Here is a 286,994-nt window from a genome sequence, read left to right on the forward strand (position 1 = left end):
AAAAACATGGTTTACCTTAATACATTGCTTGCATTAAGGTGCAAAATGTTTGTGAGTTCCCTGTTCTCCCCCTTCCCTGTGTGAGGAGGAAGAGAGGGAGGAAAAGATCAGCACTGTGCATGGCTGCATTTCTTCTCCCCTTCAAGTGCCATGAAGAGAAAGTGGGGGTGGGCAGGGCACACAGGTCGGGAGCTAGTACACAACATTTGTCCCCATAGCAAACAACTTGCTACGGGGACACAAAAAGAAGAGGAGGAGCCAGGATCGCTGGTGGGGGACCTTAGAAGAGGATTGGGGTTGCTCTGTGGAATACCACTGCACAGAGCAGGTGAGTATAACATGTTTGTTACTTTAATTTAAAAAAATGTTTGCCTTAAGTAACACTTGAATGTGTCCATTGTAATGTATTTATACATACACCACTTAGTCCTAGGTAATCTACAGCAAATGGGATACACACTTTGCCAATTGACCAATAGGCAGACCAATTAACCTATCAGCATGTCTTTTGAGTTTGGAAGGAAACCCACACAAGCTCAGAGTGAACATGCAAACTGAATGCAGATAGTATCCTGACAAGGATTTGAACAGAGAACCCCAGTGCAGCTAGGCAGAAGTGTTAACCCTCGTTGGCTGTGTTTAGCAATTTGAAGGCACATTGTAACCACAGCTTTTTTTTTTTTAATTTTGGAAAGAGTGAGAGAGGGTTAAAAATCCTATCAGGTTTCTATTATTCCCTCCATTTGTCTGACACCCATCACCTAGACAGGGAGTTAGCGAAAATCTCCCATATTGGGACGCTGACAGCTAACAAAGGTTCCAACACGTCCTAACCCTTCTAAACCTGTGTCCCCACTGGGGAGATTCCTTCTTACTCTCTTACAGATGCCCAAGAGAACAGCTCTGCCCCCTCTATAAAACACACTTAACAGATCAGGGCAGTTTAGAGTAAGACCCCCCTCAGCTGGGTCATGCCTCCCTCGCTCTGAACAGACAAGCTGCAGGAGTGCTCCTGCTTCAGATGTCCAGCGCAACTGTCAGCACTAGTTGCTGCACTGCAAATGCTCTGAAAAGATTTTGACCCCCTTTTCCCCACTTATCTATGCCTCTAAGCTCTTTACTTCTCACTGCCATTTCAACTACCTTCTAATTGTCAGTATGCAAAATACAGGCATACCTCGGTTTACGAACACCTCAGTTAATGTAATTTTCGGTTTATGAATGAAAATCCACTGAAAATTATGGCTCTGTTTACAAATTTTTTTTGCAATACAAACGGATTAATTGGTTTTCAATGTATTTACACTTTTTTGCCTTTAATGTGCACTTTATAAAGAGTTTTGGACAGATGAAACTTTTTTTTACTTTTTTCTGACATCCGGAATGGATTAATTGGTTTTCAATGCATTTACAAATTTTTTTTAATCATGTCCCTGTACAGTATTTATGCCTTTAAAGTGCACTTTGTAAAGAGTTTTGAAAAGATAAAACTTTTTTTCTAATTTTTTCTGACCTCCGGAAAGGATTAATTGGTTTTCAATGCATTCCTATGGGAAGCCGCGTTTCGGTTTACAAATTTTTCCCAATATGAAAAGTCCCACAGAACGAATTAAATTTGTAAACCGAGGTACACCTGTTATACATGCACTAAGCACCTAATAAAAAAAAATAAATATGCTGAATCCCATAAATCAAGACTCTATTCTGACACATTTAGTCAGTAACTTAGCTGAATCAGAGGAATGGAGACTGTGAGAACAAGGGAATATTTTTATTAACAAACACCACTAACATAATGGCCATCAATATCTTATATGTACACCAGTAATTGTATCTTATGAAACAACCTGCATAATACAGAGTACACTGGTTTTACAGATCAGAGTTGGGAAATATCAAAAGAGGTTCCTGCTTAGCATCAGCTTTGTATCTACACCTATTATGGAAAGAAGCCAGATCTTGATTTACAGTGAACAGCAAACAAGCCAACCTGTTGCCAGGTTTCTGACTCCTATTAGATACTTATTATGGTAATGTAGCCAAGACTGCATTGCAGAATTTAACAAAATATCTGTGTAATATTGAAAAATAAAGAGTCTTTTTATACCACACTATGGAGCAAAGAGTCACTTGAGAATCATTTGTCAGGTATAAAGTATGTTTATAAATGTCAGCAAGTTTATCCTTTAATCTACTAATATGATTGCTACTGGATTTATTGCATTTATTATGGGAGGGGCCTATGTCCTTGGCTGCAGTATAAACTAGAATACATACAATGAATATCTATAAAGTTAGAGCCATTGTTAAAGCGATGTATGCTGGGCCCACCTATAAAACCATTTATCACTGTCCACTGCTAAACTAAAAACAAAAATATGTAGTGTGAATATTATGTACACTTTGTACATAAAATTAATAGCTAGTCCATGTCAGACGGGCTGCTACAAAATCCAGTGTAGCCCTATGTTTTAGGTTTAGTGATTTGATTTTTCAATTCTGCCACAGGGCAGCAATAAATAAATATTCCTTATTCAAGTCTTCTTCTTCAGTGGCATTTTCTTTTTTATTTAGATATCTGACCACAGTCCACAAATACTGTAGCTTTTCTCTTTATTGTGGTTAAAGTGTTACTAAACCCACAACAGTAAAATCAGTCAGTATATGCAGTAGAGCATGCTTTTTATACTCACTGTGGAACCTAAGGAGATAATCCTCTGCATTGTGTAAAAAGGCTGTATGATCCTTTCTTCTCTGCCCCTCCTCTTGGTATAATGACCACCCAGGGGCGGACTGACCATTTGGAAACTCGGGCACTGCCGAGGGCCCGGGGTCAGTAGGGGGCTCCATGAGATGCCCCTGATACCTTTTTCATAGGCTTTTTTGATTTTGGGCAAGGACACAGGGGCCCTATGATCCCCTATTGCCTGGGGGCCCCATGAGTTGTCAGTCCTCCCCTGTGACCACCTGATACAGAATGAATCTGTAGTCACATGCACATGCTCTGTTTGGTTGTGTATTGCTAGAGAGGATTCTTTTTTTCTTTGGAGAGGGTATGTGATCAGCACAGGGCCAATCAGCACTGTCCAGACAGAGGTCAGGGGTTTCACATCCTCCCAGAGCAGAAAGGAAACTCCTCCTACAAGCTTTAACCACTTCCAGACCGGACAATTTTACCCCCTTCCTGACCAAGGCAATTTTCAGCTTTCAACGCTATCACACTTTGAATGACAATTGCGCGGTCATGCAACACTGTACCCAAATGAATTTTTTACCATTTTTTTGAGACAGATAAGGCTTTATTTTGGTGGTATTTATTCACCGCTGGGATTTTTTTTTTGCTAGGTAAATGAAAAAGTCCAAAAATTTTGAAAAAAGTGTTTTTTTCATAAAATTTTGCAAATAAATAATATTTCGGCATAAATCTTGGCCAAAATTTATTTCGTTATCTTTCTGGTAAAAAAAAAAAGATCCAAATTAGTTTATAACCAAAAAGTATAATTTTTAAACTTTTTTTTTACTTTTTATATTATTATTTTTTATTTTAATTTTTTTTTTTACATACTGTCACCCTAGCAGTACAGTGTCACCATGGTGACACTGTACTATTTGTGGGGGGTGATGAAGATTTTTTTTTTTTTCACTGATTGCTTTTACACCCATATAGGATGTAAAAGCAATAATTTCTCTTTCTCTCTGTGTGCATTCTTGCACTGATTGAGAAGTACTGAGTGAGCTGTGATTGGTCAGAGCTTGTCACATGGTACAAGGCTGTTGTGAATTGCTTTGTACCATGTGACCTCTGTGATCATTCACAGATTTCACACGTAGTAAGCAATGATGTCACAAGTGACATCTTGCTTACTACTTTGCATGTGATCACTGATTGGCCAATCAGTGATCACATGATCGGGACCTCATACAGAGGTCCCATCCGACGATCGGTGTTTCACTGTGTCCGGAGGACACAGTGGGCACCAGATTGCGGTGCTGCGCGCTCCCACGGAGCGCGCACAAGCAGGGTGCGGGGAGGCCGTTTAAAAACGGCCACCCGATCCTGCAGTGCCACCGTCCGGCCGTTTATATGCAACGGCCGGTCGGGAAGTGGTTAACCAGTGTTCTGCTCTAACTGCTAATTAGAAAAAGTATTTAGCAGTTTATATTTACTAAAATAATTGCATTTCCATGTTCTGTGTACTGTGGGAGAGCAGATATAGTGAGTGCAGGGTCCAGGGTTTAGTAACACTTTAAGCTAAACATTGAGTTTTTCTATTCCATATTTGCTTTGCAGTTACTTTAGTCCCACTTTAAAGTGTATGTGAACTCATACGTTGTGAAATAACCCATTCCATTTAAAATAGATCAACTGTGATAAGGAAAATAAATATCACTCAAATGTGCATAATCTGCAACATCAGATGTTATTCACTATTTTTAAATAGTTGAATAAAAAGTTGAATTGAATAAAAAGTTATTCACTATTTTTAATTGAATTCTTGAATTAACATCTCAATATAAACAGTCCATCAAGTGCAAACAACAATCATGTAGATCAGCTTCAAAGAAACTGCAGAACTTGTAGAGCAGGGGTGTCAAACTTGCGGCCTTCCAGCTGTTGCGAAACTACAAGTCCCATCATGCCTCTGCCTTTGGGAGTCATGCTTGTAACTGTCAATCTTGCAATGCCTCATGGGACTTGTAGTTTGGCAACAGCTGAAGGGCCACCAGTTTGACACCCGTGTTGTAGAGCAAATTCAGTTTTCATGTTGAAACTGAGCACTCCCATACAAATAAGCACTTAAAGTGTTGCTAAACCCACAACAATAAAATCAATCTGTATATTCAGGAAAGCATGCTTGTTATACTCACTGTAGAACCTCAGGGGTTAATCCTACACATTGTGTAAAAAGGATGTTTGATTCTGTCTTCTCTGATCCTCCCCTTCTTCTACTGTCCCCAATCCATCTGCTGATAGAACAGAGCCTTAGGGGCAAGGTGCGCATGCTCAGTTTTTTGGGGGGTGAGTGCATGTGATCAGCACAGAGCCAATCAAGCTGTCTAGACAGAGTGTCAGGGGTTATGCAGCCTCATAGGACAATCAGGGGAGAATGAAAACTCCTCCTGCAAGATTTAACCAGGGCTCTGATGGACACTGATAGAAGTCACAATACTGCTCTAACTCCTGATGAGAAAAGGTATTTAGCTGTTTATATTTATTAAACAAATTGCATTTCCATGTTCTGTGTACTGTGGGAGACCAGATATAGTGAATGCAGGGTCCTGGGTTTAGTAACACTTTAATACAGCACATAGGACACAGGATTCACAGTGCATTACCTGTTTTGGGGGATTTTTTTGTTTTTTAAAGAGAGAGCACAATAGAAGATGTTCAACTTTAAACTCTCTCTAATTGGAAATTCATACAGGTCCAGAAGGAAATTCCATCACTTCTCTAATTTACATTTGTTTGTTAATTTCTGGCTTTTTTCAGCAAAGCAGAGACTATAGACTGGTAATAAGGTAGGCTTATGCATCCACCTGCTGGATGAAAATGAGAGTACAAGGATCCATTGGACTGATACATTGATCATCTGTAGGTAACATTTGGTCCCCAATCCACCTGCTGATAGAACAGAGCCTTAGGGGCAAGCTGCACATGCTCAGTATTTTTTGGGAGAGTGCATGTGATCAGCACAGGGCCAATCAAGCTGTCTAGACAGAGTGTCAGGGGTTATGCAGCCTCATAGGACAATCAGGGGAGAATGAAAACTCTTCCTGCAAGATTTAACCAGTGCTCTGATGAACACTTATAGAAGTCACAAGACTGCTCTAACCCCTGATGAGAAAAGGTATTTAGCAGTTTATATTTACTAAAATAATTGCATTTCCATGTTCTGTGTACTGTGGGAGACCAGATATAGTGAATGCAGTGTCTTGGGTTTAGTAACACTTTAATACAGCACATAGGACACAGGATTCACAGTGCATTACATGTTTTGGGGGTTTATTTGGTTTTCAAAGAGAGAGCACAATAGAAGTTCAACTTTAAACTTTCTCCCATTGGAAATCCATACAGATCCAGAAGGGAATTGCATCACTTCTCTAATTTACTTGCTTTTTTCAGCAAAGCAGAGACTATAGACAAGTAATAAGGTAGGCCTATGCATCCACCTGCTGGATGAAAATGAGAGTACAAGGATCCATTGGACTGATACATTGATCATCTGTAGGTAACATTTGGAATGGTATCGTCTATGAAGTTTAACTGGCATAGTCAATAATCATATACAATTAGGTTCATTATTTTCCCATCAATTCAATGAAAAAGTGTCCTTCGTTTAGTTAACAATATATGTGTAGATCGGATCATCTGGAGAAGCTTCTAAATCTCATATTCCAATTACTAGATGTGCAGCAGATTATGTCATCCATGTTGCTAATGAAATATGACTAATGTGAATGCTGTGCATCTGTGCCATATGGACTTAAAGTACATGTGAACTCTTACCTTGTAAAACAACTCATTCAGTTAAAAATAGATATGAAAAGCAAAATGTACACTATACTGCCAAAAGTATTGGTCGGCCTGCCTTTACACGCACATGAACTTTAATGGCATCCCAGTCTTAGTTCTAAGGGTTCAAGAGGGGAAAAAACATCAAAAGGAGGACAGCAAAAAAAAAAAGGAAATTAAATTATTCCATACTGTATCTAGAGTGCCTTAAAATACACTTTGTGGGAGATTTACCAAAACTGGTGCACTCAGAACCTGGTGGAGTTGTGCATGGTAGCCAATCAGCTTCTAACTTCAACTTGCTCAATTAAGCTTTGACAGTAAAACATGGAAGCTGATTGGTCACTGTGCAGAGATGCACCAGATTTTGGACCATACAGTTTTAGTAAATAACCCTTTTTAAACTGATACTAAACACACGCTGTTTAATTTACAGTGTGTGGTTGATGGCACTATAATTATTTTATTTAAAAAAAAATATATATATATAAGTACCTTTTCCTAATTGATATGCAGCTGTCACATGACCCAGCTCTTTCCCAGCCTGTCTGCAGGGAAACATAAGCAGGAGGAGTTTCTAGTCCTCTGCTACTGGTCACATGTTCCAATTTTTAAAAAAGTCATTGAAATACTGAGTAAAAATAAATAAATAATATCAATAAAACTGTTTTAACCACATGCCGCCCAGCCACTGTAGAAATACGTTGGCAGGGCGGTACGGCTGGCCAAAACCACGTTTTAAAATGTGTGTTTTCAAAACAGGTAGGGGGCGCGCGCGAGGCACGCCACCGCCCTACCTGTCCCGCCAATCACGGCCGCGGATGTCAGTCGCCGGGTCACAGCCGTTACCAGTTGTGTCCCGGCGATTAGCGGCAATCACTGACAGAGAGCAGGGCTGCAGTAGCTCTGCTCTCTGTCAGTTCCCTGACAGCTCCTGACAGGCTGATTGGGAGAGAAGAGTTTATCTCTCCTGATCAGCATTTCCCTGTGCAGTGCACACCCCCGCCCCCTAGTAAAACATTCCCCTCACACAGTTAACCCTTTCACTGCATAATAAAGTTAACCCCTTCCTCCCCAGTGCCATTAGTACAGTGTCAGTGTTTTTTTTTTTTTGCACTGATCACTGTATTAGTATCACTGGGGATGTCAGTGACCCCAAGTCAGTTCCCCCCAGTGTCAGAATGTCCGCCGCAGTCCCACCATAAGTCGCTGATCGCCGCCATAAGTCACTGATCACCGCCATATGTCGCTGATCGCCACCATTATTAGTATAAAACAAAATCCCAGAATCTTTCCTGCCATTTGTAAACGCTATAACTTTCACGTAAACCAATTAATTTACACGTATTGGGTTTTTTTTTAGCAAAGACATGTCTCAGAATGCATTTTGGCAGAAATTTGATTTTTAATTTTTTTTTTTACTGGACATGTTTTATAGCAAAAAGTCCAAAATATAGTTTTTTTTCCTCAAAATTGTCAGTCTTTTTTTTATAGCGCAAAAAATAAAAACACACAGGCGATCATATACCAAGAAAGCTCAATTTGTGGGAAAAAAAGAATGTAAATTTCATTTATTGCATGACCGCACAATTGTCCGTTAAACTAGCGCAGCGCTGTATAGCAAAAAAATGGTGTAAATTGCAGTATCTATACCATAGTTTGTAGACGTTATAATTTTCACACAAAGCAATCAATATACACTTATTGGGAATTTTTTTTACCAAAAACATGTAGCAGAATACATTTTGGCCTAAATTTATAACTAACTTTGAGTTTACTATATATTTTTTATAGCTGAAAGTAAAAAATATAGTTTTTCTTCAAAATTTTTGGTCTTTTTTTTGGTTTATAGCGTGAAAAATAAAAAGCGCACAGGTGATCAAATACCACCGAAAGAAAGCTCTATTTGTGTGCAAAAAAGGGCATACATTTTATTTGGGTGCAGCATTGCATGACCACGCAATTATCAGTTGAATTAGTGCAGCGCCGAGTAGCAAAAAGAGGCCTGGGGTAAATCCTCAGGAGGGCAAGTGGTTAAATTGGCAAAGAAATATATATTTGAAATCAAATCTTTATTATTTTGTGGAAATAACATGGTGTGGGTGAATCTTCGCCAGTCACAGGCTGTGTCACACTCCTCCAGCCTGTTTCTTAAAATAAACGGGAGTTGTTGCCTCCATTAATCTACATGTAACATCCCACCCCCATTGTGTTTAGCTGGTTAGTGGGCATGGAGGAGGAGGGAGGGAGTGAGCTGTCATTTAGCAGTGTGACTATGCCCACACGTGTGACTCTATAGTCACATGGGCTACACAGATGTAATAGGGAGGACATGCTCAGCATAGAAACTCACTGAAAACTGAGCATGTGCAGAGTTGCCTCTACAGCTGCACATTCCTTAGCTGAATTGGGGTCATGAACAGAAGATGGAGACGGAGAGCAGCAGGATCAACCAGGTTTTTTGCAGAATACAGAAAATTAATCTCATAGTGGCTGAGTGAGTATGAACAACATGTAATACAGTATTTATTTATAGTTTTTATGTCTGCACCTTTCCATGACATGTTTTAAAAAGGGAGTCCAATGTCAATTTTTAGTGTTCTTTTTATTGTAAACAGCCAATTAAAACATAGCATTCTGTGTCATACAAACAGTTATGCTCACAGTGTACAGTTACAGTTTTCAGAATTTTTATGTACATCAATAAAAATAACTGACTAGTTTGAAAGATGTCATGACAGAATTCAATCATCACTGTATAAAATTTTTTGTCAGACAAGAGCACAGAACAATACAAGAGCCAAACAATGCATGTGAATGCCCTTTTTGAGTGGAAGGGTTGTCTTTCCATTGGAACCAGGCATGGACCAGGCATGCCAATTCATTCTGACCTTAATATTTATTGACCTTAGTAAAACAGGGTCTGGTGTTCATTAATACACCAAGGCTGCTTTTTCTTTCCCAATCAAAAACTGTGTAAAACAATCACTTAACAGAAACACCCAGTCATGAACTGCTCTGGTGACCAGGTCCTTGGTGCTTTGGCATTCCTGTCCAACAAATTCTGAGATCACCCAAAAAATTAATATTAAAATTAATATATTTCTAACAATGATAAAATATACATTTGTCTTCAGTCCTAAAATGGTAATAGCTTCCATGTTCTCAGTAGTATCAGCAGGATCTGAAAACCATGACCTGAAAACTATGACCTCTCAGAGTTCAGTACTTTTTGGGATATACCATACCTCCACTGCATCATATATTAATATACATAAATGGACTTAATGCATGAAAAATTGAGTGATGAGAACATGTTGCTTAAAGCAATCAGAAGATAATTCTACAGTCTTGGCCGTGTTTATCATTAAGCACAGTAGGCCTTTAGGCAACAAAGGAAAGGAGGCAGTTTTTTTCCTGTGCAGTCATCTCCAACAGTCATCTACTATAAATAATGTATACATAGTAACAATATTCCATGCCAGTCTGGGACCAGTAAATCAAGATAATGTTTTGTGTAAAAGATGTGATGCTAGCAGATGAGTGATACTTTGGGCACTAAAAGTTGATTGCCTACAGGCTCTAGTATATCCAGCCCTGGGTGCAATAAAATTGCATTTTACTTAAAAAAAAATGAAAATCCCCTTTGACAAGAAAAATAACAGAATTTTTTTCATTACTTCATTTACAATTATTACATCAACAAGTCAAATTTCCAATTGAAAAAATAAAAGTAATTTAAAATAACTTACTATTTTAAAGTACTTTTTTAGAATGATTTCATCCAAACAGTTCTGCCAGCTTTGATTAAAAGGGGGCAAAGAGGTATAATTTTAGGGGAAAAAAGATGGACATTTGCAAATAGTTCAGTTGGTAGGGTGGTTTTCTTTATATTTAGAATTGTCTTTAACGTCTGATTTCTTTAGGGCAATACTTTCCAGAGAATTGGCTTGGATCCTGATTGTAGCCATGTTTTACAAATTCTGGGCATAGTTTTATTCAATAAGCTGAAGAAATAGTAAGAGTATTTAAGTATGTAAAAATAAATATATTTAAATGAGAGAATAATACAGTGAAAAGTGCTCAAAGTAAAGAGGCATGTTTTACATTAATACTATTCATGTATCCTTACTGCTATAAATGTGTAGTAGCATTGTAATAGATCTGTCATAGTCCAGTCTGAAACATGTATCAGCCAAGCTCATGGATTGGGAGGTATTTTCTCTGGTTGGCTTGCCTTACCAAACAAATCTCCCCATTCATCGCTATTAATATTAATAATAATATGCACTTCCACTAATGAACAGATCTAATTTATAATAAACAATAGAAAAATATATAAAAAAATGTCCAGAATGTTTGGGAAATTATTTATATTTGTTATGACTGATGTTGAGGTTTTGTCACATTTGCAGAACTCTTTGTCATCCCATCTGATCTATATATTCACAGACTGATCTGCTTCACTTTTCCGAGGGCTTTCAGCGGACATAGGACTGGAAGCTGTGCAGCATGTAAATTAGAGATGTCAAGAAAGCAAAGAACTAGAATAAAAAAAGAAAACAAAGTTATAATCGATTAAATGTATAATTAAGAATTATAATTAATTTATCAATCCAGCTGAATTTTCTCCTAAAGTCCAGCTGTAGGCTGCTAGTATATTTACCCAAGCAGTATGGGTTAAATCAGTGTTTCTCAACCTTCTTTCAGTCAAGGCACCCTTTAAAAGTATGGACAGTCCTGAGGTACACTTTAAAATTATGGAAAGTCTTGAGGCACCCTATTCTAAAATTTGAAAAACTGTTCTAATAGTTTTATATAACGCTGCAACATCCACACATGTAGGACTCCCAATATTAGAGGTGATTTATTCTTCCAAAGCAAATAGACTTTTGCACACTGGTACTGACTAGTATTCCAATGTTTCTCTTCTCACTCAGTTTTTCTCCATCACTCAGCTAATGTGATCCCAGCACTGATGGAGAGGGGCAGGGGAGGGTAAAACTAGGATGGTGTGCAGGCAACTGACATCCTCCTTATCAACTGATGATGTTATTGGTTGTCAGGACACTGGCAGTTAAAAGGTCGTAATGGTGCACAATGAAAACCTGTGGCTTTGTGTAACTAAAAGGCAGGAGTGTTCCACCCACTGGCTTTTATACAAGTTTTGGGCAATTTTTTTAAATTTTACCAAGACACCCCTGAAGAAACCTCCAGGCACCCCAGGGTGCCTAGGCACCCTGGTTGAGAAAGGCTGGATTAAATGATTGTTTGGCTAGAGGAGATAAATATAATGTGAAATATTTATCATATTCCTCACTCCTGCAGGCTTCTTCCTCTCCATGTGACCATCTCCTGAAGCTGCATCACTTTACTGCTTGGCCAGTCGCAGCTTTCTGACTTCATAATTGCTGGTCCTGCATTGTATGGGAGGAAGGTGAGGGCCCTCCTACATTTTAAAGCAGTGGAGGAAAGAGGCAGCTGTGTGGGAGAGAAGAATAAGGTATTATTCCACCCCCCAGCCAAACAAGAATTTTGCCTACACAGTGTAAGGGGGCATCCCACTGTCTGGTGTCGGAGATTAATTTTAGCTAAGCTGTGTCTTGAAATAGGTGCAAGGTGTATCAAGGCCACTGTATCCATGGTCAAAATGCCAGCTATTTTCTGCTTTTAAAACTTTTTTTTCTAAGCAGGTGAATAAGTCAGCCATTTATAACTCAGAATAAGTGACGTTTTGCAGATATCTATGACTTAATTTACCTCTCTTTCCCCAAAAGACTGGATCTGCATCGCCACAATAGGCCATGGCCTAGACTGGCAAGATTCCAGGGGAACAAAGCCACCCACACATCATCCTGCTACAGTGATACAAACTTGCCACTGTGTCCTCATTCAAGAAGATGTGTGTGTTTTTGTTAATAGAAAAGCATTGATACAGTTCACTCACTTTGAGCTGGTACACCTAGAACCAAACTACTAGCAGAACAGTTGTTCTTTCAGTTTTTCAGTTCTTGATGTACTGATATGGAGTGAGTATACTGTGTCACCCTTTTACTCCTGCTTTGGCATGACTTGTGAGGCTGCAACATCCAGTTGTGTTAGTGTGACACAGGGCCAGCTAGATGAGTGAAGTAGAAAGAGAAATGGCAGAAGACAGTTGGTCTAGTGGATAGGAAGTATAAATGTGGTCCTGTTCCCACAGTCTTTCTTCTACAATCTACACCTCTGTGGTGGAAAGCATTTCCCTCCACCCTCTCATTCTATCCTGGAAATGAGCTACCCAGTAACTGTGGGCAACTGAGAATGTTCTACTGTATACAATATGCCCACTGGTCAGACCCTCACAATATAAGCAGCTTGTCTGGCAATACCACTGCATTCCACTCAACTGGGCTGCTGTATGAAAGTAATGGATATTTTATCTCAGACTTGAAGGCACATTGTGAAAGAAAGATAGGTAGAAAATATCGTAGGACACTTCACATACTGTATGTTTCCATGAACTGCTCCATCAATGGCCATCATAGTTGAACTACCTATCATAGCAATGCAGGGGGATAACAATTGTTAATTGTGAAGCTGAAATTTTCTTTACAGTGATGGAGCCCCCAAAGATCCTAGGTATGCTAAAAATATGATATTTGCATAGACATGCCCCCCAAGTGGCAGTGACCAGATCATAGATCTCAGGCACCAAGCACTGATTTAGCAGAGGAGTACCTATTCTTCCTTTTCCTGGAAGTGTGCAGTCATCAAAGAATGTCAGACTGTCATGGATGATGGGGTCCAGCAACCTTGGTTCAGTCCAGCAACCACAGATTAACAGTTTAAACGCTGGACAGATTAACTGGAAGTATGCATATAATTTCCATAGGGTCTGGGGTAAATTATTCATAAGAAGTACACATAACAATTGATTGTCTCACCACTTCCCAGTGTCTTTCTAACATTTCCACTCTATTATTACTTTAGTCAAGCTTGTAAATATGTTGCCTATTTAGTTGTAAAAGTGTCATGGCCAAATGTTCTCATGTCAACTTTGCTTCATATGCTAACAGTACTTTTTTGGGTTTAAAATTCTGTTGGCACAAGCCACCTACATACAGTCAGGTCCATAAATATTGGGACATCGACACAATTCTAACATTTTTGGCTCTATACACCACCACAATGGATTTGAAATGAAACGAACAAGATGTGCTTTAACTGCAGACTGTCAGCTTTAATTTGAGGGTATTTACATCCAAATCAGGTGAACGGTGTAGGAATGACAACAGTTTGCACATGTGCCTCCCACTTGTTAAGGGACCAAAAGTAATGGGACAGAATAATAATCATAAATCAAACTTTCACTTTTTAATACTTGGTTGCAAATCCTTTGTAGTCAATTACAGCCTGAAGTCTGGAACGCATAGACATCACCAGACGCTGGGTTTCATCCCTGGTGATGCTCTGCCAGGCCTCTACTGCAACTGTCTTCAGTTCCTGCTTGTTCTTGGGGCATTTTCCCTTCAGTTTTGTCTTCAGCAAGTGAAATGCATGCTCAATCGGATTCAGGTCAGGTGATTGACTTGGCCATTGCATAACATTGCACTCTTTCCCTTAAAAAAACTCTTTGGTTGCTTTTGCAGAATGCTTTGGGTCATTGTCCATCTGCACTGTGAAGCGGCGTCCAATGAGTTGTGAAGCATTTGGCTGAATATGAGCATATAATATTCCCGAAACACTTCACAATTCATCCAGCTGCTTTTGTCAGCAGACACATCATCAATAAATACAAGAGAACCAGTTCCATTGGCAGCCATACATGCCCACGCCATGACACTACCACCACCATGCTTCACTGATGAGGTGGTATGCTTAGGATCATGAGCAGTTCCTTTCCTTCTCCATACTCTTCTCTTCCCATCACTCTGGTACAAGTTGATCTTGGTCTCATCTGTCCATAGGATGTTGTTCCAGAACTGTGAAGGCTTTTTTAGATGTCGTTTGGCAAACTCTAATCTGGCCTTCCTGTTTTTGAGGCTCACCAATGGTTTACATCTTGTGGTGAACCCTCTGTATTCACTCTGGTGAAGTCTTCTCTTGATTGTTGACTTTGACACACATACACCTACCTCCTGGAGAGTGTTTTCTGAAGGGTGTTTTCTTCACCATGGAAAGAATTCTTCGCTCATCCACCACAGTTGTTTTCCGTGGTCTTCCGGGTCTTTTGATGTTGCCAAGCTCACCGGTGCGCTCCTTCTTTTTAAGAATGTTCCAAACAGTTGTTCTGGCCACGCCTAATGTTTTTGCTATCTCTCTGATGGGTTTGTTTTGTTTTTTTTCAGCCTAATGATGGCTTGCTTCACTGATAGTGACAGCTCTTTGGATCTCATCTTGAGAGTTGACAGCAACAGATTCCAAATGCAAATAGCACACTTGAAATGAACTCTGGACCTTTTATCTGCTCATTGTAATTGGGATAATGAGGGAATAACACAGACCTGGCCATGGAACAGCTGAGAAGCTAATTGTCCCATTACTTTTGGTCCCTTTAGAAGTGGGAGGCACATATGCAAACTGTTGTCATTCCTACACCGTTCACCTGATTTGGATGTAAATACCCTCAAATTAAAGCTGGCAGTCTGCAGTTAAAGCACATCTTGTTCGTTTCATTTCAAATCCATTGTGGTGGTGTATAGAGCCACAAATGTTAGAATTGTGTAGATGTCCCAATATTTATGGACCTGACTGTATGTAAGTGAGCAAGGTAAGATTTTTCATATAACATCTCTGGTGAATGGCCAGATTGCCTGCCTGCCATAGTGGTTCATGTGTGTGACTACAGATGTGGTCAAGATGACCACAGATATAGACCAGTTCTGACCTTGCTGGATGTCTTATTTTAGGGCTATACATTCTAGAAAGCAAGGCATAATCCCTAAGGTCCCAAAATTACTTCAGTAGTGAATGTGGTAACAGTACCACTGAAAAAATAGACAAAACTAAGATAGAAGCACATCAGTGTGACTTACTGTGGCTGCAGCATCCAAGTGGTAGTAGACAGGACTGCACTGACGAACTTCGAAGATATTAGGGATAGGTACAGGTATAGTGTAATCACAAAATATTGTGGCATAAGCTTGCAGCACAGCAGCACTCAAGTAAAATATCGCTGTAATTCCAGTGTAGATGACGTCCTAATGAGAAAAATTTAGACATTAGGGTGCACATCAGTTAGATCAACACGTTTAAAACAAGGATGCATATACATGATTTTTACATTTCAGAAATTGAGAACTTGTCATGCATTAACAGAAGATAAACAGAGACATGTAGTACCCTGTAATGGGACAGAGTACAAACCACCAGCTGAACATGTGGCACCTACCTACAGCAGCCAGCATGCATTCAGTTCATCTCCTAGAGTGCCCGAGTCTCAGAATGACCTGTTATGCTAGTATTGACTTCCAACTAATAGGCTGGCATTAGGGCCCACCTTCTCCTGTCTTCTGTCCTCAGGGACCACCCACCATAATCAACAGCTAGTAGTGAGGCATAGGAGGCAAGAGGGGGTCAAAGTGGCAGCTTTCTGGTAGGAGGTATTTACATAATAAAATGTCCTAGGTCTTAGGGTTCTACGCACTCTGGACAAGAACCGACAAGAACAATTTTTTTATAGGCCAGCAGCAAATGACGTTCTGCTTCCATTTTGTAGTACTTAACCCAAGAATAGGTTTACGTTAGCTTCTCAAGAAATGATTTTATGCAAAGCTCTAACTGTGGATACTGTGGTGCAGAATATGCTACTGGAACTAATGGTGCTTGTAACACTACTGTAAATCTCAAAACTGATCACCTAGGACAAGTGCATTATGGGTAAAGGCCCCTGACATATCTATGAGAATGTGCTTAGTGATAATGCTTTCTTTGATGGAAGTAACAGTTTGGCACAATTATGTTTTGATTTAAGCTCTCTGTAAGTTTTGTATTATCTTTCCATGTTTAGAGCTGTCAGATCCCAGCTGGTGCAGCTGAGAAAGTAACCAATTGAGTGATGTGTGTACTTGATGTGGTTGAGGGGAGCACAGAGGAGGCAGTCCAAGAAACTCCTGATGCCTCTGTAAAGAGGACCTGTCAATCCATATATGTTATCACATAGAGGGCTCGTCAGCCAATAAAGTTAAGTGAAAAAAATAAAAATAGTTTAATAAATTAAAATTAAAAAAAAAAGAAAGTGCCTCGCATGCACATAAAAGCACAAACACCAGTGTATGGTGAACACAGCTATGTAAGCCATCAATGCGCAGTACTTAATGAGGTGGCTCTTTGTCAGCTGCATACCTACTAGCTATAAAAATACAAAAAATAGTGCAGCGCTGCACAATTTTTTGTATTTTTATGTTCTTTCCTTGTGGTTGAGGCGAGTGTGTGCTGCCTATTAATAGGTGTTCCATTGAGCGCAGGAGTTTTTTTCATTATCTAGTAGATACCTACTAGCTACTCACAAAAGATTAAACACTGAGTGGTATAAGGAAATTGCTCTACCATAGGGTGCAGCTATTACAACAATCAATGCATCACGATAGAAACAATCATTGAGAAAAAAAAGCTCAAATAGACTGATATAATGGTAAATATAGAAAATACAACACAATAAAAAATAAAAAAGGGATACACAGATACATTTTTTGTATCTGTGTAGTATGATCTATTAGATATGCATTGATCAACAAAAAGCGCCTTCATAAATACTAAGAGTGCATATTTTCAAAAACTCATAAGTTTATATAGCATGAGATCAAACACTCAGGGCAATCGAGGATGAGAAAAGAAAAAAAGAAAATGGAGAAAAAATGATGTAATACATAATAAATATGATTAAAAAAAATCAAATGTCAAAATTAAAATAAAAACAAAAAGTAAATATTTATAATATAATAATTAATTCTAATGCTTTTGAATTATGTTATTGGTATTATTTATTGTCATTATTGTTGATTGATGTTTTTATTATTATGATTATTATTATGTATTATGCCATTTTCTTTCCCTGTTTTCTTTTTTTCTGAGACAGAAACCAGAGCTCTGCTAACCTGAGTGCTGGGTTGCCAGCCAGCTGAAGAGTTAGCCCTCATGCTCACTGGACGTTTTGATAATGCTGGTAACGTTAGGTGTGTAAAGTCATGTTAAATTCGTGAGTTTTTCAGCTTTATTATAGCGTTTTTGCATTAGTATTTAGTGGCTTTTTGCCGCGATTAGTGGTGTTTTAGTTTTTTAGCACTTTTTTTTACCAAAAAAAAAATTTGAGGGGATCAAAAAAGGTCCAAAAACGCCAGTTTGCAACATTTTGCCGCGTTTTTCAGCATTAGAGCATTTTTACGGCTAAAAAACTCATCTAGAAACCCACTAGTTCAGGGGGTTTTTTCCAGCCAAAAAACATGATTACAGTCTGTGTGCATGGACACATAGGATAACATGCTGGGGGATTTACTGGCTGTAGAAAAAAATGTCAACAGCCAAAAAAAGCAGCTGTAAAAACGTCAAGTGTGCATGAGGACTTAGGACTAAAGACTATCCTTTTGCAGCTACACAGAGACCTTCACCTATTGCTTAGGCTAAGAGGTACCTGTCAGGGGACATTGCACCATTTCCTATCCATTCTCCTAGAGTGGATTCTAGACTTGGTATAGTATTATTATTCACATTGCAGTTAATGCTTATATGCACGGTTTATTGATGACTTTGCTGATTCATCTTTTAAGTCCAGTCTAGTGGTACAGAACTCTATTATAATTTACCTTGGCATAGTGATTATACTGTCTAGGAGACTGTGTCTGAACCTTCCTTCTGTATACTTATTTATGCTCAAACCACTATCCATAGCAATACATTGAGTTCATTTACCACTAGACAGTCTTGTATCTATTTCCTGGTACTAATTCACAACCAAGTTAAAGGTATCTACACTCATGTTTTTATAAGTTCTTTCAGTAACTTTCATCCAACCATGGGTGTCAAAGGGGCTGAGGGTGTTCTTAGAGTTAAGGTGCAGAACAGAGAACCCAAACTACCAAGCAGCTTCTTTGGGGATAGCGCTACACATATGTACATAATGTGAATGATATGACCTTACAGGTTACAAACTTGTCTGCAAGAAGTTGACAGTTGGGAGAATGTAAGACACTGTGAGGTCTTTCAGCTTACGTTTTGGAAGGACTAGGGTATGCAGACAAGTTTTGAAGGACACTTCACACATTAGGACCTCTGCATTGATCTTTCAAGTGGTGTCACATTGCAGATATCCTTCACGTACATTTCATAAATTGTCTAAAGTGGTAGAAAAATAAAACTCCTTTCCTGTTGATGGTGTTCAAGTTGGGATCCTTGCAGAGTTTTAGTTGAAATTGCTGATGTGGCAACGGGGGTGAATTTCTAAAAGCAAATTCAGTTCATTTTGCAAGATCATCACTGTTATAAGCAATAACAGTGTAAAAAAAAACCTGATCACCCCACTTACCCAGAGTAGTACAGAATCACCATGTTTTTTTATTTTTTTTTTTATTTTACATACTGTCACCAGTCAGTATCCCTGATCACTGCCATACCATTCATACAATGACGCTGTACTGTACTGGTGACAGTATGCAAAAAAAGAGTGCAAAACATTTTTTAAATTTAATTCCTTAATATTTTTAAAAATTGTGACAAAAACTTGCAAATTCAAAAGACTCACCATGCCTCTTACTAAATACCTTAAACTGTTTATATTCCAAAATGCGGGCAGTTTGGGGTTATTTTTTACTATCCTGGCATTCTATGGCCTCAAGAAATGAGATGTGCCATAGTTTGTAGACTCTATTGCTTTCACACAGACTAAATAATATACACTGATTTTGGTTATGTTTAGCAAAGGAATGTAGCAGACTACATTGCAGATTTATAGATTTATGAACCCTTTGCACGAATACTTCAGAATGCCATAACAAGTGAAATGACAAAGAGTAAGTGAAATTTCTTACGATTATTCTCCAAGTGTTGCAATGGTTTCTGTGGAAGCCAAACAGGTAGACCATCAAGAGTAGCAATGAGAAGAAAAATGAGGACACTGCAACATACATGACCCATCCTTGCACGATTGGATAAAATACTTTTGTAGCAGCAACCAGGATCCAAACCCATGCTCCAAACATCTGCAAATAAAGTTAAGAGATAATTATGATAAAATAAACTATAAAGTGCTAAATATTTACAGACATGTGTAGAAAAGCACAATTTAAAAAAATGCACAGGATTATATGAAATTTGTAAAAAGAAAAAAAAAGCTATTCAATTTTGCAATCATTTATTCATTACCAAAATAGTAAATGATGATCAATAAACCATTAGTTCTTATTCACACATGTGCTGTGAGGATTGAAGTTCAGGTTTCACAGCTAATTGATACAGTAGTTGTTCAGCGGTTCAGGTCAGGTTTACATCAGGTTCAGGACAGGTCCAGGTCAGGATTTTATCTTGTTCACACATGTGCGGTTTAGAAACGGTTCCCATAGAAGTTAATAACCTGTAATCCGCCCCTGAACCGGACTGCACTGCTCAGAAATCGGGCATGACTCTTTTTCAATTTGCACTGAATCTGCAATGCTAGTGCACCGGACACATGTGAACAGACACTATAGGAAACAATGTTATTTCACATGTCATGCTGGTTGGATGCAGTTTAAACCACATCCAATCCACATATATGTGAACTGGCACTTAGTTCTGAAGGCACACGCTAAACTATTATTAAGGATTTATAAGTGGCGTTCCTAGCAAAATATATCTGGGGATCAGTTCAATTTATCTAAAAGATTGCACAGTATTATATCTGAGGGAAACTGATAGGGAAGTGTCCTATAATATTCAAGTATGCTGTGTATACTTGAAGGCAAAAGCTCTCCGACACGCAAAGGGGAATGGCCTTACCACAAAAACAAGCCTGCTTTCTTTATGCTAAAATAATAATAAATGGTAAGCTCTTCCTGATAAAAAGTATTATGTATTCCTTGATCATTTGTTATCCCTTTAAACATTTTAGATAAACGGAAGGCAATTTTTTTTTTTCTTTTTTTAGGTACGCATAATATGATTAAGAGTAAAACCAACTGGCAGTTATTGAGTTCTGTGTCTTAATTTCCTGTATCAACGACAAAAAGAAAGTAAGAAGAATTAAAAGCCTGACAAGCTCTTCCCCACTGTAATTAAAAAGTGCTTTTTTTTTGTTCTCTGTGTCCCTGTTGAAGCAAGAAAACCCAACAGTGGGCAGAATCATGTTTTAATATCTTTTTTATTTTTACACAGTATACTTTAAAATTATTTTCCTAAAAAATTGAGGGATAAACAAAAAATGAACATTTCCATGAAGCTCAATCTTAAAAACACTTGTCCTTGTTAAGTCAAACAAGTCTTTGGTCATACAGTTAGCCCTTTTTTGACTATAGAACCCTTTAACAGGCTCATGTACATAAAATGTATTTGTGTTTTAGCTGTTTTCTCCCCTCTACAAGTCAATGGGAAATTACAATCAACTCAACGCAATTCTTTGAGAAAAAAAAAAGAACGCAAGCCAAAATAAAATAACAAGCCATTTTCTCCTGAAATTAAGCAAAACATACTGTAAATAATGTTACTTGTTTCTGAGGGTGAAGACCTTGTACATTATTTATTATAAGGAATCCTCCACTAGCCAATAAATGGTTTTATTTTATTATCATGTTCGGTTTCTATAAATGACTGCTACAACGCAGTACTTTAGTATTAATGTAATCCTTGATTGATGATCAGCCAAAGAAAAAAAAATAGTGACGTACTCATGAGATTTTATCACGTTGCTATAAATATTTCTGATTTCATGTGTGTTTTTGGGTGTGAGAAGGTGTGCCTGTAAATTGCTCATTTAGGGTGTGAACTTACTGAAATATTTATTGAGGAGCAAAAGGCAAAGACAGAGCAGAAAAGGTGAGCATCGTAGTATGGCAGAGGTGGTCAAAGTGTATTTTAGATTAACCCCAAGTCAAGACCGTGCATTCCCATTCTATTCCCAGATATGATATAATGTCAGCTGGGATCTACTTTCATGATCTTACATGAACATACTACACTTTTGGACCAAAGTATGTGAGCAAAGGACAAACCCTTGCCACCTCCTGAGAATGTATATGCTTTTCCTTTTATACTGGCTTTTCAAAACAAAAAATGCATTCATATACAGGTTATATAAAGGCTATAGTGTAATATTACACTTTCAGTAGTTAAAAAACAGTTTTTATAGAGGTCAATACATTATACTGTAAGAATAATAGGTATACATGAGAAGGAAAGAGGGACAAGGTGATGTAGAGGGACTGCCCATCTACGGTATATTAGGGGGCATTCAGGAGTTATGCACAGTTGTAATATCCACACAAAGTTCTGTATATTTTTACGTTTCCTATAACCTCTGCCTACAGGAAGGAGGCATTAGAAGCCCTTACTATATAATGACCCAAAGAGGTAGATTTACTAAAACTGGTGTACACAGAATCTGGTGTAGCTGTGCATAGTAACCAATCAGTTTCTCACTTCAGCTTGCTCAATTAAGCTTTGACAATACAACCTAGAAGCTGATTGGTTATTATGCACTGCTGCACCAGATTCTGTGTGCACCACTTTTAGGCTAGGTTCACATCTGTGCGGGTGGTGCCGCTGTGGATCTGCACGGAAATCCATGCAGCCGCACCACCCGCACAGAGAAATGTGGACCCGCGGGTGGGTGCCATTAATTTTAATGGCATGCCGCCCGCACTGGAAAACACAACCGTACTGGGAACCGAGGTTCCCGTGCGGGCTGCGTTTTCAGAAGTGCAGGGCCTTCCCTGAGTGTCAGAGGGGCACGGGGGTCCATTCAAATGAATGGGCCCTCGTGCCCTTGCAATATGCGGCCCGCATGCCCGCATATATGTGAACCAGGGCTCAGTAAATCTCCCCCAGTACTTCTACCTGACTCCTAAGTGCAGGGAAACAGCAGCATTCCCTGCAGTACTTACACCTACAGTACTATCCATGTTACGTCAGAAACCAATCTAACCAAAGGGCTTTACTTAAAAACATAACACAATTAATATGGACATTAAAAATAAAACCTGAAACTGTCAATTACCAATTATCATTTTAGCTTTTTTATTACAACTACATTGGGGTGTATTTGTAGAAAAAATGGCAGAGCTATCCATCTTGCAAAACTGCATGTACATGTGTTCTGTGTGAATGCTGGCGAAAATGAATGTTACCAAGCTATTTTCTCTCCAGGTCAGATGTTCGTCATTCATAAGCATAGCGTGAATTAGTAAAATATTGTATTATGGCCACTAGATGGAACTGATGATCATTGGAAATAAATACTCATTGTGATTGTGAGATCAACCAAGAGGGCATCGTGTCGTATGTTCCTGATTCACACTATGCTAAGGAATGAAGAAAATTGTAGAGAAAATTGCCTTGTAGCATTTGATTTTGCTGGCATTCACACAGAACGAATGTACTTGCTGTTTCCCAGGACAAATAGCTCAGCTATTATTTTAAAAATATATCCCTAAGTGATGTTTGATTAGCAGTCACAAATTAGACCATATCAGACACACAATTACACACATATTGAAAATACATACATGTGTGTCATCACTACAGTAGCACCGATATATCCCGCAAGTCAACATTTGTTTTAAACATGAACAAAATTAAAGCCTAAAAAGTGACTCAGCAATTAGATAAAATAGTGTATCGGTATGCTTTATATTTATCATATGAAACAATATTGGCTGCTTTGTGGGCTCCTGGTCTATCCTTACACTAAACAATTTTCTTACAATTTTCTGTCCAATTTCTGCCCAATTTATTTTAAATTTACCTTCAACTATGTAGTGCAAGGGCCTGCCTATTTGGATACAATTGAAAGTGTTGTTTAGATTTGACCTCATATTATATGGTTTTTGGTAAATCTAAAGCAACATTCTCAAGACAATTGTATAATGTATGGCCAGTCTTAGAAAATGTGTGTCTGTCCATGAATAAGTTAATTTAGTATACTATATTTTTTTGGTTTCTGAGTGATTCAAAACACAGTTTAAAGCATCACTACCTATTCAAAATAAACTTTAGCTGAAATGTAATTTTTAATGAAGTGAGAGCCATCATATTAATAAAAGTTGTCATGGGAGGAGAAAGCAGTGTAAAATGATTGTTAAAAGTGGAGAGGCTGGAATAGGAGGATAAGAGGGAGGTGATCATAGGCCTGGTTAAAAATTATTTCATAAATGATTTATAGTTCTCTTCTACACTTTGATTAAACAATTAAAGTAAACCTATCACTTTACTAATTCAAAGCAACAGGTATTCTATACAAGCCTTCCACCTCTGCTACTGATACTTACCTGCCCCATGCTTCCTGTGTAAGCTCGGTGATGGAGCTTACACAAAACAAAGGACCTTCCTGCCCACCTCCACATGACAGTATTTGATTAATGATTGGCCACCCAGGTGCCCTCACTAGATTGTAAGAGTAAGGAAGAAGGTAACATGTCTCTCCATGCTCAAAATTATGGAAGTACCAAGTATTTTACTAGGCTCTAGCTGACCAAAGAGGTGATAGAAGAGCACAATAAAGATAAATAACAATGACAGAGAAGGCAGCGTATGAGGTAAACCGGTTGCATCTCCCTTAATGGGCAATGTGGCAGGTTTACTTTAAACAAAGGTTTGTACCAATCACTTGTCAGTAAATATTGATTAATATATATGATTATGTTGATAATGTATATATGGTGGACAGAGTGGGGAAGGTGGTGTCTTTTTCTTCTCCTTTTTGGTACATATGCTTTTTGGTGACACCCATCCACCTATACTGTGGATAGCACTGCCACATGCTTAATTGGTGGGATTCCCAAGATTTTTTGTTTTATTAGGCACTGCTACTGATACTTACCTACCCCATGCTTCCTGTGTAAGCTCAGTGATGGAGCTTACACAGAACAAAGGACCTTCCTGCCCATCTCCACATGACAGAGTTTTGATTGGTGCTTGGCCACCCAGGTGCCCTCACTAGATTGTAAGCGTAAGGAAGAAGGTCACATGTCTCTCCATGCTCAAAATTATGGAAATACCAAGTATTTTACTAGGCTCTAGGTGACCAAAGAGGTGATAGGGGAGCACAATGAAGACAAGTAACAATGACAGAGACGGCAGCGTATGAGGTAAACCGGTTGCATCTCGCTTAATGGGCAATGTGATAGGTTTACTTTAAACAAGGGTTTGTACCAATCACATTGTCAGTAAATATTGATTAATATATATGATTATGCTGAATGTTGATAATGTATATGTGGTGGACAGAGTAGGGAAGGTGGTGTCTTTTTCTTCTCCTTTTTGGTACATATGCTTTTTGGCGACACCCATCCACCTATATTGTGTATAACACCTCCACATGCATAATTGGTGGAATTCCCAAGATCCAATATTTTTTGTTTTGTTAGGCACTGCTGCTGATACTTACCCACCCTATGCTTCCTGTGTAAGCTCAGTGTTGGAGCTTACACAGAACAAAGGACCTTCCTGCCCATCTCTACATGACAGTGTTTTGATTGATGATTGGCCACCCAAGTGCCCTCACTGGATCGTAAGAGGTAAGGAAGAAGGTCACATGCTTCTCCGTGTCTGGAAATATTGAAGTACCAAGTTTTTTGTAAAGCTCTAGCTTACCAAAGAGGTGATAGGGTGCACAATGAAGATAAGCAGTATTAACAGAGTAGGCGGGTTATCAGGTAAACCAGTTGCATTTCCCTTACTGAGCAATGTGGCAGGATTACATTAAACAAAGGTTTTCACCAATCACATTGTCAGTAAATATTGACTATTCTATATGATCATGTTGGACGTTGATAATATTTGGTGGATAGAGTGTTGTCTGTGTCCAACTGGAGAGAAAATGAGAGGAACTGTCCCCAAACACATATTCAGAACATTTTTCCAAATTGGATGATTTACCCACACCTCTTACTCTGGTGATAACAATTTTGTTAGATTTCCCCTTACTTTGGTTACTGGGAAAAATGAAGGGATTAATTTCTGCAGTAGGGATGCAGAAAGTAATAAAAAGTGGTACTAAAAAAAGTTCCAACCCTTCCTCCAAAAAGATTTGCCTTTACACACTTTACACTTTATTTAAATGGACATAATGGTTGCACCAATCATAATGTTAGGCAATATTGTTCCTTTCATCTTACAGTAAGGCCTAAAGGAATATAATAATGTTGCATTCTAAGCATACAACTGTGTATCTCAATTTAACAGATTTATTGTTTCTGTTTATTTTATTATTTCCATTTTTGTGAATACATTTTCAAGCACTGGGGCCATTTATTAATTTCAACGCTATCAGATTGCCTTTCATTGAACTGCAGTATTTCAGTGTCCTTTACGACGTGCAATATTTCAGTGTCCTTTATGAACTGCAGTATTTCAATCTCCGTTGTGTTCAGGTAACAGGTTCATTGTAATTCTCATCCTAAGACTGCCCTTTAAAACCTTTAGCCACAGTTTCAGGAGTTGTTTTCCATTATCTTCTGGTATGTTCATAGCTTTTATATTGTTAAATAGTAGTTTCAGTGGCATGCAGGTGTGTCCAGTATTCCTGAGTTAATAGCTCATCTATACAGATGAACAAGATGAAAATACAATACATAGCCTGGGTTCATGTATGCATTACTTGTTTTTTTTTTCATCTTATCTTTGTGTACGACCTTGCCATATTGACACAGCAATATCATTCATGTGTAATGTCACAAAATGAAGTAACAAATTATGCATTTTCCAGATTTGTTGGAACAATTGAGTACTGTCCGTGATCCAGATTTGTTTAAACATGAAGAGATATCTCTGAATGTCTTTACAAGACAACTAAGGCAGAAAAAATACCTGATGTCTGTATGATTGGCTTCTTGCCCTTACACTTCTAACAAGCTGTTATGATGATTGCTTAGAAAAGTAACAGATGCATGCATGCAGTAATATGAAGTACTATCATAGCTTGCATATCTTGCACCTGAGGTCCATAGTTTTTTAACACCATGACCCCTTCTAAAAGAAAAAGCAAATTAATGTAAGAATTGTTGGTGGCCATATTATGCTAACAATGGTAGAGGCGTAAATTGTATTTACATTGTATTTACAGCACACATATGCCACAGTCCATGTACCCACCAGGGCCGGTGCTTCCACTAGGCAAACTAGGCGGCTGCCTAGGGCGCACGTCCACATAGGGGCGCCTGGGCACAGCAGAGGCCAGCTCTCTTTCTGTGTGGTAAGCTGTCATGTCATGATCCTTCAGCTGAGGGGAGGGGCAGCAGAGGGGAGGAAGAAAGGACAGAGGAAGATGCCAGGTTTCTGGGGTCAGTGTAGCAGCTGCTGCTTCTTCCAGTGTTTCTCTCAAACCCAGTCATTACTGCAAGTCGGCTGGTGGCTGCTGATCACTGTGGAGTTCCAGCCATTCTCTTTCCCATCATCAGCGGAGGTAGAGCTACGCCTGCGGAAGAAGGTAATATCTGACTCTGATGTTTCAGGCCTGTGTGAGTGTGACCCGGCTGGCCTGCCATCCATCACATGTGCAATGTGTCAGTGAGTGATGACATCATCAAGATCCCAAAGCCTGCTCTTCTAGTGCCTGCTGGGCCTGCTGATCTGTATCAGTTTTGGTGGTGCTGTGCTGTGTCGGATCTGTAATTGTGTGGGAATTTCTCAGTTAAAGTGTTCTCTGTGTTTGTGTGGGCTGGGCTGCCTGCTGTCACACCATTTTATCCCCCCCATTTCATGGGGAATTCCATCCTGGGATCTGTCAGAGTGTGGATCCATCATACTCCACTCACTGCAACTGTGATCCTGCCACTCCCAGGCACAGATACAGTCGGTCTGTGATACTGATTTTCTCTTTAACCTCCCTGGCGGTATTCCCGAGTGTAGCTCGGGGTAACATTTCAGTACCAAAAGCGGTAACCCTGAGCTACACTCGGGAATACCATGCGGCGCTGCTCCGGCATGTGTTCTTCACTTACCTTACCCTGCGCTCCCACGATGTGTCCCCTGCAGTGTCCCCGGCCATCTCCTCCGGCCGATGCCGGCATCCGGCTTCTGTGTCCTGTCCCTGTGACGTCGGGACGTACGGGCGCCGCCGCCGGCGGCGGCGGGAAATTTTAAAATTTTAAAAAATGTCATTTTTTTTTTTTTTCATTTTACACAGTAAAACATTGCTGTTTCAACCTATTTCACATACATTTTGTCCCGAGTGCTTTGTCCGGCGCCCTGCCTGCATTTTGTCTGTTCTTTCTGCCTGGAAACTGAGAAATGTCCATGGCGTCCAAAAAGTGTCCCTTTAGGTCAAAAGCGGTTTAGATCAGCTAGAGAACAGCGATAGTAAATCAGAACCACTTGCAGAATTGAGTGATAATGATTCGTGGGGGAAATTCATCATCAGAAACTGAAAACGATTTTGCGACTGAGCTCAGCAATGTGCGAACTTGGCGCTCTATTTCACATTTCAGTGTTTTTGGTTTGATTATATTATTGAATTAAATTTTTTATTATTTTTATATTATTTTTATGATTATTTATTAAATTATAATTTATGATTTTGTGTTTCAAATTTTATCATACCCGGGATGTTTACTAGACTCTTGTTCGGACAGATTTCAGTGAGTTTTTCCTAAAAATTACAGCCTACAATAAAAAAAATACATATTTCCATGCAAAAAAATGGTACCGCTTTCAGCACCAAAAATCTGAAATAATCATACCGCCAGGGAGGTTAATATTGGTTCTGGTGGCATCTTATGGCGCTTATTTTTGCAAATTCAAAGAAATTTAGCAGTTTTATTGATTGAATATTTTCTACTGTTTTAAAAAATTTGCATTTTATTTTATTTTTGGGGGGGCGCAAGTAGCTGGCCTTGCCTAGAGCACAAAATAGTCTACCACTGGCCCACACAATATGCTTTGAATTATCGTGTCACAAGTGAAGGTCTAACAGACACATAGGGGTTTATTTACTAAAGCTGGAGAGTCCAAAATCAGACTCCCTTCTGCATAGAAACCAATCAGCTTCTAACCTCAGCTTGTTCAATGAAGCTTTGGCAATGAAACCTGGAAGCTGATTGGTTTCTATGCAGAAGGGAGTCTGATTTTGGACTCTCCAGCTTTAGTAAATAAACCCCATACAGACCTTAGCACATAAGTTTTTTACAAAATTAAACTTTTCCATTACATATACTTTTCTACACACAGCCTACCTTAATAAAGAACTGCAGAAGCATTTAATGTACTAAGACTGAACTGGTCATGAATATATCATATAAAGCACAGAATACAGAATGCAGTGGTCAGGAGAGTGTAATAAAGACAGTGCAGGGCTCAGGAGTGTGTAAGGCAGAGAGTGCAGGAGCCAGGAATGCATAACACAGAGAGTGCAAGGGTCAAGAGCGGGTAATGCATAGAGAGCAGGAACTAGGAGTGCATAATGCACAAAAAGCAGGGCCAGGAATGCATATTGCAGAGAGTGAAGAACTCAGTAGTGCATAACACAGAATGTGCAGGAGTCAAGAGTGGTTAAATGTATAATGCATACAGGGGCCAACACACAGGATGCAGGGGCTAGGAGTAGGTAACACAGAGAGTGCAGTGGTCAGGAGTGGTTAGTGCACAGAAGGCAGAGGTCAAGAGTGCTTAACACACAGAATGCAGAGGCCTGCAGTGGGTAACACAGAGAGTGCAGGGATCAGGTAATGCATAGGCCACTGTGCAGGATACAACCAAAAATTACTCCCTCCTGCCAGTACAAATCCCCCCCCCCCCAAGCCCAACGGCCACACAGTAGAGATATCACCACACGGCCCTAAAGCTCTAAACCCTCCACCCAGTCTAACCCCTCAATACAGCCTCTCCCTTAAGCACAGACACCCTCTTCAGGACAGATCCCCTATATCAACTTACCAAAATCTGGCCACACATGGGTCGAATTCCGAAAGAATTTGCTTTCAAAAATTATTTCTAAGAGTTTTCGTTCAGATTTCGCACCATTAGTAGGCCACGGCAACAGCCGATTTTTGAGTGACCATCGAATTTGAGTGATAGGGCATGTTGGAAATTTTTTGAAAAACAAACTAATTTCTAATCAATGATGGGAGAATTGTGTGAGAAATGTAATTTCTCCACGAAAATTCTTTTCTTTAGCAACACAAGGTGAAATTAAAGGCTTGGTTTGGTTTAATCAATGATGCCACCATCGGATTACAAAACGCACAAAATTTCCAATTTTCTAAAGAAAATTTGTTCAGAATTTGACCCATGTATGGCCTGAAAAAAGCACTGGAAGTTCAGGAGGAGGGACAGTCCTCACCTCGGCTGCGTCATACGACAGGAGCTAAGGAAAAGCCTCCCCTTGGCACTGTATTGCCATTGTTAGGCATAATATCATCAGCACCTCCCTAAGTACATCACTGCTAGGTCCCCTATAAATGACCATCACATACTTAGATGGTTACAGCAGCACTAAAGCTTTTGTTATCCTTATTAATATTAGATTGTACATGTTAGGCTGACCAAATATTTTAAGGTTTCTCTTCTTCAGCTTCACGGGCAGACCAAGGCAAATCAATCAAATCCCCCAACATCACACCAAACAGTGTAGATGGACGAAGGTTTGGAAATTTTTGACCCAGCTCCTTCAACAAAAGTCGATTGCAAAAAGTATTTGCTCTGTGAAAGGGCTGCTCACATAAATAATTTTGGACAAACCAACAGAATATTCAGCAGGAATTTTTAGATCTCTATATAGCGAGCTTTAGATATTACACCATCCTGACTTTGTATAGGCCCCACCTTAAACTTTATATAAGCCCTAAAAATTAACATCTCTTATTTTGTCGCTTTGATCTGTTAAACATACAATTGAAAGATATTCCAGTTGAGTAAAGTCATTTGTCCACAACAGGACAGAGCTGAGGGCATATCTATCAAGATATTTTTCTGTTCTTGAAGGGTCTTTGAAGGGATAGCACATGGGCAAATGCGCATAGATTGCAGAGATGTACTACATACATATTTTTCATCTTGTCCTGACATAAACGTTAGGTTAGCTACTTTTTTACTTACACAGTGTTTGTCCAGCCCAAGAATGCAATGGGATTGGCACTGCCAGCTGGGCCAACAATGGGAACTGCCAGGATGAAATAAACCGAAAGCAGTGTGAGATGAGAAACTTCAAACATCACACAATTTCAGTGGGCGATTTGAACCCCTTTGGAAGTGACTTTGTGAATCTCCACATTTCTTCATCTACTATCTCTCCCAGCAAGTTCCTTGCAGTTTTGAACAGTATATTAAATGCATTACAATGTCTGACCTATGTTGTAATTTTATTTTGATGTATATCTTTTTAATATATTATAGACTGTACTGCTGTTGAAACTTCTCTCCCCTGAGGAAGCCCTTGTCAGGCGAAACATGTAGGGAAAATGTAGTCCTTCAAACTGCAGTAACACAGTCAAGCTCTTATCTTTGTCTCTACAGTATTGTATCAATTCATTTTATACAGTGACTAATAACTTTTGTTCAAATCTTTTTAATATATGTTTTTTTATTGTTGTATTTTTGCACCTTGAAAATCTCACACCTCAGCTCTATATTTTCAATTTATGGGGATGCAGTGCTATTTGTATATCTTGTCATCCACTCGCCACTTTCTCTTTACAATCCCTCAACCCCCCCCCCCCACCTACATAGTTCACTCTCAGAATGAAATGTATTTCACAACTTAACAACGATCACATGGTAACAGTGAACACTTTCGATATCCCAGAGTGTGGAGATTTTCCAGTGTTATCTGTTCTGCATGGCTAACCTGGAAAAACCCTAGGTCTGATTCACAACTATTCACAGTGTTGCGACACATTGAGTGCATTGACTCATTGCAGTGCCTTTTATTTTGAATAGTACCCCAATGCACTGACTTTACATACATGCCACATGCTACAGCTCATGGCAACAAACCATAGTATATTGCAGCAAAACAATATGAGCAATAATTTTGTGTGTTGGAAGACTGTTGATTTGTAGTAAATCAATCCACATTAATGTGTAACACAACATGCATAACACATATGCATTAACATATTGCACAAATGTAAATGGAAGCCAATGAATTTATTATGTAAGTGAAGATTTGATTATGCAGATTTGACCTGGCTCTCACAACAAGCAATTACTTTTTTTTTTTTTAAAGAAATCTGCTGACTATGTGTGATTCTTTCTGATGAATAGGTCCAGATTTTTAAGGCCCTTAACAAGGAGCATCTTATGGAAAATTAGAGAAAATTGCTCTCTCCTTAGTTACAACGCATTTGATCACACAATTTGTAATTTTATTTGACATAACACGCATAGGCAGATGATGAATTGAATACCAAAGCATGCTACATGGCCAACACTGCAAAACAAATAGTTTTAGTCACTGCAGCCATAAAATTACATTTTAAATATGTGGAATTAGTCACTTTTCCTTTGTGTTAGATATAAGGACAAACTGCATGAGTTATGATGCATACTGTTTAATAAACAACAGTCTCAAATATTCACTCACCAGCCACTTTATTAGGTACACCTTTTCAAGTGCTTGGTAACACAAATTGCTAATCAGCCAACCACATGGCTGCAACTCAATAGGCATCTAAACGTGGTGGAGACGACTTGCTGAAGTTCAAAACGAGCATTAGAATGGGAAGAAAGGGGATTTAAGTGACTTTGGTGGCATGGTTGTTGGTGCCAGATGGGCTGATCTGAGTATTTAAAAAACTGCTGATCTACTGGGTGAGAACAAAGTAAGTCCGATCAGCTACACTCCGAACAATCCACTTAATTGAACCAAGATAAAGCTAATACAGAAAGTGGAAATACAGTGGGGGACTGGCAGATAAACGCGTTTCCAACTAAATACAGGGCTTATTCATTACCCCTAATGGGGTAAGGGGTAATGGGCTAACGGGTAATGAATAAGCCCTGTCTTTAGCATGAAATGCATTTACCTGCCAGTCCCCCACTGTATTTCCACTGTCTGTATTGGTTTTATCTTGGTTCAATAAAGTGGATTGCTTATAGTGCAGCCGAGCGGACGTCCTTTGTTCTCATCTATGCAGCACACAAGCTGGGCTTACAGGAGTTGTGCTTGGAGATTGGGATTCTCTCTACCTTGAGCAGCGGTAAACATATATGTGCCGATCTACTGGGATATTCATGCACGAGGGCATATAGCATTTTTTTAAATAAATATACCCCTAAGAGTTGCTGTATGACGAAACTGCTAAAGTAAAACTGGAGCTCATAGCAGCCAATGATATTCAGGTGCTGCTCTAGTATAGGTAGTTTAAACCATTCTGACACTACCTCCGATGGTTCAGAATTTAGTTTTTCATTAGTCAATTTTGTTATACTTGTCTCCCTAAATTACTGCTTTTATACATACCCAACCTATTGGCAAATCTTTCTTTATAGAAATAATAATGTCAATCCCTGGCACAGGGAATATGTGATATTTAATACAGGAGCATACACTCCAACATACTCAACATGTAAGTGACCACCAGTTTTTTAATGGTGCACCTTGACAGTGGAAATCCATAATCATATAAGAGAACATAAAAATCAGGATCCTTGGCTTACAGGGCATACCTCTGAGCAACCTCACTTAGCTTTGTGCCCATTACTTATGTTATTAGCAGTTGACTTGCATCAGGAAACAACATATTCAACAGGGTGGAGAAGATTCACAAGGCGCAACCAGCTGTTCAACCAGTTTTGTGTGAATAGACATGACAATGTTCTTGATAATTACCTTGAGATTAATCAATTAAGGCAGTACAGTATATAAGTAACTTCCATTTAATTAAGGACATTTGTCATGTTGCATTACCCTAAATTACCTAAACGCCTTTTTAACCCCTTATCAAATTAATTTGAAATAAAACTCAGTTGACATTATTGATTGGATAGTATGGGGATAGATTGTGTAGCAAAATTACTATCTGAAGTCCGCCTGACCCCACAGCCTTCTAGGACATTTCAGAAGGTCCCAGAAGACTGTGGGACCATTCACAAAGTGCAGCGCACTTCGCACATGTGCAGAATGAAACCAGCTGTGAAGCCTCAAGGCTTCACAGCCAATTTCCCTTACTGAAGATGCCGGTACCTACACCCAAAGCCAATTTAAGAGTCGGCTTGGGTGATGACATTGCTGTATCCCTGGACAGGTAAGTGTACTTATATTAAAGGTCAGCAGCTACAGTATTTGTAGCTGCTGATTTTTAATTTTTTTTGGAGGAGGCTGGAGCTCCGCTTTAAGCTGCATGCTAACAAACAGTATATTATAATGAATTTAATTTTTGACCTTAAAATGGTCAAATTTCCTTAAATAGACTGTCCATCCAGCACTAATATTTCAGCTCTGGTTAGTCTCGTGTCAGTGGATAATATTTACTCCTAGTTTAGTTGCAGGCTGGTATCCTGGGTGCTTCTTCGCTGCTCTGGCTACCATTGCAGCCTCAAGCTCAGATATCTCCTTTTTGACTCATTTTACGCAGATATTGCTAAAAGAAAAAACAAAAAAGGAGCTAAAATGTGGAGAACAAAGTGTATGTGTAGCTATAACTTTTTTTGTAAGTTTTGGATATTATGTAAGGGTGTTAAGCTGAACTTAGATGATGCGATTTTCATTCCTGCAACACATTCAATGTTGGTGGGAGAATCACTCCCGCTGAGCTACTATGTTCTCCTGGCGGTGGTTGCCGCTGGCAATAATCGCAGAAAAAATCTGACAGGCTGGTTGTCGTACAACAATCAATTTGGGTGCAATCAGCCTGCCCATAGATGGTTCAAATCTCAGCCAGTTCCTGCTGAACCGGCCGAGATCGGAACCATCCATGTCTAGCTTTAACCTTAGGCTCACACCTAAGCGTTTTCTGCAGCGTTTTGCAGAAACGCAGTACAGTCCATTTAACATGATTTCCTATAGGACATGTTCACATCTGCGTGTTTTCACCCGGTGCATGTTTTGGAAAGGATCAGGGACTTTTTTGAACGCAAAAAGTTGCGTGTTTGGTTCTATCGACTTTAATGGAAATGCTGCAGAAAAGCATGTATTGAGTTTTTGCTACATTTTTGCCAAAATTTTTGCTACATTTTTTATGTGTTTTCTGTTTTTAAATCTGCCTAGAAACAAGAAATACAAAAAAAATGAAAAAAGAACGCATCAAAAACACTTACAAAATGCAGGTGCAAAACGCAATGCAGAAATGGCTCAAATGCAACCTGCATAGGTGTGAACCTAGCCTAAAATCCCTGAAAAGTATTTTTAGTCTATTCACTGTCCCCTGAGTAGATTCAGGTGACTGAAAAGTGATGAGTATTTCAAAATTTGTGAGTGAAGGGAAAAGTTCTCAGTATCACACAAACAGCAAAAAATTAATTGGCAAGGGTTTTAACCCTTCCCTATCCAAAACTAAAAAGGAGCATTTGGGCTATACGTACTATTTATTTTAATTAATGTTTGGTTTCCTTAAAATTTTCTTCTGAAAAAAAGTTCAGTTCAGAGCCCAGGACCATTAGGACCATTACATGGAAAAATGTCTATCAAAGTACAAAGGAATCTGTGTGGTAGGAGATCTCTCTCCCTACTGGGAATGCAAGGGTTATCTTTTAGGCCCCGCTCAAATATCGGGTAGCATGAATGAGCGTTTCCACTATGCAATTTTCCAACAGGGATTTGGATACGATTTTGCGTGTCACATAAGGCCAACCCATTTACATAGATTGGCTGCCCTAAGAGTGTTTGCTGCCCAAAAAGAAGCTCCTGCTCCTTTTTGGGCAACAACCTTCAAGATTTTTAAAGGCACGTTTTGCCTCAATTGCTGCGTGATCCTGTCTGAGTCAGTTGCAGCAAAATTGTATCATGTATGGGGTGCCATTAAAGGATAATGGCACCCAGACACGTAGCACTAAGGGCTCATTCACACTTGACTTTATTTCTAACTCTTGCCAAACGCCCCTATAGCGTTTGACAGGCGTTGGACAGGCATTTGGGAAGCATTTTTAGTGCTCCTTAAATGCTCCCCAAACGTTCCCCAAATGCCCTATGCGCGATTTTGAGGCGTTTGATAGGCGTTTGCCAAGCCTTAAAAATGCACCACAAATGCCTATAATGAAGTTAAATGGTATTAACGCTCCGCAAACGCCTCGCAACCGCATTGCAACTGCCTGCCAGGCGTTTGAGGAGCGGCACCATAGATTTGAATGGGGAGCTTCAACTCCTCCTGACTCGACATGAGGTGCCAGTTTTGCCGCAACGCTAACGCTTCAGTGTGAACAGCACTGTGCGCTACCATGTGCAGAATTTTCATATTAAAAACGCTTCCCAAACGCCTGTCGGACGCCTGCTGACAAAGTTAGTGTGAACGTAGCCTTAGTGCTGTGATTCCCATGTGATTTGTGATCTCAATTCATGAGATGTGAACAGAACCTTACACTCCAGATCAACTAGTCACCGTATCCCATGAAATAGCCATACAATCAATCACATAAAAACACATCCATCAGGAAGATTTACCTGCAGTGAATGGTTTGTGAATGTTAAATTCCCTGCTTTATAAACATACCTTAGCATTAGTTTGGGTAGTGAAGCAGAGGGACCTTTCTTTATTAGCCACTTGAGTGTCTTTGGGCTGATAAAATAGGAAATCTTGCAAAAGTCAAAGTTCTATTTTACAGCAAAACTGTATGAGAAATGTTATACAATGTAACAACATATCTGTATCTTACATGAAGTGGTTCAACACAGCAAGGCCTTGGTTGCATTTTCCATCTGCGCTGTATACAGTACATCTATTAAATCAATTACTAACACGTTACCAGTATGGGACCCAAGATTGTTACAGATACAGTATAGGAGTGTTGTTAGCTAAGGTGTTTAATTGAAGGTAGGCAGGTAAGCTGTTTGTTAGTTTCCAGTAGTGATGGGCCAATCTTGAGCATTAAGGTTTTTTTAAAGGAAATTACTCAACCTACGGGTTTCTACCAATAAACAAGATTGATGCTTTTTATTGTTTATACTCTTTTAATTGGGACTAGCTAAAGTGTTCCAAAATGGGCAAGGTTGGGAATAGAGGAAGGAGTGGAGGATGGTGGAAAATGTGGGGATGAGAACAAGTGGATGGAGGTGGTGGCAAGTGCAGTGGTGACCAGGGGCGGACTGACAACTCATGGGGCCCCTGGGCAATAGGGGATCATGGGTCCCCTGTGTCCTTGCCCAAACTGAAAAAAGCCTATGAAAAAGGTACCAGGGGCATCTCATTGGGCCCCCTACTGACCCCGGGCCCTCGGGCAGTGCCCGAGTTTCCAAATGGTCAGTCCGCCCCTGGTGGTGACAGAATGTGGAGTGGTAAAGGCAGGAAAGATTGGTAAGGGCAGGGGAAAGTGGTAAGGGCAAGAAAGAGTGGTGGAGGCAGAGGAAGATTGGTAAGGGGAGTTAAGAGTAGTGAAGGCAGGGGGAAAGTGGTAAGGGCAGGGATGAGCGGTAAAGGCAGAGTAGAGTAGTAAGGGCAAGGTACAGTAGTAAGGACAGGGAAGGTGAGGTTGGAACAAAAGTGTTAAGGGTGAAGGGAACATGGCACATGGCAGAGTGGTGAAGAAGTGGGGGAAATGTGTGTAGAGCAGGAGTTGTGTGGTAAAATGGTGAGAAAGGGGAGCAGAGTAGAGTGGTGAGAGCTGGGGTGAGGCAGAGTTGCAAAGGAGGGGGCCCTGGGTATGTGGTGGTGGCAGAGTGGTGAAAGCAGAAGAGGTGGCAGAATATTAAGAGTATGGAGGTCTGCAGAGTGGTAAGGGAGACAGAGAAGAATGGTGAGAGCAGGGGTAGCTAGATTGGCATGTTGCAGAATAGTGGTGGGTGGCAGAGTATTAAAAGCAAGAGAGTTCTGGCATAGAGGTGAGGGACGTTGCATAGTGGAATTATCAGACAGCGGAGTGGAAACATACACTTCCCAAACCCTTAAAGATGCCCATTCGTGCATAGCAGAAAAATATCAAATGTCCATATTGGGAGTGCCCCTCAACAAATGAAATACTACTAGTCTGGAGGCATGTATGGTTATGTCATATGGTGTGTATTGTGGCTCCTGGTCTCTGGATGCTTCTGCCCTCTGATTATCAGTGCAATATGGTGGCTAAATTCTGCACATGTGCCTGTACAGAATAACATATATATCACAGGAGATAAAAGGGTGGAACATTACGGGGTATTCACAATGTACAAGTGTGCTCAAAGTTATATACAGCACTGCACATGCGTGGAACACATTTTTGGCAATTTGCAATGATGAAATAGGGGCAACATCATCACCATATTCATTTTTACATGCAGAATGGAAAACAAAAATCTCACAAAACAGTTTTTCTTTACAATAATTTATACATATAATTTTTGACATGATAGTAAATAGCTTCAAAATATTGATATGGAGACACCTAATTTATTTAACTTAACTTGGCACTATTTTGAGCACTATGACAACAATGAACATGGGGGAAACACAGACTCCACCTTGCTTTCTGTTCTCTTCCTTTATAAAACTTATGGATAATGGTGTTTCTTAATAAACAGGGTTGACAAGGTTGTATTAAAGTGTAAACCCTTACTTATACCTACTGAAGTGACTAGCCTAAGGTGATAAGTAGAGATGAAAAAAAGCCTCCTACATAAGTTATACCTCTTTATCTGTGGCTATCCCCTCTATACAGTTCTTAAAAGTACACAGATCAAATGCTTTTTCTCAGTTTCAACAGACGAGGGGTAGGGGTCTGATGTCACACACTGCACAGCTCTGAGTACAGAGCTGAGTGTAATCTGAGACCTAAATGGAGGGAAAGAACACACCACCTCTACACAGTCTCATGGGGAAACATGCACACCTGAGGCTGTCAATCACCTTCTCTGTGTTGAGGGGTGGTGACATCTCCTGGAATTCTGTAGTATCAGCATAACCTGTCAGGAGTGACTCATGCAGGTAGCTGAGAAAAGAGAGTGCAGCCAGAAATCACACCAGGTGCTTTGGATTGAGACTAGCACACAGTATAGTGGGATATGCTCTGTTCATTTTTCATTTCGGACGTTTACAATCACATTTAAGCCTCTTTATTTGTTACTGTCATGCTCATGCATTCATTGTACAGCTGCATTTACAGTAAAAACAGCTAAATGCAGCAGGAAGGTTTAAAGCTGAACTTTGGCAACAAAAATGTAATTTAAATATATTGCTCAATAGCCGCAAAGGATGTAAATCCATACTTCCCAACGGATAAAGAGTAGCACACAGTACACAAAGGACAAGTCCCTGCCATGGTCAAAGTTACACAAACCACAAACTGTCTCAAAAGAAGGACAGTCCCTCCAAATAAAGGATAGTTGGGAGCTATGGTAAATCTGTTTGTGTGCATCAAATACCTTTTAAAACCCAGTTATACCCTTGTAAAAGTAACAATGACATCATCACTGTGCTATGCATAGCCTCTGCAGATAGCAGAGCTAAGCAGACCCCACCCATTACAGTCTGAATGCAGAAAACTATAAGAGGGGGAGGATACAAGACTAGTCAGCCTACACAACTACAGAACAGCACTGGCTGGTCTTTATTACAGGAAACTCCTGCACAGAGCCAAAGTCTTATACAGGATCACAGCACAGGAATGCATGGGCACCCCTGGGCATTGCCCAAAGGCCCCAGGTGCATGGAGGCCCCATGATAATCTTGCATTACATCATACTTGCCAACTGTCCCAGATTTGCCAGGACAGTCAACATTTTTACTAAGCTGTTCCAGGATGGCTTGGGCAGCATTCCAGAACCTGTACAGTGCCCTCCTGACTCCCCCCTGCACTGTATCCTTTGTGTTGATTAGTCTTTAATTTATGGCATGCTTTATTATTGTTTAAAATCAATTTTATTGAAAGTACTAATAAATATATGTTTAATTTTATCAACTATTTATACTTTAATTCATGAGATTATGTGTGTAAATTGGGGCAGGCTGGTAGGGACTCCAGTGCATTACATTGCCCAGAGGCTCATGAAGCCATTAAGACAGCCCTAAGCACAGATATGAAGCAAATACACAATAGACATCAAGATTAAGAATGTTATCTAGCCTGGATTACAGTACTATTCTGTAAACCACGGGTGTCAAACTGGCAGCCCTCCAGCTGTTGCCAAACTACAAGTCCCATGAGGCATTGCAAGATTGACAGTTACAAGCATGACTCCCAAAGGCAGAGGCATGATGGGACTTGTAGTTTTGCAACAGCTGGAGGGCCACCAGTTTGACGCCCCTGCTGTAAACCATAAGTGGAGCATACCATTTGATGTATGCATATTTCGACTTTCAAGCAGAAATGAAATAGTTATTTTGAATTGACAACTTTCAGGTCATCAGTCAGACAGGTCAAACATCTTCAATATAATATTCAGATTAAAAAGGGAAGTGACTGGGGGGAGAAATATCCAAATACATTTTGACTCCATGACACAATCTCCATCAATTTTAATGAAAATTCATGTCTGCAATCTAACAGACATATGAAAAGACTCCCCATTGAAGTCATTAGATCATCATGGCAAGGGTACAGCTTGCAATACAGAAGTACCTGAAACCCTTGTGTGATAGCAATTATGAATAATCTGCTCCCTGTTTTGTGCTATGTCTGTTACAGACAAAGCATAGAGGGCAGTTTAGCTGCATGCTCTGAATCTCTCTATCCTTGACACCCCTGTTCAGATGAGTGTGGGAGGAAGCAGGAGGTCTGTAACTCTGCAGGTTTTGTTTGTACAAAAAGAGAGAGGGACAAGAGCTGACTGCAGACAGTTCACATCCTGTAAACCAGATCTAATCTGGTAGGGATCTGTGGCAGTTTTCTATGTTGAAAACTGCCACATTCCCTTTGTTACTTAGGTGTCCCAGTTTCAAATTCACTCTGAAATAGGAACTGGTATGGGTGGTGCAGATAGATCCTAAACAGGTCTATCTGCTTAGTTAATGTGCCTCACAGCACTCACACCAACTTCCCACACCATCATAATGGTGAAGGACGCTTAGTTAATACCGGTAATGACAGAATGCGTTGTTTTTGTATTATCAGCCAGATTGTAATTTGGCTAAAGATAGACAACATTTTAGTAGCTATTCTGGAAAAATCCAGGTAAACCCAAAGGGCTCACTAAAATCTTTAAACAAATGGATATGTGTGGTATATAGCTTTTTTTTAAGGTATTTAAAGTGGAACTTCACTCTCTCAATCAATATGGACTATTTTTAATCCTTATGCTGCTAGCATTAGTAAATAGATAGGAAAGTATATCATATTGTCTTGTTTTAAACTTTTTTTTACATTTCTTCAGTTACTTCCTGCCTAGGCTAATGATGTCATACATCCCAGGAGTCTTCAGGAAGGGAGGGAGGTTTCTCAGCTCAGTCTATGGCTGAGCTAAGGGCAGATAGATTCAAGGAAGTAAATGCTACATGAATCATCTGCCCTTACTCAAGATGGCCACGGCCAGAAATGCCAGGGGGTGTTTTTCAAAGTGATTTTGCAGCAAAATAAAGCATGGAGACATGGGTTAGTTTGCTTTGAATATTAACCACTTCAAGTCTGGACACTTTTACCCCCTTCCTGTCCAGGCCAATTTTCAGCTTTCAGTGCTGTCACACTTTGAATGACATTTGCGCGGTCACGCACTGTACCCATATGAATTTTTTAGCATTTTTTAAGACAGATAAAACTTTATTTTGATGATATTTATTTACCACTGGGATTTTTATTTTTTTTTTTTTGCTATTAAAATGAAAAAGTCCAAAAATTTTGAAAAAAGTGTTTTTCTTATAAAATTTTGCAAATAAATAATCTTTCTTCATAAATCTTGGCCAAAATCTATTCAGCTATCTTTTTAGCAAAAAAAAATAACACAAATTAGTTTATAACCAAAAATTAAAATTTTTCAAAACATTTTTTTACATTTTTATTTTATTTTTTTATATTATTATTTATGGGTTTTTTTTACATACTGTCACCCTAACAGTACAGTGTCACCATAGTGACACTGTACTACTTGTGGGGGGTGATGAAGATTTTTTTTTTTTTTTTTTTTTTTTACACTGATTGCTTTTACACCCATAAAGGCTGTAAAAGCTATCATTTCTCCTCCTCACTGGCTGCATTCTGATTGGCCAATCAGTGATCACATGATCGGGACCTCACACAGAGGTCCTGTACAATGATCAGTGTTCTGCTGTGTCCTCTGGACAGAGCGGGCACCGGATCGCGGTGCTGTGTGCTCCCAGGGAGCGCGCACAGACTAAAAAGGTGGGCACCATTTATGAACAGCAACCCGCCCCTGCACTGCTCCCGTCTGGCTGTTTATATACATGGGCCGGACGGGAAGCATTTTTGGTTTGTGGTGCTCAGATGCAGTGTAGTTCCACTTTAGGGACAGGTTTGCCTAAAGGATGCTATATGATTTGTGTCTAATGGGGGAAAAAAATTCAGGATTTGTTATAATGCAATTATGAGGCTTTTTAAAGTATTACAAGGAGTTTTGTTTAGCTTAAATGTACCTGCTTTTTAATCCCAGGGATTACAATGCATTTATAATTAAGCATTTTTACAACTCCACATTAGCATGTCATGATCTCTCAGCGTGCCTCATCCAGTGTTTCTCTTGGTCTCCAAGGTTATAACTAAGCTCCTACACAAAACAGGAGGATTATGGAATACTAAATAATTATCTTCCTTCTGTCACTAACCTCTCATTCACTTCTTCTGTCAGGACAGCATTAAAAGCAACAATTATAACTGCTCTGCGGTAGTTACAGACTGAGATTTTCAGCAAATCTCATGATGAAATGAATTACAGGCCACACCTACAGTATACAAGCAAATTATATATATATATCATCAATGACTGAACAGCATTCTGAAATTAAACAGTCAACTTTCATTCAATCTAATCAAGATGTATTCTTCAATATGGCTAAGAGAACCTGTCAGGGTTAGGAAATTGGGTTAGGATTTTGGCAAAATTGATTTTGCAACAAAATTTCCAAATTTTTATGCTCTCAGTTTTCTTTAATGATTTCTGAAACTATGCTTGGAAAAAAAATATTATATATAGTGTGTGTGTGTGTGGGGTGCATGTAGGGCAGTTTAGCTTGTTTAAATTAGTTTCCTAGTACTATTTATACTTTTTTTCTGTGTACTATTGCTGTCAATTTTTTATTTTACCTTTTCTCAATGTCTTTTTTTTTAATGTGAACACATAAACAGGCATTTTAGGTTGCGCCTCTGATTTATATTTTACACTGCCATGTAAAAATTATCCATTTGCCTAGTTGTGATTCATCATTTCTGCTCTATTCAGTTTCATGAGTGATATACTGTACAGTAAGTGTTTTGTGAATCCATAGATCTATTCTCTACTTTTCTCCTGAGGAAGCAAAGCTACGAAATGAATCAAGATTTTTTTCCTCTTTCACCGCTGCAATGCTGCATTCTTACAAATGTGTAATTCTTAAAGACGGATATTCTTACTTACTATATAAAAAAAAAATGTGATAAGAGGGACTAGAAGGGGAATTTAAATATGTGAATCCCCCTTCCCCTAAATAAAAAGAGGAAATCTAAATGTATATACTGAATATGTATTATTGCACATGTGATTATTGTAATTATTTATATGTAAATAAAAGTATATATTTATGTGAAAGAAACAGACCCCAAAAATTTTCCATCATTTTGTTTTCTAACTGTGTAATTGTGTACAATTAGAATGCAGCACTAAGACACACAAAACATCTCAACCATCTATGAAGGTAAACATCTTATTTTCATTTCCCCCATTGACTTCATTTCACCAAAATTGTAAAATTTTGCAAGTATTTCCTCATTTTTGCCAATATTTTAAAAGAAATTAAAACTTTTGGTTTTTCCAAACTGTAATTAACATACTGAATGATGAAGATTGGTATGGCCAGCACTAGTTTTCCCAGATATTAAACTTTATTGAATGAGCAAAATGTGCATATAAAATGGCTTACACATTTCGGCAATAAGCCTTTGTCATAGCCATGATGATACGCCGAAACGCATAAGCCATTTTATATGCACATTATACTCATTCAATAAAATGTATTATTCAGGAAGAAGTGCCGGCTATACCAACTTTCATCATTCAGTTGCATCTGTGCTGGGAAGACACCCAGAGCACCGACATTTCACCTCCATGGGGATTATTTCTGGGCATAGCACCTACTTGTTCACTGTAATGAGCATACTCCTAAGACATTCTGAGACTAAGCAACATTCCAAAATCAATCAAGCAACACTCATTTAATTTAAAGTGATTCTAAAGCAGGGGTGTCAAACTGGCGGCCCTCCAGCTGTTGCCAAACTACATGAGGTATTGCAAGGCTAACAGTTACAAGCATGACTCCCAAAGGCAGAGGCATGATGGGACTTGTAGTTTCGAAACAGCTGGAGGGCTGCCAGTTTGACACCCCTGTTCTAAAAGCTCAGGCTTTTATTTGTTTAAAAGAAAACAAACATGTCATACTTACCTGCACTGTGCAATGTTTTTTCACAGAGCAGCTCCGATCCTCTTCTTCTGGGGTCCCCCACTGGCCCTATTGGTTTCCTCTTCCACTGAGTGCCCTCATAGCAAGCCACTTGCTGTGGGGGCACTTGTGTCTGCTCGCTCCTGAGTTGGCTCTGTGTGTCCATAACACACACAGAGTGCGGCTCGCCTCACCCTCCACTTCCTCCTCACTGGCTTTGACTGACAGCAGCAGGAGCCAATGACTCCCTTTGCTGTATCTGAGTCAATGAGGAGAGAGAGATCGGAGAGATTCTCTGCTCTTGTGAACATCACTAGATAGAGATCGGCCTCAGGTAAGTAATGGAAGGCATGCTGCTTGCAGACGGCGTTTTAACTTCATGCAGAGAAAGCATTTAGAATCACTTTAATCAATACTTTAGCTAAAGAGGACCAGTTAGGATAAAATATTATTCTTTCTGAAGGCGCAATCTCTGGGTCTGTCATCCTGATTTTTGCTTCACATTTTAATAAGCCACCAACTCACAACAAGCATGACGTCTTGAAGTGTTGGGACATCTGATATGCATATGTTTGTTTCAAATGATCAATTGGAGCAGCTTCGGCAGTACAGGTGGCAAGAGGGACAATTTTTTCAGGTACAGAGTTTATGAGGAATTTAAAGTATAACGAAAGGCAAAACTTTTTTTTTTTACATTGTGGCTCTATCCACATTTTACATTGAGGACCTCTATGGAGAGGGATGAGAACCCCTATCAGTTTTTTATTGCTGTCTGTGCCCTCATTAAGGAGATTCACCCTCTCTATTTGTCCTGTTTACCATTATCATCAAAAAAAAGAAAATCCAAATTTTGGGTTGCTCCCAGAAAGGTAACAGATTGGAAATCTTTAAATTGGGATAGTAGTTCTGGTGACGGGGGGGTCCTCAAGGAATTCCCTTAATTTTTAGAGATAATCTCTCATTTCCTGTTATGGCTATGGGACAGGAAGTGAGGGTAAATCTCCACAATGGGACACAGATGGCAAAAAATAAACTGACAGGGGTTATAACCCCCCCTTGCCCTGTCCCAAATGAAAAAAAGGTTTGCCTATAGTTCTACTTTAAGCTTGGTTACAAGGTTGCTTTAGGTATTAAAAAAAAAAAGCATGGAATGAAAACTTAATTCTGACCAGAAATCTCTGCAGCCTAGTAGGACCTCTAATGTCTATTGTCAAGCTGCTTTCAGAAATCGCAAATCGCGAGGTTCAGGTGCCATTATTTTCAATGGCACCTAAAATGCAATGTGGTTTTGCTGTGATTGATGCATGATTTACTAAAGCCGGAGCGCTCAGTATCTGGTGCAGCTGTGCATGGTAGTCAATCAGCTTCTAACGTCAGCTTGTTCAATTAAGATTTGACAGTAAAACCTGAAAGCTGATTGTTTTCTATGCAAAGCTGCATCAGATTTTGCACCATGCAGCTTTGGTAAATAACCCCCAAAGTATATTAAATGATGGGAATGGATCAGAATGAATATTTTCATTATTGTGGCTGCCAAAATGGTCATAATGATTCCTACGGGTTACTGCCTATTGCACTTTGCATTGCTATATTGCATAAGCCAGTTTAATAAATTGTCTAAATGAATGATCTCTAAATAAAATAACAAACTGCATTTTTAATGATTGTTTAGTCTTTTGATTTCATTAAAGGATCTCTCTCTTTCTCTTCTTTTCCTTCTGTCAGACATGTGCTTACTTTTTTAATTCTTTTACTTGGACCATATGAAAATGGTAGTCCCTCTTTCATCATTTATTGCATTTTTATTTGTTTGAATTAAAGATGCGTTCCTTAGCAGCATTTTGTATATCTACAATAGGCTATTTTTGGATAGCTATGCACATCTTAGGGTGTGAGGTACAAGGTGTGTCACAAAATGTCCCAGGTAAGGTGTGCTTCTACAGAACATAAAGCACAACCTGTGTGAATACAATAATAAAAAAAAGTCCAATAAATAAAAGCACAACCTAATAAAATTAAAAAAAAAAACTAATCTAAGTTAAATATGATATCTTAAAAATTAATTCTTGCAATGTATTTTGCTATAAACAGACACAGACCTCTTTGTAGGTTAGTAGGTCACTGGTCAATGAGTTGGGGTGGTCATTCTTGGGGGTCTCAGAGATTTCCGATGGAGTTGCGCCTTCTTTTTGATATGCAGTATAATTTATGTTTTTACACCAAATGTGGAAACTATTAACCACTTGCTTTCCAGAGGATTTACCCCCCTTCCTGACCAGGCCACTTTTTGCGATACGGCAATGCATTACTTTAACTAACAATTCCCATGCAACACTGTACATAAATTAAATTTACATCCTTTTTTCCCCACAAATAGAACTTTCTTTCGGTGGCATTTGATCACTTCTGCATTTTTTATTTTTTGCGCTATAAACAAAAAAAGACCAAAAATTTTAACAATATTTTTGACTGTTTGCTATAAAACAAATCCAGTAAAAAGTCTTTGCTAAAAAAAAAAATCCCAATATGTGTAAATTAATTGGTTTACGTGAAAGTTATAGTCTCTACAATAACTGGAACTTTTATTTTTTATACTAGTAATCGTGACGATCAGTGACTTATAGTAGGACTGCAGGACTGTGGTGGGCATTCTGACACTGGGTGGGAACTAACTGCCACTGACATCCCCAGTGAAACTAATACAGTGATCAGTGCTAATAAAAAGCACTGACATTGTACTAATGACACTGGGCAGGAAGGGGTTAACATCTGGGGTGATCAAAGGGTTAACTGTGTGTTGTGTGTGTTTTACTGTGTGATATGTGCTTTTTTTTTTACTAGGGAGGCATGCTATTTTGTATCTCTCTGCTGCGCAGAGAAATACAAAGCAGCATGTCCTTGCTGGCAGGAGCGAGACCTGTGTTGTTTACACACAGGTCTCTCACATGTCAGCATTCCCTGACGATCGCCGAGTACCTGCTGGGAATCTCCGACCGGGATCTGGTGATTGACACCTCTAGCTGCCAATAGCGGTGTGGGTAGGGCGGCGCACACGCGCGTCCACTTACCCAGAAATGCAAATTATGTATATATATATATATATGTGATTTTGCACAGCCCTGCTGCCCTGTAGCAGTACTTCTACTATAGGGAGGAAGGGCAAGCGATTAAAGTGAACAGAAAGCAAGTGGAAGCAGTAGCATTATTTCTTTCCTTTTGTAGTCTGGATCAATTGGCAAGTTGCAGGAGCTCACAATGGATGCTCCGGATCTGTACAGATGTAGCTGCAGAAGGCCAGCTGAACTGAGCATAAAGCAATTAGGAAAAATAAAGACTTCTGATTCCCATGGGTTTGAAAACATAATGTACTTTATATAACAAAACACATCTGCATCATCTTTTCAAACTGGAGGTTTCTAGTGATGTCATTACTCTTTCTTTAATGGTATTTGCAATGGATTGAAACTGGTCCAAACCTGCCACACCTACTGAGAACCTAAATTTAAATAGCCATGATATGATACCTCCAATCTTCTAAAAGTATAGTGACTCAAACCCATTATAAAAAATATATTATGACTATTATTAGCAATGGCAGCAACAAAATTAATAATGGTTGTGGTGGCACCTAGCACATAAATAAAATAGTAAAATGATAACTATATTCTCACGTTTCACCACGTATCAGTATAGTACACCCAATTTTTTCAGCCACCTTGACAGTTGAAGTACAAAGGTTATGAACTTTTGTATCTCTTTAAGGAAAAGCTAGCTAATCTAACATTTATAGGATAGATTGATCCAAGTATTTATTTAAGTTTACATTAGAATGATATGTAATACAAAAGATAATCAACATTTATCTGTATTTATTCTGTATTCTGTACTCAAATAACTACAAAAGACAACCGGAGTCCAACTCTAGGTAAATTGAGCCTGCAATGCAGGGGTTAATTGATTGATTTGACTAGGAGAGATGGGATTTTGTCTAGGAGAGAAGAGAAAACCCCGGGTAGATCCCATGCTTCAGCAGTGGGCTGTCCTTTGGCTTCATCAGGTCCCACGCAGGGCTATGGACCATGTTTTGGACTTGGTGACCTCAGGATCCTAGACCGCTAGAACATGGTTGGAGAAGAGACTGTGGGGACAGCAGAGCAACCCTAAAGTATTAAGTGTGGATAGTGCAAATGTGCTCAGTTATGTAGTGATACAATCAAATAAAATCAAATTACTAATTACCTATCAGTTTCTGTCTAAAATTATGTATCATTAACTGGTGCATCTCCTATTATTAACTCTTATAACTCATTAGCTACTCCTAAAGGTAATAATGTTAAATATTTTAGTTAAACTGTATAATTTAAGCAGCCCCTGCTTGACCTCATACTTATGAAGAATGCATGACACAGCAGATATTTAGGTAGGTACGGAATACCTGACACAATACTTGTGAGCCACACCACTGCTGAAGCTATCATGAATCACTGCTTGGCCACGAATATATTGCCACAGCTGCCGAAGACACATGCCATCTCAGTTCAAGCACTGACACAATATACAAATGCTATATGTCCAATTTATTGTTGTAAGGGTCCATGCACACTAGGAGCAGAAAAAATGCCAGCGCCTCTGGCAGAAAAAAGTAGCATAAAAAATGCTCATAGTGCACTCTTTAGCTTTAATAATGCCTTTTAGTGTTTTTTAATGGTTATGAATTAAGCAGTTTATTTTCTCTTGTCGTAAAGCTCCCCAGTCTTCATGGTAAAAACCTCCAGGTTCTGTAAATTCTTTGGAAGCCACCACGAGCTGCATGTTTGAGATTCCCCTGAAAGTGGGTCAATGATGTTGAGGTCCAAAGATTGTGATTAGAGATGAGCGAATCGAAGTATCCGAAGTGGAATTCGAGTCGAATATCGGAAAAATTTCGATTCGTGCCGAATCCGAAAAACAGCCTAATTCGGACGCGCGAATCGAAATTTTTCCGAAAATGGCGGCTGACATGTGCGGCGACGGAGCGGGGATGTCGGGGAAGGCGCGCAGACAAGGCGCGCTGCCCCATAATGCATTCCTCAACGACATGTGATCGCATCAGCCAATCAGCAGCCAGCCAGCCAGCACTGTGTAATGGTCGAGGTATATATAGCGGCCATTTTGGAAATCTTCATTTGCCTGCAGTCATTGAACAGAGGCAGACCGCTCTGTACTAGGGACAGGGACAGAGTTAGGGCCACAGAAACGAGAATTGGGGACAGAGAGAAGTTACTTAGGGACAGAGAACCATTACTCAGGGACACAGACTTGTTAATGAGGGCCACAGAATCGTTATTTAGGGACAAAGAAACGCTAGTTAGGGCCACAGAATTCATACTCAGGGACAGACAGAATTGTTACTCAGTGCCAGAGAATTGTTACTTAGGGCCACAGAAACGTTATTAGGGCCACAGAATTTTTACTCAGGGACAGACAGAATTGTTACTGAGTGCCAGAGAATTGTTACTCAGGGACAGACAGAATTGTTACTGAGTGCCAGAGAATTCTTACTCAGGGCCACAGAATTCATTCTCAGGGACAGACAGAATTGTTACTCAGGGACAGACAGAATTGTTACTGAGTGCCAGAGAATTGTTACTCAGGGACAGACAGAATTGTTACTGAGTGCCAGAGAATTGTTACTCAGGGACAGACAGAATTGTTACTGAGTGCCAGAGAATTGTTACTCAGGGACAGACAGAATTGTTACTGAGTGCCAGAGAATTGTTACTCTCACAGACACAAAATTGTTACTTGCACAGACACAGAATTGTTACTTGCACAGACACACAATTGTTACTCAGGGCCACAGAATTCATACTCAGGGACAGACAGAATTGTTACTGAGTGCCAGAGAATTCTTACTCAGGGCCACAGAATTCATACTCAGGGACAGACAGAATTGTTACTCAGGGACAGACAGAATTGTTACTGAGTGCCAGAGAATTGTTACTCAGGGACAGACAGAATTGTTACTGAGTGCCAGAGAATTCTTACTCAGGGACAGACAGAATTGTTACTGAGTGCCAGAGAATTGTTACTCTCACAGACACAAAATTGTTACTTGCACAGACACAGAATTGTTACTCGCACAGAGACAGAATTGTTACTCAGGGCCACAGAATTCATACTCAGGGACAGACAGAATTGTTACTGAGTGCCAGAGAATTGTTACTCAGGGACAGACAGAATTGTTACTGAGTGCCAGAGAATTGTTACTCTCACAGACACAAAATTGTTACTTGCACAGACACAGAATTGTTACTTGCACAGACACACAATTGTTACTCAGGGCCACAGAATTCATACTCAGGGACAGACAGAATTGTTACTGAGTGCCAGAGAATTCTTACTCAGGGCCACAGAATTCATACTCAGGGACAGACAGAATTGTTACTCAGGGACAGACAGAATTGTTACTGAGTGCCAGAGAATTGTTACTCAGGGACAGACAGAATTGTTACTGAGTGCCAGAGAATTGTTACTCTCACAGACACAAAATTGTTACTTGCACAGACACAGAATTGTTACTTGCACAGACACACAATTGTTACTCAGGGCCACAGAATTCATACTCAGGGACAGACAGAATTGTTACTGAGTGCCAGAGAATTGTTACTCAGGGACAGACAGAATTGTTACTGAGTGCCAGAGAATTCTTACTCAGGGCCACAGAATTCATTCTCAGGGACAGACAGAATTGTTACTCAGGGACAGACAGAATTGTTACTGAGTGCCAGAGAATTGTTACTCAGGGACAGACAGAATTGTTACTGAGTGCCAGAGAATTGTTACTCAGGGACAGACAGAATTGTTACTGAGTGCCAGAGAATTGTTACTCAGGGACAGACAGAATTGTTACTGAGTGCCAGAGAATTGTTACTCTCACAGACACAAAATTGTTACTTGCACAGACACAGAATTGTTACTTGCACAGACACACAATTGTTACTCAGGGCCACAGAATTCATACTCAGGGACAGACAGAATTGTTACTGAGTGCCAGAGAATTCTTACTCAGGGCCACAGAATTCATACTCAGGGACAGACAGAATTGTTACTCAGGGACAGACAGAATTGTTACTGAGTGCCAGAGAATTGTTACTCAGGGACAGACAGAATTGTTACTGAGTGCCAGAGAATTCTTACTCAGGGACAGACAGAATTGTTACTGAGTGCCAGAGAATTGTTACTCTCACAGACACAAAATTGTTACTTGCACAGACACAGAATTGTTACTCGCACAGAGACAGAATTGTTACTCGCACAGAGACAGAATTGTTACTCAGGGCCACAGAATTCATACTCAGGGACAGACAGAATTGTTACTGAGTGCCAGAGAATTGTTACTCAGGGACAGACAGAATTGTTACTGAGTGCCAGAGAATTGTTACTCTCACAGACACAAAATTGTTACTTGCACAGACACAGAATTGTTACTTGCACAGACACACAATTGTTACTCAGGGCCACAGAATTCATACTCAGGGACAGACAGAATTGTTACTGAGTGCCAGAGAATTCTTACTCAGGGCCACAGAATTCATACTCAGGGACAGACAGAATTGTTACTCAGGGACAGACAGAATTGTTACTGAGTGCCAGAGAATTGTTACTCAGGGACAGACAGAATTGTTACTGAGTGCCAGAGAATTGTTACTCTCACAGACACAAAATTGTTACTTGCACAGACACAGAATTGTTACTTGCACAGACACACAATTGTTACTCAGGGCCACAGAATTCATACTCAGGGACAGACAGAATTGTTACTGAGTGCCAGAGAATTGTTACTCAGGGACAGACAGAATTGTTACTGAGTGCCAGAGAATTGTTACTCTCACAGACACAAAATTGTTACTTGCACAGACACAGAATTGTTACTCGCACAGAGACAGAATTGTTACTCAGGGCCACAGAATTCATACTCAGGGACAGACAGAATTGTTACTGAGTGCCAGAGAATTGTTACTCAGGGAAGACAGAATTGTTACTGAGTGCCAGAGAATTGTTACTCAGGGACAGACAGAATTGTTACTGAGTGCCAGAGAATTGTTACTCTCACAGACACAAAATTGTTACTTGCACAGACACAGAATTGTTACTCGCACAGAGACAGAATTGTTACTCAGGGCCACAGAATTCATACTCAGGGACAGACAGAATTGTTACTGAGTGCCAGAGAATTGTTACTCAGGGACAGACAGAATTGTTACTGAGTGCCAGAGAATTGTTACTCTCACAGACACAAAATTGTTACTTGCACAGACACAGAATTGTTACTTGCACAGACACACAATTGTTACTGAGTGCCAGAGAATTGTTACTCAGGGACAGACAGAATTGTTACTGAGTGCCAGAGAATTGTTACTCAGGGACAGACAGAATTGTTACTGAGTGCCAGAGAATTGTTACTCAGGGACAGACAGAATTGTTACTGAGTGCCAGAGAATTGTTACTCGCACAGACACAAAATTGTTACTTGCACAGACACAAAATTGTTACTTGCACAGACACAGAATTGTTACTCGCGCAGACACAGAATTGTTACTCAGGGCCACAGAATTCATACTCAGGGACAGACAGAATTGTTACTGAGTGCCAGAGAATTGTTACTCAGGGACAGACAGAATTGTTACTGAGTGCCAGAGAATTGTTACTCAGGGACAGACAGAATTGTTACTGAGTGCCAGAGAATTGTTACTCAGGGACAGACAGAATTGTTACTGAGTGCCAGAGAATTGTTACTCTCACAGACACAAAATTGTTACTTGCACAGACACAGAATTGTTACTCGCACAGACACAGAATTGTTACTCAGGGCCACAGAATTCATACTCAGGGACAGACAGAATTGTTACTGAGTGCCAGAGAATTGTTACTCAGGGACAGACAGAATTGTTACTGAGTGCCAGAGAATTGTTACTCAGGGACAGACAGAATTGTTACTGAGTGCCAGAGAATTGTTACTCGCACAGACACAAAATTGTTACTTGCACAGACACAAAATTGTTACTTGCACAGACACAGAATTGTTACTCGCGCAGACACAGAATTGTTACTCAGGGCCACAGAATTCATACTCAGGGACAGACAGAATTGTTACTGAGTGCCAGAGAATTGTTACTCAGGGACAGACAGAATTGTTACTGAGTGCCAGAGAATTGTTACTCAGGGACAGACAGAATTGTTACTGAGTGCCAGAGAATTGTTACTCAGGGACAGACAGAATTGTTACTGAGTGCCAGAGAATTGTTACTCGCACAGACACAAAATTGTTACTTGCACAGACACAGAATTGTTACTCGCACAGACACAGAATTGTTACTCGCACAGACACAGAATTGTTACTCAGGGCCACAGAATTCATACTCAGGGACAGACAGAATTGTTACTGAGTGCCAGAGAATTGTTACTCAGGGACACCTAATCGTTGAATTAAATAGTATGTCAGACAACATGCAGAGGAGTGGCAGAGGAGGCAATGTTTTAGGAGCGAGCAGACGTGGCAGCAGAGGAAGGGGTCGAGGCAGCAGTATTCGCAGCTAGAGGCCAGTGCTCCCGGTGTCATCCAGCGGTCGTGTCTCCACCGACAACCCTGCCGTCATTGATTGGTTGGCTCGGTCGTCTTCCTCTTCCCAGGTCACCTCTGACACCTACAGCCAACGGTCGGTGGGTACGTCAGACACAACCGTTAGTTGGCATGGCCCGGGACCAAGCCCACTGAAATCACGTGTCCTCTACCTGCCCCTGTCCTTTGCTGTTCCCTCACCAAGCGAAGTATCGCATGCTGTGGGCTCAGCCCCACTGTACAGTGAGGAAGAGCTAACAGAGGGCGGTCAGGAACGGGGGGAGACATCGGCCTTTTCAGCAGCCAAGCGAACAAGTACTGGCGAGGAGAGTGGCTCGGTAGCCGGTCTAGAGACAGGTCTGTCTCCTGACCCAGACGCAGCCGAGGGGGCTAGTAGTGAGGCGGAGACCCTACTTGATGATGAGGAGGTTGATCGCACTTGGCACTTGACTCACATAGCTGCTGCCAGGCCCCTAATCTGCCATAGGCCCCTATATACCGCCTCCTCATGCTGCTGCCAAGTCCAGAGTCTGTCATGGTCCCTGTACGGCCTCCCATTGCTGCTGTCTCCATCGCCACACTCTGCTGCCATGTGCCACTTTCAGGTCTCTTCACACTGCTGGTGTGTTAAATTTTTTGACATAGGGTGCAGGCAGATTACGGGCCTCACATAGCTGCTGCCAGGCCCCTAATCTGCCATAGGCCCCTATATACCGCCTCCTCATGCTGCTGCCAAGTCCAGAGTCTGTCATGGTCCCTGTACGGCCTCCCATTGCTGCTGTCTCCATCGCCACACTCTGCTGCCATGTGCCACTTTCAGGTCTCTTCACACTGCTGGTGTGTTAAATTTTTTGACATAGGGTGCAGGCAGATTACGGGCCTCACATAGCTGCTGCCAGGCCCCTAATCTGCCATGGGCCCCTATATACCGCCTCCTCATGCTGCTGCCAAGTCCAGAGTCTGTCATGGTCCCTGTACGGCCTCCCATTGCTGCTGTCTCCATCGCCACACTCTGCTGCCATGTGCCACTTTCAGGTCTCTTCACACTGCTGGTGTGTTAAATTTTTTGACATAGGGTGCAGGCAGATTACGGGCCTCACATAGCTGCTGCCAGGCCCCTAATCTGCCATGGGCCCCTATATACCGCCTCCTCATGCTGCTGCCAAGTCCAGAGTCTGTCATGGTCCCTGTACGGCCTCCCATTGCTGCTGTCTCCATCGCCACACTCTGCTGCCATGTGCCACTTTCAGGTCTCTTCACACTGCTGGTGTGTTAAATTTTTTGACATAGGGTGCAGGCAGATTACGGGCCTCACATAGCTGCTGCCAGGCCCCTAATCTGCCATGGGCCCCTATATACCGCCTCCTCATGCTGCTGCCAGGTCCAGAGTCTCTCATGGGTCCCTGTACGGCCTCCCATTGCTGCTTTCTCCATCGCCACACTCTGCCATGTGCCACTTTCAGGTCTCCTCACACACTGCTGGTGTGTTGAATTTTTTGACATAGGGTGCTGGCAGATTACGGGCCTCCCATAGCTGCTGCCAGGCCCCTAATCTGCCATGGGCCCCTATATACCGCCTCCTCATGCTGCTGCCAAGTCCAGAGTCTGTCATGGGTCCCTGTACGGCCTCCCATTGCTGCTGTCTCCATCGCCACACTCTGCCATGTGCCACTTTCAGGTCTCCTCACACACTGCTGGTGTGTAGAATTTTTTGACATAGGGTGCTGGCAGATTACGGGCCTCCCATAGCTGCTGCCAGGCCCCTAATCTGCCATGGGCCCCTATATACCGCCTCCTCATGCTGCTGCCAAGTCCAGAGTCTGTCATGGTCCCTGTACGGCCTCCCATTGCTGCTGTCTCCATCGCCACACTCTGCTGCCATGTGCCACTTTCAGGTCTCTTCACACTGCTGGTGTGTTAAATTTTTTGACATAGGGTGCAGGCAGATTACGGGCCTCACATAGCTGCTGCCAGGCCCCTAATCTGCCATGGGCCCCTATATACCGCCTCCTCATGCTGCTGCCAAGTCCATAGTCTGTCATGGTCCCTGTACGGCCTCCCATTGCTGCTGTCTCCATCGCCACACTCTGCTGCCATGTGCCACTTTCAGGTCTCTTCACACTGCTGGTGTGTTAAATTTTTTGACATAGGGTGCTGCAAGATAACGGGCCTCACATAGCTGCTGCCAGGCCCCTAATCAGCCATGGGCCCCTATACCGCCTCCTCCTGCTGCTGCCAGGTCCAGAGTCTCTCATGGGTCCCTGTACGGCCTCCCATTGCTGCTGTCTCCATCGCCACACTCTGCTGCCATGTGCCACTTTCAGGTCTCTTCACACTGCTGGTGTGTTAAATTTTTTGACATAGGGTGCAGGCAGATTACGGGCCTCACATAGCTGCTGCCAGGCCCCTAATCTGCCATGGGCCCCTATATACCACCTCCTCCTGCTGCTGCCAGGTCCAGAGTCTCTCATGGGTCCCTGTACGGCCTCCCATTGCTGCTGTCTCCATCGCCACACTCTGCTGCCATGTGCCACTTTCAGGTCTCTTCACACTGCTGGTGTGTTAAATTTTTTGACATAGGGTGCTGCAAGATAACGGGCCTCACATAGCTGCTGCCAGGCCCCTAATCAGCCATGGGCCCCTATACCGCCTCCTCCTGCTGCTGCCAGGTCCAGAGTCTCTCATGGGTCCCTGTACGGCCTCCCATTGCTGCTGTCTCCATCGCCACACTCTGCTGCCATGTGCCACTTTCAGGTCTCTTCACACTGCTGGTGTGTTAAATTTTTTGACATAGGGTGCAGGCAGATTACGGGCCTCACATAGCTGCTGCCAGGCCCCTAATCTGCCATAGGCCCCTATATACCGCCTCCTCATGCTGCTGCCAAGTCCAGAGTCTGTCATGGTCCCTGTACGGCCTCCCATTGCTGCTGTCTCCATCGCCACACTCTGCTGCCATGTGCCACTTTCAGGTCTCTTCACACTGCTGGTGTGTTAAATTTTTTGACATAGGGTGCAGGCAGATTACGGGCCTCACATAGCTGCTGCCAGGCCCCTAATCTGCCATGGGCCCCTATATACCGCCTCCTCATGCTGCTGCCAAGTCCAGAGTCTGTCATGGTCCCTGTACGGCCTCCCATTGCTGCTGTCTCCATCGCCACACTCTGCTGCCATGTGCCACTTTCAGGTCTCTTCACACTGCTGGTGTGTTAAATTTTTTGACATAGGGTGCAGGCAGATTACGGGCCTCACATAGCTGCTGCCAGGCCCCTAATCTGCCATAGGCCCCTATATACCGCCTCCTCATGCTGCTGCCAAGTCCAGAGTCTGTCATGGTCCCTGTACGGCCTCCCATTGCTGCTGTCTCCATCGCCACACTCTGCTGCCATGTGCCACTTTCAGGTCTCTTCACACTGCTGGTGTGTTAAATTTTTTGACATAGGGTGCAGGCAGATTACGGGCCTCACATAGCTGCTGCCAGGCCCCTAATCTGCCATGGGCCCCTATATACCACCTCCTCCTGCTGCTGCCAGGTCCAGAGTCTCTCATGGGTCCCTGTACGGCCTCCCATTGCTGCTGTCTCCATCGCCACACTCTGCTGCCATGTGCCACTTTCAGGTCTCTTCACACTGCTGGTGTGTTAAATTTTTTGACATAGGGTGCTGCAAGATAACGGGCCTCACATAGCTGCTGCCAGGCCCCTAATCAGCCATGGGCCCCTATACCGCCTCCTCCTGCTGCTGCCAGGTCCAGAGTCTCTCATGGGTCCCTGTACGGCCTCCCATTGCTGCTGTCTCCATCGCCACACTCTGCTGCCATGTGCCACTTTCAGGTCTCTTCACACTGCTGGTGTGTTAAATTTTTTGACATAGGGTGCTGCAAGATAACGGGCCTCACATAGCTGCTGCCAGGCCCCTAATCAGCCATGGGCCCCTATACCGCCTCCTCCTGCTGCTGCCAGGTCCAGAGTCTCTCATGCCATGTGCCACTTTCAGGTCTCTTCACACTGCTGGTGTGTTTAATTTTTTGACATAGGGTGCAGGCAGATTACGGGCCTCACATAGCTGCTGCCAGGCCCCTAATCTGCCATGGGCCCCTATATACCGCCTCCTCATGCTGCTGCCAGGTCCAGAGTCTCTCATGGGTCCCTGTACGGCCTCCCATTGCTGCTTTCTCCATCGCCACACTCTGCCATGTGCCACTTTCAGGTCTCCTCACACACTGCTGGTGTGTTGAATTTTTTGACATAGGGTGCTGGCAGATTACGGGCCTCCCATAGCTGCTGCCAGGCCCCTAATCTGCCATGGGCCCCTATATACCGCCTCCTCATGCTGCTGCCAAGTCCAGAGTCTGTCATGGGTCCCTGTACGGCCTCCCATTGCTGCTGTCTCCATCGCCACACTCTGCCATGTGCCACTTTCAGGTCTCCTCACACACTGCTGGTGTGTAGAATTTTTTGACATAGGGTGCTGGCAGATTACGGGCCTCCCATAGCTGCTGCCAGGCCCCTAATCTGCCATGGGCCCCTATATACCGCCTCCTCATGCTGCTGCCAAGTCCAGAGTCTGTCATGGGTCCCTGTACGGCCTCCCATTGCTGCTGTCTCCATCGCCACACTCTGCCATGTGCCACTTTCAGGTCTCCTCACACTGCTGGTGTGTTGAATTTTTTGACATAGGGTGCTGGCAGATTACGGGCCTCCTATAGCTGCTGCCAGGCCCCTAATCTGCCATGGGCCCCTATATACCGCCTCCTCATGCTGCTGCCAAGTTCAGAGTCTGTCATGGGTCCCTGTACGGCCTCCCATTGCTGCTGTCTCCATCGCCACACTCTGCCATGTGCCACTTTCAGGTCTCCTCACACTGCTGGTGTGTTGAATTTTTTGACATAGGGTGCTGGCAGATTACGGGCCTCCTATAGCTGCTGCCAGGCCCCTAATCTGCCATAAGCCCCTATATACCGCCTCCTCATGCTGCTGCCAAGTCCAGAGTCTGTCATGGGTCCCTGTACGGCCTCCCATTGCTGCTGTCTCCATCGCCACACTCTGCCATGTGCCACTTTCAGGTCTCCTCACACACTGCTGGTGTGTTGAATTTTTTGACATAGGGTGCTGGCAGATTACGGGCCTCCTATAGCTGCTGCCAGGCCCCTAATCTGCCGTAGGCCCCTATATACCGCCTCCTCATGCTGCTGCCAGGTCCAGAGTCTCTCATGGGTCCCTGTACGGCCTCCCATTGCTGCTGTCTCCATCGCCACACTCTGCCATGTGCCACTTTCAGGTCTCCTCACACTGCTGGTGTGTTCCATTTTTTGTCATAGGGTGCTGGCAGATTATGGGCCTCCCATAACTGCTGCCAGGCCCCTAATCTGCCATGGGCCCCTATACCGACTCCTCATGCTGTGACGTTGCAACAAGGTGGAATTCAACCCTACATATGTTAGACCGCCTTTACGAACAGCAAAAGGCCATCACAGATTTCCTGATGTTAAAAGCAGATAAAGGTACTCCCTGTGTAACTTAGATGTCAGCCATTGGCAGCTCATGCGTGACACCTGCGCTTGCTCAGGCCCTTTGAGGAGGCCACGCTATTCGTGAGTCGGCAGGACTATGGGATGAACGACGTCATTCCTCTGTTGCACGTCCTGGAACAAATGCTGTTAACAATGGCTGGTCAGGGTGCGGTAGACGTGGCGCACAGATCTCAACGCCACATGGCCCCTGTGGGGGCAGGACTGGAAGAAGAGGAGGAGGTAGAGGAGGACATTGGTGCTCAGGAATTATTGAGTGAAATGGGTGGTTTTTCCACTCAGCGGACAGGAGTGGAGGAGCAGGAGCATCTGGTAGAGGAGGAGGAAGAGGAGACAGAGGACCTAGACGCACCGTGGCAGTATGCTGTGGAGATGGAGGCAGGGAGTCCCTCGCATTCCTTGGCACAAATGGCCCATAGCATGCTCGGTTGCTTGCGTAGCGACAGCCGAATAATAACCATCAGACAGAGGGATGACTTTTGGCTGTCCACCTTGTTGGACCCTCGCTACCGTTCAAAAATGGTGGCCTTTTTCACACCTGCTGAGAGGGAGGCCAAAATAACGTACTATAAAAAACACCTATGTAGTCAGCTGGTCTCTGCCTGTCTGCGCCAACGTCCATCCTCAGACACTGTGGGCCCTGTGCGCTCGTGTTCCGCTGCCATGGCAGCAGGGGAGGGGTGGGGTGGTAGGAGCAGTGGCAGCTCCACCAGCAGCGGCTGCCTCAGTCTGCAGTCGATGATGAGTAGCTTTCTTCACCAGCGCAGTGAGGAAACTACTAACCAGCCGCAGCAGCAGCAGCAGCATCAGGTGGACCTGGAGCAGGACCTCAAACAACAGGCTTAGGCCTACTTGGACAGCACCCTGCCAACCGAGGTAGACAATCCCCTTGACTACTGGGCAACGAAACTTGACCTTTGGCCCCAACTAGCTGAATTTGCCCTTGAAAGGCTGTCATGCCCGGCCAGTAGCGTGGCATCGGAGCGCGTGTTTAGTGCGGCAGGAGGTATTGCAACTCCGCGGAGGACACGACTGTCCACCCAAAGTGTGGAGAGACTCACGTTTGTGAAAATGAATCAGGCGTGGATTAGTCTGGATTTCAAACCACCAGTTCCTGACACAACTGACTAAATCCGCCATGAATCATGCCCCAAACATGTGCCACTTTCAGGTCTCCTCACACTGCTGGTGTGTTCCATTTTTTGTCATAGGGTGCTGGCAGATTACGGGCCTCCCATAGCTGCTGCCAGGCCCCTAATCTGCCATGGGCCCCTATACCGCCTCCTCATGCTGCTGCCAAGTCCAGAGTCTCTCATGGGTCCCTGTACGGCCTCCCATTGCTGCTGCCTCCATCGCCACACTCTGCCATGTGCCACTTTCAGGTCTCCTCACACTGCTGGTGTGTTCCATTTTTTGTCATAGGGTGCTGGCAGATTACGGGCCTCCCATAGCTGCTGCCAGGCCCCTAATCTGCCATGGGCCCCTATACCGCCTCCTCATGCTGCTGCCAGGTCCAGAGTCTCTCATGGGTCCCTGTACGGCCTCCCATTGCTGCTGTCTCCATCGCCACACTCTGCCATGTGCCACTTTCAGGTCTCCTCACACTGCTGGTGGGTTCCATTTTTTGTCATAGGGTGCTGGCAGATTACGGGCCTCCCATAGCTGCTGCCAGGCCCGTAATCTGCCATGGGCCCCCGTACCGACTCCTCATGCTGCTGCCAGGCCCGTAATCTGTCATGGGCCACTGTTGTCGCTTGTTGGCATATTCCGCTCGTTCAGATGCTCCTTCTCCTGCTACTCCTCTTCACGGATTCCGTCAGCAGTCTTTCTTGGAATCCGTTTCCAAGAGACAACAGTTTGCGAGCACGCACCCGACGGTGCAGAAGCTGAACGTCCTCCTGTCCAAGTTGCTGCTGCCAGGCTCGTAATCTGTCATGCGCCCCTGTACCGCCTCCTCATGCTGCTGCCAGGTCCAGAGTGTGTCATGGGCCCCCGTACCGACTCCTCATGCTGCTGCCAGGCCCGTAATCTGTCATGGGCCCCTGTACCGCCTCCCCATGCTGCTGCCAGGTCCAGAGTGTGTCATGGGTCCCTGTACGGCCTCCCATTGCTGCTGCCAGGCCCGTAATCTGCCATGGGCCCCTGTACCGACTCCTCATGCTGCTGCCAGGCCCGTAATCTGTCATGGGCCCCTGTACCGCCTCCTCATGCTGCTGCCAGGTCCAGAGTGTGTCATGGGTCCCTGTACGGCCTCCCATTGCTGCTGTCTCTATCGCCACACTCTGCCATGTGCCACTTTCAGGTCTCCTCACACTGCTGGTGGTTTCCATTTTTGTCATAGGGTGCTGTATGGCCTCCCATTGCTGCTGCCTCCACCGCCACACTGTGGCTCCACACTCTGGTTTTGGCCCCGTGACTGCCCAAATGAGTGAAGTGTGCGGTGATTCTAAGATCGACGGCACTCATCTGCATGTCATACTGACTGACAGTATTATTTCTCTTCCCCAGCAGACTCCAAGGGCATTTAAATTAAAGGTACAGTGTTCTGCACTAATATTAAGTCTCTCTGAAGCCTAGAAACACCCTTTTTTAAGTTAAATTCACAGCGAATTTATTCGACTCGAATCGAATATTGTCCACGAATTCGCCGAATCAGTCGAATCGAATTTTTCATTTCTTCGCTCATCTCTAATTGTGATGACCACTCTAGAATCTCAATTTTGTTCTGCTCCAGCCACTGAAAGTTGGCTTGATGTTATGATTTGAATCACTGTCATGTTGGAATGTCCAAATGTACCAGATGTACAGCTCCTGAGCTGATGAATACAAATTTTTCCTCCATTTTCTGATAATATGCTGTGATCATCTTGACATTTATTTTTAGTATATTTGCTGTGCTGCTGTTGCTCATTAACCCCCCCTTCCAGAAAAGCAGAGATCCACCTCCATGCTTCACATTAGGTATGGCATTCTGTTCTTCGTAGGTCTTGTTGACTCCTTTTTAAACATAGCATTTATGGTTGTGATTGTAAAGTTCAGTTTTTGTCTCATTGCTCCAAATGATTTTGTTCCAGAAATTTTGAGGATTCTCTAGGTGCTGTTTGGCACATTCTAAATGGGCTGTTTTATGCAGTTGGTGCATCAAAAATTGCTAACATTTTAAAAATTCTGCCAAAGGTATGTAAATTCGTAAGCACAACTGTAATATGTCAGGATTTCCCACTGGGAAGATCATTTCTATCCCAATCAGTTTGCTTGTAAAGCTAGCCAAAGAACAGACAATAACATAGATTAAACAGAACATTTTTGTCCATTACAAATAGGATTAGGAATAAATTCAATCTGACAACTTTAGCTTTATGTGCACAGTTACTCTATAGGATATTTGAAGAATGTTTATGCACAACAACGCAAGAAAAAGTCCATCACAAAAAAAAAGTATTTGATAATATTCCATGATTAATCTTACAATGTAAATACCTATGCTGGGGAAGTTATATACATTGCAAGGATTGCAAATTTCATTGTAAAATTTTACTATACTTGCTGTTCTATAGAAACTAACACAAGGATCCCAATCAGTTTCTGCTTCCTGAGTGATAAGTGGGAGGGTCTTTTTGCTCTGATTATTGGTTGCAGTATTTAAAAACTGTTGAGAAATTCTGTGAGCCAATGATATAAGCAAGTAATGGAGACATTCTGGGGTGTACGCTATAGGCTGTGTTCAGGCAGCAACTGCCTATTGCAACCTTTCTCAACATTTTCAACACAGATGAACCCTTGAAATAACTTTCCAGTCTCAGGGAACCCATGCTAAAAAGTACTACTATATCTACAACTCATGATACATTAATGTATAATGAGGGAAGAATGCTCCTTACACTTGAGAAATCCTGGCCTATTGTCTTCTATTGGTTCTCAGCAATACATTGCAGTGGATGTTTTCAATAACAAGATAACCTATAAATTACAATAGGCTACTACACCAAGCTTTGGCAACGTAATCCAAATTATAGATGAGTGTTAGTTGAAGTTCAGTTTTAACACGTTTGTCAAGTCCATCTTAGTCTGCTATTCTAACATTACCTTCTCCCCAGACTGGCAATGCTGCTGTCCAATGTATCCATTGTAGCTATGATGAAGTGGAGACACCTTAAAGGTGGCTATATATGGACTGAAAAGCTGAACTGGACAAATTTCAATCCATGTGTGGGCAGGCTGGTTGTATAGAAGTCAATCTCCCGATCGACTTGGGTAAAACCAGCCTGTAGGGTTTTTCATGAACAATCAGTGCCACTGACTATAGCCAGCAACACTGATCAATGTGTTCTGAGAGCGGGGAAGGCTCCCCACCGTCAGAGCACAATAGCACAGCGGGAGTGATTCCTCCATCCACATCAAATGTGTGGATGGGGGAAACAGATCTCTTTTTTTTCATTCAACCCACTGCTTGAACAAAACATGATTAATGCATGGCCAGCTTAAGACAGGAAACGTGTTACTGGCTGAATCACCAGGGTAAGATAAAAGAAAAAAAAAACAAATCCACATCTAGGGATTGGTAACCTACATTATATAAAAATGTTGTTTTTAGATTTAATGCTACTTCTCTTGCATTTTAGATAAACAGATGCAAACATTGCACCCAGATTTATCTCTCTGGTTCAACAAAGTAAATGATATTATACGCATGGAGGGCCTTACAGCCACACTCTATGGTAGGTAAGAAAACTTTGGAACTACATGGGCATCACAGATACATGGCACTTCCACTGCTTAATGTATAAACACCATATTAGGAATCTGAAGCCGCCTTCTGGCCCTAATCATTTGAGACCTCTCTGGATACCATCATCCCCTCCCTCCCCATCCATTTTTTACTTCTTCTTTCTCCCTCTATCCTCTCCATTCATCTCCCTATCCTTCTCTTCCCTTCTCCTTCCTTCCTTCCTTCCTTCCTTCCTTCCTCTTCCCACTTCTCTCCCCCTTTCACCCACTTCTCTCTTCCTACCCTTCCCATATCCTCCCTTTTCTCAATACATCAGCACATTTTACCCTCTGACACTTTTGCTGGACAGCTTGGTCTGATAACGGAAGCTGAAAAATAACAGACTTACTGGCTTTATCAACAGATGATAATAAAAGATCAAAAGCCCGAAAAAATAGAAAATAATACAACCACAACATCTATGAATTGGTAGTCTCCAATATATACATTTTTTTGTTTTTGGGTTTAGAACCACTTTGAGGCCCTGTTCACACTACACACAGGCTGCGGGCTGGCTGCGGGTGCAGAAATCACACCTGTTCCCATACCTGCAAATACCTGCAGCTGTATTGCTTTTCTCTTGCGAGACGTGGGGGGTGCCCTTCATTCTGAACGGCGCCCCCATGCATGTCATCCTACAGTGTGATCGCAAGTTCGGGAACCGCACAGAAACCTCATGGTCTTTTTCCCCACTGATGCATTTTGGAAAAGGTGTATGTACCATTTCCTTACGTGAAATGCAGGCACAGTGCCCACACAAATACGAGCCACACGGCCCGCACTAGTGTGAACCGGGCCTAAAACAATTAGTAGATCTCACTATGTAAAAGTAGTATATGCAACAATTAATTGTCAGGTAGATCTTAGTGAACAGATCTCCTCGAAGGAGAAATGAGTCTGTAAAGTGAACTGTGCATTAAATAACGACTTGCAGAATCATTATGTAATTCATGTACTACTAACAAACCACAGTCTTCCGATTCTGGTTTGTGGGTATTATTGAATCCATGTTATGGTCTTTGATGTGGCAATGAGTTGGTCATAAATGCAATATACTGTAGGTACCTTTTTGCGTCATATCACCTTGTATGTGCAAAACCAGTTAATGCTCACCATCAACTTTTTAAAGTTGAAGTCACTTGGACTAAAAGCACCTCTCAGGCTACATTCACACTGAGCTGAGTGTTTTTTCAAACTTTTTTTCAGGCTTTTTGAGCATTTCTTTTTATAGCAGATTTGCAAATATTATAGGCGATTTTCATTTAGGCGTTTTTGCTGTGGCCAATAGAGATAGAAATAACTGCTGTTTGAGCTCAAAACGTCTGAAAAAATGCTCATTCCCACTGTTCAGGCATTTTCCAGTCAAGTCTATGGAGACAAAATACTCAGATCTGCCTGAAAAGTAGTGCAAATACTGAGAATGAGAAACAGCTGTTTTGATACAGGTGACAGACCGATCAAGTGTGAACAGGGCCTATTGGAAATAATAGGATTTTACTTGTTGAGCGTTTCTGAGTGTTGAGCTTCAAGCCGAAAAATGCTAAAGTGTGAATGGGGTCTCATACCAAAGATCTCAAACTTAGGCACACTACAAATATAAAGCATACTACAGTTTTGATGTCTTGCCCCAATTCAGTTATGAAGAATGCCTTTCATCATGCTAGACACACTTATTGAACAAGAAAGTAAAAAAAGCAGGGAACACTTGAGGTTACTTTGCAAATCACTGCAGCTAAATACACAATATGAAAATGACAAACTCTGTTATTGCTGCCTGACTTAACATGTAAGTGAGCCTTGTCTATTTATCTAATGAGATACTTAAGATGGAATGAGAAAAGTCACATACACTATACACACCCAATGCCAAAATACAATAAAAGGCTTAAGTGAGTAAATACTGAAACTAGCAACACATAACAATTGTGAATGAGTTTTTTACTGGTTGAACCTACCCTGGGTAAGGTCACATAGGAATTTACGGGCTAGAGATTTCTGACTATAAACTAAGGTTTAGCATTACTTTCGGTTGTCCTGTTTCCCATATTAGCCATGCCATTTGATGTGGAGCCTTGTTTAATATGCCAGTGTCCAAGAACTCTTTATACAGACAGCCACTAGATGCAGGGGCTTCCAACAGTAAGCATAGAAGAAACTTTAAAAATCAGAAAATCCAACCACAGAAAGTTTTCTCATCCAAAATACCCATTTACATGAATGTCGTTATATAGCATGTATGTATGTATATGTTCAAAAAAATAAGAACTGGAATAAAGATTGTTACTGTTTCTGCACTGATAGTGAAGAATAATATAGTCAAAATAGTTTTGCTGCTCAGTTTGCTGTCAAGTTGTTCCTCCATGTAAAGAGTTCAATACTGGTTTTAATATAAATCTGGGAAGTCACAGTTTTTTCTAAGTCCATCTAAGTTTTATCCTGTTTTGAGCCCTAAAGAAGTGAAAGTATCGTTGGCACTGAAACACGTTGGCTGTTTTTATAGGACTTATTTACCTACAATTAATGTTATCCAGAACCATTTCACCCAGTTTTGGTGTGGTGTTCCTTTCTGTATTTCAGTGGTTTGAACTATTGATGGGTGCCCGCTGAGGGAAGCCTTGCTGTATGGGTGCCTCGCCAAAGCTATTGAGCTTGTTTAAAAATGTCTTCACATGCACATTTGAACATTTCCAGTGCCTTCTGAGTATGTTTTGTTGGAACAACATAGTCTGTACATGATAGATATCCAGCACCTCCATTGTCACATAAACCTGACACATTTTCAGGTATCTAATGCCTTGTACACACGATAAGAATGTCGGACGAATGATCATCCTTTTTTTTTTTAATACTAGTCTCCATATCGAAAATGAAAATGGTACTAAACTTATGAAAATTCTCGTTCGAAAGAAAAGAATTTTGAAAGTAATGTAATGTATTGTATTTTCAGACGACTACTGTACTGATTAAATGAAAATCGTACGATCTGATATCGTATGAGAAAAATTTTCACACTTATCCCTTCGCATGAATTGTCGTGATTGGCTGTCAAAAGCTGTGTACTACTGATCAGATTATTGTTCAGATTATCATTCTCACTTGGTTAAGTAAAGATTCTCTTGCAGGGTGAACAGCCTATTTGCCTTTGGTAAATCAGCCCAAGTTTCTAAGATATCTAAAAGATCTCAGTTTCCCCAGACCTGTAGACAAGGGGATTTTACTGAAGGAATTGAGACTGTTCAGGCTGCACATCACTCAATAATGTACAACCTTATAAACTTAGAGCCTCTACTCTTTCACATTCTAAAATGATTCCCAGGACTACCAAGCACTCCCTCTAGTCATAAAGAGGACTGTTTAGAAAAAAATGGACAAGGGCTCCAGTATCTATTGGATGTGATCCATATTGGATGTTTTACAATATTTATATTGTCCTGATGAAGAAGACTTGCTGTGGGGAATGAAATAGAGACTGAAGGCTGCAGCTTTCAGCTTCTATTTCATTCCCCACAGCAGGTATTCTTCATTAGGACCGTATAAATATTGTAAAACCCAAAAGCTTGTTAATAACTGAGCTGTGTATATCATTCCTGTGTCCGTCCCTGAAGAAGTACATTTTTATAATGCATATATGTGCTCAGGCAAGCCATTATTCACAATGAAAACCTTCCCAAGAATAAAGCATCAAACAGAATTATCCAAATTAATCCTTCCGTGTATGAAATGTGTGTGTAAGGAGCTCTATCTCCACTATAAACCACAACAAAAGAACTGCAGAGGTTGTACGCTCTGACTCAAAGATACACTCTGCAGCTAGGATTTAAGAAAGCCTGTTGTCAAAGACATAGAGACCATTGCTGACCTTATTGTGAGACTGCTAGTATTCTTGCTATCTCTGACCTGGAACAAGTATGCAACCAGCGAAGTCAGGATTTGCATATCTGTTCTAGATCAGTGACTCAGAAAATGTTGAAGCCAATGCATCCCCCATGACAGCCAGGCCTTTATCAGAAAGAAAAGTATCAGTGGTAGTCTTATTTCTCTGCTCTTGGATTTACTCCTAAACAATCATTAATAGATTTAAAAATCCCCTTTGATGTCACTGATTCCATTTTCAGTGAAATATGGGCTATTAATGTTAAAAGAGTAAAAAACTGATTGCTCCTGGAGTGTGACTTATATAAGATGTCATACTGTAAAAATAATATATATACTGTTCCTGATATTAAAATTAAAGCAACTGGATGGAATTAGGTCTAGTCCTGCACACTGATATGACTGTGATGGTGACTCTAAATGTATTTTCGACTGATAGATAGCCAACTTTGAAAAATGTATAGAATTGTGAAATGATCCAAGTCCATGGACCTGAGCTTACATGATACACAGATAGTGTGAGTTTGGGGGAATGCATCTGCACGGATGTCGCATTGTCATGCAGCCACTGCATCCCAATAGACAGGAATGAGACTGCCTGCATGCAGATGCATGGAACACCTATGCATCCCATGCGGACAAGGATGGCCCTTTGCATGGGTGTACGCATAGATACGCCCCTGTGAATGAGGCCATAGATGTTGTTTTTTATGTCCATTGCTATCATTATTTTTCATACATAATTCTTTTAGAAATAATGGAAACTATTTTCTAGGTCCTAAATTGCACTGTAATAGCATTCGTAGAGAAAGCTTATATGAATACAAGTGTACCTCGGTTTACAAACGCCTCAGTTAATGTAATTTTCGGTTTACAAATGAAAATCCATTGAAAATAATGGCTCTGTTTACAAATTTTTTTCGCAATATGAACGGATTAATTGGTTTTCAATGCGTTTACTAATTTTTTTTAATCATGTCCCTGTACAGTACTATGCCTTTAAAGTGCACTTTATAAAGAGTTTTGAACAGATAAGACTTTTTTTTACTTTTTTCTGACCTCCAGAACGGATTAATTGGTTTTCAATGCATTTACAATTTTTTTTTTAATCATGTCCCTTTATGCCTTTTAAGTGCACTGTATAAAGGATTTTGAACAGATAAAACTTTTTTTGACTTTTTTCTGACCTCCGCAACAGAGTAATTGGTTTTCAGTGCATTTACGAATTAATTTTTAAGCATGTCCCTGTACAGTATTTATGCCTTTAAAATTCACTTTATAAAGAGTTTTGAACAGATAAAAGACTTTTTTTTTACTGTTTTCTGACCCCCAGAACGGATTAATTGGTTCTCAATGCATTCCTATGGGAAACCGCGTTTCGGTTTATGAATTTTTCACAATACAAAAAGTCCCACAGAACTAATTAAATTCGTAAACCGAGGTACGCCTGTATTCCTAATAAAAGAATGAGATTATCTAAGGTGAGAGGAGATAAAAGAATAAATATTCTCTGTCTTTCCAAGTTAGTCTTCCTCCTCTGTTTCCAACTCACTTTTGGGTCTCATAAACTTTAATGACTATCAGGCAAAAAACAGTAATGTTCCTCTAAACAGCATGCGTGTGGGTTATTCCTATATTAAAATTTTACACACTATTAAAGCATAAATGTGCAATCACAGCCCTACAAAATGTATAAGAATAATGAATGAATGTTTGTACTTAATTTCTTTTTCTGAAACTAATACAAATCTATTGACTTTTAAAAGTGAGAATATCCTCTGTACATAGTATGCATACAATCTGTACAAGCTGCACACTTAGAACATTTGACAGCTGCAAATGTCAGTATAAGCAGCCAGCTAATCTGTTAGGACATGTATGGGATTCCTTAGTCCATAATTCATGTGTGCTAATAATCTAACACATAAAAGGTGATTAACTTACCAGTTCTAAAGGAATGAATGCATAAGGAAATGTTCTAAAAACTCCAAATCCATAGGGAATGTCCGGTACTTCGTAGTTGCCTGGCACCTGTATTCCTGTGGATGCCATTTTTCCCTCTGACAGCTATGTGTTCTGTACAGAGATGTCAACTGCTTCCTCACACCTGGATATGTGGACACCAAGCATAGCAATATGTAAGTTTAAAATATGATTGTACAGAGAGACACACCCACATGGACGTACTAGTCTGGAAACCTGTTTCATTCCTGGCAGGCCCAGATGATAAAAAGGGCAAGGTGATCTGTGGTTATTCTGTCAGTTTAATGATGATTGTGAAAGCCTAATAGAATGATGCATTTCCCAACAGCACATGTAATGGGTCTCCAATGTGAAAATATTTAAAGCTGAACTTCGGCCAAAAACAAATTTCAGTTATTGGTACTGTAAAAATAAATGAACACTAATTAAGTGTATGCAATTGCGGCCATTGCTATGTTACGTATCGCAATTCATTAAGATTTTTCCTTTTAGCCAATAGTTACTATACTCTGTACCCAGGGATAACTACGCATTTTGATGAATATGAGGTCAGGTATGCCTTCGTTTATGCATGTCCACACCTATCAGAGTATACATATGTCTTTATTCACAGTCCTATAGAGCAGTGTTTTTCAACCTTTTCCAGTCAAGGCATCCTTTAAAATTATGGACAGTCCTGAGGCACCCTTTACAATGATGGACAGTCCTGAGGCACCCTTTAAAATGATGAAAAGTCTTGAGGCACCCTTTACAATGATGGACAGTCTTCAGGCACCCTTTAAAATGATGGACAGTCTTGAGGCACCCCATACTAAAATGGGGTGCCTCAAGACTGTCCATAATTTTAAAAGGGCACCCCATTCTATTATTTGAAAAACTATTCTGATAGTTTTATATAACGCAGCAACATCCACACATGTAGGACACCCAACATTAGAAGTGATTTATTCTTCCAAAGCAAATAGACTTTTGCACACTAGCACTGACTAGTATTCCAATGTTTCTCTTCTCCCTCAGTTTTTCTCCATCACTGAGCTAATATGACCCCAGCACTGATGGAGAGGGGCAGGGGAGGGTCAGACTAGGATGGTGTGCAGGCAACTGACATGCTCCTTATCGACTGATGATGTTATTGGTTGTCAGGATGCCGGCGGCTAGAAGGTCGTAATGGTGCACAATGAAAACCTGTGGCTTTGTGTAACTAAAAGGCAGGCTTGTTCCACTCACAGGCTTGTATACAAGTTTTGCGCAATTTTTAGAAATTTTGCCAGGGCATTCCTGAAGAAACCTCAAGGCACCCCAGGGTGCCTGGGCACCCTGGTTGAGAAAGGCTGCTATAGAGTAGTGTTGCAGTATTCCACATACAGGGGTTTATTTACTAAAGCTGGAGAGTGCAAAATCAGGCTCATTTGTACATAGAAACCAATCAGATTCCAGGTTTTATTGCCAAAGCTTAACTGAACAAGCTGAGGTTAGAAGCTGATTGGTTTCTATGCAGAAGTGAGCCTGATTTTGCACTCTCCAGTTTTAGTAAATAAACCTCACATTGTTTCTACTTATAGATGTGCCAGGAACTATCTCATCCTCAGATTGCTCCATATAATTTTCCTAAACAGGCTACAGTTGGATGTTGGAAGAGGCAAATGCCCCTATAGATGGTGAGAAACCCTTGTCTTGTATTGAAGGGGTGTGAGGGATAACCACTGTTTGAGACAACCCTTAGTTGACTACAAGCGTGGGCTAGATCTAAACAAAGTCAGTGGCTACTGAAGGGCTTACATGACCTCCCTGAAGTCCAACACATCACTGCTCCAATTTCCAGCCTGATTTTATCCCTAAGCTGCCAACAAACTTTTCCTCGTCCACCAACTACAAAGCCCTATAGCAGTCTCCATTCACAAGTCCAGGCGATTCCCCAAATAAAGCGCAAAAAATTATTTCCAAAACCCAACATGTTTCACTGCCTATTTTGTGGCGTCATCAGAGGTAAAAAAAATAAAAGTGCTCAGTGCATGTGCTCAAATTAAAACAAAAATCAAAATGGTGCCCCCCACTAAGTGTAATTTATAGGTTCCTCTTCTCGTTCATTGGCTAGGACATATGTTTTAATCATTATGTCATCACACAATTGCGTCATGATGCATATTCTCTTCTGATGTAATTATGTCACATGCGTGATGTCATCACACTCTACAGCATGCCGCCATTGCGTTTCTGCGTGAGTTACATTAATATACTCCATAGGAAACCTATATAATGCCCAGGCACCGTAGAGCATGATGACGTCACGCACGTGACATAATGACATCAGTTGTAAATAAAATGTTGTTTGTTTTATAATTTTCTGTTTCGGAGACACAAAATACCAGGGCAAATAGTGCGAGTGAATCTCCCCAGAAAAGACACAGACAACAGTAAAAACCTAGCAGAGGTTCTAACCCTCCTTTGCTCTATCTAAAATTAAAGTCTGTTGTGAAAAGACTTTAAGGACTGTCATGTAAAACACAGCTCACACGATCACATAAAGTTAACACACAAATACAGGCAGGTACTTTCCCCTTTTGAGTAGCCCCTTGTCTCCTCCCTCTACCCATCTCCCACCACCGTCCATTTTAGAGAATACAAAACCAAGTATCATTTTGTGGTGCTAAGCAATTTTTATGAAACGTGTTAGGGATAACAAGACAAACAGTACAATAGATCCCCTGCAGCCAACAACAATACACCCCCCAAAAACAATGTATCCCCCCACAACAAATACCCCTCCAGCAATAACAGACCCACCTCAGCAACAATAGACCCCCGTCAGGAACAATAAATCTCTCAGCAGCCAAAATCAATGGAACATCCAGAGGCCATCAACAATAGACCTCCCTCAACACTAGATCCCACCCAGCAACAATTGACCCCTCTAGGCAACATACAGTTGTGCTCAAAAGTTTGCATACCCTGGCAGAAATTGTGAAATTTTGGCATTGATATTGAAAATATGACTGATCATGCCAAAAAATGCTCTTTTATTGAAGGATGATGATCATATGAAGCCATTTATTATCAAATAGTTGTTTGGCTCCTTTTTAAATCATAATGATAACAGCAATTACCCAAATGGCCCGTATCAAAAGTTTCCATACCCTGGAATGTTTTGCCTTGGTACAGACACACAAGGTGACACACACGGGTTAAACAGCCAATTAGAGGTTAATGTCCCTCATCTGTGGCTTTTTAATTTGCAATTAGTGTCAGTCAATGAGTTTGTTAGCTCTTACGTGGAAGCATTGACTAGGCTAGATACTGAGCCATGGGGATCAGAAAAGAACTGTCAAAAGTCCTGCGTAACAAGGTAATGGAGCTTTATAAAGATGGAAGAGGAAATAAAAAGATGTCCAAAGCCTTAAATATGCCAGTCATCACTTCCACTAAGAAGTAGAAAATTCAGGGACCTCTTGATACCAAGCCAAGTACAGGTAGACCAAGAAAGATTGCAGCCACAACTGTCAGAAGAATTGTTCGGGATACAAAGGGAAACCCTCTGCTCTGGGAAAAGACAGTGTGGTTGTTTTGAAGGAGCACAATATGATGACACTTGAACAAAAATGAGCTGCATGGTCAAGGTGCCAGAAAGAAGCTTTTACTGCATTAATGACACAAAAAGGCCTGGTTAGGCATGTCAAGGTGTTGTCAGGCATATTGTAACTGGGCTTTTTTGTGGCATTGGTGCAGTAAAAGCTTCTTTCTGGCACCTCGACCAAACAGCTCATTTTTGTTCAAGTATCACCGTATTGTACTTCTTAAAAACAACCATACCATCTTTTTTTCTTGGTCTACCTGACCTTGGCTGGGTATCAAGAGATCCCCGAACTTTCCACTTCTTAATAGCTGATTTAACAGTACTGAGTGGCATATTCAAGGCTTTGGACATCTTTTTATGTCCTTTTCCATATTTATAAAGTTCCATTACCTTGTTACGCAGAACTTTTGACAGTTCTTTTCTGATCCCCATGGCTCAGTATCTAGCCTAGTCATTGCTTCCACGTAAGAGTTACAAACTCATTGACTATTTATACAATGCCACTAATTGTAATTTAAAAAGCCATAGATGTGGGACATTAACCTCTAATTGGCATTTTAACCCGTGTGTGTCACCTTGTGTGTCTGTACCAAGGCCAAACATTCCAGGGGATGGAAACTTTTGATCATGACCATTTGGGTGATATCTGTTATCATTATGATTTAAAAAGGAGCCAAACAACTATTTGACAATAAATGGCTTAATATGATCATCATTCTTCAATAAAAGAGCATTTTTTGGCATAATCAGTCATATTTTCAATATCAATGCCAAAATTTCACAATTTCTGCCAGGATATGAAAATGTTTGAGCACAACTGTAAGACCCCCAAGCAACAAAATATCCATCCAGCATACCCAACACCCCTTGCCATTACATATAATTGGTTCTGGAGGCCATGTTCAAGCTAAAAAAAAGCCCTGGATATAGATATACTGCTGTACTGTATCTGGTCTCTAAGAGGAAACTGCCTTTATTCATGTCCTTTGTTAATGTATCCTGAAATGTAAAGTAAACAACTCCCTTACACAATTTATTGTGGTGAAATGTAGTAAAGGGCAAAATGCCTTCTCTTGCCATTAATGTCTAAAATAGAATGACTTCTAAGAGAAAAAACCCAATGTTTTCAACAAAAATAAAAAAATACATTTCTCTGCACCAATTAAAATAACATAACAGATTTTGCTGCAGTTTTCTCCTTCAGTCCAGTTCTCTCTGCAGCTAGATGATATTGCTTTTCCAGGTTGAAAGATGGTCAGGGTGAGTCAACCTACTTCCTGTGACCCGAGGATGTCATGGATCCACCCACCGAAGGGTAATCTGAGGCCACAGTGCTGAAGCACAGATTATTGCCCACATATAATAGCATCAGTAATATGCTGTGCTGCGGAAAGGACCACTCACCACCTACACCAGACAAGAATGTGAAGAACCCCGATGTCACCAGATCAATCAGAAAACCGCAGGATTGAAGGAAGATTATGTATAAGGGAATTAAAAAATAGATGCAGAGGGGGAGAATGAGGGGATGTTTTTTTCTTTTTTCAAAAATGTGCGTATGCTTTAACTACCTGCCGACCGCAGATAGCCGAATGACGGCTGCACTGCGGCCGGCCAGTTCTGGGTGGACGTCATATGACGTCCCCCCAGAACGCGCTCTCCTGCGCGCCCCAGGGGGCGCGCACCCGGCGATCTCCGTGATCGCTGTGTCCTACGGACACAGCTGATCACGAGATGTGGTAAAAGGCCGATCATACCGGCCTTTTACCACGTGATCAGCGGTGTCCAATGACACGCTGATCACAGGGAAATGCAAGTGCCGGTTCTCGGCTGCACTTTCCTCACGCTGTCAGATCGTGAGGAAAGTACTGCCGAGAACCGGCAGTTGTCAGAGCGGGGATCGGCACCGATCATCAGGGCACTGATGATCAGTGCCCTGATGATCGGTGCCCAGCAGTGACACCCGCAAGTTCCGCCCAGCAGTGCGCCCAATAGCTCCGCCCACCCGTGCCCAGCAGTGCACCCACCTGTGCCCAGCAGTGCCCCCACCTGTGCCCAGCAGTGCACCCACCTGTGCCACTCTGCAGTGCCACCTACCTGTGCCCAGAAGTGCCACCTACATGTGCCCAGCAGTGCCACCCACCTGTGCCCACCCACCTGTGCCCACCAGTGCCACCCACCTGTGCCCCCCAGTGCCACCCACCTGTGCCCACCCACCAGTGCTGCCCACCAGTGCCACCCACCAGTGCAGCCCAGCAGTGCTGCCAGTCAGTGCCACCAGTCAGTGCCCAGGGGTTGTGCCAGTCAGTGCCGCCAGTCAGTGCCCAGCAGTGATGCCAGTCAGTGCCGTCTATCAGTACCCATAATCAGTGTCACCTATCAGTGCCGCCTATCAGTGCTGCATATCAGTGCCGCCTATCCGTGACCCCTAATTAGTGCTGTCTATCAGTGCCGCCTATCCGTGCCACCTCATTAGTACTGCCTATCAGTGCCCTTTAGTGCTGCCTATCAGTGCCCATCAGTGCCACCTATCAGTGCCCATCAGTGCTGCCTCATCAACGCACATCAGTGATGGAGAAAAAATACCTGTTTGAAAAATTTTATAAAAGAAACAAATAAACTTTTTTTTTTTTTTTCAAATTTTTTGCACTTTTTTATTTATAGCGCAAAAAGTAAATCGCCCAGTGGCGATTAAATACCACCAAAAGAAAGCTCTATTTGTGAGAAAAAAATGATCAAAATTTCATATGGGTACAATGTTGCATGACCGCGCAATTGTCAATCAAAGTGCGGCAGCGCTGAAAGCTGAAAATTGGCCTGGTAAGGAAGGGGGTATAAGTGCCCGGTAGGCAAGTGGTTAAGGGTAATACAGTTTGAGATTAAGGTCTATTGAGTTATGGTTATTTTTGGATGACCTGGTATTTCAGATCACAAAACCTCATTATGCAAAATATGGGTCTAAGAAAACAGAGTTGTTGTGCTTACTGGCAGAACTGATCTCATTAAGTTTGGTTGAAATTGTTTGAAACATGAAATATTTTAGCTTGAAACTGAACTCCGGTCAGATACAGTATAAAAGACACAAAAGAATGCAGCTCTGCATTCATTGATACAGAAGAATTCCAGATATAGATATTTTATACATAGTGACATTGATTCAGCTTGGACCAAAGCAGCTATGTACAGTATATTCCATACCTGGCCGATGCCCCTGGAAGCTGGAAATGACTGCAGTAGACATCGCTACTCCAGTGATCCCCACTTGCTTCCAGGTCCCGTGTCAAGCACCATTCAGAGAGTGCTTTGCATTTCTGAATGAATGCAAAGCATTCTCTGGTTGGACAAGGTGGAGAAGCGGAGCAGTGCCATCACACTCACTGCCCTGGTGATGAGCTTCTCCTTTCACTGTCCAATCACAGGCTGGAGTAGTGGTGTATTTAGGTTTTGTGCTGCCTAGGCAACACAAAAGTCGTCTGCCCCCACAGACACCGACAAAAATCCCCCCTTCCCCCTCATGCAATAACAGCATGACATTGACCAACAGCACCCCTGCCCCCCCACCTGGGAGATCCTTCCACTCCTCCCCCCCCACGATAAAGAGAAAAAAGACACTCATTTTCACAGCTCTGGACATCCCCGGGAATGAGAGTCTGGCTCTACAGACTCCATCAAGCAGCCCACAGCCTCTCTTTGATCCCACCTGGTTCCCATAGTGCACGTATCCCTTTTTTCATCCCTTCTTCTGGAGGGAGGTCTACCCCCCTGAAAAATGTCACCCTAGGCAAGTGCCTTGTTTGCCTTGTGGTAAATACGCCCCTGGGCTGGAGGAGGGACAAGACCTGTATGAATTACTGGACTGCAGCAAAAAAATACTAGGTCTCACATCCTGCAAGACAGGATTGTACTAAGAATCAGAGTTCTATAAATCTCAGAACTAGATGGACAGGAATCTCCCATACATGTCTCACATCTGTGTATGTAGCCCTTTGCCTAGATTTCAACGAGCTCCGTCAATAAGCTATAAATCTCTAACTGTATATCTTGCATTCAGTATACTCAGCTTATTAAACTCGAGATGTTGTTCCCTCTGTTTGTTTTTGTAATAGTCTGTTTGAAGAGGTCCTGTATTCTACTTAAGTTAAACAATAATCTTTATTGGTCCAATAGTTTACCACCAGTCAAGTATACATTGGTCAGATCTCTAGAGTTCAATAATCAGGTTGTAGGAAAGAAGACCATTTATTTATAGTATCTCTTTGGCCTTGGCTCTGTCCAGAGATTTCTTCATTAACCTATTTTAATGGTACCTTTAGAGGGTGGAAATATTTTTGATATATTAATTTTCACCTTATAGTGTCATCCCAAGTTTGACCATTGTTTAATATTCCATATTTTGAAGAAAAGTACTCAAAATATATTCCTGTTTTAGACTCATTTAAAAGGAAAGCTGTCAATATACTGTATCTCCTCTCATTACCATAACGTAACCTTGGTTGAGGTAGATGCCCAAAGGCAACTTTGCAAAACCTTTGGAATTAAAGTCCAGCCCCAGGGATTTTGTTGTAGAGTACAAAACAAAGTGATTTAATAAAAAAATAAAATACAAATGTAAAAAAAAAGTTTTTTAAATTATAATTTTTGGTTATAAACTAATTTGGGTTCTTTTTTTTTTACTAAAAAGATAACTGAATACATTTTGGCCAAGATTTATGAAGAAAGATTATTTATTTGCAAAACTGTATAAGAAAAACACTTTTTTTCTAAATTTTTGGACTTTTTCAATTATATAGCAAAAAAAAATAAAAATCCCAGTGGTGAATAAATATCACCAAAATAAAGTGTTATCTGTCTCAAAAAAAGGCTAAAAAAATCATATGGGTACAGTGTTGCATGACCGTGCAATTGTCATTCAAAGTGTGTAAGCGCTGAAAGCTGAAAATTGGCCTGGGCAGAAAGGGGGCAAAAGTGTCCAGACTTGAAGTGGTTAAAAATACAAATCTACATTTTTTGAATGCATTTACAAATATATGTAAAAATATATGTTAAAATTACTTTTTTATATGTTAAAGAAATCTGAAGAATATATTTTAAAAAATATATATTTTCTATTATATTCTTCAGATTTTTGTAACATATAAAAAAGTAATTTTAACATATATTCTTACATACATTTGTAAATGCATTCCAAAAATGTAGATTTGTATTTTTAAAGACATACAGTATATCTGAAATGTATTTTTAAAAATATTTTTCATATATTTTGTAATAAAAATGCATTTCAACATGCTATATATATATATATATTGAAATATATTGAATATGGCCAAAATTGTAGCATTTCAAATATATGACAATATATTTGGGAAGAATATTTTTTCAATATATTTCAAAAATATTTTTCTTCCATGTAGGATATATCATCTGCCCTTACTCAAGATGGCTGTGGCCAGAAATGGTAGGGGGTGTTTTCTCAACAAAATAAAGCATGGAGATATGGATGGATGGGGAAGTTTGTTTTGAATATTAAAAATAAATTGAATAGCGCTTTTGGTTTATGATTCTCTGATACAGTATAGTTCCATTTTAAACTGTTGTGATTGTACTTGGTAAATCGGGAGAAATCTTTATCTGGACTAACAACGGGAATGTTTTTTAACTTTTTTTTTTTTTTGCTGACAAGGTGTACTCTGCACTGTTATCTGCCTAGTGAGAGACCTGACACCCTTACTAGCCATATTAAAGCTAGCCATAAATGAATACATTTTCAAACAAACATTTGTACGAATAATCATGCGAATATTTGTGCAAAAATTCTCAGTACATTCAATTACTTTGTCATCCATAAGTACTTCAAAAGTTTCTTTGCTTTTAACATTCGATTTTGTAATGATTGTAATTTCTTAGACATACCGTACACTGTAAACACATACCGTACACTGTAAAAAATCCAGTCATTAAAGAAAAATTGCCCATCCTGCTGCTTCAAATTTTCATGTCACTATGGATGAAAACGCACATCGATTTCACCCCACTAGTGATTAGAAATTCAAATGAACATTCTTAAAGGGTAACTCCATTATTGTGGGGAAAAAAGCAAAAAAAAAATTAGCATTTACAATTGTGACACAAGTCATATTGTAATTGAATGTTGATACAATGTACTTTTCCTTTTTAATATGCAGCGCTGTAGTTTTCTGTAAAATGCAATGCAATATCTATACTCCCCCCCAGAAATGTAATTTCCTGCTCCTGTGATTGGCTCACTGATTTTCCTAGAAGTCTGCACGAAGATACAAGTCAGATTTTGGGCATCCTCTGCAACAAAAATGTCTAAAGGGATGCAGACCCTGCCACTTTCCTTGTTCAAGTCCTGCAGATGCAGCTGCTGATTGATAATTATAAAATCACTCCCATTCACATTAAGTTTGCACATGAACATAGGCAAACAGCTATTTTTTTTAGAGCAACAAAAGGTAGAAATCTGCAATAAAGTAAATCCCTGCAAGGTACATAGATCACCCAGAGGGGAATGTTTTTTTCTCAACAAAAGTTTAGCTACTCTTTAAAATGAAAAACAGAATTCTACTAGTGTATGGCTTAAGTCTGGCCACAGTGGAATTTTTCTTCATCGCTATCACCATCAAGGTCACCCATGAAATATATGTTGGACTGGAGGTCATGCTTATCCCAATAGTGTTCCTCTAAAACAGGGGTGTCAAACAATTTCATCGTGGGACACATGAACATTATGGTTGTCCTCAAAGGGCCTATTGTATCTGTAGGACTAATGTCCAAGTCACCTCACCCCTTACATCAGATGTCAAGAGTCCCCCACCCTCCCTTACATCGCAGTGCATCCTCCTTACCTAGTGCTGCTGCCAGGAAAAAGCTGGGGGTGGAGCTGGAAGCAGAATGTGCAGGGTCTGGATGAGGACCATGCCTTTTGTATCCAACGAAGGGTCCTTCAATTATTGTTGTAGGTATTTTTACAGATCATTTCTAAGTTTGGAAAACCTTAGGCCACCTTGCATGCACAGCATGTTTGTTCCCTACAGATATTATTGAGGTCAGGGGGCTGTGAGGGCCATTTCAAAACTTCCTGACTGGCCCCACCATCTTTCCTGCCAAAGAATAATATTTAATTATACAGAATGTGCCAGCAGAGATAGAAGACGCCCTATCCAAAAATTATTGACAGCAGGGAAAGAAACATGGGCATGGACACCAATATGACTCTCAACAATTGTTCATATTCACATCCTGGCTCAAACTCATGTCTGATTCATCATCCCGCTGTACCTACAAAGAAAAACAAGTCATTCATTTGTCATTTTATTTGGCAGAGATAATGGGGTTTTCTTGTGGCTTGTTACAAGGTACTTTCGTGCTGCTTCTGCTACTCTTTGATATAAAATCATATGAATTTATTTTAGTCATTGGGATGCATAGGAGATGTAGCACAATTGACACTGAGTAATGAAATATGGTATGTAATGAAATGGTATGTAATAGGTTGTACTTTTGTGTAAAAGCCCTGAAAAAAATAATCTTTATGGCCTATTTGTGGGTCATTGACAATTTTTTTCCACTGGCCCTGTGCTTACCACTCGTCGACTTGTCAATTGTGAACACAGAAGCCATTGGTGGATGTTTCTTGCACTACCTACTTCCTCTGATGGTTTCTGTGACAGCGCCTCTTCGAGCAGCTCAAGTGCAGAACATACCCTGTATCATCCATATGACACAAGAGGAGGTCAGCTATTCCAGCATTGCGGCAGCAGATTCTACTGCAGGCCACGCCCCAGCTGGCAGTGAGGACATTTCTGTTGCACTGTCTGGTGAGTTCTAGCTGCTCTTCCGCAGTGTGCTACCTTGTACTTGGAAGAAAAAGGGAGGTGACTTGGAGGCTGGGGGAGAGCTCTGTACTGAGGAGGGCGTTGAGTGGAGAGTTCTGTACTGGGAGGGCATTGAGTGGAGAGCTCTGTACGGGGGAGGGCGTTGAGTTGAGAGCTCTGTACTGGGAGGGCATTGAGTGGACAGCTCTGTACGGGGGAGGGCGTTGAGTGGAGAGCTCTGTACGGGGGAGGGCATTGAGTGGAGAGCTCTGTACTGGGAGGGCGTTGAGTGGAGAGCTCTGTACTGGGAGGGCGTTGAGTGGAGAGCTCTGTACTGGGAGGGCGTTGAGTGGAGAGCTCTGTACGGGGGAGGGCGTTGAGTGGAGAGCTCTGTAGGGGGGAGGGCGTTGAGTGGAGAGCTCTGTACTGGGAGGGCGTTGAGTGGAGAGCTCTGTACGGGGAGGGCGTTGAGTGGAGAGCTCTGTACTGGGGAGGGCGTTGAGTGGAGAGCTCTGTACGGGGGAGGGCGTTGAGTGGAGAGCTCTGTACGGGGGAGGGCGTTGAGTGGAGAGTTCTGTACTGGGGAGGTGGTTGAGTGGAGAGCTCTGTACTGGGGAGGGCGTTGAGTGGAGAGCTCTGTACTGGGAGGGCGTTGAGTGGAGAGCTCTGTACGGGGGAGGGCGTTGAGTGGAGAGCTCTGTACGGGGGAGGGCATTGAGTGGAGAGCTCTGTACTGGGGAGGGCGTTGAGTGGAGAGATCTGTACCGGGGAGGGCGTTCAGTGGAGAGATCTGTACCGGGGAGGGCATTGAGTGGAGAGCTCTGTACTGGGAAGTTTGGGAAAGAAGCTCTGTACTAGAGGGGGGAAGGTAATTGTTGGTTGTACACTGGCTTGTGTGTTACACACTCCTTGCTCCCTGTGCGATATGCACTCCTAAGCCCTGTGATATATGCACGCCTTAGCCCTGCTCCCTGTGCAATATGTATTCCTGAGCCCTGCGCCCTGTGCGATATACAGTTCTAAGCCCTGTGCCTTGTGCAATATGTATTCCTGAGCCCTGTGCCCTATGTGATATGCATAGCTTCCAACTGTCCCTGAGTTCGAGGGACTGTCCCTGATTTGGAACAAAGTCCCTCTCTCCCTCTTTCCTCCTCATATGTCCCTCATTTTGGTCTGATCTATATAATTGTATATAAAATGCACTTTTTATCTTTCAAAAACTGTTTCCCAGTGCTAAACCTTTCTAATTTCTACATTTCTGCATTTGTAAATTTCAAAAGCCAATATAACGGAAAAACAGTGGTAAAAAAAAGCACTTGTGGGTTTAACTAATCATTTTATTAAATAATTCTCCTTTAACGGGTCGTGGCAGGGAGTGTGTCCTATGCCTATATACTTTTACAATAGGTGTCCCTCGTTCCCACCTCAGAAAGTTGGGAGGTACGTTATATGCACTTCTTTGCCCAGTGATATACGCACGCCTTAGCTCTGCTTCCTGTGCAATACTGTATGTAATCCTGAGCCCTGTGCCTGGTGCGTTATGCGTTCCTGAGCCCTGTGATATACGCATGCCTTAGCCCTGCGCCCTGTATGATACACACTCCTGAGCCTTGCACAATATGTAAACCTTGCTCCCTGCATGACACACACTCCTCAACCTTGCTCCCTGTGTGATATGCAGTTCTTAGTTACATCCACCATTTGGTGCTACATACTGCAAGTGACTCTTTGCTTCTTTCCCCTGGGTACGAGGGATGGGGGAGTACCTGCCCCTATTCTCTGAGAAAAAAAGCCATGACGTGTGCCTCTTTTTTTATCTTAGCTTACAACATGTGTATAAGATCTGGCCCATTGGGCACTGAAGCCCATTTAATGGGTTAAAAAAAAATACATCTGGGTGGAGTAAGTCACTTTTGTCAGTATAAAACCTTTGGACATACACCACACAAAATGAAATAGTCATTATACAGCCACAGTAATACAGAAATCCAATAGATGTGTGGATATATATATATATATATTCTCTTTAATTCTGACCATAATTCAGTCATAAGGAATCCCCAAGCTGTGACCCTGATTGACTCCTATTGCTTGTTTCCATGTGTTAGTAGTAAGCAGTAACAGTGGTTCAACCCTGTGAAAAAGAAAGGCGTGTGATGCTGCAACCCAAGTTAAAGTCCAAATAGCAGGATAAAGAGAGTAGCCTGTGCCAGGACAGACACTGCACAGACCATCTAGTAATATGAAGAGAGGACAGAGGTACTTCAACCCATGATGACTTTAGTATAAAATCCACAGCTTTATTTAAGTTCTCACAAAACACAAAGGGAGTCCATGACACAACAAAGCTAACGTGTTTCAGCCACGCAGGGCCTTAGTCATAACTAAAGATCTTGCATGGTTGAAACTCCTCAGCTCTCATAGTGGATGACCTCTCTTTGTTCCCTGTTGGCAACTCAACCTGGTCTGCAACCACAACGATCTTACCCAACAGCTGGCAGCGGAGTTGGTAAGCAACAGTGATGATCTTCAGTATTGAAGGGTGTCCACTCCACTGCCTCTCTCCTTCCCAGATGTGGAGATAAGCATTTCACCAGCAACCAGAGACATACACACTGTTTTAAGGTCCTCCTTGGATCACCTTCTTCCCAGGCGCAACCTTCCTCCTATTCCTCTCTGCTCAGAACTCTAATAACTCTGGGATCTGTAGTTTCTTTTTTCTCAGACATAAAAGAACTACATCTCCCACAATCCTCCATTTCTCTCAGCATTCACATTCAGCATTCAGTGTTGTAATCCCAGTGTCCAATTACAGCTGTGCTTGTCTCTGTAAACTCAAGCAAGGACAGCAGCAGACACAATGAAACTGCAGCCACTCCTCTCTGCTAGCTCTGTGCACTGGGGCTACACATATGCACCTTTAATGTATATATAAACCTAAGAATAAGTACAGAAAAGTACCTGTTGACCTTACCAGAAATCAAGTGTCCTTGTAATTTCCTATGTACTGAAACAATTGAGTACTGACATGATACATTTTTTATTTGCACTAACATACAATTTTGAGGACAAGCTTTCGGGGTATGTCCCCTTCTTCAAGGTCCAGGCAGTACTCTATATACTGAAATTAACTCTTGAAGATTGTTATCAGATTTCCCAGCTATCTTCTGTGAACTACAAAACACATGTACCATATGTTAAGGGAATGAGGAGGGGGAAGAAGGTGTTTGTAGCCCAAATCAATAGATCAGCCTAGGTTGAACATACGCCCCTCCATAAATAAAGTACAGTGAGTGAACACTGTCAACCAGGGCTATAGATATTTTTTTTCTGGGGGGGTTCAGCTCGCAGCTGAGTTGCATTTTTACTGCTCCCCCCCTACCAACTTCTCCCCCTTGAGGGAAGGAAGGAAGATTAGGGGTGGAAGGAAGGGGTGGGTAGAAGGAAGGAAGGGAGGGGTGGGTGGAAGGAAGGAAGGGGTGGATGGAAGGAAAGAAGGGGTGGATGGAAGGAAAGAAGGGGTGGATGGAAGGGAGGGAGGTGTGGAAGGAAGGAAGCATGGGTGGATAGAAGGGAGTGGTGGATGGAAGGAAGGTAGGTTGGACTTACATGACTCACTCAGAGGCATCAGTGACGTCGGCTGCTGTGTTCACACATCCTCTGAAGCTGCACGGACTGGAGTGTGGGTGTACACAGGGGGAGGCAGAGCAGATCCAGCCTCTCTCCCCTCTTCTCCTATTGGTGTAGAGAATGTAGGGAGGGGCTTGGCACTGGGAAGAACACGGGGGGCAGAAAGAAAATGGAACGATCAGGTATGTTCTGTGCAGCAGTGGGGGTAGTAACAAGCAGCGATCTCCTGTATGGCTTTCAATGAAGCAGCTGGAAGTCGCATCTCCCCCTCCCCCTCCCAAGGCTTCCAGCTGGTTCATTGAAGGTCATACAGGAGATCGCTGCTTGCCACTGCTGCCACCGCCACCCCTCCCCACACACCCCTTGTCCTGGCACTGCCCGCCCCCACCTTATTTCCACTAGCGGGTGTGTGGATATTTTGAGGGCTGCAGGGATTCTTGGCAACTCTCCTCTTGGGGAGGTTCAGACCTGACCCTCCCCCTTATCTACACCCCTGCTGTCAATCTAGGACAGGAAGTATGTTACTGGCAAGATGACAAAATAAGGAAAGGTAATAAAAGAAAAAAAAAAAGGAATCAAATGCAGCCACCACATCTCTAGATACTTGAGTTTAGATACACTTTAATCCCAATATGGCTTTTTTCTCCAAATGGCATCATCTAGCAAAGGGGAATAATTTAAATAGACCTTCACCTAAAACTCAGCTCATCCCTCTCCCCACCCCATTTTTTTTTTGTGGGGGGGGGGGATAGCGGGTATCTTTTATTGACAGGTACCCTCTCTCTCACTTCCACTTCAATAATTCCCTTTTTGCCTAGTGCCAAACCTTAGGTCAGATTGGCCCGGCCTCCCCAACTGCACCTCCTGGGAACCATCACACTTCCCAAAAAGCAGCAGGACCATTCCCACAGTGCTGCCATGCCTTATGCGTAATGGGGAGTTAGCTTTGAAACTTCAGGAAGTCACAACCAGCTCCCATATGCAAAATGGCGATATTGAAGAGCCAAAGCCTGGCAAAGAATTGGCTCTACAGAAGACATCAATGGACTCCAGAGGCTGGTAAGTGTCAGTGTCTTTTACTTAAACATCAGCAACTACAGTATTGGTTGATTTGTTTTAATTTTTTAAAAACTACGTAACGTTCCTCTTTATTGCATGACATGCAGTACAAGCATTCTCAGAAAATCCCTTCACCTGGGTAGAAAGGTGCTTGTTTCCAAGCTGTGAAAGGATCTTTCTCCTTGACAAATAGGTGTGTTAAGACTACATAACTAGTGGAGACTAACAAGCAAAGCTAATTATAGTTTAGGAGAAAATCAATAGGCATGGATAATTAATATTGTGAATAAATTCATGCCACGTAACTGAGTCTTGGGTTCTGCTTTTCCCAAATCACTCAGATAAGGTGTGACAGTTTCTAAGCTTGATTTATTGATCTCTGTACATACATTTTTATTTTAAAGTATATATCTAGCCAAAACATTTTTTAATAGACCAGGGAAGGGTTACCACCTCTATCAATTTTCTTTTCTGCACTCCATGTGCCATCAGGGAGCTTTCCTTTCTAGGTCAGGGGTGTATTATCAAAGTGAAGAGAAATAATAAACTGCTGCTTTGGGCAGCTTGAGTATTGACAGCCTTCAGAAAGGGCTCCCACATTTCTTTACACGTTATTAAAGAGACCCCTTCAGCAACTCGAAGAATTGCAGGTAAAATTACAGAACATCAAGTACTTTATATGGTTATTTGTAGTTTTTCCTTTTAAAAAATGATGTTATTAACTTGAATTGTGCCTCTGAACTTAATAGAAAATCTGACTAATCAGATCACTAAAATAGCCCCTTTCAACCCTATATGCCTTAGCCCTCTTCTGGGATTGTCTACCTACTGTTGAGTGACAGCTCTGAGTCTGCTGGGGCTACTGACATCACATCCAAGATGGTGGTGCCCAGCAGCAGTCTCAGTGTTTATGGATGTCGACACAAGCAGGATTTTACAGGTAAAAAACATGTTTAAAATGCAATAATTGCACATACAATCCTACAGCACAATTTTTGATAAAATAAATGGTCTGGCAAAAGGATCTCTTTATGGAATGGGCCATCAGGAACAACATATCTAGATGTTGGGGTTGGTCTACCAAAGGAAATTAAGCACTTAACTTTACAAGGGAAAATCTTTGAAAACAATGCTATTAAAATAAAAGCATGGTTTGACCCACTAAAGCTTTACATGTATATCATAAGCAAACAACAGGCATTGCTGAATTAATTGAACCCTAACTGTGAAAATGGTTGTGGAACTAAAATTATTAGCGGTTAAGGGTTGTTAAACATGACATTATATATTTGCTTCCATTTATTTGTGAACATAATATTAGTTAGGATTGATATTTGTTTATTTTGTTAGTAATGGGGTATGCCAGGCACATTGAAATATAATATATGTTTCCTCATTCTGATTTCTGGACACAGCCCAATAAATTGTTCACTGTATCCAAGGCAAACAAGAAAGATATTGGCAGCCATGGGTCAGCTAATATTAAAAAAAAAACGATGAGACACCACAGTAGATATTAAACTACAGGTATGCTGCCATGGACAGGAATTTTGTTTTCCTGGCAACAACATGGCAGCATACATATGGTTTACTATGCTGCCATGTACTGGCTCCAGGGAAAAAAAATTACAGTAAGTATTTGTTCAGTAGTATTACAGTAGTATTATGTTCAGCAGACTGTGTTCTTCTATTGCTGTGACTTAGATGACGTTCAGAGCACATTTTATGCCCAATTCATGCAAAACTCCATGTAATCCCAAGGGGTTCACATACTTTTTCTTGCAACTGTATGTATTTTCATCCATTATTGCATCCTAGCTCTTCTACTCTCCTCCAACCTCTTTCAACCACTTGTTTTCTACATGTGCTTGTTCTTTGCATCAACTGCACAGGATTGGATGTGCAGGACTGATTTCTTCATTGTGACAATGCCACTTGTAGTCTCCAATTGGAGTGCACGTGAAAGGAGCAGATAGTGCAAAGCACTACTGCAATAAAAGCAGGATAGTTTCCATAATTATTTCTTTGACACAAATCAAAGTGCTGCCAACTGACTTCTGCAAGACAATGCATTGGCTTAGCACAGGTGTCAAACTGGTGGCCCTCCAGCTGTTGCCAAACTACAAGTCCCATGAGGCATTGCAAGATTGACAATCACAAGCAGGACTCCCAAAGGCAGAGGCATGATGGGACTTGTAGTTTTGCAACAGCTGGAGGGCCACTAGTTTGACACCCCTAGCTCAAAGGGTTACTTCACTTTTATGGAATAACTGCCTATGCAGATTGGGGGCGCCTATAAATAAAAACAAATTTCCCCAACCTGCCTAGTTGCTACAATGTAAGGCACTTCCAGCTGTTACTGATTATCCCCACCATTACAGGAGCAAGCTTTCAAACCCCCACATATGTGCCCTTCACTGTGTCCTCCATCTCACCATTAATGAGCTGCTGAAACAGGAGGGAAAGAGTTTGCGCTTCTGATGATGGTGGTGAGCAGTAATGGCTGGGAGTGTGCTAGCAACATCTTAGCAACAAGGCAGGACTGGGAGACGCCATCTCGGAAGGTGTGTAAGTGGCCTACACCTAGAGCAAGGGCATTATTCAAAGATGCACAGTTTGTTTTTTTTCTACAGTTTTTTTTGTAAAGGAGAACTAATCTGTTAAAGGACAAGTTCACCTTTGGAACATATTACATGTTCCACCCATTTTTAGGGTGGAACTTCTAACATGTTCCCATACTATCTGTCAGATTTGAAAGCAGTGTGGCCGTGTGGGGCTCCGCCTACATGGCCACGTCATTTATTCAAAGACTTCTGCGAATGAATGAACTGCAAGTCCTGACAGCCTTAGTGACTGTGGGCTTGTAGTTTTCAATGAACTACTATGGAGCTGTGGAGCGCTGTGGTAGTTCTTTGAAGCTTCCTGTCAGTGTATCTGCTTGACCGTACAACCCGTATGGCAAGTGGATATTCTGGCAGCTCTGCAGGAGACCTGCATGGCATCAGTGATTTACTGATCATTGGTGCAATGCTTTCCAGGCTCCTTTGGACAAAAATAATAAATGCACAGTTTTTATCTGCAAAAAAATGTGCATTTATTATTTTTGGCCAGAAGGTGAACTTATCCTTTAATGAGACATTTTATCAACATGCACAATGAGACTTTCAGTACTTAAAAAAAATATTGCAAGTGTCATATCCTGAAAAAAATGAATATGAAGTGGTGCTGCTCTAATTAATCATAAAGTGAATGATCAATCAACATAAAACATATAAATAATTTGCAAAGTGAACAACCCATATAGTCAATGGGTGTAGAGGCAACAATAAGTATACCAAGTAAAACCAAAGATGAAATGTGGCCAAAAAAAATTAAATATAAATAATGGATGCACTAAAATCATCAAGTGAAAAAGTGATCAGTAGATAAATAAATACATGAAAAAAATTGAATAAATAGTGAAAAAAATGTCAAATGACAAAAATGTGACACAGAAAATGAGTACATAAACAAGAACAAAAAGTCCCAAATGCGTAACAAACAGTGAATCTTTAGCACAAGCCGTGAAAAATCAGTGACCACAACAAATGGGCAATCCTTCACCAGCTAGTGTGCGCGCTCACCTTCCAATTGCGACCCACAAGGGGTCAAAAGGCATATACACAGACCGATGATCTCAGAGCAGATGAATCTCAGTAGTAAAAAACCGAGGACACCTCTGCATGGCAAGTACATCCAGCAGTACCACCGATGTCCTTAAAAGTGTGTAACCTTAGATCTCCTTCTCCTCCAATAGCCTCACATGAAAGAATCAAAAAAAGCTCCCAAAGTGTAGTAAGTTAAAATGCTCTATTAAAAAGACACAAAAAAAACTACTCACATGTGAAAAACAGGTCTGCAGACCCAAACAGGCAATCACTGTATCAAACAGAACAGGGTGTATGAGGTTGGGAGTACCAAGATGGCGGCTGCCATCCATACCGGAATGACGTCACCACGCTTCCGTCCTGCGCGTTACGTCACGCGTTTGTAGCTTGTGATGGTTAACCATTTAAACTGAAATAAACTGAAATACACAAGACTATTTTCTTGAATGGGGTGAAAGTATTTTCCATTTTAATTTAAATAATGTTACCCTGTTGATAAGTAAGTATACTAGATTAGTAGCTATATAACCCAGGTACATTCTCCATCCAGACAATCAATTAGCATTTGCCCATCATTGTTCATAACATAGGTAAACAAACACAATGAATAATACATAAAGTTATGTTTAGCCATCTGAATGTAATGCAATTTCTGACTGGTGCTCAAAGTACATGAAACCAAAACTGCAAAACTGTCATAAACCTGGGCAATCAAAGCATGAATATAAAATGGAAAAAATTATTGGCAAGGATAACCTTCAGTGAAACCCAATGAAGGATAAGGTAAGTATGATGCAGAAAAGGCTACACTGTTCTGTTGAATGTAGGGGTATCTGTTGGAAAAGGGGACTCAATTAAAAAAAAAATTCTTGAACGCAAATATTTTACCTATCCAGCCCTCCCTCCTGGAAAAAAAATAATAAAAGATGTAAAATTGCCACAGGCCAAAACAACTTTACTTGAAAGCTAAGTTAATCTTTTTGACCCCACCCTCAAATCGTACCCCCAAACACACAGAATCCAAGGGTGCTTCTCCCCACCAGCTCTTGTCATATTTGAATTCAGCACAGAGGCCTGTGAATGAAAACACTAAAGTCTCATCTGCCACCTTAGCAAGGAACTGTAGTTCTCAAAGGAGCCCAAGAGCAGTGTAGTCCATTGATACTTCCTCGAGCTCTGTAACTGAAGGTCCCTACCTCCTGCAGGAGCCATAGCATCTCCCACAGCAAAACATTGATCATAGTTACAATGCTTTGCCTTGATCATGGTCGCAATGCCAAAAGGAAAAATACAAAATCACATTTTTGCTTTTTGCATTTTTAGCAAAAGGTGGAATTGTCCTTAAAAAAATATTCAGAAAGGTTAGAACCTGTCTGTGTTACCATCGCAAAGACGTAAAGACCCCCCTCCCCCAACCTCCGGTCCTGGTAAGACCAGTTTGTTTGGGACAGCATATAAAGAGACATTGCCCCAAATTCTCTAGGTATGCACTTATATCACTTTAGTTAGGGGCTCTGTCAGGTGTTTACTTTTTGCTTTATGGTTAGGTTTAGTGAGTAGCGCAGCACTATTCATCTATGCATTTATTTTTTAGGGTTGTGGGAATGCAATTTGGTGTTTGCAGCCACTCGTAGTTTATCATATTAGGTTTGGCAGCGCAAGAGGATTTTTTCTTTATTTATTAGACTTTCTGACACTTGACTTTGTGTTGGCACTCTTGTGCCTAGTGCTTCATAGCTGTATATCTGCAGTGTGAGGTCACCTAAGGCACTGGTGTCTCTGACTACTAGTCTCAAGAGAGATTTGGTGATGCCACTACTGTGTTGCTCGATGTTCTCCTTGCTTGAGAAAAAGCTGTACCTTAGGATCTGCAGTGCAAGCATCTCCCTGCTTCCGCTTCATCCATTCTGTGGATCTGTACTTGCTACACCACTGATGTAGCTTCCTGAATATTCCCCAACCAATTATCAAAAGACTAAGCATCAGGGGGCAGCTTTGACATAAGAAAGCAAAGCCGTGCTCATCTGCAAAAAATGACACAAAGATACATAGAGCAGAAAATGAAATAGTAAATTAGTATTGGGAAAAGATCAGCTGCTGGGAGACCACAGGCAAAACAGATGATTACTCATTTACACCCTTTGGCCATAGCTTTTGCAGTTAATGTAATCTTTAAAAGTGTTAACAAATCTGGTAAACTGCCATACCACTGACGTACAAAGCTGACCATAATACCGCCCCAAACTACATCTCCGACCTAATATCCAAATACCACCCAAAACGCACTCTCCACTCCTCACAAGACCTCCTTCTCTCTAGTTCCCTGGTCTCCTCCTCCCATGCCCGCCTCCAGGACTTCTCCAGGGCTTCCCCCATCCTCTGGAACTCCCTACCCCAATCCATCAGACTATCACCTACTCTCCTCTCCCTTAGGCGCACCCTGAAAACCCATCTCTTCAGGGAAGCCTACCCCGCCCCCTGCTAATTGCCTATCTCCTCCACTCTTCCTTCCACTCCATCCCCCACAGCTTTTCCTCCTGTATCACTATCCCCCCCCCCTCCTAGATTGTAAGCTCCAAGGAGCAGGGCCCTGGAACCCCTCCTGTATCGCATTGTATTGTTATTGTACTGTCTCATGTACTGTCCCCCATTGTAATGTACAGCGCTGAGCGAACTATTGGCGCTTTATAAATACTGTATAATAATAATATCATGACGGTTCTGCATTTTTTTTAAGCAACCCAAAACCATTCATGAAAGATGCTCAAAGGGAGCCAAAGCACATTTATTTATATGAAGAAGATAGAAACTCAATGATCACTAGGTCACACTTTGCTTTTTTAAGTACTTCTATTGTCCTTGATCTTCTACACTGCTGAGAGTCAGTATCCACCACAAACAATCATGTGCAAGGGAATTTTAAAAAGTTGAACATTCTGCATGATTAGGTGTTTGACGCAAACATGAGAACACTTCACCAAGAGTGAAAATGACTCTTGTACGTCATAATGACATTACTGGTACATATAGTCATCTCTTTCAGCCTGAAAGCTTATTCTGAAGCTGCATCTAAGACACTGCGATGCACCTGCCAAACCTCTTAGGAATGAAGGAAACACCCAGAAACTTGTGTGCAATCCATAGTACAGCAAGCCAGACGATCATGCACACACCCCCACTTACAATCTATTCCTGCTTTAGCTCAAACATTCCATTCACCTGATTGCTTCATTTCGTGTAACACCCATTCTATTTTGTTCTCTTCTGCGACATGAGATTACACAGGTCACACTCAGTTGTAACTAGGAGACCAGACATTAATCCATTACTGTATATCACAGCTAGTCAAGTCTTCATTGAAATAAGGAGAAAAATGGCTGAGGAGTGGAATATACAAATATACCCGGGGACAAAACACACAAGAATACCATAATAATGGCAAAAAGTATAAAAAAAACAATATTGTAATAAAGTTAAAGTCAAATAGGATCTAGCTCAATGCATTTGTGTAAGACTTTCCATATAATTGTTTGCTATGATCATACTGTATACTGCACATTAACACCTTGGGAAAGCTACGGTTGTTTACTTAGAAAATAGGTAATTGGGTTACAGCAGAAATAAAATATACATTAAATTGGGAACCTTAAAATGAAATATTCCTCATCATTGTAGAGGTCAAATCTTTTGTCCGAGTAGGCCATTGTCAGCATGTTTGGAGATATTTGTTGCTACATGTTTCCATATATCTTACCTTAAGACAATAAATGCAACCTACACCTAACCAAAGTGGCGATTTAATGTTTCATCTTTGCAGGCTAGGATAAAAAAAATATATGGGGGTTCATTTACTAAAGCTGGAGAGTGCAAAATCAGGTGCAGTTCTGCATAGAAACCAATCAGCTTCCAGGTTTTATTGCCAAAGCTTAATTGAACAAGCTGAGGTTAGAAGATGATTGGCTACCATGCACAGGTGCATGGAAGCCAATTCTGAGATAACCATTCTGAGTTAACCAGCTTTAGTAAATCTCCCCCATGGTCTAACACAAACATTAAAACAAGGAACAGCCTGCTTCCCCAATAAAATAATATTTCAGAAGGCCTGACACTACAAAAATATTTAGAAGAATATTTGCCATGCATTAGTTAAAGAAGATTGGCCCTTTTTTTGAGCAAATTCACCAGGAAAAATATACTTTGTGAAATCTGTTTTTAATTGAGAAAAGGTTTATTCTGTAACATCTGCCCTATTTAAATAACAAGCTAATGTTATATTCCCTGCAGGTTTGCTGTCCACATTACTATTTTAACATATGAGATAGACAGAGATTTTCTTGATGCATAAAAGTATAGGTGGGATAAAATAAAGCACACTGTCATGAAAGAAATTTAAAGGGCAAGTTCACCTTTATCAAAAACCCTATGCAGTCACAAAATATCATTAGGAAAACTCATACAAATGAGCGCAGAGAGGCCACTCCAGGTGGAAACATGTGAACAGTTAATCATGAGCTCACCACTGCTGCCTTGTTAATCATATGCATGATGAAGAGAACTGGAAAAAAAGGCGCTGTGGAAAATGCTCTCAGACAAGCACCTTAGTGGAGGTGCATCTTTATTGGGTGAGATAAAGTAGCAAGTATAATAAAATTAACCAGCCTGAAGTGGACAGTGTGATTCCAATGGACGGCCCGTCCGCTCTGAGGGGAGCTGAGATCAAAGAATGCTCCTGTCGGCTTCAAATCACGTGGTGTCAGCGTACCAGCGTCCTGGGTGGTGTCACCATGGCAAACGAAGGCAGTGTCCGGCGTTGGCTTCAGCTGGGAGCATATGTGGAGTTACCAAGACGACATGTTTCGCACAGTTGCGCTTTGTCAAGTCTTGAGATTCTTTGATCTCAGCTCCCCTCAGAGCGGACGGGCCGTCCATTGGAATCACACTGTCCACTTCAGGCTGGTTAATTTTATTATACTTGCTACTTTATCTCACCCAATAAAGATGCACCTCCACTAAGGTGCTTGTCTGAGAGCATTTTCCACAGCACCTTTTTTTCCAGTTCTCTTCACAAAATATCATTACATGACCCTAAACTAAACAGCTTTAACCTCCCTGGCGGTATTCCCGAGTGTAGCTCGGGGTAAAGTTTCAGTACCACAAGCGGTAACCCTGAGCTACACTCGGGCTTACCATGCGGCGCTGCTCCATGATCCCTCGATCACTTACCTTGACCTGCGCTCCCGCGATGTCCCTCCTGCAGTGTCCCCGGCAATGTAATCCGGCGGATGCCGGCATCCGTCTCCTGGGTTCTGTCCCCTGCGAGTGTCGGGACATACGGGGGACGGAATGGCGGGAAATTTGAAAATGACAAAATGTGGCATTCACTAATACACTAAAATCACATAGTAAAACATTACTGTATCAAACCATTTCACATACATTTTTTCCCTACTGCTTTGTCCTGTGCCCTGCCTGCATTTTTACTGTTCTTTCTGCCTGGAAACTGAGAAACGTCCATGACATCCAAAAAGCGTCCCTTTAGGTCAAAAGCAGTTTTAGACCAGCTAGAGAACAGCGATAGTAAATTAGAACCACTTGCAGAATTGAGTGATAATGATTCGTGGGGAAATTCATCATCAGACACTGAAAACAATTTTGCGACTTTGCTCAGTGATGTGCAAACTTGGCGCTATATTTCAAATTTCAGTGTTTTTGGTTTGATTATAATATTGAATTCAATTTATTATTATTATATTATTATGTTTTATGATTATTTATTAAAATATAATTTATGATTTCGTGTTTCAAGTTTTATCCTACCCGGCATGTTTACTAGACTCTTGTTCGGACAGATTTCAGTGAGTTATTCCTAAAAATTACAGGCCTACAATAAAAAAAATACATATTTCCATGCAAAAAATGTACCGCTTTGAGCACAGAAATATGGACAAAATCAGACTGCTAGGGAGGTTAAAAAATATGCTTTCCTGCCATTTCCATACCGATAATGAGCGAAGCCTGCCCCTAAACCTCCTAAGGCCCCTTTTACACGGGTGTTCCATTTTTTCATCAGTTCAGTCACATTTTTTCCAGGAAAAAACAGATCAGTTCACATCTATTTTTCATCTGTTCACGTCAGTTTTTCATCCGTTCACATCAGTTTTTCATTACTTTACGTCAGTTTTTCATCAGTCTACATCCATTTTTCCTCAGTTCACATCAGTTTTTCATCCGTCCACATCAGTTTTTCATTACCGGTAGTTTATGTCAGTTTTTCATCAGTTTACATCCATTTTTAATCCGTTCACATCAGTTTTTCATTAGTTTACGTCAGTTTTTCATCAGTTTACATCCATTTTTCATCCGTTCACATCAGTTTTTCATTAGTTTACGTCAGTTTTTCATCAGTTTACATCCATTTTTCAACCGTTCACATCAGTTTTTCATTAGTTTACATCAGTTTTTCATCAGTCTACATCCATTTTTCATCAGTTTACATCTGTTTTTCATCTGCTAACATCCATTTTTCATCCATTCCATTTCATGGAAGAAAAATAGGGGTTTCTTCCATTAAAAAAAACTGATGTTCAGTAAATTTGTCATTTCAAAATTGTTTATTGGGATTTCCCATTTCGGGGATTCCGGTTAACATAATGAGGCAAATTCATACTATTTGTGTCTCCACCCTATGGGCCATTGCTCATCATTGGAAGTCACCTGTAGTGCCTTTGTCCTCTGTTTTGCGTAGAGTTGATATAGTTATGCTCATGGACGTATTCAATATATATTGCTAGACAGGATGCAATTACTCAATAGAAAATGGGTTGATTGGAAGACATTTCGGCATTTATTGTTAGAATGATGGGTTATCATAGATTTATTGGCATTGTATCTTTGTTGGTTGTGTAGTTGTTCAGTAGATTTTACTGCCTACCTCATTTATGTACTCAAACTTTCTTTTTCTATGATTCTGTTTTATAAGACAGTTTGTTTTTTTTTTACTTATGCGCCTTGTTCTTATTGTATGCTATACTTCATTAAGTAGTGCTGTTTTTGTTGTCTATCTCCTAATAAAAACGTTTGTAAACAAAAAGAAAAAAAACAGATGTTAACGGATGTAGACAGATGATCATCCGTTTACATCTGCTAGTCCATAGAAATACACGGGCGTCTGTTTTTCATCCGTAAATGGACTGATGAAAAACAGACATACGTGAAAGGGGCCTTACAGTTTTTCAAGCTGTGCCCTGTCTTCTTTTTAGGACAAAGCAGCCATTAGGACAAGCGCTGTCCTTCTCCTAAAATAGGCTCTGTAGCTGTGATGATGGAGAGAACATCACCGCACATCTGTGGGGCACAGGAGGAAGATGAGGAAGAAGACAATCTCTCCTGTACCGCTAGGGGCTGCTTTTTTCTAGAAAGAGAACAGGACAAAACTTAGAAAACTGTTTGGAGGTTTTTCAGAAGGCTCCACTCATTGACAAAATGGGCTACAAGTATGGAAATATAATTTTAAAGCTGATTAGTTTAAAGCTGTGTAATGATATTTATGGACTGCATATGGTAAATGCATATCTTGCATAAGACATACAGAATATATCTTATGATACACTTCCTAAGAGGCAAAAGACCATTCCTCTTATGTCTTTATGTGGTTTGACGACTGAAGAATTGAAAATGCCAACATACTGAGGGAAAGGGTCATATAGAGAAGGTTTCTATGCACATGCCGCTATAAGATTTATGTTGCAAAATGTTGGTCTTTCCTTGTGCACAAGGGTTTTATATGAAGTAGCTTGAATCATGAAATAAAATGTGTATTTTTTTTTACAAATATGAGAGGTTTCCTCACATCTAAAGTCCCTTATATGTAGAATACACAATCAAAATAATCTTAACAATCAGCAAAAGAGCTTTAAAACAAGCCGCTGCTGCCGTCTGCAACTGAATGTACTGTTATTGTAATTCATTCTCAAGATCACAACAAAACTCTAAAGTCAGGTTTCAGTTGATTTCTAATAGCTTAGAAACAGACGCCATTTGTTTACATTAGAAAGCTGTCTGGCTGGAAAGATTGGGGTTGATTTATTAAAGGCAAATAGTCTGTGCACTGCAAATGCACTTGCTCTAGATCCGAGGGGAAGCACTGAAATGAGGTGAAGCTCTGCTGATTTCATCAAATCACGTGCAAGAGAAAAAATGCTGTATTCCTTGCATGTGTTTGAGTATTGTGTTGGGGAAGTTTTATCTCATTTACTAAGCTTTGGAGCAAGTGCACTTGCAGTGCACAGTATATTTGCCTTTAGTAAATCAACCCAATTCAGTTGTACTAGAAACTCTATTAGGGACTTTGACCAATTTATCCACAGTGCCTGTTGCTAGAAAGGTGAACAGAAGTTTCTTTTGGAGTGTTTTTTCTACTTGTTTAAAATATATAAATATTTTAGGGCACAAAGTCTGAGTACAGGTTCATTTTAAAGTTACCTGACAATGTCCTGAAGAAGGTGTCTTCTTCTTGTGTCCTTTTGCTTGGATCCCTAGTGTGAAAGGTGAAGATTCCTATTCCATTAAATGGGATCTCCAGCAAGCGATAGCTTTAGAGCCACTTCACACATATGTGAATCGGATGCGTTTTGAACCGCATCCAATTCGCATGACACGTGAAAGAACATTGCTTTCTATTGTGCCTGTTCACATACGTCCGGTGCAACCACAGTGCGGATGCAATGCAAATTCAAAAAGAGTCCTGTCAGTTTTCTCTGCAGTTTGGTTCGGCTCAGGTGCGAATTTAGGCTCATTGACTTCTATGGGAAAGCTTCTGAATCACACGTCATTCAGTTGTGAACAAGATAAAACCCTGACCTGATCCTGATCTGAAACGCTGAACTACTTTGCCAATTAGCTGTGAAAACAGAGCTACAATTCCGCCCATGTGTCAATCCACACTTAAGTGCTAGGAACGCTACAAGGCATCTCCCCAGTGTTACCTGTGACATCATTGGTCTAGAAAGGTGAAGAGGCTTCTTTTGAAGTACTTATAGTACTTGTTTAAAATATATAAATATATTAGGGTACATAGTCTGGGTACAGGTTCACCTTAAAGTTATCCGACATTGTCCTGAAGAAGGTGTCTTCTTCTTGTGTCCTTTTGCTGGGATCCCTAGTGTGGAAGGTGAAGATCCCCATTGTATCAAATGGGATCTCCAGCAAGCGATAGCTTTATAGCAGGTTTACAGATATGTGAATTGGATGCATTTTGAACCACATCCAATTTGCATGACATGTAAAAGAACATTGCTTTCTGCTGTGCCTGTTCACATAAGTCCAGAGCAGCCAGAGTGCAGATTCAGTGCGCATTGAAAAAGAGTCCTGTCAGTTTTCTGTGCAGTGTGCTCCATCCCAGGTGCAAATTTAGGCTCATTGACTTCTATGGGAAAGCTTCTGAACTGCACGTCATTCAGTTGTGAACAGGAGAAAATCCTGACCATATCATGATCTACTCCTGACCTGAAAGCTAGAGTTTCTAGCACACTTAAAGGTGCTAGGAACTCAACAAGGCGTCTCCCCAGTGTTACCTGTGACATCATTGGTCTAACATGTAACTGTTACTAGGTTCCATCTTCCCAGTAGTTAATTTTATCCCCTTGATGACAAAAGAGATTTAGGACAGCTTCAGTAGCTGGGAATATTAATAATTTTCTCTTTTGCCAGAAAGTTTTCTGAGAACTGGGAGAAATTATGCTAGATGGTATTCTTATTCTCCCCAAACTATCCACACACGTCCACTATTTAATAGTCTATTTTCCATGAAATAGTTTCTTACTGTTTTTCTGCCTCCTTGTAATGTCCTTGGCAAGCTTCAAAACCTATTCTTTGGCCATTTGTTTGGAACATGCAGCGTATGTTAATTGCAGTCATGTGCATTGCTCTACGTACACCACAACATCCATAAATCCCATAGTCCCAACATAGTGGATCCATGGAGAGCAAACAGAGCCACCCTCTATCAGAAAGTTGGATCACAGCAGGTTAAAAAAAAAGGGAATTTTTGGAGGTGGCTTGAGAACAATAAAAAGGTACTTTTTTGAGTTAAGAATACATACTTGAATAGATTTATTTAAACCAAACTTTAGTGTTAGTTTAATTATTTGATCTGTACTCCTGTGGCTTCACTAACACAGGCTAGGGAAGATCCTCGACTAGGTTGTATCTGTAAACTGCACATATTCCAAGAAATATGTAGCAAAATAAATTGTCCACTTCAACAGTATAAATATAAAAGCTGCATCACCTATTTTAGTTTTAAAGCAGAACTAAATTGCTGAATGAATGGCCTCCCACTACCCATTTTTCACCACACTGCCATCTTAAACACTCTGGTGTATGTGCCAATGTGCTGCCCATGTTTTCCAGGTATCTAGGACCAGCCAGTTTTTGGCAGATTGCCACTATACCACCCCGGTTACATTTATGCTCATATGCACATTCACAGCACAGTTGTGGTTTAGTAACACTCTGCCTCCTGGGATACCTGTGATGTAGCTTTCTCAAGCCTAAGCCAGAAACCCAGAAATGCTGGAAAAAATTTTAAAAAATAAAATGGTAAAAAATACAATAAAAATATTTAGCTTTTGTGTGTGGGGGTTGGGTAACATAAAAAAAAATTGCTGGAGTGGGTTTAGTTCCGCTCTAAGTCGTTTTTCAAACCATGACAAACACTGATTTGTGCTCTGTGGTAATATTTAAAGATAAAACACACAAAGATACAGTCCAGGCTAAAATTATATTATGTGTCAGCCACTGTACAGCTGATATTGTTCCAAAGGAAAGTGAAGTCATTGAATAGTCTGGCTTATGTTTTATCATAATCTAAGCATTTGCATTTCTGCAGAGAGATGTATTATTGCCTGTGTCCATGCAGATTTTCAGAGGCTTACAGAAATGCGGTAACACATACAGTTATGCGACAATGTTTTGTTGCAATTCATGACCTTAGGTAGAAACTGCTTAATACAACTGCTAATACAATTTTTATTTTTTACTTCCTGAGCATCAGTACTGGAATCAAAAGGCAGTCCCATTCTGCTCCATATACTTTCTGAAAATACAAACCTTTAAATGCTCAGTACTTTAGGAGATGCACTAAAAATAGAAGCAATGATAGGATGTTGTGGGACCTTCAGCTAATGTAACTCATCAAGACCCTCAGGAAGAATAAAAGTGGCCATCACTGAGACCTTCAGGAAGAATAAAAGTGACCATCACTGACTGGCCATACAATATTTGCCAGTCCTGAAGATGATCGCTATGCACCCGAAGTTATAATTCCTCAATAGTCACCCCACACGTGGCTCACATGATACAATAACTGCTCCTAGCTTGTCCACACCTCCTCAGAGTATGTGAACCAAAATATGGCTCTAGAGAATAGTGATTCAGCATCAATAATGATCCAGCATCTGATTTATTTTTGTACATGCATGCCCATTTACATTTGGTTCCTGACAGAGGTATCACCCATAAAACAGTGGTGTTTAGCTGCAAAAAAGTCCATTCAGCCAATCCCAAGCAGCCAGAACAGTTATATATTCTGTGATGCATACAACTCTATCTATTAAAATATTTTTACCTAAAAAATCTGTATTGAGCTTGTGTAATTGCACACTGTGGATCAATTTATCCCCAAAGTTCACTAGCAAAGCAACAAGATCTTCCAAATGTGGTCTCAGCACTCTGCTCACTCCCTCGTCCTGCACACCTGCTATGTGTTAAAGACTGGAAGGCTGACAGGTTGCCAAGTTGCTGGGATGAGAAAGCAAAATGAAATGAGGTGTTGTATTAAAGTGTTTTTGTTATAAGTATTGCAGCCAAATTACTCACAAAACCTGCAGTAACAGGGTAGTGAAGACTGGGGTTAATGCCCTTTTCTTGATTTTAAATATGTCAATATTTTATTGACGTTAGCTTTCTTTAAAGCAGAACTCCATCCTCCTATGTTTGCCCCATTTCCTTCTGCCCCACCCTCTGGTGCTTGGTGGAAAACTGTGCTGATTTTATTTTTTCCCCTCCGTTTCCCTGTTTTCTTTGATGGACATTACAGTAGGCACATATCCTATCCTGTGTGATGCCCACAAGACCCCTTGACAATCGAAGGCTTTCCTTCTGGGCTTCAATGGGTGTCAGTCACAGCAGTAGAGATCTCTCTGGTGCATATAGCTTTCATATGGCCAGTTTCATCTGAAGTTAGCTGCAAAGACTCCCCCTTACCTTCGCTAAATCCGGTTACTGAGGAAATCTGTAGTAGTTAGTGTACTGTTCAGACTAGTGTCTTATCTTGTAAGTTGACAGCTGAACTGCAAATATATATTGAATGAAGCTCTGCTTTAAGGACCAGATCATATCAGGAGCTCGGTTTTGGAAAGGTTCAATTTGAGGAAATTAAGCGACATCCAGTCTGATATGTCGTTCAGTAGGTGGGTGATACAGGCGGAGACTGAAGGGGTGAGGCGAGGGGTGGAGAGGTAAATTTGCGTGTCATCGGCGTAGAGGTGATAGTTGAAGCCGTGGGAGTGATAGTTGAAGCAGTTTGCCGAGGATGGTGTAGATGGAGAAGAGAATGGGCCTGAGGACAGAGCCTTGGGGGACCCCAACAGAGAGGGGGAGAGAGGGGGAGGTGGTAGCATTATAGGTAACGCTGAAGGAGCGTTGGGATAGATAGGAGGAGAGCCAGGAGAGAGCAAAGTCTCTGATGCCGAGGGAGTGTAGTTTATTAAGGAGGAGGGGGTGGTCAACTGTGTCAAAGGCCGTAGAAAGGTCAAGGAGTAAGAAGACTGAGTAGTGGCCATTAGCTTTGGCGGTTAGCAGGTCATTAGTGATTTTGAGTAGGGCGATTTCAGTGGAGTGTAGGGGATGGAAGCCAGACTGTAGGGGATCGAGGAGGTTGTTGTCGGTGAGGTGGGAGCTTAGGCGATTGTAGAGTAAGCGCTCAAGGAACTTGGAAGTAAATGGCAGCAGGGAGATGGGTCTAAGGTTGTTCAGGTCGGTGGGGTCCAGGGAGGGTTTTTGGAGTATGGGGGTGATGTGAGTGTGCTTTAGGGTGGAGGGGAATGCGCCAGTAGAGAGAGAGGGAGATTGAAGATGTGGGTGAGGGAGTGTAGGATGGAGGAAGAGGGTGACCGGAGTAGTTGTGTGGGGACAGGGTCAAGGGGGCAAGTGGTGAGGCGGGCTTCTGAGAAGACCTTAGTGACCTCCTCAGTGGTAGCAAGGCTGAAGGAGCAGAGTGTTGGGGAGGTTATAGTGTGCGGGATGTTAGGTGTGGTGGGGGGTGGGCGGTTGCGAGGTCAGAGGAGGGGAGAGTTGATGGGGTTATAGTGGGAGGCTAGGTGGGGAGGTAGGTTGAGCATTGGCAATGTCCTTACGGATTGCATTGATCTTATTTTGGAAGCGATTGGCAATCTCGTGGGCGGTGAGTGAGGTACTGGGTGGGGGTGGGGAGAGAGTAGGGAGTTGAAAGTGGAGAAGAGCTGGTGAGGACAGGTGGAAAGGGTGTTGATGAGGGTTATGAAGTAGGCTTGTTTGGCAATGTGGAGGGAGGAGGAGTAGGTGAGGAAAGCGGATTTGTAGAGGGAGAACACTCGAGGGGATTTGGTTTTGCACCATAATCGTTCCAGTGCATGACTGCGTCGTTTAAGATTTTTAGTGTGGTCCTTCTGCCAGGGTTGAAGCGGTCGGGGTCTAATGCTACATGTGGTTAGGGGTGCTAAGGAGTCTAAGGCAGCTGATAGCGAGTCGTTATACGCAGTAGTGGCCAGGTCAGGGCATGACAGTGGAAGGATACTGTCGTACAGACAATCAGCTGCAGAGTGGAGAGGGGCCGGGTTCAGGTTGCGGAGGTTATGGCTGGTGATGGTTTGACGTTTGGGGGGGAGGTGTTTGAGGATGGGGAGACGGAGAACGTAATGAGGTTGTGGTCAGAGAGAGGGAAAGGGGTGTTTGTGAGGTTGTGGAGGGTGCAGAGATGGGAGAAAACGAGGTCCAGGGTGTTCCCGTCGGTGTGGGTGGAGGACTGTGTACACTGTGTGAGTGCAAAAGAAGAGGTTAAGTGGAGGAGTTGGGATGTAGCCGGGTTGTTGACATTGATAGGGATATTGAAGTCTACAAGGATGATGGTGGGTAGCTCAGAGGAGAGGAAGAAGGGTAGCCAGGCGGAAAAGTCGTCAAGGAAGCGGGATATGGGTCCAGGAGGCCGATAGATTACTGCAATCCTCAGACGGGTGGGGGAGAAGAGTCGGATGCAGTGGGCCTCGAAGGAGGAGGATAGAGAGGGGGGGTTTGGGAGGACCTGGAAGGTGGTCAACTGTGACAAGAGCATGCCGACCCCACCACCTCTACGATCGCTCGGTCTGGGTAAATGGGACCAGACAAGACCTCCATAGGAGAGTGCGCAGGGGAGGTGGAGTCAGTGGCTTGGATCCAGGTTTCGGTGACCGCTAGGAGGTTGAGGGAGTGGGAGAGAAAGTGGTCATGGATGGCGGTGAGCTTGTTGCAAACCGATCGGGCGTTCAGGAGTGCAACCGAGAGTGGAGGGGTGGGTGCGGGGAGGAGGGGGACAGGTATAAGGTTGAGGGGGTTGCGGCGGTTCGTGGGAGTAGGAGGGTGCCTAGTGGGTGAGTGAGGTGGTGAGGGCCCAGGGTTTGGGGAGATATCCCCAGAGGTTAGGAGAAGAAGGGTGAGGAAAGTAAGATGGGAGCGGGATGTACACGAGCGCAGCACATGCCTTCCAGTCCTGGTGTTTGGGTCAGCAGGAGAGTGAAGTATCAGCAGGAGGTGATAAGAGCAGTAGTAGGGAGATGGTAGCAGTGAGGGTGAGATGTACAAGTTTTGGGGTGGAGCAGAGGGGTAAAGAAATTAGATTTTGGGAACGCAAGAAAGTAATCTGAAAAGGAGTAGAGGGGACATATTAAAAAGGTACACGAAGTGGGACTCAGATTTGTAAGAGATGTTTGCTCACAATCTGTCCAGCATGCAGTAGAGTTTCTTGCTGTTGTTGTATCTTCCTGCTGCTTGAGTTCAACTGCTGTGTTTAACTGCTTCTTCTTAGCCCTCCATCAATGCAGCACTCACGCAATAGCAGCACCCCCATCAGAGACTGTGCCCCCCCATCAGTGATCTCCCCCCATAAGCTGGTCTAAATTTATAGGGAGATGCTCAAATGAGCATTCAACTCCACCCCAATAAGAAGCTGATAAGGATCACATGAATAGTGGGGGATATTTCTCAAGGAGACCAGGAACAGACTACAGTCATAAAACGGGTGCAGCTAGAGGTGAGAACTGGTCAACAGATACACAAGTATATATACACTATTTGTTCTGAATTTAACAGGAGTCTATGCGTTTTCCTAGGTAAGAGTGGAGATAGAAGACAGGTGCATTTACCCAGAAAAAAGCAGCAGGAGTCAATGCGTTTTCCTAGTTAAGAGTGGAGATAGGTGCATTTACCCAGAGAAAAGCAGCAGGAGTCAATGTGTTTTCCTAGTTAAGAGGGGGGATAGGAGATAGGTGCATTTACCTGTGAAAGCAGCCAGACTCATTCACCTTACCAACCACTCTGTTTCCGCCACCCCCCTCTGCCAAGCCCTCCACTGGCTTCCGATTGCACAACGGATCAAATTCAAAATCCTAACACTGATGTACAAAGCTGTACACCATACTGCCCCAAATTACATCACTGACCTAATATCCAAGTACCACCCAACACGAACACTCCGCTCCTCACAAGACCTCCTTCTCTCTAGTTCCCTGGTCTCCTCCTCCCATGCCCGCCTCCAGGATTTCTCAAGGGTGTCACCCATCCTCTGGAACTCCCTGCCCCAACCCATCAGACTATCACCTACTCTCCTCTCCTTTAGGCGTACCCTGAAAACCCACCTCTTCAGGGAAGCCTACCCCACCCCCTGCTAATTTGCAGACCTCCTTCATTCTTACTACCACTCCATCCCCTACAGCTATCTCCTCCTGTACCACTATCCCCTCCCTCCTAGATTGTAAGCTCGAAAGAGCAGGGCCCTCAACCCCTCATGTATTGCATTGTATTGTTATTGTACTGTCACACGTTCTGGCCCCCTTTGTAATGTACAGCGCTGAGTGAACTGTTGATAAATACTGTATAATAATAATCTCATTTCAGTAATGTACCCTTGATTTGGCAATACATTTGTCACTACCTATGATACTGAAATTGTATGTTTATATCTTATTGTTTGATTTAGATTTTTGTACTCACCGTAAAATTATTTTCTTGGAATTCACTGAAGTACACAGAATTCAGAGATGATTGCTTTATATTGCTATCTGCAGGGGGGATCTGGGTCCTGGCAAAAGACAGTGACCAGCCTGCTATTATCCCTCCCATGGGCAGCACACCTTTGTTTTTTAACAAGCAGTGCAGAGAGCAAGAAAGACAAAAACACAGGGCATCCCTCAATTAAAAATGTACACTGTTGTGAATACAATTCAAATATAACCCCAGTCTTTTACTGTAACGGTCAGAAGCATACAGGATGATCCTATCTTACCTGAGACGCTGGAATTTATATAAAATTTAGACTTTGCCTGTCCCAGTTGGTATACCATAGAAAGGAATCTTCATGGGCTGAGTTCCATAGTGTGGACTATAGCCCTGGACCTGGACTAAACGTGTTGTGCTAAATGCCAAGGTGAGCGTCCATTCAGAATTCAGTGCCTGAGCAACACTGCAGGCTGTCTCCACAGTGTGGGGCCTGGGAATGGCTCTCAAGGTTTGCCAACTTTTCACCAATCCAGATACAGTGCTTCAATTTGTGGCATTAGAAGACAGTGAGGAGTTAAACTAATTAACCTACCAGTAATTTCTCCAAGAAGAGGTCCATTATTTTAGGACACTAGAAAAAAAACTGAGGGTTCACAAAATGGGGTAGGGATATAAGGGAGGCAACCCAGTGGGTGTGTCCTCAAAAACTTGCCAGTGTTCAATCTCCTGAAGGTACAAGCATATAACCAGGGTTATGAATACTTTTCCTGTGTCCTGTACTGTACAATTAAGATAACCATATTACAAAACCACCAGTTCAGGCAACATTGAGAAAAATTTTATATTATTAAGTGCAAAAATGTACAAACCTTTGCTATATAAATATTTTTATTATATTAAAAAAGTACAACATAACATCAGTGCACAACAAATAAATATAAATACACACACACACAAGTCAAGCAGTGAGCACAGAGGTTCTCGATGCATCAAGAAAGTCATAGGTTATCTCTGACATATCAAAGGGCTTGTGAAGGCAATCAGGTGACAGCAGGTAATGGAGGGCTCCATCCTTCTCCCTGTTTTGCTTTAGGAAATCAGCAATAGCTTTCCAACGTGCAGCTTCTGTTTCATCATCTGCCCATCTAGGTGCCTGGAGAAATGTTGATTGTAGAAGAGGGTAAGCAGTGTCGTGGTATACTTGGATGAATGTGTTCTTCAAGAATTCTGGATCTCCCTACAGATAAATATGCTAAAATAAGTACTGTGTATGACTGAATTAAATTTGTTGCTGAGTTTTTCGTTTTAGTGCATATACAGTCAGGTCCATAAATATTGGGACATCGACACAATTCTAACATTCTTGGCTCTATACACCACCACAATGGATTTGAAAGGAAATGAACAAGATGTGCTTTAACTGCAGACTGTCAGCTTTAATTTGAGGGTATTTACATCCAAATCAGGTGAACGGTGTAGGAATTACAACAGTTTGCATATGTGCCTCCCACTTGTTATGGGACCAAAAGTAATGGGACAGAATAATAATCATAAATCAAACTTTCACTTTTTAATACTTGGTTGCAAATCCTTTGCAGTCAATTACAGCCTGAAGTCTGAAACGCATAGACATCACCAGACGCTGGGTTTCATCCCTGGTGATGCTCTGCCAGGCCTCTACTGCAACTGTCTTCAGTTCCTGCTTGTTCTTGGGGTATTTTCCCTTCAGTTTTGTCTTGAGCAAGTGAAATGCATGCTCAATCGGATTCAGGTCAGGTGATTGACTTGGCCATTGCATAACATTCCGCTTCTTTCCCTTAAAAAACTCTTTGGTTGCTTTTGCAGTATGCTTTGGGTCATCGTCCATCTGCACTGAGAAGCGGCGTCCAATGAGTTCTGAAGCATTTGGCTGACTATGAGCAGATATTGCCCAAAACACTTCAGAATTCATCCTGCTGCTTTTTTCAGCAGTCACATCATCAATAAATACAAGAGAACCAGTTCCATTGGCAGCCATACATGCCCACGCCATGACACTACCACCACCATGCTTCACTGATGAGGTGGTATGCTTAGGATCATGAGCAGTTCCTTTCCTTCTCCATACTCTTCTCTTCCCATCACTCTGGTACAAGTTGATCTTGGTCTCATCTGTCCATAGGATGTTGTTCCAGAACTGTGAAGGCTTTTTTAGATGTCATTTGGCAAACTCTAATCTGGCTTTCCTGTTTTTGAGGCTCACCAATGGTTTACATCTTGTGGTGAACACTCTGGTGAAGTTTTCTCTTGATTGTTGACTTTGACACACATACACCTACCTCCTGGAGAGTGTTCTTGATCTGGCCAACTGTTGTGAAGGGTGTTTTCTTCACCAGGGAAAGAATTCTTTGGTCATCCACCACAGTTGTTTTCCGTGGTCTTCCGGTCTTTTGGTGTTGCTGAGCTCATCGGTGCGTTCCTTCTTTTTAAGAATGTTCCAAACAGTTATTTTGGCCATGCCTAATGTTTTTGCTATCTCTCTGATGGGTTTTTGTTTTTTTCAGCCTAATGATGGCTTGCTTCACTGTTAGTGACAGCTCTTTGGATCTCATCTTGAGAGTTGACAGCAACAGATTCCAAATGCAAATAGCACACTTGAAATGAACTCTGGACCTTTTATCTGCTCATTGTAATTGGGATAATGAGGGAATAATACACACCTGGCCATGGAACAGCTGAGAAGCCAATTGTCCCATTACTTTTGGTCCCTTAACAAGTGGGAGGCACATTTGCAAACTGTTGTAATTCCTACACCGTTCACCTGATTTGGATGTAAATACCCTCAAATTAAAGCTGACAGTCTGCAGTTAAAGCACATCTTGTTTGTTTCATTTCAAATCCATTGTGGTGGTGTATAGAGCCAAAAATGTTAGAATTGTGTCGATGTCCCAATATTTATGGACCTGACTGTATGTCTGCTCAAAGAAGCACCTATGTCCATGGACAAAAAAGTAAGTTCTGGCTTGGACTCTTATTTCTATATATTTTATTTCAACATAACGCATAAGGAAAAAAAAGGACCTCATTCACAATTTTCACGAAAGCCAGCATTGACACACAATATTAACCGCTTTTCTACCAGGGCAATTGTTTTTCACACACGTGTTAAAATTTGCTTCCTAACAATTACTTTAAACACCCTAAAAAATTATATACTATTCTGAAAGAACAGGTCCTTTGGAATAACGTTAGCAGTTGCAATTTTTTATGTTGCAACTGTTTATACACATATGTTACATGTTCATATTTTCAGGCAAAAAAGCATAAAAAATATTTTTTTTTTTTAACAGGACCATTTTACTTTTTGCTTTATTCTAAGTTTTCTTTATTGATTATACTATTCTGTGATGCATTAGTTTAATGTGACTTCTATTAAAAATAAAAGAAACATTTTTAGTCTGATAACTTCTATTTTGAGTCCACATCTTACAAATGTTTTCACAAATGCCGGTTAAGTCTTATTAATCTATCATACTAATGGGCTTATTTAATGAGGTTATTAAAAAGCCACCAATTATATTCCAACTTTTAATCAGTTGGCATACCAACATCACAAACATCTTTCATCAGTTTAGAGCAAGAAAAACAATGATAGGTGTGCCATTACTGGTAGCTAAGCGTTCATATACTTTGCATATTGTTACTTAAAAAGTAGATCTAAGGCCAACGTTTTTCTTAGTTATGGATAGAGTAAGGGGTGGGGGTGTTAAAACAGCTGTAATTTTTGCCATCTGTGGGGAGATTTCCCTCATTAAGTAGATTTCCCTTCACTTCCTATCCTGGAGACGCATCCTTTTCTTTTTTCCATCTTTTGGGAGGATTTGGGAAACTGTGGCTACATTTATGCTCTTTGTTTTATCATTTGGCGGTTTTTACCAAGTTTTGCTCCAATGCTGGGCTATGTAAGTTATATGCACATATTTATGACTATAACTAGAGATGAGCGAATCGAAGCATCCGAAGTGGAATTCGAGTCGAATATCGGAAAAATTTCGATTCGTGCCGAATCCGAAAAACAGCCTAATTCGGACGCGCGAATCGAAATTTTTCCGAAAATGGCGGCTGACATGTGCGGCGACGGAGCGGGGATGTCGGGGAAGGCGCGCAGACAAGGCGCGCTGCCCCATAATGCATTCCTCAACGACATGTGATCGCATCAGCCAATCAGCAGCCAGCCAGCCAGCACTGTGTAATGGTCGAGGTATATATAGCGGCCATTTTGGAAATCTTCATTTGCCTGCAGTCATTGAACAGAGGCAGACCGCTCTGTACTAGGGACAGGGACAGAGTTAGGGCCACAGAAACGAGAATTGGGGACAGAGAGAAGTTACTTAGGGACAGAGAACCATTACTCAGGGACACAGACTTGTTAATGAGGGCCACAGAATCGTTATTTAGGGACAAAGAAACGCTAGTTAGGGCCACAGAATTCATACTCAGGGACAGACAGAATTGTTACTCAGTGCCAGAGAATTGTTACTTAGGGCCACAGAAACGTTATTAGGGCCACAGAATTTTTACTCAGGGACAGACAGAATTGTTACTGAGTGCCAGAGAATTGTTACTCAGGGACAGACAGAATTGTTACTGAGTGCCAGAGAATTCTTAGGGCCACAGAATTCATTCTCAGGGACAGACAGAATTGTTACTCAGGGACAGACAGAATTGTTACTGAGTGCCAGAGAATTGTTACTCAGGGACAGACAGAATTGTTACTGAGTGCCAGAGAATTGTTACTCAGGGACAGACAGAATTGTTACTGAGTGCCAGAGAATTGTTACTCAGGGACAGACAGAATTGTTACTGAGTGCCAGAGAATTGTTACTCAGGGACAGACAGAATTGTTACTGAGTGCCAGAGAATTGTTACTCGCACAGACACAAAATTGTTACTTGCACAGACACAGAATTGTTACTCGCACAGACACAGAATTGTTACTCAGGGCCACAGAATTCATACTCAGGGATAGACAGAATTGTTACTGAGTGCCAGAGAATTGTTACTCAGGGACAGACAGAATTGTTACTGAGTGCCAGAGAATTGTTACTCAGGGACAGACAGAATTGTTACTGAGTGCCAGAGAATTGTTACTCGCACAGACACAAAATTGTTACTTGCACAGACACAGAATTGTTACTCGCACAGACACAGAATTGTTACTCAGGGCCACAGAATTCATACTCAGGGACAGACAGAATTGTTACTGAGTGCCAGAGAATTGTTACTCAGGGACAGACAGAATTGTTACTGAGTGCCAGAGAATTGTTACTCAGGGACAGACAGAATTGTTACTGAGTGCCAGAGAATTGTTACTCGCACAGACACAAAATTGTTACTTGCACAGACACAGAATTGTTACTCGCACAGACACAGAATTGTTACTCAGGGCCACAGAATTCATACTCAGGGACAGACAGAATTGTTACTGAGTGCCAGAGAATTGTTACTCAGGGACAGACAGAATTGTTACTGAGTGCCAGAGAATTGTTACTCAGGGACAGACAGAATTGTTACTGAGTGCCAGAGAATTGTTACTCAGGGACAGACAGAATTGTTACTGAGTGCCAGAGAATTGTTACTCAGGGACAGACAGAATTGTTACTGAGTGCCAGAGAATTGTTACTCGCACAGACACAAAATTGTTACTTGCACAGACACAGAATTGTTACTCGCACAGACACAGAATTGTTACTCAGGGCCACAGAATTCATACTCAGGGATAGACAGAATTGTTACTGAGTGCCAGAGAATTGTTACTCAGGGACAGACAGAATTGTTACTGAGTGCCAGAGAATTGTTACTCAGGGACAGACAGAATTGTTACTGAGTGCCAGAGAATTGTTACTCGCACAGACACAAAATTGTTACTTGCACAGACACAGAATTGTTACTCGCACAGACACAGAATTGTTACTCAGGGCCACAGAATTCATACTCAGGGACAGACAGAATTGTTACTGAGTGCCAGAGAATTGTTACTCAGGGACAGACAGAATTGTTACTGAGTGCCAGAGAATTGTTACTCAGGGACAGACAGAATTGTTACTGAGTGCCAGAGATTTGTTACTCGCACAGACACAAAATTGTTACTTGCACAGACACAGAATTGTTACTCGCACAGACACAGAATTGTTACTCAGGGCCACAGAATTCATACTCAGGGATAGACAGAATTGTTACTGAGTGCCAGAGAATTGTTACTCAGGGACAGACAGAATTGTTACTGAGTGCCAGAGAATTGTTACTCGCACAGACACAAAATTGTTACTTGCACAGACACAGAATTGTTACTCGCACAGACACAGAATTGTTACTCAGGGCCACAGAATTCATACTCAGGGACAGACAGAATTGTTACTGAGTGCCAGAGAATTGTTACTCAGGGACAGACAGAATTGTTACTGAGTGCCAGAGAATTGTTACTCAGGGACAGACAGAATTGTTACTGAGTGCCAGAGATTTGTTACTCGCACAGACACAAAATTGTTACTTGCACAGACACAGAATTGTTACTCGCACAGACACAGAATTGTTACTCAGGGCCACAGAATTCATACTCAGGGACAGACAGAATTGTTACTGAGTGCCAGAGAATTGTTACTCAGGGACAGACAGAATTGTTACTGAGTGCCAGAGAATTGTTACTCAGGGACAGACAGAATTGTTACTGAGTGCCAGAGAATTGTTACTCAGGGACAGACAGAATTGTTACTGAGTGCCAGAGAATTGTTACTCAGGGACAGACAGAATTGTTACTGAGTGCCAGAGAATTGTTACTCGCACAGACACAAAATTGTTACTTGCACAGACACAGAATTGTTACTCGCACAGACACAGAATTGTTACTCAGGGCCACAGAATTCATACTCAGGGATAGACAGAATTGTTACTGAGTGCCAGAGAATTGTTACTCAGGGACAGACAGAATTGTTACTGAGTGCCAGAGAATTGTTACTCAGGGACAGACAGAATTGTTACTGAGTGCCAGAGAATTGTTACTCGCACAGACACAAAATTGTTACTTGCACAGACACAGAATTGTTACTCGCACAGACACAGAATTGTTACTCAGGGCCACAGAATTCATACTCAGGGATAGACAGAATTGTTACTGAGTGCCAGAGAATTGTTACTCAGGGACAGACAGAATTGTTACTGAGTGCCAGAGAATTGTTACTCAGGGACAGACAGAATTGTTACTGAGTGCCAGAGAATTGTTACTCGCACAGACACAAAATTGTTACTTGCACAGACACAGAATTGTTACTCGCACAGACACAGAATTGTTACTCAGGGCCACAGAATTCATACTCAGGGACAGACAGAATTGTTACTGAGTGCCAGAGAATTGTTACTCAGGGACAGACAGAATTGTTACTGAGTGCCAGAGAATTGTTACTCGCACAGACACAAAATTGTTACTTGCACAGACACAGAATTGTTACTCGCACAGACACAGAATTGTTACTCAGGGCCACAGAATTCATACTCAGGGACAGACAGAATTGTTACTGAGTGCCAGAGAATTGTTACTCAGGGACAGACAGAATTGTTACTGAGTGCCAGAGAATTGTTACTCAGGGACAGACAGAATTGTTACTGAGTGCCAGAGATTTGTTACTCGCACAGACACAAAATTGTTACTTGCACAGACACAGAATTGTTACTCGCACAGACACAGAATTGTTACTCAGGGCCACAGAATTCATACTCAGGGACAGACAGAATTGTTACTGAGTGCCAGAGAATTGTTACTCAGGGACACCTAATCGTTGAATTAAATAGTATGTCAGACAACATGCAGAGGAGTGGCAGAGGAGGCAATGTTTTAGGAGCGAGCAGATGTGGCAGCAGAGGAAGGGGTCGAGGCAGCAGTATTCGCAGCCAGAGGCCAGTGCTCCCGGTGTCATCCAGCGGTCGTGTCTCCACCGACAACCCTGCCGTCATTGATTGGTTGGCTCGGTCGTCTTCCTCTTCCCAGGTCACCTCTGACACCTACAGCCAACGGTCGGTGGGTACGTCAGACACAACCGTTAGTTGGCATGGCCCGGGACCAAGCCCACTGAAATCACGTGTCCTCTACCTGCCCCTGTCCTTTGCTGTTCCCTCACCAAGCGAAGTATCGCATGCTGTGGGCTCAGCCCCACTGTACAGTGAGGAAGAGCTAACAGAGGGCGGTCAGGAACGGGGGGAGACATCGGCCTTTTCAGCAGCCAAGCGAACAAGTACTGGCGAGGAGAGTGGCTCGGTAGCCGGTCTAGAGACAGGTCTGTCTCCTGACCCAGACGCAGCCGAGGGGGCTAGTAGTGAGGCGGAGACCCTACTTGATGATGAGGAGGTTGATCGCACTTGGCAGCCTCGTCGTCATCAGGCAATTTCTTCCGCATCATCAGGAGAAGAGGGTGGCAGCTTGGCAGCGAGCAAAACAGTCGGTGGGTTGCCCAGGAGACAGCAGCAGGGTCGCATCAGTGTCAGTGGAGCCAAACGTCCACGGAGTAGAGCACCAGCTCCACTGCAGCCTACCACCACGGCCAGTAGTGGTGCCGTTGCGCACGGAGGAAGTAGCAGTCAGCCAGTGAAGAGTAGCGGGGGCAAAGTTTCCTACTCGGTGGTGTGGCAATTTTTCCTCAAGCCGCCCGAGGAAGTAAACGTAGCCGTATGTCGACTATGTGGCCAGAAATGCAAGCGTGGCCAGGGGGCCCATGTTGGGACTACAGCGTTGCGTCAGCATATGCAGCGTCACCATTCGGTGGCCTGGGAAAACCGTGATAAACATACGGCGGTTCTGCCTGCCCCAGCCCCCGCTCCATCACCCGCTCCGTTACTTGCTCCGTCACCCGACGTCGTCAATCGCCCTCTATCAGCCAGTCAAGGCTCCAACACCTCTGCTGAGGGGAGTTGTCGCTCATTGGCATCTTCCGCTCGTTCAGATGCTCCTTCTCCTGCTACTCCTCTTCTCGGATTCCGTCAACAGTCTTTCTTGGAATCCGTATCCAAGAGACAACAGTTTGCGAGCACGCACCCGACGGTGCAAAAGCTGAACGTCCTCCTGTCCAAGTTGCTGGTGCTGCAGTCCCTCCCTTTCCAACTGGTGGACTCAGCACCTTTCCGAGAAATGATGGCTTGTGCCGCGCCGCGGTGGAGAGTGCCAAGCCGTCATTTCTTTGCCCAAAAGGCAGTGCCAGCCCTGCATTCACATGTAGAAGAGATGGTGGGCCAGTCTTTGAGCATGTCGGTCTCTGCCAAAGTGCACGGCAGCGCCGACGTGTGGAGCTGTAACTACGGTCAGGGACAGTACATGTCATTTACGGCCCACTGGGTGAACGTGGTGCCGGCACAGCCGCACCAGCAACTTGGACAGGTCACGACGCTTTTGCCTCCACGTTTGCACGTCCTTGGTCCAGCAAGCATGTCCGCCTCTACCACCTCTTTTTCCGCCGTGTCCTCAGCCGCCACCCCCGTGCCAAGTCCCATTACCCGACCGGCATATCACATGTGCAGGGCGCAACGGTGTCACGCTGTGCTGCACCTGGTATGCCTTGGCGAACGTAGTCACACAGGGGAGGAACTGCTGAGTGTAATGAACAGAGAAATCGACAGATGGCTGTCTCCGCGCAAACTAAAAATCGGAACCATGTTGACTGACAACGGAAAGAACATGGTGTCTGCTCTGCGTCAAGGAAGGTTGTGCCATGCGCCATGCATGGCTCACGTGTTCAATCTGGTTGTCAAGCGGTTCCTAAAATCCACCATCCCACTGCAAGACATCCTTAAAATGTCACGTAAACTGTGCATGCATTTCAGCCATTCCTACACCGCAAAGAACACCCTCATTGAGCTGCAGCGGCAGAACGGAATTCCACAGCATCGCCTGATCTGCGACGTTGCAACAAGGTGGAATTCAACCCTACACATGTTAGACCGCCTTTACGAGCAGCGAAAGGCCATCACCGATTTCCTGATGTTACAAGCGGATAAAGGTACTCCCCTGTGTAACTTAGATGTCAGCCATTGGCAGCTCATGCGTGACACCTGCCGCTTGCTCAGGCCCTTTGAGGAGGCCACGCTATTCGTGAGTCGGCAGGACTATGGGATGAACGACGTCATTCCTCTGTTGCACGTCCTGGAACAAATGCTGTTAACAATGGCTGGTCAGGGTGCGGTAGACGTGGCGCACAGATCTCAACGCCACATGACCCCTGTGGGGGCAGGACAGGAAGAAGAGGAGGAGGTAGAGGAGGACATTTGTGCTCAGGAATTATTGAGTGAAATGGGTGGTTTTTCCACTCAGCGGACAGGAGTGGAGGAGCAGGAGCATCTGGTAGAGGAGGAGGAGGAGACAGAGGACCCAGACGCACCGTGGCAGTATGCTGTGGAGATGGAGGCAGGGAGTCCCTCGCATTCCTTGGCACAAATGGCCCATAGCATGCTCGGTTGCTTGCGTAGCGACAGCCGAATAATAACCATCAGACAGAGGGATGACTTTTGGCTGTCCACCTTGTTGGACCCTCGCTACCGGTCCAAAATGGTGGCCTTTTTCACACCTGCTGAGAGGGAGGCCAAAATTACGTACTATAAAAACCACCTATGTAGTCAGTTGGTCTCTGCCTTTGTGCGCCAACGTCCATCCTCAGACACTGTGGGCCCTGTGCGCTCGCGTTCCGCTGGCATGGCAGCAGGGGAGGGGTGGGGTGGTAGGAGCAGTGGCAGCTCCACCAGCAGCGGCTGCCTCAGTCTGCAGTCGATGATGAGTAGCTTTCTTCACCAGCGCAGTGAGGAAACTACTAACCAGCCGCAGCAGCAGCAGCAGCATCAGGTGGACCTGGAGCAGGAGCTCAAACAACAGGCTTGGGCCTACTTGGACAGCACCCTGCCAACCGAGGTAGACAATCCCCTTGACTACTGGGCAACGAAACTTGACCTTTGGCCCCAACTAGCTGAATTTGCCCTTGAAAGGCTGTCATGCCCGGCCAGTAGCGTGGCATCGGAGCGCGTGTTTAGTGCGGCAGGAGGTATTGTAACTCCGCGGAGGACACGACTGTCCACCCAAAGTGTGGAGAGACTCACGTTTGTGAAAATGAATCAGGCGTGGATTAGTCTGGATTTCAAACCACCAGTTCCTGACACAACTGACTAAATCCGCCATGAATCATGCCTCAAACATGTGCCACTTTCAGGTCTCCTCACACTGCTGGTGTGTTTAATTTTTTGACATAGGGTGCTGGCAGATTACGGGCCTCCTATAGCTGCTGCCAGGCCCCTAATCTGCCATAGGCCCCTATATACCGCCTCCTCATGCTGCTGCCAAGTCCAGAGTCTGTCATGGGTCCCTGTATGGCCTCCCATTGCTGCTGTCTCCATCGCCACACTCTGCTGCCATGTGCCACTTTCAGGTCTCTTCACACTGCTGGTGTGTTAAATTTTTTGACATAGGGTGCAGGCAGATTACGGGCCTCACATAGCTGCTGCCAGGCCCCTAATCTGCCATGGGCCCCTATATACCGCCTCCTCATGCTGCTGCCAAGTCTAGAGTCTGTCATGGGTCCCTGTACGGCCTCCCATTGCTGCTGTCTCCATCGCCACACTCTGCTGCCATGTGCCACTTTCAGGTCTCCTCACACTGCTGGTGTGTAGAATTTTTTGACATAGGGTGCTGGCAGATTATGGGCCTCCTATAGCTGCTGCCAGGCCCCTAATCTGCCATAGGCCCCTATATACCGCCTCCTCATGCTGCTGCCAGGTCCAGAGTCTCTCATGGGTCCCTGTACGGCCTCCCATTGCTGCTGTCTCCATCGCCACACTCTGCCATGTGCCACTTTCAGGTCTCCTCACACACTGCTGGTGTGTAGAATTTTTTGACATAGGGTGCTGGCAGATTATGGGCCTCACATAGCTGCTGCCAGGCCCCTAATCTGCCATGGGCCCCTATATACCGCCTCCTCATGCTGCTGCCAAGTCCAGAGTCTGTCATGGGTCCCTGTATGGCCTCCCATTGCTGCTGTCTCCATCGCCACACTCTGCTGCCATGTGCCACTTTCAGGTCTCTTCACACTGCTGGTGTGTTAAATTTTTTGACATAGGGTGCAGGCAGATTACGGGCCTCACATAGCTGCTGCCAGGCCCCTAATCTGCCATGGGCCCCTATATACCGCCTCCTCATGCTGCTGCCAAGTCCAGAGTCTGTCATGGGTCCCTGTATGGCCTCCCATTGCTGCTGTCTCCATCGCCACACTCTGCTGCCATGTGCCACTTTCAGGTCTCTTCACACTGCTGGTGTGTTAAATTTTTTGACATAGGGTGCAGGCAGATTACGGGCCTCACATAGCTGCTGCCAGGCCCCTAATCTGCCATGGGCCGCTATATACCGCCTCCTCATGCTGCTGCCAAGTCCAGAGTCTCTCATGGGTCCCTGTACGGCCTCCCATTGCTGCTGTCTCCATCGCCACACTCTGCTGCCATGTGCCACTTTCAGGTCTCTTCACACTGCTGGTGTGTTAAATTTTTTGACATAGGGTGCAGGCAGATTACGGGCCTCACATAGCTGCTGCCAGGCCCCTAATCTGCCATGGGCCCCTATATACCGCCTCCTCATGCTGCTGCCAAGTCCAGAGTCTGTCATGGGTCCCTGTATGGCCTCCCATTGCTGCTGTCTCCATCGCCACACTCTGCTGCCATGTGCCACTTTCAGGTCTCTTCACACTGCTGGTGTGTTAAATTTTTTGACATAGGGTGCAGGCAGATTACGGGCCTCACATAGCTGCTGCCAGGCCCCTAATCTGCCATGGGCCCCTATATACCGCCTCCTCATGCTGCTGCCAAGTCCAGAGTCTGTCATGGGTCCCTGTATGGCCTCCCATTGCTGCTGTCTCCATCGCCACACTCTGCTGCCATGTGCCACTTTCAGGTCTCTTCACACTGCTGGTGTGTTAAATTTTTTGACATAGGGTGCAGGCAGATTACGGGCCTCACATAGCTGCTGCCAGGCCCCTAATCTGCCATGGGCCCCTATATACCGCCTCCTCATGCTGCTGCCAAGTCCAGAGTCTCTCATGGGTCCCTGTACGGCCTCCCATTGCTGCTGTCTCCATCGCCACACTCTGCTGCCATGTGCCACTTTCAGGTCTCTTCACACTGCTGGTGTGTTAAATTTTTTGACATAGGGTGCAGGCAGATTACGGGCCTCACATAGCTGCTGCCAGGCCCCTAATCTGCCATGGGCCCCTATATACCGCCTCCTCATGCTGCTGCCAAGTCCAGAGTCTGTCATGGGTCCCTGTATGGCCTCCCATTGCTGCTGTCTCCATCGCCACACTCTGCTGCCATGTGCCACTTTCAGGTCTCTTCACACTGCTGGTGTGTTAAATTTTTTGACATAGGGTGCAGGCAGATTACGGGCCTCACATAGCTGCTGCCAGGCCCCTAATCTGCCATGGGCCCCTATATACCGCCTCCTCATGCTGCTGCCAAGTCCAGAGTCTCTCATGGGTCCCTGTACGGCCTCCCATTGCTGCTGTCTCCATCGCCACACTCTGCTGCCATGTGCCACTTTCAGGTCTCTTCACACTGCTGGTGTGTTAAATTTTTTGACATAGGGTGCAGGCAGATTACGGGCCTCACATAGCTGCTGCCAGGCCCCTAATCTGCCATGGGCCCCTATATACCGCCTCCTCATGCTGCTGCCAAGTCCAGAGTCTGTCATGGGTCCCTGTATGGCCTCCCATTGCTGCTGTCTCCATCGCCACACTCTGCTGCCATGTGCCACTTTCAGGTCTCTTCACACTGCTGGTGTGTTAAATTTTTTGACATAGGGTGCAGGCAGATTACGGGCCTCACATAGCTGCTGCCAGGCCCCTAATCTGCCATGGGCCCCTATATACCGCCTCCTCATGCTGCTGCCAAGTCTAGAGTCTGTCATGGGTCCCTGTACGGCCTCCCATTGCTGCTGTCTCCATCGCCACACTCTGCTGCCATGTGCCACTTTCAGGTCTCCTCACACTGCTGGTGTGTAGAATTTTTTGACATAGGGTGCTGGCAGATTATGGGCCTCCTATAGCTGCTGCCAGGCCCCTAATCTGCCATAGGCCCCTATATACCGCCTCCTCATGCTGCTGCCAGGTCCAGAGTCTCTCATGGGTCCCTGTACGGCCTCCCATTGCTGCTGTCTCCATCGCCACACTCTGCCATGTGCCACTTTCAGGTCTCCTCACACACTGCTGGTGTGTAGAATTTTTTGACATAGGGTGCTGGCAGATTATGGGCCTCCTATAGCTGCTGCCAGGCCCCTAATCTGCCATAGGCCCCTATATACCGCTTCCTCATGCTGCTGCCAGGTCCAGAGTCTCTCATGGGTCCCTGTACGGCCTCCCATTGCTGCTGTCTCCATCGCCACACTCTGCCATGTGCCACTTTCAGGTCTCCTCACACACTGCTGGTGTGTTACATTTTTTGACATAGGGTGCTGGCAGATTATGGGCCTCCTATAGCTGCTGCCAGGCCCCTAATCTGCCATAGGCCCCTATATACCGCCTCCTCATGCTGCTGCCAGGTCCAGAGTCTCTCATGGGTCCCTGTACGGCCTCCCATTGCTGCTGTCTCCATCGCCACACTCTGCCATGTGCCACTTTCAGGTCTCCTCACACACTGCTGGTGTGTAGAATTTTTTGACATAGGGTGCTGGCAGATTATGGGCCTCCTATAGCTGCTGCCAGGCCCCTAATCTGCCATAGGCCCCTATATACCGCTTCCTCATGCTGCTGCCAGGTCCAGAGTCTCTCATGGGTCCCTGTACGGCCTCCCATTGCTGCTGTCTCCATCGCCACACTCTGCCATGTGCCACTTTCAGGTCTCCTCACACACTGCTGGTGTGTTACATTTTTTGACATAGGGTGCAGGGAGATTACGGGCCTCACATAGCTGCTGCCAGGCCCCTAATCTGCCATGGGCCCCTATATACCGCCTCCTCATGCTGCTGCCAAGTCCAGAGTCTGTCATGGGTCCCTGTATGGCCTCCCATTGCTGCTGTCTCCATCGCCACACTCTGCTGCCATGTGCCACTTTCAGGTCTCTTCACACTGCTGGTGTGTTAAATTTTTTGACATAGGGTGCAGGCAGATTACGGGCCTCACATAGCTGCTGCCAGGCCCCTAATCTGCCATGGGCCCCTATATACCGCCTCCTCATGCTGCTGCCAAGTCTAGAGTCTGTCATGGGTCCCTGTACGGCCTCCCATTGCTGCTGTCTCCATCGCCACACTCTGCTGCCATGTGCCACTTTCAGGTCTCCTCACACTGCTGGTGTGTAGAATTTTTTGACATAGGGTGCAGGCAGATTACGGGCCTCACATAGCTGCTGCCAGGCCCCTAATCTGCCATGGGCCCCTATATACCGCCTCCTCATGCTGCTGCCAAGTCTAGAGTCTGTCATGGGTCCCTGTACGGCCTCCCATTGCTGCTGTCTCCATCGCCACACTCTGCTGCCATGTGCCACTTTCAGGTCTCCTCACACTGCTGGTGTGTAGAATTTTTTGACATAGGGTGCTGGCAGATTATGGGCCTCCTATAGCTGCTGCCAGGCCCCTAATCTGCCATAGGCCCCTATATACCGCCTCCTCATGCTGCTGCCAGGTCCAGAGTCTCTCATGGGTCCCTGTACGGCCTCCCATTGCTGCTGTCTCCATCGCCACACTCTGCCATGTGCCACTTTCAGGTCTCCTCACACACTGCTGGTGTGTAGAATTTTTTGACATAGGGTGCTGGCAGATTATGGGCCTCCTATAGCTGCTGCCAGGCCCCTAATCTGCCATAGGCCCCTATATACCGCTTCCTCATGCTGCTGCCAGGTCCAGAGTCTCTCATGGGTCCCTGTACGGCCTCCCATTGCTGCTGTCTCCATCGCCACACTCTGCCATGTGCCACTTTCAGGTCTCCTCACACACTGCTGGTGTGTTACATTTTTTGACATAGGGTGCAGGCAGATTACGGGCCTCACATAGCTGCTGCCAGGCCCCTAATCTGCCATGGGCCCCTATATACCGCCTCCTCATGCTGCTGCCAAGTCCAGAGTCTGTCATGGGTCCCTGTATGGCCTCCCATTGCTGCTGTCTCCATCGCCACACTCTGCTGCCATGTGCCACTTTCAGGTCTCTTCACACTGCTGGTGTGTTAAATTTTTTGACATAGGGTGCAGGCAGATTACGGGCCTCACATAGCTGCTGCCAGGCCCCTAATCTGCCATGGGCCCCTATATACCGCCTCCTCATGCTGCTGCCAAGTCCAGAGTCTCTCATGGGTCCCTGTACGGCCTCCCATTGCTGCTGTCTCCATCGCCACACTCTGCTGCCATGTGCCACTTTCAGGTCTCTTCACACTGCTGGTGTGTTAAATTTTTTGACATAGGGTGCAGGCAGATTACGGGCCTCACATAGCTGCTGCCAGGCCCCTAATCTGCCATGGGCCCCTATATACCGCCTCCTCATGCTGCTGCCAAGTCCAGAGTCTGTCATGGGTCCCTGTATGGCCTCCCATTGCTGCTGTCTCCATCGCCACACTCTGCTGCCATGTGCCACTTTCAGGTCTCTTCACACTGCTGGTGTGTTAAATTTTTTGACATAGGGTGCTGGCAGATTATGGGCCTCACATAGCTGCTGCCAGGCCCCTAATCTGCCATGGGCCCCTATATACCGCCTCCTCATGCTGCTGCCAGGTCCAGAGTCTCTCATGGGTCCCTGTACGGCCTCCCATTGCTGCTGTCTCCATCGCCACACTCTGCCATGTGCCACTTTCAGGTCTCCTCACACACTGCTGGTGTGTAGAATTTTTTGACATAGGGTGCTGGCAGATTATGGGCCTCCTATAGCTGCTGCCAGGCCCCTAATCTGCCATAGGCCCCTATATACCGCTTCCTCATGCTGCTGCCAGGTCCAGAGTCTCTCATGGGTCCCTGTACGGCCTCCCATTGCTGCTGTCTCCATCGCCACACTCTGCCATGTGCCACTTTCAGGTCTCCTCACACACTGCTGGTGTGTTACATTTTTTGACATAGGGTGCTGGCAGATTATGGGCCTCCTATAGCTGCTGCCAGGCCCCTAATCTGCCATAGGCCCCTATATACCGCCTCCTCATGCTGCTGCCAGGTCCAGAGTCTCTCATGGGTCCCTGTACGGCCTCCCATTGCTGCTGTCTCCATCGCCACACTCTGCCATGTGCCACTTTCAGGTCTCCTCACACACTGCTGGTGTGTAGAATTTTTTGACATAGGGTGCTGGCAGATTATGGGCCTCCTATAGCTGCTGCCAGGCCCCTAATCTGCCATAGGACCCTATATACCGCTTCCTCATGCTGCTGCCAGGTCCAGAGTCTCTCATGGGTCCCTGTACGGCCTCCCATTGCTGCTGTCTCCATCGCCACACTCTGCCATGTGCCACTTTCAGGTCTCCTCACACACTGCTGGTGTGTTACATTTTTTGACATAGGGTGCAGGCAGATTACGGGCCTCACATAGCTGCTGCCAGGCCCCTAATCTGCCATGGGCCCCTATATACCGCCTCCTCATGCTGCTGCCAAGTCCAGAGTCTGTCATGGGTCCCTGTATGGCCTCCCATTGCTGCTGTCTCCATCGCCACACTCTGCTGCCATGTGCCACTTTCAGGTCTCTTCACACTGCTGGTGTGTTAAATTTTTTGACATAGGGTGCAGGCAGATTACGGGCCTCACATAGCTGCTGCCAGGCCCCTAATCTGCCATGGGCCCCTATATACCGCCTCCTCATGCTGCTGCCAAGTCTAGAGTCTGTCATGGGTCCCTGTACGGCCTCCCATTGCTGCTGTCTCCATCGCCACACTCTGCTGCCATGTGCCACTTTCAGGTCTCCTCACACTGCTGGTGTGTAGAATTTTTTGACATAGGGTGCAGGCAGATTACGGGCCTCACATAGCTGCTGCCAGGCCCCTAATCTGCCATGGGCCCCTATATACCGCCTCCTCATGCTGCTGCCAAGTCTAGAGTCTGTCATGGGTCCCTGTACGGCCTCCCATTGCTGCTGTCTCCATCGCCACACTCTGCTGCCATGTGCCACTTTCAGGTCTCCTCACACTGCTGGTGTGTAGAATTTTTTGACATAGGGTGCTGGCAGATTATGGGCCTCCTATAGCTGCTGCCAGGCCCCTAATCTGCCATAGGCCCCTATATACCGCCTCCTCATGCTGCTGCCAGGTCCAGAGTCTCTCATGGGTCCCTGTACGGCCTCCCATTGCTGCTGTCTCCATCGCCACACTCTGCCATGTGCCACTTTCAGGTCTCCTCACACACTGCTGGTGTGTAGAATTTTTTGACATAGGGTGCTGGCAGATTATGGGCCTCCTATAGCTGCTGCCAGGCCCCTAATCTGCCATAGGCCCCTATATACCGCTTCCTCATGCTGCTGCCAGGTCCAGAGTCTCTCATGGGTCCCTGTACGGCCTCCCATTGCTGCTGTCTCCATCGCCACACTCTGCCATGTGCCACTTTCAGGTCTCCTCACACACTGCTGGTGTGTTACATTTTTTGACATAGGGTGCAGGCAGATTACGGGCCTCACATAGCTGCTGCCAGGCCCCTAATCTGCCATGGGCCCCTATATACCGCCTCCTCATGCTGCTGCCAAGTCCAGAGTCTGTCATGGGTCCCTGTATGGCCTCCCATTGCTGCTGTCTCCATCGCCACACTCTGCTGCCATGTGCCACTTTCAGGTCTCTTCACACTGCTGGTGTGTTAAATTTTTTGACATAGGGTGCAGGCAGATTACGGGCCTCACATAGCTGCTGCCAGGCCCCTAATCTGCCATGGGCCCCTATATACCGCCTCCTCATGCTGCTGCCAAGTCCAGAGTCTCTCATGGGTCCCTGTACGGCCTCCCATTGCTGCTGTCTCCATCGCCACACTCTGCTGCCATGTGCCACTTTCAGGTCTCTTCACACTGCTGGTGTGTTAAATTTTTTGACATAGGGTGCAGGCAGATTACGGGCCTCACATAGCTGCTGCCAGGCCCCTAATCTGCCATGGGCCCCTATATACCGCCTCCTCATGCTGCTGCCAAGTCTAGAGTCTCTCATGGGTCCCTGTACGGCCTCCCATTGCTGCTGTCTCCATCGCCACACTCTGCTGCCATGTGCCACTTTCAGGTCTCTTCACACTGCTGGTGTGTTAAATTTTTTGACATAGGGTGCAGGCAGATTACGGGCCTCACATAGCTGCTGCCAGGCCCCTAATCTGCCATGGGCCCCTATATACCGCCTCCTCATGCTGCTGCCAAGTCCAGAGTCTGTCATGGGTCCCTGTATGGCCTCCCATTGCTGCTGTCTCCATCGCCACACTCTGCTGCCATGTGCCACTTTCAGGTCTCTTCACACTGCTGGTGTGTTAAATTTTTTGACATAGGGTGCAGGCAGATTACGGGCCTCACATAGCTGCTGCCAGGCCCCTAATCTGCCATGGGCCCCTATATACCGCCTCCTCATGCTGCTGCCAAGTCCAGAGTCTGTCATGGGTCCCTGTATGGCCTCCCATTGCTGCTGTCTCCATCGCCACACTCTGCTGCCATGTGCCACTTTCAGGTCTCTTCACACTGCTGGTGTGTTAAATTTTTTGACATAGGGTGCAGGCAGATTACGGGCCTCACATAGCTGCTGCCAGGCCCCTAATCTGCCATGGGCCCCTATATACCGCCTCCTCATGCTGCTGCCAAGTCCAGAGTCTCTCATGGGTCCCTGTATGGCCTCCCATTGCTGCTGTCTCCATCGCCACACTCTGCTGCCATGTGCCACTTTCAGGTCTCTTCACACTGCTGGTGTGTTAAATTTTTTGACATAGGGTGCAGGCAGATTACGGGCCTCACATAGCTGCTGCCAGGCCCCTAATCTGCCATGGGCCCCTATATACCGCCTCCTCATGCTGCTGCCAAGTCTAGAGTCTGTCATGGGTCCCTGTACGGCCTCCCATTGCTGCTGTCTCCATCGCCACACTCTGCTGCCATGTGCCACTTTCAGGTCTCCTCACACTGCTGGTGTGTAGAATTTTTTGACATAGGGTGCTGGCAGATTATGGGCCTCCTATAGCTGCTGCCAGGCCCCTAATCTGCCATAGGCCCCTATATACCGCTTCCTCATGCTGCTGCCAGGTCCAGAGTCTCTCATGGGTCCCTGTACGGCCTCCCATTGCTGCTGTCTCCATCGCCACACTCTGCCATGTGCCACTTTCAGGTCTCCTCACACACTGCTGGTGTGTTACATTTTTTGACATAGGGTGCAGGCAGATTACGGGCCTCACATAGCTGCTGCCAGGCCCCTAATCTGCCATGGGCCCCTATATACCGCCTCCTCATGCTGCTGCCAAGTCCAGAGTCTGTCATGGGTCCCTGTATGGCCTCCCATTGCTGCTGTCTCCATCGCCACACTCTGCTGCCATGTGCCACTTTCAGGTCTCTTCACACTGCTGGTGTGTTAAATTTTTTGACATAGGGTGCAGGCAGATTACGGGCCTCACATAGCTGCTGCCAGGCCCCTAATCTGCCATGGGCCCCTATATACCGCCTCCTCATGCTGCTGCCAAGTCCAGAGTCTCTCATGGGTCCCTGTACGGCCTCCCATTGCTGCTGTCTCCATCGCCACACTCTGCTGCCATGTGCCACTTTCAGGTCTCTTCACACTGCTGGTGTGTTAAATTTTTTGACATAGGGTGCAGGCAGATTACGGGCCTCACATAGCTGCTGCCAGACATGTAATCTGCCATGGGCCCCCGTACCGACTCCTCATGCTGTGACGTTGCAACAAGGTGGAATTCAACCCTACATATGTTAGACCGCCTTTACGAACAGCTAAAGGCCATCACAGATTTCCTGATGTTAAAAGCGGATAAAGGTACTCCCTGTGTAACTTAGATGTCAGCCATTGGCAGCTCATGTGTGACACCTGCGCTTGCTCAGGCCCTTTGAGGAGGCCACGCTATTCGTGAGTCGGCAGGACTATGGGATGAATGAGGTCAAATCGGCCATGGGCCCCCGTACCGCCTGTTCACGCTGATGCTGGTCCCACAGTGTGACCTGGGTCCCTGTACGGCCTTCCATTGCTTCCACTCTGCCATGTGCCACTTTGAAATCTCCTCACACTCCTGCGGTTGTCCATTTTGTCATAGGTTGCTGGCAGATTACAGGCCTTCCATAGGTGCCACCAAGCCCCATATCGGCCATGGGCCCCCGTACCGCCTGGTCACGCTGCTGCTGGGCCCATAGTGTGACCTGGGTCCCTGTACCGCCTCCCATTGCTCCCACTCTGCCATGTGCCACTTTCAGGTCTCCTCACGCTCCTGCTGGTTTCCATTTTGTCATAGGTTGCTGTATGGCCTCCCATTGCTGCTGCCTCCACCGCCACACTGTGGCTCCAAACACTGGTTTTGGCCCCGTGACTGGCCAAAGGAGTGAAGTGTGCAGTGATTCTAAGATCGACGGCACTCATCTGCATGTCATACTGACAGACAGTATTATTTCTCTTCCCCAGCAGACTCCAAGGGCATTTAAATTAAAGGTACAGTGTTCTGCACTAATATTAAGTCTCTCTGAAGCCTAGAAACACCCTTTTTTAAGTTAAATTCACAGCGAATTTATTCGACTCGAATCGAATATTGTCCACGAATTCGCCGAATCAGTCGAATCGAATTTTTCATTTCTTCGCTCATCTCTAACTATAACCTTCAATGGAGATATAAGGCAATATATATATATATTTATATATATATACACATACAGGTGTACCTCGGTTTACAATTTAATGCGTTCTCCGGGACGTTTCGCATTGCGAAAAATTAATTAACCGAAACGCGGATTCCCATAGGAATGCATTGAAAACCAATTAATCCGTTCCCGGAGGTCAGAAAAAAGTAAAAAAATAAAAAATCACTGTCACTATAGGTCAGTGCCAGTTTTTAAATGTAATTACCAGCTTTTTTTTTTCTTCTCTATAGCTCAGAGAATCAACTGTCACTTTCCCCCCAGCTAAAATAAAGAACGTTTCCTTTTAGGTTATGTCCCCGAGTTAAAAGAAACAATGTTTCCTTTTAGTTTTTTTCCTGAGATATAAGAAACAAAGTATCCTGTGAAAGTGACAGCTATAGTGAAGAAAAAAAAAAGCTGGCAATTGCATTTAAAAATCAGCATCGACATACACTTCATATTGCGAAAAAAATTCGTACACAATTCGTAAACCGAGGCATTATTTTCACTCATAAACCGAAAATTACGTTTACCGAGGCATTTGTAAACCGAGGTACACCTGTTATAGGCATCATGCTCTATCTAGGCACTTCTGAAGAAGAGATTGTTTGCTGTCTTGAAACGCATCAAGTGCTCGCATGATTGAATGTCATCTCCTTTACCTGTGCATTTATCGTAATAGATATGTAATGTATAACTCTGCTCTCTCCTGGTTCTCCTCTTACCTTTCTCGGTGCACTTTCAGTGTCACATACAACTCCTCCTCCTCCGCTCCACTTCCTCTTTCTGTTGGGGTACCCCAAGGTTCTGTCCTTGGGCCCCTCCTTTTCTCTCTCTATACTTCCTTCCTGGGCCAACTGATAACCTTCCATGGCTTCCAATACCACCTCTATGCTGATGACACCCAGATCTATCTCTCCACTCCCCAGCTCACCCCTTCAATCTCCTCACGTATCTCAAATCTACTAAGCGACATATCAGCATGGATGTCACATCACTACCTTAAACTCAATCTTTCAAAAACTGAGCTTGTAATATTTCCTCCCCCCCCCCCAATCCCCCACTCATGACTTCACCATTAAGATCAACAGCACAACCATTGGTCCTTCCCCTCATGCCAGGGTGTTAGGCGTAATCCTAGACTCTAACCGCTCTTTTGGGCCCCACATCCACTCACTGGCTAAATCCTGCCGCCTCAACCTCCGAAACATTTCCGAAATCTGCCCCTTTCTGACCAACGACACCACAAAACAACTTATTCACGCCTTGGTTATATCCCGCCTCGATTACTGCAACTCCCTCCTCACTGGTCTACCATTACACAGGCTATCCCCCCTTCAGTCTATTATGAATGCTGCTGCTAGACTCATACACCTTACCAACCGATCAGCGATTGCTGCCCGTCTCTGCCAATCCCTCCACTGGCTTCCACTAACCCAACGTATAAAATTCAAAATACTAACCACAGCTTACAAAGCCATCCACAACACTGCCCCTAGCTACATCGCCAACCTCATCCACAGATACCGCCCAAATCGCCCACTCCGCTCCTCCCATGATATCCTCCTCTCTAGCTCCCTCATCACCTCCTCCCACGCTCGCGTCCAGGACTTCTCCAGAGCCTCTCCCATCCTCTGGGACTCCCTACCACAGCATGTCCGGTCTCCCCCACCCTGTCTGCCTTTAGGCGATCTTTGAAAGCTCACTTCTTCAGGGAAGCCTACCCCACCTCCACCTAAGAACTGTACTTGAATCACCTCCGCCAGATCATCCCCCGCAGCTATCACCTTTTGTATCACCTGAACTCTTCATTTAGATTGTAAGCTCCACGATCAGGGCCCTCACATTCCTTCTGTACTGAAATGTATTGTAATTGTACTGTCTCCTTTATATTGTAAAGCGCTGCGCAAACTGTTGGCGCTATATAAATCCTGTATAATAATAATAATAACCGTCATACTTTATATGTCTATGTGAATTTTAATATTTTGTGTAAAATAAAATATGGTTCTATATAAGCTTTTACAAATTGATTGCTTCTATTGACTTTGTCTGCGCCTTTAAAATACCACAAAAAGAGGGTTTTCCATATACACATCAGGAAGTGAGAGGACATCTATTAAACATTAGGGAAGTTCCCTCTTGAGTTTGGATTTACCATCACTTCCATACCCAAAGACAAAGGTGATCAGGGCACAAGAAAGAGTGAATTGTCATAAAGGGAACACAGTGGTTCTGACAGTGGTTCTAAATCCTCACCATTCTATCCAGGGTTTTTAAAAAGTCTTTAGTTTTACCTCAAATGTACAGAAACCATTACCTTATTCCTACTTGTCTCAAAACTTTTCCATCCTTTAAAACACTTTCTTTTACGTATTATGTAGCATATAAACAAAATAAGGAGTGGCATATGACCCTTATGGGTCACTTTGTTAAGGAAAAAATGCAGCAACCTAAATAATGCTTTGGACAACATAACTGTGTTTTGCAACATTTTGCTGAAAAAAGTCGAATTGATACCATTAAATAGTAATAATAATGAGAAAACCTACCTTTTCTGCTCTCTTCAAAGAGTTCTGCTTCTCAGCTCATCCACTCTGAAAAGGAAACAAAACTAATAAATATATAATATAATGATGATAATATACAATATTTAATGAAAAGTCTTAAAATGTTCATATGCACATTTGCCAACATGTGTACATTCTGTATCTGTATGTTCAGAAATCAATTAAACAATGAAAAGAAAAAGGACAAGGTCTTAACAGTCTTTATAAATGAAGCCAGGGAAGAGGAACTCCTCTGGACAACCAAATAATACATTAGGCTTTAAAGGAATTCTACAGTAAACACTTTTATATTAAAATATCAGAATTGTAATAGCAATACAAACAATAGTCAGTTTGGCAATCCAATATAAGCTTACTTGACAAATCTCATTTTATGTGTGAGTTCTGCCTGTATGCTGGCCATCTCGTTCCACAATTTACTGGATTCCCTGCATGCTTTGCAGCGTTTTCTCTGCGGTTTACTTTCAGTTTCCAAGGACTACATATCATGGTACATTGCCATGAAGTCGCCTGCAAGCAGTGATCCCCGTACTGACTCCTGAAACTCCTTCTCTTAACACCTCGGTAGTTCAGTAGGCAGGCTCTGTGAAATGTGTGACACAGCAGTGCGTACTCACAGTGAATATGTATCAGAATTTAGGTAAATAACTGTTTGCAGATATTTGCCAAGTAAGTTTGCAAACTTCAAGATCATTCGGATTATCAGGAGTAGGCTAGAAATAACTGAAATACAATGTAGAAATGAATATATGATTTAAAATTTTAACCACTGATACACTTAAATTTAAAACCATTCAGGTGGCATACGAAATATTTTTAAAATGTGTGTTTCTTATATAGATACGTTAAAAAAAACATATCTATAGCTGATTTTTATATCTGTAGTTCTGAATGCAATCACGATTTAATGTGCATATTAACAACAAGCCATGAGTCAGTAGTCCCTTTTAAATGAAAGTAATTACTGCAAATAGCAGAAATGTTACATGCTATAGATTTTATATGCTGTTTAACATGCTTGTTACAATAATTGGTCACTTAGTGTTTCACAGTATAGTATCATGCACAATAGGAAGCTTTTACAGTGAACAGAACACTTGCAAGAACAGTTTTGGAACAGTAAAATGGTTTGCAGACTGAAATGTAAACATAATTTTTAATATCATTAAAGGCCCTGTTCACATCTGGCATTTGGATCTCAGACAGAATGTTATTTTTTTTATTGTACATCACGGGACACAGAACAGGCCATTCATGACTATGTGGGTTATAGGCCACCTATAGGTGAATGGACACTGGCCAACCAATCGGAGAGGAGGTCTTACCCTATATAACCCCTTCTACATAGGAAGCAGTTCCGTTTTTTCGCTAGTGTCTGTAAGGTGGAAGGTCACTGAGAGTGTTGCTTGTGCTCTTGGAGTATACCCAAGATCTAGTACGGTTCCATCGAGAATCATGGACTTTAATCAGATCCATTCGGAAAGCTGTGAGAGAAAATAGATGGTACCCGAGCCTCGCTGGATAAGGAGAAGAATCCTCGGGTTTTGCCTGTAATGCAGTCTTACAGCACTGGACCCAGCACAGATGGAACCCTGTGCAGTTTTAAATCTGACCAAGGCTTTTTCCAGTGGGGTGCTATACAGGTCCAAAGAAGTGTCCCCACATTATGGGGACCAAGTCCTTGAACGTTTGTATGACAATACCCGCCGTTATGGGAGAAGGTTGGAGCCTGGTGGGAGTTAGGGACCCGCGGCGGGACTGGTAAGAGATCTCCTTTTTTTCTCTGTAAAAAAAGAGGAACAACTAAGCTGAAATTTGGAGAGAAAAGGAGAGGTATTGTTGTTTGACTGGGTTTCCACCAGTGGGATTGCTCACGGCATTTTTTCCCGGGGTATGCTTGCTTCTTGTTCTGTCTTGAGCTACTAGAGGAAGAGCGGCTGGGCATCGGAAGTAGGGCGCATGCATGGCGGGGTTTGTGCGCGTTCAGGGGGCATGCACACGCACAAGGATCGCATGCTCAGTAGTGTCCGGAAATGTAAGTCTGCCATATTTATCAGGAGGCATGGGCACACGTGGGCTGCTGCCGCTTAGGGATACCTGTGGCCAGGACACAGAACAGGCTATTCAGTGAGGCATGTGAGTATTCCCCTGAGGGGGAAGCGTTTGTCAGTCAGAAGCCGCCTTTGGTGGCTCATTAGGTCAGCAATTTGCATTGAGTATTTTTCTTCAGCACACTACTTGCATAGCTGTATCTTGTGATCTGTGTTTACTAGTGGAGGTGCAAGTGTTTTTTTGCTATCTGAAGTCATGTCTTCCAGAAAGCAGAGTTGGGGAGGTACAGCAGGAAAGGGCACAAATATGTCACCGCCAGGACCTGAGGAACCTAGCCGAATATCCACTGTAATATCCTCTCCTGAGAGGCCAGAAGCAACTGGGCAGTCTGAGCCACTACGTTTATCTGGCATTGTGGCTACTACTGGGGCATCTGCCTCGGCATATGTAACCAAGGATGATCTTACTTCAGCAGGGTTAGAGGATAAGATCACTGGGATGATTGCATCAGCTTCTCAGGGGACTAAGAAGCGGAAGAGATCCCTGTCACTAGAAACACCAATCCTGCAGAAGTGGTTGGAACCTCAGGAGAAGGAAGAACTGGAGGAAGGTCAGACAGTAGAGTCTCTGTCTGGGGGGGTTACAGCCTGAGGAAAAGCAGCCAGTCTCTGCCTCCCAGGCTCAGAGATTATTAGTCCAGGACATCACTTATATGGTGCAATCTGGATTCAGGCTACCTCCGATAGAAACCTCAGAGGTTACTTATTTTTCTCTGGGCTCTTTGAAGCCTCCACAGAGTACTCAGGCCTTTCCGGCGCATCCTCTTCTGGAGCAAATTACGTATGCTCACTGGGATCACCCAGACAGGGTTTTTGTTCCACCAAAGAGGTTATCTTTTTGTACCCCATGGAAGAGAAGTTTGTTAAGAAATGGGGTTTACCTGTAGCAGATGCAGCTGTTTCATCCATGAACAAATCTGTAACATGTCCTGTGGGGAATGTCTAGGTTTTCAAAGATCCAGCGGATAAGAAGCTAACTCTCTCCTTAAGGCCTCCTTCTCCGTGGCAGGTTCTGCCGCACATCGCACAGCCAGCAGTGGCAGCTATTGGCATTTGCCAGAGTCTTTCTGACGATGTCAAGTGAATGCTTGGAAAACCATCAGTGCAGGGGGAATACTTGGCCGAGGATTTGGTGGATGTTCCACATGCTTTATGTTTTGTGGTTGATGCTCTTAAGGATTCAATTCAGCAAATTTCTAGCCTGGCCTTCTTATCAGGGCACATGCTTAGGGTTTTGTGGCTGATGAGTTGGTCGGCAGAACTGCCATGCAAAAAATTATTGGCAGGTTTTTTTTCTCATGAAGAAGCCTGACTGGAAAACTCCCAGGATGTTGCTAAGAGATGCTGCTAAGAGATGCCCATTCACCTTCACCATCAAAGGAGTGAGCTCTCTCTCTTATTCAAATCCCCACACATGCTCGCTCTCTTTCCCATGATACAGTAGCTCTGAGCTTAGAGCTTGAGAGTTCACTCCTGTGATGGTGAAAGTGAACAGTAATTGCTGGGCCTCCTTTAGCAATCTCCGGGGAGTTCCCAGTCAGGCTTCACGAGGTACCATACGTAAATTGCCTTTACTCATAGCAAGGACATTATTGAACTTTAGTCAAAGCTACATAGTACACTTTCAGAAAAATCCAAAATGTTATTTCTTCTCCTGATTTGATTGATAAAACCTTTTTAAAGTAGCCAGATTATAGTCTTTCTCCAGCCTTTAAACATCACAGGGAGATGTAATTATTATACATCAAACAAAAAAATATGCACTGAAATCTGCTTAGTACTAGAGAACAGTGAGATGTTGAACAGGTTTATGGAAACCAATTGCTGAACATTGATTTTGTCACGAAAATATAGAAGTTAATTATACAGCGTGTCATAAATTTATCATAGGACTCCACAAACAAGTCATACGGGAGCTTCTATATTTCTCGATGTTCTAATAATACAGCCTTCGTACTTTCACTGAGGATTGGTTTTGCAGGGCGGGCTGAATATATTAACTTTATCATAATTAAACACCCACTCCTTCCGGGCCTGCACATCTGCCCTTATTCGGAATGCAGATGTCTGCTTTACTGCCTGATACTACACTGCAAATAATAATTTAGCCTAAATACCAAAGTACATTAAATTGGAAAACAGAGCAAAAAGAAGCTCAAGTATGAAAGGAAACATTTATAGGCATCTTACTGATACAATGTTATTTCCTAATATGGCAGCTGCCATTGTTGAGGTCATTATGGAAATATTAGTCATCCGACTGTTAGAATTTACCACTGGCTTCAGTAGTTTCGGACTCCAAAGCAACATACTCAAAAGATGTATTTTAAACATGTGCTGTACTCAATTTGTATATTGCTAGCTCACCCTGTGTATCATTAATATGAAATGTGGTATAAATTATGTATAAAATATCAGTCAATATACACATATTTCCAAAACATCCAAACAAAACAAACTCATTGATAGATCAGTTAGTGTGCATCAAAAGTGAATAAAAAAAAAATGAGTAAACAGTCCCAAAGCTTTGCAGAGTCCACTTTATGTGGTATTTGTGCTGCACCACAGAAAAGCCTCCCCTAGCCCCTTAAAGGTAAAACCTCACCTCTACTTCTCACCTTCACTACAAAGGTCAAAATCACACATATACACTGCTCAAAAAAATCAAAGGAACACTTTTTAATCAGAATATAGCATCAAGTCAATTAAACTGCTAGGATATTGATCTGGTCAGTTAAGTAGCAGAGTGGGGTTGATAATCAGTTTCAGCTGCTTTGGCGTTAATGAAATTAACAGGTGCACTTGATGGGCAACAATGAAATGACCCCAAAACAGGAATGGTTTTACAGGTGGAGGCCACTGACATTTTTTTCCCTACTCATCTTTTCTGACTCTTTTTCACTAGTTTTGCATTTGGCTAGGGTCAGTGTCACTACTGGTAGCATGAGGCGATACCTGGATCCTACAGAGGTTACACAGGCAGTCTAGTGCCTCCAGGATGGCGCATCATTACATGCCATTGCCAGAAGGTTTGCTGTGTCTCCCAGCACAGTCTCAAGAGCATGGAGGAGATTCCAGGAGACAGGCAGTTACTCTAGGAGAGCTGGAAAGGACCACAGAAATTCCTTAACAGGATGGGCACTGCCAGAGCTGTACAAAATGACCTCCAGCAGGCCACTGGTGTGAATATCTCTGACCAATCAGAAACTGAGGGTGCCCTGAGGGCCCGACGTCTAGTGGGCCCTGTGCCCCTTGCCCGACACCATAGAGCTCGATTGGCATTTGCCAATGAACACCAGAATTGTCAGGTCCGCTACTGGCACCCCATGTTGTTCACAGATGAGAGCAGGTTCACCCTGAGAGCATGTGACTGACGTAAAAGGGTCTGGAGAAGCCATGGAGAACGTTCTGCTGCCTGTAACATCGTTCAGCATGACCGTTTTGGTGGTGGGTCAGTGATAGTCTGGCGAGACATATCCATTGAGGGATGCACAGACCTCTAAAGGCTAGAAAATGGCACCCTGAATGCCTTTAGGTATCGTGATGAAATTATTGGACCCATTGTCAGACCCTACGCAGGTGCAGTGGGTCCTGGGTTACTCCTGGTGCACGGCAATGCCCGGCCTCATGTGGCAAGAGTATGCAGGAAGTTTCTGGAGGATGAAGGAATTGATACCACTGAATGGCCCCCAAGCTCGCCTGGCCTAAATCGAATAGAACACCTCTGGCATGTATCAGTCCATTCAACACAGCCAGGTTGTACCTCAGACTGTCCAGGAGCTCAGTGATGCCCTGGTCCAGATCTGGGAGGAAATAGCCCTGGACACCATCCATCGTCTCATTAGGAGCATGCCCCAACGTTGTCAGGCATGCATACAAGCAAGTGGGGCCATACAAAGTACCGAGTACCATTTTAAGTTGCTGCAATGAAATTTGAGCAAAATAAACTAGTCTGACACATCATTTTTTCACTTTCGGGGTGTCATTGAATTCAGTCCTCTGTAGGTTGATAACTTTCATTTCCATCAAACGATGGGGCATCCTTACGTTCCTAACATTTTACCCTGTCCATTACAGTATAGATATAGATGTTCTTTTAATTTTTTTAGCAGTGTATGTCAGGCTTCAGGACCCAAAGACACCACTTGGACAGATCCATAAAGCTATGTATATTGCCCAAAATGCTACTCAGTGGAACCATAAAGCCCAGCTTAACCTTTATATCACAATGGCTCAAACAGCCAGGGGATCTTTCTCTTTTCCTCTCAAAATAAAATGCAAATCATAGTGCTCACCGCAATAATAAAACTCGTTATTCAAAATAAAATGCACTCACATACTGTATGTAGGTAACAAACACAAGCACTTCTTGCTAGCCACTCAATCATATAGTGCTGTCCGGGAGAAGAGAAAGTCTCAATCCAAAGTAGACTGACATGTATGTAAAAGACTAGGAAAGAGAAACAGTCCCACCGAGTAAGCATAGTAGTTTATCAGGTCTCATAAAAACAATGATATAATGCACTCACAGTGTGAAAAGCATGTAATGGAATTCCACTAGATTGCAGCCTTTCCACAGTCCAGGCACTTACTCATGCACATAGTTTCTTGCCAGGAACCAGAAGGGCCACTGTGGACCGCATGGAGAACGGGAGAGCAGGAGCAGGACACCAGAATGGTGTGATGATGTCAGAGAAGACATGTTTTGGGGCATTCCTGCCCCTTTCTCAAGCTCTGGAGGGTTTATAAAGGGGCAAGAACCTTTTGATGCACATTTATTGTTCTATCAACAAGTTTGTTTTCTTTGAATGCTTTGGAAACATTATATTTGCATATACACTGATATTTCATATATAATGTATAACACATTTCATATTATTGATATATAGGGTGAGCTAGCATTATAAAAATTGAGCACAGCAGGTGGTTAAAAATTCTTTGATGTATATATTTGTGTGCTAGTATGTTTGACTGTTGTGCACTTCTTTTTTTGTTTGCTTTTTTCACTGATACAGAGGTACTGGGAACTTTTAGACTTGCAAGTATAGTCAGATGAAGGAAAACTTTAAACAAGCACAATAGCCTGACCAAAATTGAAAAGAGTTCAAGACAATTTAAATTGTTGGTAAAAAAGTCATATTAAAAACACCTGTTTTTAATGTGTTTTAGGGGGTAACACCACTACCCCTTCATAAGACCCTCCATCGCTGCTCAGCAACTGCTGTCAAGTTTTTCCTCCACGAGGAGAGCTCAGTACTGGTTCTAATATAGATTTATGAAGTCATTGTTTTCTGAGTCCATCCAAGTTGAGCCCTGAGGAAGGGGGAGTAGTGTTGCACCCAAAAAAACGTTTGATGTTTTTATATAACTTTGTTAACCAAACATTAAAACTCTCTCGGACTCTTATCTATTTTTGATCTGTGGCTCATTTATGTATTTGTATGGTTTCAGTAGTTTTTAATTCCTCTTTCGCAGGCTGAATTTAAAGATTTACATAAGCTTTCAACACTTGAGTTACTTCTTGTCTTTGTGACGAGATATTTAAAGTGTTACTAAACCCACAACAGTGAAATCAGTCTGTATATGCAGTAAAGCATGCTTGTTATACTCACTGTGGAACCTAAGGAGGTAATCCTCTGTGTAAAAAGGATTTTTGATCCTGACTTCTCTCATCCTCCTCTTCTTCCAGTGTACCTCTCCTGATAAGATATATCATGTAGAGACACTGCACAAGCTCAATTTGGTGTGTATTGCTAGAGGTTTTTTTTTTATCTTGGGAGAGTGCATGTGGTCAGCACAGGGGCAATCAGCACTGCCAAGACAGAGGTCAGGGGTTCTGCATCCTCCTAAAGAAAACTCCTCTTACAAGCTTTTACCAGTGCTTGGCTGGACACTGATAGAAGTTACAAGACTGCTCTAACTGCTGATGAGAAAAGGAATTTAGCAGTTTATATTTACTAACAGAATTGCATTTCCATGTTCTGTGTACTGTTGGAGACCAGATATAGTGAATGCAGGGTCCTGGGGTTAGTAAAACTAAGTCAAAATGTTAATATACATTTTTCTTTTAACAAAACCCACTCCAGGCCCAAGATGTGCTGCCCAAATAAGAAGATAGCAAAAAGAAGTCATCAAGGGGGCAGACTTCCTGTTCTGGGGGGTTTACAAAGGAAGAAAACACATGGAATTGCTGCATTTCAGACATAAAATGCTTCAGAAATTAGTCAACATTTCTCTCAGACATTCATCCATGCCCACACATGCCACACAAAACAGCTGCTTCCTTCTGGTATACTCACTGGGAGTGGTATTAGAACTAGATCTCTGCACCTGTGACTTGACCCCTACTCCATGGAAGACCAATGCAAGGTCCTATGGCTCCTTAAAACAAATTTGCAAATGCTAAAAATGTTAGTTCCCTTTCTGCCAGGCTGAACCTTTTGTTTCAAATCCCTGACCTGAACAAATCCATGCAGATAAGGTCTCTTCTGTATTTTCTGATCAGCATACTTTTTAAAGATCAGAGACTCGCGAAATATTAAAATTAGTAGGTCAACATAACAGCCAGTGAATTGCCATGTACAGAAATGTGTCATCAATTTCTCTCATGGTATGTTTATCTAAATGATATCAAGTCAGGTAACATGACCAAAAGTAGAAAAAAAAACACAGAATTGTCCCTGTCCCCAACTTCTCGCTACCCTATGCTGCTCTGTCTTTGAGCATTTTTGCTTGCTGCAGCCCTGTATTATGGTGAGTTCAAATATGGACAAGCAGAGCCCTGATGTAAATTCTGCACCTTGAACTTGACATCAGTAGCATCACCACAGTAACAGTATGAGGAAACAGTATAAGGGTTGCAGAATTTGTTGTTTCCACGTTTCAACACTAGAAAACCCATTTGCTGGGTGAAACAGTTAAGGATTGTCATGGGGAAGGTGATTATCATCACCAGTAGAGGAGAGGTCAGCATTCCACCGTTTCAGTCCTGTATCAAAAAATGTATTTCATGTTCAATTACTGAATTACTAACATTGACAAATTTCCCCCTAGTTAATCTGATATTTTTTTGATGCATAATATATTTTGTGGCAATCAGTCCTTTGCACTTACCCTCAAAGCATCCATGATATCAGGCTGCTCCATTAGTCCGGGGAACGTGGCCAGCAGTGGATTGCAAATTAGATCTGAAAAGAGAAGCAACAGAAATCAAAGTACTTTGAACCATAGGTAATATTTTCTAACTACAGCTCACTGGTCTTGAAATTATAATGTATCCACAGAATCAGTTTTGGAAAACAATTTACTTTAAAATGTACTGTTTAAATGGCGATGCCATGCTTTACCACTACTACGTGCTGACTGCCCATTGGACGAAGTCCTTACTTTTATTAATAGCTAATAAGTATGTACTTTGGCAATATTTGACATATATACAGTTTATACACCTGTATTTAAAAAGATCCAGTTTCCTTTTCTTTTCTTTTTTAATTCTGTCTTGTACAGTTATTGCATATAAACATAAAGTTACTGTATTGCTTAACATTTGTTAACTTATTGCAATTAGTGGAACCTAGTTGTCGGTTTACAATAGATAGATTCCAATAGATTTGTCCTGGAATATCATCCATGGGACTAACCAAGTACATCATCTATACTAATAACTTGACCATAATCATTGAACTTAAATGTAACTTTGTTATCAGCTTCAATAAAGTTGATACCCTAAATGTAAGACGTTCTGGCATCTTCCATCAAGCCTACTTGCCCTGCGTACTGCATTAGGAATTTTGGGTCACCTGTATGTCTATATCTATGATGTGGCGATGGCTCTCTGCCAGAATTTCAAACTGTACTTAAAGTGCACCTGTTAGAGGGTGCCATTTCTGGTTTTCTTTTAAAAATGCTAATTTGCTGGCTAGTTATTTTAAGTAGTAGACCTAGTTAGTTTCTGATGTAAAATTATATTAGGATTCCTATATCCATACTTGCTCATGGTCTATGACACTATAAAGAGTTAAAGCCAAAGCCTCAACATGACAGCCTGGAAAAAATATACTTTTTTAAAACAAAAAGGTCAGGAATGGCAGCCGGCATAATTTGTTCTTGACAGGTATAAATGAATCTCACATTCTTTTCAAACAATATTTCAATATACCTTGGTCCTATTTCAATAAAATGCTGTACACAATAAGCTCCTGTAATACTAGTTTCGAACACATTTATGTATAGCTTAATCAGATGAAAAAAAAGTGTTAGAAAGTTCATGTGTGTTTTGTTCAAAACAGCAGCAAACAAAAGAAATCAAAGAAGGCAATTTCCTCCGAAAAATGCTCTTTTGTCTACATACTCCATTAAAACCCAGTACAGCATCAGTACCCATTCACTGAAGGTTTGCCTCGTTTTTCCTTTTGCATTTTCCTTCTCCAACAATCACCAGCCAGCATTCTTACTCTGGCACATGGTGGCGAATCCTAAGGGGCTCCTGGACTGGCCCCGCTTCTATAACTAGATACCTAAGGAAATACCCGTGTACTTGAATAATTTTAAAATAGAAAACAGTGCAGCGCTAAAACATTACATAGTGTAAAACTGAAGGAATATTGAATAATAAATACTTGTTAGTGATGATATTAATAAATCAATATTAACCACTTCCTGTCCGGACACTTTTACCCCCTTCCTGTCCAGGCCAATTTTCAGCTTTCAGCGCTATCACACTTTGAATGACAATTGCGCGGTCATGCAACACTGTACCCATATGAATTTTTTACCATTTTTCTGAGACAGATAAAGCTTTCTTTTGGTTGTATTTATTCACCACTGAAATTTTTATTTTTTTTTGCTATGTAAATGAAAAAGTCCAAAAATGTTTTTAAAAAAGTGTTTTTCTTATAAAATTTTGCAAATAAATAATCTTTCATCATAAATCTTGGCCGAAATGTATTCTGTTATCTTTTTAGTAAAAAAAAATAAGCCAAATTAGTTTATAACCAAAAATTATAATTTGTAAACATTTTTATTTTATTTTTTTATATTATTTATGGGTTTTTGTTTTTTTGGGTTTTTGTTTTTTTACATACTGTCACCCTAGCAGTACAGTGTCACCATGGTGACACTGTACTACTTGTGGGGGGTGATGAAGATTTTTTTTTTTTTTTTTTTTTACAGTGATTGCTGTTACACCTATATAGGATGTAAAAGCAATCATTTCTCTTTTTCTCTGTCTGCATTCTTGCAGCCATTGAGAACTACTGAGTGAGCTGTGATTGGTCACAGCTTGTCACATGGTACAAGGCTGTTGTGAATAGCCTTGTACCATGTGACCTTTGTGATCATTCACAGATTTCACATGTAGTAAGCAATGATGTCACAAGTGATATCTTGCTTACTACTTTGCATGTGATCACTGATTGGCCAATCGGTGATCACATGATCGGGAGAGGTCCCGTCCAACAATCGGTGTTTCACTGTATCCGGAGGACACAGCGGGCACCGGATCGCGGTGCTGCGCCCTCCCAGGGAGCGTGCACAGTTAGAAATGGCGGGTGCCGTTTATGAACAGCAACCTGCCCCTGGAGTGCCAGCATCCTGCCGTTTATAAACAGCAGGCGGATGGCAAGTGGTTAAGTAATAGTGATAACAAATATGAGTGCATAATTAAAACGTAATAAGTTGAAAAAGAATCTGCGGGAAGCTCCCTTTAAATGGACGCTCCGGTCTTTGGCAAAATGGCATCCGTTAATAGGCAGACGCCATTTTTACACTATAAAAATAGCACACAAGACGTCTGGCTGCATGGCACCAATGTATGAGGATACCCTGTTACTACTTTTTATTTCCTTCATTAGATATTTGAAAGTACTACACTGTGGGTATTTCCATCTCTTGCTCTGTACTGAGCACTTAATCCCCCAGAGCTCCCCCTGGTGATTATCTCATTGTACTGAAGAGGCTGCATCCGTGTCCTTAAAGTGGACCTCCGATTTGAATATCCATCCAGACGATTTTCATCCATCCCAGGCTGAATCCATTTGCATCCTGAAAGGGACCCCCTGGCAGACCTCCACTTATTGACACATTGCGCAATACCTTTGCGCGTCCGGTGAGTGCGCATTTTATACATATCCTGCCTCTCACCGACTCTATAAAAGTGACGACTTTGGGAATATTATAAATCATCTCTGAGCTCTTATATTTAGTGTGGACGGTCATCTTTTTTATGAGCTAATTACTGTACATTTACCAGGACTACATTTTAAGCGCTGCACCTATTTTTATCTTATTATCAAACAATCATAAGTGATAGGAAATGCATGACGTTAAAAAGATAAACAATACTCTAAATAGGTGCATACACAGGAATATATCTTGAAAAAATATTGTGGTTAACCAGTATTTGACACAATAAATTAACAAATACAAAGTGCTGATAACAGATTAGATTTGCTGCCAATGGTAACAAAACAATCATTAAAAATTAATACAAATTCATGATAAAGGCATATATACCCAATGATGAACTTCAGTTACGTATTCAAAAAGTAAAAAAGTCAGCAGCTACAAGTACTCTAGCTACTGACTTCTAAAAAAACAAGTGCTTACCAGCCCCCATGGAGCTGAGCCCTGTTTTTGTACAACCCAATTATTTTCATTGCTGTCTTAGGTCCTGCACAGCCATCTTGGTTCAGGAGCCAATTGCAACCTCCTCATAAGTCAAAGCTGGCTCCCCACTGTGCATGCGCTCACTGGAGCGGACAGTGCCGATGTATCACAAGAACCTGGAGGCAGACCTAACAAATGTCCTCCTCATCTAGGCAAGAGATAAGGAAGTGGGAGCAAACACTTTTGTAGAAAAGGTACTTGCGATCTCCCAAAGTTTTTTTTACATTTTCAAATGTGTTAAAGGGAGGGGGAGAACCCAGAATATGCAGTCTTCAAAAGAAGAGTGAGTGTCCATTCACATACACCCTGTTCTAAATTATTATGCAAATTCTATTTAAGTGTGACAAAGATTAAATATTTTGTTTTTCAGTTTAACTCATGGATGGCATTGTGTGTCAGGGCTCTTTTGATCGCTGAAAACAATCTCGGACACCTGTGATAATTAGATTGGCAGGTGAGCCCAATTTAAGGAAAAACTACTAAAGGAGGGTGTTCCACATTATTAAGCAGAGCACCATTTTCAAGCAATATGGGGGAGAAAAAGGATCTCTCTGCTGCCAAAAAGAGTGAAATAGTTCAATGCCTTGGACGAGGTATGAAAACATTAGATATTTCACAAAAACCCAAGCGTGATCATCGCACTGTTAAGAGATTTCTGGCTGATTCAGAGCACAGACGTGTTCGTGCAGATAAAGGCACATTGAGGAAGATTTCTGCCAGATCCATGCATCAGATCAAGAGAGCAGCTGCTAAAATACCATTACATAGCAGCAAACAGATATTTGAAGCTGCTGGTGCCTCTGGAGTCCCACGGACATCAAGGTGTAAAGTCCTCCAGAGTCTTGCAGCTGTGCATAAACCTTCTATTCGGCCACCACTAACCAATGTTCACAGGCAGAAACGGCTGCATTGGGCAGAAAAATACATGAAGACTAATTTTCAAACAGTCCTGTTCACTGATGAGTGCCGTGCAACCCTGGATGGTCCAGATGGAAGGAGTAGTGGATGGTTGGTGGACGGCTACCCTGTTCCAACAAAGCTGCGACGTCAGCAAGGCAGTGGTGGAGTCATGTTTTGGGCCGGAATCATGGGAACAGAGCTGGTCAGCCCCTTTAGGGTCCCCGAAGGTGTAAAGATTACCTCTGCAAGGTATGTGGAGTTTATGACTGACCACTTTCTCCCTGGTACAGAAGGAAGAACTATGCTTTCCGTAATAAAATCATCTTCATGCATGACAATGCACCATCTCATGCTGCAAAGAATACCTCTACATCAATGGCTGCTATGGGGATAAAAGGAGAGAAAGTCATGGTGTGGCCTCCATCCTCCCCTGACCTCAATCCTATTGAGAACCTTTGGAGCATTCTCAAGCAAAAGATCTATGAGGGTGGGAGGCAGTTTACATCCAAACAGCAGCTCTGGGAGGCTATTCTGACATCTTGCAAACGAAGTCAAGCAGAAACTGTCCAAAAACTCAAAAAGTTCAATGGATGCAAGACTTGTGAAGCTGCTATCAAATAAGGGGTCCTATGTTAAAATGCAACATGACCTGTTAAAATGTTTAAAAAGTTAAAATGTTGTTAAAAGTTTTATCGAAATAGCTTTTGATATCAGTAAATATGCTGCAAACACAACAAATGACAATTTTCAGTTCTTTACAACCTATAAAGTGTTTTGAAACTTACTGTGCGTAATAATTTGGAACAGTGCATTGGAAGTTTTTTTATGTTTAAAAAAAATACTGTTATCATTAGGAGGTTTGTTCAATAAAATTTGAATTGTACTCTTAATAGTTGATAACATGAGAATTATGCTGACTGTTATTTTGTTCTTTACATCAATTACTTAGGTAAATGAGAAAAATATAATTTGCATAATAATTTGGAACAGGGTGTATATGCTGACTGGATGTGGTTTGAACCGCATCCAATCTGCATGACATGTGAAAGAACATTACTTCCTATGGTGCCTGTTCACATATGTCCGATGCACTGGCAGTGTGGATTCAGTGCAGTCTTAGAAAAAGTCCTGTCCAATTTCTAAGCAGTGTGGTCCAGTTCAGGTGCAGATTACAGGCTATTGATTTCTATAGGAACCGTTTCTAAACGTTTCTATATGTGTGAAGATAAGATCCTGAGCTAATCCTGTCCTGAACCGGATGTAAACCTGACATGAACCTGTGAATAACTACTGTATCAATTAGCTGTGGAACCTGAGCTTCATTCTGCACCGCACATGTGGGAATCAGCTCTCAGGGTTTGTTTTAACCGCATGAAATGTGTATTAGCAATAGAAATGTCAGGAGCTGTTAATTACACACATATATAGCTCCTGTGGTGAAAAAAAAAATCAAACATCTGTACAAACTCCAGTTTATTCAGAATGAGGCAAAAAAATCTTTGCCAGTGAAACAAATCCTTCCTAACACACAATGGATATTTGATAAATTCCTGAAAGAGCATGTAGTCCACAGGAGAGAAGCAATTCCTTTTTCTTGGAGAGAAAACTTTCAGTATGCAAACTGAGGTGACTTCTTTAACTAAAATTGCATCATAACAGTTTCCAAATATTAGTGTATTACCTAATTTATGTTCTGAACCCTTTTTCACTATATTACATTTTTAAAAAAAACATACAAACTGCTTTAACGGTTTGATCAAATCAAACAAATCTCCTTTTCCAAGTCCTCACCAAATCAGTAGCCCAGTGTAACAAGATAAATTAGTACATTTATAAACCGAATCAATCCAAAAGCCCCCTATATTACGCTTTCCCATTGTTCATTTTTCATAATCGCTTTAACAAATGCATCCTACTAATATTACCATTTAGGAGAATTTCCAAAAGAAGTGAATTACCTTCTATCACAAGAGTCTCTTAATAAAGAAGCAAAGAAAAACACCTCCAATAATGACTTGACAATAAACATACTTAATGGGTACTCCACTTTCAAGGGAAAAAAATATTGCAAATTTAAAAAAAAATAGCATATACAATTGCAACACAAGCCATACTGCAATGTACTGTTATTAACCACATACCGCCCAGCCACTGTAGAAATACGGCGGCAGGGCGGCATGGCTGGGCAAAACCACGTTTTAAAACGTGTGTTTTTAAAACAGGTAGGGGGCGCGCACACGTGTGCGAAGCGAGCCGCCGCCCTACCTGTCCCGCCGATCACGACCGCGGATGTCAGTCGCCGGGTCACAGCCGGTTGTTACCGGCTATGTCCCGGCGATTAGAGGCAATCAGTGACAGAGAGCACAGCTGCAGTAGCTGTGCTTTCTGTCAGTTCCCTGACAGCTCCTGACACGCTGATCGGGACAGAAGAGTTTATCTGTCCCGATCAGCGGTGTTCCCTGCAGTACACCCCCCCCTGCCCCCTAGTAAAACACTCCCCTCACACAGTTAACCCTTTCACTGTATAATAAAGTTAACCCCTTCCTCCCCAGTGCCATTAGTACAGTGTCAGTGTTTTTTTTTTGCACTGATCACTGTATTGGTGTCACTGGGGATGTCAGTGACCCCAAGTCAGTTACCCCCCAGTGTCAGAATGTCCGCCGCAGTCCCGCCATAAGTCGCTGATCGCCGCCATTATTAGTATAAAAAAAATTAAAAATCCCAGTATTTTTCCCGCCATTTGTAAACGCTATAACTTTCACGTAAACCAATTAATTTACATGTATTGGGTTTTTTTTGTAGCAAAGACATGTCGCAGAATGCAATTTTGCAGAAATTTATGACTAAATTTGATTTTTAAATTTTTTTTTACTGGACATGTTTTATAGCAAAAAGTCCAAAATATTGTTTTTTTTCCTCAAAATTGTCAGCCTTTTTTTTTTATAGCGCAAAAAATAAAAAACGCACATGTGATCAAATACCACTGAAAGAAAGCTCAATTCGTGGGAAAAAAAAAAGGATGTAAATTTCATTTCTTTACCGTATTGCATGACCGCGCAATTGTTCGTTAAACTAGCGCAGCTCTGTATAGCAAAAAAATGGCGTAAATTACAGTATCTATACCATAGTTTGTAGACGCTATAACTTTCAAACAAAGCAATCAATATACACTTATTGGGATTTTTTTTACCAAAAACATGTAGCAGAATACATTTTGGCCTAAATTTATAACTAACTTTGAGTTTACTATATATTTTTTATAGCTGAAAGTAAAAAATATAGTTTTTCTTCAAAATTTTTGGTCTTTTTTTGTTTATAGCGTGAAAAATAAAAAGCGCACAGGTGATCAAATACCACCGAAAGAAAGTTCTATTTGTGTGAAAAAAAGGACGTAAATTTTGTTTGGAAGCAGCATTGCATGACTGCGCAATTATCAGTTGAATTAGTCCAGCGCCGAGTAGCAAAAAGAGGCCTGGTCATTAAGGGGGGTAAATCCTCAGGAGGGCAAGTGGTTAAAAATGATATTCCCTTTTCAGTCCACTATTTGACACTGGAGCTTAATGCAGACTGCTGCAGTAGAGACAGAAAGAGTGTTGCTGGGGATACTTTATTGAAGGGGTGGGCTATCAGGAGACACTTTCACTCTGCCCTGAAAGTTCAGAAAGTTTATGTAGCATGTCATGTTGTCAACCACTCCCCCTCCCCCCCCCAAAACACCTCTGTCTGACCATCCAGGCATCAGGAAGACGGATATATAATAAGGCTTAATTGACACACTTGTCTCTGTACTCTTGCCCAAAACAAGCACCGTCACATTGAATGTGGAGCATTCTAGACACGTGTGCTGCTCACATGCCTTTTCTGAATGTATGCAGGGAGGCTACCCTGTCAAAATGAGGCTGCACTTCACTCACTGCACACAAATCAGGCCTTGATAAGATAAGCCTAAAGGCTTGAAGATAACTAAAGAAGGCATTTTCTTTATAATACAGCAGACCAGCCTTTCTCAACCTTTTTAACATGGAGAAACCCTTGGAATAACAAGAAATACCTGCCAACAATTACTATATGTACAGCTCACCGTACATTACTTTACAAGTCAGCGGGTAGAATGCTCTTTACATTTGTGGTCATCTGGAAGGATTCCCCCTTACAGATAGCGAAAACGACAATTGGCTTCAGTGGTAACTTACCTGAGAGTCACAAATCGCTCATTGCTAATGGAACCCCTATTACCCCTAGTAGTAGGAACAGGCTGTGATGAAACAAAACAAAAAAAAAAAAAACAAGGACAGCCGCTACTACAGAAGGCTTACCAGAAAGGCATGACCCCCTGTTAAGAGTGGTCAATCGCGCTTTGTTAAACAATCTAGAAAGCCGGTCACTCATATGCTCCTCCAGATCACCAAAACAGCAGATAAGTATCTTCCAAACAATGGACCTTAATTAGAGTAGCTAAACCATTCAGAATAAGGTTTGGACTAGTAGTGGAAATCCAAATTTTTCAATTTCCAAAATGGCCACCAGCCGTCCACACATGCGCAGTAGTGTGCGTGGGTGGAGCTACGGTGGCCATTTTGGAAATAGGAAAATTTGGATTTTATTGCCAATCAATGCCTAATGATGTTTGCTTACATGTGAGTGCAAGCATACTTTAAATAAATGTTGTGACTATGGTTTTACACTATGTGGAGCGCTCTTTATTTGCATGGTTTCCACTACGAGTCCAAGCCTTATCCTGAATGGTTTAGCTACCCTAATTAAGGTCCAATAAAGAAGGCATTTTGTACTGCACCATTTGGGTTTCTCTTTTGTGTTTTTCCCTTACATGACCATTTGGGAGGTGATCACAGAGGAGGAAGAAGGGTGGATGTGACCATTTTCAATTCCTTTATACCTATTATCAACCAATTCATGGAATGATACCTGGGCATCCTGAAGAGAGTGACATCTTGGTGTATGGGAGATGGTGATTGTTTCCTTTAAGCGATTTGGCCAACCATGAGAGTGGGGGCATTTGGTGAGTGCACACCCGAAAGGGGGGACATTACATTTTGTACACATGGTGAACTTTCTTGGAGAACTTAGAAGATTTTTGTGGGTTTATTAAGGACTTTATTTAGGATTTTTCACATCAAAAGTCATATTTTGATAGCTAGTTTCATTCACTTTATGATATTTTGCGCTACTGAACCACTTTAAGTTGTTCCTTTTTTAGTCATAATAATGATAAATTGTATGTTTACTAGAAATATTGCTCATGCAAGAAAAATTGCATACCTATATTCTGCATGTTCACTCTCTCTTTCAGAAGAACATCACCCAGGATTTGACGATAAAAGACCAACAATGGCACATGGCACATGCTGCCTACCAAGGTTTCTGGAAGAAGACTTCAAAAACAAGATAAAAGAAAAAATATATTCTGTAGATACAATTGACAGTGGGAGTACTTGGTCATAGCATTCACTCACTAGGCCTGAGCACTATCAAATGAGAGAGTGATGGCACAGCTTTGCTAGGCTGTACTCAATGCTGACTATAGCATCACCTGAGAAAAAAAAAAAGAAAAGAGAAGTAAGGGGGTTGCAGGTAAAGCAAGTTTAAGGGGGTTAGGTGTCCTTTGCAGACATACTGTCACATCCGGCAATTGGATGGGCATCACTTTAAATGCACACCTAGCCTGCTGACTGAACAATGAAGGAAAATCAGTGTACTGATGAGCTCATCTCTTTGCTCTATCTATTCATGTCAAAATATTCACTATCAGCAGATGCACACTGCAGCTAATCTGACTGGCTCTTATTGTTGTCCCTCCTTCTTCTGAGTCCTGTTGTACAGGGGATTTGAGGGGGCTAGTATAAGACAAGATGAATTAAAAAAAAAACTTAAAGCTGAAGTTTAACTCAATTTTTTGGGGGGTATAAAGCACCAGGGACATAACTTACCTCTAATGAAGTGTATCCTAAATACTGTTGGTTGTTGTAAACCAATGCACTGTAAAGGTGATCTGGGATCATTTCTTTTTTTTTTTTTTTTTTTTAACAGTTCCAGCAGTCTGTCTTATGCATTTCTTTAGAGTGAAGTTATGTTCTTGGCGCTGTATACCGAAAAACATTTTAACTAAACTCCAGCCTTAATTTTAACTGCATTAGTTAATGTTTTATATCTGCCTGGAGTTGAGCTTTAACAATGACATCAGTGTCAGGTGAACCTACCTTAACATTTCCCTTCTTCTTCTGTTGACTGATCTAAGTTTCACAAGAAGCCGTGGTTGTCTTCTATGGGTCATCATTTGATTAAAGACTCCACTGTTTGCTGGAGAATAACATTGCAAATTTATATAAGGCATTTAAACAATGGAAATTATAAGAATTATAATCTGAATGTCCATGGTCATAATTTCTTTAATAAACTGGTTGTATCTGCAAAAACTGAGAAGAGATAAGGACCAGGTGGGCTGCATGGTGTTCTTTAAAAACTGAGCTCATGATCTTTCCTTCCCCAAGCCCTCCCCCCCGCCCCAACTCCAGCATCAATATCAATACAACTATCATCCCCTCCCATCATGCCAAGGAGCTAGGTGTAATCCCAGATTCAGACCTCTCCTTTCAGCCCCCCATCGAATCATTGTCCAACTCTAGCCACCTTCACCTCTGTAAGATCTCCAAAAAACACTCATTCCTAACCAATGACACCAACAATCTATTGATTCACTTGTTATCTCTCTCCTCAGCTATTTCAACTTTCTTCTCTCTGGTCTACCTCTACCCAAGCACAGTACTAGGGTGCTGGATCACAGCAAGATCAGACCATTTGTGCCAAACCTAACTCACAAGGGTACACTACTGACCTCGTCTAGATATAGATGGATCCACCTCAACTCCTTGTTCATAGGGAGTACCGCCATTTAATGCCAATTCATAAGTCCTGTTAAAAAAATGCACTATTAAATACTAAAGCACTGTATACAGGTGAAGCTCGAAAAATTAGAATATCGTGCAAAAGTTCATTTATTTCAGTAATGCAACTTAGAAGGTGAAACTAAGATATGAGATAGACTCAATACATGCAAAGCAAGATAGTTCAAGCCGTGATTTGTCATAATTGTGATGATTATGGCTTACAGCTCATGAAAACCCCAAATCCACAATCTCAGAAAACTAGAATATTACATGCAATCAATAAAACAAGGATTGTACATAGAACAATATCGGACCTCTGAAAAGTATAAGCATGCATATGTACGCAGTACTTGATTTGGGCCCCTTTTGCAGCAATTACTGCCTCAATGCGGCGTGGCATGGAAGCTATCAGCCTGTGACACTGCTGAGGTGTTATGGAAGACCAGGATGCTTCAATAGCGGCCTTCAGCTCTTCTGCATTGTTCGGTCTTATGTCTCATCTTTCTCTTGGCAATGCCCCATAGATTCTCTATGGGGTTCAGGTCAGGCGAGTCTGCTGGCCAATCAAGCACAGTAATCCCACGGTCATTGAACCAGGTTTTGGTACTTTTTGCAGTGTGGGCAGGTGCCAAGTCCTGCAGGAAAATGAAGTCAGCATCCCCATAAAGCTCGTCTGCGGAAGGAAGCATGAAGTGCTCCAAAATCTCCTGGTAGATGGCTGCATTGACCATGGACTTAATGAAGCACAGTGGACCAACACCAGCAGATGACATGGCTCCTCAAATCAACAGAGACTGTGGAAACTTCACACTGGACTTCAAGCATCTTGCAGTGTGTGCCTCTCCATTCTTCCTCCATACTCTGGGTCCTTGGTTCCAAATGAGATGCAAAAGTTGCTTTCATCAGAAAAGAGGATTTTGGACCACTGAGCAACAGACCAGGTCTGTTTTTCTTTAGCCCAGGTAAGACGCTTCTGATGTGGTTTGTTGTTCAGGAGCGGCCTGACAAGAGGAATACGACATTTGAAGCCCATGTCCAGGATCCGTCTATGTGTGGTGGCTCTTGATGCACTGACTCCAGCCTCAGTCCTCTCCTTGTGAAAGTCCCCAACACTTTTGAATGGCCTTTTCCTGACAATCCTCTCCAGGCTGCGGTCATTCCTGCTTCTTGTGCACCTTTTTCTTCCACACTTTTCCCTTCCACATAACTTTCTATTAATGTGCTTTGATACAGCACTTTGGGAACATCCAACTTCTTTTGCAATTACCTTTTGAGGCTTTCCCTCCTTATGGAGGGGGTCTGTGATGGTTTTCTGCACAACTGTCAGGTCAGCAGTCTTTCCCATGATTGTGATTCCTACTGAACCAGAGTGAGAGACCATTTAAAGGCTCAGGAACCCTTTGCAGGTGTTATGGCTTAATTAGCTGATTAGAGTGGGACACTTTGAGCCTAGAATATTGCACCTTTTCACAATATTTTAATTTTCTGAGATTGTGGATTTGGGGTTTTCATGAGCTGTAAGCCATAATCATCACAATGATGACAAATCATGGCTTGAACTATCTTGTTTTGCATGTAATGAGTCTATCTCATATATTAGTTGCACCTTTTAAGTTGCATTACTGAAATAAATGAACTTTTGCATGATATTCTAATTTTTTGAGATTCACCTGTACATTAAATGAATATAATATTAAAGTAAACATAGAAAATACAATTGCAATGCCATGGTTATTAATTAGAACTAGATTAAATAGGGCACACAAAAGGTGACACTTACAAATGTTATGCATTTCAGTGTGTCATCACCCAAACAATTCTTTGTTGGTCACTAACTTTCACCACTGTATTTTATGATCAGATTCAAATAAAGTTTCCTGTACTACTTTCCAATTAAAAAGCTTTTATGTACTCATAAAACAATAGATGCAGCAACAATACTAGAAAGTTATAGAGTATTTATGTAACAATCTAGTTTGCTAGTCATTTACTGTACATTTTATACAAGGTTATACATACATGGATAGCACAAGTTCATAAATAACTTTAATCAAATAACTGTATGAGTATTTAGAAATCTGTTGTCTCTACAGATCTTTTTAATAATAAATATTTATAAACATACAGGGTTACAATTAAGTAAAATATAATCTACTTTGGGACCAAAAATTGTGGTTGCAATTCAACAGTAAACCAAACAGCAGCCCAACTGTAAGCTGTTCATGTAGAGATAGTACAGAATCTGTATCACATGGCCACAGTGCAGACAGAAAGCCAATAATCAAGGCAATATAGACAGGACTTTGATAGGAATGATTAGGAAAATCTACTGCCCATGCACAGTCCAGCCTGGCCCAGACTACAGGGTGAAGTGGACCTGCAGTTTAAGGATAACTAAAAGTATACTTTTAAAATTTATTACAGGCACTTATATAACGCCGTTGATTTATGCAGCGCTTTACATATATATTGTACATTCACATCAGTCTCTACCCTCAAAGAGTTTACAATCAAAGGTCTAGCCCTAGCTAACATTCATACACATTAGGGCCAATTTGGACAGGAGCCAATAAACCTACTAGCATGTTTTTGGAATGTGGAGGAAAATGAAGTAACCGCAGGAAACCCGCACAGAGAGATCATGCAAGTTCCAGGCAGGTGGTGCAGTGGTTGGGATTTGAAAAAATGACCTTAGTGCTGCCAGGTGGAAGCACAAAAGTATAGTTATCTTTTAAAAAAAAAGAAAATACATTGAATACCAATATTAATTATATTTCAAGTATAATGATAAAAGTAAAATATTGTAATTTGATACTTTTTTATACTGAACAAATACACACATACATAAGTCACTTTCCACTTACAGCCCAATATCACTTTTATCAACAGAAAACCAGCTTCTGTTGTATGTAAAGGGATGCAGCCCTCAAATTGGGAAAGATCATGCGCTAGAACAGCTAATGATGCCATTGGAATGATTTGGCACCAAAATTGTTGATGTGATTATGAAGGGCAAAGTGTAGTTTCACCCAAAGCAGATGACTAGATCACAAACAAGATTCTTTCAAGGTTTCCAACTCTAAGAAGTTGGCTAAAGCCATTGCAAAGATATCTCACTCTTCCTGCTGGATTTATTATACCAAGCCTAAAAACTCCTCCTGCCTCATAATAAGGACTGAGACTCCATGCTGTAGAGGGGTAAAGTTGGGGTATCTGATGGCTTTAATCATCATACCTGTCATATAGTAGTGCAGACATATTAAATTCTACTTTTTTCTATAGTTCTTTTTAGAAGAAAACGTTGCATTCTGCATTTATGGTGTGTTTCCCTGCATGGTCCCATTCACGTCTACTGGAATCCATCAAAAATGGAATGGAATCCATCAAACATTAGTGTCTAATGAATAAACATTAGTGTCTAATGAATAAAGGTGATCTAGAGAGAGATTTAAGAAGTCAGTAAGTCATTCTGCCAGCAATGTCCACCTATTAGGGAAATAATCGGATTTGTGTAAACTTTGCTATGTCCAGAGGGTTCATCAGAAGCCATGACAAAGACTAAAGGCTTTCAATGTGCATAGCCATTAACTTCACTGCAGTGAGTATATTAATTTTATTCCATGCCATTTTACTGCAGTTATACCTGGGTTGACAGGTGAAAGATCATCCTGCTCAGGTGGCAACAAAAAAAAGTTGTTTTTTGGGGGGGTTTTTTAATAATGCAAGACAAATGAGAATGAAAATAATCAAACCACAGCAAAAATAAAATGAAAGCAATAACAGGTTTTTCTGATTCAGAACTCAGGGGGAGACCTCAGTGTTGTCAATAAAAAAACATATAAATGTGAAATTACTATCATAAACACTACGTGAAGCATTTCTCTTACTTTGAAGGTATTGGAATGCCACTGACATCAAAGAGTTTTAAGAAAGTCCAGCCACAGCTCAACTCTCCCCTCTCACCTGTAGACTTTAAAAGAAGAAAATGCCAGGTAATATAGGAAAGAGACACGCAGAGCATGGGAGCTACAGAGGTCACATATTGCACTTTTTCTGCAGGACGATTAGCAGGACGAGTGTCTTTTTTTAAAAAATTTTTAGGAAATGCTAGCCTTTGCTACCCAGCTATGTGGTTCTGCCTCATAATACAGTTGTGGCCAAAATTATTCAACCCCCAATGCTGTAAAGGGGTTTAGGGACTATAGTGTACATTTGGAATTGTATTCAGAATCAAATCCTACAAGGACGTTGTAACTACCCAAATGCAACTAAAATGACATCAATTGTTTATGTAATACAGTAGTAAATGGTTCTTATGTGGTTTCTTCATTGCCACAATTATTCAACCCCTTAAAGACTACCACTCTGAAGAACAGAGGTTCATACAGGTGCTTTCCATCAGGTATTGAAAACACCTGTGGATGTCACCGAGCAGCAATCAAGCATAATAAGCACCAATTAGGCAGCTTTAAAATGACTGTGATACTCAGCTCCTTCTAGACATTTACTGGTGTGGTTACAAACATGGTGAAGGCAAGAGAATGGTCCAGGAAGACAAGAGAAGAGGTGATTTCTCTTCACAGGAAGGGCAATGGCTATAAGAAGATTGCAAAGATGTTAAACATACCAAGAGACACCTTAGGAAGCATCATTCGCAAATTCAAGGCAAAGGGCACTGTTGAAACGCTACCTGGTCGTGGCAGAAAGAAGATGCTGACTTCGACTGCTGTGCGCTACCTGAAGCGTAGAGTGGAGAGAAGTCCCCGTGTGACTGCTGAGGAACTGAGAAAAGATTTGTCAGATGTGGGTACAGAAGTTTCAGCCCAGACAATAAGACGCACACTGCGTAATGAAGGCCTCCGTGCCAGAACTCCCAGGCGTACCCCCTTGCTGTCTCCAAAGAATAAGAAGAGTCGACTGCAGTATGCCAAAAGCCATGTGGACAAACCACAAAAGTTGTGGGATAGTGTTCTGTGGACTGATGAAACAAAATTAGAACTGTTTGGGCCCATGGATCAACGCTATGTTTGGAGGAGGAAGAACAAGGCCTATGATGAAAAGAACACCTTGCCTACTGTGAAGCATGGTGGAGGGTCAATCATGCTTTGGGGCTGTTTTGCTTCTGCAGGTACAGGGAAGCTTCAGCGTGTGCAAGGTACCATGAATTCTCTTCAGTACCAGGAGATATTGGATGGAAACGTGATGCAGTCCGTCACACACCTGAGGCTTGGGAGACGTTGGACCTTTCAACAGGACAATGATCCCAAGCATACCTCCAAGTCCACTAGAGCATGGTTGCAGAGGAAAGGCTGGAACATTTTGGAGTGGCCATCGCAGTCACCAGACTTAAATCCGATTGAGAACCTCTGGTGGGACTTAAAGAAAGCAGTTGCAGTGCGCAAGCCTAAGAATGTGACTGAACTGGAGGCCTTTGCCCATGAAGAATGGGCGAAGATACCCGTAGATCGCTGCAAGACACTTGTGTCAAGCTATGCTTCACGTTTAAAAGCTGTTATAACTGTAAAAGGATGCTGTACTAAGTACTAAGATTGAATGTCACTTGGGGGTTGAATAAAACCGATAATGCTGTGAGCACAGAAAAGACATTTGTGGTTATTTCATTATAACTGTTATGTTATATTTGTCTGACCTACAAGTGCCTCTTTAATGTAAATGTAAGCAAGATGACTGAATGATCAAAAGCAATGTCAAACTGGCCAAAACACTCAATTTCAGTGGGGGTTGAATAATTTTGGCCACAACTGTATATACAGTCAAAATGACTAACAACTAATGTGAATAATTCTTATTTAATAAACTCTGCATATACAAAACACTATACGCAAAACATGTTTTTAGTTCTAGATGGAGTGCAGAAGGGCTGGAATTCTCATCATGTCTTTACTGCTGTCTGTGAATGTGAAATCCCCTCCACCCCAGGGATGTACATGACAAACAGGATTTAGCTGCAATTTGAACTATCTGGCTCACCTCAGAGTGTATTACGCATATAATATTATGAGTAACGTAGGAGGGGTCAAGGATATGGAAAACCTGAAACAGCATTGTGTGCGTCTTAGCCCTATCTGTTACAGTATGACAAATCTCCACACCAGTATCACAGCAAAAAACGATCAAACACAGTATCATTTAATAAACATATATGTTACCATGTCACATCTAATTTTATACTGAAAATAATGGGACAGATATGCGTTTTCCATAGAAACCAAATTTCAGCTGTCATTTTGCCACTGCAGCTTTGAAAAAAAAAAAAGGCATGCAAATCAATGAATGTCTACAGCAATGCAGTCACTTGTATGTTGTCCAGTACTGGTCCATAAAGTTCTATATATACCTCATCTCAGTATAATAGGACACACAGCCAGAAGGATGGAGGAGATCTCATTGTTGACCAGTAATAAAAGAGGTAAGGCATACCCACTTTTTGTCTGTGAAAAACTCTAAGAATTTCAGTTAAATAATATTATCACTGTATGATTAAAACTTTGCAACAAATGCAAAACAGAAGTCAAACAGAAGATTTGCATTTTCAATCTATTAAAACAAATGGATGTTCTTCAATGCAATCATTTGGTACAGCAACTAACTTGGATAATCAAGAGCAAACTATATACCCTGAATACAGTTTATACTTTTTTTAAGCAATGCCAACATTGTCAGGGAAAAGATCTTAATCACAGCGCACAGCACAATAATAAAACCTGTAAAATAAAACTTACGCTTCGGATATAAGTAACTCCTACTTCAAACAAAATCCCTATTTCTGGAAACTGGCTGGCAGACCTCACGAAACAGTCACCATCCAACATGCTGGGAAGAATGCCTGTAACCTGTATGTACAAAATAACAAATGGAAACCCAGAATTTTTTTAATCCACTTATAAAATAACACATTTTCTAACGTAATTACCCAATGTATACAGTTGTGTTCAAAATAATAGCAGTCAGACATCACTAACCTGATCAATCACTGTTTTTGGTAGAAATGATATTTCTACATGGCAAATAATTTACTAGCAGGTGTAGTAGAGTAATAGAAATCCAACAGACCCAACAGTCATGACATGCATGCTGCTGATTCTGTGTAATTGAATCACTAATTGAAAGGGGCATGTTCAAAATAATAGCAGTGTGGAGTTCTATTAGTGAGGTCATTCATTCTTTGAAAAACAGGTGGAAATTATTGCCCTTATTTAAGGAAGGAAGGCAGCAAATGTTGTACATGCTGGTTACAGTGCATTTCTCTCTGAAATTCTGAGGAAAATGGGTCGATCCAGACATTGTTCAGAAGAACAGCGTACCTTGATTAAAAAGTTGATTGTAGAGGGGAAAACATATAAAGAAGTGCAGAAAATGATAGGCTGCTCAGTTAAAATGATCGCAAATGCTTTAAAATGGCAACCAAAACGTGAAACACAGGGAAGAAAGCGAAATGGATAGAATAGCCAAAATGGCAAGGACTCAGCCAACAATCGGCTCCAGGAAGATCAAAAAAGGTCTAAAGTTACCTGTGAGTACTGTTACAATTAGAAGACGCCTATGTGACGCCAAGTTATCTGCAAGAAGCCCCCGCAAAGTCCCACTGTTGAAAAAAAGACGTGCTGAAGAGGTTACAATTTGCCAAAGAGCACATTGACTGGCCTAAAGAGAAATGGAGCAACATTTTGTGGACTGATGAAAGTAAGATTGTTCTTTTTGGGTCTAGTGGCCAGAGACAGTTTGTCAGACGACCCCAAACACTGAATTCAAGCCACAGTACACTGTGAAGAAAGTGAAGCATGGTTGCACAAGCATCGTGATATGGGGATGTTTCTCATACTACGGTGTTGGGCCTATTTATCGCATAACAGGGATCATGGATCAGTTTGAATACATCAGAATACTTGAAGAGGTCATGCTGCCTTATGCTGAAGAGGAAATGCCCTTGAAATGGGTGTTCCAAAAAGACAATGACCCCAAACACACCATTAAACTTGCAACATCTTGGTTCCAGACCATCGAGATTGACGTTATGGAGTGGCCAGCCCAATCCCCGGATCTTAATCCAATAGAAAACTTGTGGGATGACATCAAAAATGCAGTTTCTGAGGCAAAACCAAGAAATAGACAACTGTGGAATGTAGTCCAATCATCCTGGGCTGGAAAACCTGTTCACAGGTGCCAGAAGTTGGTTGACTCCATGCAACACAGATGTACAGCAGTTCTCAGAAACAGTGCTTATACAACTAAATATTAATTAAGTGATTCAAAGGAAAGCAAAATCTTCAAACATTTTTCAGTTTATATAGTGAATGTTTGAGTTTGTAAAGAAGAATATAAACACTGCTATTTTTTTGAACAATCTAATATTCACTTTTCTTCAATTGTTTTTAGAGGAACAACACAAATTTGATATATTTTTCTTCATGTTTTGATTTGGAATAGAATGTGTTGTGTTCCCAATGCATTTGTGTGTATGGAAATAAAAGCTATTAGAAGGATTTTTAGCTTTATTCACTTTTTTCAACACACTGCTATTATTTTGAACACAACTGTATGTATTATTCCACTGCAGAAAAAAATCCTTTCCCCTGGTACCCATGAAACTGTGTAGTGTTCAATCACTATATATTATAGATTATCACTTACCATAGGAAGCAAAGTAGCAATAAGGAGATAAAATACATGTACTTTGCAACCATAAAAAAAATGTATTAAAAATGTTGTTTTGTTTGCCAGCGGACACAAAACAGATTGCAATGTGAAGCCAAACATAACAGGAATCACAAATTGGAAACACAATAGGAAAGATATTACATAAAAATAGCACTTATATGTATACTCACCCTAGGAGAAAATGTCCAAGTTTTAGCGTTTTTGGGTAGCCATGTAGCTCTTACTGTATGAATGTTACTCAGGACCTGATAATATGAAAGTATGCATAGTTTTATTTGGCAAAAAAAAATTGTTATTGATTTAAATTCTACAGAGTTGCCATATTTCACAAAAATTTACAGTTCCATTCATACACACATACAGACACTATCTCCAACATAAGCAGAAGCAAATTATTGTAAGAATTTGGGGGGTTTTTAAGGAATTTATAGGAATTCCCAGGAACATGGAAAGACTGTGCAGTCTTCATTCAAACAGCTTGCTAGGAAAAACCCATAGTGCTCATCAACTCATCAGAACCATTGCTGACACTTGAAAATATGCGAAAATGTACTTTTGTAAAACTAGTATTGATGTTGACAGAGTTACGAGAGTAGGTGTGTCAGTGGCATGTTTTAACCAAACAATGCTGGTACTGAATGTGTCCCTTTTTCCAATCACAGTAAGGCAGGAGGCATGTGATTGCACCTCCGCCCCGTAGAACACTAGAACTTGCACATCAGTGTTTACCTTAGTACCATCAAACAAGCAGAGCCGCACATGTCTGCTTAGAATCTGAATACTTGCTCCAGGCAGAGGTATCATCTTACAACTCCATAATGTCAAAACCAAAGAGACCCTGGTAGGGAGAGGCTGGATCTGTAGAAATAAAGTCATACACTTACATTAATATTTTTAATAAATTAGAAGATACAGCCCTGAGCATGAGCAAGAGCAATACTTGTCTAATGTAGTCAGTAGGAGAAAGCTGCACAAACAGTTTCATAACATGCATTTGCATTGGTGAAGTCCATTGTTACATATCAAGCAATGTGACAGGGTGGGACAGGCTGCAAAGAACACAAACAATGTTTTGTTACCAAATACAGCTGACTCATTAGTAGTATAGCCAAGAAACAAGAGGACAAAGTACATACATTTATATCTAAATTATAAAAAGGTCATGCTACGGCTAATTGCTATTCATTTTTAAACAACAACAAAAGCAAACGATGAAAGGCAAGTAAATAAGAGAAACATATCCAACCCACTTAATTTGTCCGCATTTGGCCAGATTGTGCACCCAACACTTCTCTGTTTCAGACAACCCAGTGTGCTATATATTGGGTCACCATGGTTACAGCCAAATCTGGATGATTCGGGAAATTGGCATCCATTTCAAATGTCAAAATTGGGCAGGGGATAACAGAGCATTTAGTATAAGAACCATATAAACACATGAATTTGGATCTGACATTTTATTTACAAAATTAACCTGGCCTGTAAATGTCATTTAAGAGTAATTTTATAAAGGCCACCTTTGCAGAAGTACATCCTACAAGTGCAACACGTCATATAAAGTTTTAAGATATCCTCCAAATATTATTAAAGTAATTGTTACAAGGTTGGTAAGGATGAATAAAGACACCGATCAACCTGTATTTGAGTATTTTTAAAGTGGAGCTCCACCCAATGGGGGGAGCACCATTCTAAGGACTCGTCCCTCGTAGCTTTGGGCATAGCGGGTACACAATTTTGCCAGGTAACCACTCCCACTTCCGCTCTGACCACCTAGGCGATCGGAAAATGTACTCCTCCCCCCCCACCCCTGCAGTCTTCTGAGACACATGATGGGTCCCAGAAGACTGCAGGACCATTTACAATGCACAGCGCAATGGGCACCCAGCTGTGTAGTCGCAAGCCCACTCTGGAGACAGAGGATGACTGGTGAACCCAGCTGCAGTGAGCACACTGCTGGATCGAGGGACAGGTGAGTGGTTGTTTTATTAAAAGTCAGCATCTACAGTTTTTGTAGCTGCTGACTTATTTCTTTCGCAGGAGACTGGAGTTCCGCTTTAATTTTGCCTTTAAAGCCTCTATTAAAAAAACCTGCTCCCCAATCCTGCTGGGATGGTGGTCCACATCAGGAGGGGTTTGTGATCTTCATAGATCTCATAAAAGCATTTGATTCTGTCTCTTAGCCTTACCTGTTCATGCTCCTGAAAACCTAGGGCTTTGGGCCAAATTTCTTTAATGTGCTTAGAATGTTATATTCTCAATCTATAGCTAAAGTTAAGTTACATAGTTGTTATTTATGACCAATTGAGATATCTAGGGGGAATAGGTAAGGTAGCCCTTTGTCTCCCTTTATTTTTCGCTATTGTGATTGAAACTTTGGAAATAGAGATTAGGGATGACACTAATATTAAAGGGGTTTCCTGTGGGTGCCAGACGCACAAATGTGCTCTTTTTGTGGACAGTCTGCTCTTATTTTTTACCTTGTTTCTTATTTACACACCTAATATCATGTGTCTATTTTCAGATCTTGGAGACATTTCAAGACTTAAGGTCAATGTGAGTAAATCGGCGACTATGAATATAAATGTCTCCCCATTATGTCTATCCAGCATAAAAGCATTTTTCTTCTTTTTTTCGAGGGCTAACTATATTCGATACCTTGGGTATCTGTCCTACATGTTCAATCCCCCAACTCTATCATTCAAATTAGTCGCTCTTATTCAGAAAATTAGAGGAAGATTTTCAAAAATAGACAATACATGATCTCTACCGGATTGGTAGGATTATTTCTGTCAAGATTACTTTATTGTTTAGAATTCTGCATTATTTTCGCTCCTTACCTGTTGCTTTGAACCATTCGGATAAATTGAGCTTTCAATGAAAGATAATTCGAAATGCATGGGCTGGAAAAGGGCATAGGTTGTTGAGAAGGAACATGTTCTTCTCCAGATCAAGGGTAGGCCTTAGACTCCTAAATCTAATACTATATTATCAAGCTGCTCAGCTGGCTCAACTGTCTGTGGTATATTCCTGTAGGGAAAGACCTGACTGGATCACTATGGAACATCAGGCGGTGGGCTCTTATACCTTAGATCTCTTAGAATGAAAATCTACAAAGCAAAGACCATTTATATTAGCGCCAATGTTATCTAATCTCATCTTAAAGCGATTATAAAGGTTCTTTTTTTTTTTTTTTGGAAAATAACAAAAATGTTTATACTTACTTACTGTCTGCAGTGGTTTTGCACACAGCAGCCTGGATCCTCCTCGTTTCGGGTTCCCCGCAGGCTCTCCTGGCCCCTCCCTCCTGTCGGGTGCCTCCACAGCAAGGAGCTTGCTATGGGGGCACCCGCTGCTCCGCGTGTCCATTCACACATGGAGCCGCGGCTTGGACCAGTCCCCTCTCTCTCCTCATTGGCTGACTGGCTGTGATTGACAGCAGCGGGAGGCAGAGACCCGGGACGTTAATGGATCGTGATAAAGCTCAGGCAAGTATTGAGGGGGCTGGGGGCACTGCTGCACACAGAAGTTTTTTTTACCTTCATCCATAGAATGCATGAAGGTAAAAAACCTTCAGCCTTCACAACCACATTATGCCCCGTACACACAATGAGAATATTGGACGAATGAGCGTCCTTTTTTTTTTTTGCATGCTAGTCTCATATCGCTATAGAAAAGCTTACAAAAGTTATGAATATTCTCATAGGACAGAATAAAAATTCGGAAGTGATGTCATGTATCGCAATGTATTTTATTATTGTATACAAGATTGATATCGCACCAACAGTTTTCACAGTGTTTTACAAAATGAAATATTTGTATATTATTTTCTGTTAAAAACTGCACTCATTAAATGAAAATCATACGATCTGGTATCATACGAGAAAGATTTCCGTGTTTGTCCCTTCGAATAATTACGGATGAAAGCTGTGTATTAACGATCAGATTATCATACAGTCGCTCTGAAAGTGGTACTTTTTGTACGATTTTCTGATCTTGTGTACTAGGCTTTATTCTTGGCTGTTTGGGACAGGGCTTGTAATAATACAAATCTCATTTCCCCATGTCGACCATTGGTGCATCTTTTTAACGATCCAACCTTTCCCCAAAACTTGGACCTGAAGGCTTTCCGATGGTGGCTAGACAAGGGGTTATACAGAATTGAAAACTTTTCAGTTTTATCAACTTTTCCATTCCTTGTGACCTGATACCACTGTAAGTATGAAACTTACACACTATGAAAAATGGTGCACGCAGGATTTGGGTCAGAGAAGAGGAATTTCTACCAATCTATGGGCTCTTGCTGGACACCCCTGACCAAATTAGCCTACCTGCGGAAGTGGGACAAAGATCTCGCGGTTGAAAAAAACCAGGGAGCTCTGGTATAATTATCAGTCCTCATTTAAGGGCATTCTAAATGTCTCGCTCCATGAAGCTAATGTTATGGTAGTAACCGAATGGCACTTGGTCCCATCCAGTCTCTTGAAACTCTACCCGAACTCCTCACCTCTGCTTGTGGGGATGTAATCTTCACGGTGATATATATCCCATTTGGTGGGAATTTTTTAGAATTAGGGGACTCTGGATCAGAATTTTGCCCTGCGGAGATTGGTCACAGGAACTTCCATACAGCAATTGGCTCTTCTGGATGTTAAAGGATGTTTCACATGCTCTCCAAATATTCATATTTTTTTTTATCATTTTTGGCTGCAAAGTTGACTATAGCCAGGTAGTGGAAAGAGGCATCAGTCTCCTTGTCTCAGGCCAGGCAAAAAGTCTCTTGGCTCATGACACATGAAAAAATAGCCAGCATCTTGAATGATATGGGAAGGCGTTTTGAAAAGGTTTAAGGCACATGGGATTGATATCAACCTATGATCACATGAGACAACATAGGGATCAAAAGAGTTACTTGCCACCTCGTAAATTATCTCATGAAATGGTACTGTTAAATGTTTTTTGGGAAAGAAAAGGAAATGGAAAGGATAGGGAAAGGAAGAAGAGAGGAAAGAAGGAGGGAAGGAAGGAGGGAAGGAAGGAAGGAAGGAGGGAAGGAGGGAAGGAAGGAAGGAAGGAAAAAAAGGGAAGGAGTGAAGGAAAGGAAGGGGAGGAAGGAAGGGAAGGAAGAGGAGACTCTCATGGATGGTTCCTAGCTCACATGCTCAGTCAGAAGCATCACAGAGCTGCTGGATGCTCTATGTACAAATTTCTGCCCACACATCCACTTTTGAGAAGTTGAACGGCACAGACTGGAGTGTGGGTGGGCACAGGGGAAGGCAGAGCAGATCCAGCCTCTCCCTACTCCTTTTGGTGCAGAGGATGGGGGGGAGGGGCTGGGCACTGAGGAGCACAAAGGGGCACAGGAAGAAACTGAACAATTGGGGATGATCGGTGAAGTAGTGGGGGCAGTTGAAAGCACCGATTTCTCTGTATGGCTTTCAATGACTTTCAATGAAGCTGCTGGAAGCCGCTTCTCCTCCTCTCCTATTGGTGCTTGTAAATGTTCCCACCTCCCACCCATAACTTGTCCCAGCGCTGTTCGCCCCCACCTTGTTTCCACTCACCCAATACGAGCGGGTGAATGGAAATTTTGAAGGTTGACATAACTATATGTTTTTAGAGTCCTCTAAAAGCTATTAGCTACTTTTGTTAACAAAAGCTTGCAAATAGGACAGAACAAAATTACAAGATTCAGCTCCTATAAACTGCAATGGTGTTTGGGTTATATGCTCAGGGTTTGAGTATTTTTTCAATTGTTCCGAAAATGTCCAACAAAGTGAACTGTGCTCAATTCTCTCATCACTACTGGTTGCTATGGGGCAACAAAGCAGTTTATTAGTTTGCTTGGAACATATAAACCCTGCAGTTATCTACCAACACAAAGGATGAATAGTCCTTTGACATTCATTACTACATTCAAAGAAATGCATAATGTGTAAACATTGGATGGATTAAAATTAGGTAGATTGCCTTGTTTGAGCCAATGTAACTGAGAATTCGCTACACAGTAAAAGGCCCAAGAAACCATCAACTGGTTTTCAGATTTGCACAGGATCATGCAAGGATAAATGCACACTTGCTTGAAAATCCATTTCAGCACAGAATCTGTCACTTGAACTCTTGTTACAGATTAACCAAAAGAAAAAAAGATGCAAAGACGTGAGTGGAATTCTTTTCCTCTCTATCCAAATCCGAGGGAAAAAAAAGGCTTTGGCTGGAGTTGCACTTTAAATTGTAAGTGCATTTTTAACACTTGCAAAACAGAACATTGAAGAGTAAAGAATGGAAGCAGCATTTTTAGTGAGAGAAAAAAATGTATTTATAAGCCCAACGTATCTTCTACTAACAGTGGGTGAACAGTAATGATGCAGAGAGTAACATCATTACACTGATTGTAAGGAGTCTCTTTTGGGTACATGACACCTTGTACTCACAGTATGTCTTTAAGGATGAATGATGTTGTAGCACGGGGGGGGGGAATTGGAGAGGAAGTAAGTCTGGGAGACAGGGCTGATTTTTTATTTTTTAAGCAAATTTTTACAACTCCTTCTTATTATGTAGGGTTATTTTACCTTTTACAGAAAAAATGCAAAGGTGAACACAGAACATCCTTACCCCCCCCCCCCCCCCCGAGTCATTGCTGTACTTACTTACGAGGTTGCTGACCTGTTCGTACCCCCACAGATTCTTCAGTGGTCTGAGGATTTGAAATCCCCACTCTTCTTCGTTACTGCTTCTCGGATGGACCACTCAGAATCCATCTGGCTCATGCAAGAAGCGCTGACAGAAAAGAGGGAAAAGAGCACGTATTTCAAAACCCCAGGCTGCTGGAGTGACTGCACGGGTGCTAGCAGCTCAGCAACCCTGGAGGTAATTACTGCAGGGTCTGGGGGAGGTTAGGGTGTCCTTCGTTCAACTGACATTTATTCTGTAAAGATGAACTAACACTTTAAAAAATGTCTTTGTGTTGGGCTTCAAGGTATTTCTGAGCAACAGTTGGTTGGCTCTCACTGACACCCAGATCAAGAAACGTTTAGAAGTTGGTTAGTCGCTGTTTTGTCTTAGGTCTTGTGTTGCTGGAAAATGCAGACCAGAGCTCAGTTTGAGATGTATCTGAGATCATTCTTTGTCCATTGACAGGTGTATTCAATTTGTAGCTGACTATCTTCTAAGCTGTACCAACCTGCTTTAGGTTGCTTTTACATTCTAACTTACTTGTACAGGAAGAAGCAGCTATGACACGAACAAAGGCCCATCAACACAGGTCCCTATTTAATTGTTTGTGCAAAATTCAAATGGAGTTACTGATCTAAGTTAAAAAGCAAGAGAAAACGTGAAAAGGAGCTTAAAGCTTCACTGGCTGTCTGAAAATACAAAATAATGATATATAATATTTCATATGTATATATATTGTATATGTATTTCATATATTCATATGTTTTAAATGTGCCTTAAGGTAAAAAAGTATCTAGAAAATGCCAATAGACTCTGACCAATGCCAATTGTGATAGTTTGGTAATCAAAACTGGCTGAATCTCCTTATAAACTACAGGTAAGCTCTAATTCTAAAGTATTTAGGTTTCAAGGTGTAGTATATACAGACAAAAATGCTTTGTCTCTGCCTACATTTTTCTTCCCTAGTCATTTTGTGTTACAGAGATTGCTTGAGGAGTCACCTGAAAACTGGTCTAGCGTAACAGAAATCTGACACATTTTAAAGGAATTTCGTTGACTCAAGAGCATAATGAAATAAGAAGCAGCTTCTTTGTTACCACTGAAACTTTGGGAAATGTGATACAATATAAAACACAGCATAAACATCAGCTGAGCTGCTAGAAACCACGATTGTCAATCATCTTACATCGTCAATGAAGACAGCAATTTACTTTATTCTGATTATTTGCTGATTGTTTCCTTTTTGCACCCCAGCTAAAGTTAGAATTGTAACTTTACTCCAGATTCCTCAAGGCAATTAATTTTCAGATCCAAACATGTCTTATTAAATAAAAGATTGTAAAGACTTTTTTATTTGCATTCTGAAAAAAGAACAGTCAATAAGCTTTAGCCCAGATCTTAGCATCCAGTTTCTTCTTTTTTTAAAACTCAACTGCCAAGAGCAGTTAGGAATAAAAATGTAACAAAAATGCTATTTCTGCAATACTCACCTTCTTTCTCGCACAGACATCAACGTCTTAACTAAGGCTGCATTCACACCCAAGTGCCGCATTTTTGTGCATTTTGTTACGGCGCTTGAGCGTCAGACATTTTTGTACTAGCCTATAGAGAACAGTATCATTTGTGACATCACTTTTTGCTGTGTGGAAATATCAGCTTATAAACACGCTACAAAATGTCCATATTCACCCGCACCAATGCTATTCTAGGAGAGTCAAAATGCCCCAAAACACACCAATCTGCCCAAATCGAACTACAAAAGTAGTTACAAAACCTTTTTGAGCTTCATAGAGATAGAACTGATTTATTTCTCCATCAGCATTTTGGAGTTTTAAGCTCCATGCTGCAAACTGCTCAGGTGTGAATGGGGTCTGAATGGTGCTCTTCGGAGTTGACTGACAGCCTGTCCTAGACACACCCCTGTGGATGCTGTAGCACTAAATAGTACTCTCACATCAGTCAGTAATTTAAAGCCTTCACAGGCCGTTAATGCTATGTTTACATTAGACAGAAGCGGAAGTTACAAAATACTCGTTGCTTTCAGTTTCTTAGACCATAGAGATGATCAGGGACATTTCGATCCTCAGTCATCTCTATGGTTAGCTGGATGAACCACCAGCTTCAGTCTCGGGCTCCCCGTGGGACAGGGGAGCCCAGGAAAGCGACAAAAGGTGGCAGGGGTGTGGGGGCTTATTAGCTGCTCAAACAGCATTTACATTGTAGAGAATCGATAGCTGAAAAAAAGGGATACTGGGGTCATGACTGCAGCCATGGCCCCGGTATATTCATTCAAACCTGAAAATATGACATATGGATATGTCGTTGGGTGGCAAGTGGTAAAACAGAACTATGGACTACCATTAAAAAAAATATGTGCTGCACCTACAGTTTTCTTCTAATGCCACTGCAAAGTTCCATAAACCCCTGATGATCTTGACAGTGAATTCCACCTAATGCAGCTTCCTCTGATAGTGTGGCAACAATGCTGCGCTGCAACTGAATTCAGAGCAGAGTTGCCACTCTTATGTAGGTTTTGCCTGCTTGCACTACAGTGGGATGAGAAGATATTGCTTGGGGCATGGATTTCATGGATTGTCATTGGTGATTAACCAAACTGTGCCTGCTTTCTAGATTAAAAACGATTAATCTGTTGCTGAAACCCTCTTCCTGTGAGCTGCAGTATCTGGAAGGGGGAGAGTGTGAGACACAAATTAGGGAGGTTTTAGCTCAGTTAAAAAAGGAAAGGATTTAGTTAGCTCAGTCTTTCTCAACCATGGTGCCTGCTGAGGTCAACAGGGGTGCCGTGGCATTCTGGTAGAGAAAGGCATGTGGATCACACTGAGCTTCCGCTCCTCTGACGAACTATACATCAGCAGAGCAGGAGTTTAGTCAGAAAAATTAAAGCAGTTAAGTCAGGAGTTATCTTCCCAAGTGTGTACTGTGTTCTCTGCCACCCCCTACAGTGCAGTGTCAATGCAGGTACAATACTGCAAGTGTTTGTGTGTGTACAGTTGTTCTCAAAAGATTGCATTCCCTTGGAGAAATGGCAATATACAGTATGTACCATTTTTAACCTCTTCAAGTCCGGACACTTTTCCCCCCTTCCTGTCCAGGCCAATTTTCAGCTTTCAGTGCTATCACACTTTGAATGACAATTGCGCGGTCATGCAACACTGTACTCATATGAATTTGTAAGCATTTTTTTGAGACAGATAAAGCTATATTTTGGTGGTATTTATTCACCACTGGGATTTTTATTTTTTCTTGCTATGTAAATGCAGAAGTCCAAAAATTTTGAAAAAAAGTGTTTTCCTTATAAAATTTTGCAAATAAATAATATTTCATCATAAATCTTGGCCAAAATGTATTCCGTTATCTATTTAGTAAAAAAAAAAAATAACCAAAATTAGTTTATAACTAAAAATTATAATTTTTAAACTTTTTTTTTTACATTTTAAGTTTTTTTTTTATATTATCTATGTTTTTTTTTTTTTACATACTGTCACCCTAGCAGTACAGTGTCACCATGGTGACACTGTACTACTTGTGGGGGGTGATGAAGATTTTTTTTTTCTACACTGCTTGCTTTTACAGCCTTTATGGGTGTAAAAGCAATCATTTCTCTTTCTCTCTGTCTGCATTCTTGCAGCCATTGAGAACTACTGTGTGAGCTGTGATTGGTCACAGATTGTCACATGGTACAAGGCTGTTGTGAATAGCCTTGTACCATATGACCTCTGTGATCATTCACAGATTTCACACATAGTAAGCAATGATGTCAGAAGTGACATCTTGCTTACTACTCTGCATGTGATCACTGATTGGCAAATCAGTGATCACATGATTGAAACCTCGCACAGAGGTCCCGTACGACGATCGGTGTTCCACTGTGTCCGGAGGACAAAGCGGGCACCGGATCGCGGTGCTGCACGCTCCCAGGGAGTGCGCACAAACAGGGGCGGGGAGGCCGTTTATAAATGGCCACCCGACCCTGCATTGCTACCGTCCGGCCGTTTATATACAACAGCCGTAAATGAGGTGGTTAAAGAAACTTGAGTGAGCAGGCAAATCACATTTCTTATTTCTTATGGGATTCATATTAAAATGTAGGTCATAATAGAATGGAACAATCCTAAAGCAAAACATGGCAACAAGTAAACAAATGATATGCCCCCTGTTCAAAAGTCTGCATACCCTTAGTTCTTAACACTATATTGCCCCTTTAGCATCAATGACAGTGTGCAATCATTTGTAATAGCTGTCTATGAGGCCTCAAATTCTTGCAAGTGGTTTAGCTGCCCATTCGTCTCGGCAAAATTCCTCCAGGTTATGCGAAGTTTTTGGCCGTCTTGCATGAACCACACGTTTGGGATCTCCCCAGAGGGGCTTGATGATATCAAGGTTAGGAGACTGTGATGGCCACTCTACAACCTTCAACATTTTCTGCTGTTTCCACTTGAGGGTTAACTTGGCCTTGTGCTTAGGGTCACTGTCATGCTACAAAGTCCAAGAGCATCCAATGTGCAGCTTTTGTGCAGAAGAATGCAAATTGTCCGCCAGAATTTTCTTGTAACATATTGCATTCATCCTGTCATCAATATTCCCTGTGCCTTTAGAGCTCACACACCCTCAAAACATCAGTAAGCCACCACCATGCTTCACAGTAGGGATGGTATTCTTGTCGCCATAGGACTTGTTGACCCCTCTCCAAACATAGTGTTTATGGTTGTGGCCATAAAGCTCTATTCTGGTCTTGTCACTCCAGATTACAGTGTGCCACAGGCGTGTCAAGGTTTTGCTGGGCATATTGTAACCAGGCATTTTTTTGTGGCAGTGGCACAGTAAAGGCTTCTTTCAGGCAACTGAACCTTGCAGCTCATTTTTGTTCAAGTATTGTTGTATTGTGCCCCTTGAAACAAGCACACCATCTTTTTCAAAAGCAGGCTGAATTTCTCCTCAGGTTACCTGTGGGGTTTTCTTTGTATCCCGAACAATTCTTCTGGCAGTTACGGCTGCAATCTTCCTTGGGTCTACCTGACAATGGCTTGGTATCAAGAGATCCCTGAATTTTTTACTTCGTAATAAGTGATTGAACTATACTGAATGGAATATTCACGGCTTTGGATATATTTTTACATCCTTTCCCATCTTTATACAGTTCCATTACCTTGTTAAGCAGGTATTTTGACAGTTCTTTTCGGCTCCCCATGGCTCAGTATCTAGCCTGATCAGTGCATCCATGTGACAGCTAACAAACTCATTGACTATACACAGACACTAATTGCAATTTAAAAAGCCACAGATGTGGGAAATTAACATTTAACAGCCATTGTAACCTGTGTGTGTCACCTTGTGTGTCTGTACCAAGGCCAAACATTCCAGGGTATGTAGACTTTGATCATGGCCATTTGGGTGATTTCTGTTATTATTATGTATGTATGTGCATATAAGAATGTATGTGTGTGTATGTACGTACATTATGTACGTTATTTTAATACTGACACCTAATCCTGTATGATCAGAACTGATTTTTAGGGCTCGTTTATAATAATGAAAATGACTGCTGCTACTCTGAAACACAATCCATGCTCAGATCGCGTTTCAGAGGCATATGACAGGTGGCGAAGAGGCACTATGTCGCCTCCTCAATGCCTTTTTTAAACCCCTCCCTAAATGCAGTATCGCCGTGCTGCAACTGCATGGTTGCAGCAAGGCCCCATTCACCTGGGAGTAAACTTCAAGCCGCGACCACAGCATGCGTACGACAATGGTTGCTAAACACTGCAGCTAAACGGGGAACAGCTGGGGGTGGAGTAAGAACATGGATCAACCATGTGGTTTTAACACCCCCCAGACATCACATGTGAACAAGCCCTTGGTTTACATCTGTTCCTTTTCAATGGCCTGCCCTACCCACAGAAAAGTAGGGAAAGAAGTACCTGAGTTTTTCGTTTTTTTTAAATCGCGGCGCACTGAAAACGCACTGCATTTGCCAATACATGGGGGCACCATGAAGAATTAATGACACTCCTGCATGTCTGCTAAAGACCAACGTGTTTGTGTGCCAGAAACATGCAATTTTGCGCATGTTTTCAGTCAAGCAGTAATGTGAACCAAGCCTTTGAGTGGGGTGCTTCAAATCTGAAAATACTTTTCAAGGATGCCCTGACTGGAAAAAGGTTAAGAAGCACAGAGTTACTTTATGGGATCACATAATGATGAATTTGGTACTTATGCAGTTTGTCAAACAAGAGCCTTTAGTTGCACGTTCAAAGAACAAAACTTACACCTCCTCTTTCCAAGTCCCACAACAGATCCTTAAAAGCGAGCTGGGAAGCAGTAAGCTCAGGCTGGAGATACCTGCTTGACCTGTACTGATCACCTGCATACAGAAACATACAATTATTTTTACAATGTATATATTAAATAGTGGCAACATAAATCTACCATTTCTTACATACCTTACAGAAAAACCCTGATCTGTCTAAACTGTATATGTTTTATAATAGATGTATGAAGGGAACTCAATTGAGGGGCTGCATCTCTATACTGTACAAATATTTCACAACCCCACTGGCCAAAATTAAGTCGCCTGGGAAAAAGACCTGGATGTGTCTACTGATGAGGAGGATTGGCGGTCCTGGAACTCTCGCGCTCACAGAGACATATTAAATGTTGCCCTGACAGAAGCGGGATATAAAAGCCCTCCCTGGACCCCACTGACCCGAACAACCTCAGACCCATCTCCCTGCTGCCATTCACATCCAAACTCCTCGAGCGCATAGTCTACAATCGCCTAAGCTCCCACCTCAACGACAACAACCTCCTCGATCCCCTACAGTCCGGCTTCTGTCCCCTACACTCCACCGAAACTGCCTTACTCAAACTCTCCAACGACCTGCTAACCGCCAAAGCGAATGGCCACTATTCAGTGCTCCTACTCCTCGACCTCTCCGCGGCTTTCGACACAGTCGACCACCCCCTCCTCCTCAAAAAACTACACTCCCTCGGCCTCAGAGATTCCGCTCTCTCCTGGCTCTCATCCTATCACAATGCTCCTTCAGCGTTACCTATAATGCTACCACCTCCCCCTCACTCCCCCTCTCTGTTGGGGTCCCTCAAGGCTCTGTCCTCGGGCCCCTTCTCTTCTCCATCTACACCTCCTCCCTTGGCCAACACATACACTCTCACGGCTTCAACTATCACCTCTATGCCGACGACACGCAAATCTATCTCTCCAACCCTCACCTCACCCCCTCAGTCTCCGCCCAAATCACAAGCCTACTGAACGACATATCAGACTGGATGTCGCTCCACTTCCTTAAACTGAACCTCTCCAAAACCGAGCTCCTTGTCTTCCCCCCAGCCCGGACACCACCCCCACTGACTTCTCCATCACGTCCAACAATGCCACCATCAGGCCCACCCCACAAGCCAGAGTACTTGGGGTCATACTTGACTCCAATCTATCCTTCCAGCCCCAAGTCCAATCACTAACAAACTCATGCAGACTCCACCTCCGCAACATTGCCAAAATACGCCCATTCCTAACCCCAGAAACCACTAAGTAGCTCATCCACTCCCTCATCATATCACGACTCCATTACTGCAACTCCCTCCTCACTGGCCTGCCTCGCCACAGGCTATCCCCGCTTCAGTCGATCCTGAATACGGCAGCCAGACTCATCCACCTTACCAACCGCTCCGTTTCAGCCACCCCCCTCTGCCAATCCCTCCACTGGCTTCCGATTGCCCAGTGGATCAAATTCAAAATCCCAACACTGACGTACAAAGCTGTCCATCATACTGCCCCAAACTACATCACCGACCTAATATCCAAGTACCACCCTACACGCACTCTCCGCTCCTCACAAGACCTCCTTCTCTCTAGTTCCCTAGTCTCCTCCTACCATGCCCGCCTCAAACTTTCACAATGGATATTGTTTATCACAGAAAATTGTTTTTCTTTGCATTCAAAGCATTAGTCACTCCTAACATGCCTAACAATAGTACAAGAAATAAGCAACAACTTTTAAGATCTTTTTCAAGCTATTGGCAGCTTAAAGTGGTTCTAAAGGCTGAAGGTTTTTTACCTGAATGTATTCTATGCACGAAGGTAAAAAAACAGCCCCCAATCCTTACCTGGGCCCCTTCCAATCCAGCGACGTTCAACAGCCTCTGCTGTCTGGGGACTCTTCTTCTTCATTGGCTGAGACAGCAACGGGAGCTAACTGACTCACAGCTAATCACAGCAAGTGAGCCAATGAGGATAGAGGGCTGAGCCGTGGCTCTATGTGTCTTATGGAGCAGCAGTGCCCCCAGGGTGAGCGGCATTCCCTAGGGGCTCTGCTTGAGGAAGAGGGGCCAGGAGCCAGCGAGTAATCGAAAGGAAGAGGATTGGGGCTGTTCTGTGCAAAATCACTGCACAGAGCAGGTAAGTATAGACATGTTTGTTATTAAAAAAAAATACAAGCTTTAGTGTCACATTAAAATGGAACTCTCTTAACAATAACTATTTTTAATTCTTATGCTGGTAGCATTAGTAAATAGATCGGAAAGTATATCATATTTACTTGTTTTGGGACCAGTTCACACTAGAATCACACGTTTCTGTGTGCTGCGATTTTCACATGAATGGGCTGAAATCGCACCACATTGCACAAAAAGTAACGCATGCACTACTTTAAAAACACACGGATCGCATGGTACTTCTGTATCATGCGAGCCACTGCAAGCAACATGCACTGCATTTGTGGTGTTGTTAGGAACACACTGACACCCACAGCAGATTGATGATCTACATCCCAGAAAACGTCAGGAGGGGAGGAGGGGTTTTATCAGCTAAGTGCCCCTCATCTGCCAGTCTGAGCTAAGGACAGATGGATTCCAGGAAGTAAATGCTACATGAATCATCTGCCCTTATTCAAGATGACCACAGTCAGAAATGCTAGGAGAGCATCTTCAAAGTGATTTCTCAGAAAACAAAATAGCATAGAGACGTGGATGAAATGGTGAGTTTGCTTTGAATATTAAAAATGAATTAAATATCATTTTTGGTATGTGGTGCTCAGATGCAGTGTAGTTGCTTTTTAATACCTCTCAGTCCAATTCTGGCTTATTTGAGGAAAGTAAGTATAAGTCAAAACCAAGGCACATTAAACCATCTATTATTAAATAGTACCTTGTTCTAAGAGCTGGGCTAAGGTTGATGAACGGAAGCCAGCAGGGATTGTACCCATAGTGGTCAGGGCATCAGTAGCACTCATCTAAAAAAGAAAAATAATTAACCACATGCACATCATACCAAATTAATATCAAAGTTGTTATTTTTGTGAATGAAACCGCCAGCAGGATCCTGATGGTCACTTACCTCTTGTGTCCTCTTGGAGGCACTCAGCTGTGAAACTGTATCAGTTTCAGGTCTAATATGGAAATCAGATTAGAAAAATTTTATCAATTAAAGCACATTACATAAGGCACTTTAATTTACAGCAAAAACAGGACAGTGAGATGCTATCTATCTAGATAAGATGGGCAGGCAGATAATGTAAATAAGTATGGTACATTAAGAAATATTAGATGGAAGAAAAGCCCTCACAGTTCAATCAATGCAATAATACTAGAAAACTATTGTAATATCACCAAAGCTCACTTCTACCCACCATTAGCCAGCACAGTGATGTCACGGCTACTTTTATAAGGTAAAATCTGGGTGTGCAACTGCATATGGTGCACTCAAAGTGTATTTATATCCTTTACAGCTATTAAGGATTGTATCTAAATGATGGCTTTTGTGTCTGGATTCAGATTGCGATTTTTCAATTTCCACATGTCGTCTGTAGGGCAGCCCAATCACTTGAATGAATGTGCTACCCTAGGTGTGTTTGTTGCACTAAAACAGCTCATTTACCAAATTTTGGCAAGGAGACTGGCGCATTTTTTTCCACGCGGATTGTGCTACAATTTTTTGTGTGTATTGTCGTGGGACAATTGCTGCATTTGGGGTGCCATTAAGAAAAATTGGAACCCAAATGTTCGTTGCATGTTTTGCCATGATTTTACCGCAATTTGGAAACCCGGGCAAAATCATGAGGATGCTGCCCACTATTCCAAAGAGCCTAATGGTTAAGAAAACAAAAATAAAAAACAGATGAAAATCCAAAGTAACAATAATGTTACATTTTATCTCTGAATAACACTTCTGATGAATGTTTAAAAGCACTGTTCAGAAGGTTAGTTTTTGACAATAGCTGTAGCAACTGTTGTCTAACACAGCAACTCTGCCAAATAATGTAATGCGAGTGGCAGCAGGAAAGGAGGACATGGTGTGCTACGTAAGCCCTCTGTATTTTGATGGACCCGAACGTCCACAAATGGTTAGGCAAGACCTCCGCCACAGCACTGATGAATCAGTTTAAGAAAATGTACTAGACAAACTCTCAGTTCAAACCATTCAGATAACACATTCCTTCACTAAAATATATGTAAACGCAAAAAAACTAAAGAAAGAGAACACTTTTGACTTATCTTACAATCCTTTTCTTGAAGTTCATTATGGTAGTGGGCAATGCAGCAACAAATATGCCTACAAGCGCAGGAGAACAGTAAAACTGGGCTATCCAAAAGATCAGTTGACTGCCTGTAGGACCTTATGTCTGAAGCTTGTATCAGTTGGGGCCAGGATATCTACCTGGCAGAACTTAGAGAAAGTGTGACCTGAAGACCAGGTGGGAGCCTTGCAATCTTGGACGCAGATGCTTGATTGGGAAAAACCCAAGAGGCAGTTATGGATGTAGAATGTGTCTAGACAGGAAGATGTGGAATCATATCCTTAAAGAGCTACTAAACCAACAACAGTAAAATCAGTCTGTATATGCAGTAAAGCATGCTTGTTATACTCACTGTGGAACCTAAGGAGTAATCCCCCACATTATGTAAAAAGGATGCTTGATCCTGTCTTCTCTGATCCTTCACTTCTTCCACCGTAGTACAGAGCTCTAGGAGTCTCTCTGTACACGCTCAGTTTGTGTGTATTAAGAGAGAGTTTTTTTTTTCTTGGGAGAGTGCATGTGATCAGCACAGGGCCAATCAGAGTTGTCCAGAGAGAGGGTCAGGGGTCTTGCAGCCTCATAGGACAATCAGGGGAGAATGAAAACTCCTCCTACAAGCTTTAACCAGTGCTACTGGACACTGATAGAAGTCACAAGACTGCTCTAACTGCTGATGAGAAAAGGTATTTTGCAGTTTATATTTACTAAAATATTTGCATTTCCATGTTCTGTGTACTCTGGGAGACCAGATACAGTGAGTGCAAGGTCCTGGGTTTAGTAATACTTTAAGCCTATAGGCTGCTGAATTAATTTAGAAATGGGGGAATGAGAGGCAGGCTGTCCCTTGTGGGTACCCTCAGGGATGACATAGACAGACTCATTCAGCCCAACCGCATAAAAACAATGGAGGGAAACCTCCCAATAATGTACTGAGGCAGGACATAGAGATGGGAGAACAAAGACCAGAGTAAGGCCCTGGTACTCACCAAGTGGTGGTCTGGATGGCGCTCTATGACAGGCAGACAGTACAAGTCCAGGCAGGATACAACATGCACATACCAAACAGACTTCACCTCCGGTTGGCTGAAGGGAGACAGGGATGGGATGCCACCTGACAGGTGTATCACCCTGGACCTGAACAGTGTTCTGTGGCACTGGATGCCATTTTTAGAGCCCAATGCCAACAGATCACATTACAGGACAGCCCCTACACCTTCCTCACAGCAGGGTCTGGGTATAGTCTTTGCTTCTATGCTAAGATCAGCCCATCTGGAAAGCTACAAAGTGAGCTCTTCCAGCTCTGCAGATAAGGAAAGCAAACTTCTATTACCCTAGGACAGTGGTCAGCAAGCTGCGGCTCGCGAGCCACATGCGGCTCTTTACACATTTTAATGCGGCTCTTCTGTGTGCCGGGCGCCCGCTCCCTTCCCTCCTCTCGGGCGGCCGAGGACTCTGCAGCTAGCCCAGCAATGATTGGCCAGTCTCGCTGCCACTCACATCCTGATAGCTAGTGATTGGCTGTCAGGATGTGTGTAGGCGGGGCAGCGTGACGAACGTGAGGGGAGCTAGGCTCCTCTCACAGTCCTCCCTGAAGACCGGAACGGCGCGGGGAACACGGCGAGAGGAACGTGCGGAGCAAAGGTAAGTGAATTGATACAGGAGGGACTTGGCTTACTACTTGCTACTTACTTACTACTACTATATGAGGGATGAATTAATATGGGGGATGAATTACTATATGGGGGATGAATTACTATGGGGGATGAATTACTATATGGGGGATGAATTACTATATGGGGGATGAATTACTATATGGGGGATGAATTACTATGGGGGATGAATTAGTATATGGGGGAGGAATTACTATGGGGGATGAATTACTATATGGGGGATGAATTACTATATGGGGGATGAATTACTATATGGGGGATGAATTACTATGGGGGAGGAATTACTATGGGGGATGAATTACTATATGGGGGATGAATTACTATATGGAGGATGAATTACTATAGGGGGGATGAATTACTATATGGGGGATGAATTACTATGGGGGATGAATTACTATGGGGGATGAATTACTCTGGGGGATGAATTACTATATGGGGGATGAATTACTATATGGGGGATGAATTACTATATGGGGGATGAATTACTATATGGGGGATGAATTACTATGGGGGATGAATTACTATGGGGGATGAATTACTATAGGGGGGATGAATTACTATATGGGGGATGAATTACTATATGGAGGATGAATTACTATATGGGGGAGGAATTACTATATGGGGGATGAATTACTATAAAAACTTATTGAAACTAAAAACAGTGTACCATCCTATGTATTTTCAGTTTTAAAAATGTGGCTCTCAAAATAAATTTCAATCGTGGTTTTGGCGAGATGTGGCTCAGTTGAAAAAAAAGGTTGCCCACCACTGCCCTAGGACAGTGGTCGGCAAGCCGCGGCTCTTTACACACTTTAATGCGGCTCTTCTGTGTGCCGGGCGCCCGCTCCCCTCCCTCCTCTCAGGCGGCCGCCCCAAAATTCAGGACTCTGCAGCTAGCCCAGCAATGGGCAAACTACGGCCCGGCGTACCTTTTAATCCGGCCCGCGGAGTGTGGCAAACATTGGCTGTCAGGATGTAGGCGGGGCAGCATGACGAACTCCTCTCCTCTCACAGTCCGCCCTGAAGACCGGAACGGCGCGGGAACACGGCGAGAGGAACGCGCGGAGCAAAGGTAAGTGATTTGACACAATATGGGGAATGAATTACTATAGGGGGATGAATTACTATAGGGGGGATGAATTACTATATGGGGGATGAATTACTATATGGGGGATGAATTACTATGGGGGATGAATTACTATATGGGGGATGAATTACTATGGGGGATGAATTACTATATGGGGGATGAATTACTATGGGGGATGAATTACTATATGGGGGATGAATTACTATGGGGGATGAATTACTATATGGGGGATGAATTACTATGGGGGATGAATTACTATATGGGGGATGAATTACTATGGGGGATGAATTACTATATGGGGGATGAATTACTATATGGGGGATGAATTACTATATGGGGGATGAATTACTATGGGGGATGAATTACTATGGGGGATGAATTACTATATGGGGGATGTATTTTCAGTTTTAAAAATGTGGCTCTCTAAATAAATTTCAATCGTGGTTTTGGCGAGATTTGGCTCAGTTGAAAAAAAAGGTTGCCCACCACTGCCCTAGGACACTAGCAACAAGCTGTAGCATGACGGGAATGGTGACTGATACTTCTTTTGTTTGTTTTAATCTCCTTTAGGCAGCAGTATAACCCACACTCCTCTCAATTTTTCTGGCTCTGTGTCCTTTAATGTACAATTAAGAAAGTATATTTCTTGCAAGTACAGAAAGGTACCTCTTGATTCTGTCAGAAATCTTGTGACCTTATAACTTCCTCTGGACTCAACTGAAATCTCAAATAACATTATTAGCCTTTTTAGATATCCTTTGTGAGCTACAAAACAACAATCCTCTATGTAAGGATGATGAGCAGAGAGGAAAGTGTTTGTAGTCCAAACCAGAAAAGCAGCCTAGGGTGGCAATGCTGCTCCTCCATAGATACAGAGCAGTGAACAAACTTTGTCACCCTAGGACAGGAAGTTTTTTATTGGCAGAATCACAAGGTGCAAATAAAGGAAAATAAAACCTGACACTAATGCAGTCACCACATCAAAAGACTGGTAATATGCAATTTTGTAAAATTTATATTTTGTTGTTGGGTTTAGATAAGATTTAAGAAGCTTTACTTTCAAGGAAAAGAATATTTCAAGGTTTCTGCCACTTTACTCGTAAGACAAAAGAAAAGCTGCACTCTTGTTATTCAATGGTGTATCAATAGGCATACTTGTAACATTCTACAAGGGGGAGTAAAGTAAACTGTAGTAGAGCAAATGATAAATATTAATTACAATGATCAGTTCACCTATTTTTACTATCAGCGGATGCTTCAGCTGCTTCTTCCTCCTCCTCTTCTTCACTTTCCTCTTCATTAGGATCAGGGCTGTGATTGTCTCCACTATATACCTGTCAGTTAAGAAATAATATAACAGAATTAATACTAATGTGGTAATAAGGTGATCCCTGAGCTTTGTTAGCTGATTCTTACAATAACTAATTTGTTTTTTTACAAATTTAAGTTTATTAACATAAAGCAGTATCCATGACAAACAGAATACAAATTTCCGGGTACAAGGCATGGTTCAATTTGACAACCGGATACAGAAATAAAGAGAAAACATTTACCAGTGAAAAACGTATTCAATATACTGATCCACAGACCAAATTTTTGGAGAACAATGAAATGCAGTAAGCAATGATGTCCAAAGGTCAGTATATTCATCCCAAAACAACTTAGGACCAGGGGCGGACTGACCATTTGAAAACTCGGGCACTGCCCGAGGGCCGGGGTCAGTAGGGGCCCCATGAGATGCCCCTGGTACCTTTTTCACAGGCTTTTTTGAGTTTGGGCAAGGACACAGGGGCCCCATGAGTTGTCAGTCTGCCCCTGCTTAGGACCGTATCTGAAAAGCATTTAACTGTAATCCCTTGAAAGGGAGAAAATGGTATTACCCTACTCATGTATTATAAGATAAAAGCAAGTGACTAAGTAAAGCAGAAAAAAGAATAAGAGAAGATAAAGAAAAAAAAAAGGGAGGGTAAGGGAGGAAAAGGGTCAATCAGAGGGGTATTATATACAAGATATAATATACTTTCACTCAACAGGGCCCAGTTCAAAGAGGGCTTTACACTCCTCAGAATAGACAAACATATTCCACAATTTTCATGTCTTGGAGTGCATCTCTCATTTGTGTTGTGCAGGCAGAAAGAAATCCTCCATCTCATTCAATTCCTCTACTTTCATAAGCCAAAGTCGGATGGACGGAGGTTCTGTTCCTTTCAATGTAAGAGGGATGTACTTACCCTCCGATCCCAGTTTTGGTGAAAACTGGGCAGAGCAGACCCCCAAGTCGAGAAACTTGCACTATCAACATGGTGCCGGCCCTCAAGAGGCCTCTTCTCTTCCCTTGCCGCTGCTGCCGGCCACTGAGGTGAATCCATCCTCATCCCTGATATCGGACACAGAGGACTCTTTGCTGCACCCATCTCAATCTCCTAGCCCTGTATTGCTCCACAGAGTCTGAATTGCATGATGATGTGGCTGCAGAACCCACCTTATCGGTAATTATGCAAGCCATCAGAGATTGGAAGGCTGCCCTCAGGGCTCAGATCGAGACCATCCATGTGGACTTCTCTTTACTTAAGCATGATGTCCAAAACCTGCGGGAACGTACTGGGTAGGGGAGGAGCAGATTACCACAGTGGAAGACACCAAGGCCCCACTAACTACTTTGAAGAGGGATGCCACTAAAGAAATGGTGGTCCTGCATGCTAAAGTGGATGATCTTGAAAATAGATCTAGAAGAAACAACCTACGCTTTGTAGGGTTTACCGAGAAGTCCACAGGAACTTCCTCTGAATCCTTCCTCTACAAGTAGCTTCAATCCACTTTTGGCCCTGATGTTATCGCCACCACTTTTGCTATTGAGTGGGCCCACTGCAACCCACCTTGGCCTCCTCCACTGGGAACCTCGCCTTCGAAGCTCAAAGTTACCTAAGCTAGTAAAACCATATTCTTCATGTCTCCTGCTAACGTGACCACCTGACTGAATGATGCTGTCAGTCCTTCACGGCAGGATAACAATAAGTCTTACTAGATAAGTACTGGCTACTCTTGTGGGCCTCTTCTGCCCACTCTGATTGTGCAGTGTCTATATCTCCATTTTCATCCCTTTAAGCCATGCTGTCTAGGCCAACCAGCTATCAACATTTTCTAGTTTCCTATAACCTCCAGACTTGATGGACTGGTCCCACTACTGATGTACCTTTCATTTCACATGCTATATGTATATGGTCGATGCCTGGCTGGAAGTTTGCCTTTTTATGTTGGTCATGTCCCTCTCCCCACTTCCTTTTACCCTTCCCTTCCCTTAATCCCCCCCCCCCCCGCCTTGGCCTCCCCTAAGGGCTCGCTATTACCTACCATGGCTTCTTGGATGCAGGACATCTTCTTGGTTACAGGACTTTATAATTAACAGCATGTTCTGTTTTATAAAACAATTCCAAAAAGAATCACATAGCCCACCCACTAATACATTCACCCCAACCTTAAATCCTGAATAAAAAACCTTCAAAATAATAAGTGTCCATACATAAATAGTCCCAAACCATATAGTCACTCAAAATTCTGACTAAGTAGTGTCCAGTGTCTCAACAATCCAAAACGATGAAGACAGATGAATATATCCCACTAATATATATCAATTCTTTAAGGTGTTGAACCCCTCAAATGACTTCCACGAAAAACCTCAAATAAAAAGAAACTCAAAATAGAGTATTAACTTAATTACTCATCTAGAAAATCACTCTGTGTGCAAAACGCAGAAAATAGTGCAAAAAAACGTGAAAAAAAAGCAAACAACACTTGTGCCAAATCAGTGATGTGCTTCACTCAGTGCAAACAACTCCAGTGGTGTAACACTTCTACTAAGTAAGGCATATGTACCCTTACCAGAGATAAAAAGAAAAACGCTGTAAGATATCAATTGAAGGAATCAGCAGACCGCTCACTCTCCTCTCCTCCACTCCTAAAGCGTATCGCTGTAATATTCCCTCATGGTAACCCGTAAGCCCTTTCCACGGTCTCCAGGCTCCAAGCAAGATTTATGCATTTTTCAGTGAATTTTCAGTTTTGCAGAAATGCACTAGAGTCCATTTAACAAGGTTTTCTATGGGTCATGTTCAAATCTGTGCGTTTCCCACCAATGCGTTTTTTGTTTTTTTTTAGAAAGGGTCAGGCACTCTTTTCCCATAGCAAGTTGCATTTTTGGTTTGATATACTTCAATGGAAACATATCAAAAACACATAAAAAATACAGTGCTTGTGTTTTTTATGTGTTTCTGCTGCGTTTTGTCCTGCAAGACAACAGACATCTTCCATAAATGCAAAACACATTAAAAATGCGTCAAAATTGTGAGTGAAAAAACGCAACCGGAAAATGGATCAACTGCAACCTGAATTGTTGTGAACCAGGACTCAAATATAATAAAATTCTTCTATGGAAAAAAAACAAAAACAAACAAAGACTACTGTTCTACTAAATTGTTTTGATGGGAAATTGTTGCTGAAAATGGATTCGTGCATACTGTGTGGCTCTGTATTCACTGTATGTAATATAGCTTGGTTATTTCAGTTATGATAGAAGTTATTGTTGCATTGGGCGAACGGGATGGTACTCTTCATCCGCTAACATCTTCTGGGTGCTTTCAAGCCTCCCACGTCTTAGTTGCTGGAGAATTGCCATCTGTTTCTGGTTTAACGGATTCCAGGGGCTTCTTTTGTCTGGATTTTTGGAGGGCAGTGCAGTTACAGCACTATTTGGGCACTTTGCACTCTCCATCCACCAAGCCAGGGGTTTTGTTATGAGGAAGTTGAGAAATAGCAAATTCAATTTCCATGGTAGAAATAGGGTGCATCCAGCATCTGTCTATGATGGTCCATAAGCGTAGGCAAAGAGACCCTTCTTAAATAAGTAGAGAGGGCCACATCTGGATAAGCATAGGGGAAGGTAAATAATGAGTAAAAAAAAGTGAAGACAGCCAAAATATCGAGTGTGGTCGTACATACTGTCCCTGCAGAAGTAGCTATAGAAGAGATGGACACAGGGGAGTACTTAAGGTGAGCAAGAAATGTCAGTAGACATCCTGCCTTGTTACCATGTTCAAAAATCTTTTGGGCTTTATACAACATGTTTTTCTTAGTCAGGTCTAACCATCGCAGTTCATAAGCCCTGCGCTTGTGTAACCAAGTTGCTCTGATGTCTATGGATGGAGACTCTCCGTCTGGAGCAGGTCCTGTGTAAGCAAGGATACTAAAGCAAGGGAGGAGGGTATTGCAAAGGCTAGGTCTATCCGGGACAGTGTTTGGCAGGAGTCTGAAGGACATGAGAATTGACACACATCCAGATGCCTCCATCTCCACACATCAATGAGATCATTATTATTATTATTATTATACAGTATTTATAAAGCGCCAATAGTTCGCTCAGCGCTGTACATTACAAAGGGAGACAGAACATGTGACAGAACAATACCAATACAATGCAAAACATGAGGGGATCGAGGGCCCTGCTCTTTCGAGCTTACAATCTAGGAGGGAGGGGGTGGTGGCACAGGAGGAGATAGCTGTGGGGGATGGAGTGGTAGGAAGAGTGGAGGAGGTCGGCAAGTTAGCAGGGGGTGGGGTAGGCTTCCCTGAAGAGATGGGTTTTCAGGGTGCGCCTAAAGGAGAGGAGAGTAGGTGATAATCTGATGGGTTGGGGCAGGGAGTTCCAGAGGATGGGTGACACCCTGGAGAAGTCCTGGAGGCGGGCATGGGAGGAGGAGACCAGGGAACTAGAGAGAAGGAGGTCTTGTGAGGAGCGGAGTGTGCGTGTTGGGCGGTACTTGGATATTAGGTCAGAGATGTAGTACGGGGCAGTATGGTGGACAGCTTTGTACGTCAGCGTTAGGATTTTGAATTTGATCCGTTGCGCAATCGGAAGCCAGTGGAGGGATTGGCAGAGGGGGGTGGCGGAGACAGAGCGGTTGGAAAGGTGAATGAGTCTGGCAGCCGTGTTCAGGATGGACTGAAGAGGGGATAGCCAGCGGCGAGGCAGGCCAGTGAGGAGGGAGTTGCAGTAGTCGAGTCGTGATATGATGAGGGAGTGGATGAGCTGTTTAGTGGTTTCTGGGGTTAGGAACGTGCGGATTTTGGCGATGTTGCGGAGGTGGAGTCTGCACGAGTTTGTTAAAGATTGGACTTGGGGCTGGAAGGATAGGTTGGAGTCCAGAATGACACCCAGTACTCTGGCCTGCGGGGCGGGTTTGATGGTAGCGTTGTTGGATGTGATGGAGAAATCAATGGGGGGTGGTGTCCGGGCTGGGGGGAAGACAAGAAACTCGGTTTTGGAGAGGTTCAATTTAAGGAAGTGAAGCGACATCCAGTCTGATATGTCGCTCAGTAGGTGTGTGATTCGGGCTGAGACCAAGGGGGTGAGGTGGGGGGTTGAGAGATAGATTTGTGTGTCGTCGGCATAGAGGTGGTAGTTGAAGCCGTGAGAGTGTATGAGTTGGCCAAGGGAGGAGGTAGATGGAGAAGAGAAGGGGCCCGAGGACAGAGCCTTGAGGGACCCCAACAGAGAGGGGGAGTGAGGGGGAGGTGGTAGCATTATAGGTAACGCTGAAGGAGCGTTGTGACAGGTAGGATGAGAGCCAGGAGAGAGCAGAATCTCTGAGGCCGAGGGAGTGTCGTTTTTTGAGGAGGAGGGGGTGGTCGACTGTGTCGAAGGCCGCAGAGAGGTCAAGGAGTAGGAGCACTGAATAGTGGCCATTAGCTTTGGCGGTTAGCAGGTCGTTGGAGAGTTTGAGTAAGGCAGTTTCGGTGGAGTGTAGGGGACGGAAGCCGGACTGTAGGGGATCGAGGAGGTTGTTGTCGTTGAGGTGAGAGCATAGGCGGGTGTAGACTAGGCGCTCGAGGAGTTTAGATGTAAATGGGAGCAGGGAGATGGGTCTGAGGTTGTTCGGGTCATTGGGGTCCAGGGAGGGCTTTTTAAGTATGGGGGTGATGTGTGCATGTTTCAGAGGGGAGGGGAAAGTGCCTGAGGAGAGGGAGAGATTGAAGATGTGGGTGAGGGAGCGTAGGATGGAGGAGGAGGAAGGTCGTAGGAGTTGTGAGGGGATAGGGTCGAGGGGGCAGGTGGTGAGGCGGGCATCAGAGAGGATCTTGGAGACTTCCTCGATGGTAGTAAGGTCAAAGGTGCGGAGTGTTGGGGGAGCTTCAGTATGAGGAATGTAGGGTGGGGTGGAAGAGGAGGTCAGAGCAGTGGTGGGGCCGTGGGAGAGGGGTGATGAGGGGGTAGCTGAGTGAGGGTGAAGGGGGTTGGAGAGAGTTTGAGCAGCGACGAAATCCCTGCGGGTTAAGTCGAGGGGGAGTGGGGATAAGGGGGTAGCTGTGTGAGAGGGGACAGGTTGAGAGGGCGTGTGAGTTGCGGCAATGTCCTTGCGAATTGTGTCAATTTTGTTTTTGAAGTGATTGGCAATCTCAAGGGCAGTGAGTGAGGTGCTGGGTGGAGGTGGGGGTGGAGAGAGTAGAGAGTTGAAGGCAGAGAAGAGTCGGCGAGGATTGGAGGAGAGGGCCTTGATGAGGGTCAAGAAGTAGGCCTGTTTGGCAGCATGGAGGGAGGAGGTGTAGGTGCGGAAGGCAGATTTGTAGCGGGTGAAGGCTTGTTTGGATTTGGTTTTGCGCCATAGTCGCTCCAGGGCACGACTTTGTCGTTTGAGGGTTTTGGTGTGATCAGTCTGCCAGGGCTGGAGCGGTCGGGGTCTGATGTTGCGTGTGGTTAAAGGCGCTAGTGAGTCAAGGGCTGTTGAGAGCGCGTTGTTGTAGGCGGTCAAAGCCAAGTCGGGGCAGGACAGGGGGAGGATGCGGTCGTGGAGTTGATCAGCTGCAGAGTGGAGGGAGGCAGGGTTAAGGTTGCGGAGGTTACGGCTGGTAGTAGTGTGACATTTGGAGGGGTAGGCGTTGGAGGACGAGGAGATAGAGAAGGTTATCAGGTTGTGGTCAGAGAGAGGGAAGGGGGTGTTAGTGAGGTTGTGGGGAGCGCATCGGTTGGAGAAGACAAGATCAAGGATATTTCTGTCGGAGTGGGTGGTGGATTGTATGCACTGTGCAAGTGCAAAGGAGGAGGTTAGGTGGAGGAGACGGGCTGTGTCCGGGTTGTCGAGATTGACAGGGATGTTGAAATCATAGGTATGTATCCAATCAAGAAATGAAGCTGGTGTCCTGTCCACCCCTCTCAAGAGGATCTGGTACTGCATTGAAATCCCGAACCAGAAGGAAAGGGCTACTGGCGAAATCAAGAAGGTGCAAAGTCAGGGCATGAAGGATTTCAGGATGAAAAGTGTGGGGGGGGGGGGGGACATAGACATTTGCTATTGTAAAAGACAGGAAAAAGAACGTCCACCAGGATCTGTTTTAATCGTAAGGACTTCAGCTTGCAGAGCTTTGTCAATAAAACAGTAATGCCTCTGGGGAATAAGCCAAATATTCAGTGTTAAAGACCTTGGCAATCCATGGCTTCTTCAGTGACAAAAATTTTGAGTCCATCAGATGGGTCTCCTGGAGGCATATAATATGTGCTTTGTATTTCTTAAGGAAAGAGAACACCAGAGACCACTTGTGAGGTGAACCCAGACAGTCCAGGAAATCAACCTAAGGTCAGATAACATAGTGGAGCAGCAAAAAATGTGACATAAATTCACAGAATAAACACATCCAATATCAAAGCACCATAGCAGCATAGACATTGAGACAAAAGTGCAATCATAAAAAGGGCAGCAGTGTTAGGCTGTAGAAAAATGCAACCAGAAAACAAGACTATCCCACCCAGCCCTTCCTGCTCATCCATCCCAGACATAGAGAGCCTCAGCCCCTAAAACCAAAAAAATAACAGGCAGTTGCCAAAAAATAGGAAGGGGGGGGGAGAAATTGATGTAGTAAAACCCTCTCAAGTCATGCCTGTCACTGACTCAAACCACTCTCATTACAAAGAAGATTGGGTGTACAAGCATAGCATCCCCGAGGCAAATGGTCTCAACAAAAGTAGATCCAGAATCTGTGTCATAAATCAGAACATACAAACGTAAATACGGTATCTCCTCACAACAACCCAACAAACGTCAAGATTCTAAATAGAAAAAACGTTCAACACTTGAAAGCACTAATCATAAAACAATTCCAAAAAGAATCACATAGCCCACCCACTAATACATTCACCCCCAACCTTAAATCATGAATAAAAAACCTTCAAAATAATAAGTGTCCATACATAAATAGTCCCAAACCATATAGTCACTCAAAATTCTGACTAAGTAGTGTCCAGTGTCTCAACAATCCAAAACGATGAAGACAGATGAATATATCCCACTTCTATATATCAATTCTTTAAGGTGTTGAACCCCTCAAATGACTTCCACGAAAAACCTCAAATAAAAAGAAACTCAAAATAGTCTATTAACTTAATTACTCATCTAGAAAATCACTCCATGCGTGCAAAACGCAGAAAATAGTGAAAAAAAAGTGAAAAAAAAGCAAACAAACAACACTTGTGCCAAATCAGTGATGTGCTTCACTCAGTGCAAACAACTCCAGTGGTGTAACACTTCTACTAAGTAAGGCATATGTACCCTTACCAGAGATAAAAAGAAAAACGCTGTAAGATATCAACTGAAGGAATCAGCAGACCGCTCACTCTCCTCTCCTCCACTCCTAAAGCGTATCGCTGTAATATCATCCCCTCATGGTAACCCGTAAGCTCTTTGCACGGTCTCCAGGCTCCAAGCAAGATTTATATGAAAAGATCGACGTCGGACGTACAGCAGGAACCAGGTATGAACCAGGCCTTAGAGGAGAATTTTTCTATTGTCTTAAGCAACCAATCAGATATTACTTTGCACTCTTTCACTGGACATTTAAAGTGATGAGAATAATCGAATACTCAGCAGAGATGCAAATACAAATACAGGTTCAGAAATGCTGATAACAGAGACATATAAGGTGAGACATCAAAAATATTACATGAAACTGTTGCAAGCGTCAAAGCTAGAGTTATGGTTCAAAATATCTCTGGCAATATAACTGCCTATACTGCTGTTGTCTTCTATTGCTCTACAATAAAATCAGGGCTAGGAATAAATGACTTCTGTGCTACCCTCACTAACCCCTTCCCTATCTAACACAAATAAACAGCTGTAAAGTATGTTAACAAGGATATATATAATAGCTGTGCTAAATGATGTAAATGCATCCATAAGCAGCAAACTTATCAAGGTGCAAACGAAAAAAAAAAAGCGGTGCAATTTCATATAACTCATCAACATATTAAATACATAAAGTTCTGATAGAAGTACAAACAATGCAAATTCATATAGCTCATCTCACCACATTTTAAATTCATATAATCCACCAGTCATCATTATACATATTAAAATTTTGTGTAATGGAGTGCAAAATTCACTCTTCAGTGTGAGAAAGTGCCAGTGCTCCACAGTCCAAACAGCAACATGCGAATCAAATCACTCACTTGAGTTGTATGACCTCTTGTATAAAGATGGTCAAACAGCGCTGATTTTAATCCTTAGTACACAGAGGTTTCTTACTTAGTACTGCACATATTATGCTCACAGAAAGCACAAAGAGAAAAATCTCATAGTGTAAAACCATATCTTTATTCAAAACATCAAAAAATAAAAGTATATATTTAAAAAGGCAGTACAGCTGCCAACAAAAGGAACACTCAGCCTTCACTTTTGTATACAGTGCCACACAATTTCCTAAATCCTGTGTCAGTGCGTGCAGCCAGAATTGTCCAACACGTTTCGTCAGTTGATGACATCCCTAATGAAGGTACGCATTGAAAGGGGGAAGTGCTGTGATATCACTACCTGTGCACTACACAGGATTTAGGAAGTTGTGTGGTACCCTATACAAAAGTGAATGCTGATTGTTCCTAGTGCTTATTGCATTTTTTTAATATTAAATGCCCCTTCTCCTTTTTTTTTGCACTATGATAAAAAGTTTCTTTGCTTATAGGTAGTGGAAACATTTTTGTACTAATTTATTTGTTGAATCATTTAGCACTGTTATTATACAGATATGATCAAATCAAGGAAACAACGTCAAAGAATATAGCTAATGACTTACCTGCAAGTAGGTCTTTGGTACAAGACCCTTGAATCCCTTTGAGTTCTGAGCCACCCACCAACCATCAGGCTTCTTATCTAGAATCTGCAATACTTCTCCTTTCTGAAAAACCAGAAAAATAAAAGTTATATTTTCACACAATTGTTTTAACACTGTACTTACAAACTGGGTCCTATTTTTATAATTTAGGCAACAGTGCAACACTAAAGCCTTGTGTTATTGTTGGTAGTTGGGTTTGATTCTAGATCAGTGGTAGCACTGTCAATTTTTATTAAATACTCACTACAGAGCACTGTGTACTGGCACAGATACTAGAAAAGCAACTGGATCAACTGTGGGTATAAGACTGTGTATATGAAGGTTTTCTATTCATTTATTTTTCTCGATTGGGTGAACAAGATGGACTTGTGTCTTTTTTCCACCTAAGTATGCACAATAAGGTGTGTGTGCTGGGGGCAGGGTAAAGGAAGGGGGGAAGACAATATATGTACATACTCTCACATTTACACCAGCACCACCTTCTCTTTCACGGTTAATGAAACTTTCTTTTGGCGCAGGTGTTTACTGCTGGTAAACTGTGCTTTACTCAACAGAGCTGGATTTCCAGACTGTGTAACTGGGTGCAGTGAGCAATGTGTGTGGTGAGGACATGGGCACTGTTCAATATCCAGTTTGTGAATAGTAGGAGTCTGTGTACTGTACAGTGAGGAATCACTGCAGGGGAATAGTGGAGACTCGGTGTGCTGGAAAAAAGATACAGAAAAAGAATAATATGTGTGTGTTGGAACTGAGATACTAGGTAAAGATCAATGTGTGTGCTGGAGGTGGGATCTTACTGAGTAGAGATCAATGTGTTTGCTGAGCAGAGGATCCTACTGGGTAAAGTGTGTGTGCAAGGGGTGAGATTTTATGGGTAAAGACCAATATGTGTGCTGGGGTTGGAAAATTACTAGGTAATGACCAATGTGTGCGCTCGAAGTAGGATCTTACTTGGTAACGACCAATGTGTGTGCTAGGAAAGAGATCTTTCTCTCTAGAGCAATTTTTTTTTTCACGTTAAAATCTTCATTTCTGGCCATTAACAAAAAAAAAAAAGGCGCCCAAAATTTTATACACTTTCTGAAAGCAGAGGCCCAGAAAATAAAAAGATGGTAGTTGCAACTATTTAGGTCACACATTTGCTTAACTGTTTATCAAATCTATATTTCTTAGGAAAAAATACATTAAAACTAATTTTAGTGGCTACAAACACAACTTAATCCCCAATTTTGTAAATAATAAAAGAAGATGAGGTAGTGTAGAGTAAACATACCAAATTGTGTCATATTTCAAAACTGTGTGTGCCTGTTATACTGTGAAACATTACAGTGCCCAAAATTATCAATAAGTGATGCTTTAAATGCTTTTACAGTTAAAAAAAAACAAAACACCACACTAAATGATGGTCCTAGAATTTTTGTTCTCTCTGACGTGCGCCGTGATATAAAACATGTACTGTATGGTGCATCACCATTTACATACATATGTGTGCCCTGTGCACTTGTTTGAATGTGCGGGTGTGTGCAAGTTGATTTTGATTTATTATGTTTTTTACTTTTTAATTTAAACTTTATTGCTATCACAAGGGGGCCAACAAGTATGCAACAGTCACGCAGCCTACAGTATACACTCTTTGGATGTACCAGACACTTCCAAAGAGGCGACCCAGTTAATTAATGTTTTTCATGTATTTTTTTTTTATCTCCTACTGAACATGCATCATCCTATGAGAACCTAAAAGCTAATGATCAATAGAAGGACAATAAATATAAAAAAATAAACAATTACTTTAAAAGTCAGATCATCTTTCTGCTGGGCTTTGAAATCTCCTAGGGTGATGAACTCTTTAGCAGTGAGGTCCAACTCTTCTTCCTCCTCATCCCCCTCTTCTTCTTCATCTTCTTCGTGGTCATCATCCTGATCTTCTCCCTCATCTTCTTCCTCATCTTCAGTTTCTACCTCATCCTCACTAGCTTCTCTTAAAAAGACATAAAATTTAAAAACATTCATTTCACATACAAAATAGAATCTTCTTTAACCGCCTCCCGCCCCGCCATATAGTAATATGACAGACGCAAGGCGGTTCTCTCGTTCTGGGAGGACGTCATCCCATTCTTACCGCGCACGCGCGGCTCCGGGAGCATGCAGCGCGGCGATCAGCAGTGCGCTGTGTCCTTCGGACACAGCAGATCACCGATCTATGGAAAGAGCTGAAGATGTTGGCTCGATCATGTGATCAGCTGTGTTCAAACACAGCTGATCACATGTAAACACGGAAATGCCGGTTAACGGCATTTCTCTCCTCACGAGCTGTCACGCTGGCAGCTCGTGAGGAGAGGAGAGCCGGTAATTGGCATTCGGAGGGGACATGTACACAGATCATCAGAGCACTGATGATCAGTGTGCCCTGATGATCTGTGTAGCCCCAGCAGCGCCACCTGCCAGTGTCCATCAGTGCCAGCTCTGTGCTCATTCATGCCACCTGCCAGTGCCCATCAGTGCCACATCAATGCCACATATCAGTGCCCATCTGACCTGCCTATCAGTGTCACCCATCAGTGCTGCCAGTCAGTGCCGCCTATCAGTGCCCATCAGTGATGCCTGTCAATGCCCATCAGTGCCACCTACCAGTGCCTCCTCATCAGTGCCACCTATCAGTGTCCATCAGTGCAGCCTCTCAGTGCCCATCAGTGCAGCCTCATTAGCGCACATCAGTGAAGGAGAAAAATCACTTATTTACAAAAGTTTATAACAAAAACTAAGAAAAAACTTTTTTTTTCCCCCAAAATTTTCAGTGGTTTTTGGTTTGTTTAAGAACAAATAAAAAACCCAGAGGTGATTAAATACCACCAAAATAAAGCTCTGTCACAAAAAAATGATAAAAATTTCATATGGGTACAATGTTGCATGACCGCGCAATTGTCATTCAAAGTGCAACAGCACTGAAAGCTGGAAATTGGCCTGGGCAGGAAGGAGGTATAAGTGCCCTGTAGGCTAGTGGTTAAAGCCAAGTATTACTTTTGTTTCTGGCTTCCACATCATGTTGTATTTACTCGTCTGTTTAATGTTTACACAGTCTAATAACCAAGTAGTGCTGAGAGCACTTGGATTTCCAGTGTTGGCACCCTTACCAGCTCTTTCCTTAAAGTTAAACTATTCTGTGGAAATAGCACTGGAAAAAACTAACACCAGGTGAATAAGTCCATACACTTGAATCAATTCACATACCTTATACTATGTTATTATTGCACACTATGCAGTGGTTTTGATAATTTTTACAGAGTACAGCAGGTCTAAGCTGAAATTCCAGATATTTCATTACAAATGAATTATATTGTAATCATACATGATATCTGATCATTACCAAGGGATACTGTTCAGCTTTAGAAAAAGAATTATTATCTGTGTTTGGTTTGGGAGGCATAAATATCAGACTGTTGGCCAATCGGTCTGAACAAAGCAAAATGGATGATTATCATTTCATGCTTAGTTCTAAATAGTTAATAGGATGATTATTAGTTAAAAGATAAGTTCACCTTTATACAAAAAAATAATAAATGCACTTTTTTTGCAGGCAAAAAAATATGTATTTATTATTTTTTGTAGTAGGAGCCTGTAGAGCATTGTACTAGCGATCAGCAGATTGCTGTTGCCATGCAGGTCTCCTGCAGACCTGTCAGTTTATCCTCTTGCTCGTACATCCCATATGGGCAAGCCCATACTTATGACAGGAAGACTCAATGAACTATTAGAGTACTCACATCAACGTGGGAGTTCATTGAGAACTACAAGCAGACAGTCGCTAAGACTGTTGGGACTTGTACTCCATTCATTCACAGAACACTGTTAATGAATGATGCGGTGGTGTGGGTAGTGCCCCGCATGGCCGTGCTGTTTTTAAAAAGTGGTAGCTAGTACGGGGAACTTATCCCCATACTGTTGTCACAGGGAGGAAGGGGAGAAATCGGGAGGTGGCTGCAGGATCGGGAACATGTTACATGTGCCACCCTAAAAAGAGGTGGGTCACGTAACATGTTGCCAAAAAGTGAACTTATCCTTTAAGCCTACAAATGGCTAGCTTGACTGTTGCATGAGTGGCAGGAATACCTTACACCAACTATCGCATCAGGGGTGTGGAAATTTTAAAAAAAACTACTTGTCCAGGGACTAAATCGGGGCCCCAATCTACTTGTCTCTCATGACAATCTACTTGTCCAGATAAAAAAAAAAATGTAACCAAATCGTATTTAAATCAGAGGTGATTTTAGGAATGTCTGGGGCTTTTAAAAACAAAAAAGGCTTTATGGCGACTTAAACGTGTAATATTTTTAACATTGCGCTGTTTATCTCCTCCTCCCCTCCCTGCCTGTCTCCAGCACTACACCCGGGAACTAGTAGGGAGGAGAGAGACCTTGCAGTGTAATCAGCACCAATTGGCTGCTCGTCAGGAAAGGGAGGGTCAGGGCTTATACTTTATGCCTTTTGCTGCCAGAGCCGTTTTTGTGTTTTTTGCACACATTTAAAAAATAATTTTAGGCCTGAAGATTAATAAAATAGTGGTAGTTCAAATTTTTTAAGTTGCACGATATTACCACAAAACTTCAGTAAAAAATACAAGTAAGTTAATTTTAGGGCACAAAAAATAAATAAATTGCCATTTTTTTTTGTAAAATATAAAAGATGAGGTTGGATCGAGTAAATAGATATCCAACTTGTCAAACCTTAAATTTGTTTTCGCACGTGAAATGGTGATGAACTTCAGTACCCTATATTTTCTATAGGTGGACACTTTTAAAGCTCCTTATAGGTCACCAGTTTAGCGTTACGGAGGAGGTCTGGTGCTAAAATTATTGCTCTCATTCTGGCGTGCGTGGTGATATGTAACAGGTGTATCGCAATCTACGGTTTCACGCGTAGGTGCCCCAGCGTGTGCTTTTACATTTGTACGCGCGTATATGTGGGGGCCTCAATATTTTTTTTTTTTTTGGGGGGGGGATGGTATGTGCTTGGTGTAACTTTCATTTTTTACAATAAAAAAAATATTTTTTTTTTCATCACATAGGGGACAAAGTCTATGTGATGATTTTTGGTGAAAAGTTCTCTTTGAGACATCCAAGGTCTAAAAGACCCTGAATGTCTCCCCTCTGCTCCACTGAACGTAATATGGTGCACATCGCACCATATTACATTCTTTCCCGGGGATTGCATTACAATCTCTTAGCGGGGACCCGGAAGCGACATCGTAACATCACTTCCGGGTCAGCACAAGAAGGGGAGGGAGTGGACTTGTCCGCTCTTCTCCCTTCCCTTTAGCCGACGGAGAACTGAGCCCGCAGATGGGCAAGCGGAGCCGCCGATTGCTTCACCTGATAGGTGAGCCCTGCTACGTGCCCGCAGCAGGGCTAAAAGGTAGAAAGAAACTACCTGCCCAGCGCCCCGGGAACTACATGTCCCGGGCGTCAGGCGATAGGAATCCAACATCCCTGCACATCAACTAGAAGATCCAGCTAAATATATCTTCACTAATTTGTCCTATGACCCTCGCTACTGCCCATCTCTAACCATCACCATCTTGCAAGGAAAATGCATTCATAAGTTTCAATTTGCAAAACTACTTTCGTTTTCTGGAATAGTAGAATATATTATTTAAAACTGAGATTTGTATAATTCTGTGTAAAACTAGTTAAAGTAAGGGGCCATCCTACAAAAAACTGAGATTTCAATTTTAGTAAGTGCTGGAGGGTTAAAACATCTGTTTTAATATATATGTGAATACTCTGTTGATGAGACATCTGCGCTTTGAATTCCTGGGTCTGCATACTGTATCTGCTGTGCCCAGTATGACAGGTCCCTGCTGGAAAGTGTAATAATTTGGCAGAAGCATACAAAACTTTTCAGTAACAAATTAGGTAGTAAAGCCAACAGTACTGGTGGATCTGTTCCACTAAACTGTTGCATATACAGTTAAGTCCATATATATTTGGACACAGGCACAATTTTAGTTTTTTTCAGGTATTTACCAAAACATATTTAGGCTATAGTTATATAATGGATATGGGCTGAAAGTGCACACTCTCTGGTTTAATTTGAAGGGTATGTATATCCGAGGAAGGGTTTAGGAATTACAGCTCTTAAGAGTATCCATCCCTCCTTTTTCAAGGGACCAAAAGTAATTGGACAATTGAATAAAAAGCTGTTTCATGGCCAGGTGTGAGCTACTCCTTCGTTATTTCTTCATCAGTTAAGCAGGTAAAAGGTCTGGAGTTGATTCTTAGTGTGGCATTTGCATTTGGAATCTATTGCTGTGAACCTACATCATGCGTTCAAAGGAGCTGTCCATGCAAGTGAAACAGGCCACTGTAAGGCTTCAAAAATGAAACAAATCCATCAGAGAGATAGCAGCAACATTAGGAGTGGAAAAATCAACAGTTTGGTACATTCCGAGGAAAGAAGAATGCACTGGTGAGCTCAGCAACATAAAAAGGCATGGATGTATATGGAAGACAACAGTGGTGGATGATAACAGGATCCTCTTTATGGTAAAGAAAACCCCATTCACAACATCCAGACATGTGAAGGACACTCGCCAGGAGGTGGGCGTATCATTGTCAAAGTCTACAATCAAGAGAAGACTTCACAAAAGAAAATACAGAGGGTTCACCACAAGGTGCAAACCATTCACAAGCCTGAAGAATAAAAAATCCAGATTAGACTTTGCCAAAAACATCTAAAAAAGCCAGACTAGTTCTGGAAAAGCATTCTTTGGATGGATGAAACTAAGATTAATCTGTACCAGAATGACGAGAAGAAAAAAGTGTGGCGAAGGCTTGGAACAACTCATGATCCAAAGCACACAATGTCATCTGTAAAACATGGTGGAGGCAGTGTGATGGCATGGGCATGCATGGCTTCCAGTGGCACAGAGTCATTGATGTTTATTGATGATGTGACAGAAGACAGAAGCAGCAGGATGAATACTGCCGTGTTTAGAGATATACTGTCAGCCCAGATTTAGCGAAATGCAGCAAAGTTGATTGGATGGCGCTTCACAGTACAGATGGACAATGATCCAAAACACACTGCAAAAGCAGTCCAGGAGCTTTTGAAGGAAAAAAGTGGAATATTCTGCAATGGCCGAGTCAATCACCTGATCTCAACTCAATTGAGCAAGCATTTCACTTGCTGAAGGCACAACTAAAAGGCAGAAAGACCGACAAACAAAGAACAACTGAAGACAGCTGCAGTTAGAGCCTGGCAAAGCAATCAGAAAGGAGGAAACCGGGTCTTTTCTTATGTCCCTGAGTTCCAGACTTCAGGCAGTCATTGCCAGTAAAAGATTCAACAAAATCTTAAAAATCTATATTATATTTATGATTATATTCAATTGTCCAATTACATTTGAGCCCCTGAAAATGGAGGGACTGTGTATAAAAATGGTTGCACTTCCTAAAATTTGTACTTGATATTTATGTTCAACCGCTTTAATTAAAGCTGAAAGTCTGCACTTCAAATTCATTTGGATTGTTTCATTTTAATTTAGTCTGGTGGCATACAGAAGCAAAAGTATGAAAATTGTGCCTCTGTCCAAATATATATGGACTTAGCTGTATTGTAACTCCATCTAGTTCCCATGAACAATTAATTTTATTTTCTGTACATGAATATTCTGTTGATGAGATATCTGGGCTTTGAATTCCTGGGTCTGCACACCTACCATGGCCATTATGATGGTTCCTGCTGAACAGTTCATCAATTTCATATTGTGAAAAATGCAAGAGTAGTTGCTGATGCACACAAAGTTTGGCGGAAGCATGCAAAACGTTTCAGTAACTCACTAAGTAGTAAAGCCAACAGTACTGGTGGATCTGTTCCCCTAAACTATTGTATATATTGTACATCTACCTATTCTGTAAATTACAAGCCTATTACCTAAACAAGTACTTTAATTAATATATACAACTTACTTTATATCTCCATCACCCTCAGATAAAGTCTTTCCAAGATTTTGCAACTGTTGTGACAGCTGTGCCAATCTAAGATCTTCATCTTCTTTCCTTTGTTCATAATTTCCAACAGGAGCAGGTTCATCAGTCTGGCAAAAGGCAAAGAAATTAGCAGATACACAAGTTTACTAGTTATTTATCCTATTTTAAATGGCTTTAATCTGACCGCCTAAATATTTTATTAATTATATATACAGCGGATAAAATAAGTATTGAACGCGTCATTTTATTCGGTAAATATATTTCTAAAGGTGCTATTGACATGACATTTTCACCACATGTCAGTAACAACCCATGCACTCCATACATACAAAGAAACCACAACAAATAAGTTCAGAAATTAAGTTTTTTTGTAATAAAATGGAATGACACAGGGAAAAAGTATTGAACATGCAAACTGAAATTTATTTAAAACTTGGTACAAAATCCTTTGTTGGTAATAACAGCTTCAAGACGCCTCCTGTATGGAGAAACTAGTCGCATAAATTGCTCAGGTGTGATTTGGGCCTATTCTTCCACACAGTCTTCAAATCTTGGGCCTCTTCTATGAACTCTGATCTTTAGTTCTTTCTGTAGATTTTCTATTGGATTCAAGTCAGGTGATTGGCTGGGCCATTCTAGCAGCTTTAGTTTCTTTCTTTGAAACCAATTGAGAGTTTCTTTGGCTTTGTGTTTGGGATCATTGTCTTGCTGAAATGTCCACCCTCGTTTCATCTTCATCATCCTGGTAGATGGCAGATTTTTATCATGAATATCTTGTTACATTTTTCCATTCGTCCTTCCTTCAATGATATGAAGTTGGCCAGTACTGTATGCTGAAAAGCAGCCTCACACAACGCTGTTCCCACCTCTAAACCTCACTGTTGGTATAATGTAATGTTTTTGGAGTGATGTGCAGTGCTATTTTACCTCCAAACATGGTGTGTTTTGTGGCATCCAAGAGTTCAATTTTGGTCTCATCTATATTCTCCCAGGCTTTTCTAAATGTTGTGCAGCAAACTTTAAGCGAGCTTCGCACGCTTTTGCGTGAGTGTGCCTACAGGCCATGGCGGTTGAGTGCATTACTTATTGTTTTCTTTGGAACAATTGTACCTGTTAATTCCAGGTCTTTCTGCAGCTCTCCACAAGTGGTCCTTGGCTCTTGGACAATTCTTCTGATAATTATTTTCACTCCTCTGTCAGAAATCTTGCAAGCAGCACCTGGTCATGGTGGGTTCATGGTGAAATTATGTTCTTTCCACTTCCGGATTATGGCCCCAACAGTGCTCACTGGAACAGTTAGAAGTTTACAAATCCTTCTGTAACCAATGCCATCAGCATGTTTTGCAACAATAAGGTTGCGAAGGCTCATTGAGACGCAATTAGGACTGTTGAAAACTGCTAATCGGAAATCGGGGAGGAGCCTGAACATGGCGGCTGTGGGGAGCGAGCGGCTCTAGCTCCTTGCTGGGTCCCGCTCCCCGACCCACCCAGTTACCCTCAATAGGAGTAGACTCACCGGAGTCTGGACGGGGTGGAAGGCGAACCCGGAGAGCCGGAGATGGGAGCTGATCTGAGGCTGCAGGGTCACGCCGGATCCCCCGGCGCAGTATGAGTGGGAGATCCGTGCGGCTGAGAGGAGAGGAGACGCTGCTGAGCACGTGACCTGCCGCGGAGCATCACTGGGGGAAAGAGGCGGCCGGCCGGCTTCCTGATGTGACAGGGAGCCGTTGGTCCACTGTTGCAAACACCCCCTGGCTGACTGTCTGATCCTGGGTCAGGGAGACCCATGAATATCAAGAGATCCATCCTGCTTCCCTGGGACGAATCAAAATGAAATAAAGTATGGAAACCCAGAGGAATCCCCCCTCCAGGACTGTGCAGCAGTGAAGGCCCTCCACATAATCCTGGAGCCACAAGCCTGGAGTCACCGACCTGGGAAGGGTGAGTGAGTACTGCTGGGGGCTTATTGTGTTGTGGACCCTTGAGAGACACAGGAGACCAAGGGGTGAAAGAGGAGAGGGGAGGATTCCCAGGGGTTGGAAGAGAAGAAGAGAGGAGGCCCAGGTGTCTTAGGAGAGTAAAAACACATAGGAAAAACAGCAAGCCGGTCTGGTCCATAAATCATAAAGAAGCGGTAAAATCCCATCTTGAGAATATGAAGAATAAAGGTTCCAAGGGAGCAGGGCTCAAAGGGTCCCAAACAGGAATAAAGAAATTCACATCATATGGAAATATTACGCCAGAAAGGGCCCAAGGCGCAAGCGCAAAAGGGGAAATGGACATTAGTCTAGGAAGCAGTCCTAGATTATCACTGGGCATGAATAGCAGTTGTAGCCAACAAATAGTAGATGGCTCGGGAAAAAAAGAATCTGATGGTGAACTACAAGTACCAAATAAGAAGGAGATGATAGAAATGTTTCAAAATTTGGAAAAAATGATAAAACATGAATAGACAGCTATACGAAAGGATTTAGGGCATCTGCTAACAAGAATGGAAGAATCAGAGGAGAAAGTCAAAATCCAGGCCCAAAACATAGATAATCTAAGGAAAAAAATAACCCATTTGGTAACCTCTCAGAAAGAATTGACCTATAGGATGGAAGCTCAAGAAAATAAAGAAAGAAGGTGTAATCTTAGAGTACGAGGAATCCCAGAGACTGCAAAAGGCGAAACGCTATACGATCTAGTTAAAAAAATTCTGCACTCCATAAGAGACAGACCTGATACAGATGGGATCAAGTTAGACGGAGTGTTCAGAATAGGAAAGTTCAAACAGGCTACTGAGAAGGACAGGCCGAGAGACATAATTGTCCAGTTCCAAAAATTTGGGGCCAAAGATGAGATTTGGAAGAAAACTAAGGGAAGATCATCAATTAAGTATGGAGATTGGACTATCCAAATTTATGCGGACTTAACAGCAGAGACCCTAAGGAGAAGGAGATCCCTGCTGGAGCAAATGAGAAAACAGAATGTGCAGTATAGATGGGGTACCTCAGCAACTCTAATTGGCTGGAAAAACGGAGCCACAGCTTATTTGAGATTCCCGGAGGAACTAAGGGATTTTTGTGATAGACTGGACTTGCAAAGAATGGAGATTATTGGGTGGGAAGAAGAGGATAAAGGAGATACAGAGAACACAAGAAAAGAGGACTGGCAGCGGGTCAGGGGAAGGGGGGGGGAGGCTCTGGGGCCGGGGAGGGAAGGGAGGGAGAATTAGGTAGATAATAGTTTTGTTTTTTTTTCTCTCCCTCCCTCTCTCTCTCTCTCGCCCCTGGTCTCCCCCCCCCCCCCACCCCCGAAAGTTGAGGCCCTCCGGGCTCCGGTTAGGAGAGAAGTAAAGATACTTCCTGAGCCTGGCTGATAGAGAGAGGGGACCTGGGGTGGGGTCGGAGGAGAGGTGAGCCGTACATGGGCGGAGCTTACGCCCTAAATTTTAAATCAAAAGGTGGAATCAGATCCACAAATGATTTGTAGGCAGTTTATAAGCCTAAAAATGGGTAAGGGAAAAAGAAGAGAGGGTGGGGGGTGGGAGAAGGGGGTTGGGCGGGAGGGAGCCGAGGGAGGGGAGGTTGGGTTGATATGCTGCAAGATAGTAGGGGGGCCTAATAGGAAGAGACGAATCAGAAGAGAGATAGACAGAATCAAGAAAGATGGAAGAAATACAGTTTATAACATATAATGTGAATGGGTTGAACTGTCCTGGGAAAAGATTTAAGTTGTTTAAAGAGTTACACCACAGGGCAACGTCAGTGGTATTTTTACAGGAGACACATTTGGAGATAGAATCAAATGTGAAATTAAAATCCAAATATTATCCAACATGGTATTATGCTGACTCTCCAATTAAAAGAGCAAAGGGGGTGGCAATAGGATTGGCAAAGAATATGAGATTTGAGTTGGAAGATAGAAAGACTGACCCGGAGGGGAGATTCCTGTTCTTGAAAGGTAAACTACAGGGAATTGAGTGTACACTAGCCAATATATATTGCCCCAACAAGAAACCGGAGATCTTTTTGAAGGGTTTGTTGAAAAAATTGATAGATTTTAAAAAAGGGCGTTTGATAATAGCAGGAGATTTTAATTTTTGTATGGACCCACAAAAGGATGCAACCTCCCTTGTGCGGAGAGAGGGGGGTAGGTCTCTGAGAGCTTTGAAGAAGGTGATCCACGAGTACCAACTGGTGGACACCTGGAGAATGATGCATATGAAAGACAGAGACTATACCTTCTTCTCTAATGCACATGAGATATACTCGAGACTGGACTACATTCTAATAGATCATCAACTCATTGAAATGCTGGTTAAAATAAAAATAGAGACAAGAACTTTCTCGGACCATGCCCCAGTTGTAATGAAAATAGGATGGGGAAAAAGGTGGACGGGAGGTTTAGGATGGAGGTTAAACGAGGCTCTTCTCTTGGATGAAGATATTGTGCAGAAGATCAGGGAAGAGATTAAGGTATTTTTCAAAGAGAATGAGACAGAGGAAGTAACGACAGCTACAGTATGGGAAAGTCATAAGGTATATATAAGAGGAATTTTGATTGCGATGGGAGCAAGGAAGAAAAAAGAAAGAAGAGAGAGGGTTAGTGGACTCTTAAAGGAAATCCTGGATTTGGAGCAGATACATAAGAAGAAAATAACAATAGAAACAAGACAGAAGTTAATGGATAAAAAAGACGAATTAGAGAGATTGATGGAAGAGGAGAGGAGAAGGGTATATAACAAAGTATTAAGTTATAGATAAAGTAAAAGATATAGATGGGGAGATAGACCAGGAAAATATTTAATGAGAGCCCTGAATAAAAAGAAAAACAGGAATTATATAGAAAAGATAAAAAGCCCTAAGGGGGAGTTGGTCCACTCAACTAAAGAAATCATTAAAGTATTCACGGAGTATTATAGAAAGTTGTATAACATCAGTCATCAAGGTTCACCAAAAGAAACTAGAGAAGGTATTAATGAAAAAAGGAAGATATATTTAAAAAATGCTGGATTACCAAAGCTTAGTGAAGCACAATTGAATTCCTTAGATGCGGAAATTTCCCTGGAAGAAATAGAAGTAGCATTAAGAAGTACAGGGGGAGGGAAAAGCCCAGGCCCGGATGGTTATACAGTTAAGTACTATAAAAAATGTTGTGAAGTACTGATACCAAAGTTAAAGAAGTATATGAATGACTTGGGAGGGGGGATGGAGGGGAGGAGGGAATCCCTTCAGGCCCATGTCGTTCTCATTCATAAAGAGGGAAAAGATCCTTCTCAGTGCTCTAGTTATAGACCAATTTCATTATTAAACACTGATACCAAGTTGTACGCAAAGGTCTTGGCAAACAGGCTAAAAGATCTAATGCCCGAATGGATCCATGGAGATCAGGTGGGGTTTGTCCCGGGGAGAGAGGGTAGAGACAATGGGTTGAGAACTTTGATGCTTATCCAGAAAAGTAGAAAAGGAAAAGCCCCGGTGGTGCTCTTGTCAATTGATGCCGAAAAGGCGTTTGATGGAGTGGACTGGGGCTTTATGATGGACAACTTGGAAGTGTTGGGGATTGGAGAGAGAATGCGTGAGTGGATAGGTAAATTATATAGGGAGCCCACCGCAATCATCACGGTAAACGGGGAGAGGTCGGAATCCATTGGGATGTCCAATGGAACAAGACAAGGCTGTCCATTGTCCCCCTTGCTGTACGTTTTGACATTGGAACCCCTGTTATCAATAATAAGAAATAGCGGAGCGGTAAAGGGAATCCAGATAGAAAATATAGAACATAAAGTAGCGGCCTTTGCGGACGATCTATTGTTTTATGTACGCAACCCCCGAATAACACTACCAAGTATAATGAAGACCCTGAAGGAATATGGTGAACTATCAAATCTAAAAATTAACCCAACAAAAACAGAGATTTTGAACATCAATATACCAAAGAGCGAAAAAGAGAAGCTACAAAAAGAATTCCCCTTTATATGGAGGGAAAAAGATATAAAATACCTGGGAATAAAACTTGCTACCTCATGTAAACAACTGTATAGATTAAACTATATTTCCCTGATAAATGAGATTAAGGACGAACTAAAAAGATTAGAAGGAGGAAATCCATCATGGTTAGGACGTATAAATCTAGTTAAAATGGTAATTATACCTAAAATACTCTATAGATTTCAAATGATTCCAATAAAACTCCCAGAGGCATTTTTTAAGATAATGAGAAGAATGATAACAAGATATATATGGAGGAATAAAAAACCAAGAATATCATATGAAACACTGAGTAGGACTAAAGAGAAAGGGGGGATGGGACTACCTGATGTCAAGAGATATTACAAAGCAGTAATTTTAGCAAGAATCTATGATTGGACTTTTAACCACAAGGGGAAAGGTTGGGTAAAAATAGAAAATGAACTGAGTGGAATTAATTTGAGTAAGATGATATGGGTTCCAGCACATTATAGAAGAATTAAAGAAAGCACAAGCACCTTCACTTTAAACGTTTTAAGGACATGGGATAATTTACACAAACACATGAAATGGGAATTCAACTCTATATTAATGCCTCTTGCAAACACGGAGTTCTTCCCTCCAGGAAAAGATGAGATATCAGGGAGATGGTTTAAAAAGGAAGATATCCAACTGAGAGACGTATTGGTAGAGGGGGAATTGAGAACATTTAAAGAATTAAAAGAGAGGGGAGGAGATATGTTTACTAAAATAGATGAGTGGAAATATCACCAATTAAAATGTTTTATTGGAAATCTCCCAAAGCCCTTGAAATTAAAAAAGGAGTGGAATATGTTTGAAAGGCTATTAGAAACACGTAGAGATGGGAAACATGGTGTTACAAAAATTTATAGAATACTCACAGAATTAGACACAGACACAAAGTTAATTTTTATAACAAATTGGGAAAGAGATATGGAGGTGGTGATAGATGAAGATCAACAGAATAAGATATTTAGATTAGTTCACGAGAGTGTTAGTATGAGAGACGTTGAGATTAATTATAAATGTCTGACACGATGGCATATTCCACCGAGCACTGAGCACAGGATGAGGGGGGAGAATTCAAAAATGTGTTGGAGAGGATGTGGGGAGGAGGGCACGGCGTTTCATATATGGTGGCAATGTCCAAAAATTCAGGTTTTCTGGAAGACAATAGTTAAATCAATAGAAATAATAACTGGAAATGACATAGGGCTAGACCCAACCATGTGTCTCCTACATAATGTTGAGACAACCGTAAATAAATATAAAGAATCAGGCGTATGGTACTACTTAAGTGCTGCAAAAGGGTTGATTCCCAAGTTTTGGTGGAAGACGGAGGTGCCGACGAAGGAGGATTGGATCAATAGGGTAAACCAGATTAGTAGAATGGAAAAATCTTATTATACTCAGGCAGACAGGTTGGATCTATACTATTCGTGATGGGAAAAATGGGAAAAATCAGGATTGAAAGAGAAATATAGAAAACTTTAAACTAGGAAGTTATTTAAAGTTATTGGGCCTTGAGAGATTGGAGATCTTGCAGAGGGGAGGGAGGGGGGAAGGGGGGTAGAGGTGGGCTGGGAGGGTAGGGAAAGAAAAGAGGTAAAATAGAAGGGGCAAAGTAGAAATGTATTGATTATTTATATGTATTGTGTCTCTTCTTGTGGAATTTTTGTAATAACTTGAAAAATTAATAAATATTTAAATTAAAAAAAAAAAAATAAGGTTGCGAAGGTCTTGAGAGAGCTTTTTGCTGTTACCCATCATGAGATGTGACACCTTGGTAATGAGACACCTTTTTATAGGCCATCAGTTGAGATTGAACCAGCTGATATTAATTTGCACTGACAAGGGGCAGGATTGCTTTCTAATTACTGATAGATTTCAGCTGGTGTATTGGCTTTCCATGCCTCGTTGCATCTCCCTTTCTTCATGTGTTCAATACTTTTTCCCTGTGTTATTCCATTTTATTACACATAACTTAATTTCTGAATGTAACTATTTTGGTTTCTTTGTATGTATTTATGGATTACATGGGTTGTTACAGACATGTGGTGAAAATTTCATGTCAATACAACCTTTAGAAATATATTTAATGAGAAAAGCGGTGACATGTTCAATACTTATTTTGCCCGTTGTATTTTTTTTACTTTTTATTATTATACAGCACGACTAACATGCATTAAAGTAAATCTGAACTTCAGACAGATCAATATTAAAGAAGTACAGCCGAATCTCGTTTGGCTGTACTTCTCCTGTGGATCACAGGATGGATGCATTCATTAATACAGAGCTGCGTTATTTTGTGTCTTGAATATCTAACTGGAGATCTGCTTTAACCTTTTTGCTTTAGTCATTACTCTTTGGAAACGCATTCCTAAAGAGTATAAAACAGAAAAGGACAAAAAATATTCTTTTAATAAATTAAAAATAGGTTAAAGCTTAGAGCTCTTCCACAAGGAGTGGAGCCCACTATGATCAGTAGGGGTCTGTGAGAAAATTCCCTGCTCATTGTAGCTAAGCAGGATGGATGTCACATCTGTGCCCGCTCAGTTTATGCAGAAGGGACATGGGCAGACCCCGCAGAGCTCTATAGGTGGCTGGGAGTAATCGGACTCCACTGTCTGTTTATATCAGGCTACCTGCAATCCGGTCTGCCAAAACAGAAAAAAAGACAGTCATTTTTGGGGGTTTTTTGGTCAGAACCAGAAGTAGGCAGGTGAAAACAGACTTGTGCTTGCCCATAGGGCTCCATGGACCTTACAATCAGGTCCACCTGAAAAACTGACAAGCGAACCTGATCAGAACACAGGTGTGAAAGGGGCATAATACTATTTCTATCCCTGAGTGCTATCAATATTTTGTCACAGAATTTTGACTGCCTTATAGCATCTGATGTCCCCATGGCCTTGTACTGAAATGGCATTCCTGATACCCGATCACTATTCCAACTTACTACTACAGTGAATTGGAACATGCACATTCAAAACCATATCATAATTTTGGGCTTGAGGAAGTGTGTTAATACTGTGATTTAAAACTGCACTGTATGAAAATTTACTCCAAATTACAAGCTACAAACTAATCATTAAAAAGTCTTTAGTTTGAAGTGAAAATGTTAATTTTAAACTGCCCCATGAAACTAATATGCATTGTCTGGTTCTGCAGGCTCCTTGTAGGATAGATTTCCCTTACTTCCTGTCCCAGTGACAGCATGTGAGGGGAACTTTCCCCAGAGGCAATGCAGACAGGAAAACAACATTGCAAATGTTATAACCTTTTCCTGCTCTAAAAAAGATAATAAACAAAAACATTTTGGGTAGCATTAAATTTACATTTATACATGTAGACAGTTTATTAAAAAAAAAAAACTTCAATATTATTCCATCACAGAGATCTGTCTATGAAAGGTAATATACCCCTAATGAACTTCAAAACATTTTTCACCCCAAAAGATGAACCCTTTGTTGAATGTGGCCCTTTTCCACAATGGAATACCTGCAACATTATCTGAATGTTTGCCAAACTTGCTTTTCTTACCTTTTTTAAATTCTGAAGTGCCTCTCTGTTTTTATCCACCAAACTCTTTAGGTGTACACTTCTACATAAAAAGAATGATAATGATGAGTGTAAGACAACTAAGGTAGCCAACATACTTGGCCATACTTATCTTCTCCATATTGTTCCTACTCCTATAAAACCATATCATTCTTCAGCTTTGATTTTGTGATAAGGTTGCTTTTCATTACCTTCCGACTAGTCTCTTCTTATTGGATTACTGCTATTATGATACTCATTGTTTTCCTTTTTTGTATATGTTTCTGCTTGTATCTCAGCTCCTACCTTTGTATGTGATGAGCGCAAATTTTTGTTCTGGAATATCTGTGGTATACTTATGACAGCAGTATCTCACAAAATTGCTGCATACAAACTTTTGTATAGTTTTCTTTAATTTTTCTTAATAAACAAATTGAACAAGAAAAAGAGCTTATACTTAAAGTGATGCTAAAGAACAAATTTAGGGCACTGGTGACAACAAGGGATTAGGGGGATTTTCTCTGACTGTTTTGACTATTGGACAGGTAGGTGAAGGGAAATCTCCCCAATGGCACAAAGATGGCATAAACACTTTCCTTTTAGTTCTACTTTAAGGTAAATAACATTTCAACTTTCTGACCGCTAAATACTAAATCTGTCCCAAACCTATGTAAATCATCCAAGTTCCAGGTACAGGGGGTTGCAAATACACAGAAAAGCTGTTGCATATACTTTGCTAAATGAAAGGCATGCTTTGTACTTAATAGTGTTAATTTGCTTGATAAATGTCCCCATATTATCAAACATCGCCGTTTTTAATTAATGATGGATTGATTATTTATTAGCAAAGCTCAGGTGTGAGATACGTGTCAATTCAGTCTCATTCTCTAAACTGCTCTGTTCAGCATTCTTATCAATAGAAAAAAGACATGAGATACCAAAAGATCCTGATAGACAGCAAGCTGTAAATAAGCACTAACAGGCTAGAACAGAATTGTCAAAGAATACTTCTAAGCTCTAAGGGGCAAAATGTGTTTACTAAAGCTGACCATACTCTATTAATTGTTTGGTGAATGTTCGCACCGATTGTTCGTCCGTGACTATATAAATTTCATATGAAGTCCTGAAAATTTTTGTTCAATTGTCATGACAATGTTGTAAATTTTAAGATTTGGTTTTGAAATGGAGGGAAGTGAAAGTGATTCTGAATGGGAATCACATTTACAGTTAGAATCTTGATTGACCAGATAAGAAACAAAAAGAATATTTATATCCTTCTCCCTCAATTTTGCTTGTCAAAGCAGTCGAAAACGATTTGACCACATTAACTGTTGAAAAACTGAACAACCCCGCCATTTCCAGCAAAACAACCAATTTTCAAACAAAATTATACAAGTGTATTGCCAGTATTATTTTACCTGAAGAAAGAAAACACTCCCAAATCCTGATCACATTACAGTCTCCATATTATGTATATTAATAACTCTTTGGAGCAAAGCTAAAAAATTCTATAGTGTGTCACAGAATGAAGAGTTAACAAGTTTAGTATTAACCTAATCTTTACGGTTTTATGTTTGGCTTCCTATTTCAATATTCTAGCCAACATCCCACAGCATGATACCTTTGGTAGAAATCCTTTCTGATGGCAGGTGCCAAAGCCTCCTTTTTTAAGGTCTCATGGAGTAGTTCTTCAAACTAAAAAAAAATAATTTTTTAGGTTTATATCAAAATGGTATGTCTAACAGCAATTCAATGAAAAACAGGTGAATCTGTATTACTAATTATATTTTTAGCATATATATTACTCTTAATATGAACACCAATAACTATCCTGGCAGTGCAGTTCTCCACAACTCTCAAAAATACTCCTAAACTCTGCCACTAATTTCTCTGTGTTCTCAAAAGCTTTCTTCTTATGCAAGCCATAAACGATGCAATTTTCTTTCCTGCAAATTTGGTTTGCAGGAATTATTGTGATTGAGCAGCGTTGATGGAGGAATCCCTCCAGCGGAGCTATTCTGTTCTCCTGGCAGGAAAGGGGGCACGGGGAGTCGTCCCTGCCGGGAGAACATAGGGATTACTGCTGGTGGCTATAGCTGCTGGCAATAATCGTATGTAAAAATCCAACAAGCTGGTTGTACTTAAGTGAATCGATGGATCAACTTGGTACAACCAGCCTGCCCATACATGGTTCGACTCTCGGCCGGTTCAGCAAGCATTCGTACCATCTATAGCTGGCTTTATTTGTTGGCCTTTGCTTTACTGTTGTTGTTTACTTTTATCATTAACCACTTTAAGACCAGCCACTGCATTAAAACATTTGCAGGGCGGCACGGCTGTGCAAAAGCACGTTTTAAAACGTGCTATTGCAAAACAGGTAGGGGGCGCGCGCCACCAATCGCGGCCACGGATGTCAGTCGCCAGGTCACGGTCAGTCATTACCGGCCGCTTCCCAGCAATTAGCGGCAAACACTGACAGAGAGCAGGGCTGCATTTTTTACACACAGCTCTGCTCTTTGTTAGTTCCCTGTCAGCTCCTGACAAGCTGATCGGGACAGAAGAGTTTATCTGTCCGGATCAGGATCAGCGTGTCTCCCTGCAGTACACACCCCCGCCACCCTAGTAAAACACTCCCCTCACACAGTTAACCCTGTCATTGAATAAAAATGTTAACCCCTTCCTCCCCAGTGTCAGTATATTTTTTTTTGCACTGATCACTGTATTGGTGTCACTGGGGATGTCAGTGACTCCACGTCAGTTCCCCCCCAGTGTCAGAATGTCCGCCGCAGTCCCGCAGTCCTGCCATAAGTCGCTGATCGCCGCCATAAGTCGCTGATCGCCGCCATTATTAGTATAAATAAAGATTAAAAATCCCAGTATCTTACCCGCCATTTGTAAATGCTATAAAAAACTTTCATGTAAACCAATTAATTTACACGTATTGTTTTTTTTTTTAGCAAAGACATGTCGCAGAATGCATTTAGGCCGAAATTTATGACGAAATTTTGTTTTTAAATTTTTTTTACTGGACATGTTTTATAGCAAAAAGTCCAAAATATTGTTTTTTTTTTCTCAAAATTGTCAGCCTTTTTTTTTTATAAAGCAAAAAATAAAAAACGCACAGGCGATCAAATACCACCGAAAGAAAGCTCAATTTGTGGGAACAAATGACGTAAATTTAATTTGGGTGCAGTGTTGCATGAACGCGCAATTGTCAGTTAAAGTAACGCAGCGCCGTAACACAAACCTCTTCTGTAACCGCTTCCTGACCACCCTATAGCAGAAATACTGCTACAGGGCGGCATGGGTGCGCAAAATCACATATATATACATGATTTGTGCTCCCATGGTTTTCACGCCCCTCCCATATAGCGTCAGATTTCCCGTCAGTACACCAGTCATCACATTTAACCCCTTGATTGCCAGGAGCACGCTCATGTACAATAAACCTCCATTGCTAGTATGGTGTCTGAACGGGTCAATATCTTTGATCAGATCAGCACTATACCAGCGTTCCCATTAGTATAGCGTCCCCAAAAATGCAGCGTTAGCGGGATCAGCACCGGCACCTGCCAGCACCTGTGTTTAGCCCCTACGCTTACCCCCCCCTTCTCCCCCAGCAAGTGCAGTGTCAGTAAGTCACTGTCACTTGATACATTGCACACAAAACCGCAGTGTTTGCAGATCAGGCCTGATCTCTGTTAGCACTTGTCGGTAAATTTTGATGACTCTCATATGCAGCAGAGTGCCAGTACTAGTGCCGCTCTACCTTTTGGTGAACTGGCGAGTACCAGCAGTCTAGTACATCTTGGTCTTTCACATACCTCCTTGATTTTTGGAGCCGTTTTTCACAGAATATCTGTATGCGTTGATTGTGGATCAAAGCAATTTATATGCACAACAATTTATCGCCGCCAACCCAAATTCAAAACTTGCCAGACCATTCACATGGAAACTCATTACGGTTTTCAAATTTACATTTTTTTTGGGTCTAACCCTCAACATGGGCATTACTAAAAGAAATGAATTGCGGTTGTATTGGTCCGCAGACCCAATTCATCATATGCCCGAGTTCTCTGCTGCCATGGCCAGGCATAGATATGAGAGCGTAATGTGTTTTATGCATTTCAACAACAATACACTCTGTCATCCTCGGGGTAACCCTGAATTTGACAGCTCCACAAAAGTCAGCCCCTCGCAAATCACCTTAACCAAAAATTTGCAGATGTGTATACTCCCCAGCAAAACATCTGCGTTGATGAGTCCCTCATTCATTTTTCTGGCCGCCTTGCATTCAAACAATTCTCCCCTGCAAGCATGCAAGATATGGGGTCAAGATGTAAAAGATCTGTGAGAGGACAACAGCCTATACTTATAAGTTTCGGATTTACGAGGGAAAAGATAGTCACGTGGAGCCCCCTGGATGCCCAGACTACATGGGGAGCAGTGACAAGATAGTTTGGGACTTGGTGTCATCATTTCTCCATATGGGGTACCACTTATACGTGGACAATTGTTATTCAAGCGTGCCACTATTTAGACATTTGTTCAATCTTGGAACTGGCACTTGTGGCAAATTGTGACCTAATGTGTACCCACCATTAGAAGTGGGTGGACACAGGGCGGTATATACGAACGGTGGGCATACCACACACTTTTTCTGGCAGAGATTTCTTCTCATTTTTGTCATTCAGTCCACAGGCTGCATACAAAAAAAAAAAGAACATAGTATATATATACCCAACAAGGACCAGCGACGTACTGGTATATCACTGGACTTAGAATGGTTATACCAGGATGATGTCTACAGCTGCAGGCATCATCCTGGTATCGTTTTTTTCAGTCAACGATCGGCTTTCATGTAAGTGCAATCCTAGTGGCTAATTAGCTGCAGGATTGCTTTTACAAGCAGTGGGAGGTGATGCCCCCCTCCCCCGCTGCCTTCCACGGCCTTCTCGGGCAGTCTTGTACCATCGGGGGAACCTGAGAATGCAGCCAGTGTTTCTGCCAGCTGACCATAGAGCTGATTGGAGACCAGAATGGTGCCAATCATCTCTATAGTCTAAGAATTCGGAAGCTACAAGCATTTCATCACTTCAGTTTTGCAGGATATAAACAGCGCCATTTGTATATTGGGAAAGCATCTGATCACACCGATTTTGGTTTGATTAGATAATGTAAGGGCAGAGGAGATATCTAGAGTCTGATAGACCCCAGATTTCTCAAAAAAGAATATATGACAATGCCTATTGAAGTTATAAGGGATATTTGCATTCCCTGTTATAGCATTAGAAGTGATCAAAGCAAAAAAAAATGAAAGGTACAAATGTAAAAAAAATAAAAAGAATCAAAATAACTAAAAAAAAAAAAAAAAAAAAAATCGCCCCTCCCATGCGCGCACACCTGTGTGCACAAGCCTTGACCCTGTGCCGGTGTGTAAACAGCAGTTACACCATGCAAGTGAGGTATTGCTGTGAATGTCAGATCAAGGACAGTAATTCTAACACTAGACCTCCTCTGTAAATCTAAAATGGTAGCTTTTAAAGGCTTTTAAAGCATTGCCTATGGATATTAAAAATGCTTGCAGATTGTCGCCATTGCACGGGGCATGCGCAGTTTTAAAGCATGTCATGTTTGCTATCTATTTACTCGGCATACCATTATCTTTTATATTTTACAAAATAATTGACCAATATATTGTGTTTTTGTGCATTAAAAGTAAAAAAAGTGTATTTTTTTTTTTACATTTGCTTTTGAAAAATCGCTGCACGAGTACTATGTGCCATAAAAAATTGTAGTAACCACCATTTTATTCACTAGGGTGTCTGCTTTAAAAAAATATATAATGTTTGGGGGTTTAAATTAATTTCCTAGCAAAAAATACTGATTTGTTTCATGTGAACAAAAAGTGTCAAAAAAGGCTTGATCTTCAGGTGGTTAGAAGAGTGAGTGATGTGTGGTATAAACCTCTAATGCTGGGCATAAAACACCCCCACCCCCCAAAACGACCGCTTTTTGGAAAGTAGACACGCCAAACTATTTGCTGAGAGGCATGTTAATCAATAGAAGAATTTATTTTTTTACCACAAGTTTCTGGAAAATGAGAACAAAATTATAATTTATTTTCTTTTTACACAAAATTGTCACTTAAATTATTTACTGCTCACACATGCCATGGGTATATGTGGAATTACTCCCCAAAATACATTCTGCTACTTCTCCTGAGTATGGGGGTACCACATGTGAGAGACATTTTGGCAGTCTAGCCAAGCACAGGACCCCAAAATCCAATAAGCAACTTCAGGCTTTTAAAGGCCTTTATTTCCTCATTACACTTCCTGACTACCTATCACAGTTTTGGAGGCCCTGAAATGCAAGAATAGCACCTAACCCCCCTAAATGACCCCTTTTTGGAAAATAGACACCCCAAGGAATTTGATAAAAACACGGTAAGTATTTTGCAGATCTCATTTGTTGCCACACGTTTTTGGAAAATGAAGCAAAAAAACAAAAACATATTTTTTCTATTTTTTTTTATACTTCAAAACATTGTGAGAAAAAATTAGATCTGCAAAATACTCACTATTACTCTTTTTAAATTCCTTGGGGTGTCTACTTTCCAGAAAGGGGTCATTTGGGGGGGGTTTGGTGCTATCCTGGCATGTTTGGGCCTTTGAAACTGTGATAGGTAGTGAGGAAGTGTAATGAGGAAGTTACGCACCTTCAGGCTTTCAAAGTGGTCATTGGATTTCAGGCTCCTGTATGTGGCTAGGCTCCCAAAAAGTCTCACACACGTGGTATCCCCATACTCGGTAGAAGTAGCAGAATGTATTTTGGGGTGTAATTCCACATATGCCCATGGCTTGTGCGAGAAATAAATCATTTAATGACAACTTTGTGTAAAAAAAAAAAAAAAGGTTTTGTCATTTTCCAGAAACTTGTGGGAAAAAAATAAATCTTCCATGGACTCAATATGCCTCTCAGCAGATAGCTTAGGGTGTCTACTTTCCGAAAAGGGGTCATTTGAGGGTGTTTGTACAAAATTTTTGGTCTTTTCTTGTTTATAGTGTGAAAAATAAAAAGCGCACAGGTGATCAAATACCACTGAAAGAAAGCTCTGTTTGTGTGAAAAAAAGGACGTAATTTCGTTTGGGTGCAGCATTGCATGACCGCGCAATTATCAGTTGAATTAGTGCAGTGCCGAGTAGCAAAAAGAGGCCTGGTCATTAAGGGGGGTAAATCCTCAGGAGCTCAAGTGGTTATTAAGGAAAACCCAAAATAATCTAGCTTGTATAAATTTTCCGGATAAATGTAAAATTATTGTACACAGGTGATAGACATATTAGCAAGCAATGTTACGGTTAAAATTAGGTGAAAAAATTACTAAACCCAAAAACAATGATCAAGGTAATTTCAGCTGGATTAGTGCAACTGCAAAAAAAAAAAAAAGAACTGAGTAAACCCAAACACAAAACATTTAAATTTATATTCACATGCTTTCTTACAATGTTGGTCTACCTACAACTATCTACAACTGGTAGTAAAATGTTCAGTGGGTACTTAGACCAGCCTTTTTCAACTGGGGTGCCTTTTACTTACACAAAGCCACAGGTTTTCATTGTGCACCATTACAACCTTGTAGCCCCCCAGCATCCTAAAACCAATGATGTCATTGGTTGATAAAGAGGATGTAAGGCTCCTGCACTGCAGCCTTGTTTGCATCTCCCCTGCCCCTCTCCGTCAGCACTGGGGTCACATTAGCTGAGTGAGGGAGAGAAACTGAGGGAGAAGAGAAACATTGGCATACTAGTCAGTGCCAGTATGCAAAGATGTATTTACTTTGGAAGACTAAATCACCTCTAATGTTGGGTGTCCTACTTGTGTGGATGTTGCTGCATTCTGTAAAACTATTAGTTTAGCTTCTTACATTTTTGAATGGCGTGCCTCGAGATTGTGCATAATTTTGAATGTTGCCTTTACTGAAAAAAGGTTGAGAAACACAGACTTAGACATTGCAGAACAAAAGGATGCAAAATATGGATATAGTTTAGGAGTGGGCAGTGGGCAACTAGTTAGATTTTGCATGTGGTAATTGTGTTCAACTAAGGGGAGCACAGCGCTGTAAACTACAAAATTATTTTTCAATAAAGGAAATAGATAGGAAAATGAAGAAAATAAATAGGGAATAAACTTTATTGAAGAATGTAACCCTCCTGTTTTATTTTTTTTTAAACCCTTATTTAGTTTCCTGAGTTGTTGTCAATAAATACACTCACATGCCCAGCAAATCCAGCATTGCCCAGCTGTGGTCCACTGCCATCTTCTCTTCTTAGATCATGTGGCCTCCCCAAAGCTTCCTAGAATGCTTGATGTAAGTATCCAAGGAAGCTGCAGGCAGCTGAGCTGGGGGTATATAATTTTCCCCTAGGCAAGAAAGGCTGAAGCACAGCCTGCTTACCAAAAAAAAAGGTGTTCTCCCCAAAAAAAATGTATACGCATATGTATATATATATATATATATATATATATATGCACACACACAATTGTGCAAAGGGAGGTGGGAAGGAGAAATACTGTCAAAATAAAAAAATTGGGCAGGTTCCCTTTAAAATTGTGTACATATAAGCTGCAGGTACAAAGTACTTTAGTGGACACCAAGAACAGAAGAATTTGCCATGCCATTAATGCCCATTGAAAACTGCAGGCAAGTTCACAATGTGGGCTTTACTGTGTGCCTGAACCATGTATCTGTCATGCTGCAGAGTGCTGTAGAAAAGGATCTTTGCTCTCCATGTGGAAGAGGTCTCTCTGCAGAGGTCTGGCAAACCCTCTGCTGAGTTGGAGGTAAAGTTCTCTAATGAATAAAGCTGACAATTTTAGTGTTACTAAATCCAGGACCCTGCATTCACTATATCTGGTCTTCCACATTACACACAACATGGAAATACAATTATTTTAGTAAATATAAACTGCTAAATACCTTTTCTCATCAGCAGCTATAGCAGTCTTGTGACTTCTATCAGTGTCCAGCAGAGCACTGGTTAAAGCTTGTCTAGTCTTCAGTCTCCTCTGATTGTCCTATGAGGCTGGATTATCCCTGACCCTCTGTCTGGACAGAGTTACCGTATTTGCCGGCGTATAAGACGACTGGGCGTATAAGACGACCCCCCTACTTTTCCTGCTAAAATTTAGTGTTTGAGCTATACTCGCCGTATAAGACTACCCCTCTTCCAATGCACACCAGTGGCAGGAATAGTGCCCCATCATTGGTATCAGTGGCAGGAATAGTGCCCCATCATTGGTATCAGTGGGAGGAATAGTGCCCCATCATTGGTATCAGTGGCAGGAATAGTGCCCCATCATTGGTATCAGTGGCAGGAATAGTGCCCCATCATTGGTATCAGTGGCAGGAATAGTGTCCCATCATTGGTATCAGTGGCAGGAATAGTGCCCCATCATTGGTATCAGTGGCAGGAATAGTGCCCCATCATTGGCATTAGTGGCAGGAATAGTGCCCCATCATTAGTGTCAGTGGGAGGAATAGTGCCCCATCATTGGTGTCAGTGGGAGGAATAGTGCCCCATCATTAGTATCAGTGGGGGGAATAGTGCCCCATCATTGGTATCAGTGGCAGGAATAGTGCCCCATCATTAGTATCAGTGGGGGGAATAGTGCCCCATCATTAGTATCAGTGGGGGGAATGGTGCCCCATCATTGGTATCAGTGGGGGGAATGGTGCCCCATCATTGGTGTCAGTGGGAGGAATGGTGTCCCAACATTGGTGTCAGTGGGAGGAATGGTGTCCCATCATTGGTGTCAGTGGGGGGTGGAATAGTGCCCCATCGTTGGTGTCAGTGGGGGGGGGAGGAATAGTGCCCCATCGTTGGTGTCAGTGGGGGGGAGGAATAGTGCCCCATCGTTGGTGTCAGTGGGGGGGAGGAATAGTGCCCCATCGTTGGTGTCAGTGGGGGGGAGGAATAGTGCCCCATCGTTGGTGTCAGTGGGGGGGAGGAATAGTGCCCCATCGTTGGTGTCAGTGGGGGGGAGGAATAGTGCCCCATCGTTGGTGTCAGTGGGGGGGAGGAATAGTGCCCCATCGTTGGTGTCAGTGGGGGGGAGGAATAGTGCCCCATCGTTGGTGTCAGTGGGAGGAATAGTGCCCCATCATTGGTATCAGTGGGAGGAATAGTGCTCCATCATTGGTATCAGTGACACCAATGATGGGGCACTATTCCTCCCACTGACACTTGCTGACCCTGTTCTCGTATGGTGCTGCTGCAGCCAGCATATGTGGTTGCAGCAGCACCTCTACACTGACCACTTACCTGCTGGTCCTGCACTCGATTTTCGCGGGGCCGCTCGGCTCCACCCCCTCGCCGGTGATTGGCCGCCTGTGTGCCTTTCCTGAGCTACAGTTCTGGCGGCCAATCACTGGTGAGGAGGCGGAGCCGAGCAGCCGCACGAACATCCAGTGGCCGAACTGAAGGTGCAGCCGCGCTTCCTGGACCGGATCGTCGTGGGACCGGAACCAGGTAAGAAACAGCCGCTGTACTTAGTGTCCCTTCCATTGGGGGAAGGGGGGGGGCGGCGGCGGCAACGCGCCGCCCCCCTAAAAAGTGTCAGTATGCCGTATACCGGCGTATAAGATGACCCCCGACTTTTGAGAAGATTTTCAAGGGGTAAAAAGTCGTCTTATACGCCGGCAAATACGGTAATTGGCCCTTTTTACACAATGCAGAGGATTAACCCCTTATGTTCCACAGTGAGTTTAATAATCAGGCTTTACTGCATATACAGACTGGTTTTAGGGTTGTGAGTTTAGTAACACTTTAATTTAGCTTTTATGGGAAAAAAATATATATTTTTCATGGGCCTTATGCTTACTGGGGCAACACTTTTGGAATGTTAAATATATGGCCCTTGGGCTGCTACATTTGGTTTAAAATATTTTCACAATGCCAAAGATGTACTTGTATTCCTTGATCTTCTGTCAGTGTAAAGCAGGGGTCCTCCAACTGCGGCCCGCTGAGGAAATTTATCCGGCCGCCAGGCAGGGGCGTATCTGCCGCGGTCGGGAGAGCTCGGCAGGGAGGCAGGAGGGTGAAATCAGCAATTCAAGAACAGGGGAAGGTGGGCTTGGCTTATGAACCTGCATCACTCACCTGGCCTCTCTGCAGCCAGCCGGCCATCTATTCTGATCAGTGCATGCAACCGTCACCGCCGGAGGGCGGAGCCTAGAGCTGACCATGAAGAGGGGGAGCAAGAGAGGAGACTACATCGCTGCATGTCAGGTATCACGGCCACGGACCGTAGATAAGTGCAATAGATTATCAATCTCCTCCCTCTCTCTTTCCCCCCTCTCTCCCTCATCTCTCTCTCCCCCCTCCTCTCGCTCTCCCCCCCCCTCCTCCTCTCTCTCTCCCCTCCTCCTCCTCCTCTCTCTCTCCTCCTTCTCTCTCTCTCCTCCTCTCTCTCTCCTCCTCTCTCTCTCCTCCTCTCTCTCTCCTCCTCTCTCTCTCCTCCTCCTCTCTCTCTCCTCCTCCTCCTCCTCTCTCTCCTCCTCCTCTCTCTCCTCCTCCTCCTTCTCTCTCTCCCCTCCTCCTTCTCTCTCTCCCCTCCTCCTCTCTCTCTCCCCCCTCCTTATCTCCCCCCCCCCTCCTCTCTCTCTCCCCCCTCCTTATCTCCCCCCCCCCTCCTCTCTCTCTCCCCCCTCCTTATCTCCCCCCCCCCTCCTCTCTCTCTCCCCCCTCCTTATCTCCCCCCCCCCTCTCTTTACGTTGTATACAGATCTGACCCAACAAGGTGCCCTGCATTTACCGTATATTTCGCTCCATAAGACACACTTGGGGGGAAATGTCTGTGCGTCTTATGCAGCGGCTGGCCCAGTATTCCCGCCGCCGTTGTATGTCCGCAGTCTCTGGTCATCTCCTGTACTGTGTCCGCATTTGTTCATAGTTTTTTTTTTTAAAACTACAGTCCGGCCCTCCAATGGTCTGAGGGACAGTGAACTGACCTCCTGTTTAAAAAGTTTGAGGACCCCTGGTGTAAAGCCTTTATTACATGTGGCCCTAACATGTCTTTTTCTGGTAATTCTACCATCCAATCTCTCCATTTTCACAGCCCCATAATGAATGCAATATGATTAACATGTTGATACCAATACCAGATCTGCTTATGTAAAAGAAGAACTTCTAAAACAGATTTAGAAGTTACTGTGCAGGTAAAACAAAGGTGTGGTCTTCTTTTTCATATTGCCAACACTCCCAGTATCTATCATATAAATGATGCTGAATCATACGTTTCCTTTCACATATCACACCCAATTAATAACAATTCTAAAGTTACATAATATTTGAACAATTTAATTTGGTTTGGGTTGTCAGGGGTTCCTATTCCTATTTTAGGTCTATTGTCTTCATTTTGGTCTAGTTCACACTGATGTGTCTTTTACTTCCATCAGAACACCGAAGAAAAGACAAAACCAGCCAGCAACAGAACTGGACCAAAATCAGAATGTGCAGAAAAGCACTTATAAGTCCTGCGATCTGTTTTTATAACATCCTCCATGCGGCTTATGAAAACTTCCTCGAGTACATATAGTTCCACATTCCATGCAGTCTTACAGTTCAGAGGATCTTCTCAGGAAGTACATGCTAAAGCATCAGCTAGGTGTCATCAGTTAAAGCCCAACTCCTGACATGATAACCTCACTTACCCTAGGTTCACACTTATGCAGATTTTAGTGTGTTTTCCAGTTTGCAGAAACGCACTACAGTTCATTTAACAGGATTTCCTATGGATCTAGTTTAAATCTGTGCGTTTTGAGCCACTGCAGATTTTTGAAAGTTTTTTCCCCACAGCAGATTAAGTTTTGCTTGTAATAGACTTCAATGGAACTACACCAAAAATGCAGGCATTGCGTTCTTGATGCGTTTTGCTTGTTGTGTTTTGTGTAACTGTAACTGTGTAAGCTGATTGTTAAGGAGCAGGTGGCCGCCAGCATTATTAACAACCAGCAAACAACATGGTTGTTAACCACTTCAAGTCCAGACACTTTTACCCCCTTCCTGTCCAGGACAATTTTCAGCTTTCAGCACTATCACACTTTGAATGACAATTGCGCGGTCATGCAACACTGTACCCATATGACTTTAGCATTTTTTTTAGACAGATAAAGCTTTATTTTGGTGGTATTTATTCACCACTGGGATTTTTATTTTTTTTGCTATATGAATGAAAAAGTCCAAAAATTTTGAAAAAAAGTGTTTTTCTTATAAAACTTTGCAAATAAATAATATTTCATCATAAATCTTGGCCAAAATTTATTCAGTTATCTTTAGTAAAAAAAAATAACCCAAATTAGTTTATAACCAAAAATTATAATTAAAGAAAAATTTTTATTGTATTTTTTTTATATTATTATTTATGGGTTTTTTTGTTTTGTTTTGTTTTTTTACATACTGTCACCCTAGCAATACAGTGTCACCATGGTGACACTATACTACTTGCGGGGGGTGATGGAAGATTTTTTTTTTTCACACTGATTGCTTTTACACCCATAAAGGCTGTAAAAGCAATCATTTCTCCTTCTCTATGGCTGCATTCTTGCAGCCATTGAGAAATACTGTGTGAGCTGTGATTGGTCACAGCTTGTCACATGGTACAAGGCTGTTGTGAATAGCCTTGTACCATGTGACCTCTGTGATCATTCACAGATTTCACACGTCGTAAGCAATGAGGTCAGAAGTGACATCTTGCTTACTACTCTGCATGTGATCACTGATTGGCCAATCAGTGATCACATGATCAGGACCTCGCACAGAGGTCCTGTATGACGATCGGTGTGTTCCACTGTGTCCGGAGGACACAGCGGGCATCGAGTTGCGGTGCTGCACACTCCCAGGGAGAGGCCGTTTATAAATGGCCACCCACCCCTGCACTGCCACCGTCCGGCCTTTTATATACAACGGCCGTACGGAAGGTGGTTAAGGAACGAGTGGTCACCACGTCCTTAATGACTGATGAGTCACTAGGGAACCCCGCTGAAAGCTGAATATAAAAAAAAAACTATTGCAGCAATTAAAAAATAGAAAAATAGGGAAAAAAAACAGCATGGTGTTCCTCCCCAATCCTTACTAGGCCCTTCTGGTCTAGTATGGATTTTAAGGAAACACCACACCCTTGTGATATCATTGGCCGGGAAATGCTGGGTAGATGATGTCACGAGGGGCGGGGTCACCCGGTGACATCACCAGTTGGCTTCTCCCCTTCACTTAGTTAAGAGCTGTCAGAGGGAAGGAGCCTTTGTTGGGAGTGGAGCTCTTTTTTTTTTTTTCGGATCAGCAGCATTCATCGTGATTGACATTGGAATTACTTCGGGGGACAAATTATTTTTATACATTTTTTAATAAAGGATATGTCAAAAACTGTCGTATTTTTATTCATGTATTACATTTTGTTTTTACACCTTGTTACAGGGAGCTTCCAGATTCCGATAAGTCACTCCCCTCAGACCCATGGTTGTGGGGAAGAGCCCCTTATCCTCATAAACATAGGGACAAGGTGCTTTGGGGGGAGCCCCCCTGCTCCAAAGCACCCCCCCATATGTTGAGGGCATGTGTCCTGGTATGGTTCAAGAGGTGGGGGGTGTGGCTTGCTCGCCCTCCACCAGGATGCATGCTCGGATAAGAGTTTGGTATGGATTTTTTTTTTTGGGGGGGGACCCACATTTTTTGGGGGGTTGGGTTAACCTTAAAATCCATACTAGACCTGAAAGACCTGGTATGCATTGGGGGTTACCCCCACACTGTTTTTTAATTTTTTCTTTTATATTCAGCTGCCTGCTCCTTAGCAACCATGTTGTTTACTGGTTGTTAAAGAAACCGGCGGCTGCCCGCTCCTTAAGGACTAGCTAAAGTCACGCAAAACGCAAAAAAAAAAACCCACATCAAAAACAAGTGTGAAAAAATGCAAAATGCACCCACAAAACGCATTCAACGCAGTCTGCATAGATGTGAACCTAGCCTAAAGTGAGGGTTATTCGTAGCTTGCCTGTGACTTTATTTGTGGTTTTGTTCTAACTGCTTTCCTGTGTTTTTTTCTGAATAGTACAGCTCCTGGCATACTTTCAGCCTGATCCAGATGCAAATGCTGTTGTGTCTTCACCCTCTCTGATGGCCATTTACAAGCAAAGCCTGCCTCAGATTTACAACCAGTGCCAAGGTTCTTGTTGCTATCTGTATGAGATTTATCCTAGCTTTCTGCTCCCCTGACACTGGGACAGAAAGTGAGAGGAAACCTCTCCAGCAACAATTAAAGTGATATTAACGGCTATTTTTTTTTCAATAACAAACAACATACTTATCTGCTCAGTGCAATGGTTTTGCACAGAGCAGCTCCGATTCTCCTCTTTTTGGGTCCCCCGGCGGTGCTTCTGGTCTCTCCCGCCTACTGAGTGTGTCTATAAGACAAACGGAGAGCGTCTCAGCCCTGCCCCCTGCTCGCTCCTCACTGGCTGTGACTAACAGCAGTGGGACCCAATGGCTCCCGCTGCTGTGTCTCAGCCAAAGAGGAGAGAGAGACCCAGGAGAGCCAAGGCTCCTGTGCACAGCACTGGATTGAGATAGGTAAGTATTGGGGTGGCTGGGGGGGGGGGGAGCAGCACACAAGATTTTTCACATTTAATGTATAGAATTCATGAAAGTAAAAAAAAACCTTCAGCCTTTTCAACCACTTTAAAGCTCCTTTTTTAGAGCAGAGATGTGGTACAACCTCTGTCAGCTTTTATTGTTGATATTACCATTTGGAAAATGTCCTCAGTCCCTGTGACAACCTGTGTGACAGGTGTCACTGGGACAGGAAGAAAGGGATAATCTACGCAAAGGAGAGTTTCCACCCTATCTAAAACTAAACAAAAAGACTGGAGTTAAACTGTATCAGGGAACTGTAACAAGATCTTGGTTATTCAAAGAATGATTGCTCAATACAAAAAAAGAAGATCACACAGATACATATTACTCACTGAATAGCAGTATTGTAACCACTCCAAACATATAATTACTAATCACTAAATTAAGAAAACAGGGAAGACATTTCTCAGAATGCTACTAGGATCATACTATGTGCCATGCTATGTGCAGAATAAATTACTCACATCAAGAATTCCAACATTCCCTCCCCATAGCATTAAATGCCAAGTAATTCTATCCCAGAAAACATGCACGTGTTGGTTTCAAGCACAGTATCAACTTCCAAAGCCCTCCAACCAAAATAATAGATGAGAAATGCAAAAGTAGTTACCACTGGCCATCAATGTAAAGGGACATTTTTTCCACTGACTAACAATGTAGGGGGACACATCCATTGACGACTAGTGTAGGTGACCCACAATTTCCATAGCTTTTGTTTCTTTTCTAGTCATTATTATATTTATTTTCATGATTATTGACAAACAGAGCAAGGGAGCTTTGTAAAATATTGGCTAGGGTGTCAAATATTCTTGGTATGCTATATTCTTTTATTTAAAACTTTCAACAGCTTACTGATCATGTTATTATACTGTGAAATGCAGATCATTTTTAGCAGGGGCTGCCTGAGATCTGGGAAGGGTTTCTCCAGGGTAAAAAGGTTGAGAAAGACTTTTTTAGGGCATTATTTACCTGCACATTCTTCAAAACAGCTACAAATTATTAAGAATATTTATTAAGTCTCAAGATTTTTCACAGAAAGGGATATTGTTCTGCACTGTGGTAATCATATTGTGGCCAGTTTAAAGGCTAATATTCAGCAGCATTCTTCTTCAACCCTGCAGGAATAGTTTATCCCAGGTATTTGGAACTTTATTACTCATAGAAGACACACAATGCCTCCAATGTTAATTCTGATCCCCATGTTATGAATCAATCCTTCAGCGTGCTGCTGATAAGAAAACATGATATTGTATTAGTTTCATGTGCATTCCATGTGTAAGTGAAAGTGAACCTGTTAGGAATTAAAATCTGGAATCATCTGAGTCTGCATTCCTGAATCGTTCTAGAAGTGGGGCCTTACATCTCAGTGTTCATATGATTTTAATTATTCACTTGTTTTCTCTCCCTGCCAGCACAAAAATGTCATGTTGGGTATCAGGCTATAAGGTTATCCTATCTCCTGCCTGAACTCAGCGCTGGTAACAAACACTTGGGGTCCATTTAAATCTATGCATGTATAGGTGCCTTATTTTAAAGAGTTAGGCAGGTGCATTGCCATGCACCAACGTGCTCTTCTGTGCACATGTTGCATTTATTACCAAATGTTACGTGTTACTGACAACAATTGACGCGTGTTTTCAATTCATTTTTCACTTTAGGATTTGGAGTGGATAGTGCAACAATGATTGACCGAGCCTTGTTAATACCTGTTGCCATCTGCATCAAAATGCATGTAACAAGCATACTTATAAGTTTCTACTTAACACAAAAAACAGCGCAAAAATTAAATAAAAATAATCACAAATAAATAAATGTCCGTGCAAAAATATATATATAATATTTCAAACATAAGTCCTTATTTTCCCAAAAGGATTTTCAAGACAATGTTCCAAAATGTGCTTCCACCTAATCACCATGTGAAGAATAATATTGACCGCACTCACCAGATGGAGGTGAGTATTAAGCCTCATAGGATATAAGGGATCCTATAGCCCCTCAGGAGGAACTCAAATCGCCTTCTTCACCCTGCTTAGATACAGCAATCGACTCCACTCTACTTCTCCATGGAATTCTCAATAGTGTGCAAAGAAAAAAAAGGCTACATAGTGTAATACTGCCACTCAATACCATATAAATCGATAGAATAAGGACACTCACATGTTTCAATAAAATAACAGGCCTTGTTTAATAGCCTCAAAGGCTTCAAAGGAACAAGTTTCCAAATTGTAAATATAGGGATCTCACGCTTTAAGGATCACTGTAGAGGATGACCAGCTTTCCACCTCAACCCCTTGCTCTCCCTTGAGAACGCCCTGTGGGTGGGGCAAAACGCGTTGACGCACTTCCGGTCTGCTGTCTTCTTGGCCTACGTCACTTACGGTATTTGGAACGCACGCCGACTTTTGCGGTTCAAGCAGCCATTTTTGAGGTGGAAAGCTGGTCATCCTCTACAGTGATCCTTAAAGCGTTAACCTTGTTAACCTTATATTCTATGAGGCTTATTACTCACCTCCATCTGGTGAGTGCGGTCAATGTTATTTTTCACGTGGTGATTAGGTGGAAGCACATTTTGGAACATTGTCTTGAAAATCCTTTTGGGCAAATAAGGACTTATGTTTGAAATATTATATATATATTTTTGCACGGACATTTATTTATTTGTGATTATTTTTATTTATTTAATTTTTGCGCTGTTTTTTGTGTTATTTATTATTGGTGGTTTTCACTGGTGCACAGCTGCATAATTGTATACTTTCTTTGATTGGCGCTGGGATTTTTTTATTTTATAAGTTTCTACTGACTATTATAGGCCTTCCAATGCACTAAAATGCAGAAAATTTGGATATGCCTTATTTTTAAAAATGCACTTCACTGCAATGTTCAGATGGGAACAGATAATAGTTTTAGAATAGATACGGTGGGCACGTGTATCAATGTATGCACTAAATGCAACAGTATAAATTGGCCCTTAAACTGTCAAACAACAAAGAAGCTGTCTGGAAGACACAAAAGAAATACAAGGGCATTGTTAATTGACAGTTTTCCCATTTTCTTTGAGAAACAAAATTAATAAAGCAGCCAGTGGTGATCTTTTTTCAAAGGTGCAGTTGACTAGCCACTGACCTGGATCAGCATATAGGATGGGAGACTTTTCAGAATTGTTTGACTGAATACTTGTACCAGGTCACAGGTCCACCAGCTAGGCAAGCCAGTCGGCACAGGAGTCTGCACCTTTAACAACCAAGTCAACAATTGGAGTTCCCATATTTCCATCCTAATGGCTCCCTTTAGGGCAGTGGTTCTCAACCTTCCTAATGCCGTGACCCTTTAATACAGTTCCTCATGTTGTGGTGACCCCCAACCATAAAATTATTTACCCAGTAATTATAATTCATGAAGTGTTGTTTTCCTCCAATACTGCTGCTTTCAACACAGTAGCTGCTTTTAACAGAGTAGCTGCTTTCAACACAGCAGCTGCTTTCTACACAGTAGCTGCTCTTTACACATCGGAAATATGTGTTTTCTGATTATCTTAGGGGACCCCTGTGAAAGGGTCGTTCGACCCCCAAAGGGGTCACGACCCACAGGTTGAGAACCACTGCTTTAGGGAAAGAACTGCACTGAGCAGTGAGTCCGCTAAATGAACTTTATAATGTCTCACCTTAGAAAAATCCACAACCCCTTCTGTGATAAAACAACTGATATATGCAGTGTTCTCATATGCTCAATCTTACATGGTAAAGAAATAGAATAATATATTTAAACAGGTAGATTCCTGCAAGAACGGCAGCAAAATTAGGCCTATGGGTACTGTCCACATACATTTTCCATATAATCTAATAATTTATCATTAGGACAAAGACAAGAAAAAGCAACAGAAATGTTTAGCAGATATGGTGAATTAGTTTTTTTCTACAAATTTCACTATCATATCCCATAGAACCCATTCCCATAATGTTTAAATGAAAACCGTAACTTTGCTCTGAAATGCGGTAATGTTTTCTGTGTCCCCATTGAGGAGGTTGTCATTGGGATGAGAAACTCAAAATTTTAGAGGTGTACCCGGAGTAAGAGGTGATGGGAAATCTTTCAATGGAGACATCTGTGTTGGGGACAATTGTCTAAGCCGGGTGCTCTCTTCACTTTGAGAGATTTTCTTGAAATTCTTGTTGTGCCACATGAAACATACACTGACTGTAGAATTAGTCAACTCTTATTACTATTGGTATTTAACTGCTTGCCACCCACCCACGGTGCTTTTACTGTAAAAGTACTGTGGGCAGACAACAGCTACAGGCTAGGCGACATACATCATCGCCTGTTTCTGGGTTTTAGGGCGAGTGCCCCCCTGCTGGCCTGTGCTATGATTGGATACAGCACAAGTTTGTCAGCAGGTTTCAGCCAATGATTCTGGCTAACTTCTGATTGGCTGTAGCCAATCACAGCACAGAGTTCTGTGTTTACAAACACAGAGAACTCTGTACACAGACAGCAATCTGGCTGTTTCTTCACCCTGAAAGCAAATCTGAGTTCAGGGAGAAAAAGCAGCCAGATGTGTGAGTAAAAGCAGCACACATTACATTTGTTAGGCACACTTAACACCTTGATTGCCTCTTGATGTTAACCCCTTCCCAGCCAATAGTACAGTGTAAAGTTTTATCACTGATCACTGTACTAGTGTCACTAGCGACATCAGTCTGTTAGTGCCAGATTGCCTGCCACACTACCACAGTCACACTATGTCACTCATCACCATCATTACAAGTAGAGTCTATAGCTGAGTAAATTCCAGTATAAATAATTTGTTTGTAAACATTATAACGTTCACACAAACCAATTAATTTACACTTATTGGGATTTTTTTTACCAAAGACATGTGGCAGAATACATTTAGTCCTAAATCTATGAAAATATTTGATTTTATTGGATGTTTTATAACAAAGTAGAAAAGATTGTTTTTTTCAAAATTTTTGGTCTTTTTTTGTTTATATAATAAAAAACCCAGTGGTGATTAAGTACAGCAATGACTGGATTCCAAAAGCTATGCAGCAAAGACACACAGGGGTTAATTTACTAAAAGTGGAGAGTGTAAAATCTGGTGCAGCTTCTGATTTCAGCTTGTTCAACTAAGCTTTGACAAAAAAAAAACATGGAAGCTGATTGGTTTCTATGCAGAGGTGCACCAGATTTTGCATTCTCTAGCTTTGGTAAATCAACCCCCTAGTTTTTTTAGGCTATTCCAGTGTTATCCTTTTGTCAGTACCTACTGATTATGCCTAGAATGAACTGACTGACTCTTGAATTGATGAACCATGAGCAACAGTGTATGAAACCCACATTTATCTGTTAACAGATACCTGTCTTTTGAGATCATCTGTCACCCTCACTGTATTTTGCAACGGACCTCTAGTCTTTCTAGTTGACATCGTCTTATGATCCAGGACACAAAAAGATGAGTCACCTGGGGACAAAAAGATACAATAAGAAAGGTTCCAAAGCCAGAGCAGAGTGGTAATGACAATAATAACACAGGAATGACAATTAGGTTATGTGTACAAGTTTGAGCTAATTATAGACAATAGATGCCCATTGCTATCATGGATTGTAACATGTTCATGTGATCATTAGCCAAAGTACAATAGCAAAAACAACAGTAAACAGTAACAGATGTCCAATGAAAATAACGAGAACTGACAGGGAAATATTTGATGGGTTTATGGCGGAGACCCAAAACCAGGAGTGTTCTAATATGCTTGGCAAGCCACATCCTACCTAGTCAATATGATAAAAAGTCCTACTGCTTTCGCTGCCTGTAAAACCGTTCCTTTTACAAGATAGGGAATCAGCTGCTCACCAAAATAGGACTAGGATCATGCTTATAGCCTCAACCATGATCTTGGTATACCCACCTCAATATGAAGCTGTATATACACTATATTGCCAAAAGTATTGGAACGCCTGCTTTTAAATGAACATGAACTTTAATGGCATTCCAGTCTTAGTCCGCAGGGTTCAATATTGAGTTGGCCCACCATTTGCAGCTATAACAGCTTCAACTCTTCTGGGAAGATTTAGGAGGAGTCTATGGGAATGTTTGACCATTCTTCCAGAAGCACATTTGTGAGGTCAGGGACTGATGTCGGACAAGAAGGGCTGGCTTGCAGTCTCCACTCTAGTTCATCCCAAAGGTGTTCTATCGGGTTGAGGTCAGGACTCCAAGTTCCAAGTCCATCCAAGTTCCTCCACCCCAAACTCGCTCATCCATGTCTTTATGGACCTTGCTTTCTGCACTGGTGCGCAGTCATGTTGGAACAGGAAGGGGCCATCCCCGAACTGTTCCCACAAAGTTGGGAGCATGAATTTGTCCAAAATGTCTTGGTGTGCTGATGCCTTAAGAGTTCCCCTCACTGGATCTAAGGGGCCAAGCCCAACCCTTGAAAGACAACCCCCCACCATAATCCCCCCTCCAAACTTGGCACAATGCAGTCAGGCAAGTACTGTTCTCCTGGCAACTGCCAAACCCAGACATGTCCATTGGATTGCCAGAGAAGCACGATTCGTCACGCCAGAGAACATGTCTCCACTGCTCTCGAGTCCAGTGGCAGTGTGCTTTACACCACTGCATCCAACACTTTGCATTGCACTTGGTGATGTAAGGCTTGGATGCAGTTGCTTGGCCATGGTTGTTGTGCTGATCTGAAGGCCACATGAAGTTTGGAGGATTTTAGGTTTTGAGACTGCAGACAGTTGGCGACTTCTGCACACTGTAAGCTTCAGCATGCGCTGACCCCGCTCTGTCATTTTACGTGGCCTCCCACTTCGTGGATGAGTTGCTGTTGTTCCTAGTTGCTTCCACTTTATTATAATACCACTAACAGTTGACCGTGGAATATTTAGTAGCAAGGAAATTTCACAGATGGACTTACAGCCTGTAGTCCAAAATACACAGTCCTACTTGAAGGACACAAAACATTTAATACAGTTGTTGGAAAATGTGGAATTAGGTATGAGTCCTATTCTGTTGATTACGGCAAATGTCAATTCATTATATACAATTATTAGTCATTAGGATGCGGTGGAAGCTGACAAATGGGGCTTAAAGAAATCGAATACCCTCCCACGTACCCAGCAAAAGTTTCTGGTGGAATGTCTTGATTATTACCTCACTCACAACTATGTTTGGTATGAAAATATTTATTATAAGCAAATTAGAGGAATAGCTATGGGTGCCCAATGTGCACCCAGTATAGCAAACTTATTTATGGCCAAATGGGAGAGTGAGGTTATATATAATAACAAGCCAAGTTGAAGATGTATAAAAGATTTACTGATGATGTTATTATGTTATGGGAGGGGGAGAGAGAAGATTTGATATCATTCCTTCAGCAACTGAACTGTAACAGTAAGAATATTGTACTCACTTGGGAGATAAGTGAGAAGATTATCAATTTTTTTGATTTGCAAATTACATTGGAACAAGATTGTCTAATAACTAAAACATTCTTTAAGACGGTAGATCGTAATGGTTATATACCCTGGAGCAGCTGACACCACACTTCCTGGTTAATGAATGTTCCTAAAGGACAATTTGTCGATTAAGAAGAAATTGTACTAGAAAGGAGGATTATCAGGATCAAGCAAAGATGATTGGTCAGAGATTCATCGAAAAAGGCTATGATGAATCTTTCATACAGTACATGAAAAAATATATGAGGTAGAGCAAATGGGTAGAGAAAATTTGATAAAAGATGGTCTGAAAAAGATAGATAAGATAAATGGTTCCCTATTATTTTGGATTATGGCATACAACATAAAAATGTAGAAAAGATATTTAGAAAGTATTGTCCAATTCTTTGGGCAGATAAACATTTATCCAAATATCTCCTAGATTGTAAGCTCCAAGGAGCAGGGCCCTCAAATCCCTCTTGTATTGGACTGTATTGTTACTGTATTGTCTCCTGTTATATTTTAAAGTGCTGAGCAAACTGTTGGCGCTATATAAATCCTGTATAATAATAATAATCTACCAGCACTACTGAAGTTTGTTTATAGGAGAGCTGCAAGGTTGCGTGATCATATAGTAAAAAAATTTAGTTAATCCCCCAATGAAAAATTCGTTTTCTTTTTTTTACTGGTAAAGGATTTTTTCCATGTAAGAAGTGTTATGGATGTATAAGAACAAAAGGGCTCAACCAGAAGAGAACAAATTTTAAAGTAACAAGTACGGATAAGGAATATCAAACTAGGGATTTTATTACATGTAAAACTGAAGGGGTAGTATATGTATTAGAGTATAGTTGTGGTATACAATATGTTGGACGAACTAAAAGGCCTTTATGGAAAAGAATTAGAGAACATGTTCAAAATATCGTTAAAGGGTTCAAAAACCAGTGTATCAAGACATTTTGCCACTGCACAATAAGAATCCATCTGTTCTTAAATTTTGGGGTATTGAGAAGTATCATCCCCACTGGAGGGGAAGTACTAAAGCTCGGTCCCTGAGCCAGAGAGAATCTTTTTGGATATATGAAATGCAGACGTTTTATCCAGCAGGGCACAACGTAGATTTTGATCTAAATTGTTTTATTAGCAATATTTAATACGGATTGCTTTTATGTTTTTATAAAAAAAAATGTATTTATTAATATTTTAATAATTTTTCTAATTATTTGAGAGTTCATTAAATTATTTTATTCTTTAATATATTTTTTTTAGTGGTGATAATATATATGACCACTAGATGGGGCTATACAGTGATATAATTTTTAGTTCTCTTTTTTCCCCTTTCTTTCCTCCTTTTTAGTTTTTGTTTCAATAAATGTAGTTCGTAATTGTAAATTGATGTTAGATTGATAGGTGTATTTGACATCTAGCGATCATGCAGGCTCTGTGGAGTGGAACTGGTCTGGTAGTTATGGTTACCCGGAAGTATATAAGCTTGTGAACGTACCTGGGTGGGCATTCCCTGACGAAGCCACATGGTCAGTGGCGTAATGTGTGGGGCGGAGCCTAGTGACATCATTGCCAGTTACTTTGAGGACTGGAAGTTTCATGTAAAAAAAAAAACGATCTGATATGTTTTAAACCATGTGAGTGTTACTCTGGAATACATTTTAATTTGAAATGAATGGTATTATACTATGGGAGCTGTCCCCTTTGCTTCCTACATGTGGAGTGGAAGCTGAGAAGAGTTCCCTGTACTGTGTCATCTAAGGGGGTGCCTGTCATCAGCTCTTTGCTGCCATCTGGAGCATCCTTGGTGGAATTACTTTACTTGGCCGACCTTTATTAATTTATAGGTCCACTGTATGAGGTGAGCGACCATCCATATATTTAGGTGGAGGTGCACAAAATCAAGGTGGAGCACTGTCTTTGAAAAGTTTCAACATTTTGGAGCACATCATACAGAACAAGCACTTATATTTTGATTGAACTATCACAATCTTAATAGGATTTTTGTTAATTTATTATTATATGGATTTTTGGTATGATATGTATTGTATTTATGAGTTAGCACAACACTATCGCTATATGATAACCTATCACGGTGCCACGCTTGAATTCACTGAGCACCTGAGAGCGACCCATTCTTTCACAAATGTCTATAGAAGCAGTCTGCATGTCTAGCTGCTTGATTTTATATACCTGTGGACAAGGCGGTGATTGGAACACCTGATTCCAATGATTTGGAGGGGTGTTTCAATACTTCTGGGAATATAGTTTATTTACATATGTTGGTGGTTAAAGAAATTTAATGGACTTACTGACCAGATCATTAGATGGAAAGGAAGGAAGAAAAAAAGCTTAAAAAAAGAAAAAAGCAAAGTTACACTGACATTAACGACTTTTTCCAGGAGTCTTTCAGGACAGCACCTCGAGAGACCTCGGCTCCTCCCCACCTGAGGAAACACCTCCACCCAGAATAAAAGTACGGCCTCCCCACTTCGACCTCAGTTCACGATCTAGCACCTCCAGTCACCTGGGGAGACACAATACAAGACACAAAAAAAAAAAAGATTCGTACCATATAACCAATGCTACAAAGGGTGGGTAACTGGCGCTGTCCTGAAAAACTCCTGGAAAAGGCGTTACTGTAAGTGTAACTTTGCTTTTTCCCCTCCCAGTCTTTCAGGACAGCACCTCGAGAGGATATGCGAGCACTCACCACTAAGGCGGGACCACTGCCTGTAGAACCTTGCGTCCAAAGGCCTGCTCTTCTACTGAGACCAGGTCAAGTCTGTAATGCTTAATGAAGGTGCTGTAATTGGACCACGTAGCAGCCCTACAGATCTGTCCCGGGGTTGCACCAGCCAGCTCAGCGGACGTGGCCGCCATGGCCCGGGTGGAGTGAGCCACGAAGCCCTCCGGGACTTCCAGACCCTCGGTCAGATACGCCTGTCTAATTGCCAGTCTCAGCCACCTAGCTAAAGTGCGCCTAAAGGCTTTACAACCCTTGTTTGCTCCTGAAAATGAAAGAAAAAGGGAATCAGACTTCCTGATCCATTTAGTCCTATCTAAATAAAGTAGAACACATCTTCTAACATCCAATGTGTGAAATTTCCTTTCCTGGTCACACGAGGAGTTAGAACAAAACAAAGGTAAAGTAATTTCTTGGCCTTGATGAAATCTCGAGGCTATCTTGGGTAAGAAGGCCGGGTCTGTCCTAAACGTCACCCTATCCGCAAAAATCTGGAGGAAGGGGGTTCTGATTGACAGGGTTTCCAACTCACTAACTCTCCTTGCTATAGTAAATGCTACCAGGAAGTCTTGAGGGTCAGGGTCCTGAGGGAGTTTGAATCCAGAGGTTCAAATGGGGGGCCTGTCAGCACATTTAGTACCGTCGTCAGGTTACACTTTGGAAAGGGTCTCTTACAAGTCTCTGTCTGCTCAAGGACTTAAAAAATCTTGCCAACAGCTCCTCTCTGGCTAAAGAAGACTCTAGGAAAATGCTAAGAGATGACATTTGGCCCTTCAGTGTACTCACCGCTATCCCCTTGTCGGCCCCTGCCTGTAAAAATTCCAGGACTGCAACTAAGCTACATATGTATGTTATATGTATATGTTTTCAAGGAAGTCTTAGCACACGATTTGTTAAAAAGCTTTCAGACCTTAAGGTAAATAGAACGGGTCTCCTCTTTTCTACTGTTTAGGAGAGTGAATACTACCCTAGCTGAGATCCCCTTGCTCCTCAACAGCTGTTCCTCAGAAACCAGGCCGCTAGGTTCCATCTGTCTACCTGGGGACACAAAACCAGACCCTGAGACAGCAAGTAATTTCGGCATGGCAATATCCAAAGAGGGTAGACTGCTAGGGCCGCCAGGGTCGAAAACCAAGCTTGTCGGGGCCAGTGCGGGGCTATCAGGATTAGGGAAGTTTGCTCGGATCTGAATTTCCTCAGAACTGCTGGCAATAAGGAGACTGGTGGGAAGGCGTAACACAGGGGAAAGTCCCATCGCTGCGCTAGTGCATCCACTGCCAACGCCCCATCCTTTGGTATTTTGGCCCAACGCAAAGGTGTATGGATGGAGACCCCCACCCCCTTATAATGGCTTGGTAGATCTCCCCATTGAGCACCCATTCTGATTCCCTCAGCAGCCTCCTGCTGAGAAAGTCTGCCACTTGGTTCAGATTCCCCTTCAGGTGGACGGTGGATAAGGAGGATACATTTGTCTCTGCCCAGGTGAGCAGCTCTGAGGCCAGGGGCCACAGAGTCCTGCATCAAGTCCCTCCCTGCCGGTTGACATACGCCACAACGAAGGAGCTGTCTGCGAAATTCCGCACATGCTGGCCCCGTAGCTGCTCCGGGAAGGCCACAAGGGCACGCAATACCACCTAGAGTTCTTTCCAGTTTGAGGATCTGTTCCTCTCTTCTGGTAGCCAAGAACTCAGTGCCAAGGACCCCCCAGGTGCGATCCCCAACTCCTGGCGCTTGTGTCTGTTGCAATTTCCCTGTGTCAGATTAGCTAACCTCCTTCACCACCAGAGGGTCCTCTTCACCCAGGGGGTGTATCAAAGAGTCTAAAGACACCTGCCGGTGATCGCAGACATCCAAAATGAGCAGCTGGAGGGTCCGCAAGTGCAAACCTGCTCATTGTACCACCGGGATGGACAAGGTCAGCAGGCCCAATACTGACATGGATACTCTTAGGGACACGGTCTGGTTCCCTAGCAGATGCCCGATTCCTCTGTTCAACTTTAGGATTTTCTCCTGGGCCAGAAAAGTCTTCTGAAGGGTGGAATCCAGTTTGTAACCCAGGTACAAAATCCTTTGGGCTAGGACCAAATTCGACTTGGATAAGTTTACTAGCCAGCCCAGATTCTCCAGGTGTCTCATCACCAAGGTTATGTCCCGCAACAGCTGTTCCTCCGAATCTGCAAACAATAGAAAATCGTCCAGGTAAGCCACCAGCGAGACTCCCCTTAGACAAACAAACACCAGGGCCTTGGCCATGATCTTTGTGAAAATCCTGGGCGAGGAGAAAAGCCCAAAGGGCAAGGCTCGGAACTGCAGGTATTTCCCTGGAGCCCCGTACTGCCAACCTGTGGAATGTCTGAAAGGCCTCCGCAATAGGAACGTGTAAGTAAGCATCCTTTAGGTCTATTGAGGCCAGAAAGCAGTTGGGGGGAAGAAGAGACCTGACCGACAAAATCGAATCCATACAGAATCTTTTGTATTTGATGGTCTCCTCCAAGGGCTTGAGGTACAAAATCAGCCTGTACATTCCTAAGGGTTTTCTGACCACAAAGACATGGGAATAGAAACCCCTGCCGATCTCTACTGCGGGGAGTCTGACAACGACCCTCTGCTCCTCCAACTCCTGCAAAGAAGAGAGTAGGGCCGAGGCCTTCTCTGCACACCTTGGGAGCTCCGTCAACAATAATCTCTGTGGCGGCGGCCTCCGAAATTCCAGGCAGTACCCCCTTCTCACTACACCTAGGATAAAGGGACTGGGGGACACTGCTACCCAATGTGGGAGGACAACCCCCAATCTTCCTCCCACCAGGGGAATACCATCAATGTGATTTTTGAGGCTGCTTAGGAGGACGGAAAATCGCTCCTCCCTTGCCCCTTCCTTTTTGCCCACAGGGACTTTTCTGTAGTTCTGGCCTGGTGGCTTGTACCCACTTTTGGGCCGAAATTTTTTTCCCCCCTGCAGTTGGAGCTTCCTGTCTCAAGACCTGGGCGGAAAAGGAAGTCTCCTGTGAACAGGATGCCACAAAGTTTAATCTTGGAGGCAATGTCCCCCTGCCATGTCTTGAGCCACAGGGCTCTGCGGGCAGAGTTAGTTAGGGCTGTTGACCTAGCCATCATCCTTACTGACTCCACTGAGGCATCCACAATATAGCCCACCCCCTGCAGTAAAGTATGGAAGGAGGCTAATATTTTATCCTTCGGGGATCCCGCCACGATATGGGCCTGTAGCTGTGTAAGCAATACTCCATGTTCTGAGCTACCACTGTAGTGGCCATGGCGGGCTTTAAGATGGATAGTGCGGAGTCCCAGGATTTTTTAAGAAGTGAATCTGCCCTTCAATCAATGGTGTCAGACAAGAACCCCATGTCCTCAAAGGCAAGGTCCATATTCCTGGCTATCTGAGAAAAAGCTGAGTCCAGCTTGGGGCTTTTATTCCACACTGTGGACGAGTCTTCATCAAACGGTAACCAGCGCTTAAGAGATTTGGCAAAGAAGGGCTTTCTCTCCGGATCCTGCCACTCCCTCTATATAGTTTCTACCAGTACTTCGTAGACTGGAAAGACTCTATGCTTTTGTTCCTCCATACCCTGATACATTTGATCATGCAACGTAAGGGGCTTCTTATCTTCCTATCTGTCCAAGGTAGCATAAATAGCTGTTAGTAAGTCATCAACCTCTTCTAGGGACAACTTGTATCTAGAGGGGCCTCTGGACTCGATCGAATGGCGCTCCCCCTCCGAGTCTGCCTCTGAATCTGAGTCCGGAGATAGGCCCTTCTTCGCCAACTCACCTCTTGGACCCCCCGCCTCCCTACTGGTCGTCAGGGCAACCTCGATCTGTTGGGAGGGAAGGGGTGTGGTCTGTGTCTGGGAGAGAGCTAAATGCTCAACTAGAGACCTAAAGGATCAAAGGTAGCTGTCAGTTCCCTAACCGACTTAACTAGGTCCCCCTGAGAAGGAACTTCCTCCCTGATCAGGCCCTCAATACAGGACTCACATAGCACCTTCGTCCAGGAGTCCTTGAGGGTCACCTTGATTAAGGGGCACTTCCTTTTAGCTCCATGGTGTGGCTTGGGCTTCTCTCTGGCCTTTACCTGTAATATGCAAACAGAACCAGGGTTCCCATTATCTACAGGGACTGGCTGACCGCCCCTCCTCCTGGCAGGGCATGGGAGACTACTATCTGAGATCACTCCTCCCTCCCTGTTCTAGCCCCTCCTCAGGACACCCCCTGGAGCAAGGGGCCCGACAGGTAGGGAAACAAGGCTCCTCTGAGCCACCTACCTGAGGCTGGCTGGTGTCGCCTGGTACTGGTGCCTCCGCTCTGGACATGTTCCAGGTTGTGGTCCACCCCGAGGTGCTGTGTCGCCTGCCTCTGCAAGATGCAGCGCTCCACACCACCGAACTCCGGCCCATGCCTCCAAGGGACACAGCCAGAAGCCCAAAGCTGCGTCCTGGGAGAAAGTCCCGCCCCTCCATCAGAAGTGACGTCCCCCATCATCCGGCCCAGCCAGGGCTCCATTGCTGACACGTCGTGGGGCGGCAGTACCTCTCCCTCGGTCCCCTTGGACACTGGAGCACGGGCGCCCGGCACCCCCAGTGGAGGCCGGGGCGGAGCGAGATGCAGGTAAGGGGGACACACGCCCCCACACCAAGGGGGTCAGTCCCCCCTTCTGCAAACTGGGGGGCACCCGAATAGACCACACCCAGTCTGTACGCCCCCCATCTTCCCGTCACAGAGTAATCCTCTGACCGCCCGTGGAAGGGCTTTCAAGTCCGTGTCTCCCCACCGGAGAAAACACCATTACTGAGGTCGGAGTGGGGGAGGTGTACTTTTATTCTGGGTGGAGGGGTTTCTTCAGGTGGGGAGGAACCGAGGTCTCTTGAGGTGCTGTCCTGAAAAACGGGGAGGGGAAAACTAAACGCACCCATAAGCAAATATATACTGCCAGATATATCACAAAGAATTGGTAAGCTGCAATATAATCAATTTTTGATTTTGGGTTTAATACTGCTTCACTCTCTCTATTAACCTGATGACCATTATCATCAAAAATAAAATAAAATGTAAACTTTTGGTCACTAGAACAAGAATAGAGAGGAAACCTTCCAATGGGGACACTACTTCTGGTGACCCTGGTGAACCCCACAGGGTGCCAGACTGCAGTATACAAGAAATCTTAAAAAATAAAAAAATAAATGAATGCACCTCTTTTTGCAGGTAAAGCATTGCGCCCAAGATCAGTAGATCGAGGGTGCCATGCAGGACTCCTGCAGACCTGTCAGTGCATCTGTGTACGAGGTACAAGCATATACATTTTGACAGGAAGAAACAATGAACTTCTAGATTGCTCATAGCACCATGATAGTTCAGCGAGAACTACAATCCTGAGCTGCAAAGTTTTCTATTCACAGAATTCTGTGAATAAATAATGTGGTCGGGCGGGTGGAGCCCCACATGGCTGTGTTTTTTATAAAAATAGTGACAGTAAGCAGGGGGGGAGAAGATCCCCTGCAAGCTGTCACTAGATGCAGTGGAGCAGACAGCAGTTCCAGCAGTGGGAACATGTTACATGTTCCACCCAAAAAATGGATGGAACATGTAACATTTTCCCAAAGGTGAAATGATTAAAATGACAAACAGCAGATCACAAGATGGTGGATAGCACAGCGCTCATCATCAAAACTGCTTAGCATGGACACATAGGATAACATGATGGGGAGTTTACTGACTGTAGAAAAAAAAAAACGCCAAAAGCAGCCGCTGTAAAAACATCAAGTGTGTATGAGGCCTTAATGTATGATATGCACTGAATATGTAACATGCATGGCATTTTCCAGCTCTCTAAATCAGGAACAAATGTTCATTCTCCAGAAATCAGGGACAAATGAATGGCTGATGCCAGTGAACATCACTCTAAAATCACTAATCCTTTAGCCACTCCCAGCCCAGTAGACGTGAGTAAGTGGATGCAGCCATGATCCTGGTATCAACTGTTACTCCTGCTTCATTATGGCTTTCAAGTAAAAGTGATCCGAGCAGCTTCATAGCCACTGGATCACTTTTACAGGGCATCTTCCCACCTCCTTTTTTTGACAGCTTAGAAAAGCTTTTTAAAGTCTGCACTCTGAACTGATATAGAGGAGAAAAAACTGCAGACAACCTGGTACAACTTATGTAGGAGGATTTGTTTCTTCTCTGTGTATCACTCGAGGCCAGTCACTTTACTGGGTTTATGTAAGTGTTTACAATCACTTAAACTCTACCATGTTTGGTATCTATTTACTCTGTATAACATTATCTTTTATATTTTACAGAAAACATTGGTACTATGTTGTGTTTATATGAGCTAAAATTAATTAAAGTGTATTTTTTCCTAAAAATCTGCATTTGATAAACAGCTGCACAAATATCACATAACATAGAAAAATTGCAATAAAAGAAAACGCTTAAGATGGCAGGCAGCACGATAACGTCAGAGGGAGGCTCTGCTTGGGCAGCCATCTTGGACGCTTCCAAGATTGCCGCCCAAGCGGAGCCTCCCTCTGACGTCATTGTGCTGTTGGCCATCTCTGAAGCGGTTTTTTTTATGCTTTTTACTATTCTACAGCTTGTAAGTAGGATTTTTATATGCGAAAATAAAGGCTTGTCAAAATTATTGCACTATGAGAGGCATGTCTTTTCTTTCATGTTACTAATTTGACATCGTATTGGAGTTCACATCCTGGCTTGTGAGGCTTGGGAGCAGGGGTGGACTGACCATTTGGAAACTCGGGCACTGCCTGAGGGCCCGGGGTCAGTAGGGGGCCCCATGAGATGCCAATGGTACCTTTTTCATAGGCTTTTTTGAGTTTGGGCAAGGACACAGGGGCCCCATGATCCCCTATTGCCCGGGGGTCCCATGCGTTGTCAGTCCGCCCCTGCTTGGGAGATATCTGATCCTGGCATGACATGGAAATCTGGATGATACCTTATATTAATATGCTGGTTAAGACCCCCTATAATTAAGGGGTCTCTGCTTCTGCTCAGCCTCCATTTATTCACATGGTGGTGGTGCACATATTGGCAAACAATTGGATGGATTAGGAGTCACAGCATTATTTCACATTCACAGAACTGGAAAACGGCTTCACTATTGACTGTGGAGAACAGGGGTGAACTGACAACTCATGGGGCCCCCGGGCAATAGGGGATCATGGGGCCACTGTGTCCTCGCCCACACCCAAAAAACCCTATGAAAAAGCTAATGAAAGGTACCAGGCAGGGGCGGACTGACAACTCATGGGGCCCCTGGGCAATAGGGGATCATGGGGCCCCTGTGTCCTTCTCCAAACTCAAAAAAGCCTATGAAAAAGGTACCAGGGGCATATCATGGGGCCCCCTACTGACCCCGTGCCCTCGGGCAGTGGCCGAGTTTCCAAATGGTCAGTCCGCCCCTGGCAGAGAATTGCATCTACACGGACGTTATTTTTTTCTGCATGGACTATACGTCACTATTTATTTGTTTTTTTCAGTGATTTGATTATTATACATAGACATGAGTGATTTCACAATGTATATATGTGATAAGTTTACTTTGTAACATTGTTATACAGAGCACAACATTTATTATAGGTGTGAACCTAGCTTAGCGGCTAAGCTGACACTGTAGGTTTGCCACCTAATCCCCTTAAAAGCAAACACTTATTAATTACACAGGTTCTGGGGCTAATTTAAGGTAGATAAGGCACTGAGTTTAATTACCACCTTAACCGCTTCCTGACCACCCTAAAGGAGATATACTGCTACAGGGCGGCACAGGTGCGCAAAATCACGTATATATACATGATTTCCCTTTCCCGGTAGGTGGCACGCACGAGGCATGCAGGGGCCGTACCCGCTCCACCATTCACGGCCGTCAATCACTGGGTCCCAGCTGGTGATTACTCGCTGGTGCCCGGTGATTGCCGAGCATCTCCAATGGGGAGAACTGTTTGTAAACAAAACAGTTCTCCTCCGTCAGCTCATATACACTGCTTTGGATGGCTGTGCACAGCACAGCCATGCAAAGCAGTGTGCTTACAGTGAAGCACACGGACACAGCCCCCTAGTAAAACAGCACACAGCTAACCCTTTGATTGCCCCTCATGTTAACCCCTTCCTGCCCAATGCCATTAGTACAGTGTCAGTGATTTTTTTTTTTTAGCACTGATCACTGTATTGGTGTCACTGGGGATGTCAGTGACACCAAGTCAGTTCCCTCCAGTGTCAGAATGCCCACCGCAGTCCCGCTATAACTCGCTGATCGCTGCCATTACTAGTAAAAATTAAAAAAAAAAATCCCAGTATATATACCGCCATTTGTAGATGCTGTAACTTTCATGTAAACCATTTAATTTACACGTATTGGGATTTTTGTTTAGTAAAGACATGTAGCAGAATACATTTTGCACTAAATTTATGACGAAATTTGTTTTTATTTTTTTACTGGACATGTTTAATAGCAAAAAGTCCAAATTATTTTTTTTCTGAAAATTGTCGGTCTTTTTTTGTTTATAGCGCAAAATATAAACGCACAGGTGATCAAATACCACCGAAAGAGAGCTCAATTAGTGGGAAAAAAAGACAAATTTCATTTGGGTGCAGTGTTGCATGACCACGCAACTGTCAGTTAAAATGATGCAGCGCCGTAATGGCAAAAAATGGCCTGGTCAGGAACGGGGGTAAATCCTCTGGAGGGCAAGCGGTTAATCAGCCACAGAACCTGTGTAATTAATGTGTTCAATTTTAAAGGGATGAGGTGACAACCCCACACTGGGGGATATCAGAGCACACAGGGAATGAATGGAGTATTTACAGCTATACATGAATGGACCTGCAGCCTTCACCACACTGGGATCTCCTGCTTCTCTATGGTGAAGCCAGAGATAAGAGAGGAACGGGGGGCCGACAATTACCAGAGCAGCATTACCACCGCCGTCTTCCAGAGTTCTCTGCTGTGTATTCGGTCGCTAGGCTGCCAAGCTGAACTCGTCATCAACCTGCGCCACAACCCATATACATCACATGACTCAGCCAAGTCCACCTGCCAGAGACTTTACACCATGTGACCTGAGCTCATGTGCTGATTGGACAGATCTCTTCCTGCTGGCTAGCACATATTGGGAATGGATTCGTGAAATAGCAGAGGCTGCAATGCTAAGTACGACCGCTAGGAGGAGCTGTACAAGCTCTGTGTAATGGATGACCGCTGTTGCGGCGGACTACAGATTCTTAATGGCTCACTGTATGGAAACCCGAGTCTCATTCGGAGTGTCCTCAGACGGCTGTGTCCTCAGACGGCTGTGTCCTCAGACGGCTGTGTCCTCAGACGGCTGTGTCCTCAGACGGCTGTGTCCTCAGACGGCTGTGTCCTCAGACGGCTGTGTTGTTTCCGCTTCAGCGGCCGTGCTGGATATGGGAGATGTTTGTAGTAGTAGAGAGCAGTTCCATGTTTGACCACCTGGTGGTGCTGCAGGATAATGTGATGAAGTTGAACTGTTCCAGAAGGAGTGTATCTAAACCCGAGAAAGGAGCTGTCACGTGTTCATCTTTCTTCCAGGCGTTTATATAGCGCCAGCAATGTACACAGAGCTTTACATTAACCACGTGCCCTCCAGAGGATTTACCCCCCTTCCTGACCAGGCCATTTTTTGCGTTATGGCGCTGCGTTGCTTTGACAATTGCGCAGTCATGCAACGCTGCACCTAAATAAAATGTACGTCCTTTTTTATACCACAAATTGAGCTTGCTTGATGGTATTTGATCGCCTGTGCGATTATTTTTTGCGCTATAAGCAAAAAAAGACCGACAATTTTGAGAAAAATATTTTGGACTTTTTGCTATTAAATGTCCAATAGGAAAAAAATTTTTACAAATCAAATTTCGGCATAAATTTAGGCCAAAATTTATTCTGTGACATGTCTGCTAAAAAAAATCCCAATACATGTAACTTAATTGGTTTACATGAAAGTTATAGCGTTTACAAATGGCGGTATAGATACTGGAATTTTGCTATCTTTTTTTTGTTTACTAATAATGGCAGTGATCAGTGACTTATAGTGGGACTGCGGCAGACATTCTGACAATGGGGGTAAACTGAGTTGGTGTCACTGACATCCCCAGTGACACCAATACAGTGATCAGTGCTAAAAAAAAAAGCACTGACACAGTACTAATAGCACTGGGCAGGAAGGGGTTAACATGAGGGGCTATCAAAGGGTTAACTGTGTGCTGTTTTACAGTGTGCTGTGTCACTGTGCTTCACTGTAAGCACACTGCTTTGCACAGCCATCCAAAGCAGTGTGCATGAGCTGACAGGGAGGAGAACTGTTTTGTTTACAAACAGTCCTCCTCCCCGTCGGAGATGCTCAGTAATCACTGGGCGCCGGCGAGTAATTAGCACCATAATAAATAAAAAAATGGCGTGGGTACCCCCTCCCATTCATACCAAACCCTTCAGGTCTGGTATGGATTTTCAGGGGAACTCCTACGCCAAAATTTAAAAAAAAATGGTGTGGGGGTCCCCCTCAAAATCCATATCAGACCCTTATCCGAACATGCAGCCCAGCAGGTCAGGAAAGGGGGGGGATGAGCAGGCGCCCCCCTCCTTAACCATACCAGGGCACATGCCCTCAACATAGGGGGGTGCTTTGGGGCTGGGGGCGCTCCCCCACCAAAGCACCTTTTCCCCATGTTGATGGACACAAGGGCATCTTCCCCACAACCCTGGCCGGTGGTTGTGGGGTTCTGCGGGCAGGGTGTTTATTGGAATCTGGAAGCCCCCTTTAACAAGGGAGCCCCTAGATCCCGGCCCTCTCCTATGTGAATGAGTATGGGGTACATGGTACCGCTACTCATTCACAAAAAACAAAAAGTGTAGCGTGAAAAAAGACAGGACAGTCTTTGGCAAGTCAAAAAGAAATTAAAAGTATAAACTAAAAGAATGCCCCCCGAAGTAGATCCAACGTCAATCACGATGTCTGCCGCAACCGACACGAAAAAAGAGAAAAAAAGGTTCCGTTCCCGACGATGGCTACCAGCCCCCTGCCTGCTTCGGTGGTTTGACAGTTCTTAAATATGTAAGGGGCGGGGCCACCCAGGGACATCACGCATGTGACCCCACCCCATGTGACACTTTTTGATTTTTGTGAATGAGCAGTGGTACATATACCCCATACTCATTCACATGGGGGTCGGGATCTGGGGGTCCCCTTGTTAAAGGGGCTTCCAGATTCCGATAAGCCCCCTGCCTGCAGACCCCCACAACCACCGGCCAGGGTTGTGGGGAAGAGGCCCTTGTCCCCATCAACATGGGGACAAGGTGCTTTGGGGGGGAGCCCCCCCTGCCCCAAAGCACCCCCCCATGTTGAGGGCAAGTGACCTGGTATGGTTCAGGAGGGGGGGGGCGCTCGCTTGTCCCCTCCCCCTTTCTTGATCTGCCGGGTTCCATGCTTGGATAAGGGTGTGGTATGGATTTTGGGGGGGACCCCAATTCCATTTTTTTTTAATTTTGGTGTGGGAGTTCCCCTCAAAATCCATACCAGACCCGAAGGGCTTGGTATGGATAGGAGGGGGAACCCAACGCTGTTTTTTAAATTATTTTTCTAAATGCCGGTGATTCTTTTACATTCAGCTGTCAGTGAGGAACCCTGTTGACAGCTGAAATATTAACACATGGTTGTCACTACTAAAATACCGCATGACTCAATAAAATAACTCATGCAGTATTGTAGTAGCGTTTACTTTTTCCTGACCTCCGGAATGGATTAATTGGTTTTCAATGCATTCCTATGGGAAACGGTGTTTCGGTTTACAAATTTTTCGGTATACGAAAAGTCCTGCAGAATGAATTAAATTCGTAAATCGAGGTATTACTGTATATGTATGTGTATGCATATGTGTATATATATATATATACTGGATTTTTAGTTTTACATTACTAATGGCAGTGATCAGCGACTAATAATGGGACTGTGGGAGTGTGACGGGCAATTTGACACTAACTGCCACTGACACGCCAGTGACAATACATATAAAACATATCCAATAAAATCAAATTTCTTCATAAATTTAGGTCAAAATGTATTCTACCACATGTCTTCGGTTCCCAATAAGTATAAATTAATTGGTTTGTGTGAAAGTTATAACGTCTAAGAACAATGGTATATATACAGGAATTTACTATAGCTATAGACGCTATGCTTGTAATGATGAATGATTAGCAACTTATAGTGTGATAGTGTGGTGGGCAATCTGAAGCTAACAGACACTGGCTGGGAGGGACAATAACTGATACTGACGTCACTAGTGACACTAATACAGTGATAATACTGTACACTATACTAACACTGGCTGGGAAGGGGTTAACATCTAGGGCGATCAAGGGGTTAAATGTGTGCCTAACTATGCATAATGTGTGTAAAGTGTGTTGCTTTTACTAAATGGCCTCTAAGTTTCTCATCCCTGCGAATTTACAGATCGTTCCCTCTGTACAAAGCTCTGTGTTTGCCAACAACTCTGTGATCGCACACAGCCAATGAGCAGGTCCCAGCTGTGAATCATTGGTTAGGACTTGCTGACAGGTTCCCACTGTGTACAATTGCACCCGAAACCCAGAAGATGGCAGCACGTACTTGTATGTCACTTTGCCTACAGCAGCCATCCATTCGCAGTACATTGCGTGGTTGATATCAATCTCTGCCTCAAGGAGCATACAACCTGAGCTCCCTATATCAGATGCATAGGTATTGCAGGTTACCCACCATTGGAAAAGGTGGCTGCATTCATTTTCTTTTGTTTTCTGTCTTTTTTTCCTTTATTTTCACCTTGAAGTAAAACACTTCCTGTCCTAGGGTGACAACACATACTGAACAGTACCGATAGCCAGAGTGGGCCAGTTCTGACATTTCTTACACACCTGTTAAAATTAGAATGTTAGAATGATTGTTCTCACGCTGATGTTCAGAGATATCTCAATGTGTGGTGCAATCACCGTTTAAATATGCGTGCGGAACTTACTTTGCACATGAGCTTTAACTTTTTTTTTTTATTTCTTTTTATTGAAATGTATATTTTTTTACCCTTTTTTATTGAACTTTTTTGCTATCACAGGGAATTAACATTCCTTGTGATAGCTCAGGCAGTGACAAGTACTTTTTACTGACAGAACAAGGGTCTAAAGACCCTAATCCCTCCTCTGTCCTTCAATGCGTCTGATCAAACTGAGATCAATTTGGTCAGATGCATGCCTGCCTGGTAACAGCCTGTAAACAAAGAACTGGAAGTGACTAAATTCTTGTCGCTTCAATTATTTTATTTTGATTTATTTCAGGTGGCGCCGTCAATTTACACAGCGCTTTATATATATTGTACATTCACATCAGTCCCTAGCCCTCAAGGGGTGTACAATCTAAGGTCCCTAACTCACATTCATACAGTATATACACATACTAGGGCAAATATAGACAGGAGCCAATGAAGCTGCCAGCATGAGTTTGAAGTGTGGGAGGAGTACCCGGAGGAAACCCACACAGCCCCAGGGAGAACATGCAAACTCCAGGCAGGTGATGATTGGTTGGGATTTGAAACAACAACCCTAGTACTGCCAGGCGGAATTGCTAACCATTTAGCAACTGTGCTGCCAATTTGTCACAGAGGAGGTGAGTAATGGATGTCCTTATCCTCTGTACTCAGCTGGCCAGATAGGCTGTAGCGGTCCTGGGCATCTCATGTTCCACCAACGGCGAGAGGGGGGGATTCGTTCAATCAGATTGTTATATGCATGACCACCATAACATATGGGGAGATGTTCTGTAGTCCACAACTGAAACTATGGATTACTGGTAACCCTGAAATCAGTATTAACCACTTCCTGTCCGGACACTTTTACCCCCTTCCTGTCCAGGCCAATTTTCTGCTTTCAGTGCTATCACACTTCGAATGACAATTGCGCGGTCATGCAACACTGTACCCATATGAATTTTTTAGCATTTTTTTGAGACAGATAAAGCGTTATTTTGGTGGTATTTATTCACCACTGGGATTTTAATTTTTTTTTTGTATGTTTTGAAAAAAAGTGTTTTTCTTATAAAATTTTGCAAATAAATATTATTTCATCATAAATCTTAGCCAACATCTTAGCCAAAATATTCAGTTACTTTTTTAGTAAAAAAAAAAATAACCCAAATTAGTTTATAACCAAAAATTATAATTTTTAAACATTTTTGTTTACATTTTTTTTTTTTATATATATATATATATATATATTTTTTTTTTTTACATACTGTCACCCTAGTAGTACAGTGTCACCACTGTACTACTTGTTGGGGGTGATGAAGATTTTTTTTTTTTACACTGATTGCTTTTACACCCATAAAGGATGTAAAAGCAATCATTTCTCCTTCTCTCTAGCTGCATTCTTGCAGCCATTGAGAACTACTGAGTGAGTTGTGATTAGTCACAGCTTGTCACATGGTACAAGGCTGTTGTGAATAGCCTTGTACCATGTGACCTTTCAATGATGTCAGAAGTGACATTTTGCTTACTGCTCTGCATGTGATCACTGATTGGCTAATCAGTGATCACATGATTGGGACCTTGCACAGAGGTCCCGTCCGACGATCAGTGTTTCACTGTGTCTGGAGGACACAGCGGGCACCGGATCGTGGTGCTGCGTGCTCCCAGGGAGCGTGCACAAGCAGGGGGCTGGGAAAGCCATTTATAAACAGCCACCCGACCCTGCACTGCCACCGTCCGGCCGTTTATATACAACGGCCGGACAGGAAGTGGTTAAACCCAAAACCGAAAATGTAATATATTGCAGCTTACCTATCATGTGGTGGCTGCATTAGTTTTCTTTGGCTTTTTACCTCTGTTTTCACCTGGTGATCTGGCCGGCTGCACACCTCCGGTATCAGTGAGACACCACTTTGGAGGAATGAGGAGAGCAGACCGCACATGTGTGTGTGTTTAAATGTGTTAGCAGACTTAGAACCAATAACAAATTGATTATAAAAGTGTGAGCTAGAGTTTGGCTTCAGTTGCAGCAAACATTTGTTTTCCTTTTAGGATAAAGGTTTTCCATGAATACATAACCTCACCCCTGTCAGTGTTAAATGGTTTGTCACATCCATGTACACGGATACATTCTGCTGGGGAGTTTGTGCTGTGAAAAACAAGAGACTTTCTGGCTGGATTACCGCTTGAAGTGGAAGCAGTGTGCGGAAAGGTATGGGTTTTCTGGATTTCTGGCTTTTGATAAATAGTTATCTGTTGCACTGGACAGAAAAAAAAAACACTTTCAATGTTATATTTAACTTCTTCCCATCAGCATAACACATATATGCATCAGGTGAACCGCCACACATATGAATTCATAGGGTTTTGAGGATCTGTGCTGAGAACATGTTCCTAGTACACTGACCCAGCTGTCACCAACAGATTACAGTCATTGTTTGCAAACAGGGACCAGCAGGACGGCTCTCATTCATGTGACCGCAATCCCTTGATCAGGAAGCCACTCATTCTCACTTACTGGGCTGCAGGGAAGTGGCAGGAAGGGGTTAACAGACCAAAAGTGTGCACAAATAAAAGATCGTTGTTAACAGTTTACATATAGTTTGAACTGAAACCAATACTCTGCCCCAAATTACATCACCAATCTTGTCTCTAAATATCACCCAAATCGTCCTCTGCGCTCCTCCCTTGACCTCCTGCTCTCTAGCTCCCTTGTCTCCTCCTCCCATGCTCATCTCTAGGACTTCTCTAGAGCCTCCTCCATCCTCTGGAACTCTCTAACCCAATCTATCAGACTATCACCTACTCTGCCCACTTTTAGGCGATCTCTGAAAACCTATCTCTTCAGGGAAGCCTATCCTGCCTTCAGCTAATAACGGAATCTTCTATTACTTCTATCGGTTCATCCCCCACAGTTATCTTTTGTACTACCATCCCCTCCCTCTTAGATTGTAAGCTCTGAGGAGCAGGGCCCTCCTAACCCTTTTGTATTGAACTGTATTGTTGCTGTATTGTCTCCTGTTATATTGTAAAGCGCTGAGCAAACTGTTGGCACTATATAAATCCTGTATAATAATAATACAGACCACTGCAATCAATGCAAGCCTGTCAGGTAAAAAAATCCTGCTGAAAGTCCCTTGAAGGAGAAGAAATCCTTTACTCAGCTGGTCTGTGTCTCCTTCCTTCACTCCATTCCAGCTCTGCAGCCTGCATTAGTGTCGTCATCATCATTGGACACCTGTGGGAGTGCGGGGTGCCTGTGTCCTCCAGCATCATGTCACCCCTGCAGAGTCCTGTAGTGACAGAGGTTGGAGGATGAAACCATGATGGGGGCACAAGTGTCTGACACTCCCAAAATTGTAGAATGCTGAAGAGTTTTAGGGAGGCCATAGCGCAGGAATGGAGAGGAGGTAGGAGACACAGCCAATGGACAGGTGAGTAAAGGAGCTCTTCTCTTGCAGGAAGCTTTCAGCAGCTTTGTAACCTGACAGGGTCACTCTAAGGCAGGGCTGTCAAACTGCCGGCCCTCCAGTTGTTGCCAAACTACAAGTTCCATCATGCCTCTGCCTTTGGGAGTCATGCTTGTAACTGTCAGCCTTGCAATGTCTCATGGGACTCGTAGTTTGGCAACAGCTGGACGGCCGCCAGTTTGACACCCGTGCTCTAAGGTGTATCTGTAGGGAAGCAGAGGGCTGCCTGTCAGTATGGGCCTGTTAGTGTTTTGGAGTGTATTTTTAAACTCCCCTTACTTGGGCTGCACTCCTTCCTTTGCAGCCAGTGAGAATACAGATTTCTCCAAGGAATGGAGGAGCACATGACCTATGCAGCACTGACACATGGCCAAGGTAAATGAGAATGGGTTCAGGGGGAAGGTGTGACATCAGTGCTTTCCAGGGTTGCTGACACAGCAGATTTCAGCATCATCTATAGAGGGGTATCAGTGAGGGAGTGCAGGTAAGGCAAGTAGAAAGGGGTTAGAGGATGCCATTTACGGAGAAACTGTCACTTTGCCCTACATCGTAACAGAAAAAAATAAATGCACATTTTTTTCTAGGCAAAAAAATAAGAATTTACTATTTTTTGTTTTAGGAGCCTGGAAAGCATTGCACGAGCGATCAACAAATTGCTGGTGCCATGCAGGACTCCTGCAGACTGTCAGTGTGAGCTGTCTGCCAGTACATCGTACAAGCAGATAGTTTCACACTGACAAGAAGATTCAGTGAACTACCACAGCGCTCAACAGCATCATGGTAGTTCATTGAGAAGTAGAAGGCGACAGCTGCAAAGGTTGGCAGTACTTGTAGTTCATTTATTCACAGGGATCTGTGAATCAATGACTCGGCCATTTGGATTGAGCTCTGCAGTGCTGCGTTCTTTTTGAATTGAGCAGCGAGTACAATGAGAAGATCCCTGATATGCTGCCACAAGAGGGGGGGGGGGGGGAGGCAAGAGGAGAGGGTTCTGATTAAGGATGTACCGAGTACTCATGAAAATGCTCCCGATACTGGAAAGAGAGAAAGCCACAGAGATTTCAAATCCCCAGACCTGTGAAACTGCTTTCTCTCATTTCGTTGCAGGGATGACACTACAGGCTAGACGGCATCTGATTGGTCAGCACTGTCTAGCCTGTAGTGTCCTGAGTGCTACACTCAGTGTGAAATACCATCTTGTTAGACATTTATAATTCAGTTCAACTGTGTTCATACTCATCACCCCGTGTATTAATTTGAACATTTAAATTTTTCTGTTGCTCACTCATTTTTGTTCCCAATTCCTTTTCACATTTCAGTTCATTGAGGATCTTATAGATCCTAGAGGTAGCATGTTTTTTAGCTATATTAGAACTCAACATTTTTTCCAATGGGAGCATTTCCTCTGGCATCCTCAGTGGCTGAGGGAGCATTAAGACAAAATGTTTTAATTGATAGTATCTCAACTCATCCAAACTGAAAAAAAAATATTTTCTACTCTTTAACTCTTGAAAAGTGTGCAACTTCCCCTTGTCTACTATATCCATTAAACATGCATCTCTATCTTTAAACCACTTCCCGGAGATAGTATCTTTCCCTGGTGGGAAGAACTCTGTTCCCACCAGGGGAATCAACAGTGAATTATACTTCCAACCCCTTTGTTTGTGCATTCTGCCCCATACTCTTAACATCTCCCGTATCAACATGCTACTATTTTCATCTAAATCACGGAACCTTTGTGATATCCAAATGATCTTCTCTAATTGTGCATTACTTAATATACCTTCGATTTTAACCCAACTTTTCTTCTGTGAATTGTATGTCCAATCAACAACTCATGATAATATCACCGAGATATAGTAATTCCTAATACTGGGCAGGTTTAATCCCCCTTTCCCTTTATTATTGCACAGGACATTTTTTTTATTATCCCAAAGAAGGATCCTGGTATATATACTGGGAGCATACGGAACAAGATTTTTGGGACTATCACCATCTTAACCAAATTTATACGCCTGATCCAAGAGACCCAACCCCCTGAGAGTCTTCTCAACTCATCCTTTATCTTATTTATTAATGGTATATAATTTGCCTGATATACGTTCTTTGTTGAGGGGGTTAACTTTATTCCCAAATATCCTAATTCCCGCTCCCTCCATGTGAATGGGAAGTCTTTTTGTAGGGTTTGCCTCTCTGTCTTTGAAACATTAATATTCAAAATCTCTGATTTAGAGGGGTTTATTTTCAGGTTTGAGAGCTCTCCATAATATTTTAATAATCCCATTAAATTGGGCAACATTAATGTGGGTTTCACAATATAAAACAGCATGTCATCTGCATATGCTGCTACTTTATGTTCCACCTCACCTATCTTAATTCCTGTAATATCTACACTCTCTTACCACCACCAGGAGTGGTTCCAAGGATATCACAAATCGCAACGGGGATAAAGGACATCCCTGTCTGGTACTATTATACATTTTAAAAAACCCTGAGAGGGACCCATTAACCTTAACCGCCGCTGACAGTCCACTATAAAGCCCTTTTATCTATCTTAACATTTTGGTCCCTATTCCTAAAGCCTCTAGCATGTTTATCATAAATCCCCAGTCTACCCTGTCAATCGACAGGATAATCGTCGGCTGTTTTTCTCTCTTTGCCTTTTGTAGGAGGAACAATGTTCTTAGTCCATTATCCCTCCCTTCCCTGCCTGGAATAAATTATACTTAATCTCGGTGTACCCATTCCTGGATCAGCTCTTTCATCCTGGTGGCTAACACTTTCGCAAACAGTTTGTGTTTATATTTAATAATATTGGTCTGTAGCTAGTGCATTGTGAGCCATCCTTCCCTTCTTTAAGAATAATTGTTATATATGCTTGCAGCGATTCTTCCCTCATTCCCATCCCTTTTTCTAACGCATTCATATATATACAAAGTTTAGGGACCAGTAGTTTCTAGTAATTTCTTATAATAGCCCACCGTGTATCCATCGGGTCCTGGGCTCTTTCCTCCCACCACAGTCTTCAGGGCCATACTAATTTCTTCCTGGGAAATCGTTCGTTCTAGGGACACTAATTTTTCTTCTGATATTCTTGGTAGGCCTGCTGCCTTTAAATATTCCTGCCTTTTCCCTCTCTTTTTATTCTCTGTTGCTTTCTTGATCTTGGAATTCACATTATACAACCTACTATAATACTTCTGGAACGTATTGGCAATATCAGTGGTGGAATACACCAATTTCGCTTTTTCATTAATCTTTTTCTATAAAATTCTTCGATATCTTTTCATCAAGTATTTTCCTGGTCTATTCCCCCACTGATATCTTTCCTTTGAAACCCTATTAAAGATCTTCCTCGTTTTCTGTTCCAAAAGATCTTTTAGTTCATCTCTTTTAAATATAGTCTTCTGGTGTGTATCAATATCCTGTTTCTTTTTATGTATCTGTTCTAGTTGATATAACTCCTCCGTAACCACCCTTATTTTTCTCTCCCGACCTTTCTTTTTTTGGTCCTTGCTGCAATCGAAAGTCCCTTAATGTAAGCCTTATGTGCCTCCCAAATAGTAGCAACAGATACCTCCTCGGTTTCATTAAGAGCACAAAATTGCTCTATTTCCTCCTTTTAACCTTTGCTCTATTTCAAGATCTTGTATAAGTGTCTCGTTTAATCTCCACATTGCCCTCTTATTCCATTCACCTCCTATGCGTAGTCTCGCCGTGACAGGAGCATGATCGGAGATAGACATACCTTCTATATTAGATTTAACCAATGAGTCCAAATGAGAGAAGAAGATCTAATCTCTTTCTCTAGGATGTTTCACTCTCCATATGTCAATTAATTGAGACTGATGTAACATCTTTTTCACCATTCTTAATTTTTTACCCCCTTCTCTCTGCACATTTGAAGACGCATACATCCGTGGATCCATACAGAAATTAAAATCTCCTGCCACGATCAGACCACCCCTCTTAAAATCCATAATTTTCCCCAACACCCACTTCAAAAATAACTCTGGATTTTTATTCGGGTAATAGATGTTTACCAATGTGTATTTTCCCTCTTAAACACAAAAATCGGCCTTCTGGGTTTACCAATTTCTCGTCAACATCAAAACCCACATTTTTTTAGAACCCGATTGCTACTCCTTTAGCCCTCTTTATTGGTGAATCTGCGTAATACCAGGTTGGATAGTGCCTCAAATATAACTTAACATCAATACCGTAAAATAAATGTGTCTCTTATAGAAACACCACATCTACAGAATGCTGGTACACTTCCCTGAGAATCTGTTGTCTTTTAGTCGGAGAGTTTAAGCCTTTCACATTATAAGTCATAAGACTGATCAAACTCATATTTGTTTGCTATTTCTCTTCTCTACATTCCATATCAAAGAGAAAGAGACAAACTATTTGAATCATGGACTTTCTCCCAACCCCAGCCATCCCAACCACCACCCTCCTCCTCCACATTAATCCTGGCGGACGTCTGGACCTATGCACTCTCTCAATTTTCAAGGGATCTGTGACTGATTTACCTATTATTGGGTTCAACACCCTTCTTATTTTGTCCTGAAGGTCCTCTTCTTCAGCGTATGCTGGTAGTCCCTGAATCCTTAGATTATTTCTTCTCTCTCTATTCTCTTGGTCTTCTAATTTAAATGAGAGCTTCCTCTGTTCTTTTCGCATCTCTTTCACCTGCATTTCTAGTTTAGTGATTTGCTGGGCTTGAATCTCCATTTTCCCCTCTACTTCTTCTTGGTAACATTTGCCCCAGGTCCTTATGTATCACTGTGACAGCGTGAGGAAAGTGCAGCCGATAACAGGGCATCACAGCTACAAACTTACAGTGCTAGTTGTGCCACTGTACAAATCCCAAGATACTGCCAATTACAGCTTTGGTCGAAAGAAGCTGAGGTTTGATGCTCTGTACATTGACACATCACATTGCAGAACACTACTGGAGCGTACAGATAAAGGTGACATTGCTGCTTCTGCGTGCTAATGATGCAAAGGCAGCATTGTCACCCTTCTTACAGGATGTGGCTGGGGTCTAAATTTAAAAGGCAGTTTACTACTCGAATGGAAGTCTACATAGAAAGAGATAGCACAGATAGCAATAATAAAAAGGCAAGACAGGATAATTCAACATTTAATATATGGGTTTAGATAAACTTAAAAGACTTAAACCAAGTTTGTATAATGATCAGTTTACCATCAATGTGGTTGGTTGTTTAAAATTACAGATTAATGGTGGCCATACATGCTTTTATTTTTCTTATGCATTCGATGTATGATTCCATCAAAACAATCAAGTCTGCAAAAAATGGAATAGCCATAATATCCCTTCTACTCAATTTAAGCTGGCAGTACACTGTACATTCTGATTGTACGATTTCCATACAATCACCTTTAGATTTACCCAAACTAATTTGTATCTATCAAACCAAAATCTCTGTGTATCCCCAAAGAAAAGTAAATCTTTCACCCTTGAAAGTACAAGTATCATAAACCTTTTCTACAATCCTTCCCCAAAACTCAAATTCTTTACTACAGATTCCCCAAATAAATGCAAAGAAATGTCCACATTAAAAAGTCCACAAAAATGTCCACACTATTCAATCTTCCAAACGTGATAAGTATCCAATTCGCCACTTCAAGTCCAAGATACCTCAAAAAAATTTAAACTGAATATAGTGCATTATCTTTCAAATAATATAATAATCTGTGATGTCATGCAAAAACCACTCGTGACAAAAAAAAATATATATATATATTTTATATAAATAAAAATGAAGTACATATATCCCAAATTATACAGTATTGTAAACAATGTGTATGAGGTGAGCCCACCTATATACCCCACTCATGAGGTTGATATGGTTCACAAAAACCCAACTCGTGATATAGTGTGTAAATCACTCCAACAGGTGAAATCACAGCAAATCCAACAATACAACTAGTGATTATGTGCACTAGTCCAAAATGGTGCCACCACTCTGGTAGGATAACATGCTATTACCCTCTTGCAGCTTGCACAGGCGTTTCAAACAATCCAAAGTGATAGATAACTTTCCTCTTAAGGGAATGCGCAATGGAATCCTCCCCGCTCCTCACAGGGCAGAGAAGAGAAGACTCAGTGGAGTAAATTAATAATAATTCAAAATTTAATAACTGCTTACATATAAATAGATATAACCGTCCATCCTAATCAGAAACCAACATCAAAGATGGCCACGCTGCTCCTTCCGGTTTTACCTCTGACATCACGTCTGACACGTTTCGTCACTTCCGACTTCTTCTCAAGGGATTCCTCGAGAAGTCGGAAGTGACGAAACGCGTCAGCTGCGTAAAAAACGGAAGGAGCAGCGCGGCCATCTTTGATGTTGGTTTCTGATTAGGATGGACGGTTATATCTATTTATATGTAAGCAGTTATTAAATTTTGAATTATTATTCATTTACTCCACTGAGTCTTCTCTTCTCTGCCCTGTGAGGAGCGGGGAGGATTCCATTGCGCATTCCCTTAAGAGGAAAGTTATCTATCACTTTGGATTGTTTGAAACGCCTGTGCAAGCTGCAAGAGGGTAATAGCATGTTATCCTACCAGAGTAGTGGCACCATTTTGGACTAGTGCACATAATCACTAGTTGTATTGTTGGATTTGCTGTGATTTCACCTGTTGGAGTGATTTACACACTATATCACGAGTTGGGTTTTTGTGAACCATATCAACCTCATGAGTGGGGTATAAAGGTGGGCTCACCTCATACACATTGTTTACAATACTGTATAATTTGGGATACATTTACTTCATTTTTATTTATAGAAAATATTTTTTTTTTTGTCATGAGTGGTTTTTGCATGACATCACAGATTATTATATTATTTGAAAGATAATGCACTATATTCAGTTTAAATTTTTTTGAGGTATCTTGGACTTGAAGTGGCGAATTGGATACTTATCACGTTTGGAAGATTGAATAGTGTGGACATTTTTGTGGACTTTTTAATGTGGACATTTCTTTGAATTTATTTGGGGAATCTGTAGTAAAGAATTTGAGTTTTGAGGAAGGATTGTAGAAAAGGTTTATGATAATTTGTATCTAGTCAGGAATTCTATTGTATTTAGATCAGATTAGATGAAACTGGGTTGATTGCCAGAGTGGAAATGTATTGATCGTTTTGCATCGATCAGCAGCACTGAGATGCTTTGCTCATGAATACAGTCATATTTCAGTTGATCAGATTATGAGATTACATAGTGGAAACAGAGATGTGATCAAAAACCTGGAATCGTTTAAACAAGCCATCAACTGTGGTTGATTATTCCTGTCAGAAGAGATTGAACTGAAAGAAATCAATCATTTATCAAAGCGTGTATGACCACCTTTTATACATATTGTAAAGCTGTGGACATTTCAGGTGACCCAATATCAGTCTTCCCAACAAAACAGAGCAAACTAATGTAATAGGAATACATAAGCGTTTCTTCCTCATGCTATCTAATGGCAGATCATCTGTTACAAGAAACACCATTTTTCTATTTTGAATTAAATTTCAAATATAGCCTTTCCATAATAATCATTGCTACACAATAGTTAAAAAGGAAAAAAAAAATCTCTTCCTGATTTATTAATTTAGAGACCTGAACCAGACTTCATTGTGTCGTTTAAAAAATGTAAGGGGGTCATTATAGGCTGCTGCCATTCCAACCTGGGTATCGTAGGCTAGACCAAGGGCAATCAGCTCTTCAGAGAGAGCTTTGGAGTGTTTTTCAAAGTCTGACTTCATTGCGTATCCACTAAAAGACCTGGTAAACACAATAACAGATATTTCAAATTAGACATTTGCTGAGCCAAACAACAAATATAACAAAAACAACACAGTAAAATAAATGCATTTTATGCAAATTCATTATAAGATTTCATTAGCCAAAACTAGTTCTAAAGAGCTGCTGCCCATAGCAGCCAGTCAGTGTTTGTAAAAAAAAAACCTAAAGCTATCTGCTTTCTATAGCTGGCCAAAAACTGGTAGATTTTTATTAGTCTGCTTGAAGTTAAACAATTTAAATCTAATGGATTGCTTCATTCACGCTATACAGCACAAATGGACAAAGCGGCAGTGAAGGCTGTTATATTCTGACAGCAGACACCAGTGGCTGTCAGAATACCCAAATAGCAGCTGTATCTGATTGGATGCAGACGCTGCTTGGCCGACAATTTTCAGATTTTTTAAATGAATGATGCCAGGCAGGAAGGTGCCAACAGGGCCATTGACATAGCCAGTTCGATCAGTGTATAGCCAGCTTATGATCAGCAGGTTCACCTTACTCTATTTTCCATGACTATTATGGTGTCTGTGTCTCATTATGGCAATTTACTATCACCCACTGTCCTACAGATGCAACCAGAAATGAGAAATCTCCCCCAGTTAAGCTGGCCATAGATGACTTGACATTTGGTCGGTTCTGCAGTTGTCGGCTCTCGAATTGGCTGCAGTGCTGATCAGTGTATACGGATGATGGAGTAGTCCCCACTGTCAGAATACAAAAGTGAAAAGTGGCTATAAGCAGCATGGTGGCTAAATGGTTAGCACTTCCGCCTGGCAGTACTAGGGTCAATGGTTTGAATCCCAACCAAGGCACCACCTACCTGGAGTTTGCATGTTCTCTCTGTGTCTAGTAGGTTTCCGCCGGGTACTCCAGTTTCCTCCCACACTCCAAAGACATGCTGGTAGGTTACTTGGCTCCTGTCTAAATTGGCCATAGTATGTGTATGTATGTGAATTAGGGACCTTAGATTGTACGCCTCTTGAGGGTTAGGAACTTATGTGAATGTACAATATATATATGTAAAGCTCTGCGTAAATTGGTGGCGCTATATAAGTACCTGAAATAAATAATTTTTCCAAATCAGCTGGGTGGCTGATTCAAAAAAAGAAAAAAAGTCCATCTGTAGCCTGCTTTAGGACTGTCACAGGAACAAGTGTCCTCAAAATTTGGATTTTCTATCACACTCTGTCCTAGGGGTAATAGTCACTAACAAATAGGGTGAATATCTTCAGCAGGGACATAGACAACAATGAAAACCTGACCAATGTTCTATCCGTTTACTACTCTAATCTACAAAAAAAAAAAAAACGTTTTAGTTATAGGTACACATCAAAGTAAATATGGATCCTGCCATTGCTTAACCACATTCTGGTTGTTTTGCTAACCAACTGGCTTCAGTTCTTTGAGTCACTGGCCTGGAAAAGCCATGTGCATTAGAAAAATCAGACTAAAATAAGAAATGCTTTATCTACATACTTGGTCCAGATTAGTTGTTCACAATATTGCAACCAGAGGGTTTACATGACAGCCGGGCAACTAGAATTTCCAGAAAAAGAAGTCAACAATGTCAGCCTCCATTTTTCCTTAGAGAAGATTTCCTTTTAAAGTGATTGTAAACCTTAGGACTTTATCTTTTAAATATAACAAACATGTCATACTTACCTGCTCTGTGCAATGGTTTTGCACAGAGCAGCCCCGATCCTCCTCTTCTGGGGTCCTCCACGAGCACTCCTGGCTCCACCTCTTCAGTAAGCACACCCGTAGAAAGACCACTTCCTATGGGGGCACTTGAGCCCAAGCTGCACTGCCTGCGTGCATCTATAGACAGAGACAGAGATGCTGGGAGTTACCCGCCCCCCGCTCCCTTGTCACAGAATTTGATTGACAGCAGCAACAGTCAATGGTTCCCGCTGCTATCAATCTGTCCAGTGAGGAGGGAGAGAGAAGAGAGAGTTACTACTCTCAGGCACAAGGCTGAATCACAATCGGGCTTAGGTAAATGTGGGGGAGATCCTGGACCCCATTATGCAGAGAATGCCTTTAGAACCACTGTAAGTACCTTTGTTGAAATGTTCCAATAAATGCCCAGGACCGCTACAGCCTATCTGACCAGCTGAGTACAGAGGATAAGGACATCCATTCTTCACCTCCTCTGTGACAAATGGGCAGCACAGTGGCTAAATGGTTAGCACTTCTGCCTGGCAGTACTAGGGTTGTTAGTTCGAATCCCAGCCACGGCACCTCCTGCCTGGAGTTTGCATGTTCTTCCTGTGCCTGTGTGGGTTTCCTCCAGGTGCTACGGTTTCCTCCCACACTCCAAAGACATGCTGCTAGGTTAATTGGCTCCTGTCTAAATTGTCCCTACTATGTATTTGTATGTATGAATGTAAGTTAGGGACCTTAGATTGTACGCCCCTTGAGGGTTAGGGACTGATGTGAATGTACAATATATATGTAAAGTGCTGCATAAATTGACGGTGCTATATAAGTACCTGAAATAAATAAAACCCCATGACACTACACTGCACTCACCTGACGTCCTCAGTCTTTAGGGCTGAATGACGTTAGGTGAAGAAGTCTGAAAAATGAGATGGCAGCTCTGGGTAGAAGTTGCGTATTGCAGCCAAAGCTGCTCTAATTGTTTGTAAAACATCTGTGGTTCATTTAAAAACATATCCAGAGCTAAGCTTTATTTGGGGTTGATCAGAGGCACTTTAAATGATGGCAGATGTGTACGGACTCCTATTTAATATGATTTTGAATGTGATTGCTTAATTCTGAACACAGCTACATCCCCAGTTATAAGAGGGTGTGCACACTTATGCAACCACATTATTTTAGTTTTTTATGTTTACTCCCCCCCTAAAAGATTTCAGTTTGTTGTTCAACTGAGTTGTACAGTTTATAGGTCACATTAAAGGTGGAAAAAGTTCTGAAATGATTTATCTTTGTCTCATTTTTTTACATCACAGAAACCTGACATTTTAACAGGGGTGTGTAGACTTTTTATATCCACTGTATTAGGCAGCAAGTGAACATGGTGTCCGTGATGTTTACATGCTGAAAGCAGAAAAAAAATTTGCAAGCATAAGGATTGAAGCGACTTTGACAAGGGCCATATTGTAATGGCTAGATGACTAAGCCCAAAACTGCAACTCTTGTGGGATGTTCCTAGTCTGCGGTGCTCAGGACCTACCAAAAGTGATCCAAAGAAGGAAAACTGGTGAACTGGGGACAGCGTCATGGTTGGCCAAGGCATATAGATGCATGTGGGGTACTGGTCTCTGATCCAATAGAAGAGCTGTTGTAACTCTAATTGCTAAAAAATTAATGCTGGTTCTGACAGGTGTCAGAACACGCAGTTTCTTGCGTATGGGACTACATAGCAGCAGACTGATCAAAGTGCCATGTCCAAAGCCAAAAGCGCCTACAATGGGTATGTGAGTAGCAGAACTGGACGAAGGTGACGTGGTCTGATGAATTCAAGAATGGCTTGAGGAAAACAATAGCATGTTCAGGAGGTAGATTGGCCTCCAAACTCTGCAGATCTCAATCCAGTTGAGCATCTGTGAGATGTACTGGAAGAACAAGTCCGATCCATGAAGGCCCCACCTCGCAATCTACAGGACTTAAATGATCTGCCACTGACAGCTTGGTTCCAGATTCGACAGCATACTTTCAGAGGTCTAGGGAAGTTCAAACCTCAACGGATAGGTGGTCACAAGGCTATGGCTGATCCAGATATGTAGGACAATGCAAGGCTCAGGCAAAAGAAAATTAATGCAGCCACCACATCTATAAATTGGTAAGCTGCAATATTAAAACAAATATATTTGTTTAATGGTGGTTGTGAACCCTTATACAGTATATACCTAGTAAAGTGACTGGCCTCAAATGATACACAGAGGTGAAACAAATCCTTCTACATAAATTGTACCTGTATCTGCAGCTCACTCTCCTCTACATCCAATCAAAGTGCTGAATTTATAAAGTTTGTCTGAGCGTTCAGAAAAAAAAGGGACAGGGACCTGAAGTTACACTTTGCAGAGCTCAGTGAGGAGAGCTCTGAGAGACAATTGAAGGAAAGAGACACCCTCCTCCACACAGCTCACAGGAACAGAGCTGAGGCTGTCAATCTGCTGGTGCTCCTTCCTTTTCACCATTTTTCTCTTGGAATCAGAAGTGACTTGCTCTCAACTGAGACAAGTACACACTGCAGAGGGATATGCTTTGTTAATTTTTTCTGAGATTTACAATCACTTTAAACTTGAGGTACCAGTCACAGTTATTACAGGAAGGGGGATGCAACAGTGAGCTTGTGTACGTTTCAAAGTTCATAGAAGACATCATTCGAAATGCATATTACTTATGTAGGTGTGGGGGGGGGGCATGTGATGCTTTGTAACAGCACAGGTGGCAGTCAGCCCTGGCTTACACTGGTGTGAATTGTCATGCAATTTGACTGATCAAATCACATGACAAATTGCAACCTATGATCGGTAATAGATCTGTTCTAATCAGTGTGACTCCAACTTTGCAAGTCGCACAGGTGTCTATCAAGTCGCACCCAAAGTCACCTTGGCATCCGACTTTGAAATCGTTTGATTTCACTTGAATTTGCACGATTTCAAAGTCGGATCCATTGTGAACCAGGGCTCAGACAATGCCTATGTTGTGAATGATCATGGTATACAATTGAGCAAAGTTCAGAAAATACTGATAAAAAGGCATATTTATAAAGCCGGTAATCTGGCATTCATCAAACACTCCCTGCAGATGAATCATCCAGGTACATGTGTTTTATGACTCCCAGACAGAGAATATTCAGTGAAAGTTAAATCCACTGCTTTATAAATAGACTCCAGTTTATTAGAATATATTCCAAAAAAATATTTCCACAGTACAATGGGTTCCTTTATTAAAGTTAGCAGGAAGGGAATAACATCAGCCGAAATCTAACTGAATTAACATTTTTTTTTCAGTTTACAGGTTAGCATAATATCACTTGCACACAAAACTGCATTTTTGTTTAAATATAGAATTTTGTACAGTATACCTTCATGTGTTTAAACCATAAAGTGCAAAGATCAGCATCCTTTCCATTTCACATACCTGACATAATAAGTTGTAGGAGGAAAGCTTTCCAAAACAATACAAGGCTCATTAGGTGTGGGGGGATTCACCAATGCCGAAGGCAAGAAGAGAGACATGGTAGAGTTGAGCGTGGTGTCAAACAATGGTACAGTGATACGAACAGGAACATTCATTTTTATAGCTATACCTTTTAAGAAAAAACAAAGGAAAGAATTAAGATACATTCCAGGAGCCAAGTTGGCTTTATCTATGTTTTTTTTAGGTTACATGCTATTGCTATCAGTAAAAACGTATCATAGCTCCTTCAAGTGCCTGCTAGCTCATAGAGGTTCCTAAACTGTTCACTCCAAATTCCTCCCTCCAACCAGCCATCCATGTGCCATGATTATTTTAAATGCCCCAAATGTGAAATCGTTTATTTTGAAGACAACCAAATAATGACTTCGTAAAACTTTAGGAAGTAAGGTCTGCTCCTTAATTCAGCACCCCCACAACTTTAAAAATTGCCATACGACGGAAGTACAAAAAATGTACCTGTGGTGAAAAAAAATGTACAATGTACACTCACTGGCCACTTTATTAGGTACACCTGTTTAATTGCTTGGTAACACAAATTGCTAATCAGCCAATCATATGGCAGCAACTCCATGCATTTAGGCATCTAGACGTGGTGAAGACAACTTGCTGAAGTTCAAACTGAGCATTGGAAGGGGGGAAAAAGGAGATTTAAGTGACTTTGAATGTGGCATGGTTGTTGGTGTCAGACGGGCTGGTCTGAGTATTTAAAAAACTGCTCATCTACTGGGATTTTCACGCACAATTACATGGAATGGTCCGAAACACAGAAAATATCCAGTGAGCGGCAGTTGGGTGATCGAAAAAGCCTTGTTGATATCAGAGGTCAGCGGAGAATGGGTAGTCTGGTTCGAGATTATAGAAAGGCATCAATAACTCAAATAACCACTCATTACAATCAAGGTATGCAGACTACCATCTCTGAATGCACAACACATCAAACCTTGATGCAGATGGGCTGCAGCAGTAAAAGACCACACTGGGTGCCACTCCTGTCAGTTAAGAACAGGAAACGGAGGCTACAGTTGGCATAGGCTCACCAAAAGTGGGAAATAGAAGATTGGAAAAACGTTGCTTCATCTGATGAGTCCATCAGAGTGCGTGAAAATCCCAATGGATCACCAGCTTTTGAAAAACCCAGACCAACCCATCTGGCACCAACAACCATGCCACATTCAAAGCCACTTAAATCCCATTTATTCCCCATTCCGATGCTCAGTTTGAACTTCAGCAAGTCGTCTTCACCACGTATAGATGCCTAAATGCATTGAGTTGCTGCCATTTGTGATTGGCTGATTAGCAATTTGTGTTACCAAGCAATTGAACAGGTGTACCTAATAAAGTGGCCAGTGAGTGTATACCATCCTTACTCCCTAACCTTAATCTCATGAGACACTTAAACACGTTGCAGAAGCATCTTCATGCCAGATTTTAGATCCTCATTGTCACAAATTGCCTTGTTGTTGTGTTGGTACTGCATTGGGCAACTCAGCCCAACGCTGCCAAACTCTACTGGTGTGAATGAGCCCCTAGTCACAATTGTAAAATGTAAAAACGATTTACACATAATCTAACATGATTCTACCAATCCAAGGGCTACTATTAGAAATCTCTGGAGTTTTCTAGAAATCAGACTAGATCTACAAGTCTGGTCTTCATGTATAAATACCCAATTGTATAACATGTTTTGCAGATGTTGGAGATGGATACTATCTTAATCCATTGTACTGCAATATATATATATATATATATATATATATATAATATATATATATATATATATATATATATATACACACACACACACACACAGTGGGGATCGAAAGTTTGGGCACCCCAGCTAAAAATTTGTATTAATGTGCATAAAGAAGCCAAGGAAAGATGGAAAAATCTCCAAAAGGCATCACATTACAGATTAGACATTCTTATAATATGTCAACAAAAGTTAGATTTTATTTCCATCATTTACACTTTCAAAATAACAGAAAACAAAAAAATGGCATCTGCAAATGTTTGGGCACCCTGCAGAATTTATAGCATGCACTGCCCCCTTTGCAAAGCTGAGACCTGCCAGTGTCATGGATTGTTCTCAATCATCGTCTGGGAAGACCAGGTGATGTCAAGCTCAAAGGTTTTAAATGCCCAGACTCATCTGACCTTGCCCCAACAATCAGCACCATGGGTTCTTCTAAGCAGTTGTCTAGAAAACTGAAACTGAAAATAGTTGACGCTCACAAAGCTGGAGAAGGCTATGAGAAGATAGCAAAGCGTTTTCAGATGTCAATATCCTCTGTTCGGTATGTAATTAAGAAATGGCAGTCATCAGGAACAGTGGAAGTTAAATCAAGATCTGGAAGACCAAGAAAAATATCAGACAGAACAGCTCGCAGGATTGTGAGAAAAACAATTCAAAACCGACGTTTGACTGCACGATCCCTCCAGAAAGATCTGGCAGACACTGGAGTTGTGGTACGCTATTCCACTATAAAGAGATACTTGTACAAATATGGTCAAATGGAGATTTTTCCATCTTTCCTTGGCTTCTTTATGCACATTAATACAAATTTTTAGCTGGGGTGCCCAAACTTTCGATCCCCACTGTGTGTATATATATATATATATATATAAATAAATGGGGGGGTATATATACCCAATATCAGCATGGACCTAGGAAAGATTTGCAGCAAAAAAAATATGCCGCACATAGAAGATCCAATTACTTTGCAGTCACAATAAGGCTCACAGAAGCATTAGGAAAGCTGTTAAGCTGCATTAACTGAGATTTGAAACGGTAATGTCAGCTAGTATTATTAAGTCAGCATCTGTCTATGATGGAATTATAGCTGCATACATACAATGCAAAGATGACCATTTAGTCTGCCACTTACTATATATCAATATGATAAACACACTTTTTACTAAAATGTTAGGCATCGTCTGCAATAGGAATTATATCTTCAGTGAAATAATTCCCAAGACCTTGTTCACATGGGAGTACTTAAAGCGGAGTTCCACTCAACCTGTCAAAAAATAAAAGTCAGCAGCTACAAAAACTGTAGCTGCTGACTTTTAAAAAACAGCCACTTACCTGTCCCTCGGTCCCGTGGTGTGTCCCCTGCAGCCAGTTTCACTGGCTGTCCTGTATGCCAGGAGGCCGGCATCTTCAGTGTAGGCACCCGGCTGTGATAGCTTGCGGCTTCACAGCCAGGTACCCACTGCGCATGCGCGAGTAGCACTGCGCTTCGTAAATGGTCCTGTAGTCTTCTGGGACCTGTCACGTGTCCCAGAAGACTACAGGGAGGGGAGGGAGGACACCTTCCACTTCCAATCACCTAGGCGATCAATTACACAGAATCAGCAGCATGCATGTCATGACTGTTGGGTCTGTTGGATTTCTATTACTCTACTACATCTGCTAGTAAATTATTTGCCATGTAGAAATATCATTTCTACCAAAAACACTGATTGAGCAGGTTAGTGATGTCTGACTGCTATTATTTTGAACACAACTGTACATCCAAGGGAAGGGCCGTGTTTTCCAGCACAGGATGCACAGGTGTTCCGTGCATCTATAGGCATGCAGTTCTATTCATGTATTGGGACACAGTAACTGCATGGTCTCGATGTGGTATCTGGGTAAGGTGAGATATCTGCTGGTAGTGAGGGAGTTGCTATTTGGGCTCCCTATCGGTCTATCTCCCATGGTAAATGGAAACAGACCAGCATTACAGAGGTCCTCAGTCAACCCTAAAGTGCAGGTGAGTTAATTCAGGACATGTATGTGACCTGTGTTATGTGTCTGGTGGGGTTTCATTTCACCACTGGGAGTGAGGTAGCAGAGGTATGCTGACTTGTTGAGTTGCGTGGTTTGGCCCGCCACCCCGAATGCAACATATGTAACACACTGGAAGTAGAGCAATGGGACAGCTCTTGAAAGAGCGAGTTGGCTTAATTATATTAACAGTGTCAGCTTACCTCTGAGTCAGAAGACTGCCTTAAAAATAGACTTTGCACATGACCACAGTTCCCACCTGGTCCCAGGCATGGGTGAGCATGCCCTCAGGCAAAGATACCCCTAGTGAACAGGCGTGGTAGGCCCCGCTCACAACATGATATAGTCGAAGTATCCATTCCAAACACCCACCTTAATGCTTGTATGTATAACTTTGGTAGTACTCTTTCCCGAAAAAACTGAACTAGCAATTCCTCTTCTGCAGTACAGCTTTCACCTTACGTGTCTGTCATATATGTCTAATAGTGGAAACTATGACTGTGCTTACATCAAAAAGGAATCATTGACAATGATATCTGACCCAAAGAAAATACCCTTTTAAACCATGCATAACTTTCTTACTGGTAAAATAAAACACACAGCCATACACAGCTCAAGCTTGTCTGCCTGGACTCCGAGCAGACAGCACTAAGATGTTTCCCAAACATTTCCCAATGTTCTCGACCCCAGTTCTTGTAGGCCATCTCTTGCAATTTTGCAATTAAAACGGTCTGATTTAATTTATTTTTTAAAGTCCAACTCCAGCATAATACACTTAATAGATGGCTTGAGACCATTGCTAAATACTGTAAGCTCGGTATGTAGGCATGTGCGGTTTGTTTTCTCCTCTGCAGGCGGCGCTCAAATGAGTGGCACCTCAGACTGGAGAGGAAGTCCAAGAGAAACAACATTTCTCTATGGTTTCCTGGGACAATGGAGCAACATTCTGGATGGATACATTGTGCCCATGTGACCCTTGTTGGCCACCTTGGGTCAGCAGGGTTTGTTTAAGTCCCTGCTCCAGGTTGGCATGCTTCTGGAATGTGGCTAGTGTAGGGAGAAAGACCCCGCTTGTTAGGGAAAGTAACTAGTGGTAGGTGGTTCCTGATAAGGAAGGACATATTAGGGACTTTCCTCTTGGGACTGGACCAGCTAGGCCAATTTTCACCCTCTGAAACAGATGCTGTCGGCACCTCTCCTCCGCTATATCTGACTGCATTGAACTGTGAGTTATTTCCCTAGCAGTGCTCTCCCACACCTGGGTGTTTATAATGTTGGCATTGGGTTTAATACAAGTTCCATGTTTACTGTAATCAGACTCTGTATTTACTACCCGCACCATGCCACACCTCCCCACAGGTACTGTAAAATTTATTTGGTAGAGCAAAAAATGGATCATTACAAATGTAAACTGCAACAATAAACTGCAATACCTTCTGAATTCTCCCCACTAATGTAATTAAAAAGGCGCTTAAAGGTTTTCATTATTCCTATGCCCATGCCATCCGTGTTTAGGTATGTTGTCGCCCAATGGGTTGACTCATATCTTCTAAGTTCAAACGTCTGAAAAACACAATAAAAATAACACATGACAGTCATGAAATTTGGTGCCTTGTTTGTATACATGGTGGTACAGTATAGTTTACAATTGGTTTTCAGACCACTGTGAAAACATTGACTAATTAGTAAACCAAATCCTTTGGTCACCCTTGCCTCATTTTGTCTGGAACCCCATTTGTGATAATTGTGTGTGCTAGTATTAAATTTAACTTTGCAGCCCACTTCAAAGTAGGGTTACTACCTCATCCGTTTAAAACCCAACACATATTAATTACACAGGTTCTGTGGCTGATTAAGGTGGTAATTAAAGTCACTTAGTGCCATATCTGCATCAAATTAGCTATAGAACCTGTGCCATGAATATGTGTTCGGGTTTAAAGGGATGAGGTGGCAACCCTACTTCAAAGACCCACTTCTTACTAGAGAGTCACATATGATTAGCAATAAATATCTAGACACCATTTCTACCAACGCTAATTTCAACTAGCAATTTTTAGGCCTAGTGTACACAAGTGTGTTAAAATTCCCCCAAGTACACTGGATCTTTCTACTTGGAGCTGGCAGAAAAAGTTATCTTAAAAAAATGTTTCTTTTATGCACTATTACACGTGTTTATGCACAGTTACAAGCATTTGGCTTTTGGAAGCATTTAAATGTAAACTAGGGTTGCTACCTCATCCCTTTAAACCGAACACATATTAATTACACAGGTTCTGTTGCTGATTAAGGTGGTAATTAAACTGAGTGCCTCATCTGCATTAAATTAACCACTGAACCTGTGTAATTAATATGTGTTCAGGTTTAAAGGGATGAGGTGGCAAACCTAATGTAAACTCATTCTATCGGCTAGGACAGGACTTGAAATTTCCGCTCGCCAAATGCGAGGGGAAATCCCTTTGTGGTGAGCACAGATGGAGCGGGCGGCTTTCAATGGAGCAGGTGGCTTGCAATGCGATCCCCAGGCCCCGGGGATCAATTTGCTTTCCACTTGCGCTCCAAGCCTCGTTGTGCAGCCGACTTCCGGGTTCCGACTTCTGGTTTCTTCTTCTCCGCCACAGGGGACATGAGAAGAGGACCGCTCTCCACCGCCTTGGGGGGAACAAGGAGAGGCCCACTCTCCACTGCCCTTGGGGACACGAGGCCTGCTCTGTACCACCTTTTTGCATCAGAAAAAGGGTATTACACAAGTCTTGGTCCTGCTGTACAACGAAAACCATTGCAAATCTTGATGTGGAACTGGCTTCCTACTGCTTTTTGGCATCCAAAAAAAAATTTTTTGGTGTTTTTTTTCTCCACTGAATAGATTGCAATCCACACAAAGCCACTGAAGTGGTATTTTGCATCAGAAAAAAGGTTGCTCTATTAGCACATCTTTGTTAAAATGTTTAGTATTGTTATGCCATGTTTTTTGGCATCTAAATAAGCACTTTTTTGTTTTTTCTTAATGCACTACTTCTCTAAGCTCTCTTTTAATAAGATGCTGGAGATAAAGAATGCAAAATGTTTACTATTGTTATTTATTTTATGCAATGTTTTTTGGCCAAAGAGGCACTTTTTTCTTTTATTCTTAACCACCTCCCGTCCGCCCTATAGTACAATGATGGGTGCAAGGTGGTACTCTCGTTCTGATAGGACGTCATATGACGTCCTACCATTCTCATTGCGCATGCGCGGCTCAGGGAGCATGCAAGCGCGGCGTTCGCCGGTGCGCTGTGTCCCTCGGACACAGTGGATCACGGAAAGAGCTGAAGATGTCGGCTCGGTCATGTGATCAGCTGTGTCCAGTCACAGCTGATCACATGTAAACACGGAAATGCCGGTTATCGTCATTTCTCTCCTCTCGAGCTGGTAATCGGCTTTCAGCGGAGGGGACAGTGTGCCCTGATGATCAGTGTGGCCCCAGAAGTGCCACCTGTCAGTGCTCATCAGTGCCACGTGCCAGTGCCCATCAGTGCCACATCAATGCCACATATCAGTGCCCATCTGAGCTGCCTTTCAATGTCACCCATCAGTGTCAGTCAGTGCCACCTATCAGTGCTGCCAATCAGTGCTACCTATCAGTCCGCATCAGTGCCAGTCAGTGTCGCCTGTCAGTGCCAGTCAGTGCTGCCTATCAGTGCCATATATCAGTGTCATGTATCAGTGTCATGTATCAGTGCTGCCTTTCAGTGCCCATCAGTGATGCCTGTCAATGCCCATCAGTGCAACCTACCAGTGCCTCCTCATCAGTGCCAATCAGTGCCACCTATCAATGTCCATCAGTGCAGCTTATCAGTGCCCATCACTGCAGCCTCATTAGCGCACATCAGTGAAGAAGAAAAATCTCTTATTTACAAAATTGTATAACCAAAACTAAGAAAAAACTTTTTTTTTCAAAATTTTCAGTGGTTTTTGGTTTGTTTAAGAAAAAATAAAATTCCACCAAAAGAAAGCTCTGTCTCAAAAAATGATAAAAATTTCATATGAGGACAGTGTTGCATGACCGCGCAATTGTCATTCAAAGTGTGACAGCGCTGAAAGCTGGAAATTGGCCTGGGCAGGAAAGAGGTATAAGTGCCCGGTAGGCTAGTGGTTAATGCCACACTTCTCTAAGGTCTTTGCTGGAGATAAAAAATACAACATGCTTATAGTAACTATTATTCCACGTTTTTTGGCATCAAAATAAGAACTTTCTTATGCTATATTCTGTAAACTAAACTTACATCTTTTAATAGAGACTTTAGTTACTAAAGTCTCTTTTTAAACATGCAGGAGATAAAAAAAATACAAAATGTTCACTACAGGTTTAAAGATGTAAAACTTGATATTTTGATTGTACCTTATTGCTATTAAGCTATTGCTGTTATGTTTAAATTGACATATTAAAGCTATGTTATAATTGCAGTTTTTTATATTTTGGACTCTTTATTCAAAAGAAAAATTTAATTTCATAAGCTTTAAGGGGGCAGGGCTGGGGGTGGGATTGGGGGATGAGTCGGGGTGGGGTTGGAGGCGGACCTGGGCAAGGTTGGATGGGGCAACTGGTGGAGAGTAAGGTTTGTGCCTGGCTAGTATGTCTAGACTAGAAATTTTAAGCCCTGGGCTAGGATATTCATTTATTCAAGCCACTAGAATAGATTTAGGTGCATGTATGTGTGTTTACATGTAAAAAGCACAAATATGCCTCTTCAGAAACAAGAGTCTAGGGGCATTTTTATTAAGAATTTGAACACTGCGTGTGGTTAAACACCTGCATGTGCTTGGGCACATTAGTTAACATGTAGCTACTTTGAAAGGCATTAAAAAACCCAGACGCCTCTGAAAGCATTATGGCCTTAGGGTTCATAAAGGCTAAGTTCACATTTTGAAAAAAATTTGACTTTTCAGTCCAAAGACCCTAGTGGGCCATTTGCAGCAGAAAACCCCCTATATTGTTAGCATTCCCCCATCTTGCCTAGTTGCTGGGATGTGATATATGTTGAGTGCTCATCCCAGCATCACAAGAGCTTGCACTGCCACTCATTCAAAAGCCACACATGCATAGTGAGGGCCCTGTTCCCCGTAGCACTCCTGAACCCTGCACGTAATGCACTCCTGAACCCTGCAACCTGTGCGTAGCGCACTCCTGAACTCTGCACGTAATGCACTCCTGAACCCTGCAACCTGTGCATAGCGCACTCCTGAATCCTGCACATAATGCACTCTTGAACCCTGAAACCTGTGCGTAGCACACTCCTGAACCCTGAAACCTGTGCGTAGCGCACTCCTGAACCCTGCACGTAATGCACTCTTGAACCCTGCACGTAATGCACTCCTGAACCCTGCAACCTGTGCGTAGCGCACTCCTGAACCCTGCACGTAATGCACTCCTGAACCCTGCAACCTGTGCGTAGCGCACTCCTGAATCCTGCACATAATGCACTCCTGAACCCTGCAGCCTGTGCGTAGCGCACTTCCGAACCCTGCAACTTGTGCGTAGCGCACTCTTGAACCCTGCACGTAATGCACTCCTGAACCCTGCAACCAGTGCGTAGCGCACTCCTGAACCCTGCACGTAATGCACTCCTGAACCCTGCAACCTGTGCGTAGCGCACTCCTGAACACTGCAGGTAATGCACTCCTGAACCTTGCAACCAGTGCGTAGCGCACTCCTGAACCCTGCACGTAATGCACTCCTGAACCCTGCAACCAGTGCGTAGCGCACTCCTGAACCCTGCACGTAATGCACTCCTGAACCCTGCAACCTGTGCGTAGCGCACTCCTGAACCCTGCACGTAATGCACTCCTGAACCCTGCAACCAGTGCGTAGCGCACTCCTGAACCCTGCACGTAATGCACTCCTGAACCCTGCAACCTGTGCGTAGCGCACTCCTGAACACTGCAGGTAATGCACTCCTGAACCTTGCACTCTTTGTGTGATGTACTCCTGAAACCTTCTACTCTTTGTGTTATGCACTCTTGAACCCTGCTATTCTGTGCATTACGCAATCCTGGTTTAATTTAGGAATACCTCTTTAAGACCCTCCCACTGTTAGTGCAATTTGGTCAATATTAATGATCAAAAATGTCTGGAATACAGCCACCTTTTTGTACAAATGTTAATGAGTCTTAAAACTATTTTAATAAAAAAGCTCTTATCCAAATAGATTTCTTAAATCCAGACCTCCTCATTAGAATTGGTAATAAGTATGATTAAAATTCTTCTTGGGTAACTGAGCAACTGGTGCTAATGTAAAGAGACATTAAGTAACATGGTGCTAGAAGGGACAGGGTACAACTATTTATGGTGTAATAAGAGCATGTACTTTCTAGAGCAGCGGTTCTCAACCTGTGGGTCGCGACCCCTTTGGGGGTCGAACGACCCTTTCACAGTGGTCCCCTAAGACCATCAGAAAACACATATTTCCGATGTGTAAAGAGCAGCTACTGTGTTGAAAGCAGCTACTCTGTTAAAAGCAACTACTGTGTTGAAAGCAGCAGTATTGGAGGTAAAACGACACTCATGAATTATAATTACTGGGTAAATAATTTTATGGTTGGGGGTCACCACAACATGAGGAACTGTATTAAAGGGTCACGGCATTAGGAAGGTTGAGAACCACTGTTCTAGAGGAATCCTGAGATCCATCACTGGTGGAAGTGTCTAGAACAGGTGTCTCCAAACTTTCTAAACAAAGGGCCAATTCACTGTCCTTCAAACGTTAGGAGGGCCGGTTTGTGACCTGTGTGAGCAGAACATAGTATTATGGGCGAATAGTTTCCCATTATTGGTGTCAATTGGTGGGATAGTGCCCCATTATTGGTATCAGGGGAGAAATAGTGCCCCATCATTGGTGTCAGTGTGAGGAATAGTGCCCCATCACTGGCATCAGTGTGAGGAATAGTGCCCCATCACTGGCGTCAGTGTGAGGAATAGTGCCCCATCACTGGCGTCAGTGTGAGGAATAGTGCCCCATCACTGGCGTCAGTGTGAGGAATAGTGCCCCATCACTGGCGTCAGTGTAAAGAATAGTGCCCCATCACTGGTGTCAGTGTAAAGAATAGTGCCCCATCACTGGTGTCAGTGTAAAGAATAGTGCCCCATCACTGGTGTCAGTGTGAGGAATAGTGCCCCAATCATTGGTGTCAGTGTGAGGAATAGTGCCCCATCATTGGTGTCTGTGGGAGGAATAGTGCCCCATCATTGGTATCAGTGGGGGGGAATAGTGCCCCATCATTGGTATCAGTGGGGGGGAATAGTGCCCCATCATTGGTATCAGTGGGGGGGAATAGTGCCCCATCATTGGTATCAGTGGGGGGGAATAGTGCCCCATCGTTGGTATCAGTGGGGGGGAATAGTGCCCCATCGTTGGTATCAGTGGGGGGGAATAGTGCCCCATCGTTGATGTCAGTGTGAGGAATAGTGCCCCATCGTTGATGTCAGTGTGAGGAATAGTGCCCCATCGTTGGTGTCAGTGTGAGGAATAGTGCCCCATCGTTGGTGTCAGTGGGAGGAATAGTGCCCCATCATTGGTGTCAGTGGGAGGAATAGTACCCCATCTAATATTTCTGGATTCACCATGTTCGATGTGATGTCAGCAGCCCCAACAAACTCAGAGCTGACATTCAACTGATACTCTATAGCAGCATTTCTTAACCTTTTTACCCCAGAGGAACCCCAAAATAGTTTTCAGGTCTCAGAGAACCTCTGCTAAAATAAATCCATTGAGGGCCATTGGGAAAATATCCTCTACATTAATGATCAGTGGGAGGAATGCTCCCTTTACAATGCTGGTCAAAATGACATTCTTACAGACAGCTAAAAAGATCACTTCTGTCATGCTGCTGGCTCTGAGAATTGGCATTGGCCCTGAAACTACGAATATACAGTACCATCAGATGGGAGGTCAGTCAGACACAGCTACAGGAACCCCTAGCAACCTCTAGAGGAACCCTAGGTGAGATTGGCTTCTCAACAGAATTCCCCTTTGCTCCACTCCAGGCAGCTATGTAAAGGAACATGCAGAGGAGCTGGGCCAGCACAGAGAGTATTAAAGTGTTTAGAAAAAAAACAACATATGCTGTACATCTCTGCAGTACATACACATTTCTCCGTTATTTGTTCCTGTAATGTTGCAAGTACAGAAAAATATCAGTTGCTCTTCCAGATATCCAGTGAGCTCTTAACTTATTGTAGTTGTATTGCTTCTGCTGCATTGAAATCCCAATCAGAGTTTTCAGCCTTGTCTGAGTTCTCCCTCGCTGGACTACAGAACACCTGTCCCCTCCTCCTCATCTCCATATCTTTAAGGGGGGGGGTGTTCTGTAGTCCAATGAGAGTTGGGCAGGATCAAAGTTAACGGTCTAAATGGGAAGTTGACAGCCCACTTGTTTTCTAGCAAGATCGCCAGCTAGTTTTCTGTACATGCAATGTAAGAGACAAAACACCGGGAATGTGCATGTATTTTAGTGATGTACTGCATGTTTCTTTTTATTTATTTTATTACAGCAACGGCACTACCTGCCTGGAGTTTGTATGTTCTCCATGTGCCTGCATGGGTTTCCTCCGGGTACTCTGTTTTCCTTCCACACTCCAAGACATGTTGGTAGGTTACTTGGCTCCTGTCTAAATTGGCCCTAATATGTGTATGTATGAATGTGAGTTAGGGACTGTAGATTGTACACACCTTGAGGACAGGGACTGATGTGACTCTACAATATATATATATATATATAAAGCGCTGCTTGAATTGACGGTGCTGTATGCAGTAAGGGTTTTTTGGTTGTATATTTTATATTGGGCAGACATACACTTTAAGGCAAGTCCTTTCAAATGTTTAAATTAGAACTATAGGCAAAAGATACATTTTTCATTTTGGATAGAGTAAGGGGGGGATGGGGTTATAACCCGTCAGTTTATTTTTTGCGCTCTGTGTTCCATTGGGGAGATTTACCTTCACTTCCTGTCCCATAGACAAAACTGTCCAAAATGAAAAAAAAAGGTTTTGCCTTTATTTATACTTTAACAACTATGTATAAATCACACATGCATAAAATCATGACTTTCTTTAACCACTTCACAACTGCGCTATAGCCGAATGATGGCTACAGCGCGATTGTCCAGTTCTGGGAGGGCGACATATGACGTCCTTCCAGAATGCGGCCTCCCGTGCGCCGTCAGCGGCACGCACCTGGCGCTCTCCATGATCGCTGTGTACTACAGACACAGCTGATCACATGATGAGGTAAAAAGGCCAATCACAGTGGCCTTTCACCACATGATCAGCTGTGTCCAATGACACAGCAGATCACCGAGTAAATACAGTTGCCGGTTATTGGCAGCACTTTCCTCACAGCATGAGGAAAGTACTGCTGATAACCGGCAAATGTCACAGAGCAGATCGGCATTGATGATCAGTGCATAGCAGTGCCATCCACCAGTGCCCAGCAGTGCCACCCCCAGGGCCCCCAATCAGTGCTGCTCAGCAGTTGCACCTATCAGTGCTCAGCAGTGCCGCCATTCAGTGTCATCAGTCAGTGCTGTCAGTCAGTGCCTCCAATCAGCTCGTCCAGTCAGTGTCACTCATCAGTGCTGCCTATAATTGCAGCATCATCAGTGCCTCATCAATGCCACCTCATCAGTGCAACCTATCAGTGCTCATCAGTGCTGCCTATTAGTGCCCATCAGTGCAGCCTCATCACACACATCAGTGAATGAGAAAAATTACCTGTTTGCTAAATTTTCTAATAGAAACAAACTTTTTTCTTCAACTTTTTTGCTTTTTTTGTTTATTGTGCAAAAAATAAAACACCCATCGGCGATTAAATACCACCAAAAGAAAGCTCTATTTGTGTGAAAAAATTATAAAAATGTCATATGGGTACAGTGTTGCATGACCGCGCAATTGCCATTCAAAGTTGAAAAGCTGAAAATTAAAAAAATGGCCTTGGCAGGAAGGGGGTAAAAGTGCACAGCGGGCATGTGGTTAATCAAAAAACTAACAGTTGCCAGTGCGTGCCCCAGCCTAACGCTGGCCATTCCAAGGCTGTCAGAATACCCAAACACTGACTGCAGCTGATTGGCTGTGGTCACTGCACAATTTTTCTTCTCACTTCTTTGATCTTCAAATCAAAGTTTGAGCCAGGTGACACCAACAGGGCCACGCAAGGATTCAATTTCAGCCGATTCAGCAGGAAATTGCCAAAATGCAATATTTGTATGGCCAGCTTTAGACAGAAGAAAGTTCAGGTGACCTACAATGTAAATAAGGAATCACGTGCAGAATTGGGTAATCTGACCTGTAGGTAGCATTCACAGATTCTACAACTCCTTGACCCAAGAAGATTTATCTGTTCACTATCAGGAATCTGATATCTGAAGTGCACTTTGACTTGCAGTCGGCATTTATTAAAGCTGAACTCCAAACAGCAAAAAAGGCACAAATTCATGGAGATCTGTTATCATCAATACATACCTAAATGTTTGCTTGTTCGTTTTTTTTTTTTCAAATCCAAGCAATGTAAATACCCAAATTTACTTAGTATCAGCTACTTGCTGATGAACCATTTGTACAACAGAGCCCAAGGAAGGAGCAGGAGAAGCAGCACAAAGTGACAACCAAGTGTGCTGTATTGCAGAGAGAATACTGATAGGAGAAAGAAATGTGTTCTACAGTGTGCTGCTTCTCCTTTTACACCCCGGTCACATCAAACCCCACTTTGAATTTGTGCGACTTACAGTGAAGTCACGCGATTTTAAAATCGGGTGAGATGCCGATTTCAAGTGCGATTTGCAAGACATCTGACACAGATGTCTATGCAAATCGCACCAAAAGTAGTGCATGTACTACTTTAGAAATCAGTGTGGCTCCGACCAAGTCCGATGTGCACCGATATGAATGCTCTAATTGCAGACAATAGGGTGCAATTTGGCATGCGATTTGCAAATCGCATGCCAATTTGCATCCAATGTGACTGGGGTGTTACTGTCCAGACACAGGGTGGGGTGGGGAAGAGACCTGTTGAAAAAGTGAAACTGTGCCAGAGCAAGATCAGTTTCCTCTCCCTTGCCAAACTGGGCTATGCTGTGAGCCGAAGCTGTGTGAATCTCAGGACTGGATGGTACTAAATACAAATCCTTTGGCTCCCTTATATATATATGTTTCCTTTTCTACCAAATTGTATTGTAACTGTAATGTCTGCCTTTATTTCGTAAAGCTCTGCGCAAACTGTTGGTGCTATATAAATCCTGAATAATAATAATAATTTAATCTGTGTATTTAGCTGTTCACCCGGAGTTCGATTCTAAAACTGGAGGTAAACATGCAATTGGCAATACAAATCCTTTGGCAGGTAAAACAGCTCCCTTATATATATTTAAACTGTATATTTAGCTTTTTTGCCTGGAGCTCATTTCTAAAACTGGAGGTACACATGCAGTTGTTGAAATCCAATAATGTGGGTTAAATTATTAAAGTATTATAACAAGGTGGGTTTTGTGGTTTTAGGGGTGGAGTGGGATAAATGGCTCCTGAGGGTTACCAATGTTGGGCCAAAAATTGCGACCCCACCTCCCCATTTACGTCATTTTTCACAGAAATTAAAAAATTTAAAATTAAAATAAAAAATTTAATCCATAATAATATTAACAATGCTAATACTAAACTTTATTTCAGATAACACCTTCAGGCTCTACGCACACTAGCGTTTTTTTTTTAAGGTAAAAAAATGCTGAAAAAATGGTTGATAAAAATAGCTGGTAGTAGAGTGTTTAGTAGGGTTTTAGAAGCAATTTAGCAGCTTGTAGCCTTTTATTAGTGTTTTTACAGTACATGTAGAAAAAAAGAAAAAGCTAGAAAAAAGCATTTTTGTAGTGTTTAGCGTTTTTTATGTTGGAAAAACGCTCCCAAAAACTTCAAACATTTTTTTTCTGATCCTAAACGCTGAAGCTTGAAAAAGCTACTATCCTAAAACAGTGTGCATGGACACATAGGATAACACCACAGTATTTAGCTTCTAGGAGCTGAAAAAATGCTAATAACAGATTTTAGGAGCTTAACAAAAACTAGTGTGCATGGAGTCTTAAAGGTACCTTCTCAAAGCAATTTACAAAAGAAGTAAAAACAAGGGATACATAAGAAAAGGAACAGTTTGGTGAAGGCTTGTCTAAGGCTCCATGCACACGGGGCGTTTTAATAACGCTGGCAACGTTAGCTGTCTAAAGTCACGTTAAAAACTTCAGTTTTTCAGCATTTTCGTATTAGCGTTTAGCCACGTTTTTTCGCATTGCGTTTTTTAGAGGTTTTTTTTACCAAACATAAAAAAAATTTTGGGTAAAAAAAAATCAAAAACTAAAAAAAACAAACAAAAAAAAAAACAGCGTTGTACCGTGTTTTGCAACATTAGAGCGTTTTTACAGCTAAAAAAACTCTAGAAACCCACTAGTCCTGGGTTTTTTACCAGCCATAAAATGTCCCAGCCAAAAAACGTTGATTACAGTCTATGTGTGCATGGACACATAGGATAACATGCTGGGGGGTTTACTGGCTGTAGAAAACAAACGTCAAAAGCCAAAAACAGCCGCTGTAAAAACGTCCAGTGTAGAACTAAGCTTTCTGTTTTAATTTAAAAGTTTAAAGCAGAACTTCACTCTTTCAATCAGTATTGACTATTTTAATCCTTATGCTGCTAGCATAAGTAAATAGATAGGAAAGTATTATTATTATTATACAGTATTTATGAAGCGCCAATAGTTCGCTCAGCGCTGTACATTACAATGGGGGACAGAACAATAACAATACAATGCAAAACATGAGGGGATCGAGGGCCCTGCTCTTTCGAGCTTACAATCTAGGAGGAAGTACATCAGATTTGTTTTACACTTTTTTTTACATTTCTTTAACTACTTTCTGGTTTCCAAGCCTAGGCCAAAATGATGTCCTATGTCTTTATTTATGATGAGACAGAGAGTTATTATATAGGGGTGATCCACCTATTTTTGTGGCACTTTCATTATTTTTGTCTTGCAAATCGCACCTAAAATTGGTATGTCCCCCGACATTGAAATCGCGCAACTTCACTGTAAGTCGCACAATTTCAAAGTCGGGCTTGATGTGACCGGAGTGTAAGGTGAGCATGAGGATTTAAAAATCATTGCCATACTTGATATGTAGCCAGTGCAAGGAGTCAAGGATAGGAGTAACATGATCGCTTTAGCTAGACCTCTCAGGATTCTGGCAGCTGAATGTACTGTAGTCTGTTGAGTGTGGAACTAGGAACCCCAGCAAGTAAAGCAGTACAGCAATCAAGTCGGGAAAACATAAATGTATTGATCAGTGTTTCAGATACAGTGTAAGATAACATAGGGCATAGCTGAACAATGTTTCACAAGTAGAAAAATAGGAAATAGCTGAACAATGTTTCACAAGTAGAGGGCATAGCTGAACAATGTTTCACAAGTAGAAAAATAGGAAACATATAACGATCAAATACAAAACAAAGAAAAACAACAAAAAACACACCAGCTAAAGAAAACAGGATTTGTTTTTTTTCCAAGCAAATTTCACCTAAGCAGCTCAGTAAACAATAATTGCTTTGGCAAAATTTTGACAATAGTGAAATCAGTAATTGTTTGGACGCATCTGCTGGATGTAATGATGACATTTATCATTCTAAGTTTATTGTTCCCATCACCCCTCTGCTTTTAATAATTGAAAAAAAGCTAAAAATGACAAAAGATGAAAAGACAGACTTACATTGTATCTCTGCAGCACTTGATATCTGGGACATTCATATGAGCCACAAAATGGTGGTGGGCCTTCAATTCTATTGTCTTCAGCAATCACTTCAGTGGCACACAGGGAGAACAAGCCGAGGACAAGCAGACACAAGCATGCCATGTCTACACTCAGAAAGTCCAGAGATTACTAAGGGGGAGGGTTTGCTGACTTGCTAATATATGTTGGATGCTGGGGAGGGACTCAAACTCCTCGCTACAACAAAAGCAAGGTCTGTACCAGCCTTTCCAACCTGTTCAACAGAATGTAGGAGAGGATTTGTGGCATGTAAAAACAACTTTTATGCCCCCCAGATCACTTTTTCCTGCTTTTATATGTTCCTGCTTTAAAACAGGTTTAGCCGTGTTTACCTGCATTGATGTGCATTTACACCATTGTAGCTGCTTTTAGAGTTTATCAGATTTTTGATGCACAAAAAATCTTCTTTTCTCTAAACACAACTATACTAAATAGCCCTAAATGTAACTAAATGACCAGTCTGAATGACACTATTCAGAAACCATCACCTGCCTTTACGTGTGTTTAGAAACATGCTCTAACCAGGGGCGGACTGACAACTCATGGGGCCCCCGGGCAATAGGGGCTCATGGGATCCCCGTGTCCTCGCCCACACCCAAAAAAGCCTATGAAAAAGCCAATGAAAGGTACCAGGGGCATCTCATGGGGCCCCCTACTGACCCCGGGCCCTCGGGCAGTGCCAGAATGCTCGAATGGTCAGTCCGCCCCTGGCTCTAATGCTAGGTTCACACCTGAGCGTTTTCTGCAGTGTTTTGCAGAAATGCAGTACAGTCCATTTAACATGATTTCCTATGGGACATGTTCACATCTCTGCATTTTCACCCGATGTGTTTTTTGGAAAGGGTCAAGGACTTTTTTTAACACAAAACATTGCGTTTTTGGTTCTATAGACTTCAATGGGAATGCTGCAGAAAAGCATGTACTGCTTTTTTGATGCGTTTTTGCGCTTAAAAGCTGCCTAGCAACAAGAAAAAAAAAGTGGAAAAAATGCATCAAAAACAAGGCAAAAATGCAAGTGCAAAAACGCAAAACGCAATGCAGAACCGCCTCAAACGCAACCTGCATAGGTGTGAACCTAAGGCTGGTTCACACCAGTACATGGTGTGGGTAAGGCACATTTCTGCACTGCATTCAAAATACACTTCCTTTGAAATCTGTGGCTGCCAATACATTGTTAACAGAATCGCAAATGATGTGCGTTAGCAGGCATCAGATCACATGGTACTGCAGTACGATGCGATTTGGTGTGGGGCGTTTTTTGAAAGTAGTGCATGTGCTATTTTTTGTGCATTCCAGTGCGATTTGCAGACCATTCGAATGGGTTGCAAATTTACAGTGCATGGGGAAAATCACAGGAATCACACAGGAACAAGGACTGAGCTCAAGTGTGATTCTGGTGTGAACCAGCCCTAAACATATATAATCCAGGCCTGACACTGCATCTGTGAATAAACTATTGTAGGCAGTACAGTTGCTAAATGGTTAGCACTTCCACCTGGCGGTACTAGGGTTGTTGGTTTGAATCCCAGCCACGGCGCCACCTGCCTGGAGTTTGCATGTTCTCCCTGTGACTGCGTGGGTTTCCTCCGGGTACTCTGGTTTCCTCCCACACTCCAAAGACATGCTGGTAGGTTAATTGGCTCCTGTCTAAATTGTCCCTAGTATGTGTATGTATGAATTTGAGTTAGGGACTTTAGATTGTACACCCCTTGAGGGTTAGGGACTGATGTGAATGTACAATATATGTATGTAAAGTGCTGCGTAAATTGACGGCGCTATATAAGTACCTGAAATAAATAATAAATAAATATTAGAGGTTGTTTGTCTCATTTACATGGGCTCAGGGGCCTAGACAGTGTGCAACAGCCACTTGTGGTTGTGTCTAGAGCGGTGGGGAGCTGCATACAGGCAGACTATGTCAGTCAATGGAGATGCAGTAGCTGTACGGACCCATTCAAGTTTGACAGGTGTGCACAGACGGATGCATGGCACTGACCACACTATGTGGATGAGGTGGAGATTGTGACACGAATGCCCATCCTTTATACCTCATCCAATTAGAGAACTCCTTGTACAGGCGAACCTCTCTTTACAAATTTAATTAGTTCTGCTGGACTTTTCGTATTGCATAAGTCTTTTATCTGTTCAAAACTCTTTACAAAAGTGCACTTTAAAGGCATAGATACTGTACAGGGACATGATTAAAAATGAATTCGTAAATGCATTGAAAACCAAATAATCCGTTCCGGAGGTCACAAAAAAGTAAAAAAAAAGTTTTGTCTATTCTTAACTGTTTATAAAGTGCACTTTTAAGACATATAGGGACATGATTAACCACTTCAAGTCTGGACACTTTTACCCCCTTCCTGTCCAGGCCAAATTTCAGCTTTCAGCGCTATCACATTTTGAATGACAATTGCGCGGTCATGCAACACTGTAGCCATATGAATTTTTTAGCATTTTTTGAGACAGATAAAACTTTATTTTGGTGGTATTTATTCACCGCTGGGATTTTTTTTTTTGATATATAAATGAAAAAGTCCAAAACTTTTGAAAAAAGGTGTTTTTCTTATAACATTTTGCAAATAAATAATCTTTCTTCATAAATCTTGGCCAAAATGTATTCAGCTATCTTTTTAGTAAAAAAAAATTAGTTTATAACCAAAAATTATAATTTTTCAAATTTTATTTTACATTTTTTTTTTTTTTTTTACATACTGTCACCCTAGCAGTACAGTGTCACCATAGTTATGAAGATTGTTTTATTTATTTTTTTACACTGATTGCTTTTACACCCATAAAGGCTGTAAAAGCAATCATTTCTCCTTCTCTCTGGCTGCATTCTTGCAGCCATTGAGAAATACTGTGAGATGTAATTGGTCACAGCTTGTCACATGGTACAAGGCTGTTGTGAATAGCCTTGTACCACGTGACCTCTGTGATCCTGCGATCATTCACACATTTCATACGTAGTAAGCAATGATGTCAGAAGTGACATCTTGCTTACTACTCTTGATGTGATCACTGATTGGCCAATCAGTGATCACATGATCAGGACCTAACACAGAGGTCCCGTACAACGATCGGTGTTCCACTGTGTCTGGAGGACACAGCGGGCACCGGATCGCGGTGCTGCGCGCTCCCAGGGAGCACACACAAGCAGGGAGCGGGGAGGCTGTTTATAAACGGCCACCTGCCCCTGCACTGCTCCCCTCCGGCCATTTATATACATGTGCCAGGCGGGAAGTGGTTTAATGAATCCATTACGGAAGTCAGAAAAAAGTAAAAAAAAAATTATCTGTTCAAAACTCTTTATAAAGTGCACTTTAAAGGCATAGTACTGTACAGGGACATGATTAAAAAAAATGTGTACATGCATTGAAAACCAATTAATCTGTATTGCGAAAGAAAATTGTAAACTGAGCCATTATTTTCAATGGATTTTCATTCGTAAACCGAAAATTACGTTACTGAGGCGTTCGTAAACCGAGGTACACCTGTATTTATTTTTAAATGCAAGTTCTATCGATAGCAACAGTGCCAAGTAATCCCCTGTGATCAGACGTGCAGAGGGGAAGCAGCTTGGTATAGGACCCAGAAGATCGCAGCTATCACTGCACTGACTACTACAGATATTGTCACCTACCCCAGAGGCCCCAGTACAGTGCCTTGCAAAAGTTTTTATCTCTCTTGGTGTTTTACCTGTTTTGTTGCATTACAACATAGAACTAAAATGGATTTCTGGGGCTTTGTACCATGTGATGTACACAAAATGCTTACAGCTTTGAAGATGTAAACACTGTTTTTTTGTGACAAAAATTCTAAAACAAAAAACAATAGACCTGACTATGCATAAGTATTCACCCCCTTTACTATGAAACCCCTAAATAGGATGTCATCAAAACCAATTAACTTCAGAAGCACCATTATTAGATGATTACGTAAGGGCTGCCTGTGTGTAAGAGGGGCTTTGGGATTGGCTAGAAGTTGGTGCCAAGTGTACATGTCCCTACCCCACTCCTGTCTTTGCTAGAACACTGTCCCTCCTGCTGAGGCCAAACCTTACGTCATACTGTGCCCACTCCATTCCAGAGGCCTCCATATAACATTCCTATCTGTTGATTTTTATAATCCAAAGGAAGGAATGTCCACACACAAATAGGGTTGGTGCAAGTTACTTGTGGTATTCAGGAAATGACATAAACAGTCACATAACATCAACATACATTTCAGAGTCACTTGGAGTCAATCCCATTCATTGGAAGGTCTGCAGTAGTCACATGTGAAAGCATTATGCAGCACTTTAGAGCAGCCATCTCTTTCTAACAGTCTCTCCTTCCACCAGGGGTTATTAGTACTTACTGGAAGGAGATCTCAGTAGTCACGACTCAGAGAACTCTTAGTCTGGTCTAAAAGGCCTTTTGCAACCCACCCTAGCCCCTGCCTCCATAAGCATCAAAAAGTCTACAGCTGACTCTCCAGGGTGCAGCTCTACTTCTCCCTGGCCTCCTGCCCTGTCCAGGGCCTCCACATGCCGGTTACATCTGTGCCGATGTGGGGAGTTTATCTACTATGCCCCAACCAGAACTAGGGCTCCTCCCAACCTGCCCTATATCTGGGCACTGACTCATTCATTTCATCACTACAGGAGGGCTCTAACTAAAAGGAGCCTAGCACCTGATGACATTGCTTTCTGTAACCAAACACTAATCAGGAACAGAGTCACCTGGTGGAAGACTAGCTAGCTGCACCTGCCTATATGTGTGCAATGAAAAAGTCACATGATCTGGCACATGGTGTCAGTATAAATATATTACAATATCCCAGACTTTGAACATTCCATGGAGCACCATAAAATTCTTTATAACAAAATGGGATGAATATGGCACTTACTGTAGTTGGACCCCCTAGGGTTGCCACCTCATCCCGTTAAACCTGAATACATATTAATTACACAGGTTCTGTGGCTGATTAAGGTGGTAATTAAACTCACATTGTGCTTTATCTGCATTAAGTTAGCCTCGGAACCTGTGTAATTACTATGTGTTCGGGTTTAAAGGGATGAGGAGGCAATCCTAGGATCCCCCTTTGCTTCTACAGACTGCTCACGGTGTCTTCCAGTGTGATCTCTGTGTCCCCAGTATCTTCCATCCTGTCCTCAGTGACTCTCATTGTGATCTCACCTGCTTGCAGTCCCAGGTTTGGCTGATTGCAGAAGTGAGCTTCTGGCTGCTGAGAGCACCCGCTGGTCAGCTCTGGTACTGCAGCCCACACGGCAGGTGAGTCCCACCACCAGTGCTGAGTCCATTCCTGACAGCCGAGCCCAGCGGCGCGGCGATCCCCGACATTGCCCCCCCCCTACGGGCAACCTCCGGATGCCCACCCGATCTCTCCACCACGGGTGATCGCGAAGAAACTCCCGGACTAGTCTAGGTGCGTGGACATTATGAGCCGGTTCCCAGGAATTGTCCTCTGGACCATAGCCCTTCCACTTAATTAGGAATTGGGTCTGGCCCCCCCTTCTTCGGCACTTAAGGATTGTTTCCACCTCAAATTCCTCTTGTCCTTCGACAGTTATGGCCTCCGGGGGTCTGGATTCTCGTTCTGGGAAGGCATCTGGGATCACTGGCTTCAGCAGGGATACATGGAAGACTGGATGAATTCTGAACATGTCTGGAAGGATAAGCTCATATGCTACTTCGTTGACCATCCGCTTTACCCGAAAAGGCCCCACA

At 42.4% G+C, this 286,994-nt stretch overlaps 3 protein-coding genes across 3 annotated transcripts; all 3 read right to left on the bottom strand.

Annotated features, from left to right (window-relative positions):
* Positions 1-9,100: 9,100 nt before the first annotated feature.
* Positions 9,101-70,153, bottom strand: LOC149455273 (MAL-like protein). The gene is made up of 4 exons (XM_089686504.1): positions 69,966-70,153; positions 19,519-19,689; positions 15,532-15,696; positions 9,101-11,058 (listed from the first exon to the last, which is right to left on the bottom strand). Exons 1-4 carry the CDS (start codon positions 70,071-70,073, stop codon positions 10,996-10,998), a joined length of 507 nt encoding a protein of 168 aa, XP_089542630.1. The 5' UTR covers positions 70,074-70,153; the 3' UTR covers positions 9,101-10,995.
* Positions 70,154-106,849: 36,696 nt separating this feature from the next.
* NPHP1 (nephrocystin 1) lies at positions 106,850-243,592 on the bottom strand. The gene is made up of 21 exons (XM_089686505.1): positions 243,416-243,592; positions 229,314-229,417; positions 209,889-209,962; positions 208,271-208,331; positions 198,732-198,859; positions 192,556-192,745; positions 190,729-190,830; positions 180,853-180,953; positions 175,683-175,734; positions 175,494-175,578; positions 172,600-172,694; positions 160,370-160,498; positions 159,811-159,885; positions 157,705-157,815; positions 154,849-154,931; positions 150,910-150,986; positions 150,275-150,374; positions 149,337-149,449; positions 139,605-139,678; positions 130,363-130,407; positions 106,850-107,270 (listed from the first exon to the last, which is right to left on the bottom strand). The coding sequence occupies exons 1-20, from the start codon at positions 243,435-243,437 to the stop codon at positions 130,399-130,401; spliced, it is 1,785 nt and encodes a 594-aa protein (XP_089542631.1). The 5' UTR covers positions 243,438-243,592; the 3' UTR covers positions 106,850-107,270; positions 130,363-130,398.
* A 14,658-nt stretch (positions 243,593-258,250) lies between these two features.
* On the bottom strand, positions 258,251-281,376 carry LOC149455275 (heme-binding protein 2-like). The gene is made up of 4 exons (XM_089686506.1): positions 281,200-281,376; positions 268,861-268,990; positions 263,599-263,767; positions 258,251-258,465 (listed from the first exon to the last, which is right to left on the bottom strand). The coding sequence occupies exons 1-4, from the start codon at positions 281,341-281,343 to the stop codon at positions 258,288-258,290; spliced, it is 621 nt and encodes a 206-aa protein (XP_089542632.1). The 5' UTR covers positions 281,344-281,376; the 3' UTR covers positions 258,251-258,287.
* Between the last annotated feature and the right edge of the window lie 5,618 nt (positions 281,377-286,994).

Source organism: Staurois parvus, unplaced genomic scaffold, assembly GCF_062004578.1.
Source record: "Staurois parvus isolate SC_StPar_1 unplaced genomic scaffold, SC_StPar_1.0 ptg000401l, whole genome shotgun sequence".
In the NCBI taxonomy this organism is placed as follows: Eukaryota; Metazoa; Chordata; class Amphibia; order Anura; family Ranidae; genus Staurois; species Staurois parvus.

Bases quoted from the DNA above. Each gene is read 5' to 3' on its own strand.
- LOC149455273 (XM_089686504.1), bottom strand. From the start codon at position 70,073: ATGGCATCCACAGGAATACAGGTGCCAGGCAACTACGAAGTACCGGAC. The intron at 19,690-69,965 runs GTAAGTTAATCA...CTTTATTTGCAG, and splicing joins CATTCATTCCTTTAGAACTG to ATGTTTGGAGCATGGGTTTG. The intron at 15,697-19,518 runs GTAAGAAATTTC...TTTTCTCATTAG, and splicing joins GCAACACTTGGAGAATAATC to GACGTCATCTACACTGGAAT.
- NPHP1 (XM_089686505.1), bottom strand. From the start codon at position 243,437: ATGAGACTCGGGTTTCCATACA. The intron at 180,954-190,728 runs GTAAGTCATTAG...CTTAACTGACAG, and splicing joins TACCAAAGACCTACTTGCAG to GTATATAGTGGAGACAATCA. The intron at 150,375-150,909 runs GTCAGTAGTGTA...GTTATTCTCCAG, and splicing joins TCCATCTATATCTAGACGAG to CAAACAGTGGAGTCTTTAAT.
- LOC149455275 (XM_089686506.1), bottom strand. From the start codon at position 281,343: ATGGCATGCTTGTGTCTGCTTGTCCTCGGCTTGTTCTCCCTGTGTGCC. The intron at 268,991-281,199 runs GTAAGTCTGTCT...TGTGTTTTTCAG, and splicing joins AAGTGCTGCAGAGATACAAT to ACGTTTGAACTTAGAAGATA. The intron at 258,466-263,598 runs GTATGTGAAATG...TGTGTTTACCAG, and splicing joins CCTACAACTTATTATGTCAG to GTCTTTTAGTGGATACGCAA.